The sequence below is a fragment of the Molossus molossus genome, unplaced genomic scaffold (genome assembly GCF_014108415.1).
Source record: "Molossus molossus isolate mMolMol1 unplaced genomic scaffold, mMolMol1.p scaffold_m16_p_26, whole genome shotgun sequence".
NCBI classification, from domain to species: Eukaryota; Metazoa; Chordata; class Mammalia; order Chiroptera; family Molossidae; genus Molossus; species Molossus molossus.
The window spans coordinates 1,482,550-1,764,535 of NW_023425362.1; the positions used below are offsets into that span (position 1 = coordinate 1,482,550).

The 281,986-nt window shown below is 62.2% G+C and overlaps 1 protein-coding gene across 2 annotated transcripts; it reads right to left on the minus strand.

Moving 5' to 3' along the window:
• Window positions 1–3,860: 3,860 nt before the first annotated feature.
• Window positions 3,861–147,687, minus strand: TAFA5 (TAFA chemokine like family member 5). Of its 2 annotated transcripts, none has more exons than XM_036278232.1 (4): window positions 147,576–147,687; window positions 56,102–56,251; window positions 28,168–28,295; window positions 3,861–4,841 (listed from the first exon to the last, which is right to left on the minus strand). In XM_036278232.1, exons 1-4 carry the CDS (start codon window positions 147,685–147,687, stop codon window positions 4,833–4,835), a joined length of 399 nt encoding a protein of 132 aa, XP_036134125.1. In that variant the 3' UTR covers window positions 3,861–4,832. The 2 variants fall into 2 exon arrangements, with proteins under 2 accessions (XP_036134125.1, XP_036134126.1); XM_036278233.1 differs by lacking the exon at window positions 147,576–147,687 and adding an exon at window positions 88,191–88,456.
• Between the last annotated feature and the right edge of the window lie 134,299 nt (window positions 147,688–281,986).

Genomic DNA, 281,986 nt, shown 5'->3' on the forward strand with positions numbered 1-281,986 from the left:
GGTCCGGGTCAGCTAGTCAGGGTGAGGAGGGCCAGGCAGGCGAAGAGGGGACACCTGTGTGCACGGGGAGGGTGGGCTGTGTCCCCAGATGTCACGAGGTCCTGGACCCCTGCTGAGGAGCCGAGCAGCCACCCAGCCCTGCTCCTGTTCCCGCTGCACAACACCACCACCCGGGGTGCACGAGCTCGTCCCCCCCCACGGTCTGTGCTCACCTCCCCTGGTCTCTCTGTTCTAGTGACTGTGGCCCCTCCTGCCCCCAATATTCCCTCCCCCTGGGCCGGGTTGACCCGGGACCCCGAAGGTAGGGGCAGTGGCCTGGGAACCTTTCTCAGGCCTCACAGTGAGTCCCCACGGCCACACGGGGCCTGGTCACCTGTCCTGCCTGGTCACCACGGTGGCCACTGTCAGCTCCGATCGGCAGGAGAGGCCGACCTGAGGTCCAGCCTGGGGGGCCTGAGGAGGACCCCCCTCTTCTCACTGAGCCGAGCACCCCGGAACCTTTGGGGAGTCCCCGGCCTTTACTTTCCCCAGGGGCTTCCGGAGAAGCACACTTTCCATGGGCGCCAGCTTCGCAGGCTGACGTCCGCTCAGGACAGGACACAAAGTGGTCGCCTCCCAGACGCCAAGGAGACAGGTCACTGTGCACATGGGACACCCAGCAGGAGAGGCCGAGGGGCGAGGGGCGAGGGGCGAGGGGCGGCGCCTGGGGGTTGGCACCGTCCGCTGGGACAGCCCGAGGTTCCCGCCGTGGCCCTGGCTCCTGGAGGTCAGCAACCGTGGACGGCTCCTCCCCGGGCCCCCGACGTGGAAGGTGCTCAGACACATGTACGCGCACGCATGCACACACGCACGAACACGCCACACACACACGTCCTGCCCCAGAGGATGAGCCGTCCGCCACCGGGACCGGCCGATCCAGGAACCTCGCACCGGCAGGGCCGACCGACCACGGCGGTGGGGACCCGCGCTTGCACCTGCGGCTCACCTGCCGGCAGGTAGACTCGCAGGCGCCTGTGGGCTGCAGCGAGACCAGGGCCACACCTCGCAGGACGGGTGGTGGTGGCGGCCCCGGGCCGGCTCCCGGAGCTCAGCAGGGGCACGGGGGGCCCAGCATGCGGAATTGCCCTGTGCCCGGGACCTCCCACGCTGCGTCTCCCTGATCCCCAGGGAACCCGAGAGCTCGGCACAGTGCTCTTCCTCCCCAATGGGGAAGCTGAGGCTCAGAGAGGCCGTGCCTCTCACCCGTGCTGCACAGCTAAGCCAGGAGACTTCGATCCCCACGCTCCCAGGCTGCCGTGCCCAGAGGGAGCCGTCCTGGGCTGCAGGCAGAGGGCTGGCGGAAGCCTCTCTCTCCTGGGACAGCGACCATGCATCCCGGCCTCAGCTCACTGCAGGGCCAGGACGGGGCCCCATGCAGACCAGGGGTGACCGTCCCCACATTCCTCCATGCCAGGGGGCATTCCTGCCCACACAGGTCTCCTGCCCCGGCCTGGAGGAGGGCAGCAGACAGCACGGCCTGTGAGTGGGAGACGGGAAGAGGGTGCCGTCCCCCCAATCACCGGCTGAGGGGCCCCCGCCAGCCTGTCCCTAGCAGCACCGGCGTGGGGCTCAGAGCACCACGTTCACGCAGGTCAGCCGGAGGGGGCTGAGTTACTGTCATGACCCCCCGGCAGATGCTGGTGGGCAGGTGCCCGTGTTTATGAGCCCTGAGCTCATGAAGCTCCTCATCCCTTCTTGAGCCGTGTGACGTGTGACATGTGATGCGTGTCCCTCCCATGTGCCCGGGCCCTGCAGACGCAGGAGTCGGGCTGACGTGCTCTTCTCCTGCACAGAGACCCCTCCCGAGGCGTCGGAGTTTGTGTTCTGACTGCCAAGGCCCAGGCTGCTGGCCACGGGGCGCCCCAGCACCAGCCTCTCCCAGCAGGGGTGCAGGGCCCGCCGGGAGGAAGGGGTGCACCGGTCCCGGGCAGCTGCCAGGCCTGCACTGTCCCCTCCCTTCCCAACAAGCCCGCTCGGTGCCGGAGGCCTGGGCTCTCCTCTGCCCACCGCACCAGCTCCAAAGGCCGAGAGTCACCGTGAACCGAACCCAGACTCCTCATGGCCCGTGGCCGCCCGCCTGGCCAGGCTCTCAGCGTCAGTATTTTATAAACGATGAAAACCGGCAGGTGCCCCTGATCCGAGCGTGTCCTCCGGGGATGGACTGGATGTAAAGACCACTCTTTTTTTTTTTTTTTTCTTTTTTAGATAGAGCAGGATGGAGAGAGGGAGGAAGAGAGAGAGAGAAACATTTATGTGAGAGGGACACATCTACTGGCTGCCACCCACACGACCCCAACCAGGGCCGGGACGAACTGCAACGGAGGTACGTGTCCTTGGCGGGAACTGAACCCGGGACTCTCTGGTCCGCGGGCCGACGCTCTAACTGCTGAGCCAAACCGGCCAGGGCCAAAGACCACTCGTCAAAGACATGAGGGCATTGCCACAGGGAGGGGGCGCCCAGGGGTGGGTCTCCTTTGGGGGCCCCTGAACTGGGTTCTGCCCCTGTGTCTGGGCACTGTGGGCCCCCCGCAGGCCCTGGGGAGGTGCGCGTGGTCTCCTCAGCGTTCCCTCCGCTCGACCAGGGAGGGCTGCGCCCCAGGTGGGTGAGGCAGGAGGAGGTGCCTGCTTTGTCTCGGGGGTGCACACAGGCCAGAGGAAGGGGCGGGCCTGCGCCTGGGGGGCTGCACACTCACCCGGGGGGAGGGAGGCCCTGAGCACTCGCGGGCCGGGCGCTGACACTCACCTGGGCTGTGCTGCAGGAGCATCCTCGGGGCTCCGGGAAAACCTGGGGCGCGGACCCACCTCCTCACGCTGCCAGCGCCCCGAAGCTCGTCCCGCCAGCCACAGCCCGTCCCGGACACCATGGCCAGCGCACAGAGGCTTATCAAAGGGTTTTCTCTTTATTTTCATAATTTAGCTGAATCAACACAAAACTGAATACTGTAAAACAAGGGGAAAAAATGCTGTGACATCTTCAATCTCCCAGTTTCTGCCTTCCGACGGGGTGTCTACACTCGCTGTCCAAAGACACAGGCGAGGGGGGCGCTGGCGGCCAGGGCCGAGGTTGCTGGGCGGGGACCCTCCGAGGGTCCCGCCCGGCTCCCAGAGCCCGTCCCTGCGGCCCGGGGCAGGCTCTCCACATCTTTGACGAGAACCCCAAATCTCAGCTGGTGCCTTGACTCCAAGACACCCCCGCCTCAGTCTGAAGGCTGAAAGGTAAATTAAATACTCGTGGATGCTGGGACGGGTCTTAAATAAGTGGATTTTCGGTCCTATCTTTAGTCTACAGGTGGCAGGAACAGTTGCTATATAGTTGTGTTTTTTTGTGTGTTTTTTTACTTTTTTTTAGTAGCATATAACTAGCGTAATACTCCTGTTAATTGGACTCTTAGGTAGTATACTTCACCAGAAAGTGAGGGGCCTGGCATGGGATGCCAGGGGACCGCAAACGTCACTGTCCCTTCTGGTGGGGCCTGGCGACGCTGCTGCCCAGGGCGGGCCGAGGGGGATGGGACGCCCGTCATTCACGGCACCCAGGCCCAGCGCCATGGTCCCCCGGCGGCCCTGGAGACTGAGAATGAGGGCGTCGGGCAGGGCTGCCCTCAGGTCTCCGAGTGCCAGGTCAGAACAGGGGTCACGAGTCACCGGAGGTCCACGCCCTGGACTCGGTGGGCCCCCAGGCAGAGGCCCACGGCAGGGACACTGACCGCAGACCACGTGCAAAGACGGGGCCTCCCCAGCAGCACGGCCTACGCGTCCGTGCCATCAGGCCCTGGGCCTCGGCTCACTGGAGTCCTGAGGTCTGGGGGCCGGCCCCCCACTGCGCCCGCCCGGAGCCTTCAGCTCGCTGCTCGGGACGGCCGGGGCCACCACATTAATTGTTAAATAGGCTTTTCTACAAATATACAACATATAAAAACTGTTAAATATATAACTTTAGGCTTTGCAAAATACATTTAATGATCTCTTTCAAACAAGGGTTACTTCATTTTCCTTTAATTTGCGTTCTGGAGCTAAATGGTGTATCGGATGAGACAGCAGTCACGGGAGACCCAACATGCTCTTGGCGGATACTGGATTGTCCCACTATCGGAATGGAGCGAAGAGGCGCGTCTAACTGGTTAAAACAGTGAGTTTAGTACGGTCCGGTCCGTCCCGGCACGGAGCAGTGCCCGGCGGGCTGCGTCCCGGGGAGGGGCGTGCCGGCCTGTGTGGGGACATCGTCCCCGTGTCCCGCAGGGCTGCCGGCTCCTCCGGTGGCTGGGCCCTGCTCAGGGTGCACCGCAGTGTTCGTGGGGTGGGGGCCTCTGCCAGGGCCACCCTCTCCGCCCTGCCGGGGCCACCAGCATGCTCCGCTCCTGGGCCCCCAGCCGAACCGGGTTGTGGGGGCGAGTCTGCGTTAAAATAGATTTGCTCTTTGGTCTATTGAGTATACGGAAAAGGATAAGAAAATAAAAGCGATTCGGACAGTCTGGGCGTGAGGAGGGCCACAGCCTCCCCCGACGGCCGAGGTCCCGCCTCCGGGCTGCTGGGCTGCGGTCTGGTCCCTCTGGCCCCTGCTCCTGGTCCTCGTCCTGCTCTTCAGGGAGCGCAGCCCACGTGTGGCCGGGGAGGCCGGGCGAGGCCAGGCTGTGTCCCTGGCAGGACTCCTTGTGCAGCCGGACAGGCTCAGCGCAGAAGGCCCGGGTCGCAGGCCGGTGGCAGATAACGGGGCGTCTGCGGCAGGACTCGGGCCCAGGTGCGGACTCTCCGGGGAGCCGAGGACCGCCCGGGCCCCTCTGAGGCTGTGTTCGTCAGGAGACCTGAGGGGCAAAGAGAAGAGAGCAGTCAGCTCCCCAGACACCGAGGGTCCCTGTCAGGAAGAGTGTGAACCCAGGAAACACCCCCAAGGCCTGCCCGGCAGGGCCAGCACCCTCAGCCGATGCCAGCTGACCTCCAGGACATCCAACCAGACAGAGAGACCTGCACGCTGGAGGGGACGCCTGCCTGGGACCCCCTTGTGTGTGGTGACGAAGGGCTGGGGTCTGGGTCCCTCTGCAGCTCTCTGATGGTGCCTCCCGCCATGCCAGGCACATGGCACAGGTGCACAGAGTGGTGGGTGGGTGTCTGCAGACCATGGAGCCCCTGATGGCTGCAGAGCTGGGGTTGTCATGACCCTGGTGACCCCCAGCACCCCAGAGTCCAGGACATGCAACGAGACAGCCAGCGGAGGCTGCGGGTGTTAAATGACGAGCCCATGTCACGGCTCTGGGGCAACGGAAATTCCACCTTTAAAATGACAGACAGCAAGCCACAGACCTCCAGAGCCTCAGCCCGGGGACCCCGTGCCCAGCACCCTCCTCACTGGGGCCACGTGACACAGGCCACTGAGGCCCCACACGACCCTGACCCAGCCCCCGACGGAACTCCAGGCTCAGGTCCTGAAGATGAGGGCCTGGTACAGTCAGAGACCCCCACGCCCCGTGAACTGGCCGAGCACGGGGGGTCAGCACCACCGCCTTGGAGGCTCCTCCTGGACTCCGAGTCCATGTCTCCTGCCATGGCCTGGACAGCAGAGGAGGGTGCGCCAGGGGACGATGGCCAAGGTCGCCGGCCACCCTGAGCAGCACCCCTGCCCTGGAGACGCGGCCGGGGGTGGGGGCGATCCTGGGGCCCACAGAGAGCTGCTGACCCTCCGAGGCGATTCCTGGAGGTGTGTGGGCACAGGCAGGGGTGCCTGCAGCTTTAGCAACCGGCGGCCACACCACACACATCTGTGTTCAGGAGGAACGCCTCGTTTTAATGGTCAGGATTCTCTGTCCCCAGACTGCTCCCGTCTTCACTCCTGAGCAGCTGGGTCTCCACACCTTCTAGAAAGGTCCAGGAGGCAGGTCTTAAAACAGTGACATCCCTGAGTCCCATGTGCTGGTCTCCCCCGTCCCTGATGCCTTGGGTCCCACCCTGCACCCCACCACCGCACCCTCCCCAGGTCAGGGGCGCCCTGGCTCCCAATGTCTCTGGCCAGACCCCTCCCCCAGCTCCGCCCCAGCACTCACGGCCCCTCCTACCCCACGCCCTCCTCTGAGTCTGGCTGAGGTGGCCCCCAGGGCTCAGACACTGCACTTTGCTCCTCGATGCCTGTGGCAAGTCCCTGCACCAGGCCCTGCGGGGGCCGAGGCCACGGGCCAGCCCCACGGGAGTCTGCGGGTCCACACGCAGGGAGGCCCTGCTTCCAGTCCACAGGCCGCCGCACAGCCGACTCCAGGGCCACCCATCCCCGCAGGCCTGCTCGCCCTTCAGATGACCTCGGGCAGCACCTGTCCCCAGCCCCCTGCCTGGACCGGAAAGGGGAGTCAGGGGTCCTCACTGCAAGGACAAGGGGAACACCCCTCTCTGGGGGCCGGCAGGTGCGGGGTAACAGGCCAGCACTTCGGGGCCTCAGGAACTCCTGCCCGGGACCGATGACCAGAGCCCAGCAGGAAGTGACCAGCTGCTTCCCGGAGAGCTGGAGCCCAGGCTTAGGCGGCCCACCATGCGCCTCCCCATCCCTGCCTCGCGGGCCCAGGTGAGGACAGACGGGTGTGGGCAGTGAGGTGCCCCCCACAACTCGGGCTTATCCCAGCAGCAATCACGGGAAGCCGCCCGGCGGAGGGAGGCCACGGGCGGGGTCAGGGGCTGGACAACAGCTTTGACTCAGCCCCCCCCCATCCCTCCAAGGTCAGAGAGGAGCCTGGAGGGGGGCGCCGGTCTCCAGGGGGAGCTGCGGGTGGGGGAGGGTAAGCAGTGTGGGGTGGGCGCCCCCCCTTGAGATCAGGGGGCGGACAGGCGCTGCTGGGTTATCACCCTGTGTGCGCAGGGAGGTCCCAGCCTGGGCACCCTTGGAGCTGCAGCCTCCACGCAGCCAGGAGAAGCCAGGTGAGCCAGGCCGGGCCCTACCAGGCCCTCAGCAGCGACCTGGGCGAGGGCCCGTCACCGAGTAGCTGTCCGGCTCAGGTCAGTGGGGCGTGGGTCTCCTCCGCTGTTCCTCTGGTCGACGCAGCCTGTCTGTCTTCTGTTAAGAAATGCCCACGCCTGTCCCCACTTCTGGGCTGAGGCTGGGGAGCTGGGCCCGGCGATGAACTGTTGATGAACTGTCTCCGTGCTGACAAGGAAGAGGCCACGGGGCGGTCAGCAACCCAGACGAGGAGCTGTCAGCCCAGCTGGGCGCTCATCAGACTCACAACAACACACCAGGTGGTCCGAGGGCAGGTGGGCAGGCTCTTGGCTGACTCAGCGCCCTGGCCCTGGCGTAGGGCTGCCCCGGCTCACGGTCAGTCGGCGTGGAAGGGACACTCCCATGGCAAACAGGCCTGAGACCAAGCGGAGACTCAGCACAGAGGAGGAGGAGACAGAGAGGAAATGAAAGCAGCCCACTCAGGAGCCAGGAGGGGCGGAGCGGCCACAAGCCCCTCCCCAGAGCTGTGGCTGCATCTCTTCATCAGCCACTGTGAACCTGGGCTGGGAGCTCCAAGGTCAGACATCACCTCTGGGTGCTACTGGCTGCTACAGACTCTAACCTGTCTCAGCAATGACCACGCCTGCCACTCACCCGGCCACAGGAGAGCCCCCAGATGCCAGTGTCCTGGGGGCTGGTGAATGGGGGTCGGCACAAGGCAGAGCTGGGGAGCAGGCAGGGTGGGCAGGGCCAGGGCCAGTCAGGAAGGTGTGTTCTGGTCCCCTTTGCTGCTACAGAGAGAACCAGACTGGAGCCTCATTGTTTGATGCAAGCTGACAGCTGTACATATATACAGTGTATATATACACAATGTACATATATACAATGTATCGTTTAGCTAAATAATCTTGGTCTCTAGAAAAAATGTTTCTTGAATCTAATGGAAATATCACTTTTCTGTCTTTACCATGGTTTACTTCCTTTCTTTGGCTCGGAGCTGTCCTCGGAGCTGGCCTTCCAAGAGAAGTTTCGGGGCGCTCTGGATCAGGCTGGGTCCTGGGTGGTAGGGTTCTCAGTGTGGGGGGCGCTGGGTGACAGTTTGCCCACCTGCTGAGCTGACTTTGTACCCTGTGGTTTCCTCTTCAGGGAGGGAACCAAGTATCCCTGGCGCCTCTGGCTCTGGGTTGTCAGCGGCAGGATCCCTTCCAGCCCCAATACCATGGGAGGCTTGGCTTCGAAGCCCTGGTCACAGGAGGCGGCAGAGACAAAGAATTCATGCCATTCAGGCTAAGGCATCCCTGAGCCGTGACTTGGGAGCAGGGACCGGTCAGGGACTGCCAGGCTGCCGTGATGGGAGCTCACTCTAGGCTGGAGGGGCGGTGGTCAGCAAGTGGCCACACATGTGCCCGCACCTGAAACTCCCTCTTCCCCAGAGCGTCCAGGTGACCCCCAGCCCCGCCCGCACCTGGGTTTCTGAGACCTGAGCAGAGAGCCCGCCACACCTGGCTGGACCTGGGACCGTGGAGCTGGGGGACAGCAAATCTTCTAAGTGCTGAGTTTGTAGTAATTCATTACGCAGAGCAGAAAACTGATACATCCACGTGACCCAACTCAGGTGAGTTCATACACTTTAAATAAAACAATGTGTTTGAGGCCCCTGCGTGGGCTGCGTCTCGCTCAATGGACGATGGGGGGTCTCCCGAGACCATGTGCGGCTCACTCACGTCTCACGGGGCCCAGGCAGAGTCCGGGGCAGCCTCCTTGTCCTGAGGGACTGAGCCGGAGGCTGTGGCCCTGATGTACGCGCCGGGGGTGGCACCCTGGGTGGGCACTGTGCAGGCTCAGTGAAGGGTGGCAGGCTCTCTGTTCGCCCCGCCCTGCACTGAAAGGAATAAAGGGCCCTCGCTCGAGTGTGGGTGCACCCGGGAAGGGCCACCCGGCAGGACCCGGGGAGCCTGCAGGGCTGGGAAGGTCTGTCTGGACCCGGGAAGGCGGGACGGCGTGCAGAGGTCAGTCTGCGGGCTGCGCTTTTCTGTTCAGTCGCACGGCGCTTCGGAACACGGACAGTCAGGGAAGTTCCTGCTTCCCTTCAACTGTGATGAGCGCCCCCCCCTGCTGGGCCTGGGGACCCCAGAATAACCCCGTGCTCAAGGTGTGTCTATGTGCACTCTGAGTGTTTCTGGATTCCGAGCCCCTAGGGGGTCTCCTGCATGACAGCCACCTGCCCCTTCACTGAGGGTCCCTCAGACACCACCTGAGCTTGAGAGGGAAGCCCCTCCCTTGGCCCCAAGCAAGCAGGTGGGGACCCTCCGCCTCCAGCCGGGCTCCCCGACTCCCAGGCCCCCACAGGGGCCCCGGGCTCTGCCTACGCCGCAGGCGGTCCAGCACGGGGACCCTGGGCTCAGTCTCCCAGGATCCTGGGTTGGGAAACAGCGTCCAGCCCAGGGGCTATCTGTCCCCTGGGTGCAGCCCTGAGGCTGCTTGGGGTCCATGCTCAGTGCAGCCCAGCCTGGTCCTGACCCCGGGAAGACGGGAAGCCGTCCTCAGGGCCCACCTGCGGCCACGAGCAGTCACCGCCAGGCGGCCCCAGCGGCCAGGTCCCCTCCAGCTCTGCAGCGGGGCTGGCCGGCCACCTCCCCAAAGCCCCATTTGTTTGTGGAACCGTCCGCTCACCAGGCAGCGTTTCAAAGGGAGTGTTGACAAGTGCCGGACGGCTCTGCAGCCGCGGGAACACGTCCTCTTTGTCCCCTGGCTGGGCTCCCACGGCAGTGCCTTTGGAGTCTCGCTCTGACCTGCGCTCATCGCTGCAGCTCCCTCCCCCCCGTCAAGGGCCGCGGTGCACGCCTGTCCCCAGTTCCCAGGTGACGCCATCAAAGGGACCCGAGGATGACAGTGGGCGGAGGCGGCTCCTCAAAGGCAGCAGCAAGGGCAGGCGATGGGACCCTGAAGCCCCTTCCCAGCTCCTCTTCCTGTGCCCACTTCAGGGGCGACAGCCACGTGGGGGCGGGGAGGTCACCTCTGCCCGGTAGGGTCGGCCAGAGGAGTCCGGAGACCAGAGGGAGCAGGCCGGCCAAGCCCTCCGCTCCGTCTCCATCTGTCCGTTCACAGCTGCATCCCTGAGATGCTGTTCACACCACAGCCCCCCAAAGCCCTCCGTTCGGTCTCCATCTGTCCGTTCACAGCTGCATCCCTGAGATGCTGTTCACACCACAGCCCCCCAAAGCCCTCCGTTCGGTCTCCATCTGTCCGTTCACAGCTGCATCCCTGAGATGCTGTTCACACACCACAGCCCTGCAAAGGTCACTGCAATGGTGAGCAGCCTTTCACAGCTGTGTCTGTCACAGTGACCTCGGAGCGCTGTCACCTCCTCCACAAGCGGCTCACAGCCCCCCCAGCTGCCAGCCACATTCCTGCCACCTCTGCACTTTTCCCACCGGGCGGCTCCTGTCAGCGGGACCCCACAGCAGGTGGCCCGAATCTGGCTGCCCTCGCTGCGCCAGTGCTCTCCAGGTCCCGCCCCTGCAGCACGCGGCTGTTCTTCATCCCTTTTCTTGGCTGCATAGTATTCCCTCGCATGACTGTGCCAGTCTGATTACCCATCAGCAGGTGGACACCGGTGATTCCACCTGGGCTCTTACAAACAGGTGTCTGAGTGGACACAGCCCTCACGGGCTCCACAGGACCCCACAGAAGGGAATGCTGGGTCACAGACGGCTCGAGGTTTGACTCTTTCATCTCTTGCCACACTGTTTGCCAAAGGGGTGTGGGCGTGCTTTCTGGTCCTCTGGATGGACATCGCTGACTATGTCCGCAGAGGTTGGCCCAGCCACACTCATACCAGCACCCTCGGGAGAAATAAAAACAGGCCACCGGGGGACCCCACGAGCGGCCCCTCTGCCGTGTTTCGGCTGCTGATCCGGCGGCGAGTCGTCATCACGCTCCCCGAGGCGGCTCCCGCTTTGGGTTTGAGCAATTCTCTGCCGTCGTGTGCAGAGGTGTGCCATCCGCCACAGGGCAGCAACCAGCTCCCGCCGCTCCCGGGAGGCCACCGCAGGACCTGCCAGTCCGTTTCCACGAGGGTGAGTCCGGCTTTCGGAAGTCAGCCGTTCACTGGGTGCCCCTCCCCGCCCGTGTCCTCACCGTCAGGTGGGGAGGGTAACAGGCTGTGGCCTCTGGTGGCTGCCCCAGAAGGTGGTCTGGTGCGCGGGTGGCCTCCGGGGACTGTCTGCCCATCTTCCGGGCTGAATTCACAGCGCACCCCTACCCTTGCTCCCCTGAGCACACACGTTCACCTGGCTTCTCTCTCACCGTCCCGGGTCCCACGTGTCAGCTTGTCTGTGCCCCCTGGGGGACTTCACCTGCAACGTGGTGTGAGGTAAGGATTCAACTTGTCCTCCAGATGGGAAGCCAAATTTCCCAACGCCCTGCTATTGGGGACGTGGCCCCTCCCCCACAGTGCAATGCCCACCGTGCCCGTTCCATTGTCACCGCACCAGGTCCACGCCAGGGCCTCGAGGTCCGTTCTGTGCACCAGGAAACAATGCTAAGAGCTCAGGCTGTCTCGGGTTCAATCGTATCCACAGGAGTTTGCCAAGCACTGACCTCTGTGAACTCACCGTGCGGGTGAGCGGCCGGACGCAGGCAGGGGCCCGGCAGCTGCCTCCCAGCTCTGGCCAAGCTCCCGCCACCTGCCCTGGTACTGTGCCTCCCCAGTGGGACGTGGACATCGGTGGGAACCGTCCCAGCGCCTTCCCACACCCAGCGACCAAGGACACTTCAAGGTAAAATGCAACGTCAGTGGAGATTTGACTGAAACCACGTGAAGCCAAAACGGTGTGACTTCTCCAAGAGCAGAGACTGCCCCGGTCCGGTGACAGCACAGGCCGTCTGTCCACTGTCTAGTCGCCCTGGTGGGTCTCACGCCAAGGCTCTGCCCGGGTCTTGGAGAGGGGCCAGCATTTTCTCAGCCAGGTCTTCGAGGTGTTTTACATGCCGCTCGGCTGCTGTCCAAAGCTCTGTCCTCTCTACCTGCTCACGGGTACTTCACTTATTTACATCAGTTAAAACCATCAGGCATTCCCGACACATCTGCTGGGAGGTCAGAGGCACGTTTGTGGACGGCATCTCCTTCACGGGCGAGGAGGCAAGTCCCGAGCTCCCCTCCTACCACACACTTCGAGTGGCCGCTGCCCCACGTCCTGGCGGGCGGGGCACTGGCCTTGACCCTGTCCAGGGGCACATGTGTCCTGGGAGGGCAGGCAGGAGACACTGTCAGCTTTGCAGGCCATGCCGTGTCCCTGCAAGGACTCCGCTCTGCCTCTGCAGTGCGGACCTGTCCCCAGACGACGTGGCAAGTGAACAGCAAGGCTACATTCCAATAAAACTTTATCTACATAACAGGTGGGGGGCCGGATCTGGCTGGCAGGCCCTCGTCTGCTCGTCTCCAATGGAGGCCACAGTTTGTGTGTATCCACGAATCTTACTGTTGACGCCACGTGTGGAGAACCTTGTATGTTCATGATCGGTCCAATTTAATACAGTCCGTGATTAGTTTTCACGGCGTCTCAGGTTCTCCGAGGTTGCAGAAGCGCCTGTGCACCTCATCTGTAAGTAATCACGGTCGCGTTGCCTCATGGCAAATACTCGTGGGACCGCCTTTGCGAGAGCTCCCCGAGGCAAGCAGTCCCGGGACGGGGGGCTCAGGTCTCAGGCAGACGATGGGTCCTCACCTCCTCCAGCTTCACCACAGGGCTGGTGGCGGCGCTGGGGATGTTTTTCTGAGGAGTCTGTCTGCCTGTGACTTTTGGAGCATCTCCGGATTAGAGCATGTTTTATTTATCTCAGATCGGGTCTGTCCTTCTGCCTCTGAAATAGTCCAACGTACTTGCATTTCTCACACCAACGGACTGCGTGGTTTGTGCCTCTAAAGGGCAGCAGAGTCCAGGAGGCCGTGTCTCTACCCAGGTACAGGTGACATGTGTCCCCACGGCCTCTGCCACCGGGGAGTGCACATTCCAGGGACGGGGTCCCCCAGATTTATCGGCAACCCCCAAACAAAGCCGGATACGCAGGGCCTCGAGGGCACTTTGTTGAATGAATCCAAGCCTGGCCCTGTGCCCGGCCCACTTCACAGAGTCCGAGTCTCTGCTGGACGAGATGACTTTGCTGTGAACTTGTCCACCCTTGGGGGCACTTCTGACATCTGGCTTCACTGGCCCCTAAACTAAACTGGGCCACGTTCCAGGATGTTGGGAAAGGTTCCTGCCCCGTGAATGTTGTTAAGCATGTGCCTGTTAAGTCCCTGTCTGGAATTTTTACGGGAGGACGTTAACGTTTTTCTACATCTTGAGTTATTTTTGGTAATGTCCCCCCAGAAAATGATGTATTTGATAAAATCTTCCAGATTCAGTGATCAATACACTAGGTACGTGCACCCCTGAATAATTCGGGGCCCCAATGCAGGCTGGTTTCCCGTCTTCCTTGGAGACTTGTTTTCTGACTTGACAATCATACGTCACAGAGGGGAGACTGCATTCCACAGCTTTGCCAGAAACACAAGGACCAACCCCAGGCCTTTCTCCTCAGGATCCGCGGATATTCCTTCTTCGTCTTGACTAGTTTTTTTCTTGTTTTTAGGGTGGCTTTTCCTATAGCTCAGGTTATTCATTTCCATTCCTTCCGATTTAGAAAGAAGGTTATTTAAAGAAATGAGCACACCAATGGGTCCGCCTTCCAGGGAACCCCAACTTCAGACCCCATGGCACACGACTCCCATGGGCCCAGCTGCACATTTTTTAAATTTCTCACCTGAAAAGATATATATAGATAGATATTTTTAATTGATTTTTAGAGAGGGAGGGAGAGCACCAGAGAGAAACATCGATGTGAGAGAAACATCCATGGCTATGCGTTGCCTCCCGTACTTGCCCCAACCGGGGATCGAATCCACAACCGGGGTATGCACCTGACCGGGAATCAAACCCGCAACCTTTGGGTGCTCAGAATGACGCTCCAACCCACGGAGCAACTGGCCAAGGCATGGCTTTTATTTCCTCTTTAACCAACAGATTATAAGAAGGTCCTGGATGCTAAGACTGTTACTATTTTTGGTACAGTTTTAAATACATTGTATCAGAATCGGAAAGGAACGTGGATACATTTCTCCTCTCCTGAGGTTTCATTCATGACTAGGGTTGTGGGTATTTATTTCTGTAGAGTTCGTAGATAACAGGAAATTAAGGCAGCCTGTTGGTGTGTTGTAACGTGTGTTCTGTCCCTGCACATTCAGTCTGGGTGATTTTATTAAAACACATCTACACCTTGGATGTTTTTAATGTTGTTATTGGTACTCAGTTGACCTTAACCCAGATTTAAGAGTTGTTTAGATTTCCAATGAAAAATTGTGTTCTGGTAGTTTTTAAAAAATGTGTAATCCAATCTGCTTCCTATATGTTTATGTTGTGCTCACCGGTGCACAAAGGTTCCGAATGTGACAGGGTGCTGGCTCGAACTGAAGTGTGTCAATCACCACACATCACCCTACATGTGTCAACATACATCATGTTGTTTCCATGTAACATACATACATGTCATCCTCACCCAAGGATATGCTGAGAAAGCCAGAGAGAGAGAGAAACATGGATCGGTTACCTCTGAACTCACCCCTACGGGGGATCAAACCCACGGCCTAGGCATATGCCAGGACCGGTAACGGAACCGCTGACCTTTTGGTGCATGGGATGACCTCAGCCACCGAGCCCTCCCGCGGCCGACGCGATGTATCTCACCTGCCGATTACCTTGCATTTCATTAGTCCAGGGAACCTTTAATCTTTGCTTTTAACCTTATTGTCTGCAGGAGCCTTCTCAGAAGCCAACACATAGCCAACTATTTTAAAACTCTAAAGAAAAAACGAACAGAGAACAAAAGATGGAGAAACAAAACCCGATTTGACAGTCTTCGCCTTTCAGTAGAGGAGATGAAGCCGTTTCCATTGGTTGTCACCGTGGATGCGGAGTCCCTGGGCCACACGGCACGTTCCATGCTGATTTCCGGCCACGCTCCTCCCGTGGCTCCTCCCGTGGCTCCTGGCTCTCCTCTGTCCACAGGAGCTGGTGTCACTTATTTCCCTCCTGCCGTGGGTTAGGAGGAACCGTGTCCGTTCCTCCCCCAGGGGCGGCCACCTGCGATGCGAGTGCGTTCTCTGTAACAGCCGTCCCCTCACGACCTGAGCCCCGTGGCCCCTTCTAGCCCACGGAGAGACGCTAGGGCCCCGCCTGCAGCGGCCCAGCCCGGCCTTGGTTCGTTTAAGCAGCGGTGCCGTGTCGCTTCAGCATCATATAGCGCGGACCTTGCACGGCCTGCGGAGAGCCGGGCCACAGGGATGGTTTACGCCGGCTCCCTGTGTCTAGCTGGTGTCGGCGGTCACCATCGTGCCCTGCACACGACCTTTCCGATCGTCGCTTCCGACTCATTTCTTCGATGGGCACCGGTGTATCTTTTCTTCATCGGCAGGAAAGGAATGTGAACGGCACACTTGATACGTCTTCACAAACTTAGGCCCTTTATTCCCTTCACCCCAACAACGAGAGAGAACGGAACTCGTAAGTCCCTGGAGATGACCTTCCCTCCGTCCTCTGGGCCCGGGCCTCCTGGGGGTCAGCGGGCGCTGGTCTGTGCCTCGGCGGGGTCTGTGGATGCTCGTCCTTCTGTTTCCTCCGTGACAACCTGCATCGTTAGTGTTCTTCTGTCGGTTCAGAGCTACGGCCACGGAATGCCCAGGTCGGGCTACTTTGTTTGGTTTTAACTGGGGATTTCCTTCAGCTCCCGGAAGTTCTTAATGATGTTTCTGCCCTAATCCAATCATTCTTTGTTCTTGCTACTGTGGTCCCCCCGAGCATCGCTCCTTAGGTTAGATACCCAGCCACCGCCCGCCACGAGCCACCGCCTGTCCGGCTGCACTTCTCTGCTGGGTCCCAGGGATCCCCTCCCGGTGGAGGCCGGTGCCCACCCCGCGTCCACTCCTGCGGCAACGTTTCCTTCCTCCGCGGCTGCCAAGGTGGACCTCGGCCCCCGCTCCCACCTGGGGCCTCTCTGCGCTCGTGCCCTCGCCCACCGGGCAGCGGGTGGGGGTGCTTTCAGCCGGAGGCTCTCCCACGCTCCTCCACCGGGTCACGCGGCCGACGACCCCAGCAAGCAGATGCCCTTGGGAGCCGCAGCCTTTAGCGAGGACTGTTTCCAGAGCCAAGTCCGCCTCGGCGTCTTGAGAACATCTCCTTTCCGCGGACACGGCTGATGTTTCCAGTCTCTGCGTGAGATTCGGCTCTGATGCATTTTCCATTCCCGTTTACACAGGCAGAGGCCGGTCTGGACCCCGGATCAGCCAGCAGGCTTCTCCCTGCGCCAAATGCCCGCGGGTGGGGAGGCCCCGCCGAGCCAGCTGGCCGGAAGGCGGGAGTGTGCGAAGACCCTCGGTCTTGGGGTGGCGCCCACCAGGCTGTCCCCAGCGGGGGACTTGTCCCCGTGGGGTCCTGTCTCACTCGGAGGCCGGGCTTTTGCCTGAGCTGTGCGGGGTGCTCTCGAGAAGGGAGAACTGAGTGGCCGACTGGCCCGTGTCCCCAGTCTCGTTTCTCCTCCCCACGTGAGGCTCGTCCCGCCAACTCCGCTGTGACATCACAAGGCCAGATACCCCGAGAACCAAACCAAACTCAGACGCAATTTGTGGCACCAATGGCCAGATGCCAGGAGGGCTCCCAGAGGGGCCGAGGGTGAGGATCACTCTGGTGGCACCATGGGGAGGGGAGCACCCCTGGGCATTCTGGGAGGGGCCAGCAAGGACAGTCACCATCTACCTGCACAGACACTCCGGCCCTTGGGACAGGTGTCTCCTCCATCATTTCTCTTCCCTCCGCCCCCAGGACCTGTGAGGTCAGCCTGGGGCACCCTCTGCAGATGAGGAAACAGAGGCTCAGATTACAGTGACGTGGGCAAGGTCGCCTACCCCGTGTGCGTGGTAACCGTGCCCGTGTGGGCAGCGGGAGGACGGTCCGATCATGAAGAACCAGGACAGGGACCCCCGCACAGGGCTGTCCCTGGGGGCGGCCAGCGTGCAGTCGGTGCCCGCCGGGGGAGGCTGGGACTTGTGTCACGGTCGAGGGAGAAGACCTGCACCAGAGCCGCAGAGATGCCAAAGCCCTTCGGTACCAGCGGGAGCCTGCGTGGCGTTCGGCTGGGGCTGCATGCGGAGCTGACATTTCGAGTAATTTGGATCAAGACACCAATCCTTCTATTTCATTTTTAAAGACTGGTCTTTAAGAACCGTCTCTGCCAAATGCCGCGTCCTGTTCCCATGACGGCGCGCAGAGGCGGTCTGGCCGGGCAGGCGGGCGGAGGCCCCTCCCCGCGTGCTGCTGTCTGGGCCAGTGGAGCGAAGCTGAGGACAACGGGTCACTTCTCGGGACACTGAGAGGCCAGGGCGCACAGACAACGCCACGAGAACAGGCTGGAGTGACCAGAACCTGGGCGTAAGGGGCCGGCTGGGGAGCAGGAGCATGGCCGGCCCTGGGCCCGTGATCTGGACACACGCCCGCGCGGGGCTAGGAAGACGTGGGCCTGTGAGCCCCTGGCGCTGCCCGCGGCTGGTCTTCCCTCCGGGCACACGCGACCTTCGTCCTCACAGCACGGTCAGCAGTGACCAGATCCACCTTCGTCCTTTCTGAAAAAGGAAATCGCTGAGCGACGCCACCCGTAGAGTCCGCGGACGCCGGCAGCGAGGGAGAGGCTGGTCCCAGCTCCGCCCGAGAGCTCAGGCCTGAGCAGAAACCTGAGTTAATTAGCAGCTCTTCGGGGATCCTGGGGCCACTCGGGGTCCTGACCAAACGGCACTGTTGACAAGAGGGCGATGATCCTGCTTGCAGGGTCGCAGGGGACGCTCACGTTCCGGGGACCCCTTGGCAAGGCGCAGGGCGAGGGAGGTGGCGGGCCCAGGACAGCTGGGGTGCGCGGGGGGCAGGCCGTGTGGTGGGGGCAGCGGGTCCTACGTGTCTGCCCCTTTCAGAAGACTGTTCTTACGGTTCCCCGGGGGGCACGTCCCGTGACCCATGGCAGGGCCCCAGCCTCCCTCGGGACTGCCGATGGGGACCGTCAGCCGGGCTGTGGGGCCCCTTCCCACTGGGCGTTTTCTTCCTTCTCCCAGCAGACGCTTCGACCCTTCTGTTCCAAGCACCTGACTCGGGGCCACTCGTGTGGGCTCCTCTGCCACCAAACTGCCCCTCCAGGGCTTTCTGGGGGTGCTGCTGGCTCCTGAGATGTGGGGCCACAGGGGCTTCATCCTGGGGGTGCTGTTGGCTCCTGAGATCTGGGGGCCACAGGGGCTTCATCCTGGGGGTGCTGCTGGCTCCTGAGATGTGGGGGCCACAGGGGCTTCATCCTGGGGGTGTTGCTGGCTCCTGAGATGTGGGGGCCACAGGGGCTTCATCCTGGGGGTGCTGCTGGCTCCTGAGATGTGGGGCCACAGGGGCTTCATCCTGGGGGTGCTGCTGGCTCCTGAGATGTGGGGCCACAGGGGCTTCATCCTGGGGGTGCTGTTGGCTCCTGAGATCTGGGGGCCACAGGGGCTTCATCCTGGGGGTGCTGCTGGCTCCTGAGATGTGGGGGCCACAGGGGCTTCATCCTGGGGGTGTTGCTGGCTCCTGAGATGTGGGGGCCACAGGGGCTTCATCCTGGGGGTGCTGCTGGCTCCTGAGATGTGGGGCCACAGGGGCTTCATCCTGGGGGTGCTGCTGGCTCCTGAGATGTGGGGGCCACAGGGGCTTCATCCTGGGGGTGCTGTTGGCTCCTGAGATCTGGGGGCCATAGGGGCTTCATCCTAGGGGTGCTGCTGGCTCCTGAGATCTGGGGCCACAGGGGCTTCATCCTGGGGGTGCTGCTGGCTCCTGAGATGTGGGGGCCACAGGGGCTTCATCCTGGGGGTGCTGTTGGCTCCTGAGATCTGGGGGTCACAGGGGCTTCATCTTGCACCCCTAGCATCCAGCTTGGAGTCAAAAGGGATGTGGGGCAGTGGGGGAAGGGCAGCGGGGGAGGGGGAGGTGGGGGGGCAAGGGAGTGGCCAGCCCTCTCCACACTCTGCCGTGATGTCTCTGGCATCAGGGACACCCCACCCCACTGTGCCGCGTTGGCCCTGGTCACGGTTCCTCCACGGGGCGTGTTCCCTCCGTTCCAACCATACCCCGTTTATGTATTTAAGATGATTCAAAGAACAACCGCTTCCAGGCGAAGCAGATGAACGCGGCACCACTGCCTGAAAAGCCAGCACCCGTGGTGCCTCCCGTCACGAAATTGGCCGAAAGTGCCCCAGAAACGCGGGGGCTTGGGCACAACCACCTCTGCTGTTGCGGCTCCCAGGCTCCTTTCTGCCGCGAGGGTGAAGGACGCCGCCCAGGTTCCCGGCCGCGGCCACGCGGCAGGTGCCTCGTCGTCTGCACACGGAACCGACTGAAACGCCGGCCACCATCGGGCAGCCACGGGTCCAGACACAAAACGGACTGCGGACACAAATCGGAACAATGGTCCAGCTTCTCACCGAGTGAGCAGGGAAAGGCCTGCAGGGCGAGGACCCCACCCCCGACACGCCCCCTCCAGCCCCCACAGAGGCCTCCTGTCCTGGAAGGGCACAGAGGGTCCCCTCCCTGGAGGACACAGAGGGTCCGAGTGGGTGGGGTCCAGCCGTCTCAGCTCCAGGCTGCGGAGGAAGGATTTTCTTCTCTCTCAGCTGCTCCTGACCCAGCTAAGGGCCGTCCCCGGGCCCACCCAGCCACGCCGTGTGCTGTGGGCTCAGGACCCACCAGCCCATCAAGTTCTGGGTGTCGGCTGCAGCCTCTGAGCCCCGCCGTGGCCACCCCGCCCAGACCTGGCAGTACAGCGGTCCCCTGCTGTCCTCAGAGGGGCCCGGCGGCAGGGCGGAGAGCTTCCGTCAGAGCGCTCGGGCAGGAGCGCGTGGGTCCAGGGGTCAGAACCGCCGCTGCGGAGTCTCCAGGCCACGGTTCCACCTGGTGTCGGCCTCGGGCGCGAGCCCTGAGCCGGGCTGGCAGCGGGGTCCTCCGGGCCCTCGGGGCGGAGGGGCTTGGCTCCTGGCCCCACGCAGACTCACACAGGAACCCCCAGCTGCCAACCTGTCCGTCCACCGGGGCAACGTGTTGTCGCTCGCTCTGAGCCGGCTGCACGGCAGTTCTGGGGGCGGGTTGTCTGCTGATTCCCGCGGGGACCGGGCTGCCCGAGGCAGGGGTCCCCCGCCGCCCACACGGGACTGAAGATTGTCCGACGGTGTCCTGTGCCCCGTCCTGAGGTCTGATGAGCCCCAGGGCCCCGGCCTCGCCTTCCGACCTCCCCTGCACCCTGGCCAGGCCGTCCTGCCCGGCGGGGACGGAAGGGACAAGGCCCTTCTGTCTGGAGCCATGGAACCTGGAGGCCCATTTCCCGGGGGGCCCAGCCACGGTTTCCTCACCTGCCGGGGCCAGGAAAGAGGGGTGACGGAGCCCTATCTGCTCACAGGGAAACCACATTGACACGAACCCCAATTCCCCTCTGTCCCAGCATCTTCCAGGGGACAGGTGCCAGCTCAACTGGGGACCCGCTCAGAGGACGCCTGGGGTACACGCAGGACATTTCTGTGGAGAGCTGGGGAGCACAGGCTGGGCTGTGGCCAGGGGCACGGGAATCAGGCCGGCCTGCGAGGTGGGTCCCTGGGCCTGCCCCCTGCACTGAGGGGACCAGGCCTGGGAGAGGGGTGCCCTGGGCCTGCCCCCTGCAGTGAGGGGACCAGGCCTGCGAGAGGGGTGCCCTGGGGCCTGCCCCCTGCAGTGAGGGGACCGGGCCTGGGAGAGGGGTGCCCTGGGGCCTGCCCCCTGCAGTGAGGGGACCGGGCCTGCGAGGTGGGTGCCCTGGGGCCTGCCCCCTGCACTGAGGGGACCGGGCCTGGGAGAGGGGTGCCCTGGGGCCTGCCCCCTGCAGTGAGGGGACCGGGCCTGCGAGGTGGGTGCCCTGGGGCCTGCCCCCTGCAGTGAGGGGACCAGGCCTGGGAGAGGGGTGCCCTGGGCCTGCCCCCTGCAGTGAGGGGACCAGGCCTGGGAGAGGGGTGCCCTGGGCCTGCCCCCTGCAGTGGGGGACCAGGCCTGGGAGAGGGGTGCCCTGGGCCTGCCCCCTGCAGTGGGGGGACCAGGCCTGGGAGAGGGGTGCCCTGGGCCTGCCCCCTGCAGTGGGGGACCAGGCCTGGGAGAGGGGTGCCCTGGGCCTGCCCCCTGCAGTGGGGGACCAGGCCTGGGAGAGGGGTGCCCTGGGCCTGCCCCCTGCAGTGGGGGACCAGGCCTGCGAGAGGGGTGCCCTGGGCCTGCCCCCTGCAGTGGGGGACCAGGCCTGCGAGAGGGGTGCTCTGGGGCCTGCCCCCCTGCAGTGGGGGACCAGGCCTGGGAGAGGGGTGCCCTGGGCCTGCCCCCTGCAGTGAGGGGACCAGGCCTGGGAGAGGGGTGCCCTGGGCCTGCCCCCTGCAGTGGGGGACCAGGCCTGGGAGAGGGGTGCCCTGGGCCTGCCCCCTGCAGTGGGGGGACCAGGCCTGGGAGAGGGGTGCCCTGGGCCTGCCCCCTGCAGTGGGGGACCAGGCCTGCGAGAGGGGTGCCCTGGGGCCTGCCCCCTGCAGTGGGGGACCAGGCCTGCGAGAGGGGTGCCCTGGGGCCTCCTCCCTGCAGTGAGGGGACCAGGCCTGGGAGAGGGGTGCTCTGGGGCCTGCCCCCTGCAGTGGGGGACCAGGCCCTCCAGCTGCCCCTGAAGGGAGACACGGCAAAGGAGTCGCCCCCAGAGGCAGGAAGTGCTGGGGGGGCCCTCAGCGTACGGGGCCCAGGGCAGCCGCCTGGCAGGACCATGAGGACCCCAGCAGACCCTCCACGAGGGGCCACCCTCTCCCCAGAGGAGACAGGGAGGGACCGTCAGAAGGCACCGGGTTGTGGCCTTCGGGCCACAGAACCCACACTGTCTCTTCCGACTCAGAACCGTCCTCCTTGACCGTTTTCAGAGTGAAGAGTGGACACAGCCGAGGCTCAGCCCTGCAGAGAGCAGAGAGCCCTCCGATGGTCGAGACCCCGCTCTGCGGAGACAGGACGGACCTCACGCTTCCCAGATGCCTGTGGGAGGCCGGGCTTCCCGGGGGGCTGGGCTATGCCCTCTGCAGGGCTCGTGGCCCACAGGTCTGAGGGTCCCTAACGCGCTGGGCTCACGAGAGGGACGGACTGAGGTGCCCGCGGTGCCCACGCTCGGGGTGGGCTGGCCTGGCCGTGCCAGGGGAGCTCGGAACAGCCAGACAGGTGGACGGCCAAGTGGTGGGGGGCACAGAAGGCCCCGAGCTGCAAAGGACAGCCAGGCCAGGAGGACAGGGTCACGGGGAACTGACCACCTGCTCCCACGTTCCCCACGGACGGGCTGAGGGGGAACAGCCCATCAGCTTGAGCCTGAAGGGAGCTGCCTTCCTGGACCAGGCAAGGGGGCCTCACAGTGACAGGAACCCACAGCACGTCACCCCAGGGGCTCAGACGCCCTGTGCCCTGCGACAGAGGCTGCAGGGACTCCTGGGAGGGAGCCGGGCAGGACCAGGGCACCCCTGCAGGGAGGAGGGACGCCCTAACGCCCCAGTGTGGCTGTGCTGGGGGAGGAAGCAAACCAGGGGTCCCTGGTGGGGCCGCGAAGCCTTGTGGAAGGAACGTGGGATCTGCCTCAAGCCCCCCAAGTCCTGTCGTATCCTGGGGTGTTTGCCTGGGAACCCCTCAGGGGAGGTCAGTCTGAACTCCTCTACCTGCAATGTCTCTTTCTGGAAGCTTCCATCGGGGCCTCCTCATGGCCCCTGTGCCCTGGAGAAGGCCCTCTGTGGAGACCCCGCCGCCACGAGGGGCTGCGCTGGCTGCCCACATCCCCTGAGGGCTCCCTGAGGGTGGCCCAGTGTGAAGCGTGGGCTCACCTGTGCCAGTGGGGATCCTCCCTCCACCCGGGCTGTGGCTCCTCCGGGGACGGAATCGGGGTTCAGGGCCGTACACGGGCTCGGGAGGGCCTTGCCGGACTCAGCCAACAGGCAGGGACACGGTGACCGATGCGACCCTCCCGCGGCGTTCCGAAAGTGTCTGTCCAGGCCTGGAGCCCCTGCCGCTCGCCTCGGGAGGGTCTCCGCCCCTCACCCCCGTGGTGACTGCTTACACGCAGACCCACGCCTCGGAGCCCCGGGGTGACTGGAAACACGTCTCGGAAAGTCCCTCCTCCTCCTCTGCTCTGGTTCTCATGTCCTCCGGTCCTGGGTGGATCTGCAGCCGGCCCTCGCTGGCCGCGGTCAATCCGTTCCAGACTCCTCCACGATAAGTACCTTTCCGCGAAGCAGGATTCTTCACCTGGTCGTCTCTCGCCACTTCGCGCTTTTCAGAAAAACTGCGATAGAGTGAAGCCGTGGACGTCCGAGCGCGAAGTGGCAGGGACGACTGATCGCTTTTGTCCCTTACAATTTCCTTCTTCCTTTAAAAACTCAACTCCGTGGCTTTCTGAGAGGTTTCCTCCTTTTATCTCCAAAACATTCCGCTGGATTTGTAACAAATTCTGCTCCACACACTCACATACTGATGTAGACGTGTGACCTGCATGCAAACGTGTGTGCATATGTGTGCACACTCAAGTGTGCATGTGCATACTCCGCAAACGTGTTTGCATGTGCGTGTGCATACACTCCACAAATGTGTGTACATGTGTGCATGTGCATACACTCCACAAATGTGTGTACGTGTGTGCCTACACTCCACAAATATGTATGTGTGCATGTGCATACACTCCACAAATGTGTACGTGTGTGCATACACTTCACAAATATGTGTGCATGTGCGTGTGTGTGCATACACTCCACAAATGTGTACGTGTGTGTGCATACACTTCACAAATATGTATGTGTGCATGTGCATACACTCCACAAATGTGTACGTGTGTGCATACACTTCACAAATATGTGTGCATGTGCGTGTGTGTGCATACACTCCACAAATGCGTATGTGTGTGTGCATACACTTCACAAATATGTATGTGTGCATGTGCATACACTCCACAAATGTGTACGTGTGTGTGTGCATACACTTCACAAATATGTATGTGTGCATGTGCAGACACTCCTCAAACGTGTGATAAGCTACGCCGTCCAGGTGAGCTTGTGGAGGGAGCAGCTTTGCTCAGTGGGTGTGGCCACCAGGATGGGTGTGGCTATTTCCTGCTGCTTCTCCAACTGTGGCCTTCTTGGCTGCGCGTCCCATGAACCTCTGCATCCTGGCTCCTTTCCTCCTGGTGTTCTGTCCTGTCCCCCGTGACGCTGCTCCCCCACGGGGAGGTCTGTGGTGGGCTGCACAGAGAGCCTCCAGCCCTGCTGCAGCTGAGACTCTGCTGCTGTCTCGGGCCGTCTGCTCCCGCCCCTGGGCCTGGAGGGCCATCTCCTGCCTGCTCGCTGTGCGCGTGGTCTGCGCCCTCACCCCTCTGCACGTCCCTGTCGCTCTGCAGGGTTTCCTGTGGCAGAGGTGGGCCCGGGAGCCTGGAGCGAGTGACGGCCCGAGGGAGCCTGAGCGCTGTGAGTGGGCTGCCCCTCCCCCCGCTGGCCTGGGCCAGTGCCCAGAGGGAAGGCCTCCTTGACCCTGGCTGGGTGGTGGGTCCTGGAGCCGGGGCGGGGGTGCACAGGCCCTGGCCGTCTTTCTCACGGACCTCTCAGTGGGGCCACATCGATGAACAGTAGGGCCTCCAATGGCACCTCCAGTGGCACCTGGATCCGTGACCCTCTGGCTGTCGCTGGCCTGCTGACCTCCAGACCAACCAGCAACCGCTCCGTGACCAGGTGGGGGAAGGGAGAGGGGCTGACTGGCAGGCTGCCGGCCAAGCCACCGAGCACCAGGCAGGCCTGGGTGATCCCCCAGTGTCTAATGGAGACCCCAAGACGGCCCGTCCACGCCCCACCTCGCTGGACTCGGGACGCCGGGGCTGAGGCTGGGCAGGACTCGGGCGTCCGGGTGCCCGTGTGGTCCAAGGCCCCTGCTTCCTCGTGCCCCTCGGCGTCTCCGCTCTGTGCTTTCGCTGGGGTAACGCTCCCCGCATCCGGCTCCTGCACAGAACCAGCCGACACCCTGGGGTCCCCCCGGCCCGCACCCCGGGGTCCCGGGCACAGGATTCACACGCAGCGCTTTGCGCCTCCTCTGGAAACGGGCTTCACCCTGGCGGTTCATCCCCACTCAGGGCACCTTGCAGAACGCACACCTGTCGACAGGTGGCCGAGTAGCTCTGACTGGAACGTTCCGGAACGTTGGCGTCTGCAGACAGATGTGGTGAGGCGGCCGGACGAGGCTCTGCTGCCGTGTGGCCCGAGTCCCCGCATCGGGCCCAGCTTCCTGTCCTCGGCTCAGCGGGCGTGGCGGCGGGAGCCGAGTCCGGCCGAGCAGGGGCCTGTCAGCTTGCGGCCCGACTCCAGGAGCAGGGGCCCGTGTGCGGGGCCAGGAGGGGACGCTGCCCTCCACCTTGGGGAGGAGCTGCACTGTTCCCCTGGGGGTCACCCTGCCCGATGCAGACCAAGGTCCCCAGAGCGGAGACGAGAGAGGTGGCGGAGCCTGGAAGACCAGCAGGGACGCGGGATCCCCGTGTCCCCCAGGACAGGTCCCGGTTTTCACTGTTTCTTCTTCCTCCTCCTCACTGCTGACAGCGACCCACTAAACGGACTTCACGGCCCCGACAAGTGACTCCTGCTCCCTGAGAGGCAGTGGTCTGGGGAAGCAGCACCAGCTCGCGTCCGGGCCGTTCAGTTCATCAACGCGTCGTTCACCACGAGCCCCGGGGCCCCGGGTGGGGGGACGGGCCAGCGGGCCCCGAAGGCCCAGAGTCCGCCCTCCAGCAGCTCAGCCTGGGGCCACGGAGAATTGAGCGGCCAGGGCCACGTGGAGAAGAGTGCCGAGGTGGGGGATGGGTGGCTGTGGCTTCTGGCGTGGCCGTGGCTGGAGGCAGCTGGACAGAGAGCGTGGCCCTTGCACGGAGGGAGCGGCCAGGAGGCCGAGCGCTCACGGTAAAACCAGGAGCCCTGCCGGGCTGACAGACCATCCCCGAGAGTCCTGAGAGTGGGTGGTCTGTTCCAATTGCACGGTGTTTGGGTCAAGAGCTCAACTGACCTCTTAAGAAAGCTTTGAGAACAGGTCACCACGGGCCAGGGGTTGACAGACACGCGTGCAGATTCTTGGGGAGAGACGGAGCTCACCTGGACCCCCCGTGCCACACGCTGCCCAGCGGGCCCACCAACCCAGCTCCTTGGAGGCAGGTGGCCCGGCTCAGCCAAGCTCGCTGCACCCAGAACGGAGGCCGTGCCCCCCGGGGGCTCAGGGACCCTGAGAACCTCTCCCCGACTGGCCCCAGGCGTGGCAGGTGTCCTTCCTGCACCTGGACCGCGGGTACACCTGCCGGACCTGTGACCGTGGCGGGCGCCCCTCGGGCAGGTCGGACACCGCGTCCTCGAAGCTGGAAGCACGCGGGCCGCAGGGCTGGGGCCAGGGAGCCGGGCAGGCCCAGCAGAGGATGCCCAGCGCCAGGGCCTCTGACCCGGGGCTGTGGGCAGTCACTGCCTCCCCCAGGTGCACCCTTCACAGCTGTGACCTGGGACAGCCCTGAGCTCCGCGGCCGGTGAGTGTCTGAACCAGTCTCTGCAAGGTTCTCTGAGCCCGTTAGGGACTGGGGGTTCCCATGGGGGGCTGGGCCTGCTGAAGGCGTGGGGTGGGTGCTGGGGGCCCCTGCCCCAGCCCTTGGCATACAGCCAACCCCAGGACCTCCGTGGCACAGGGAGCCGGGCACAGCTCGGGGCGAAGCCCCAACTGGCAGGCGAGGGCAGGGGCTGCGGGGGGCCCCCTGGAGCCTCGGGCGGCATGAGCATCCCAGCCAGGCCCCCAAGGCCCTGCCGGTGGCCGGCCATCTGCAGCGTCTCCCTCTACGCCTCACCTCCCCCAGGGCTCCCTCAGAGACCCCTGCCCGGGACCCAGTGGCCTCCCCACACTGACCCACGGCCCCCACGGGTGTGAGGATGGAGGTCTGGGCGGTGCAGGCGGCGGCAGAACCCAGACGGGAACCCCAGGCGCAGGCGCACCCACAAGCCCGCCAGCCCCGCGGAGCAGCGAGCAGGTGGCAGTGACGAGCTGGCAGGTCCCGCACACTTGGCTGGCGCAGCGACAGAGCCCTGGCCGCGCGTTGCACACACACAGACGAGCGCGCTGGTGGGTCTCACATGGGCGCCGGCGCCAGGCTCCGGGCTCCGGGCGGGGGTGGCTGGCTCTCCGGGCGGGGGTGCCTGGCTCCGACCCGCCCCGGCATCCTTCTCCGACCACCAGGCCTGGCGGGGCTCCCAGGACAGCGGCCCCGGGTCCCAGCCCACAGCCTCTGCACAGGTGTGTCCCCAGAGGCCTGCACTGAGCCAGACCGCACGCGGCCGCCCGGCGGATGAGGCCGGGGCTCGGGGGCTCGTCTGCAGCCCCACCAAGCTGAGCTCTGGGGCGCGAGGCCGAAACAACCCCGAGTTCGCCCGTGGAGGCCGCCAGCCGGGAGGTGGGTGGACGTGCCCCCGTCTCTGCGACCCTGGCCCGGTGGACACCCGACTTCTTCCCAGGGCACCCCGGCAGGAATCACCGCCAGGACCCCATAACCCTTTGGGGCCTCTTCTGTCCTACGGGCCACCTTGCAGAGGGGGGCGGGAGGCAGCGCCTGGAGGAACCCCCCCCCGGTCTTCTCTCTTAAGGGCCCCTTCTCCCCGGGGGATCCCCGAAGCCCCTCTCCTGGGGGGTGGGGGGCTCTAACATCCCCCAGAAACAAGACAACTCCATCGCTGTGTGGGCCCACGTTGGACTTCCGGGCTGACAAGCTTGGGGAACAGTTCCATCCAGCCGCTCGGCCCCGCCCCACGCAGTGACCGTCCAGTGGTCAAAGACAGCTGGGGACGGGCTGATCTGGTTCCAGGGGGAGGGGTGGCGGTTTGGGGGGGTGAGGGGGCTGGTGGCCTCTCCCCGTAAAGAAGCCAGTGGCCAGCTTCCTGCTGTCCCATCGTGGCGGCATGAGGGCCACGTCCCCTGGGGGCTGCATGGGCATGGTGTACGGCCTGAGGCCCCTCCCCGGGCCCCCCAGGAAGGCCAGGGGCTACTACGTACCGTGGTGGTCTTTATGCGCCCGCCGGGCTGCGTGCACGTCCAGCCGGACCGGTTGATCAGCAGGTCACAGCCTTCCCCCTGCAGACACGGACGCATGTCACACCATTGCTTTGTTTCGATGATCCGCGCTGTGGGAGAGAAGAGAGCTGTCACTCCCGTGGCCCGGACACGGAGGGCGCCGGACACCTGCCCTGGGCCCGGACACGGAGGGCGCCGGGCACCTGCCCTGGGCCCGGACACGGAGGGCGCCGGGCACCTGCCCTGGGCCCGGACACGGAGGGCGCCGGGCACCTGCCTCCCAGAGCGGGTCTGGGCGCCGGACCTCAGGGGCGGAGCAGACGGGCAGCAAGCGCCTCGTGACACTCGGGGGCCTGGCCAGGCCGCTGCTCCCCCCTCACCAGGTTCACACTCGCTGTCCACGGCTGCCTCCGCCGTTGGCCACTCGGTAGGAAGTCGCCGAGGGCATGGCCCTTCCCGGGGGACGACGCACTCCTGTCCTCGGCCTGGAGTCCACCTGGGCCGGGAAGGGTGCTCCTGCTCAGGACAGTCCGGAGGCAGCAAGGACGGTCTGTCCACAAGGCGGGGTCCAGGGGCCTGGGGTCAGCGCTGGGAGGGAGTGAGGCCACAGGACCTCAGAGTGACCACAGCCCCTCCCCGGGCCTCACCGGCTGGCCCTCAAGGCCGTTCAAGTACCGGTGACACCAGGACCCAAAGCCACGGGACCTGGTCCTGGTCATCACGGGGGGAGGAGGCTGCGGACCTGGGTGGCCGCAGAGCCTGTGGGCACAGTGAGCGCCGACCAGCTTCCTCCAGGCAGAGAGAGCGCCTCCCCCTCCCGGACCCCCGTCCCCAGGGCTGTGGGCAGGGCGGCCTGGAGACTCGGAAGGAAAACTCCAGAAGCGAGTGCCCCTGGGCAGTGAGGGGGGTCTCCCTGGCGCAGTCAGTGAAGGGACACAGGGACCCGCTGCTCTGGGCTGGGACAGCGAGGCCTCGGCATGCACCCGATCGCCGGCGGCACCTTCCTGAAACCAGGTCTGTGGGAACGAGGACCTCCGGGTGGAATCGGCGCTCAGACCGACGCCCGCCACCAGCCAGGCAGCGTTTCGGTCCAAAGTGGAGCTCCCAGCACACACAGAGACACACGCAGCGTGTCCCCAACGCTGAGCCCACGGGCCGGGAACACAGGAAACCGAGAACCGGACGGACAGAGGAGCCACAGACCTGGGGTCCAGGTGGGGACAGCACACACCTGTCTCAAGCACCTGCCCCACACCCACTGAGCCAGCAGGCCCCGCTGGGCGTCCCTGCCAGGAGGCGGGGAGAGGCGACAGACCCCTGGCACCCGGGGCACCCGGGGCGGGGCTGGGCCTGGGCCCACTCAGGGACACTTAGCAGAGGACAGCCATTCGGGGGACCAGCCTCTGCCGGTTCTGGGAAGCCAGCAGGGCGCCTGAAGGAGGTACATGGCACAGGGTCCTGCGGGCCAGGCACCCCGACCCACCCCACCCACCTCCCCACCCTCAGCCAGGGGGTAGGCAGTCCACGGCTGATCGGCCAGAGCCAACACCTTCCTGGGCCTTGAGACGGACAGCACAGTGTCCCCCCGAGTCACACGCTTGAGGACGGAACCTCTCAGAAAGTGATTCGGGGTAAATGAGGTCATACGGGTAGGTTCTGATCCAACAGGACTGGTGTCCTGTGTCCCCTGCCTGCCCCGCCCGGCCCTGCGGGACGCACAGGTCATGGCCTCTGCGGTCCCTGAGCAGAGCTCCGCCCAGACACCGAGTGGGCCGGCGCTGACCTCACAGCTCCAGCCCCAGGCCCGAGACAGGAACCGTTTGTGGTTTAAGCCCAGCACCCGGCCGAGACCCTCTGACCCTCTGGCACAAAAGGGCCAAGCCGGCCAGGGAGCCCCCAGGACCCGGAAATGCTCCTCGCTCTCCTGAGAGGGCAGCGAGGGAGATGCCCCAGCAGGATGGGTCCCCCCAGGTCGGCTCGTCACCGCATGCGTGCACGGGACAGAGGACCTCCGGGCTGCCCGCAGGCCTCTGGGATCACTAGCCGGCACCCGGGAGGTGTGAGGGGAGGGACACAGGGTGCTGCTGTCACAGGGTGGTAGCCGGACAAGCATGAGTGACAATGTGGGAGGTGGGGGGGAGGGCAGCGGGGAGGGGACAGGGTCCCAACGACCTGAGGATGGGAGGGGCCCAGTCCTGGCCCTGCATCAGCCACAGCGCCTGGCTATGTGGTTCACACAAGCCACGTGGAACAGCTCACGTGTGCAACATACACACAGCACGTGCACTCACGCACACACAGCCGTCCACGCGTGGCCACTGGCGGGCGACCCGCCACGCAGCAGACAGGTGGACGCGTCTGCAGAGAGATGAGCAGACACCCAGCCTCACTGGCCACTGTCCCCACGGGGCGCGGGGCTGGGTGTGCCGGTGACAGCAGAGGGCACTGCAGGCTGGCGCTCAGCACACACTGCCTTTTGTCTGCCAGGGCTCGGCTGGCCCAGCCCGGGCCACTTCCTGCTGTAGACGCAGCACCGGGCGCCCACGTCCCGGGGACAAAGGGCCTTTCATCCCACACGTCACCACCTCAGCGCCGCTGGCCCAGGCTTCGTGGCAGCTCTTGGCCTGGAGAGAGTGTCCCCTCAGGGCTGGCCGTGCTGAGGGGCCTGAGTGATGGTGGCTGATGGCTGGGGACTGTGGACACAGCCTGTTCACACATCGCAACCCGGGGGGCTCCCATGGCGGGTCAGGAGCTTGGCATCGTTTATGTCCCTGGCGCCTGTCCCCAGGCCAGTGGGGAGCAGGTTGGTCCAGCCTGGGCCTCTGAGGGGCCAGTGCAGCCCCTGGCCCTGGGGTGTGTCACTCCCTTCCCCCCGAGCCCCACCACGCACATGCAGCACACCGACACCCCCACACACGTCCACATATTCTCACATGCATGCATGTCAACACACATACATCATCCATGCACATCCATGCATGCACACATACCCACACACACATCCATGCATGCACACACGTCCACACACCCACACATGTCCACACACGCACACACATTGACACACTCATATCCATGCACATCCACGCATGCACACACACCCACACATGTCCATGCATGCACACACGTCTACACACCCACACGTCCACGTACGCGCACACAATCATGGTGCCCACGCACAGGAACTGGCGTGCGGACTTCACCCCTCTCGCTAGCGGAGGCTGGGATCTGGCCAGAGTGACCTGCTCCTTTCGGGGGCTGCGTCTCCCTCTGTGAGGACCTGCGGTGCTCTGGGCACAGGGCTCGTGCCTGGGCCTTCCCGTCCCCAGAATGAAGCTGTGCTGCTTCCCAGAGGCGAGGACACGGGCACCATGAGGACAGAGCACATGCCTCAGGGGCCGGAGCGAGGGTGGAGGGAGCAGGGAGGGAGGCAGAGGCCATGGCAGGCCGGGCCCAGCTGGGTCCTGTGGTCCTGAGCCTGGAGCAGGGCCGGCTGCCTGTGTCTGGCGCCAGGATGGGCTGAGAGGCCGTGGGCTCCACGGGGCCGCGGGTCCTGGACACACAGTGGCTCAGGTGGGTCCTGGTCAACCCGCAGAGGCCAACCTGACAACACGCTGGGAAGTGGGGCTCAGGACAGAGCGTGGCAGCCACGGGCGACACGGGCGTGGCAGGGCTCAGCTGGCTAAGTCAGGGCAGCCCCTCGGCGGGGCCCAGGGCCACAGCCCAGCCACGGGGACTGTGGGAGGGTCCCAGCAGGGACGTGGCCTGGCCACCCCTGGGGCCCGCCTGGGGACAGCCACCTTCTGAGACGGAAGGAGAGGCCGGGCCTCTGCCCTGGCTGGTTTGTTTCATGAGGATGACAAGGGCCGCAGAAGGCCCGTGGTCACTTCAAAGTCCTTCCTTTGTTTGTTTTTGGTTCATCCTCACTGGGGACATTTTTTCCATCGATGTTTGTGGAAAGGCAGGAGGAAGGGGGAGAGAAAGAGAGAGAGAGACACAGATGTGGCGTCACATCGGTTGGCTGCCTCCCACACGCGCCCTGACCGGGGCCGGGAATCAAACCTGCCACCCAGGTACGTGCCCTTGAGTGGGAGTCGAACCCGCAACCCTTTGATGTGTGGGCCAATGTGCTAACCGCTGAACCACACTGGCCCAGGCCCAAGTCTTTTTTTTCCTAAAAAAAGTTAAGCTGTCCCCGCTGCTGGGCACCAGGCTGGCCACACCCGTCTCCGCGGTGACCGGGCCACTCTCTTGAAGTCAGCGCGACCCCGCGGCAGGAGGAGGCTGTCCACAGGGGACACACTGCCGGGGACACACGGACTCCCCGGTGCCTCGCGGGGCGGTCCTGGGTGGAATGTGCCGTCTGCCCCCACTCACAGGGCACAGTCACCGCCTCATGCCCCACGCCTCCCTCCGCCTCCCATCCCCCACCCAGGCAGGGCGTGGCGCCCGGAGCGAGCGGCAGGTGACCTCAGGGGACCCACCGGAGCGCGTCTGCGCAAACCACCTGCCCTTACAGCGAATGCCGCGAGTTAGGTTTCACTGGTGCTGCTGTTTGTGTTTGATTTTTAAACGGGTTCCCGTCCACTGCAGTGTGTTGTCGGAGGAGGGCTCCCGGCCCGTGTTTGCTTACGTCCCTGCAACAGGACAATGAGGACAAGTTCGGTCGAGGTGGGTGTGCAGGAAAGGAGCTTTCCCTGAGGAGTTTTCACATGACTTAAATCTGCCCACGGCGAGCTGGTCGGGAGAGGGCCAGCCAGAGGGGCCTCCGAGGAGAGGCTGCAGGCCACTGAGCGGCCTGGCTGGGCACCGGGCTGCAGGCCTGGGCAGAACCAGCCTGGCTGTGGGAGCTGGTCCTGCAGCCGCGAGACTTCTCGGGAAGGTCCCAGCCAAAGGGCTTCAGCTTCTGTGACAGTCTCCCCTGAAGTCGCCCTGCTACAGACCCAGCACAGAGCTGCAGGGGTGTGGACGCAGGCGTGTGCAGTGAGCACGTGTGTGGGGGCCTGGATGCAGGTGTGTGCAGTGAGCATGCGTGTGGGGACCTGGTGCAGGCGTGTGCAGTGAGCACGCGTGTGGGGACCTGGCGCAGGCGTGTGCAGTGAGCACGCGTGTGGGGACCTGACCTGGCGCAGGTGTGTGCAGTGAGCACGCGTGTGGGGGCCTGGACGCAGGCGTGTGCAGTGAGCACGCGTGTGGGGACCTGGCGCAGGTGTGTGCAGTGAGCACGCGTGTGGGGACCTGGCGCAGGCGTGTGCAGTGAGCATGCGCGTGGGGACCTGGCGCAGGCGTGTGCAGTGAGCATGCGCGTGGGGACCTGGTGCAGGTGTGTGCAGTGAGCACGCGTGTGGGGGCCTGGACGCAGGCGTGTGCAGTGAGTACGTGTGTGGCGTAGCCTTTGCTGTCCCCACTGTCCCTTCGTCCCTGCAGACTCCCTCATCGACCCGGAATCTAAGGCTTGGACACAGGATGACCTTGGTGAGCCCCGGTGCCGGTGGATGGCACGTGTCCAAGGACAGCCACTGCGGCAACAGTCACGCTGCTGACTCGGGTTGGACAGATGGACGGGGACATGCGGTGCTGACCACCGGGCAGCGTGGGCCTGTGCTGCTCGCACAGTGAAGGCTCCCCGGGGAGGGAGCTGCTCCTTCATCTCCATTAACGCAAATCTGCTGACTCTGCTCGCAGCCCGGAGGACTGTGCCGCCCAGAGCAGCCGTGGGGCGCGGGGCCTGGCCACGTCCTCGGAGGCGGCCTGGGACGTCTGCCTTCCTCCTGACCGCAGCGGCTCCCGGGCGGCCTCTGGCCAGGAGACCTGTCCCCACATTGCCCCAGAGCCTGCTGGTGACAGAGGGGTCAGGGCACAAGGAAAACAGGGCAGTCGACATTTAATACACCCATCTGCACACTAATTACACATGTCTGCACACCCACACAAGTACACACACCCACACGGGTACACACACCCACAAATACACTCACCCGGGTAAACACACCCACATGGGTACACACACACAAGTACACACACCCACATGGGTACACACACACAAGTACACACACCCACACGGGTACACACACACACAAGTACACACACCCACACAGGTACACACACACACAAAGTACACACCCACACGGGTACAAACACACAAGTATACACACCCACACGAGTACACACACTTACACAAGTACACACACACGAATACACACACAATTATGCACCTACACATCATCACACACAATTACACAATCACACACAAAAGCACACACGTAATTACACAGACACACAATTACACGCACAGAGGCACAGGGAGGCGGATGTCCTGAGGGTTCCGGAAGCATCCACGCAGGACGAGCACATGGGAGCCCTGCAGACACGCGGAGGCAGGGGCTTGTGGGCTGGCAGGTCAGAGGGCACCCTGGTGGCCCCCAGAGCAATCCTTTGGCGGCCTCCCCTCCAAGGGGTCACAGGCTGGCCCCTGAGGACGGGACAGGGTGGCGTAAGGCAGGTGGCGGGTGAGTTGGGGCCCTGGGGGTGAGGTGGGGAATCTGTCCCACCTGCCAGGTCGCCTGCCCTGGGGTCAGGAACACCAAACAGCTGGACTGCACGGAGACCGCTTAGTGCCCGGAAACTCAGTCCACCCCGCCCCCGGAAGACCCTCGGAGCCCCTTAAAGGCGCCTGGACTCCCCGCTGCGCGCGTGGTGGGACAGAGCAGGGCCTTGGCCCGGGGGGCGCCGCAGCAGCTGGGCACGAGGGAGCCCCTGCGGTCTGCATGGTCTCCCTGCTCACTTGCGTGAGTGACCACGGACCACTCCGCGTGAGGGCCCAGCGAGTCTTCGCAGCAGAGACGGGGACAGGGAGGCTCAGAGAGGTCAGGGATGTGCCAAGGTCACACCGGGGGGAGTGGTCGGCCTGACCAGACCCCTCGCTCTGTGTACCCCAGTGGCCTGAGGCAGGAACCTCACAGGGCACATGGGCTCCCAGGGCCGCAGGACAAACGGACTCCCCGGAGAAGTGAGGACGCACCCTGAACCGGGCCCAGGGGTCCAGTCCAGCTGCTCGCAGCCAGGGGCCCACCTTCCTGGGCCTCCGTCTCCCCGTCTGTCCGAGGGGCTGGCAGCGTCTCCATGGTAGGACTTGCAGGACTGAGTGGGTCAGTGTGAGTCCAGCTGCCTCACGGTTTATCCTCCCTGGGCGCCACGGGCCTCGGACAGCAGGGTCCTGAGGGCCACCAGGGCCAGCACCAGCGTCCGGGCAGGGCCAGGAGAGCCACAAATGACCAGCACCAGAACTGCTGAGGGGACAGGGTGGTGACCGTCCCGCTGAGGCAGAGAGCCCCCCACCCCATGCCACTTAAAGGCCTTTGGTTGAAACCACCAAGGCACGTGCTCAGCTCTGACAAGGACGGTTATCTCGGGCCAGAGTCCTGTCTGCACACGGACGAGGGCGTGGTCAGGCCCTGGCCAGCTGACGGCCCTGGGGGCTCCCTGTTGGGGCTCGCGGGGCCTGCGGGCGGGGCCTGAGGACACACGGGCTCTGACCACCTGCCCGGGAACACGCTCCCACCGCCACCTGCAGACCCTCTGGGGGCTTGTGTGAGAGGTGACAGCCACAGCCCCGAGGGGGCGACACACACAGGTGCAGACGCAGATGGTCACTTGCAAAGCTTGTGGGTGCTCACACCTGCCGCTCGGTCCCCAGTGATAACGACCCGCTGACGGGAGACGCGCCTACGGTCTCCGTCCTTTGGGAAGTCGTCCGCAGAGCCCAGCGCCCACCCGAGCTGGCAGGAGCCTGGCTGGCCTCGGCCCTGGGGTGGCCCCGTGTCCATCCTGGCTGGGGAGCCGGGACTTGGGGGCTTCTGGGGAGCAGCCTGCCTCCCCAGGAGGGGCGCACCAGGCACCGGCTCTGCACCCCGGAACTGCTCCGGGTCCCCATGGTCCCTGGAGGGGGGGCGCTTGGTGAGCCAGCCCAGAGCCCCAACCCGCCGCCACATCATCCACGGTCACCCACTCAGCTGTGTCTGACCTGGCGGGCTGAGCTCACTGCTGTGAGCCCAGAACCCCACGGAGGACGAGGGAGCTGGGCCGGGGACAGCCACTGGGGCGGGGACACCAGGCTGGGTGACCGGGCCCCAGAGCCAGCAACTGTCCTGAAAAGTCAGTCCTCTGGGCCCAGCAGGGAGGTGAGCAAGGGTCTGGGCTCGGCCCCCAGGTCCTCCCACGTCCCGCCCAGGTCCTCAGGTGCCCCCACGTCCCGCCCAGGTCCTCAGGCAGCACTTTCTGGAACGTGGACCCCAGGGTGGGTGCTCTAAGAAGTCCCGACACATCCGTCCTCGTCTGGTGGAGTCCACCTGCCCCCGATCCTCCCCTGCCCACGGGGCAGGTGCCCACCTGCGGGCGTCGCAGTCTAAGGGAGGTGGCGTGAACACGCCCGAGCAGCTGCCCGGGGACCTGGGCTCGGAGAGGAACAGCCTGTGCCCCGAGCAGCTCAGACCTGGCGGACCCGGGCGGCCAGCGACCACCTCCGCGGACGCAACAGGCTCTGACCGGACCCACCTCACGGTGCCATCGCCACCCGTCTCCACGGAGACGCCCTCACGGTGCCATCGCCACCCGTCTCCACGGAGACGCCCGCAGGGCCTTCCAGCTCCTGGGGCCTCGGACGCTCCCCGGCGTTTCCGGCCTGAGGGCTGCTCGTTTCTGCACACACCTGGGCCGGGCGCTGGAGCGACTCATCCCTCACGCGGGGAGGGGGGCGGGGGCTGCAGGGCTGGACCAGCAGGAGGCGAGTGCCCCAGCCCGGCACGGGTTCCCTCCCACGGCCTGCCGCAGGTCCCCCAAACCCGCCCAGGAGGTGGGCCCCGGTGGAGGAAGGGTTCCGGTATGTCTGGGACACACCGCCTCCCACGCCGCACTGTCCGCACTGAACCTGCAGTGACAGCCCTGTGGGCGCTGGGTCCTGGGGGACGCAGGTGGAGGAGGAGGAAGGGCCTGAACCAGAGCCACACCCCACACGGCCCTGTCACGGTGGGCCCCACAGCCAGGCTGGGGACCCCAACACTGAGTCCTGCTAGGGGCCTGGGAGGGCACCTCCTGTTAGCCCCAACGGAGGCAGCCAGGGAGACCCCCAGAGCAGCCCGCAGGGGGCCCCGGGCCGGGGCTGCAGGGGCGGCTCCCCTCCCAGGACCCCGGAAGCAGGAAGAGACGGGCACCGTCTCCTCTCCACGCCGAGCCTTTAATCACTTAGGAAAAGAAAAATCTGCAGAACCCAGATTGCATCTTAAAATTAGACTGAATTTTCCTTCTACAACTTCTAGACAGCATAATTTAGTGAGAACAGTCTCGATAATTATTTTTCCTTTAAATAGTTACAGTAGAATGTATTAATTTTCAAGATGGTCCTCTGATGAGCGTGATCCATTAGCTGCCGGGAACCGTCCGCCGGCGCACGGGAAGGGCCAAGGCAGGCGGCGCGATTATTCGACGGCCGCGCGGGGAAAACACTCCAAACTTGGGTAATCAGATTAGATGGAGGAATAAAAACAGTTGTCACGAGCTACCTGCTTCATTATTTCATTAGAATTAAGACATGTAAGTAGAGGAGAAGAAAAAAAACACTCCAATCATTTCTCTTGGGCAGATTTCCACAAACTGCGGGACGGGGCTCAACGGGGAAGGGGGGAGGGGGAGGGGCCAGCGCTTGTTCCCAGTGTGGCGAACAAGGCGTTTCCCCTCCTGCCCCGGGGCACCAGCCGCGGGGGGAGGCTTAGGTCTCATGGGGTGGGTCAGCCACACACTCATGTGTTCGGGGTGGTGCGCCTTCCTTCAGAGAGGCCACCCCTAAAGGAAACCGCCTCCCCAGGGCCCATGGAGGAGGGGCAGTGCCGTGGCTCAGTCTCCAGGGACGTGAAGGTGACTGTCCAGGGAGTGAGGTCCTCTCCATCCCCAACCTCGGCCCCATGAGCCTGCCAAGCTGACCGTTAACCGAGGCTCCGCTGGAGCCCGTGGCAGTCCACGGTCCCGCCTGTCCGAGGCCCCTCCCAAACCCGACCGAGCGGGTTACAGCGGGCACGGCGGTTCTCCCTGAGGCTGGGTGAGTCAGGGAATGGAAGTGTGCAAAGCCAGGCCACGTCCCACGTCCCACGTGCCACGTGCCACGTGCCACGTCCCACGTGCCACATCCCACGCTCAGGAGTGACCAGCAAAAGGCTCACGTCTCCGGGAAGCTGGACTCAGTGGTGAGTGAGCTGCCCAGAGTCTGAGAACAGCGACTCCCCACCGAGCTGCCAACACGAGGCTGGCGTCGGCCCGGCGCGGCCCCCGCCGCGACCTGGGGCTCCCGGGAGGACAGGAGCCTCCTCCACACCGGGGTGCTCTGCGGCTGTGTTTTGCCTTCGAACCGGAGAACCCGTCTCCACCGGAGCTTCTTGCCTGGGCTTCAAACTTTGCAGTTCGATTTAGTGACAGGAAGTAACTCTCGATGGCCTGTTTGCGTGTTGGTTTGATCCCTTTGTGATCCCAGAGTCTCAGACGGGGGCAGACGAGGTTCTGGGCATTTGCATGTGGTTTCCTTGGTTACAGCTACCTCAGGTAAGACCCAGGTGCAGGCCTGTCCCCTGGTGTTCTGGCCTGAAGCCCGAGGCTGCGGCCCCTGGGCCCTGGCGTCTGCCAGGACCAGCCGGTGTTCTGAGCGAATCTGCCACCTCTGAGGGGCAGGGCCGGACAACGACCCAATGCTGGGCTGCAGGAAACACGGTCGTGATTCCCTGGAGGCTGAGGCCACGGGCTGGAGGGTCTGAGCCCTTCTGGCGCCTGGCCCGGGGCTGAAGTGGGCCTGGGGCCCCGCACTGCCCGCCTCGGAGGAGGGACACCGCTCCCCATGCCCAGAGGTTCCGTGTGCCCGCTGCCGCCGCTATGGCAGGGCAGCCTGGGCCCCGCTCTCTCCCCTGCTGGGTGATGCCCCAAGGGGAGGGCTGCCCGGGTGTGGCAGAGCCCGGCTTGCAGGAAGCGTTCCGCAAACACGCCGCCCTGGGTCACCCGGCGGTCCGGGGAAGTCGCCAACCCAGGACGCAGCTGTGCCGGGGCCCTGCTGCTGGGAGCCCCTTCCCCGGAGGCTGTCCCCACGCAAGCCCGAGCCCGTTCATGAGCCTGCCCTGCACGTCTGGTGTCTCCTGGCCACCTCCCTCGGGCACCCGGGACGAGAACGGGACCCATGTGCCAGGGCACAGGCAGCGAGACGGGCGGCGGCGAGGGAAACCCTCTGCGTCTGCCCTGGTCCTGCTCCAAGGATCTGGCCCGGCGGGCGGTGGCCTGGGTCCTGGCCGGGCAGCTCTCCTGCCCGCTCCCACGGAGCTGTGGGCTGCTCAGCGGGAAGCAAGGCCCAGCCGGCGCCGGGTCTGGGCGCAGCAGGGGCCACCACGGCCCTGGAGGGGAAGGCTCAGGCATGGACGCTGGGCCTCACCCACTCAGGGCGGCGGCGCCACACCGCCCGGCCGGCGGGGGCAGCTCCATGTCTCATGGGGACCTTGCTGTCCTCCTGCTCACAGGGGGAAACCGAGGCGCTGGGGTGGGGTCCTGGGGCCAGCACCCCGTCAATCGGGATCTCTAGCGAATGAAATAAACGTCCATTAAGGGCTGATCGTCAGTAAGCTGTTTGTAAAAGCCGGAGCCTATGTTCTTAGCTCCGTGGCGCTCGGTCTGCGTCACCGCGGAGCCCGAAGACAGGCTCAGGGGACCAAGGGATGGGGGGACCACCAGGGTGCAAAACTGGCCCGCAGACTGTCCCTCACCCCACAGCCACTGCTTCAGGGGCAAGAGGAGGAGGGACCCCTCCCGCAGCCTCTCTCTGAACAAGGGGCTCTGTGGGGCGTCCCGTTTCAGGGGGGACGGGGTGGGGGAGGCGCATGGTGGGTGGCTCTGGAGCAGGGAGGTGCTCGAAGGCTTCGGGGTCCTGGCTGTGCAGCCCGGTCTGTGCACGAGGCTGGCCACTAACATGCACCCCACAACCCCCGTGGGAAGAGGGTGCTTCCAACATGGGGCACCTGGGTGGAAACTCATGGAGCTTCAGGGGGACCTGGGGGCCGGCGCCAGGTCTGGACGGTCTGGACACGGGGACCAGCAGCGAGGACCCCTTCCTCCCTGGTGCTGCCCCACCCCGAGTGCCGGGTCCTGCTGCCGCCCAGCCTGCGGGGGGCGCTCTAGGCCAGGACGAAGCGTGTAGCTGCATCGATAGGGATCAGCCCGGCGTGGACGCTGAACAACAGGCAGTCTGCAGACTGCGCTTCGGTCAATAAGCCACCCGGCCTCCGGGGGGACAGGAGGCACATCCTGAGGACGGATGCCCTGCAAGGTCACCTCAGCTCCGGGAGCGTGCGGCGGGCGCCGCAGGTCCGCGAGCTGTCCCAGGCGTCCTGGCCAAGCAAGGGCATCACTGCCTCTGGAGGGCCCGGTGGTCACGCAGCCGGGACAGCGACAGCAGAGCAGACCGTGACCCAGACCTGCGCTGAGGCTGCGGGACGGCTCCCACGCTGTCCCGGATCCAGCCCAGCCCAGGACCCACAGGGTGTCTGGCTACAACCATCAGCTCCAGGTCGGGCCAGAAACGTGGTCTTCCAGAGCCAGGGGCTGGCCAGGCAGGTCTGCAGGTGAGGGCCCCTGCCAGACAGACTCCACGGGGTGGCCACAGGAGCCCGGACTGAGTGTGGGGCCTGTCTTCCTGGCACAGACGGGGGCTCCTGGCCCCCCGCAAACGGCGCAGCGCCGTCCTCACAGGCCCGCTGACCACCTGCTCTGCCACCTGACCCCGCAGGGCCCCAGGAAGGCTCCCTGCCCTGTGCAGAGCCCGCCGCGGCCTCCCGTAGGAGAGCAGCCGCCGCCACGCCCCGGACCTCAGCCACCAGCTGCGCCTTGACCCAGTTCTCTGGGTTTAGAAAGAGGCGGAGAGGCAGGGGTGGCCGGGAGGGGTGGCCGGGAGGGGCGCCCGGGCAGAGGCAGTGAAGGCGGAGGGGGAGCCACAGGCAGTGATTTCAAAGGCCGTCTGCCTCGGAGCGCGTCAAAGCACGCGGCTGGAGCAGAGGGAGCCGCGAGGGGCTTCGGGGCAGATGTCAGGGCGTCCGGTTCACAGCCCGACAGCGGGAGCTCAGGTCAAGCAGGGCTGACGGACTCGGCTGGAGACCTGATCCAACCTCGAAAGAAGGGACGACGTCCGCACTGCCAGGGCGCCCTCAGCCTTTGGGGTGCTGGGCCCGTGCGCGCTCAGGACCCCGAGTCCCCGGGCCAGAGCACCCTCGGCCGCTGCACCCGGGTCTTTCTGACAGGTATGGACGCCCATCCGTGCCGGGCATCGACGTTCCATCCCCCGGTGAGAACGAGGGATCTGACCGGCGTCCCGGGCCAGCAGACGCTGGAAGGCGGGGACAGAGAGGTCGCGGAGGAGAGCCCCTGAGCTGAACTCAGGCTCCGTTCCCGCGCGGGGTGTGCACACTGCTGGGCGCCACCAGCAGAGCATCTGAGTCCAACACTCAGAAGGAAGCTGGGGAGACTCCGGGCGGACGGGAGGCGGGCACCCGGGTTACAGACCGTAAGGTTGCAGATGCCCCGGAAGACAGGGTCCTGCAGCTGAAGAAGGGACCCTGAGCGGTGCCTCTAAACCCGGCAGAGACGTCCGATGGCGCACGCCACGCGCCGAGGAGACGCCTGTCCAAGGGTCAGCGTCTCTGCCATCTCCCACGTCTTGCTGTCGCCTTCTGGGTCGTTCAAGGGACACTGACACCTTCCAACAAGCGAACAGCAGTTTCCTTGGGGCATGAAAAACGTATTTCTACTCTGCCCTTCACAGGACATTGTCCTTTGTATCCAATGGCTGCAGATGCTCCACGTGTAGTGCTGCTCCTACAGGTGAGTGTCAGAGTGGTGTCCACACTCCAGTGTAGAAAGTGGAACAAATTCCCACAAGCCTCCTCTCCCAGTGTCCCGAGGGGGGAACCCAGTGACCAGGAGCCGAACACCAGCGACGAATAAGGAACGTCGGCAGCCCGGCCCGGCGGAGGGGCGTGGGCGGGAGGGCGTCCGGTCAGCTGAGGGCGGTGAAGGCCCGGTGATACCTGCCACTCACTGACGGTACCTCTGGTGCTCGGAACAGGTGCTGCGCCCACTTTACGGATGAGAACGCTGAGGCTCAGGGAAGTGAAGGGGGTGCTTCAGAGACACACAGTCGCGCTGGCCGGTCTGGCTCAGCGGTCAGAGCGTCGGCCCACAGACCAAAGAGTCGCGGGTTTGATTCTGGTCAAGGGCACGTGCCTCGGCTGCAGTTAGGTCGCTGACCCTGGTCAGGGTCGTGCAGGAGGCAACCCATCGATGTCTCTCTCTCTCCCTCCCTCCCACTCCGTCTGAAGACAAATGGAAAAATATCCTCAGGAAAGAGGCCTGTGCTGTCTTTTCCTGCAGAGCTGGGCCCCAGGCTCTACGAGGGATCACACTCCTGGGGTGCGCAGCAGAGAGCTGTTCGGGGCTCGGTGTGGGTCTCGGGCTCCAGGGCGGCCGGTGAGGCTCTGACCACCTGTCACAGGGTCACTGCCACGCGGCAGGCTCCCCACAGAAATGCTCAGCCCGGACGGCGGTCCCGGAACACGCAGCTGGGCCTCGCTGCTCCTGGCTCGGCGGCAGACGGAGAAGGCCGGTCGCCGGCCGACGCCCCCTAGGAGTGGAGGTCACCCCAGGCACAGGTCGCCCACCCAGCTGCACCTTTCTGTGCTTCCGAGTGCCACCCACAGGGGTCGGACACGCCCCGGGCTGGGGGAGAAAGGCGATCTCTCCGAAAACCCACCAGCTGTGGGGATCCCCGCGGGACAGTGGGTGCCCTACAGTGCAGGCTGGAGGGCGGGCAGGACTCAGCCCCAGGGCGCTCCTGCGACGTTGGGGGTTGTCTCCGTCCCTCCTGCTCCTGGGGCAGCCCAGCAGGTGGCCACTCGGACGACTGCTCCCACGGAGGGCCGGGCTCTCCGGGACTCTTGGCTTCGAGAATGTGGAAGGGGTGATTTAAGGAGTGTCTGAGTGGCTCGTCCCAGTCCCCCTGGGCGGACGGTGTCCCCAGACAGAGAATCCCCCGGCCCCTGATTTACGGGTAACGAGCAATGACCGTGTGACTCAAGGGGGTTCAAGGTTTTCACTCAAGCAGGTGAGTTAGTGCCGACCGTCCCAGCCAGGAAGCAGTGTCCTAGCCGTATTTATGGCCAGGACGTAGTCGCCAGAGGCCCGTGAAGTCCAAGCGGAGTCGCCGCTGGCCATCATGCTGCGTCCTGTGAAACCGCCCCCGCCGACCCGAGGTGCTTCCTGCCATCAGGGCCCTGACGCGTGCCCGGACCCGGAGTCTCCCGCGTCCAGAGGACGGGGCAGATTCGCGGGGTCGTCACCGACGGCTCCGACCGTGGCCATGTGCGCCCCGTGTCACACCCTCAGGCTGGCCTCTGCCTAGCACCCCGGCTGCCCCCCACAGGTGCCCTCCATTCTCAGGGAGCCCCATCCAAGAAGTCAGCTGGGGCGCAGGGCCGACCTCGGCCAGCGCTCTCCTGGCCCGATCTGACGACCAGCCATGGCTTAGCCACAGAGCGGCTGACCGGAGCCAACACGGGCACAGCTACCGGGTGCCCACCAGACATGGCCCCCAGCATCTTCTGGGGGGCGGGCCTCAGAGCCTTCTCCCGACAAGGCCTTTCATTAAAGGGCCCGCGAAATGCTCTCCGGACACAAGTCCAACCACCTTGTCAGAGGAAAAACACCCTCCAACACGGAATCGTAACAAATACCGTTTATTGTACATAAACACCACCCTTAAGGACCATGATGGACCCGAAGGGCACACAGAGCGATCGACGGCCAATTATAGGATGTGGGCAGCGAGCGGGCACCTGCCCGGGACCACCGCCGGCCCAGGGCCCCCAGAGGGCATCTCGCCCCCGAACGCCGGCTCCGTGTCTCTGCGATTCGCGCGGGCTCAGGGCAGGTGGCCCGGTGTGGGGACCAGAGGTCATGTCGTCCACGTCCCACTAACGGAACCGGCTCAGGCAGGAGGCGGCGGCCTTGGGGTCCGAGAAATCGGGGTTCAGAACCCGAGCTGTGCTCACTCCTGCGCAGAGGCCGAAGTGGAAGGTGGGTGGAGGGCAGGAGGCTTTGGCTGTCACAGGGTGGGCTCCCCAAACCACCACCTCCCCCCGCATCCACTCCCTGCCCTGGGCCACTGGAGACTCGGCCAGAGACCCCTCAAGGTGGCCAGCACCCTGGCCTGTGGAGCCAGGGGGACGGGAGGGATGGGGCATCACTACCTCCTGACTGTGAATTCCACCCTGAGACCCCCTGAAGGTGGGAAGGAAGCAGGGAGGAGGGATTGCGGGTTCTGCGGCGTCCGGGGAGGGGTACAGTGCACACCGGAATCTGAGTGACCTAAGCCCAGCTGCTCGGGACGGGATCCAGGAGGAGCCCCTCCCCCCCCTCAGAAACGTGTTCTAGAACTTCACACAACGTCGCGATGAGTCAACCAGGCCAGAACTTTCCCCGGCGACGCTGGACGGCTCAGAGACCCGTGTGGGGAGAGAAGACCTCAGGTCACAGGAGACACGATCCAAGGGGACCCGGGGCCTACAGCGGCGCAGCGTGTTCAACGGGGAACGCCCCCACGACCTCGGGTGAACACAGAACACAGAAAGAAGGGGTTCATGAGGTCAACCTGCTGAAGCGAAGCACCTGCTCTTCCCGTCACACCCGTAGCTCAGGAAAAGGCCCGGGCGGGAGGGGTTAAGGGGGGCGCAAAGGGACCGGCACGGGGTCAGAGGCACTGCACCAGAGCTCCTGCAGACCAGCCAAAAACACCCCAGTACAGGGGCGGACGACTTGAACAGACACACGGAAGAGGGGCTCCGGCGGCCTGAGAGCCTGAGGCCACACTCAGCGCCACCCAGGGGCCAGCACTGCACCCCGGCAGGCGGCTGCATCAAAACATCTGACAATGGCCTTGGCCGCCGTGACTCAGCTGGTTGGAGCGTCATCTTGTGCAGAGAAGGGTCTCGGACTCGACTCCCAGTCGGGGCACATGCCCGAATTTTGGGTTCGATCACCAGTCAGGGTGCGTGTGGGAGGCAACCAACCCATTGACGTTCTCTCTCACGTCAATCTCTCTTTCTCTCTAAAACTGATCAAAACAAATCCCTGGGTGAGGATTAAGAAAAACAAAGAGTCTGACAGTAGCAAGCGTTGGCCGAGACGGAGCAAAGAGAAAGCGCTAACCCCGCGGTGGCAGGTTCGGAGGAACGGCCCCTTCGGGAAGGCTCCGGCGGTGACTGCTGCAGCCAACTCCCCGCAGCCCCTCCAGGTGTACGCCCGTGACAGACGCGTGACACGTCTACCTAGACACGCACACACGTGCATTCACGGCTGCCGCACTCACGACGACTAAGAGTTCAAAACCAGCGGAACGCCCCCCTCCTGCAGGACAGAGCTGCGGTACAGTCATCCGGTCAACTCCGCAGTGCAATAAAGATGCCACAGTACCACAGCGTGCAATACGGACGACCTCCCGGACAAGCGAAAAATGCCAAGTCTCTCCACGGTCTGCTTCCATCTCTACACAGTCCGGGAACAGGCCAATCCACCGGGAAAGAAGCCGGGGCCCTAGAACCTGCCGGGGCCCTGGAACCTGCCGGGGCCCTGGAACCCGCCGGGGCCCTAGAACCCGCCGGGGCCCTAGAACCCGCCGGGGCCCTAGAACCCGCCGGGGCCCTGGAACCCGCCGGGGCCCTGGAACCCGCCGGGGCCCTGGAACCTGCCGGGGCCCTGGAACCTGCCGGGATCCTAGAACCCGCCGGGGCCCTAGAACCCGCCGGGGCCCTAGAACCTGCCGGGATCCTAGAACCTGCCGGGGCCCTAGAACCTGCCGGGATCCTAGAACCTGCCGGGATCCTAGAACCTGCCGGGGCCCTAGAACCTGCCGGGATCCTAGAACCTGCCGGGGCCCTAGAACCTGCCGGGATCCTAGAACCTGCCGGGGCCCTAGAACCTGCCGGGGCCCGGCCGGAAGCTGGGAGGCGGGCCCTTACAGTCTGTGCGTGTGCCTGTAGCTGTGTTCTATGTCAACTAATGAGGTAAAAATAGAACCCAGTTTATTCTGCATTTCTAAGTCCTCTGCAGGGTCGGGTCATCTTTTCTGAACACGTCTGCAGGGGTGTTCCTGTGGACCTGTGTAAACTGTACTGACAGATTCACTGGGTCCCCGGCAGTGGCCGGGTACTGAAAGGCGCATTTCCCGGGACACGACTGTGTGTGTTGAGCTGTGGGGCTGAGACACTTCCTCCGTCGCTCAGGTCTCAGCACCCGCTCACCTTTCCAAGGAGACCCAGTGTCTAAAAGAGTGTCCTGCAATTCCGGCTACGGGCCACCAGGAGGCGGTGGAGCCGGAGTCCCTGAGGGGAAGGCTGAGCCCTGGAGCCGGGTTCTGCGCTTTGCACGGTTCCAGCCCATCTGCGGCCACAGGTCAGCACTGGAAGGACCCGGGTGCTCAGGAGAGGAGCCCAGGGCAGGGGCAGGGGACCAGTCCAGGTCACTTGGGCAGGCACAGCACCTGTAAGGCCACAGGTTACTTCACCAGGGGGCCCTCCGCCCACGACAGTGGCCTGGGCGCCCCCTCCAGGAGCGGCACCTGTTTGGGAGTCCGTGGACGTAGAACGCGAGTATCTCACCCTCCCGATGACACGTCAACTGTTCCACCAGCTGGCAGGACCCTGAGCCAGAGACACTTAGAACCGGCAAAGGGCAGACGCCGAGCTGAGAACAGCTCAGGCTCACGCCGAGGTCCTCGCTCAGCCTGAAAACCACCCGCGCCCAGTCGCCCTGACTCCCGAAGGGGCCCCAGGTGCCCCCGCGGCTCCTCCTGACTCCTCAGGCTTGGCGGGGCTCGGCCACCCTTCCCTGCCACCTGTCAGGGGACCCTCCTCCACGGGCTCCGGCGTCCGATCCCACCAGGCCCTCTGAGTGACTCATTACAGGGAACCTTTATTCACCCCCCGCTGCTGCCCTGAGGCCTCCCCCTCACCCCCAGAGTCACCCACCGCCCCGCCAGGCCCCTGTCCACAGGGGGCCGCACAGCTGCCCAGGGAGGGGAGGCCCGCTCCAGGCCTCGTCACGTGGGCACAGAACCCTGCCCCTGCCGCGCAGGCCCCAGCGCAGGTGGCTCGGGCCTCTGGGGAGAGACCCCCCCACCTCGCCTCCTCATCGCTGGTCCCGGTCACGGCTGCTCCGTCACCTGCCTGACCTCTCGCTGCCTGGAACGCACTGTCCGGAGAGCAGCAGAGAGATCTCCCTAGAAAGACGCCAGACACCGGCTGGGCTCCCCGCACGTGGGAATCAGTCCCCGCAGGCGGAGCCCATCCCCGAACATGGACGGAGCTGCTCCCACCTCCTCCGCGGCCTCAGCCTCCTGCAGGGAGACCCCCGCGGGCGGTGCTGGCAGAGGGACGGGAAGGAGGCCGTGTCCCGGTGCCCGGTCCTCACCCACAGCCCGGAGGGGGGGCCGGCACGCTCCCCGCTCCCCGCATCCGTGATCAAAGTACCGGGATCAGAATAACACGTCCGTCCAGGTGTCCGTGGCTTTGATGTCTCTGCGCCACGCTGTCTACTCGCTCGAAATTGCGAAGAACATCAAAGAGCGGCCTGCTTTGGGGGTGCAGACGCTGCTGGGTGCTCCGCCGGTCTGGGGGCCCCAGGCCCGGTGCCAGCCGAGCCCCTCACCAAGGGCGGGGGTGCCCCCAGCTGCACCCCGTGGCTGTTCCACACAGGTCAGTCAGCAGCTGCTGCCCCAGGAGACGGGGGGAGTGTGATGGCTGGTGGGGGCGGTGCCCTGGCCCAGCTCTGCGCCCCCTCCCAGAGCAGCTCTGAGCTGAAAGTGGGGTTGGGGTGGGGCCAGCAACTTCTGTGGCACTGGGACCCTGGTGGGTGCCTCCGCCCTCAGCCCTATGCATGGGGCAAGCCCCCCTTCATGTGACCCAGGCTCCCCAACTTAAATGGTGATGCTGCTTCCCTGCCGGCTGTTGGAAATAAAATGAATGAGTCATGTACGCCCTCCGTAAGGACCCTGCAGTCCCAGCGCCCGTGCACCCGTATGTGTGGGGGTCCCTGCTTACAAGGCTCTGTGTCGTCCGGCAGGGGCTTCACTCTGGGGCTGTTCAAAGCGTTTGCATCGGGACCCCACCCAGAGAGGCAGGGCTGGGACCTGAGCCTCTGAATTCCTTCCTAGGGGCCCCCAGAGACCACCGCACAACCTGCAACGTAGGACCGGGGGCTCCACCCTCCTGGGCAGAGCTGGGGCGCCCTGGGTGTTCAGTGGGGAGAGTCGGCAACGTCCCTGGGAGAGGGGGTGGCCCGCAGACCTGCCTGGTGATCAGCACGGACCCCGGCACCTCCCGGAACAAGGTCACGAGCGTCCCTGCTAATGGCTGCAATCAGACTGCGCCGCGGGTCCCCACCCCATGCTGGGCGCCTCAGCTCCCAGGTTCCTGGAGAGGATTTCCTCAAAGAGGTTTCAAACGTACTTCTTCTCGTACAATCTGATTATTCTCGAAAGCTGATTAACGTGAATACGGCGAGGGAGGCGACGTCATTAGTGCCGTGCATACTGGACACTTTAAATGATTACCAGGAACCCGGGGGGCAGCCCTCGGGTCCCAGCGCCGCGGGGTCCCCGCAGGGTCTCACGGGCTCGTCCGCGTGAAGTCGCAAGGACGGGAGGGCAGATGGTCCCGGCCCCTGTCATAGCCCTGGCAGTGGGCTGTGCCCTGAAGACGCGAGCGAGGAGCCCGGCTGCCCCGTCCTGGGGCCCTGGCTGGCTGGGGAGGGGGGCAGGGGTGGAGCTGGCCCAGGGGGGACGGGCCCGCCTGCTAACAGCCCAGCTCCTTTTGGTGGTGTTACGTGCACGAGTCTGCGGCTTCTTCTGTTCAATTTTCAATTTATTCCGAGTGTTTTATTCTTTCTGAGGCCATTGTAAGGGGAGTTGCTTCCTGAGGATCATCGCTAGCAGCGCAGAGGAACGCAATTGGTTTTGTATATCGATCCTGTGCCCACGACCTTGCAGACTCCTCCAGAGCCCTGTGCGCGTGGGTTCCTTCGGACGCTGTCCGTGGACGGTCCTGCCCGCTGGGCGGTGGGGTCTATCTTCCTCTCCAGTTGGGGGCTTTTGCGTATTTCTCCCGCCCAGGGCTCTGCTCCGACCTCCAGGACGACAGAGTAGCGGTGCGGAGCCCGGGGTCCTCGGCTGGCTCCAGATCTCAGGGTGCAAGCGTGGTCTCCCCGCCGAGGCCGAGGCGGCCTGCCAGTGTCCCCTGCAGCCCTGTGTCCCGCTGAGGTCTTCCTCCCGAGTTTCCGAGGGATTTTATCTGGAAAGAGTGTTGGACTCTGAAACGCTCATGCTGCAAGTCCCAGATGACAACGCGGATTCCTGCTTCATTCTGTTAACGCTGTCGTGTTTATGGGTTTCCCCAAGCGGGTCCAACCGCGTATCCCTGAGACAAACCCCCTCGGTCGTGACGATCGATCCGGTCACTGCGGCCGCAGCTGGTGTGCAGGAAGGTGTTGAGGACGCGTGGTATCGGGACGGTGCCGGACTCACGGCGTGTGTCGGACCCATGTCCTCTTCCTCTCTTTTTATGTTTTTGGGGTTGTTTGTGGAAGAATTCGAGGAGCGCTGGTGTGAATGCTTCTCCACCTTCCGCCAATTCACCAGCAAAGCCGGTGCCGGGCTCTTCTCGCTGGGAAGCGAGGGCGTTGCTAAGGCGTCACCCTGACTCGGCGCTCGGGCGCCCCGTCTCCTCCCCCGTGGGTCTGCGCGTTCCTGGGGGCGCACGCGGTTCCTCTGAGGCCCCCACCGGCTGGCACCCGGGGGCACGCGGTTCCTTCTCCCTTCGGGGCGCACAGCGCGGCGGGAACACGGGGGGTCTCGCTCCCAGGGCAGGGGATTGACCTCTCCTCCCCGCCCGTCAGTCTAGCCCAACATCTGCGCGTTCTGTTCCCTTTCAGAGAGCAGGCTGTGGGGCGCGCTGGTTTCCAGGGGTCTCCGCCGCTCCATCTCAGTATTTCCTTCCTAAACGCGACTGTCCTTCCTCCCCCCTGACCTGGGTGTAGCTGGCTCTTCTCGTCCTGGTGTCTCAGCCCCTCCTCACTCCTTTTTATTTTATTTTTAATCTGCACCCAAGGATATTTTTCCATTGAGTTTTACAGAGAATGGAAGAGAGAGAGAGAAACGTCGATGTGAGTGAGACACATCGATTGGTTGCCTCCCGCACGACCCCCACCGGGGCTGGGGATCGAACCTGCGACCCAGGTACATGCCTTGACCGGGAATCGAAGCCGAGACCCTCTGTCCGCGGGCCGACGCTCCAAAGGCTGAGCCACACAAACAGACCGGCCTGGGCCAGGCATTTGTTCTGAATGTTATTTGTTCACAGGGAGGTTCACACAACTCCGTGTGCACGGCGACCGTGCTTAGCAACCAGCTCGCTACACTCCCGGAAGTTTAACCACAAGTCTCGCCAGTGACGCGAGCCGGCTGCAGCCACGGTGCGGGAGGGACCAGCGGGTCCGGAGGGCCAGCCACACCGCGGGAGGGACCAGCCACACCGCGAGAGGGACCAGCCACACCGCGGGAGGGACCAGCCACACCGCAGGGAGGGACCAGCCACACCGCGAGAGGGACCAGCGGGTCCGGAGAGCCAGCCACACCGCGGGAGGGACCAGCGGGTCCGAAGGGCCAGCCACACCGCAGGGAGGGACCAGCCACACCGCGAGAGGGACCAGCGGGTCCGGAGAGCCAGCCACACCGCGGGAGGGACCAGCGGGTCCGAAGGGCCAGCCACACCGCAGGGAGGGACCAGCCACACCGCGAGAGGGACCAGCGGGTCCGGAGAGCCAGCCACACCGCAGGAGGGACCAGCAGGTCCGGAGGGCCAGCCACACCGCAGGAGGGACCAGCAGGTCCGGAGGGACCAGCCACACCGCAGGGAGGGACCAGCAGGTCCGGAGGGCCAGCCACACCGCAGGGAGAGACCAGCGGGTCCGGAGGGCCAGCCACACCGCGGGAGGGACCAGCGGGTCCGGAGGGCCAGCCACACCGCGGGAGGGACCAGCGGGTCCGGAGGGCCAGCCACACCGCAGGGAGGGACCAGCCACACCGCGGGAGGGACCAGCGGGTCCGGAGGGCCAGCCACACCGCAGGGAGGGACCAGCGGGTCCGGAGGGCCAGCCACACCGCGGGAGGGACCAGCGGGTCCGGAGGGCCAGCCACACCGCAGGGAGGGACCAGCCACACCGCAGGGAGGGACCAGTGGGTCCGGAGGGCCAGCCACACCGCGGGAGGGACCAACGGGTCCGGAGGGCCAGCCACACCGCGGGAGGGACCAGCGGGTCCGGAGGGCCAGCCACACCGCAGGGAGGGACCAGCCACACCACGGGAGGGACCAGCGGGTCCGGAGGGCCAGCCACACCAAAAGCTTTTCCCACAGAAGCGTGACACCGCCTGCCCGCCCGCATCTCCACCAGAGGCGGGGCCGGTCCACCGCAGTCCTCTGTCTGCCCCTCTGCTCCTGGCAACTTGCTGAGCAAGAACGAGCTTCGAGGGACCCTGTGCTCAGAGGTCCTGGGAGGTCCGCCCACACGAGAAAGGACCAGAGCAAGACCCATGGTCCCTCCGTCCAAGCCCCCCCACTGTGGCCAGGCGCAGGGGGGAGGGTCGGGGAGCGCAGGCCGGGCTTGCTCAGCTGCTCCCTCACCTCCTCCGGGGGTCGGGACTTTCTGTAGTGCGGCCTCCCTATGTCTCCGCATCCTCGCCACGCCCGGTGTCCTGTGAGGTCTGGTCTCCACCTGCAGGGGTCTCACCTGCAGGGAACCGCCTTCCCCCCAGGACATCAGGCATTTTCCACGCGCCCGCCGGCTGTTCACACGCGTGTCTCCTTCGGAGAAACGTCCGTTTTCAGATCCTCTGTCCAATGTTTAACTATGTCACTTACATTCTCGTTATTGGGTCGTAGGGGTTCTTTGTGGACTCGAAATACAAGGCCCTGTCCAGACGCGAGGACTGCGGGTACAGTCCTCCTCCTGTGGGGGCCCCTCCCTGGCCGGTGCCACGCCCGCAGCAGAAAGGCCTCGGTTCTGATGAAGTCCTGTTGACCTGGGTCCTGTGATCGCTCCCGGCGTCATATCGAAGAATTTGCCAAATTCGAGGTCCTGAAAAGGTGCCCATTTCCTTCCCACAGTCCGGTAGTTTGCGCCACGAACATGCAGGCCTTTGATCCGCGTTGAGTGAATCTCCGCACGTGGTGTGAGCTCGGGCCCCAACGCCGCTGCTTCGCGTGTGGACGTCGGGTTGTCCCGTTGGCTGGCGGGCTGTTCTTTCCGCATGGAACTCCCCTGACCCCTGCTGAAGGCCCGCTGGTCACACCCGCGAGGGGGGACTCCGGACTCGCTTTCTCGTGTCCCCTTCTGAGTGAGCAGGCTGCTAGGGGCTCCATCCTGGACCCTCTCCTGGACCTCGACTGCCTCCCTGACAGGGGACCCCAACCACACCCCGAACGGTGGCCCCCAAACACTTCTCCCCCAGCCACATCTCCTGTGGGGAGCGCAGTGAGGAAAAGCCACCCCCTCCGTTGGCGGCAGCACGGCCAGCGTCGAAGGGCCTGGTGCCCCGGACGTCATGTCCAGAGCACGGGGGTGTCCCGCTGTTACTGCGACCGTGGACGGAGACCCGAGCTCGGCTCACCGACACCCGCTGTGGGCATGTGTGGGGCCCGGTCATGGCTTCCACCCCACCTGGGACCTGTCTCCACTCAGGCTCCGGGAAAGGAGAGTCCTGTGAGGACGCGGACCCTCATGTGCAGGCACGTGGTGTGGGCGGACCCTGCTCAGGAATTCAGTTGACCCCTTCGGCCAGGGGTTCCCAGCAGGGCCTTCGAAGAGCCCAGCTGGCCACGCACAGAGGGACCCCGACTTCCCAAAGCCCCTCCAGTCCCTGGGCCAGCCCGGTTCACCCTCCTCTTCCGCAGGTTGGGGTGGAGCCCGAACACTGGCCTGTCCTCCCCGAGGGCTCCCAGGGACACCTGTCCAGCCCTGGGCGGAGGTCTCGGCCTCACCTTCCACCCCAGCTGGGAGGGCCGCTCCCCAGCCGACTGCGGGACCCCGCCACTGAGCACCACGCTGCTTCTTACACCCTGATTTCCTTCAAAGGAGTTTTACGAGAACTCAGCTGACGGGAGAAGAACCCACTTGTAGAGAGACGCCGCCTCAGCAGAGGGCCAGCTGGCATGGTGGCCTCCTGCTGCAGGCAGGGTCACGGCGGGGGCAGGGCTGAGTCCGCACCGCGACCCCGCGGAGGCATGGGGTCGACGTTTCTGCTGACGGGAAGAGGGAGCCCAGGGCTTCACCCAGCAGCTGGCCGGTGCTGTTAACTGTGGCGTCTGTGACCCGGGCAGCCCGGGCCTGCTCGTGCATTTGCATCAGGACGCGAAGACTTGCAGAGATGAAAGATTTGTTTTAGATCCTCTCTCCTGACAGGTTTCCCACTTGGAACAATGCCATGCTGCTGCCCAGGGACACAGCAGACCCCTCCCACCGCCAGCCCCTCCTTTGAAGAAGGGGAGCCTTCCTGGTGAGCTCCTCTTCATCCCTCAATACCCTACTGGGATGCTCCTTCCAGAATGCAGTTTTGCCAAGGTCCTGGGCAGGAAGAGACGGCTGAGTTCTGGGGTCCCACAGCCCCAGCCCCACAGCAGTGTCCACTCCAGATGTTGGGTATTTCAAGAGCCAGGCCTCCTCACACCTTCCCTGCACCCATAAGCTGGCTCCTTATTTGAATTGATGAACAAGCGAGTTAGCGAATGAATAAGCAGTGAGCTGACTACCCCATGAACACACCAGTGCGCAGAAGCAGCAACGCGCTGTCTTCCGGCTCACGGATTGACCGAGCCCGGCGGAGTCAGCACCCGGCGGCACCCATCGCGCACCCGGCCCTCATTAGACCCCGGCCAGCCCGATCCGACCCGTTTCCTCTTCAGCAGCCTCAGCCCGCACGTACAAAAACTTATTATGCACACAGAGCAAGAAAATAAAAAAGCAGGAATTAAATTAGGTGGCAGTCTGGAAAATGCCTACTGTGCAAAAATTGCAAGCGAACTAATTTGTTTGGCCTCCCCTGACAATGGCCAGGTTTTAATTTGGGTCTCTGGGACCCGGCTCCCGGGGCGCCGCGGGCTCCCGGGAGAGGGGCGAGGCCCCGGTTTCAGGGGAGCAGACGCAGATTCAATTAGTAATCCGCGGTGACCCCCGCTCTCCCCGCGGGCGCTCGTGGCTAATGAGGACGGGGAAGGAGAGGCGGCTGGCTCCCTCTCCGGGTCCTGGGAAGAACCCATCACCCCGGCGACGCCACGCTCCCCTCACACGTGGGCCCGTCGCAATTACAGCGGCCGGGGACGCTAGCGGGATGTGGCGAGAATTAATTCAGTCCACTGGGCACGGAGATGGCCGCCCCGGGGCCCGAATGGACCCAGGAATTCGGGGGCAGAGCGGGGCTCCGGGTCCGAGAGCGGCCCGGGGCAGAGCGCTGTGCACTGCTGAATGGCGCACCTTTGGGGGGATGCCGATTGGTAGGGGTGGCAGGGAGGTGCCCGGCAGCATGCCCAGCTCTGTGGGCTGCACCGGTTTCAGAAGCAGCATCAGGAGGAGAGCACATCTGGAGGGGACAGATATGAATCATCACGTTGTCCCCAGAGAGCCCTTCAGGGCCGGCAGGCAGCACAAGGCCCTGGCACCCGGCCGCGGGGACCCTGAGGAAGCAAAGGTGGGGCCTGCGGGGTCCTCCGAGAGTCCCACTGTCCCCCAGACTACTGGTCACCCCGGCTCTGTGCGCGTGGCCCCGCCGGGCTGGACCTGGGCAGCCACTCAGCCCCAGAGTGTCCAGGGCGCCCCGACTGAGGTGGAGGCAGCCAAGGGGCCTGGCCCCTCCCCCACTGCTCCCCTTCCTGCTGGAGGCCCAGGGGTCAGAGCTCCGGCCATGGGCCCCAGGCCAACGCACGGCCCAACCTGTCCCTGGACAGTCCCTGCTCACCGGTGACATCGGCAGGAGTCCCTGATCCAACAGTCTTGAGGCTCTGCTGGTCTCTTCCTGGGGGGCCTTTCTCACCCCACCCAGGTGACCAACACACCGCGGCCATGCGGACAGCACCCTCCCTTCCCACGGTGCCCCGTGCTTTTCCAGGGGGTGTGCACCCAGCCCTGCGCTCAGCACCCAAGGAAGCAGGGTGCCAATGAGCGCCGCAGCCTCCGCCGCAGTGGCCGGACCCTCGGCAGTGGCCGGAGGGCTGCAGGGGCCTCCCTTCCGCCTCGGAAGACCGTCTGCGACTCAGGTTCCACACTTGCTCCTGAGGCACCGTGAGCGTCAGCTCGGCAGGGTGTCCAGGTGTGCGTCTCACCACCAGCGAGCTCCTCCCCGAGCAGGAGGCCACTCCCGCCTCCTCAGGCTCCAGGCCTCGTCCTCAGAGCCCAGGAGGGACGGTGCCGCGGGGAGGAGCCCGGCGTCTGGCTGGCAGCCGGCGCCAGACCGTGGGTGATGCAGTCACACGAGCACCACGTGGCTGCCCTGCAGAGAGCATGGCCTCCGACCCCTCTGCCCACAGCAGCTCCGAGATGCTGCAGCCTTCGGGCCAGGACACCCCAGGGCTGGCTGGGGTCCCCGGCTCTCTGACGCGGCATCCCAGACGCCACGCCCAGACGCACAAACCGCCGCCGCCCACAGGGACACTGCCCAGCCTGAGGCCGGACCCAGAGATGGTCTGGGGGATGCGGCTTCATCAGGTGCACGCCCCCCGCAGCCTCCGCGGCCTTCCGGCCCCTGGGCTCTTACCGTCCACGCAGGCGGGCCGGGCTCTCGTGGTGCCCGCGATCTGCCCCTTTCTGCACGCACAGCGAGCCGTCTGCCGGGCGATCGTCCTCCGGGGCTGGCTGCTGTCCCGGTCCAGGGTCACAATCTCACAGGTGCCGGCGGCCAGCTGACCTGCAAGAGAGGTGGAGATGTGGGCTGAGCGGCCAGCCCTGGGGACAAGCCACCGGCCGTCCTGGCCCCGAGGCTGGACGCCCACCCAGTGCCGCCCTGCGGGGGCCCACGGAGGCCGGGCTCCTCGGCATTCAGATGACGCGTCGGGAACACGCCCCGCGAAGCCCGCAGCCGGCTCGGGCCAGCGACCTCACTTCCACGCGGCCTGGTGTTCACGGCCGCGCCTGGGCAGACAGGAAATGGAGTGTGGTCTGGTCTCTCACGCCGGAAATGAAGGGCCGAGCCCCGGAGGAGGCCCCATCGGCTGTCGGGAGGCTGTCGGGGCCCCGGACTGCTCAACGCGGGGTGAGTCCGAGCGGGCCCTGGGTCTCTGTGTCCACCCGGGAGGGCGGACGAGGCCAGCACAGGCCCGCGGGGGCCGAGAGCGGTGGGGACCCAGCCGTCACCTCCCTCTCCCAGGCAGTGCCCACACATGACCGCGCAGCTGTAAACATGCACACTGCACACAACCACATGGGTTCTTACAGGTGTGAACACACAAGACCGAGAGGAACACTCAGCGACACACGCAGGCCCGCACAGTGTACATGTGACCCGTGCAGATGCACACGCATATGCACACAGTGCACACGGAGATGCTCACACAGTGTACATGTCCTGGGTCGACACGCACAGACGCACAGGCCGCTGGACATGCCCGTCACGCCCTGCCCCCAGTTCTGGCCACCCAGGGAGGGAGGGAGAAGGGCAGCCAGTCTGTGGCCTTGGTCTGGCTCTGGGCCATGTGCAGAGGACCCAGGTGAAGGGGACGGCTCGGTGAGGTCACCTGGCTTCCTCACTCCAGGGGTCCCATGGCCCCCAGAAAGCGCTGTCTCTGAGGCTGGGGGGCCAGTATCCCAGCAGAGGGCAGTCCTGCATCCCCCAGGATGTCAGTCTCCCCAGAACACGCAGTGTGGCCCCATTAACAAGCACCGAACATTAACACTGAGGAAGTCAGTGCCACACTGGACAGACAGTGGTGGGTGAGAACCTTGGCCACGCCCCTGGGGAGGCTCCTCCCCCTGTGGAAGCTCCTCCCCCATGGAAGCCAGAGGCTCCTCCCCTGTGGAAGCCAGAAGCTCCACCCCCATGAAGGCCAGAGGCTCCTCCTCCTTGGAGGTTTCTCCTCCTGTGGAGGCTCCTCCCCCTTGGAGGCTCCTCCCCCATGGAAGCCAGAGGCTCCTCCCCCTGTGGAGGCTCCTCCCCCATGGAAGCCAGAGGCTCCTCCCCCTTGGAGGCTCCTCCCCCATGGAAGCCAGAGGCTCCTCCCCCTTGGAGGCTCCTCCCCCTTGGAGGCTCCTCCCCATAGAAGCCAGAGACTCCTCCCCCTGTGGAGGCTCCTCCCCCTGGAAGCCAGAGGCTCCTCCCCCTTGGAGGCTCCTCCCCTAGCTGGGCTGGCCAGGCCCCAGTCCATCCCTGCTGTGAGCCCAGCCCAGTGGCCCCAGGCCCTGGCCACACAGCCCCGCCTTCACACGACCACGACACCCACGAGAGGTCGCTCACTCGCTGCCTGGCTCTCCTGCTCCTCGGCCAACAAGATGTATCCACTGTGCCAGGGGCCACCTCCCAGCTGGAGGGATAACCTCCTGCAGATGCCTGGACACGGCGTCCGCACCCCCCCATCATGTGGGGACACAGGATGGGCCGCCCCAGGCAGGTGTGCTCGGCACAGAACAGGGAGGTGACAGAGGAGGCGGGACACAGAAGCCGCCGCCCTGGCGCTGGCCAAAGCCCTTCCTCGGCCCTGGTGCCTTCCGTGTCCACCCAACTGCATCAGCTCAGGCCTCCTCCTCCAGGCAGCCCCCCAGTCCTCAGGCGCTCACTGCACAGGACTGCCCCCGACTTCTCGTCCTTGCATCACCCCAGGTCCTCAGTCAGCCCGGGGCTGCCCTTGGTCCTGGGGGCGCGTCTGGGGGCAGTGGCTCCGCCCACCGGCCCAGGCTCAGGAGCTGTGTGGGGGCAGGGAGCAGGCTGGGCAGCCTGGCCTCAGGCACCTGCTCCCGACAGCTGGGACCCCGCCCTCGTCCTGCTGCTGACGCCCCGGAGCTACCAAGCTGCAGGCTCTCCCTCACACCAGTGATTGCACACGGAATCACACGCCGTGCTGAGAGCAGGCAAACGCGGACGCGGAGACACGTAAACAGATAAACATCGCGGCAGAGGGGTGAGCCCGGGGCAGCGAGGGGACGTGTTCCCGGGGCAGCGAGGGGACGTGTTCCCGGGGCAGCGAGGGGACGTGTTCCCGGGGCAGCGAGGGGACGAGCCCGGGGCAGCGAGGGGACGTGTTCCCGGGCAGCGAGGAGACGTGTTCCCGGGGCAGCGAGGGGACGTGTTCCCGGGGCAGCGAGGGCACGAGCCCGGGGCAGCGAGGGGACGTGTTCCCGGGCAGCGAGGGGACGTGTTCCCGGGGCAGCGAGGGCACGAGCCCGGGGCAGCGAGGGGACGTGTTCCCGGGCAGCGAGGGGACGTGTTCCCGGGGCAGCGAGGGCACGAGCCAGGGGCAGCAGTCGGAGCCCCAGCGGCGTGGTCGCGGTGGTAACTGGTCTGAGCGGGTCCGGGCACAGGTGAGAGGTGGCTCTGCCCCCACTGACTGGCAGGCGGGCAGCGGTGTGGGCCCCATCCTGCTGCTATTTTAGGCTCTGCCGGGGCTGCTGGGCTATTCCTGGTCCCCGCGGCCGCCCACCCTGACCACGGCACCTCTGGCTGACGTCAGCGGCCGGCACAGGCCCATCTCTTGGGGACCTGCTCAGGTCTGCCGGGGCCCCCCATGCCCTGGTTGCTAAGTAACTAAGCACACTGCCAGCCCTGTGACCCCCGCCCAGGGCACTAACGGACCAGAGTTTCGGCACCAGGGTGAAGACCATCTGCCCGGGCACAGCCACCTCCTGAGCCGGACACCGTCTGTACGGGCGGCTGGCACGGAGGAGTCTCTATGTCCAGGATGCCCCTCAGCCAGGCGCCCCACCTCATCCTCCCCGGGGACCACAGCTGTGGGCGCACCCCATGGTCAGTGGTCCTGGGGTGACACGACAGGACCCAGGCGCCCCCAATGCTTCCGTAGGGACCCCCACACCGGATCAGTAGCAGGGACCTCGGCAGCCTCGGGTCTGGGCGCTTCCGTCACCTGGCCTCTGTCCCGCCCCTTCTCACAAGGTCACGGGTCACACAGGACCAAGTCCACCTTCATGACGTCATTTCAACTTGAGCACAGCAGTAAATACCCTGTTTCCTAATAAGGCCACGTTGACGGTGGGGGCTGGGGCCCGGATGCACATGGTGGGGGAACCCCATTTGACAGGTAAAAGGAGAAGGGTCCCTCTGAGAATTCGGGACGTCCACCCAGACCAGCCCACTCGTCCGTCCTGTCCGAGGCGTGTGCCCCACGGCTGTCTGTCTGTGCCCAGGAGACGGCGTGTCCCACTGAGCCCACCGGGGGCAGACAGGACCCAGGACGGCACTGAGGCCCACACCAGCCCCTCCGTCCCCCACGGCTGCGCGGCCCCCTCCCGGTCCTCGCCCCAGGCTGCCTCCACGCCTCCCCTCTCTGCAGTGACCGCCCCCCAGTGCGGCCTGGGCTGGGGGTGTCGTCCTGATCCCTGGGCCAGCGACCAGACAAACGGCTTCCTCGGTCCCCGGCTCCACCACGCTGCCCTTGGACGCAGGCCCCGCACCAGAGGACACGCCGGCCACCGCGGTCTCCGGAAGGTCGGGTGGCGGGCCCAGGACTCCGCAAAGGGCGAGGGTGGGATAGGGTGGCAGCAGACGGGCCCGGAATAGAGGCACAGAGAAACCTGAGCCCCGGGGCTGGGCAGAGGCAGCGCCTCAGACCTCAGACACGTGGGGCCGGTGACCGGGCCGAGGGTGAGCTCAGGTACTGCAGAGGAGGTCACCCCAAGCCGTGTGGACGCTCCAGTCAAGGAGAGACGGCGGGGCCTCCTCCTGCTGCTCCGTTCTGGGAGCCCCCCTGGGGCCCCGGCCCGCTGCTGACCAGTGCTCAGGGCGCGGCCGTCTGCTTCGGACTTCACCGAGGACACAGCGAGCTCTCCCTCCAGGACCCGGCTCTCCCTGTCCGTCCGTCCACACGCGCCCTAGAGCCCCAAGCCCCGCCCACCTGAGGGACCCATGACATTTTATTCCACCCGTGTCTGAGATCGGGGGCGGGGGGGCGGGGACACGGAGTGGAACACGCAGGCCACTCCCAACTCAGAGCCGCCCGGCTTGGGGCAGACACCCGCCCGCCCGCAGTCAGATCTCCAGGTCGTGGTAAAGCCCCCGCTCCTCACACCTCAGCCCCCCACGCCCTCCGAGGGGCCAGCGGCATTCTGACCCCAACCCAGAGCCAGAGGGACGACGCGCAGCTCCCCGCAGGGCCTGGTGACCCGGAGCGCAGGCCAGAACCCGCTCGGGGCTGCTGAGCCCCCCACCCAGCTCCTGCAGCGGGGCACCTGCCCCCAGGCCCCTGCCCTGGGCCTTGCAGGGTGTCTGGGGGAGCATCTTGCGGTTTCGAGGATGCAGATTCCACTGAGGGCTCCTGGAGGATCCTCAGACGTCAGTGTCAGAAACACCGAATCCTCGACATCTCGCCCCAGAGCTGAGGACGCCCAGGGGCTCGGTCCTGGGGGGGTGAGGACGCCCAGGGGCTCCGTCCTGGGGGCTGAGGACGCCCAGGGGCTCGGTCCTGGGGGGGTGAGGACGCCCAGGGGCTCCGTCCTGGGGGGGTGAGGACGCCCAGGGGCTCCGTCCTGGGGGGGCTGAGGACGCCCAGGGGCTCCGTCCTGGGGGCTGAGGACGCCCAGGGGCTCGGTCCTGGGGGGGGCTGAGGACGCCCAGGGGCTCGGTCCTGGGGGGGCTGAGGATGCCCAGGGGCTCCGTCCTGGGGGGGTGAGGACGCCCAGGGGCTCCGTCCTGGGGGCCAGGAGGGGGAACCAGTGCTGACTGACCTGAGTCACCACCCACCCACCACCCTAATGGCAAAATCTAAGGGAGGCGTTTTCACAAGTCAGCCTGAGGCACGGCTCACCGCAGGAGCCCATCCCAGGGCATCACAGTGAGAGGGGACCACACAGAGCCCGGCAGCCTGGGGGCGTGATCCCGACCAGGCAATGGTGGTGCGTCCTGGGCCACAGGGGACACGAGCACTGTCCGTGGTGCTGACGGCCGCGGGCTCACCGCTCAGTCCATCTCCCCGCAGGCCCCCTCCCGGTTCCCGCCCCAGCTCTGTGCTCAGCTCATTGTCAGAGTGCTCGGACCCCGAGCACATGAACTGAAGAATTCGGAGGAAAACACTTAGAGAAATCGCCGACGGTACGGGACGGGACCCGCAGGGTGCACGGGCCGGAGGGCGCTCTGCGCGCCACTCAGCCTGCGGGTGGTGGAGGCTGAGCCCCTCCTCACCTCGCACAGACCTCTGGTCATCCACCTGAAGGAGCACCGGACAGAAGCTGTGCCAGGGCCCTGGCCACACTGGCCACACAGGCAAAGCACCGAGACGGAGCAGGTTACGAGATTACGGTCACTGTTGTTCTTACCAAGGGTACAACTCACCAGCCAGTTTGGCTGGAGACCTCTCGGGCCAGGGACCTGGGAGCCCACCCCCAGGCCCTCTGGGGACATGTGTGTGCCCACCCCCCACACCTCCACGTGCAGTTCTCTCCTTCCACAGACCCACGGGCACCCGGCCTCGCCCAGCAGAGGTGTTACGTGAGCTCGGCCTCCGTGTCCTCGGGCGGGGGTCCAGGCAGGTCCGAGCGAAGACACGTGGCAGGCGGGGGTCGTCTGGTCTGCTCAGAATTGTGACCCTACACGCAGGGTGCAAGGAGGTTCCCCTCACCCACACCCCCCCAGCTGGCCAAGGGTCCCAAGGTGGCCCGCTCCCTGACGAGTGATCTGTGCCATCTGACACTGGGGTGTCCTGACCCGGGCACAGCACCTTCCTTTCCTGACGCCAGTGGAAGACGGTGTCAGCTCAGGCTCGGCCACGGCTCCAGCCTGATCCCACCCGAGGGCGGTCCCCAGCCTGCAGGCTCAGGGCCCCTCCGGCTCCAGCCCGGGGGCAGTGGGGAGCCGGCTCCCCAACTCTAGCAGGAGGCCTCATCCACAGCAGACCCGGGGCCTCTGTCGTCACAGCAGCCTCTGGGCCACGGGGGGGGGACATCAGCCTGTCAGCTGTCCGCACCCTCCCTCGGCTCTGCGCTCCAAGTAAGTGACCACTGCTCAGGTTCAGCCCCGGCCACGGGGACGTTTAGCGCGCGGATTAAAGAACAGAGAAAAGGCTTTAAGATCACACGGAGGATTAGAGTCTCAGTATTTGAGTTCCACTGAAATTGAGTTTGCTATTAAACCCTCACTTCAAATCTCTGCCTGGGTCTGAGTTCAGCCGTGGGGCTGACCCCACGTCCAGGCCTCCGGGAGCCAGGGGACGGTGGGGACGGCCGAGGGTCTCTGCACAGCAGCGTGAAGCCAGATACAGAAATGAAGTGAAATCGGGATCCACAGAAGGGCCCCTCCCCAGCCACGCAGGTCAGGCCTCGGGGCCCGGCCACCAGCCCTGGGACCAGCCCTGCCCTGCCCCTGTGAGGGGGGGTCAGGGAACTGCAGGCCCAGCCCTGCCCGGGACCAGTGGCCCTGGAGGGGAAGGTCACGCCAGGGGTCGTGGTCAGATCGCAGCCCATGCAGCCCTGGGGTGGTGGGGGTGCTGGGGGTGCTGAGGTGCCGGGGGTGCTGGCGGTGCTGGTAGTGCTGAGGGTGCTGGGGGTACTGGTAGTGCTGGGGTGCTGGGGGTGCTGGCGGTGCTGGGGGTGCTGGCGGTGCTGGGGTGCTGGCAGTGCTGGGGGTGCTGGTAGTGCTGGGGGTGCTGGGGGTGCTGGGGGTGCTGGTAGTGCTGGGGGTGCTGGCGGTGCTGGGGTGCTGGTGGTTCTGAGGGGCTGGGGGTGCTGGCAGTGCTGGGGGTACTGGCGGTGCTGGGGTGCTGGCGGTTCTGAGGGGCTGGGGGTGCTGGCAGTACTGGGGGTGCTGGCGGTGCTGGGGTGCTGACGGTGCTGGGGGGCTGGCGGTCCTGGGGGTTCTCGGTGTTCTAGGGTGCTGGCCGTGAGACGAGTGTGCCCGCTGCTACCACCTGAGGCAGGAGCAGGGCGGAGGCTGGTGGGGGCCACAGGGCCGGCTACGTGTCCTGAGACCTAGAGCCGCCAGACCCCAAGCCCGGCCCCCGGGGACATCTCTGTGGCCTCCGGGCCTGGTCAGCGCTGGCCTCTGGGCTGGAACCCTTGTTCAGGCCCCACAGGCCCCGGGTGAAGAGATGCCCCCTGAACCTGCCTCACCGGAGGTCAGGAGAGCCCCAACGCATCCCTTACCCTCTGGACACCCCTCCACACGGCTGACCTCGCAGCTCACCCAGGACCCCAGGGAGCACCGTGGGCCTGCAGAGCTCCAGGGGCAGCAGGCAGCGGCCGGGCTCCCCTCACAGCTCACGGAGGACCAGGGTCTGCGGCCTGTGACGCCGGGTTCTGGACACACCGGGTGGTGGGCCCCACCGGGACCCTGCCCCCGCTGTGCTTCACGGGGCGTGTCAGGCAGAACAAGGCGGGGCTTGAGGCCGACCTTGGGATGAAGGACAGAAGACATCTGTGCCCAGAGGCTGACCCGGGCACTGCTCAGGGCGGCCCCTCCCCCCTCATCCCACCTGGGGAGCCTCTGGGTCCCTGCTCTGCAGTCCAGCCCCGCACCCCGCGCCCCTGGCTGCCCACCCACCGCACTGTGACGTAGGACTGGCAGCCGAGTGAGGGTTCTCACCGAAGCCTCCAGAACGCAGCTGCCCTCACCGCCCCCGCATCCTCGTCACCTGCGACGCCTTCAGGTCCCTGCCACGTTCTCCCCAACGTGGGGGTCGGCCCCTGGCCCCTCGTCCCTACCCAGCCCAGAAGCCAAATGAACTGGAACAGGAGGGCAGGTGGTCCCTCCCACAGCCGGCTCACCCTCGTCCTAGGAGCCCTCCCACGGCCTGGACTGGCCCTGAACACCTGGATGGGGCCCAGGCATGCAGGGCCAGGAGGGAGCAGGGGGGCCCCCTCCGGGTCCAGCTCAGAGAGGCACCTGCTGAAGGAGCAGGGGCAGGGCACCTCTGGGTGCCCTGCAGGTGGGCCCTGGGAGCTGGGCTTTGTCATCTGGAGAAGAGCAGATGGGGGTCACAGCGAGAGAGAAGTAATGGATGATCAGGGCCCAGACACAGTATTTCTAGTGACGCTCACTCCCTCCGGTGGCCCCACAGCTGGGTGGAACTTCTTGCCCGGCCCAGCCTCAGGGCTCAGGAGGAGGGGTGTGACCTCAGGGCCAGGAGGAGGGGTGTGACCTCAGGGCCAGAAGGAGGGGTGTGACCTCAGGGCCAGGAGGAGGGGTGTGACCTCAGGGCCAGGAGGAGGGGTGTGACCTCAGGGCGCGGAGGAGGGGTGTGACCTCAGGGCCAGGAGGAGGGGTGTGACCTCAGGGTGAAGAGGAGGGGTGTGACCTCAGGGCCAGGAGGAGGGGTGTGACCTCAGGGTGAAGAGGAGGGGTGTGACCTCAGGGCCAGGAGGAGGGGCGTGACCTCAGGGTGAAGAGGAGGGGTGTGACCTCAGGGCCAGGAGGAGGGGTGTGACCTCAGGGCGCAGGAGGAGGGATGTGACCTCAGGGCCAGGAGGAGGGGTGTGACCTCAGGGCCAGGAGGAAGGGTGTGACCTCAGGGCCAGGAGGAGGGGTGTGACCCTGCACCCTCTGCACCCTTGCAGGGACCCGGGTGGGCGGGGTGCACTGGCTGCTCTGAGCACCAGGATGTCTCCGGGTGGCATGGGGTCCAGCCCGCCACCCCTCGTGCCCACTGACGTCAAGCCCAGAGAACAGGGCGGGGCCCAGACAGGACGCTGTGTCCTTGAGACACAAGACGTCAGAGCCAGCACCGCCCAGCTGGCGTCCTGAGTCAGGGTGCAAATGCAGGGCATCAGGGGTGCTCGATACCCTTTGCAGCCAACACCCAGGAAGACGGACACCTCACCCGGAGCAACAGGGTTTCTGGAAGGTTCTGGGCCCTACCAGGCGTGCGGAGGGCAGAGCAGAGGAGGCCGGGTGTGTGCTGTGGGGGCCTGTCCTCCGTCCCAGAGGAGACCCTGTGGGCTCGCGTGTGGGGGTCAAGGGCCCTGCCCTCCACTCCGCGGGCCAACCCAGGCCTCTGGGAACCCAGCCGGTGACTCCATCCAGACCACTGCGTGGGACGGCGGGAGCCCCATGCCGGAGGTCGTGCCCTTTGGGCTGTGAGCATGAGGACGGGAGGAGCCGGCTGACCACGATGGCCACACCCATGCCGGGCAGGGGCCTCCAGAACTGTCCTGCCCACGTGGGGGCCACGCCCGGGTGCCCAGCAGGACCCGCACACCTGGGCCTGTGGGAGTCTGAGGCTGCTCACTTCCCCTTGGCGGGGGCAGGACCCCAGAGGTCACCCAGGGCTGCCAGGTCAGCCCCTGACCTCGTCCCCAGCAGCTGAGCTCACCCTGACCTTGAGGAGGGGCTGAGCCTCTGGGGCCTCTCAGCTGGCCCAGCAGAACCGGGTGACTGAGGCCAGACCCTCCTGGGACATTTCTGAAGGACAGGTCAGGAGTGGACGCTGCCCAGGCCCACAGACTGGGGGAGCCCCTCAGTGCCCCCGTCCTCTCTGACCCCACCCCACCCCCGTCCTCTCTGGCCCCCATTATCTCTGGGGAAGGGCAGCTGGAGGGGGCCGAGGGGGTCGGGGCAGAGCCTGGCTTGACGTCCAACCCCCGCGGCTCTGATGAAGTGAGGCGCACCATGAGGGGAGCCAGCCTGGGACCCTGAGAACCCACATGGCTCTTCCCAGGGTATTTGCTCCTGGAGGGGCACCGCCGGAGGGGCTCCTGGTGGCAGCTGGCAGGTGAGGACCCTTCCCCAGCAGCCAGAGTCCCCTGCTCAGTTCACCTTGGTCTCTGGGGGGAGGGTGCCCCTCGGTGCACCTGGGCCCCGGGAAGGTGCTGCCCAGGAGCACTGAGCGTCCAGTGGGGCATGGGGAGCCCTCTGCTTCTAGGTCACTGAACCCCCAGCCCTGCGCGCCCACAGCGATGTCGGCTGACACGCGTGTCCTGGCGTTCCTGGGAGTGTCCTGGCGTTCCTGGGAGTACTGGCCACGGCAGAACTGTTTTTGGCCACTGCTATTTGTCCTGGAAACAAGCACCCTCCAAGGGACCTGAACTGCTGACCTGGACCCATTGGGCAGAAGGTGGTGGCCGGACAGCGGCCAGCCCTCCGAGGTTCACACAGGGGACCCCCCTCCAGCAGGCCCCCCTCCACCGTGGGAGGCCTGTGCCTGCCCACACCTCTCACGGGCTCCCAGGGAGGACACAGGGGTCAGGGCATCTGGGACAGCCCTCTCTCCCGCAGGGCAGGGTGGGGCACCGACGGCCCCTCCCCAGGCTGACCTGGCTTCCTGGCTGGGGGAAGGGCCACACGGGGGAGGCGGGGTGGCCGGCGATGGTGCCTGCGGTCCGGACGGTCACCTGGGCGTCCCACGTGTGAAGAGCGCATCCGGACACACACCTCACACCCTTCCCGAGAACCGACCTCACGCGGACCTGAACCAGCACAGCGCTGTGAAGCTTCTGGAAGGCAGGAGACCGTCCTTGTGGCCTTCAGCTCAGCACGAGCTGTTAAATGAAACACCCAAAGCATGACCCGCGGAATTAAAAAGCCGATCGATCGAACCTCACTACCATTCCCAACTCCTGCTGCCCAGGGACCCCGTGAACCAAGCGGCAAGATGGGCCGCAGACCGGGAGGAAGTACCTGCGCACCAAACACCTGATGAGGGACCTGGACGCAAACGCAGGTGAGGCCCTGGCAGGTGAGGCCCTGGCAGGTGAGACCCTGGCAGGTGAGGCCCTGGCAGGTGAGACCCTGGCAGGTGAGGCCCTGGCAGGTGAGGCCCTGGCAGGTGAGACCCTGGCAGGTGAGGCCCTGGCAGGTGAGGCCCTGGCAGGTGAGGCCCTGGCAGGTGAGGCCCTGGCAGGTGAGGCCCTCACAGGTGAGGCAGCAGTGAGCAAGCCCGGCTTCCAGACGCCCTCCTGAAGCTCACAGGGCAGGACGGAGGATGACCTCAGGCTGGCAGGACCCAGAGGGTGAGACGCTCAGCGGGAGGCTCCTTGGCATCAATCCTGCCGACTTGCAAACCTCTGCCCACGAAACACCTGCCGGCGGTGTGCACAGCGGCTTCCGGCTCCTGACACCCCCGAGCCAGAATCAGCCAGGGTCCCCCGGCGGGGGACGGAGACACTGCGGCCCCTCCACACAGCGCAGGTCACCGGGAATAAACAGAAATGAGCTCGCAAACCCCAGGAAGACCTGGGGGGACCTTGGACGCGTGTGACAAAGGGGGAGAAGCCAGTCTGAGCGGCTCCACACTGTCGGACCCCGGAGGCAGGGCCCTCTGGTGAAGCCAGGACTCTGACTCTGGGGACAGCAGAAAGACAGTGGTTGCCTGGGGTTTGCAGGAAGGTAAGGGGGGAGGGGAGGGGGAGGGACAGTGGGAGGAAGGGAGGGGGAGCGGTGGGGGAGGGACAATGGGGAGGGGAGGGACAGGGGAAGGGGAGTGGGGGGAGGGGAGGGGGAATGGGAAGGAGGGGGAGGGGAAGCTGGGACATTTCCCTGGGAAGCTGTGTGGCCCTGCAGGGAGGTGTGGCTCTGTGCATCCCTGAGTAGCTCGTTCCTCCCCACATGGGGCCCTGGGGCGCACCTACTTGAAAAAATACGCAGGCAGCCTGGGTTCCCGGAAGACGTGGGCCTGGACTCAGGGGCCCCTCCCCACGTCAGAAGGTGGGAACCCACCCTAAGGCGCTGGGGAGTGCTGAGCGGTGGGTGGTCTGTGAGACTCAAGGCGAAGGCGAGAGACAGGGGACACAGACGGACACGTCCGATGCTGCTGGTCAGCTACCCTCCCACGGAACGGTTGCCACGTCTCCCGGTGGTGGGGGGAGGGCAGGTGAGTGGGGGGCCGGAGGATGAGCTGTGGGGACGGCAGAGGGAACTCCCCTTGGGCAGCTCCGGACACAGAGGGTCCCCCACAGATGTGTCCAGGGTTAGCGCGCACGTAGGCCCTGGCTGTCCACGGGGGGCCCAGAAGCACAGGGCCCCACACAGCCCGCACCCCTCATGCCCAGATCCGGGACTGCTCCCCCCTCCACCGGAAGCAGGAGTCCCCAGAGGGTCGGGGAATCTCAGGACTGGCTGCATCTGTCCCTGGAGGGGGAGGAAATGCTCCAACCAGTGGAAGCTGAGGGCGTGTCCAAGCCCAGCGCCAGGTGAGTCACGTCCTGCGGAGTGTGAACCACAGCACGGAAATCCCGAGGCCGCCCTGAGGAAGCGACACCCACACAAACGACCAAGTCCCTTAGCAAATGTGGGGCACAAGTCCCCACGCTGAAGGTTCCAAACAATTTAAAGAGGCGCTTCCCGGAGGAGGCGGAGCCCCGCTCCTCAGTGGCGTCCTCACAGGTGACCTCCTTCCACAGAGGGTGGGAAGGGGGCTGAGGAACTGGACAGTGGACAGAGCCCCGGAGACGCCCCTCAGCCCGGCGACCAAGGTCAATGCCGCAGCGATCAGTCAGGTCGCCGGCATGTGCCCCAGATGGGATGTGAGGAGCAGGGACTGCACCCTGTGCCCCTCCTGAACCTATGACCGCAGTCCAATCGTCAGAGCCCGACGGGGCCACGGAACACCTGCCCAGCCGCCCACTACACGGGCGTGGCCAACAAGTACCTCCCAGCCGGGACGCCCTGGGAGACCACCTGGAGGTCCTGTGCCGTCCTGAGGGGGGCCCTGGGCAGAATCCGGACAGCAGGGCCACACTTCCGAGGACTCCCCGGACTTGGGGGCTGAGACACGCCCCCGGCCCTCCAAGACCACAGCGGTGACGGGTGAAGTGGGCAGGTCTGTGGAGCTTTCTGAGCCATTTCTCTGTACGTCTAAAGCTGTTCTGAAAACGTCTATTAAAATATGAGAACTGCTAAGGAGACGCGCCCCCATCATGTGATGCCCAGCGTGGGGTGGGGGCGGCCAGGATCCCACGCAGGGGAAGGGCCCGCTCACTGGTGCTCGGCTCCTCCCCAACTTGGCTCCCCACTGCCCAGAAGCATGCGGGGCCTGGGACCCAGGCAGCCTCACCTCAGCAGTGCCAGGCCTCGCCCCCCCCCCAACCCTCTGGTCAAATCGCACCCCCACCACTAGCTGGTGGGATGAGGCAGGCTCACGCTCAGGGCCTGCAGCAGCTGGAGGAAATGTGGGGGCCCCGTCCCCCTCCATCCGAGCTTCCGGTGACAGGGCAGCGGGGACTTCCCCAGCCACCCGTGAGGACGCGGGCAGGTGCCCTCGGGCTGGCCAGAGGCAGAGGGCCTGCGGGGGTCACACCGCAGTGAGGAAGCGGAGGGCGTTTCCAAGGTCACGGAAAGGGGCAGCCACCGGTCCCCTGCCAGGTGCTCCCCAGGCGCCCCGCTCACACCAGCCAGGGGACTCAAGGCAGCAGCCTCACACCCCAGTTCAAAACGTCCCCCCTTCCTCCTGCTTAGTACGCGTCACCCCAACCTGTCGAGCCCAGGCCACGTGAGCTGACCCTGCATCATCGTGGCCCCTGGAGTCACGCCACCTCCTCCAGGAAGGCCCCCAGGACTGCACCCTCCTCCAGACATTCCCAGCCGCCCGCCACGGCCTGTGACGGGCTTCTCCTTGCCTAAATGCGGGCCAGGCTCCACGGAGTGGTCCTCTCCTCAGCCCAAGGCAAAGAATCCTGCTAAGACAGTTCACGGAGCAGCCGCCACGCCAACCCGCTGCTCTCGGCCGGTTTCGCTCCCTCCACCTGTCCTGCTGTCCTGCTGCCTGGGGGCCGTGCCCCCTCCCTGCGCAACAGTCCAAGATAATGTCTCCCTTTATTGAGGCCCAGTGTAGATGTCTTCCTCTGGCATGAAAGGGCCCCGTGCCCAGGGCCCGCCCTCCACGGGCAGGCAGCTCCCCTGGGTCCCAAGCCCCTCGCCCGTCACCGAATCCTGAAGATGCAGGAACATGCTGGGCAGAGTCATCCACGGGGCTGGGGGCAGCCCCTCCCAACCACCACTGTCACCGGCAAGGACACAGGCCCGGCCTCACGTTCTGCCTCCTCCTACGAGCTGACTGACGAGCTCAGCGTCTGGGCCTCCGGCGATCTCTGGAGCCTTCTCTCAGCTCCTCCCTCGCGCGGCAGGAGCAAGACGACTTGTGGACTGAGCTCCGTGAGGCGGGCTCTGGCTGGAAGATGTGGCTCCGGAAGTGGCCGGGCCTGGCCTGGCCTGGACGACCCTGCTCAGCGCACCCAGCTGGCAGAGGCCACACTCCTCCCAGAAAACAGAGGCGCCTCGGACACCCGCAGACACAGCTCCGCCCTGGCCAGCACAGCCGCTGGAGCCCCGCTGCGCACGGGGACCCGCGGGCCACACCATGCGTGCTCGCCCGCGGCCCCCGAACCGGGGCCTCCCGTGGGCCCAGGCCACAGGCCTGGTCACAGCACAACCCACGGCTCTGAGGACCTGGGGCTGGGACCCCCGCCTGCCTGGAACCCCACAATGCCCACCCTCCTGCGTCTGCCCCGGATCCAGCCTGCCTTTCACACATTCCTGCTCTCAGCCTCTACCCTCTGAGAAGCCCCAGGGCCCGGTCCCAGCCAGGACGACAGGCTCTCCTGGGGGTGCGGTGCTGGGGCCTCGGCCGCTCTGCTCCCTGCCGCCCACACAGTCAGGCACCCACCACGTGGCTGGACGACGGGCAGATGGAAGAAAACAGGAAGGAGGGGTGGATGAAGGGAGGCAGGAAGTCGGGGAGCAGCTGAACACAAGCTGCCCAGCGTAGGGGTCATTCTGTGGTCACTGCCATGTGCCCAGGGCCTGGGGGCTGGAACAAGGCAGGTGTCTCCTAAGCAGATAAGTGACCAGGACACGGACTTGAACTCAGGACAGAGGTGCGCCTGGAACGGAGCCTGGCCTTCAGCATCCTGCCCGCACCCCGTGAGGACACACAGAAGCGAAGTCCCGGGCTCCTCACCTCCTCCTCGGGATGGAATTACATTGTCCTCCACAGACACAAACAAACAAAGGCAGGAGGGGGCCGCTCCCGGGAGGAGGGAGTCGCAGCGCAGCTGGCTGATTAAAACCGCCTGGCGGATTTCACGGAATCAGAGGGCTGCAACCCAGACTGAGCCGCACGGAGGTAATGAAGACAAAACGCAGGCAGGAAGGGCTCCGAGCCACTGCGAGGCGGCACAGGCAGCCAGAGACGGGAGGGGCTGGCAGGCCCCCCAGGCCACCCAGGGCAGGCGCAGGCCCTGGCCTCCTGGGAGCGAGAGGGGGTGTTGGGCAGGGGCACCCGCCAGCCCCACCGCCCACCTCCGTGTCGTCCTCAGGGAAGGCCCCCAGCAGGCCCCGGGCACAAGGTCTCAGTGACCGAGCACAGGTGGCCCGCGGGGCCCAGACCCACACAGATGGGACCCTGGGTGGCTTGTCAGTCAGATGGGAAGAAGGCTGGGCCTGGGGAGCCCCAGGCTGGGGGCGGGGCTGCCTCCTCAAAGTGGGGCTCTCTCTGCTCCCACCCAGAGCAGGGCCAGGGGTGTTTGCTGGATGACCCAGTGAACGGTCACAGCCCAGACTCTCGGTCCAGGCTCCGCTGACACCCTCAAGTTCCACACACCAGGGAGACAGCGACGACCCACCAGATCCACAGGCAGGGACAGCTCCAGGGCCCGAGGGGGAGGGGCGCCCACTCGCTGGGGAAGTCGTGTCCAGGGCTCCCCGTGGCAGGGGAAGGGGGGCGGCAGGGACACGGCCGAGTGTGCCTCGTGCTGGGAGGGCCGATCTGAACCCGTCACAGTCAGCACGTTCTAGAACTGGGTTCCGGCTACGGGGTAAGACGGGGCCAGCGTCCCCAAACAAAGTCCAATCTCTGATGCTGAGTCTAGGCTCCGGGCAAGAGGGGAGAAAATCATTCCGAGGACAGCAGGGCACACATGCAGTGACCAGAGACCAGAGGGGCCAAAGAGCACCAGCAGGTGACCCTGGGTCCTCCGACCTTGACCCTGGGCTGCCCCCCAGCAGGCAGTGTCCTCCCCGCACGTGGACCCTGCCCACAGGGACAGTCAGGACGCCACAGGACAGCCTTGCAGCCAGTCTCGGGACACAGGGGGACCACGACTCAGCCAGACTGGCAGGAGCGCGGGGCAAGTGGGAAGGACCGGGTCCAAGGGCCACGTGACGTGGTCAGAGGACGGACGGCGGGCACCCGAGCACCTCGGCCGCACAGCAGGGCCAGGAGTCCAGGGAACTGGGGCGAAAGGTGGGTTCTGGGGGCCCCTGTGTCTGAGCCGCTGTCAGAGGCTGCTCGTAAGAACTGAACGGCGCTTACTAATAAATAACGGTAACGAGTAAATTGGGCGTAAAAATGCACCACCGGACAGTACCGGCAGAAAGGGAGGGAGGAAGATCGAAATGAACGGTTTTTCCCAAGTCCCCAAACAACAGCCCGGGAAGGAACTCGGGGCGCTGGAGGTGCGGCCTCAGGCTCACGGCAGCCCCCTCGGACGAGGCACACACACCGCACCCGGCACACGCCGAGCACATCAGAGCCCGCCGGCCGCCGCCCACGTCCAGGCAGGCTCCGCGTGCGGAATCCGCTCTTCCCAGCGCCGGCTGCAGGCTCCGTGCAGCGCCAGCCGGGACCGGGACCCGGACCCCGGCGGGCCTCCCCGCGGACATCCACACACCGATGCGGAAATTCAGATGGAGGCCAGGACCTGGAGCCACCCCACGATCCCGAACAACAACACTGGGGAACTGACCTTCGATAAGGCCACGGGGACCTGGCCCAGGGACGCGGCCCGTCTGGGGCCCGGCAGCTGCCCGGCAGAGTGTCCCAGGGCCCTGGCACGGGACATGTGAGCTCCCTCCTTTGCACCAAGGCACAGTGACCACTGGGCTCAGCGTCTTCCCGAAATGCACCTCCTTTCTTTAGGCCTTGCCCAGGGGGTGAGCGGGCCCCCCCACTCGGGTCCCTGTTTGCTCGTCCCACGCAGACCATGTGGCCTGGGTGCTGGGCACAGAAGGGCCACCACCACACGGCTACCAGGCCCGCCGGCTGCTGTGCTCCTACCCCACCCTGCCGCCCCACAGCAAGGGCTGCTCAGTCCGTGCTCCCCCAAGGACTCCCCACAGCACAGGGGCTGCTCAGTCCGTGGTCCCCCAAGGACTCCCCACAGCACAGGGGCTGCTCAGTCCGTGGTCCCCCAAGGACTCCCCACAGCACAGGGCTGCTCAGTCCGTGGTCCCCCAAGGACTCCCCACAGCACAGGGCTGCTCAGTCCGTGGTCCCCCACATCCTCACTGATGGGGCCGTTCACGGGAGTGGGGCCACCCTCCACTCATGGCTCCGTGAGGCAGGGGGGTAAACCAAGTCAGGGCAAACACCAGAGAGAAGCCTTAGTTTCCATGGGCATTGCTGGGAACACCACGCACTCTGAGGGCACCCGTGGGCCCGGCCCAGACTACTCTGAGTGGACACACACGGCCCTGGGGAGCGTCCGTCTGTGTTCTGTCCTGTTCTGCAGACTCTCCGCCTCTGCCTCTGCCCCTCCCCCCTCCTCCGAAACCATGTTGCCGCAATTACTTTCAGGAAAACGTCTCTTCTTCATTAGATGAAAACCTGCGGGCCGAGCCACCATCAAGGCTGCAGCTTAGTGAGCGCGGACACCCCTCCCTGTGAGAACCGGGCAAGGCTTTCAAGATGCATTTCACAGGCTTCAGAACGTACTTTCCTAACCGAGAAGTTACGATTGCAACAGGAAGACCGCTAACGCCCCTGGAAGGGAGCTCACGCGGGGCGGGGCGGGGGGATGAGCGTCCCCTAAGAACCACGCCGGAGGCTGTATTATCATACTGGAGGACCTTTTGCATAAGCTTGCCGTTTAATAAAGCTACAAGGTAGCGTGTAGCGGTTTCCATTTATTTGGTTTGGAACTCAGCTGTCTGTAGTTAAAGCTGATCTTGGCTCTTAAAGGATTAGGGCCCGACGCTGCCATCGGGGCCCCGCGCAGACGCGCCATGCAAATCGCCCGCTCCCGGGCTGGGGGGCACCTCAGCCGGTAGGTGGGCGGCTCCTTGCAGGGCTGAGCCCGACACCCACCCTCTGCCATGCCGCTTCCTGTCCCTGGCACGCTGGGAGGGTCTCCGAGGCCCCCGAGAACCCCGCTTGGCTTGGCTGGACCCCGGGAGCGGTTTCTGGCTCCCCCACACAGCGAGGATCTCATCGCTGTTGGCCACATGACGACGTGCAAACAAAAAGCATCTGTTTCTGCAGCCTTCCCTGAACGGTCGGAGCCCCTGTGCGGTCAGCTGGCTGCCCCTGGTCCACTCCGGCTGGAAGTGCTGCCGTCCCCCCACCCTGGGGCCAGGGCGCCGGAGGAGGGAGCGACACAGTCACTGTGTGGACAGGGAGTCCCCTGAAGTTGGGCTGGTCTCCTTCCAAGGCCCCCGGGTTGTACCCCCCCCCCCCGAGAAGGTGTGGGAATGACTCCTCTGTAATTTGGGGCCACGAGGGCTGCAGACCAGGAGTGGGCGCAGGGCTGGAAGCACCCTCAGGGCCCCACGTCCAGAGTGAGGCGGCCTCACCCCTCCGCCAGGTCACAAGGGTGGAGACCACTCTTGGAGACTTGCCCCTGGGGACCCTGCCTGCCTGGTGGGTGCAGCCAATGTGGAGGGACTCCCAGTGGTACCAACACTGACCGCCAAGCCGGGGTGGGCTGGGGGGGCACCAAAGGGCTCCTCTGGGCAGGACACGGACACACCCAGGACAGGAGCGCGGCTCCACCTGCCGACTCCATCCCAAGGCTTGGGGACGTCTGGACCCAGTTTCCTGGGCGTGGTGGCCGGAGCTCCACCTGCCGTCACCTGGACCCCGCTGCCCACGACCTCAGCATGTGGAGGGCACCCGGTCCGCGGTGCAGAGGAGAGGCGGGGTGCTGACCAGTGGGTGTCTGCAGCTGATGGGAACAGGGGACCCACTTGGGTGTCCCCCAAGGACTGTGAGGAGCCCAAGGCCACAGGCACTGACCTGCATTCATACTGAGCTGTGCTCAGCTTGGGAACAGGCCCAATGTCCCCTGCACCTGTACCCCTGCGAGGCGCCTCCCATCCCCTCCCATCCCTCGGGTCAGCCGTCTCCAAGGGTCAGACACACAGGTCCGGGGACAGCCCCAGAGCGGCCCAAGCCTCCCGGTGTCACCCCCGCGAGTCCCCGGAGCCCAAGCACCGACCACACCTCCCTGCCGAGACGAGGACAGCGCAGGGCCTGGGATGCACCGGCCTGGGCGGCGGGGCTGCTGCTGGAAGGTTTTATCATCTGCTGCCTAGGAAACTGCGGCTCTTGAAAGGAGAGCTTGAGTGGACGAGAAATAGCAACAAAAATAGCTAAAAATAATGCGGCGTGGACGGGGCGCTCAGGAGACGCGGGCATGGTGCCGGGCGCTGCCCACCCGCGTGCTGGCCACCCCGGGCTCCACACCCCGTAGGAAGCCCGGGCTGGCAGTGGGCAGGACAGGGAGGTCACAGGCGGGGGAGTGCAGGCCCAGCAGGTCAGCGCCCGGCCCCCCGTTCTGAGGACCCGCTGCCGTGGGCTGGAAGACCCCAGGTGCCGGAGCTCTCTGCTCGGGGTGCAGGGAGGCACCCCCAGTGCCGCTGGGAGGGAACGGTGCAATCTCGAGCAGTCGGTCCCTGCGGTCACTTGGGGAGCTGACAGGACTGGGTGTGTGAGCTGTTCCTCCGTAGCTTAGTAACCGGCCAGACTCAGCCTGGCCCGCCCCAGGCCCAGGCCCAGGCCCCAGGCCCCATCAGTCTGCTCTGCAGGCCCTGCCCCCTGCCCGAGGGCCAGCTTGGAACCCGCCTGCTGCCTGGGGACAGCCCCAGGCAAGTGTCTAGCCACACTAGACCCCGCCTGTAAAACCAGGGCCCCACGTCCACCAGCATCGTTAACTAGACCACACGGACTCGGGCTGGTCACTGCCTGGGCCTCAGTTCCCCATCGGGGTCGTCAGGGGCTCTGAGGCCCGTCGTGAACCCGCAAGCCCGCCGGCCCGCCGTGACAGGATGTGGGCCCCGGCCGGCCTGTGCACAGGGACCTGCTCAGGGAAAGGGTGATGACCACCCCACAGCGACCCTGCTTGTGGCCGAGTCTGCAGACCGACCGCCTGGGGCTGCTCTGGGCTCACTGGTCCACAGCACAGCTCACTCCCGTGACCGCGGCGGCACAACGGCACCCCGGTAACTCCCCCTCACTCGGAAGGCTCCCGGGAGGCCCCCAGTCCAGGGCCCGGGTGGGGGCTCCGCACACACACACCAGCCAGATGTCACGGTGGGACCACCCCAGGGCCCTGACTGTCCTCCTAAGGGACCAGGCCAGATCACCCAGAACACAAGGCCCTGAACGTCCCTTCATCGCGTCTCCTGCTGAGTTTCCCAGAATCCTGTTTGCGCCGAGCTCTCGCTGACTCAACGTGACAAGCTGGGTCGAGAGCCCCCAGCCGCCTGGGGCCCAGCAACGCCTTTCAGCACCGGGTGAACCACGGTGAAGGTGGGGCCGCGGGGACCATGTGGGGGGACGGTGGGAGGGGGTGCAGCCGGAGCCACGGACGGGACGGAAGGACAGCCGCCCAGAGCTCCTCCCGGACCCACTTCTCCCTCACCGGGACCCGGGACCTGCTGTCACAGGCCCACTGGTTCAGGGAGGAGGCGGAGGCACAGAGAACACAAGTCCCCAGCGTCACACCGCGGCCAGGAAAGCCCAGGCTCAACCAGAGAGGCCGGGCTCCGGGGACTGTCAGCCAGGAAGAGGGGTCTGTTCGGTGACTGTGGGGCAGGAGCTGGTCCCGGGGCAGGACCTGAGCAAAGAGCCCTCCCTGCACACGGCAGGCTCGGGGGACCCGGGGGCCCACCTCCTGGGAGAGTCCTCGACAGGTCCAGGCGGACCTGGGGGTGCCCGTGGACCGCTCTGGGTGTTGCACCCTGGCCCTGCTCCAGGGGCCACCGTCCCTGCTCCTGTGGAAGGCACGTCCTCTGTGAGACGGACAGAGCGCAATGTGTCCGGACGCTCTGCCTGGGGGGACGCTTGCCTGCCCGACCCCCGCTTCCCTAGCAGGGAAACTGATCCTCGCCATCTGGAGGTCAAGGGCCCAGGACGCACCTGCTCCACACCCCTTCCCCCTGCCCAAAACGGGGTCAGGTCCCTGCAGGCTACCTCCAGGGGCCTGCGTCCATCCCCCTGACCTCAGCCCCACCCCCGGGCACACGCTGCCCTCATCCCCTTGCCTGGACCCAGCCATGGCCACCTCCTCAGACAAGCGAGGTCCCTCTCTCCACAGCGAGGCCCCTCAGCACCGTCCCGCCCGTGTGTCCTCTCCCACGGCAGGTGCAGCCCTGCTGGTGCTACTGCGCCCGGCAGCCAGCCCGGGGGTCACGTGGCTCAGAGCAGGCCCTGGGAGCCAGCAGTCGGGCCTGGGGACCTGCTCCCCATGCCTCTCGCTCCAACGGGGCTCCTCACCCGGGAGGAGCCGCCTCCCACCAGGGAAGGTTCCCAACCCTCTGCCCTGCTTGCGTCCCCCGGGACCACGACACGACGCAGCGGCGGTTCTGTGTGCTGCGGTCATCCCCAGCCACGCACTCCGTGGACACGAGACCTACGTGAGGTCCCAGCGCCCCGAGTCCAAGTGTCGAGGTAACGAGGGTGAACCCTGGAAACGCGTTCGGTCACGTGTTAGGTAACTGCCAAGGGCAACAGTCTGTTCCAGTTGGAAGAAAAGTGTCTTGGCGGTGGGGGGGGGGGGGGCAGCACCAAAGTTGCTGGTTTCACTTTTATTTTAAAAAAGGAAGAAACAGTAACTTCCAGATGAGCACGTACCCCGGCTCCCAGCGGCAGGTCCCCCAGACGGCAGGTCCCCAGGGCGGGGAAGACGCCCAGAATACAGGATGCAAAGGCCCCCCAGGGCAGCCCCTGCCAGCAGCTAGGTCCCCTAGAGGGGGGAAACCACTCTTCCATCACCCCACTGTCCTAACAACGACACGGGCCCTCAGCCGCCAAGGGGACCCCAAAGCAAGGGGCGTGGACAGGAAGGGCCGGAGTCGTCACTCCGAGATCTGCGAGCCTGTGGTCTTGGCCCTGGGGTGTTCTCTTCCACTCCATGGGGTGGGCTGACACTGGTCCCCAGAGATGGGACCACCCAGAGCCTCAGGAACAGCCTGACTCGCAGTGGTGTCCGTGTGGGTTAGACCCTCCTGATCGGCCCTCCCTCGACGACCAGTGTCCTCACGCGAGCGGAGAGAGGAGGACACGTGACCACCTGCAGAAGGGATGCTGGTGGTACCACGGGGCTGGAGCGGGCCGAGAGCCTCCAGAAGGAACTGGCCGCCGACACCGGTCTGCACTCCTGACCCCAGAACCAGGAGACAGTCGTGTCTGCTGCCTCGAGCTCCCCCGTCCCCATCCTTTGAAGCGGATACACCCACCTCTGCACTGCTGCGTCCACTCAGACCGCCCGCCTCACCCAAGAGCCTCTTCGTGCCCAGCCAGCCTGGCGGCCGAGGAGGTGCCGACCGCCGCGCCGCTGCTGACCGGCACTGACACCCCTCCGCCCGCCCGCCCGCCCTCAGCGGCACCGCTCCCGCCCCAGCACCCACGAGGGGCTCAGTAAATGCGTTCACGGCGCAGGCACCCCGATTTCACACCTCACATCACCTCACTCGGGCAAAGAAACGCCAGTCTCCCCGCAGACGGGAAGCCAACGCCGTTGCCATAAATAGAAGGTAACCATAAAAATAAACACTCGGCTATTAAAGTGAAAAATGCCCCTCCGCGCCCCACATAAAGCCTTCTTCCCTGCCAACGCTGGCGCGTGCCCTCACTTTGGGAAACGCTGAATTTATGCAAGAAGGCACGCCGAGAATTTCCGGGCCGTCCACCGGGACACCGGCTTCTGCCTCGGCCTGAAGCTCGAGGGCCGTCGCGTCCGTGGGCCCAGAGGCCCCGACGGGAGACCCTGAGGGCCGCCTGCCCAGCCAGGCCCTGTGAAGACAGGGCGGAGGTGAGACAGACCACCAGGACACGTGGCCGGACCCCTCTGTGTCTGTCCGTTCCCGGGCTGCCGTGACACACGTCCACAAGCCTGTGGCTTAAACAAAGGTCCTGGGGCCACAAGTCCAACACCAGGGTGGGCCAGCGCCCTCTCCAGAGGCCCTGGGGGAGGCCCCCTCTTCTGTCCCCGGCCAATGGTGGTGGCAGGCGTCCCCTGGCTCGTGGCCATTGCTCCAGCCTCTGCCTCCGTCTTCCCGTGGCCCCTCCCTGTGTCTCTTCTCTGGTCTTTGGATTCAGGGTGGACCCTAAACTAGAATGACCTCATCCAGGGATCCCGCCCTTAACGACACCTGCCAAGCCGTTTCCAAATGAGGCCACTCCCACAGGTGCGGGTGGACCTGTCTTTGGGGGCCCCCCTGGGCCCCCACAGCTGCACTTCGCTCACAAGCGCATACACCGAGCTCAGCTCTGCCTCCGGGTCCCCCTGGCGCTCCAGCACCCCGGCATCCAGCAGGCCACCCGTACACGCGCGTGCACGCCAAGCTGTGGCCGCTGTGGCCAGCTTGTCTATCAAGGTTGTCACCCCGGCAACCGGCCCCGGGAGCAGGACGCTGGGGCCATGCAGGGGCTCCCGGGGGACGGGGCTGGAGACGGATTTTATGGTTCTGCAAAGCACACAGTTATTTATAAGCGAGGCCTCCTCGCGGGGAGCGCGTCGGAGGGCCAGCTCCCCGGCTGCTGTAACAGGGGGGGGGGAATTGGCTAATAGAACCCGCCTTCCCCAGGCAGGAGCCGGTGTTGAAAAGGCTGCACGACCGTCCCTAAGTGTGCACGGGGAGGAACACGCAGGGTCGAGGCGGACAGGAGGGGTCCGGGTTCTGTCCCGGCAGGGTTCCGAGACGCCCACTCACGGAACCTGGAGCCTCCCAGCACCCTCCCTGCCCGAGCTGGGGTCTGGGAGGCAGGGGCCAGGGTGCAGGGACCTGCCCTTGGCATGTCCAGCCGGGTCCCCCTGCAGGACGCCACTGTCAGACCCGGAGACGAGGGCCTGGAACCAGCTGCTGGCCCAGAGGTCACAGCTCAGGGTCCCCTACGTCGGATGCAGGGAGGGGCGCTGGGGTGTGGCAATGTTGAGGGTGGCCTCCACCCTGCCTGAGACCTCCGCGGGGCCCCTTGCTGCCCGACACCCACGACCTCGGCTTGGCTCCTAGGCTGTGCAGCTGGGCCCCTTCAGAAGCAAGGTCGGGGGGGCGGAGGGCTCGGCTCCTCACCCTGACGCCCCAACGCAGGCTCCCGGCCCTGGGGCCTTGGCCAAGGCCCTGCCTGTGTCCTTGAATTTCTTCAGTGATGAAGCTGTGAAGTAACCGCAGGCTCCCCACAGGGTGGACGCAGACCACAGGCGGCGACAGCTCCGAGCCGGTCTGTGGTCACACCTCCCGCCGTCTCTGCCCCGAGACCCCCACGGGCACCGAGCGGGATGCGCTGAGCTCCTGGGACCCGGGGAGGCCTGGACTGTCTCCCATGGTGAAAGGGGAGGGGGCAGGGGGCTGCCAGAAACACGTGGGACCCCACATGGCCCAGGAGCCAGCAGACCACCCTCAGAGTGGGAGCCCGGGCCCCCAAGGCCCATCCCATCGGCCAGGAGCCCAGGACAACCCCACGGCGGGAGCAGCTGCCCTGACTCCGCACTAGGGCTGTGTTCTCCCAAACACCTGCCCGGGGCCCAGGCCGGGGCCCACGCCGGGGCCGACACCGCCCTCTGCCTGCAGGGCCGCTTCCTTCCGCCACGAAACCGCCTGCGCCCTGCCCACTGGGGGGCCCACGGGCAGTCCGGGTGCAGCTGGACCATCATGCTCCCGGAACCCTCTCCCCACCTTCCAACATCTGCAACCCCTCTCCAGGGAGGCCTCACTTCCTGCAGAGGAGCCCAGAGTGTGAACGGACTCTCAGGTGGGCCGACAGAGACAACCCCGAAACTCCACCGCCCGCGACGCCCAGCTCAGCCGGTGCCCGCCCCCCACCTGCCGCGGTGAGACCCAGGTTCGCAGCTCGCATGGCTCCTACGCTGCCCCGCCCCCCGCCCTGGCCCCCCCCCTCAGTAACTAGGCAACGGCGGGGGGTGGCAGGTGGATCCCAGCTCACCTCCACCTGACGCTCCCGGTCCAGGGCCTGTGCTGGGAGGGGGGGGGGGGGGGCGGGGCCTCAGCCAAGCCCTGCGAGTGGACCTTCAAATCACCGAGAGCCCCGGCCACCCTGCCACCGGGCCGCCAGCGCCACACCTGCTGCCGGCTCTTTCCTGGCTCCTCCAGCACTCTGCCTGGGTGGAGCTGGCCCCCGCCCTCGTCCGCCTCCCCCTCCGCTAGTCCTGGGGCTCCCTTTCCTCTGTCCAGGAGGTCAGACCCAGGCCGGCAGTCAGAGCCCACAGGAGAGCGCGACAGCCTGCCCTTCCCGGGCCCCCTGGTCCAGCACTCAGAGTCCCAGGAGGCGGTGGCACCACAGCTAAGGCCTCCCAGGCTGAGATCTAGGGGCAGGGGTGGGGGGACCCAGACACCACGGCTAGGGCACCCGGAGGGGCAGGGGTGGGGGGACCCAGACACCACGGCTAGGGCACCCGGAGGGGCAGGGGTGGGGGGACCCAGACGCCGTGGCTAGGGCACCCGGAGGGGCAGGGGTGGGGGACCCTAATGCCGTGGCTAGGGCACCCGGAGGGGCAGGGGTGGGGGACCCAGATGCCGTGGCTAGGGCACCCGGAGGGGCAGGGGTGGGGGACCCTAATGCCGTGGCTAGGGCACCCGGAGGGGCAGGGGTGGGGGACCCTGATGCCGTGGCTAGGGCACCCGGAGGGACAGGGGTGGGGGACCCTGATGCCGTGGCTAGGGCACCCGGAGGGGCAGGGGTGGGGGACCCTGATGCCGTGGCTAGGGCACCCGGAGGGGCAGGGGTGGGGGACCCTGATGCCGTGGCTAGGGCACCCGGAGGGGCAGGGGTGGGGGACCCTAATGCCGTGGCTAGGGCACCCGGAGGGGCAGGGGTGGGGGACCCTAATGCCGTGGCTAGGGCACCCGGAGGGGCAGGGGTGGGGGGACCCTGATGCCGTGGCTAGGGCACCCGGAGGGGCAGGGGTGGGGGGACCCAGACACCACGGCTAGGGCACCCGGAGGCAGCCGCATCTGAAGAGATGAGTTAATATCCTCTTCAGCTAAGTGAGTCTGGGCCGAGTGTCTGCCCCTTGCGCCCTGAGCCCACCGCACCATCCCGAGCACTGCCCGGTGCTCCTGACACACCTGGGGATCGTCTGCCCACATGTGTCGGCTCCTCGAGCACCTGGGTTTACAGCCACCAGGTGTCAGGCACAGGGCTGGAGGCCCATCTGTCAAGTACCCCTCCTGACCATCGGGAGCCTCCATTATCCTCTCCGTCCTGCTGAGGAGGAGACTGAGGTTCCGAGTGGCCCAGTGACTTGCCTGCTATCGCTGGAATGTGACTTCCTGTTCCCAAAGGCTGTCTGCACGAGCACGTGTGATCCACGGGCCAGGCACGAGGTCTGCAGGCAGGTATCCGGAGGTGGGGGAGGGGTGGGTGTGCAAGGAGCCTGTGCAAGGTCCTGCCTCCGATCCACACAGCAAAAAAGAACGAGACACGAGCCGTGTCACTGACCTGGCACATCGCCGGGCCTCGTTTGCTTCCTCTGGGAAGACGCGCCTTCCCCGGGCCGCCGCGTGGCTGCTCTGGGTGTGCAGAACCTCTGAGACGCCCGGCCTGCAGGGGCCCGGCGCAGGGGGCTGACCGTAGCAGCCTCAACCTGCCCACCTCCAGGCCACAAGGCTGCAGGCACACCAGGTGTGTGTACATGTGTGTGAGTACCTGTGTGTGTGTACACATGTGTGTACATGTGTGTTTGTCAGCACCGTGTTAGTATGTGTGCACATGTATGTGTGTGTTTCTGAGTGCCTTGTGTGTGAACTTGTATGTATGTGTGTGCATGTATGTGTAGGGTGTGTGCATATGTGTACATGTGTGCATATTTGTGATTACCATGTGTGGGCTTGGATGTGTGTGTACAAGTGTGTTTGTAAGTGCATTGTGTGTGAGCTCGTATGCACGTGTGTGAAAGTAGGGAAACAGCTGTGCCACATACACATGCCCCCCAAGGCCAGCCGAGGGACAGATGGCTTCTGGAACTAAAGGAGGAATTCCCAAGAGGGAGGGCTGGTCACCGCTGCAGCCAGAGGGTGACTGTGGGGCACGAAAGTCCCCATAAGAGGAGCCCAAGTCTACCCACAGAGACCGCTTGTGAGCACACTTACACGTGTGACAATACGTGTTACACGTGTTCATGCTATAACACACTTCCTACAGAGTGTACATCTGCATGCACGTACCACCCGTACACGTGGACATGAAGGGGGCTCACACCCCTCTCCAGCAAACTGTCACCCAGGCCCTCTGCTCCCAACCAAGCGGCGTACGTTCTTCAAATCTAGTCCACGATGTACTTTGTGGATTTATGCCCAATGCCCTGTGTGTAACTATGGAACACGTGTTTAATCAACAGGACCACGTGTGTACACGCACACACACACGCGTGTGTGCACAGGCACGCGCGTCAGCAGTGTGGCACTGCAGAGACACCGTGTCTTCACCTTCTCCAGGCAGGGCTGGCACTCGGCCAGGAGGGGACGAGCTGGCGCCACTGTGCCCTCCACTCCTGGTGCCCACACAGCACCAAGCGTGCACACAGGCGGGACCCCAACACAGGCCCTGGACACACAGACGGAGGCCACGCAAGGCTGTGCTGAGCCTTGTCACGTCTGGGACCAGTTCTCCGTGTTCTAAGTTTCTCAGCCGCCAGACCCTCAGCGATGAGCCCCTGTTACGGTCACTGTGTGTTTAGATCCTCTGTCGCGCAGGAAACAGAGTCGATGACGATGCAGGAGGCCCCTTCTCCACGGCCGTTCACATACTCCTGACTCTCAGCCAGTGCGCGGGGGCCAGGGCACCCTGGCCAGGCCCCAGGCCCGGAGCCCCGCAGCCCATAGCGAGCCTGGGTGCAGCCAGGCGGGAAGCTTCCAGAGCACTCGGGCCCCCACCTCTGGGCCCTCTGCCCTCTGAGATCAGACTATGAAGGTGCAGCGGGTGCAGCCTGGGGCCCGAGAACCACCCAGAAGAGCCACCCCGCTGTCCAAGCTTCGTGTGGGTCTCCTGTGCCCTCACCACAAAGGGTGGGCGCCCCCAGGCCCTGCCCCGCTGACCCCTCCAGGACCAAGACACGGGGACAGGACCACAGGCTGTGATTCTCTGCATTTGACAAATGCTTCCAACGGGCTCACACCTGCAACCGAGCTGTGTCAGCCCCAAGTTCCCAGGCCGTCTCTCTAAACACACGGAGGGAGGCAACAGCCATATTGACACTGTGCCACTGCTAACCGCGTGGGGACTGCAGCCCCACGGTCAGCGCACAGCGCACGGCGATTCGCAGGGGGCCACGCGGGGGCTGACGGCTGCCACGTGCCCCTCACCAGTCAGGGCTCCCCGAAGGACGCTCCACTTCCAGGAACACTAGCTAAGCAAGCAAACGAAAGTTGAGTCCTGTCTGCTCCCTCAGCCATCAGCCCTGAGCCGCAGGGCCACTCAGAGAGCAGGTCTGGGGGCCGGTCCTGCCAGGGTGGCCAGACGCGCACGCTCATGCCCGACGTGTCCCCGCGGACCCTGCACAGGCAGCGGCCAGCCTGTTCGCAGCTGGTGCTCTCCTGTGCCACCCGAGGGCTACAGACAGGCTGGAACCCCAAGCCCACACTTGCAGGAAAAGGCCGGGAGCGGCCCTCCCATCTGGCCTTGCAGCCTGGTCTGCTCCCCTGTCCCAAAGCCCCACACCCTGGCTGCCAGGGGCACCCCGCCCCCTGCTCTGGCTGCGCCTTCATTCTCCCTGGTGCCGTAGGCTCTGACGAAAGCCGCCAACCTGCCCAGTGCGGTGCCCGCGGAGTGACGGACAGACTGGGAGAGAAAAACAGCATCGAGTCGCTGGTGAGGGCGGTGGAAATAATTCCAGCTGTTCCCTTAACTCCGCACTCTGAGGCCGAGCACAGCGAAGGAGACGAGAGAATGGCTCCCTCTGCCCTCTCCTCACACGTGTGCTCTGCTCTCCACTCCGGCGGTCTGCCATCAGGCCCCGGGACGCCGCCCCCACTCCGGGGTCCTCGCACACGGCGTCTGCTTCACCGCGCAGGACGGGGCTCCGGCGTGCCGGGGACAGTCGGGGTGTCCCGAGGGGCGCGAGGGAAGGTGCACGCCCCGCCCGCGGCCCCACACCCCAGCGTGGCGGGGCCCGTCATGGCAGGCGGGCCTCTGGTCACAAAGACGGCACCAGCCAAGGCCGCAATTAGGGACCACAATGCGCCGCCTCCTAGTTCAGCACCCTATTCATCCTCCTGAACACCGGGCGACAGGCTGGCCGGAGGGGGATGGATTAGCCAGCGGCTGATCTGTATCTCCACACAAAGGGCGGAGTGTGTACAAACGGCTCCCTGTGTCCCCCATTCTTTACCCCTGAACAGACCAGATTCCCGGGAACGGCGATTTAAACAGCTCCTTCCCACTCACCACAGACAACAAGTCACAATTGTCCGCTGCCCGCCTCACTGCCCCTCCCTCCCGCTGGCCAGCAGCCCTGGAAGAGAGTGGCCTGGAGCCTGCAGCCTGCAGCCCAAGGCCGCTGGGAAGCAGGGGCGGCCCCCACCCTCCCTGAGGCCGGCCCGGGGCTCCTGCCCCCCAGGGGCCGAAAGCGTCCTTGCTGAGAAGACAGGGTGCCGCTGCAGTCCTGGCCCGGCAGGGAGGTGGCCGAGGGCCTCCATCCCCGCAGAGCAAATGTAGACATTCAGGGCGGATATGGGCGTCCGAGGACCCTCGAGGGCTGTGGGGGCAGGTGCTGGGCCTCCCCTGGGTGGGGCCGGAGACACTGTGCCTTTGAGCACACCTGCTGTCGGCCCCGCCTTTGGTGCCTACCCCGTGCTCCGGCCCGCGCGTGTCCGCTTCAGGAAGATGTGGATTCTTCGAAGGGCTCTCCCCTCCCCATCCGCACAAAGGCTCCTGTCCACGAGCACGGCTGTTCTCTCACACACTGACCTGCCCACACCTGCCGTCCTCGCCTCCAGAGACAGACATCCTTCCTGTTGACCAAGCTCCCCATCCTAAGACGCGGGGCTGGGGGACGGCAGTGCCCCCGAAGACACCAGGGCCGGCCCGTCCCCACGGGCGAGCGCCAAGGCAGCATGCCGCCGCCGGCCATCGGAGCTGTGCTCCTGGACCGAATCACAGCTCTGAAACCAGGGACGAGTCCCCCCACGGCCGCAGAGCCCCACACGCCCGCACACTGACCTTAGAATCACGGAACTTTACGTGCATCCCCTTTCCAAGGTAAACCCCCGAAAGAGAAAGGTCAGGGAGAAGGGTGAGACACTGCCCCAAAGGAGCCCCAGCCGCAAAGGGATCCCTGGCCACTGGGTGGGTCGAGGCTCCCTGGGCACCGGGGAAGACAGCCCTCCGGGGACTTGCCAGCCCCAGACCTCCGACCCACAGAACCACTGTCCTGGAGCAGGTCAGTAAACCAGCGCGGGGGGTGGCTGGGAACTGGGTCCAACTTCAGGAAGGCTGGTCAGTCCCGGTACAGAGCAGGCAGGCAGGCCTGTGGCAAAGCCGGGAAGCACCTCTCCCTTCAAGGCCTGGACTCGATCCAGGGAGGGAGACGCTCCGAGCTCACAGATCACAGAGCAGGTGAGAAGGCTTGGGCCTCCCACACCTGCCCGCTCCCCGGGAAGCCAGCAGTTCATTAATTAGGAGGGAAGCAGCTGCCCGCTGCCAACCCTTCCGTTGTGGGCACCCAGAGCTAATGAGGGTCTGCCCACATTGCCAGTCACACCAGCTCCCTTCTGTGGCCTGGCAGGGAGGGGGGCACAGCACCAGGCAGCGCTGGTGGCAGGGTGCCTCAGGGCAAGGGCACGCCAGCCGTGGGCAGAGCGAGCCTGGGCTGCCGGCCTGCCTGAGCCCTGTGTGCACCAGGAGAGCCCCACTCCGGGGACCACGAAGTTTCCAGAAGTGCCCAGGGAACTGGAGTGACCACCAACCACACCAGCCCCTGCCACCCTTGCCCTGGGCCCTGGGTACAGGGCTTCCCGGTCCCAGAGACACCTCCAGCTGCCAGGGTCTGACCATCAACATGTGTGCCTCAAGCAAGTCTCAAAAGCAGGATCTGAGCCCTGGGCTCTGGCAGGCGCCGGGAGGCCGGGAGAACTGAGCGCGGGGCCCTGGCGCTCAGACGAAGTCCCTGCTCGCCGAACCCACGGGTCTCCAACCGGGTCCCGAAGGCAGCGCGGGAGCGGGGTGCAGGCGCTCAGGCCTCGCCCTGGGCTCCCGCCGGCCCTCAGCCCTGCGCCCAGCCTGTCACCGTGGAGTGCTGGTGCCATCTACCGAGGCCCGCGGAGAACGCGGCTGACGACCGGCCGTGCGGGGCAGGGGACGGGCGCAGGAGCCTGGCGTGGGCCCGGGCTCCCGGAGGTGCAAGCACCACCGAGACCGCCGCCGCCGGCCGAGCCCTTGGGGCGCCGCGAACGCCGGTGTGCGCGGGTCCGCCACCGGCCACACTCCCGCCCCGCAGTGGCGCTCGGCGAGCCCGGGCCACGCGCGGCGGCAGGGGCGGCGGAACATGCTGGAAGCCCGGCCGAACGCAGGGACGGCGCCGGGGACCATTACCTTCCTTCAGGAACTGCGCGTGGATCACCAGGACGAGGAAGCAGCAGAGCGCGGCCCCAGCGAGTGCCCACAGCGCCTTCAGGAGCTGCATCGCGGAGAGCCCTCTCGGCCGACGCCCCCGAAGTCGCGCAGCTCAGGTCCAGGCGCCGCATCAGCGCCCCTCCAGGAGCAGCCTCCGCGGCCGCCCGCTTGCGCCCTCCATCCGCCGCTGGCGTCGCGTTCCGCCGCGACTAGAGGCGCCCCTCCAGGCGGCGATCCGCGTCTTTTTGGGCAAGGGGGAGGGGAGCCGGGGGGGTGCGGGGAGGGGGCGGGCAGGGGCAGGGAGGTTAGCAAAAAGTCTCGGGCCGCGGCGGCCGCCGCTCCGGCCACTCGGCCACCATCGCGGGCTGCGGGGCGCCGGGGGCCCGGGCGCGGGGGGGTGGCCGCCGCGGCCCCATGAATCAGCCCCGCCGCCGCGCTCGGTACCGCGCCGCCGGCAGGGCCCGGACGGCGAGCCACGGACTGCGCAACGGTCCGGGCACTGGGGGGGTTCCTGCGCGGCCCCGGCCTTCCGCCTCCTGCCGCCCGCCTCCCGCCGCTGCTTGGCGGCGCCTTTCTCTCCTCCTCCGCCTCCTCCTCCTCCTCCTCCTCCGCCGCCGCCGCCGCCGCCGCCCGCGCTCGCTTCGGCCCGGGGCTCAAGGGGCCGCCGCGCCGCCACCACCTCCGCGGAGGGCCGGGCTCGGGGCCGGGGCTGCGCGCAGGGCGCGGGGATGCAGCACCATCGCCGCCGCCGGGGCCCGCGCGGCCCGGCCGAGCTTGCGGCGACCGAACTTGCGCGGCTCGGAGCTGGCGGGCCGGTGCCCCCCCGGGACGGTGCCGGCCTCCGCGCTCCCCGGAGCCCGCGCCTCCGCCGCTGCCGCCGGACGAGGCCCGGGCCGGCGCTCCTGCCGGCCCTGCCGGCGCCGGAGTCGGTGTCGGTGGTGGCTGCGGTGGCGGGGCGGTTGCGCCGACAGGTGGGGCCGGCGACGCTGTGCGACTGGCCGCCCGCGGGACGCGATGCTCCGACCCGGGGACGCGCGCTCGCCGCTCTCCCGGCTCTTCCGCTTCTGGGGAGGCGTCGGGAGGGCGCAGGGACCAGGCCCGAGCGGCGATCGGACTCCGGCCCGCCGCCGTCTGCGCTCCGCCCGGCTGCCGATGCGCACTGGGCCGCGGAGGGGACCCGGGGGATCCCCGCCGCCCTGCAGCGCCCCCGCCTGGCGCGCCGGCGGGTCAGGCGGGGCCAGTCCAGCCGAAAACCGCGGGTCGGGCTCCACCTAGGTGCGCAGGGGCCTCACTGCAGAGCGGCCGCGCGGGTGGGGGAGTAGAGCGAGGGAGGCCTCCAGTGCGCCCAGCCCCCTCGCACCCCATGGTCCCCGGAGAGTCGGGGCATCACGCCCAGGCATCGCCACTGCCCAGGGCTGCCCCGCGGAGGCTCCTCCGACTGGGAGCACACACACCACATCCGGCCCCAGCGTGCGCCGTCCTCCAGCCAGGGCACCAGCGCACATCCGGCACAGTGAGTGCCAGGAGCCGGCTCCCGCGAAACAGCCTGTGCCCCTGCCTGGGCCTCAGTTTCTAAGAGGGGCCAGCCTCCGTTTCTGACCCTTGTCCTCCCGGTCCCCGCCCCCGAGCAGGCTGTGTCCAGGTCCCAGGGCCTGGGAGCAGTGTCATCGGCCTGAAGCCATTGTCAGGGCTGAATTTCAGATTCAATGTCGAATGCCCAGCAGAGTTTCAGACGGGGCTCAGGGAAGGCCTCCACCTGAACCTGGCCCCCACCTGCGTGGGAAGGGTGGGTCAAGGTGTCCTGCCCAGTGCTTGTGAAAGTGGGCAAACGGGTGAGCACAGACCTCACACTGAAGCTGCTCCCTTCCCGCAGTTATGGGCCAGACCTGGAAGGGCTCCTAGAGGTCAGACAGGTCAAAACCCTCAGTGTACATTTGGGGAAACTGAGGCCTGCATAAGCATGGGTGCTCCTCCAGACTCCAGCAATAAAGGGCTTCCCTTAGCGCCAGCCTGCTCTGTCCCTGGTCAGGAGGGAGGCCACCTGAGAGCCCCTCCAGGGGCATCTTCTAAGATGGGAATGCGGGGTGCAGGCCCTCCCCTGGAGAGGCAGCCTCAGGAATGCGGGGTACAGGCCCTCCCCTGGAGAGGCAGCCTCAGGAATGCAGGGTGCAGACCCGCCGCTGCAGAAGCGGCCTCAGGAATGTGGGGTGCAGGCTCTCCCCTGGAGAAGTGGCCCCAGGAATGTGGGGTGCAGGCTCTCCCCTGCAGAAGCAGCCCCAGGAATGCGGGTACAGGCCATCCCCAGGAAGTAGCTTCAGGAATGCGGGGTGCAGGCCCTCCCCTGGAGAAGCAGCCCCAACCTCAGGCAGGCCAAACAAGTCAGGATCTGGCTTGGGAGGGGCTAAGATCTCACCGCTGGGCCACCCCCTCCCAGAACCCCTTTTCCTGTGAGCTCCTCTGCCTTCAGCCCTAGCATTTTCCAGGAAAGCTCTGGCTGTGGTGACCCTGGGAGCCACCCTGCCTGGCGCAGAGCCTGACCTCCACCAAGGTCGCGGCCTTTGCCCCTCACCTGCCGCCCCGCTCAGCACTCGGGTCTGCGGGGCCACGAGGATGCCGGTGACACACGCACACCCAGGACCCCAAAGGAGCCCAATCAAGGAACAAAGCCTCCCTCTGACATCGCTGTGTCCCCAATCAAGTGCATATTATTTGAAATTTTGAAAATTGAAAAGTAGTCTCAATCACCACTGGAACTTTCAAAATGTAACCATTTGGGGGGAGCGGGTATGAAGAGAATTGAAGGAGAGAAATTTCCAAAGCATGGTCTGCATTTTTCTCCCCAAGTGGGGCTGGAGGAGCCTGTGCTGCATGTGGGGGCAGAGACCCCTCTGGGCACGGGGCACCAGCACTGCTACCAGCGAGTGTGCATGGCGTCGCTGTGCCCTTAGAAGAGCCGGGGCCGGGGGTGGGAGCCAGTGGCTGTGCCCGAGGGCCAGCTAGCCGCACACCCCGTGGGGTGGCGTGTGTGGGGGTCTCTCTCGGGCATCACCACGAGCAGGGAGGCCTGAACGTCACAGTTCAGGTGCAGGGGTGGCCATGTCACCCACAGAAGTGCCAGCAGTCTCCGCACCCCATCACAGCTCTCGTGAGTATCTCGGGACGTCAGTCCTGAACCCCTCACTTCAGTGACCACTGTCCCCCGGCAAGACATTGGATGTAGCGCTTTGATAAAGAAGTAAACGTATTGCTTTATCAAAAAAGATTTCTCAACGTTAGATCAACCTGCCTTTCCATCCAATGGGTTTTCTCAGTAATCACACACATTTGCTGTCGGTCTGGGAAGGGTTCCGTGGGCAGCACTGCACAGAACAGGCTGGGAGCCCTCGGGAAGGCGAGTGAGGCAGAGACAGCGGGAGAGCTGAGGCCTATGGTGATGTGCCGCTCGCAGGGCCCGAGAGCCAGAGACAGGACCTTCCCTGGGGGACGTGCCTGGCATGCCAGCTGGCCTGCTCACTGGGCCACCACCTCCAGGGAGTGCCATCTGTCCCACACCCCGCCTGTCTCCTGCAGACAGCTCCCCGGGTCAGGCTACAGAAGGGACCCCCCTGACCAGTTACTGTCTCACCTCGACCTGTAACCCTACAGAGAAGACCTGGCCGGGACGCGAGGTGTTTGCAGAAAGGCCGCGGTGGGAAAGGGAAACAGGCCCAGGACCTATGCACACAACGTGTGTCCCTGAGGAGGAAAACGTCAGAAACGATTCAGGGAAAAGCACAATGATAATAATAACGATAATAATAATAATAATAATTCTAAATGGCATCGTTTTCAAAGAAATTTGAGAGAATGGAGAACCAGTGGGAAAAAAATCAGCTACTCAGATAAAAGAGAAAATGAGAAAGGAAAAAAAAAAAAAAGAAGAACTCATGGAAATTAATGTAACTAACCAATTTTAAGCTACGGAGGATGGACTGAAGGGTAACACAGGGTGTGGGAGATAGTCACGGACGTTTTCCCGAGTGGAGAGCAGGCGATGAGAAGGAAACAGTCAAATAAAAGAACACACTTCTGACCACTGCAGGGCCCACCGTGTTCTGAACAGATCTAACGGCCAGACCTAGACCCCGGGGTAGAGAACAGGCCTGCAGAATACAGGAATACCAACCACACGTCCGTTGTGTTCTCTGAACTCAGAAATAATTGGACTCCGGACATTCCGTGAGCAAGGCTGGCTCCTAGAAGACTCAGGGGCCGGGTCTTCAAGTTCTAATGGAAAAAGACGTGGCATCCAGAATTTTATACCTAGCTGTACTATCAGTAATACTATCAAGAAAGGTTATCCTCAGGGCACTCAAAGTTCAGTGCACCCTAGAATGACACTCCAGCAGAGGAAGGAATGACAAATCCGGGCATGGGGATATGGGGTAAAGGAATACTTAGCATCTCTGACTCTTTTTTTATCCTTTACATTTTTTTTCTTTATTGATTTTAGAGAGAGAGGAGGGAGAGGGCGAGAGAGACAGAAACATTAATGAGAGAGAACACAGATTGGCCGCCTCCTGCACGCCCCCCGCTGGGGATCAGGCCCACAACCTGGGCATGTGCCCTGATCGGGAATCGAACCAGCGACCTCTTGGTGCAGGGTCGATGCTCAACCACTGAGCCACACCGGCTGGGCGCATCTCTGACTTTTTAGCAGCGCAACGAGCTGTAAGAAGACACACCCAAGCCCATTAGGTCCTCTCACTTGAAGACTCCCCTTCAACTGGCAAAAGCTTCCCAATCAACTCACATCTCTTTCTGGCCGTGGACCCGATGTCCCTGGTAAACACCACCTTCTGCAGCCGCAGCAGAAACGCTACACATTGCGTCTCTAGTTTTAAAATGAAATGTGTAGACAAAGGTCAGAAAAAATATTTACAGTGGGAAAAAATATAACTCCTTCAACCTCAGTTATTTTTTCGAGGCATGGAAAACGGAGAGGCGGGGCGTCAGGGCAGAGAGAGGGCTTGCCGCCCGCCCAGGGCGCCGAGGGCCGGCACTGACCAGCGGCGGTGAGTCAGGAGTGGGACTCAGTGAGCCCCTGAAGTCGTCACGCCGGGTCAACACAAACCCAGGGACATTCTGGCACTAAGGACTAGGATGGGGGAGTGCACTGGGGAGAGGTTGGGGTGTGGGGGAGGCAGAATCTTGCTTTTCACCCCGAGGCTTCACCTGTCATGTGAGTTTTTAACGTGAGAGTCGTATCCGTTCTGCGGTTGGAGAAAGCCTAGGATCGTGGGAATTGTGTCAAGTGAGGCTGAGCTCGATGTGTGGGCAGGAGAAGGCTGGGGGCAGGCAGACCTGTGGCCTGGCCTGGGCCTAGTGCCAGGGTCCCGGGGTTGTGACTCGGTGCATCGAACCGCAACTGTTTCTGTGAAGGATCCAATTCCCGGTGGGAAAGACACAGGCCTCTGCAGGGGGTGTCCGGGGGGCTTTCAGCAGCACTGAACGCAACACGTGTGGGGGCGTGTCAGGGCACATGTAAACACCTGGCAGACGACATGCAGGACACCCTGACGGAGGGAGACACATGACGTACACGGCAGGACGGAGCAGGAGCTGTGGTAACGCCTTGTGGGCGACAGGACGACGGCTGCCGGAACGGAAGGCGTGAGCTCCCGGGTGTGCGTGTGTGCACGTGTGCGTGCCTGTGTGCGCGTGTGCGTGCGTGTGTGCGCGTGCTCGCGCAGGTGCCTGAGTGTGCTGGCTCTGTGCTTCTGTACATGGAGCGGGTTGTCTGTGTGAGTACACCACCTCTGGGAATACACTCCTGAGATGCTTCGAAGGAGAGGCGCGTTCCCTCGGGCTGTGGAAGTGCCTCGCGCCTCAAGTGTCTCAGACCGTTTGTCAGTCCCAGGCCGGGAGATCCCCCTGGGGACCCTGCTGATGAGCACACACACGCGGAGATGCACAGACACGCACGGAGATAGATACAGAGACACGCACGGAGATAGACACAGAGACACACACGGAGATAGATACAGAGACACGCACGGAGACACACAGACATGCATGGAGATAGATACAGAGACACGCACGAAGATACACAGACACGCATGGGACACACGGAGACGCAGACACAAACGGAGATACACAGACACACACGGAGATACACAGACACGCACAGAGATAGATACAGAGACACGCACAGAGATAGATACAGAGACACACACGGAGATAGATACAGAGACACGCACGAAGATACACAGACACGCACGGGACACACGGAGACACAGACACAAACAGAGATACACAGACACACACAGAGACACACAGCCACGCACGGAGATACGCAGACACGCACGGAGATAGATATACAGACACGCACGGAGATACAGACACACACAGGACACACGGAGACACACAGACATGCACGTAAACACACAGATACACGGAGACAGATACACAGACACACATGGAGATACACAGACACGCACGGAGACACGCATGGAGATAGATACACACACACGGGACACATGGAGATACACAGACACCCACGGATGCACAGAGACACAGACACACACGGAGACGTACACATGGCACAGCCTCCTCCAGCCTGGGGATCGTTGGGGTGTCTGCCCTCGGAGCCCATGGACACCCTCAAGAGTGGAAGAAGGGGGCACAGTAGACTTGGCACCACATTCCCCCCCCGGGGTTTTATTTAAGCAAAAATCGTGACAAGACCCGCAGCCCCTCGCCCAGCTAGGGTTGTGGCAATGCCCTCCCCGTGGCTGTCCACGGGCAGGTGTGGGGCAGGTGTGCTAATGGTCTCCCCAGGACGGGCTCTCACCCCGCACGGGTCCGGGATGCACAGGCTGTTCAAGTCACATCAAAGCCCCGCTGTTCCCCAAGCCCACCACCCTGCCAGACTCAGCCAGGATGCCCGTGCTAAGCCGTCACCCCAAGACCCACTCCGCAGGGCCCCCGTGCCCACCTGCAGCTGCGGCTGGGCCTCAGAGCAGGGCCCTGCACTCCGAGACCTGGCCCTGCAGTGCGCGCAGGAGGGGCTCGGAGAATGACGTGCGGGTCCCACGTCCGCCCCGCTGGCCGCTGGAGCAACTCCGCACAGCACTGACCTCCTGCCCCGACCCTGCTGCCTGGCCCTCCCTTTTCAAACGCTTCCTTCCCCCCACACCAGCTCGCACCCAAGGCGGTGCTGTCCTGTGATGGGCCTGGGAGGGGCCCCTGGGCCGGGGCAGGACTCCTGGGGCCCTGGCCTCAGAGCCAGCCCTGGGGTGAGGGTCGGCCCAGAGGCGGAACAGACACACAGGGAACGAAGTGGGACCCACCCAGCTCACGGCCCTCCCCTCAAACAGACGCCGAGATTTCCTTTTTGTTTAAAAACAGATATTTTCTGTTGAAGTATCTTTGAGGAAATGTAATCAAGTTACAGATGTCCCAGCCCTACATCGGGAAGCCACGCCCCTCAGAGTGTGTCCCAGAGCAGAGTGGGCGCCTGGGAACAGGGCCTCACAGACTCCAAGCCGCTTCTTTGTAGCAAAATCCCGGACACAACCTCTCCTGCAGGGACCGCCACTGGGGCAGGTTCACGGGACGGGATACTATGTAGCAGAGGAAGAGACATGAACGAGACCCGCTGGGTCAGCAAGCGCCAGTCCCAAAGCCCCGTGAGCACGAAGCTGGATGGCGGGCCAGGCCCTGGGGCGTTCGCCAGGTGGTGGTCACGGCCGAGGCCCTGCCATGGGCGCTCAGCCACTGGTCCTCACAGCCACCTCCGGAGGCTCCTCACCTGCTGCCGAGGAAACTAAGGCTCAGGAAGGCTGGACATCTGCCTACAGGGCACAGGGAGGGCTGGCCTGGGGCGGGGTCTGCCTGGGCAGCCCTTGCTACCTCCCTGAAGAGGTTATAACGTCCTCTGAGTCCCCTCCATCGCTCCACCTATCCATCATCCATCTGTACATCCATCCATCACCCATCCGACCATCGTACATCTATTCATACCTATATCCATCCATCCACATACCCATCCACCTACCCATCCATTCATCCATCCACCTATCCATCCTTCCATCCATCTATCCTTCCATCCATCCAACCATCCGTCCGTCCGTCCGTTTGTCCGTCCATCCATCCATCCTTCCATCCATCCAGCCATCTATCCACCTACCCATCCATTCATCCATCCACCTATCCATCCTTCCATCCATCTATCCTTCCATCCATCCAACCATCCGTCCGTCCGTCCGTTTGTCCGTCCATCCATCCATCCTTCCATCCATCCAGCCATCCAACCATCCGTCCGTCCGTCCGTTTGTCCGTCCATCCATCCATCCTTCCATCCATCCAGCCATCTATCCACCTACCCATCCATTCATCCATCCACCTATCCATCCTTCCATCCATCCAACCATCCGTCCGTCCGTCCGTTTGTCCGTCCATCCATCCATCCTTCCATCCTTCCATCCATCCAACCATCCGTCCGTCCGTCCGTTTGTCCGTCCATCCATCCGTCCTTCCATCCACCCATCCTTCCAACCAACCAACCTTCCTTCCTTCCTTCCTTCCTTCCTTCCTTCCTTCCTTCCCTCCCTCCTTCCTTCCTTCCTTCCTTCCTTCCTTCCTTCCATCCATCCTTCTAACCATCCATCCATCCATCCATCCATCCTTCCAACCGTCCATCCGTCCATCTGTCCGTCCGTCCGTCCATCCGTCCGTCCATCCGTCCATCTGTCCTTCCACCCATCCTTCCAACCATCCACCCATCTACCCAGGAATCCAGAGCTGTGACTGGGCCCATCGCAGGCTTCCAGAGAGCTGGGCACGGGGCTGAGAGGGCCCAGGACAGAGGTATCACAGGGACAGAGACCTTTCAGGTTGGCCCAGGAACAACCCGGCTTCCCTGCAGACACCAAAGGCGTCCATCTGGGGAGAAACGCGAGATTGCACAGCACAGTAAGTGAGGCTGAACTAAGCAGAGCCGGATGTGGTGACAGTCCGGTGGCCCCTGCCTTCTAAGTATCCCTTTAAATTCACCAGAACGCAGTATCACGTGCTTCCAAAGCAAGAGGCTTCCCCACCGGCTGTTGTGATAGGAACTCGGAGCCGGATCTGGGGACATCTGTGTTCCTGCTCCTCCACCCACACCCAGGAGAGCCACCGGCGGGCCCTCCCGCCGGCACCGAGGTGCCGCACCTGCACTGCCCCCCGCACTTGGCCATGACACGGGTCCTCGCGTGTCCTCGGGACCCACCGGTGCCCTTCCAGGAGCTCGGTCCAGCCTCCCCCCGGCCCTGATCGTGGCCAGTGTCCCCCGGGAAGCCCCAGCCCCAGGAGGGTCTGGTTCCTGCTTCTCCCCACCTGGCCACCGTGGGCTCCAGCCTCCGCCACCCACCTGCCGGCCCGAGGGGTCGCGTGGTTGAGGGCAGAGCGGACTGCCTCTGTCACCTCTGGGGCCCTGGGTGACGCTCACAGCTCCCTCAGCCTTGGCTTCCCCACTTCATCTGCTTCACTCGGCCGCTGGGAGGACCCACCGAGGCCGTGAAGGGGAGGGGCACCCGCCCGGCCACTGTCCTGATGCAGTAACAGTTCCTGTGGGCACGAGCCAACACCGCACCTTCCCTCTCTGTGACACAGCGTCCCTGGTCCCTGACCCCACTTCCTGCTCGGGACCAACCCGAGTCCAAGGCACCCCCACCAGTCACCCCCGTTTCCCAGGCCCGTTTCCCCGGCCCCCGCCTCATCCTCCTCACAGTCTCCCTGCTCCCCCGTGGGTGACCGGCGACCCATGCCTCCATCTCGAGGCCTGCCTGGGGACGCGGGTGCAGTGGGGCACGGGGCGGGGGAGGGGAGTGAGGTGGCCCTGGCAGCCTTCACCCGGGGCAGGACCTGGTCCGGGTGCCGCCCGGCTTCTCTCCCCAGAGGCTGGTGCCGAGAAGGGGCAGGGACGGGGGCCCCGCAGCCTCCAGGCAGTGACTGGGCCAGGCGTGGGGTCCCCGCCCCTCACTGCAGCGCCTCGGACCCTCCGTGTCGCAGGCCACCCCACTTTCCAGAAAGGGACGAGGAGTGTGGTTTGGGGACATTAGTGACACTGCGGAGTGTGGCAGCTGATGAGAGCTGGCCTGTGCCCACAGGGGCCCTGAGCTGGTGACTGTCACCACTTCCTGAGAGAAACAGACGGAGCCCCGAGCCCCGAGCCTGGCCAGGGCAGGACCCCAGGGCCATCCGCCGAGACGTGCCTGCCAGCCCCTCGGCCACGGGACGGGCGGCTCGGGCACGTGCCACCTGTCTGCAGTGTGAGGTCTGGGACCCGGCTCCGAGCAGCCTTGCCGAGAACCGAGAACGTCCGCTTCTAAATGAGGTCAAAGCCCCGCCGGAACGTCGGAAATGGCTTATTGATTTTAAAGTGTGGGGAGCACTGTTTGTGAAAGTGGTTTGCCCCCCACTGGCACTGGTGCCTCCTAACAGGGCAGCGGGCCTCTGTGGTGACGGTCACCTCGGTAATAACCAGTCAATCACCTCGGCGCTGGGGGCCCCGCCCGCTCCCCTGCGCCCACGAGACGGGGGATGGTAAGCGCCTTACACCGTGCAGGGCCGCCCGGGCCCCAAGCGCTCAGGTGAGTCTTCACCCATTAAACGTGGAGGACCCCACAGCTTCACCCTGGGGCGACACCAGCAGCCCGCACCCTCCCCGCTCAGCGCTCGGTGCGGGGGCAGCAGCGGGATGTGAGTCTCCTAGCAGGACCTCAGTGTCCGTGCGGAGGCCTGCAGCCCGTGCGAGGGCCTTCCTGTCGGGGCCGCCTGTCCGTCACGGCTGTGAGTCTGTCCCCCGAGTGCGTGGCAACTGCGGCTGCCGGCCCCGTGTCCAGGACCACAGCGTGGGGAGCAGACCGACCGCGTGGCCCCGCGTGGCGCCGTCCCCACACCATGTCGCCCGGTAGCTCTCCTAATGCGGCGGCTCAGGGGAGGCGTTCTGCCATCTCTGCCCCATGTGAGCACACCAGGGAGCCGCCACGCCCGAGACGGGAGCAGCCACCGCGAGACATCGGGAAGGCCACGGTCTGGAGGGGCGGCTGGGGAAGGGGGACAGAGGCCTGGGTCGGCCAGGTCACTGGCGTGTCCCAGGAGGGGCTTCTGCCTGAGGTCCTGGCTGTTTGCTGAGGGTCCGGAAGCAGCCACCGCCCATGAGGCCCACGTCCTGGGCAGCCGCTCACGGTCCCCTGCTGGGTGCCCTGGGTGGGACCACAGGTGTGCGCCCTCCTAGGCAGCCCGGCAGCCACGCCTGCGTGCCGCAGGTGGGGGTGGGACAGACATCGCCTCTCCCAGCTCTGGAGGCCGGGAGCCCGAGATCGAGGTGTCGACAGGCCCGGCCCTGGGGGGACCCACTTCCTGGGTGCAGAGAGATCATTTGTCCGCGTCTCTTCTTATGAGGTCACTCGTCCCATCACGGGACCCCACTTCTACTCCCTCCCAGAGGCCTCATTCGCGAATACTTGGGGAGTCAGAGTCTCAGCATGGGGTGTGGGGGCACGACTCAGTCCACAGCACTGCGCACTGAAGATTCCCCAGGGGGTCCCACTGACACGGGCTCCCTGGCAGGCGGTGGCTCTGCCGCGCACCGTGTGGCTCATGTGCGCCCTTGAGGTGCCTTTCTGGACCCCAAGAACGGTCAGCCCTCCGACGGCACCTGTGCTGGGCTCCTCGCTGTCCGTCCGGTCCACACGCCGGCCGGGACCTCCCCAGCCTGCACACGTGTCCGTGTTCACATCCACGTCTCCCCGCGGAGGCACACGGGGGAGGCTCGGGACACGTGTCCTGGTCGGTCGGCCGAAGGAATCGACGAACTCGGGAAACAGGAGCGACTTTTCTGCAGACGACTACCCGCCAGTCCTCGCGGCCGCCCGCAGGCCCACAGACCAGCGGCAAGGACCCTGCGGGCCCGACCCCATTTAATAACTTCACGATGTCTTTGAGGAGATGTGCCTGCCTGTGAGTAATCTGCCGCCCGAAAACGCAGCTGACCGGGCTCCAGGACCCCCGGCGGGGCGATGGCCAGGAGAACGCGTCCGGAGGGGGCGCGTCCGGGCCGGATTTAATTTGCCTGCATGCGCGGCGGGCCCGGAACACTCCCAGGGCCGCCAAGGAGTGTGTGCCGCGGAGAGGCAGGCGGCGATTTGCGGCCGCCGGCAAATGGAACATAAGCTCGCATTATAATGCAGCCACAGAGAGCCAGCGTCCCTAATGACCATATTGGGATGTGGCGCGGCCGCCCTGCATGCGAATGAGCTGCCTCGGCCTGTTCTGGTCCCTCCGGGAGTGCCCGCCACCTTCCCTGGCCCAGCGCTGCGCTGGCTGCCTGCAGAGCCGGGTGGGGGCCGGGGTGGAAATGCGGGCGGCCCCCTGGCCGGCGCCCGGGCACAGGATGGAGACAGCCCAGAGCTCTGGGCCTGGGCCACGGCTCCCGAGGGGGCTCCTGTGTCTGGGGGCCCCGGGCCGGCGTCTCCCAGTGTCTCTGAGGCAGCTGAGCTTCAGGAGCCGCCCCAGGTCAAGGACACTTAGAGGGACCAGGCTCCCCTGACCCCCACCGTGCAGCCACCTCACCATCTCCCCTCCACCACCTCCCGCACAGGTCGCCAGGGCTGGGAACCAGCATCTGGGCCTGGGCACCGGTGCTGCAGATACCGGTTCGCCCACCCAGAGGCCGCAAGTCCCAGGCCACGGTGCCCAAAGGGCTGCCTCCTCTCGAGGCCTCTGTCTTCCCGTGTACACGCCGCCCTCCCCGTGGCCCCCCACGGTTTCTCCGTGAGTCTGTCCTGGCCGCCTCTTCTCAGGAGGACACCGGTCCTGTTGGGTCAGGGACCACCTCACTTTAAGGAAACCACCTCTCTGAAGACCTTACTTAGATGGGGTCACACGGAGGCTCTGGAGGGCTGGAGCATCAGTGAGGACACAGTCTACCCTGGACACACCTGCAGCCCCGCTCTGCCGCCGTCCCTGACGCCCACCCCGGGACCCGGGGGCAGAGGCCACAGCTCTGCCTGCCACTGTCATTCTGTGGGACAAGGGACCAACCCGCCACAGGGGGCGTCTGTCTCTTCTCCCAGGACCAAGCAGGCATGTGAATGAACCTGTCCATGAGGGTGCTCTGTGGACCGCAGTGTCCCCAGATCTGCCTCCCGGGGCACACAGGGCCCAGGCACAGAGAGAGCCCTGAGCCAGCTGCTTGGGACCCACAGCCCCCCAAGCCGAGCAGGGGGAGGCTCTGCAACCCGGGGCCAGCAGATGGACACCCCCCAGGTGCACCCTGGCAGGGCACCCTCAGTGCCTTCGGAGGGGCAGGAGCCCAAAAACAGCTGGAGGAATGATCAGCCGTGGAGCCAGAGGGGCTCTGGGCTCCCCGCTCCCCCATCTTTACCCCCAGACTTCCATCCACAGATGACCATGAACTTGACAGCGAAGACCTCCCCCCACTTCCAATCCAGGCAGGACCTCAGACTCCAGCAGGTCTCCTGGGTGCCAGGAGAGGGGCCCAGTGGGGGTCCTCAGCTGCACCCCCTCTCAGCACTGTGTGCCCTGGGGCGGGTGCTCAGAAGGAAGACCCCTGATGTCCGGGCCACAGGAAGCTGGGTGTCGGGGCTCCTTCCTGCGGCGACCCAGTGCGGACAGAGCTGCTGCTTCCCTGCGGTGCCGTCTCAATTAGGTCAGTCCCGGGAGCAGCCCCCAGGGCCCCGCACCCTGGCCGCTGTGCTCTGCACTCTGCCTGGCTGTCCTCGGTCTCAGCTGGTTCTTGTCCCTGGCCATGGCCCGGTCACCCCGGCCGGGAGTCCAGCCCGAGGTCCCCACGTCCCCTGGGAAGTCCCAGCTTTCCTCTCGCGAACCAAGGGCTCTCCGCGCGGGCCTGGCCGGGACGCAGCTCCCCGACGGGCGCAGACGGCAGAGGTAGGTTTTAATAGGCTGCTGGTCACCCACAGCGCAGCACCTGTGTCCGCCTGTGAGCTGCGCTTCTGAAGAGCGCGATTTCGGAAGCTCGGCGTCCACTGCACGTGATTACTTCTCCCTGCGGTGCGCAGGATCCAGGCACGGTGATCACAGCGCCCCGGAGCCTGGGAACCCCAAGACTGCTCTGCAGGAGGGCCACAGGCGGGGAGCACGTCCTTCCAGGGACCGCCCCCCCCCCGAGGCTCCTCAAAGTCCCCCAGCGCCCAAGACAGACTTGTCTCTCCTGCCTGAACTCTACCCGAACCCCCACCCCCGTGCCACTCTGAGGCTCAGAGAGATATCACCTCGTCAAAAGTGCCAGTCCACCTGTCCCCACCCTCCTGGAGCCGACCTCAGAGCTCGGGGCCTCAGCCAGGTTCCTGGGTCCCATGCTCACCTGGGGACCCAGCCCCAGCATCAGGACACCCGGCTGGAGGCAGCGACGGGGGGAGGGGAGAGGAGCCGGGCCACACCAAGCCCCAGGGCCTTGGAGGGTGCTGCTCCCAGTCGGCTGTGACCCCACGGTCCCGTGGGCATCAGCCACAGCACCCCTCCTTGCCACACGTCCTTGGACAGGTCTCCTGAGGGCCCCCAGCAAAGCCACGGGTTCTCTGACCCGTCCGAGAAGTGACGGGTCCCCGGCCGGACTCCTCGGAGCTCTGCCGGGCACTCTCAAGACGCTCCCCAGGTCCCTCGGGCTACTGCTCCTTCACGCTGGTCTGTCTCACAGAGACGCTTCGTCCCAGGACACCCTCCGTGGGGCGGAGGGGGCACGGCCAGGCCAGGAGGCACAGAGGCGGAAGGGCCGCTCGGACGGCAGCAGGAAGAGGAAGGGGCTGGGCAGGGATGAGAGGGAGCCCGGCGCACGGGGGCAGCCGTACCGCACAGCCCGGACACCGGCCACGGGCTCCCTCCACGCATCCGTCCCTCCACCCGCCCTCCCCTCTCCCACGGACGCTCACAGGGCCCCACCGGTGTGCCAGGCACGGGCTGTGCCCGAGAGTCCAGTGATCAGACAAGGGCAGCTGCCCATGAGCCCAGGGCCCCTCCAGGGGGCGCCCTCGCCTCCCTCCTGCTGCCACCTCTGCGGACACTGAAGCCTGGCCTTCGAGGGCCACCGCTCCACCCACCCTGCCCCCGCCTCGGACACAGGGACACAGAGCAGCCCCCCGTGGAGGCTCTCGGGGGGGGGGCCCAGTGGACACGACGCCTGACCACAGTGTCTCCGCAGAGCCGACCCCAAAATGCACGTTTGGGGAGCGACGCACCCACATGTTCGTGAAAACGAGAGCACACAGGGGTTCTAGGTGCGAGGGGGGCTCGGCAGCCAATGATTCTTCAATTACAGCCCAGACGCCTGGGAAATTTAGAAATAATAATAATTTGGAGGTCTAATCTGTTAAAACAATAGCTTTTAATATTCATTTGTTACTGGAAATAAGCGGCCGTAATAACTTGATGATTAAGCTGCTGTGACCCTCGTCGAACCTTAGCAATTCTCATTAAAATGACAGCTTCTGTCTCTGTGTCTGGAACCCGCGCTCCCCTCCTTCCCAGAACCCCCGAGCCTCCCCGGAGTCATTAACTCATGTGATTAAAAATGTAATGCGCTCGGAACATTTTTTACTTCGCGAAGGTACCAGGTTAAAAGTTTTAATATGCGCTGCATTAATCGCGAGTCGTTTTGATTAAAAAAACCTCACAGAACGAGACGTAAATGGAAAGCTTCGTCGTCAGAGGTGGATTATGATAATTTCTCTCCTATCCTAATTTTTATTAATGGAAAAGGATGATGAACTAAACTAGTCCGTCAAATTTCTGCACCTTAGGCCTCAGCCCACGCTGTGGAGACACTGCTTTGCGGGAGCCCAGACAGAATGTCCGAGGACAGGCCTCTTCCCTTCCCCCACTCCTCAAGGGCCCCCAGCACCCCCAGGCCGCCAGCGCCCCTCCCCCAGGCCCCCAGAGCCCCTATCCCAGACCCCCAGCACCCCCCAGGCCACCAGCGCCCCTCCCCAGGCCCCCAATGTCCCCCTAAGACCCCCAGCGCCCCTCTTTAGGCCCCCAGCGCCCCTCCCCAGGTCCCCAGTGGCCCCCCCAGACCCCCCAGTGCCCCTCTTCAGACCCCCAGCGCCCCTCCCCAGACCCCCAGCGCCCTCCAGCACCCCTCTCCAGGCCCCCAGTGTCCCCAGGCTCCCAGAGCCCCTATCTGAGACCCCATGCACCCCCCCAGGCCCTCAGTGCTCCCCCCGGCCCCCAGCATGCCTCCCCAGGCCCCCAGCGCCCCTCCCCAGGCCCCAGTGCCCCCCAGGCCCCCAGCGCCCCCCCAGGTCCCCAGCGCCCCTCCCCAGGCTCCCAGTGGCCCCCCCAGACCCCCCAGTGCCCCTCTTCAGACCCCCAGCGCCCCTCCCCAGACCCCCAGCGCCCTCCAGCACCCCTCTCCAGGCCCCCAGTGTCCCCAGGCTCCCAGAGCCCCTATCTGAGACCCCATGCACCCCCCCAGGCCCTCAGTGCTCCCCCCCGGCCCCCAGCGCCCCTCCCCAGGCCCCCAGCGCCCCCCCAGGTCCCCAGCACCCCTCCCCCGGCCCCCAGCGCCCCTCCCCAGGTCCCCAGCACCCCTCCCTCGGCCCCCAGCACCCCTCCCCAGGCCCCAGTGCCCCCCAGGCCCCCAGTGCCCCCCCAGGTCCCCAGCACCCCTCCCCAGGCCCCCAGTGCCCCCCCAGGTCCCCAGCACCCCCCGGCCCCCAGCACCCCCCAGGTCCCCAGCACCCCTCCCCAGGCCCCCAGCGCCCCCCAGTCCCCCAGCGCCCCTCCACGGCCCTGGCCCTGGGGAAGGAGCGTGGCCGGAGCACAAGGGCAGTGCTGGGAGAGGCCTCAGTGAAGGCCCTGGGCCTGCACCCCACTTCCCTCGGGGGAGTCCCCACGTCCCCCTTGGTGCTCTCACAGGGTGAACACGATGTCCCCCACTCCGCAGGAGAGGACACCGAGAGCTGGGCAGGGTGAGCGCCCACCTGTGGGCGTCAGCACCCGCCAGGGGCCGTCCTGGCCAGGTTCCGGGGCTGAGGCCCCCCTGAGCAAGGAAAGGCCGGAGCAGGGGCCGCAAAGGAAGTGAGGCCGCGGGCACAGGAGGGCATCGCTGTGGGGGATGGGCCTGGACCGGCGGGCATGAGACCTGAGCTCAGGAACCTTCCGGAAAGCTCTGTCCTCACGACCCTGGGACAGGAGCAGGGCCCCAGGCGGGGGGAGACCTGGACACGAGGTGGGTGGGCGCGTGGATGGTGAGGGTGGTGCACTCGATGCCCTGCCCACAGCGAGTACAGGCCATTTCGGAGAAGCAAGTCTTCAAAGCAGCCTGCTGCCCCTCCTGCCGGCCGACGTGGGGGTCCAGGGGCCTCAGGACCACCCTGACCCTGCAGCCGCTGTGAGTGCTCCCCCGCCCCCGCATCGTTTGCTCCTCGAGCCCTGGGCACCTGGGAGTGTCTGTCCTCGGTTACAGTTCTGGGGGTGCGCAGTGAGCGTGGCGGGCTCACCCACAACTGCCGGGCCAAGTGGTCACACCCACCACCACAGCCCATAACATCCTGCAGGTCTGCTGACGTCGCCACGTGGACAACTCGGCGTGGCAGGGAGAGCTGGAGGTCCCGGGAGGCTCCCTGGGGCGTGACCTCTGGCGGAGCCCGGACGGCTGGAGCCACGCGAGACTGCGCAGTCCAGGGGTGCACGCAGGGCAGCCTGGGGACCAGAGAAGCCTCTGGCTCCCCGGGGAGCAGCACTCAGGGGCTCCGCGGGGGCGGGGGCGGGGCGAGCTGAGACACCTCTGGGCTGGAGCCCTGGGGGTAGTGCGCCGGCCCTGCTGCTGTGGGCAAGAGCGTCTCGTGTGTGGACGGGTCTCTCCCCATCTACCCACAGGAAGCCACTGGCCCGTCCCATCCCAGCACAGGGCCAGCTCCCTGCGGCTCCCAGCGGACGCAGAGTGAACGAGTGAATGAGTGAGTGAGGGGTTGGATGGATAGATGGGTGGATGGATGAGTCAAGGAATGAATAAATGGATGGATGGAAGGAAGGAAGGAAGGAGGGAGGGAGGGAGGAAGGAAGGAAGGAGGGAAGGGAGGAAGGGAGGAAGGGAGGAAGGAAGGGGGGAAGGGAGGAAGGAAGGAAGGTGGATGGAAGGAAGGAAGGGAGGAAGGAAGGAAGGAAGGAGAGAGGGAGGGAGGGAGGGAGGGAGGGCGGGAGGGAGGGAGGAAGGAAGGAAGGAAGGAAGGAAAGAAGGAAGGATGGAAGGAAGGAAGGAAGATGGAAGGAAGGAAGGAAGATGGAAGGAAGGACAGACAGACGGATGGATGAGGAGCAGTGTCTGGTGGGATCCAGCTGCTCCCTCTCATCCCCAGTAGCTGGCCAGGCCCCTCCACACACGATAAATATTTATTTAAGGTTTTCCCAGGTGTCAGCGTGATAAACGGACCCTTGACACAATCGATGAGTCAAGTAAGCGGAGTTAATCTACAGAAGACCCTCCTGAGGGCATGTCCCCCTTTGCCTGACACTCAGAGCTCTGCGAGGGGTCAGGGGACCGTCCCCCATTACACCCAGAGGCCGGCACCTCAGGCTCCAGGCCACTGAGCCCGAGAAGGCAGGTCACCAGGCAAGGACGGAGCAGGGGCCGGGGCCCGGGACAGTGTCAGGCGTGGACAGATGTCCCAGGAAAGGAGACCCAGGTCCCAGAGGAAGGACTTGAGTCAGGCAAACAAGGGCAAGACCTCCTGTAAGTCTGCTCAGCCTTGTCCCACATCCGCTGGACCCGCTGGGGAGCAGAAGGCGCCCTGCACGTGCGCAGGGCTCCCACACCTGGGGAGCGGCCGCACCCCGCGCCCCGGGGCCTGAGGGCAGCCAGGTGGGCTGAGGGGACCGCACGCCAAGACAGGGCCCATTCTCCAGGGCAGAGCCTTTTCTGTGCAGACGGAAGTGGTCCCCCTGGGTCCGGGTCCTTTCTGGAAGGTACTGGCTTCACTCTGGGGAGCGAGCAGGTCGCAGGTATTTGTGTCAGAGGACAGAGCCTGGACCAGGACCCGTCATCCGGCTCTGGGACCTGCTGGCGGAGGGGGAGGCACCAGCCCGACACCAACCTCCACCATCTCCATGGGGGACCCAAGGGGTTCGAGTGTGCAAGGCACTGGGACAGCTGGGGACTGTCAGGGCGGGTCGGCCTCGGGATGAGACCCTGCTAGGCCCGGTGTGTGATCTGAACTGGAAGTCCCCTGGCAGGTCCCTTAAGCAGGGCTCGTTGCTTTCCGTAAAGTGTGGGCAGAGGAAGGGGGGGGTCTGACCTTAGACCAAGGACAGGCGGGCTCACGCTGCAGGACAGTCACAGTCCTCCTCAGGCCAAGGAGACACCTCCGGCCTCAGCTCTGTAGGTGGAAGGGGAGGCACCAGCCCCACACCGGCCTCCGGTGACGTTAGCCCTGGGCGAGACCCCTCCGCCTGGCAGGGCCACCAGGCCGCTCCCAGCTCCGGGGACCCACACAGCCAGCGCCATCCAGGCGGGATCGCCCAATCTTGGCTCCCGGGCGCTGTCCAGGGTCCTGAGCCCACCTGCCTGTGCCCTGGAACAGCCCAGGTTCCACAGGTGACCCTCCAGGTGTGCCCTGCAGACATCTCCAACACATGCCTCCTGAGCCCAGACGGTCAGAATCCCCCCGAGAGCCATGTGGGCCCCTGAGGTGACCTGGTGGAAAGGTGCCCCCAGAAGTCCTCACTGCTCCCCTTGCCCTGGGTCCGCCCGATCCCACCTGGAGGCACTGCCCAGCTCCCAGGCACCTGTCCTGCCAGGTGTGCCTGGCAGATCGCCTCATCTGGCTCCCACCAGCGGGTCCTCCCAGCCCAGACCACAGGCATCTCCGTCGAACACATCAAAGGAAGTAAAGAGATGGACCTGCTTCTACATCGTGCATCAAACCTGAAATCACGTTGCACCCTACTGTTTGTTTGTTTGTTTGATCCTCACCGGAGAACATTCCTGCACCTATCTTCAGACAGAGCGGGAGGGAGAGAGGGAGTCAGAGAGAGACAGAAACATCGATGTGAGAGAGACACACTGACTGGCTGCCACCCACACTACCCGAACCGGGGCCGGGGACAAACTGCAACCGAGGTACGTGCCCTTAGTGGGAACCGAACCCGGGACTCTCTGGTCCGCGGGCCGACGCTCTAACTGCTGAGCCAAACCGGCCAGGGCATTGCGCCCTGTGGTCCCAGGAACTGCCAGTGCCGTGCCAGCTTGGCACAGGCCCTCGGGTCACTCAGAGGAGGCCCTTCTGCGGCGGGCACATCCTCAGAGCGTGGGAACAGCGGGGCCACGCGTGGGGCGGTCGGGGCAGCGCAGAGAAGCTGCGGCCCCTACAGCAGAGTGCCCGGTGGGCATCCACGGGGGGCGGCCGTCTCCTGAAAGCCACTGGCCCGTGTTCAGGTTATTTAAACGCTTCTGATTCAGTTCCTTCTGGGGAGAAAGGGGACCACGCGGCACCTCAGAGGTGCCACGCAGTGTGTGAGTCCCCGGGTGGATCAGCCGGGCCAGTGCCCGGTGCGCTGTCAGGGTGCCAACGAGGGGACCAGGTGTGGAGGGCGCAGGCGCTCCGGCAGGGGCGTGGCCCTGGCCGTCCAGGGCTGTGTTCAGTTCTCACTCAGGGCTCTGTCCGCAGGCAAAGCCACAGAGCGAGGGCCAGAGAGGGACCCAACCCCACGTCTCCAGGCCAAGCTGCCCGGCCCTGCCCGGCCCTGCCCAGGCACTGTCTGTGTCACCATCTCCAGAAGGATGGACAGACTTGACAAGGGCCAGCCCAACCCCTTGGGGCATGTGAGCCAGTTTGGTGGAGTCCCTGTAGCCAGCTGCTCAGGCCTGTGTCCCCCACCCCCGAGGCCACCCTGTGAATCTGATGACTGAGATTTAAACTCATATTTGGTCCCTTTCCGAACGGCATGCAGAGACATGTGCTGCACCCGAGTTCAGGGGTGGACTGGTCACCAGCTGTCTGCCTCCACCGCCCGCCCAGGTGGCCGCTCCCTTGTCCGCGGCGCCCACGGATGGGCCACGTGACCACACATGCTGGTGTGTGGGTCTCAGCGCCAGGCCGGCGGCCGTGCGGAGCGGCCACGAACACAGGAACCCTGCAGCTCACCTCGGCGGCCGTCTGAGCAGAGCCAGGCAGGGGGGAGCCCTGCGTTTTCCATTTGAAAACTTCCTCAAGTCGACTTGGTTTGCTAAGAATGTCTCTCTGGCCAAGGCCTCCGGTGTGCATGACGGCACCATGCGGTCTCGTTCCCAGAAAGTCGGTGAGTTCAGTGAGGACACGTGACTTCGGTCCAGCAGGGAGCAGCAGAGGCGTCAGAGAGGCTGGATGGGGCGAGGGGACAGAGGCCGTGGTGACCTGCTGAGAGACTGCCCGCCTCCCTCCCTCACGCTGGGCCAGGCGAGGTGACCTGCCTTCGCCAATGGGGTTTCAGCGACATGCGGGGGCTGGAAGTGACCAGGGGCTCAGCCTGCTTCTGAGATGAGGCCCTTGTGACTCCTGCATCCACCTGCAGCCTGGATTCCTGCACATCCACAGCTCTGCCCTGGAGCCCGGCACCTGGTCCAGCCCAGCCCCACGTGGCTGCCCCACCGCCCAGGGCCTGCCGCCCCCGGGGAGCCACAGAGCACCCAGAGCTGACCGCTGACTGAGACACTCGGCTCCCTGGATGAGTATGCTCAGCATCGCTGACCAACGGCCTCCGAGGAGGGGGCAGGGAGGGACTGGGGACACTTTCAGGAAAATGACAGCAGGTGGCATCTCCAGTCATCTTGAAAACCCCACCACATCATCATTACATTTTACTTATAGAAGGGACAGGAGGGAGAGCCACATCCCGGAGCCACACCCAGAGCCACATCCTGGGGAGCCACATCTCAGAGCCACATCCCAGAGCCATATTCTGGGGAGCCACATCTCAGAGCCACATCCCAGAGCCACCCTGGTGAGCCACGTCCCGGGGAGCCACATCTCAGAGCCACATCCCGGAGCCCACCCTGGTGAGCCACGTCCCGGGGAGCCACGTCCCGGGGAGCCACATCCCAGGGCCACGTCCCAGAGCCACATCCCGGGCAGCCACGTCCTGGAGCCACGTCTCGGAGGCACGGAAGGCCAGGCTAGTTCTGGGACTCCCAGTGGGAGGCTTGCCTCAGGTTGCCCTCAGGATGTCCTCACCCACCCATACACAGTACCAGGGGTCACATCCCCAGCACCAGGGACTTCGGGGTCCCCCTACTCCTGGAACACGAGAGGATTTGTGAGGGCCAGCATGTGCACACAGGGGCCCGGGTGGAGGTGCGGGTCAGCTTCCGAATGAATTCGCCGTATTTCAGCTCATGGCGCCATCACCGAAGGCACGTCAGTTCCATCGGCTTTCTCAGCTCACGGGGGCAGGACACAGCAGTGGTTTTCAAACGTGTATGAACGTGAGGCCCCTGGAGAGAGGTGGGGGACCTGGGCCCACCAAGAATTTCGGATTTGGGAGGTCCTTGGTGGGGCCGCCAGTCCTGGGACCCCCGGCCAAGGGCCACAGCATGGAACGGCGTTGTGGAGATTAAGCGAGGTGTTACCTACCATGTGGCCAACCGGGCTGCCACGCCATGTGGTCTCTCCAAATGCAAGCAGGGCACAGCCAGCCACCGTACGACTACCACTAAACTCAAGTCTGCCCGCTGCCCAAACGCGGGCCAGGGACTCCTGCCGAGTGCGAGGACCCCCGCCCCACCTGTCACCTGGCAGCTCAGGGTTTCAGAGCATCACGGGCAAACTGTCCTCACTCCCCGAAGGCACAGCTCGGGGGGCAAAGTGAGGGGAACTCCAGAGGAGGGGCTGGACTGTGGGGGCCCCCGGGCCCGGGAGCTTCCCTATGGGTCCAAACCGTGGGGCCTGACATCCCCGCGAGCCGCCCAGGGGTGCGGGGGGGGGGGGTCCCTGGCTCCCACCAGCAGGAGGTGGCTTCCGCCCGCGGGTCTCCCGTAGGTGGCCGGGCTGCGGGGCTGCACGTGTTTTCGCTGGGAAGTGGAGACGCCCTCAGACACTTCGATCACGTCTATTTTTGTGTCTACACTTCGATTTTGGCAGCACTCAGTAGGGAGCTGGGAAAACACATTTTTCTCTACCATCTTTAATGTTCTTTTATTTATCAAACTTAGCTCCTCTTCGGGTGGATTGAGACAGACTTGGCCAGAGCCTGGGAAACGCAGTCCCGGGAAGCAGGGTGGAGATGAGGATCGGCCAGCTGGCTACCGTCCGTCCGTCTGTCCTCGGCCCGCTGAGGAAGGCGGGCGGTCGGAGCAGCCGCTCAGCTGGCGGTCGCCTCCCCGTCCCAGGAGCCAGCAGAGCCGAGTTCTGGGACCAGCCCGCCCGCCACCAGCCGGCCACCCGGGCCTTTCCGGAGCCACAGATACGCGGTTGATGGCTGAAGGCGCCGGCCGCGTGCCGGGTGCCCAGCTCAGCCACGCGCGGACCTGCCGGGTCCCTCCTCCCCGTCCCATCGCGCTGGTCGTGGGCACAGCCGCACCGATGCCCCAGGGCAGGCACCCCAAGGAAAACCAAGTATCTCACCCCAAGACGCTCTGACCACCCTGAGCCCAAGGGGTGGGCGGCGTCCATGGCACTGAGGGTCTGCGCAGGCCGTCCATGCGCGTGACACGTGTTTGCGAGTGAACACGGACTTCCCACGGCACGCCGGGCACAGGCCCCAGGACCTGGAGCAGGGGCGGCCCAGGCTACCACGGGGGAACGCACCACGGACAGACAGCTGTGGGGAGTGGGCGCGTGCCCTCAGTGGTCCTGGGGCTGCCTCCCGGGGCCACAGCTGAAGCCAGGACTCCTCCAGGCTGTGCTCCTGGGCTGTCCCAGGGGCCGACGGGACGGCCCACCCCGACCGCTGGCGTCCAGCGTGGCGCTGGCTCTCCTCCCACGCCCCACGCTGGCCCAGCTCCCAGGAACCTCAGGATCGGGGGGCCCCTGGTAGAACCTGCCTGAGGCCTGCCTGCCCTGAAGCCACCCTCCCCCAGCCAGCAGGACACTGTCCCTTGCGCATCCATGGCCCGCATACACCGACCCCTCCCTCAGGCCCTGCAGGGCAGCCTGCTAACAACGTCCTCTAACGGGGACTAACGGGGACGTGGGGTGCTGGGCGCTCCTTTGGGTGCTAGGCGGCAGCCTGTGAGCTGTGACAGGGCCGGGATCCCCTCCGCAGGCTGAGGGACCCGCAGCACGGCCCGCCCGTGGTCTGCAGCCTCGGCTCTGGGACTGGGCCCTGAGCTGTCGGGGGCTCGGGCGCCTGGGAGGCAGGGCCAGCGTCTAAGTGTTCCTGTCCGGCTCCCGTGGCCCTCAGTCCCTGGCCACAGGACCGAGGGGCTGGGGGATGAGCTTCTCGCAGGCCGGACATTTGTTACGCACCTGCTGCGACCGGGGCCGTCTGTGGGGCGCTGGGGACACAAGATACGGGTGCCGCCCTCTTGGGGAGCCCGTTCTGGTCCCAAAGCCAAGTCACACAGTGTAACACATGACAGGAAGTGAGCCACGGAAGGCGAGCGTGGTCCTGCTGGGGCAGAGAGGCGTCCAGGACATTTGGGCAAAAAGGACCAGTAGCAATCAGAACAACTGTCCTCGAATATTCAAACCAAGAAGCACGGGGCACCGTGGTGGCCGTGGCCGTGGCCGTGGCCATAACGATGAACTTCCGGAACAGACGGAATGACAGGGGAGGGCGACCCTTTGTAGACACTTCCTCAGGACAGAAAACCCCGAGGCGTCACCTTGGAGCCAGCTGGATGGCCGGGTCGTCCTTTTCTGGGTTCGTTTCCTTGCCGACGGGTCTTTCGGGGGCTGGCACCCATGGCCCCCATGAAGGTCACTCCAGGGGGCAGCTGCCGTCCATCGAGGAGAAACTCCCCTGGGACTCTCCTCTCTCTGACCCTCCAGGGACCCGGCAGGGACAGCGACACATCAGGACGTCAGCTGCCCGAGCTCCCCGTGTCCTCTCGGCCTGATTTCAGCAGACACCCCCAGCGCGCCTGCTTCTGGCCTCGCCCAGCCCCGGGGGTCACACCTCCAGACTGCCAGAGAAGGGGCAGGATGTCTGACCACTGGTGCTCCCCGAGCCCAGAGGAATGGGCACCGAGACCCAGGGCACCGGGACCCAGGGCACCCTCACCACAAAGGCACACAGGCGGTGGGACGTGTGCCCAGCACCTCCTCCGAGCTAACCGATGTGCACAGGAAAGTGGACGGAAGCCAGCCACCCAGACACAGAGGTGCCCGACCCTGCCCAGCCCTGAGAGGAAGCTGGCGCTAATGTCATTAACACTGTTATCACCCGAGAGCTGCTGCTCATTTGAATAAATCCCAAATTAGCATTCGGCCCCGAGGCTGGCACATTTCTCCAAAGTGCTGCTGTCTGATGGCACCTCCAGGGAGGCCTGACGGGCCCCTGCCAAGCCCAGGACAGGCCTGGAGAGAAGGCAGCCGCCCCGACACCCTGGTGCCTGCTGCCCTGTGCCAGTCATTCCCCCATTAAATAGGCAAATGACTCACAGAGGGGGGCGCCCCGGGCCACAGCCAGGAGGGAGCCCAGGACCCCTGTCTGCCAGCTTCGGGGCTTCCCGCCGGTCACCCAGGGTGCCGCGGGAGGTGGCGTCGGGTCCGCTGGGAGTTCTGGGCAAAGTCGGGGGCTCGGACGTGCTTTGTGAGGCCGTGAGACCCACCAGGTCTCTGCACGGGGGGCAGGAGTGGTGGGCAGACCTGCCGAGCCCACCCCACTGAGGACCCGGGGCCTACCTGGCAGGCGGGCAGCTGGCCAACCCCGTCACCCTCACTGGTGTTTGCCTCCTGGGGCGCGGTCTCCCCTGCCCACTGGCCGCCCCTGCTCAGAGCCCAGAGCCCTCACCTCAGGTCCCTGGGAGGGCTGACCAGTCAGTCTGGCTCCTGTTGGGGACCTGTGTCTGCTGGAGCCCTGGGGGGGCACCCTGCCCCCTCCTGGTGGGAATCTCAGCCAGGACACCCCAAGTACAAGGCGGTGCTCTCCTGGCCCAGACCGTGGGCACCGGCAGACACAGCAGTCGGGGGGCTCTGCCCAGACGGGACCATAGTGGCCTAGGAAGCTGGTGACCTGTCCCAGGACACTGCCCGGTCTGCCCTCCCCCGAGACTGCTCTGGGCCCCAGGGGCCGCTTCCGGAGGGGTCTCTGCAACAGGGGCCGCTGGGCAGTCCTGCCTGGCAGACGCTCCCGTCCTGGGCGCGTCTCCTCCAGAGAGCCCCTCCCTCCATGGGGCCGCTCACCTGCGGCTGACGGGCCTTGGTCTGGAGCAGGCGGGCAGGTGAGCGGGCCACCCCCTGGGCTCCCAGCAGGGACGTGCGGTCCAGGGGACGGGTACCTCTGCTCACACTTGGGGACGGGGATGCTCACTGCAGCCCAGCCCATGGAGGTCAGCGCGGAGCTGGGTCTCCCCGGCGCCCCCTGCAGGTGGGCTCTGGAGGAGCCTGGGCCTCCTGAGAGCTGAGTGGCCAAGCACACTGGCCGGCCCCAGTCCCCCCACCCTGCCTCCGCCAAGCTCTCGCAGCCCCACGTGGGCGGACGGCCGCCCTTCATTGGTCCTCACACGCCCTCCGGGCAGGGCCACTGGAAGTCGGGTCGGACATCGGCTTTGTGGGCGTGGGCAGGTGTGCCCCCTTCCTGGGACAAAGGGACGAGGGAGGAGATGTCACGTTCTCTGTGCTCCGAGGCCCGGGTCCCTGGAGGGCTGTCCTGGGAGTAGGGCCATGGGTGGCCGATGCTGACCCTTCTGCTCCTGTCCTGGCCGAGAGTCACTGCAGCCCTACGTGAGACCACGCTGGTCTCTGCCCACTGGACAGGCGGGTCCTGCCCACGCTCTGGCCGGGGCCCTGCTGGGGTGGGGCTGGGGTAGCAGACCTTCCAGGTGGTTCAGGGGGGCACCGCACACCCATGTGTGGGCAGCTGGACCCGTCACCCTGCCCTGGCCAGGGTGTAGTGACCCTGTGGGCGAGTCACCTGGTCGGGGAACAGACACTGCTCTCGTCCACCGTGCCCCTCCAGGCTAACCCCCAACAACCAAGGCCGGAGCTGGGCAAGGAACCGAGGCACAGGGGCCGACCTGCCTGTCATGGTGGGTTGTGTCCCCTAAGTCAGGTAGGAGCTCAGAGCTCGAGAAGGGACCTTATTCAAAAGCAGGGTCGCTGAGGAGGTAACCAGTAAAGATGAGGTCACACTGGGGTGGGTAGGCCCTGGTCGCCCAAGACGAGGTCCTCCCAAGAAGAGGAGGGACAGCTAGGTGGGCCCTGGGGAGCTGGCGCAGGGACTGGAGTGGTCGGCCACGGGCCCAGGAGCCCTGAGGACGGCACCCCGGCCCCTGAGCCTTCCGACCTCATGACTGTGGGGAGGTAACTGCCTCCCGAGGCCGCCCAGCCGGGGTCCTTCCTCAAGCAGCTCCAGGACACAGTGGGGCGCCCCTGTTGGTGCCTGGGGAGGACCTGCAGGCGGCCTGGACAAACAGGTCTGCGTGGCGGCCACGGCACAGCCTATGGGACAGTCTCCAGGGGCCACCGAGTCACAGGAGCAGCTCCTGACCCAGAGCCTTCTGGGAGACACCTTGCGGACACCACAGAGCAGAGTCCGGCCACGAAGGGGGCTGAGCCCAGACCCAAGGAGTGCCGGTCTCTGCCAGGTGGGCTGAGGTCCAGCACGGGCCGCCCGAAGGGACCGCCACTCACCACACCGCCGGTTCCATGTGGAGCCACCTCCATGGAGATACAGCCCACCAGCCCGCACCGCGCCGCTCAGCCAGACACAGACAGGGTGACTGCTCACACCCCCGGGGCTCGGGCAGTGGATCCCGGGGTCCCTGCACCCCCCAGGACTCGGGTAGTGGGTCCCGAGATCCCTAAACACCCCCAGGGCTTGGGCAGCCGGTCTCGGGGGCCCTCCACAGCCCCAAGACTCAGGCAGCAGATCCCAGGGTCCCCGCACACCTCCAGGGCTCGGGCAGTGGGTCTCGGGGTCCCTGATCACATCCCCAGGGCTCGGGCAGCGGGTCTTGGGGTCCCTGCACACCCCCCAGGGCTCGGGGCCATAGGAAGGGCTAGAGCTGGGCCTCACACACTGGAGATGACCGCTCACCCTGCCTCTTCCTGGCATTGTCCTTGGACACGTCCCCAGCCAGGCTCCCCACTCCCAGTCCAGCCCCTCTGCAGGGCTCCCACGAGGACCAGGGCCTTGTACCCACACAGTCCTGTCCGAGTGCCACCTGCCCGACTGAGTAACGGCAGCTTCCGTTCCTGAGGATGAAAATGGCCCAGCAGGCTCACGCGGGCGGACCGGCTGCCGAGGGCACACGGATCTCCCCACAACACCCGCTGAGACCGAGGTCCTGTCCCACCGCACACCAGTGACTGGATTCTGGACGCGTCGTTCGGGGGGGGGGGGGGGCATGACGGGACAGGGCGAGGGGGGAGGCGGGTACGGAACGCGGTCCCTCCTGCAGCAGCAGGGTGCGTCTGGCTCCAGGAGGCACTGATCCGTGTCCCCAGAGCTGAGGGGACCCGGGGGGTCAAAGGCACAAACGCATCGTTTGATGTGGGGGACCCAGGAACGGAGAGGCTGGGCCCCCGTCCCTTTGTCATGACTATGTGACATCTGGGCTCCAGGTGACCCTGGAATAGTGGCCTCTGGAAAGGACTGTTGGGGTCAGGCAGCATCTACCTCCCTGAGCCCCCTGACTCTACAGGGTTGCACTCGGTCAGCACCGAACACATCAGTCTGCAGGGCCAAGTTCAAGGATGTAGCCAGGACGAACCTCAGCCTCCCCACCCTGGGGACCACGTCCGCGCCCAGTGCAGGGAGGGGCAGGCACAGCTCTGAGTGCGGCTGGCAGGCTGGCTGGGGCGTGAGAGTGCCGCCCGGGACGGGCAGGGGCAGGGACGCCAGCGATGCTTCTGGACCAACCTGGCCGCCCCTCCCTGTGCCGGGGGCCCTCTGCTGGCTACGCTGCTCTGGGGGGCTCTGTCACCTGCAGCCAGAAGCAGCTCAGGTGCTGCAGTCTCCTGGGCTCAGCCCCAAGGGTGGCACACAGCGCGGGCATGGCCGGGCTCCCCTGGCCGCCGCACCCCAGCACCTCACCCCTTGTCCCCCCAGTCCCTGACCCCGCAGCCCAGTGCTCACAGCCTACATCCGCCTCCACGTTCGTCCTGCTCCCCCACCCTCCGCCAGCTTCTGTCACACGCGGGAGCCGACAGAGACCCTCTCCGGCCCCACGGCCCCAGGACCACCGTTAACCGCAGCTGCGGTGCCCCCGCCTCTGCTGGGCCACGGGCCGGTCCCGGGCTTCCTGCCGACTTGGGACTTTGCAGTGTCCCGGAGGAAGCCCAGCTCTGGCTTCTCGTTATCCAGCGCCGGCTAGAATGCCACCTGCTGGGGGTGACCCTCCTGGACCCCGCTACCCGGTGGCCCGTGGCCCCTGCCTCGACCAGGCTCGCCTGACGCTGTTCTCTGGAGGGACCGCCCGGCCTCCAGGGGTGTCGCTGCATGCTTATCTACCCGCCCAGTGAGGTTCTGTCGGGCCGTGGGGACCCGGTGCCCCGGCCTGAGGTGAGCTCCAGCACCGCCTGGGCTCTCGGGAGCCTCTGCGGTCTCCGGGGCGATGGCAGGACAAGCGCAGAGCCTGGGGGTGCGGAGCACAGGGGGTGAGCGGGCCACCGCGGTGCCTCGGGGCTGTCCTGACCAAGGGCACCCCCAAACACACGTCCTCAGGGGACAGCCACGTAACCCTGTTTCTCGCCAGGTGCCGACGGGGACTCAGGACGCATTTCCTGCCTGGGAAAGTCGCAGCCGGTCGGTGCCGGCCACCCTGCCCGCACCCATCCCCGGGGCTCCGCAGTCCACGGAGCCCCTGCCCCGTTATGACGCCTTCTTTGCCTCTGATTACCTGGGAAATAAACCGATTTGGGGGCGCACCAGGGCCCCTCTGGCCTCCTCCCCGGGGCCCTGGCTGAGCAGCGTGACTGCGTCGCCCATGCAGCCAGCCTCCTCTGCGACACGGGAAAATGTCATTATTTACCAAGAAAGCCAGGTCTGAAAATGGCAATTACTCGGTTGGTCCCCAGAAGGCCCCGCGGTCCTCTGTCTGCAGAAGTCGGCCTGGCCCGACCGGAGCTGGAAGATGCCGCTTCCGGCCCGAGCTCTCCAGCCCCCGCGCACTGGCCGGTGTACAGACGAGCGTGTACCCCCGGAGCTGTACGTATTCACGCCCGGACGTGTGACGCTCCTGCGTACCGTGTAAGGCGCACACGGTGAGACCCAGACGGGACGAGGCAATACACGTGGCAGGACTCATGCTTCCTCGTGGCCCGTGGCTGGCTCCGTGCCTCGGGTGCTGTGGAGGTCTCAGTTAGACGGACACTGTCGTCCGCCCCCGGGCGTGCCGTGAGTGGGCACCGCTCCTCTGCTCGATGAATGTCGGGGGGCCAGGACCCCTCGGAAATGGGCTGCTGGCAGGCGGGAGCCAGGCCGGAGCCCTGCTGAGCCCGTGAGCTTGAGTTTGGTCTCCCTGGGCCTGTGAGTACCTGAGAAACACGTGCCGGGAAGCCCCCCGGGAGAAGGGGGGTGACACGGGAAGAAGACCTGACCCCACCTGCAGCCCAGAGCCCCGCTGCCCGGCCAGCCTGCAGCCCGGAGTGAAAAGGTGTGACAGCAACACCGTCACAGTACTGTGGCCGTCACGCCACCTGACCCCGTGCCCACCCCCAGGACTCCCCGTGAAGGGTGAGGGGAAGCCCAGCAGCCTCGCCAGAGCCGGAGACGGGCCCCCGGGCCCGCAGCCCTTCGCGGAGGGGCCTGCTCCGCCCTGGACCCGGCCCGTCTCCCCGGAGCCAGGAGCTGGCAAACCCCCCGTGAAGCCCGGACAGCAACACGCAGGCTCTGCCGCCCCCGAGGCCCCGACATCACACGCTCCTCTGTTGTGACGACCTTTGTGAGTGTGAGAACCGTTCCCGGCGCCCTGCACAGAGAACAGCCAGCTGGCAGGAGGCGCCGCGCCGCGGGTGACAGTGACGTCCGTGGGCTGCGCGGGGGCGCTGGCATCACAAGGGGACCCCGTGCCCTGCTCCCCCTGTTCCCCCTGCTCCCAGCGGGTCCGCGCTCACGGCCTCGCCCGCCCACGGTGCCCGGACCCAGGACGGTCCATGGGGGAGGGACGCCTCTGGCGGCCCCGCCCTGCCCAGCCCACACCACCGGCCTGTCCACGGCCCGTCACCTTCACCGCTGGCGGAGGACACGGCGGGCACAGCTGGGGCCCTGTCCCCAGGGCTGTCATCGAGGCCGTGGCCCTCCCTCAGGGGAAGCTCGGGGCAGGGATGGACCCGCCACTCCGTGCGTCTCCCTGGACAAGGAGGAGGCCGTGACCCCTCAGTTCACGCCGAGGGCCGCCGGGTTTTGTCCTCACGAGGCCCTGAGACGCCACCTTGGTGACCACCTGCTAAGGCTCGGAGCCCACGCCGCTGGGAACACCAGGGCCTGACCCCACACGCCTGCGTCCACCCACACCGTGCCTCCTGGGGCGCAGGAGTGGACGGCCCCCCACTTTGGCAGGGTCGTTCCCATGCGAGACACACGTCTTGAGGAGTGGAGGGGGGTGGGAGGCACACCTCCCTGGTCTCCCCACAGCCAGACGCCACATCTCACCCCCACTTCCCTCCCGAAACACCCCGCGGGAGAGGTGTCAGCGAGACGGCGGGAGCGAGTGTCCTCAGCTCCCAGGCCCCGGGGAGCACCCCCGCCCCAAGCCCACCTACGGACTCAAAGACACAGGACACGGGAGCCCAGAGTCATTCCCACCACCCATCACCCCCGGCGCCAGTTCCCAGCCTCTGGCTCACGGCCACAGGGTCCCCCGGGTCCTGCCCGGCCAAAGCCCCACGGAGACATTTCTCCTGAGCGCCCCCCGGTGGGTCCCAGTGAAGACAGGACGGGGGGCGTCCCCGTGCCCCCCTTACCCCCCAGGACGGGGCATCCCCGTGCCCCCCTCACACCCCAGGATGAGGGGCGTCTCCCCCCGTTCCATCCTCACCCCCCAGGACGGCGGGCGTCCCCGTTCCATCCTCACACCCCCAGAATGGCGGGCATCCCCGTGCCCCCCTCACCCCCCAGGATGGCGGGCGTCCCCGTGCCCCCCTCACCCCCCAGGACGGCGGGCGTCCCCGTGCCATCCTCACCCCCCCGGAAGGCAGATGTCCCCGAGCCCCCCCTCACCCCCAGGATGGCGGATGTCCCCGTGTCCCCCTCACCCCCCCAGGACGGCGGATGTCCCTGTGCCCCCCTCACCCCCCAGGACGGCGGGCGTCCCCGTGCCCCCCTCACCCCCCAGGACGGCGGGCGTCCCCGTGCCATCCCCATGCCCCTTGCCCTCTTACCCTCCAGGACGGCGGGCGTCCCCGTGCCCCCCTCACCTCCCAGGACAGGGGGCGTCCCCGAGCCCCCCTCACCCCCAGGACGGCGGGCATCCCCGTGCCCCCTTCACCCCCCAGGACAGGGGGCGTCCCCATGCCATCCTCACCCCCCAGGACGGCGGGCATCCCCGAGCCCCCCTCACACCTCTAGGGCCTCCTCGCCCTGCAGAGAAGGTCCAGGGACGACAGAGCACAGTGCCCCCCGGTGTGTGCACCACGCACCTCTCTCTGCAGGAACACAGGCCGCCTGCCCCCCCGGGGAGCCGGGCCAAAGCCGGAGCCCGGCCTGCTGCGGACAGGGACACCCAAGAGGCAACGACCCCTCGGGCCAACTCAGAAGGTCAGGCTCGTAACCAGGCGGGCTCCTCGTTCTCACGGCGACACGTTTGGCCCAACCAGCCCGGCCGGGACTTCCTGACAGCGCAGCAAAGCCGCGTGGGTGGTCGTCAGAGCGCAGGGGACGGCAGCTCCCTGGGCTCCTCACGGGGACACAGAGCTCGTGGGCGGACGAAGGACACTCGTTTCCTGACGGTAATGACGGGGAGCCCCGGACAGGCCAGTGCACTCTGGGCCTCTCGCAAACCAGGCTGCCCAGTCCCCAGGGCCGCGGGGCGGGTCCAGGTCCTCACTGGTCAACTGAAATGTGTGTGTGTATGTGTGTGTGCATATGTGTGTGTGCAAGTGTGTGTGTGAATGGGTTAGAGTTTGTGAGTGCATGTGTTTTAGTTTTTTAGTGTATGTGTGAGTGTGCATCTGTTACAGTGTGTTACTGTGTGTGTGCATGTTAGTGTGTCTGTTAGTTGTGTGAGTGTGAGTGTGTGTACATGTTTGTGAATGTGTTGGTGTGTGTGCCTGAGAGCAGGTGTATGTGTTTTTGTTAGTGTATGTGTGTGTGTGAAGTGTGTGTATGGCTGTGAGCGTGTGTGCACGTGTGTGCGTGTATGTGCACAGGTCTGCGGGCAGCGTGAGGAAACCCTCCCACACTCACACAGGGTCAGTCACTCTGCCGAGTTTCAGGAGGAGGAGCCCCCGCCGCTGGTTCCGCGTCACTGTGTGACTCAGAGAAGAGAGCACCTACAGTGCACGTGGGGGTGCGTGTGTCCTGTGTGCACATGGGACCTGCTGTGAGTGGGGTCAGCACACATGCAATGCACACGCATGGCCCTTGTGCACGCGTGGGTGAGCACACATCCACTGTGTACACACCCTGACGCTGACACCCAGTGTCTCACGTGAACAGGCTGCTCTGTTCTTCCTCCCACTTGTAGGCGGTGTGACTTGTGAATGTGTCTTCTACCCCCACATGCACACGTTAGATTACACGGAGTGTGCATACATGTTGGGAGATGACACACGTATGAGTCAGACACAAGCCTCAAGAAATGTCCCAACTTCTCAGGAGTCACACACACTCACACACATTCATACAGTCACACACACAATCATACATCACATGCATTAGCACTCACAGTCACACATACGCACGGTAAAAAACATTCACACACTCACACAGCCACACACAGCCACACACACAATCACACACACATTAACACACAGTCACACTCACACACAATAAAAAACATTCACACACAGTCACACGCACTCACACAGTCAGTGACATAGTCACACAGTCACACACACATTCATACACACACACAGTCACAGTCACACACAGTCACACGCACTCACACACAGTAAGAAACATTCACACATTCACACTCACACACGTGCAAATCAGAACCAGAACATCCCCGGGAGACAGGTCCTGTCCCCAACCCCCCTCAGTGCCTCCAGGCTCTGAGGCCTCCCAGGGACAGGGGAGGGGCTGCCCGGGACGAGGTGGGGGCACGGGAGGGGCCGCCTGGCGCTAGCCCAGGCTGGGGTGAGGGAGCTGGCCGGGGGCAGACGCGGTGCCAGTGGACCGGAAGGAAACGCAGAACAGGAGGAGCGCAGGCCCCTCCCCGAGACCCCTGCTCCTACGTCCGTGCCAGCGGGGAGCCCGCTGGCCGCACCCAGACTGACCCTCCACGCGCCCCACCGCCCACAGCCCTGCTCCGGTGCCTGGCCCACGTCACTACCTCACATCGGGCCCCGGGACACCCCAGCTCCACAAGCCCCTCACCCAGGACCCGCCCTCTGATCTGTCCTTGCAGGGGACCTTCCCCTGCGCAGACCTGACCCCGGGTCACCATGTCCAGGCCCTTCGGGCCCCACGGCCCCAGCAGACAGCACAGTCTCACCTTTAACCTCCGAGCCCGGGGGGGGCCCCCCTCTTAATTCATGAAGGAAGGGACATTTGACCTGGGGCCTCCGCCCTGAGGATCGGCTCTGCCCACAGCCTCCGTCTCACCTGGCCGTGTGGACACCCCGCACCACCTGGCCCCACCTGCCTCAGCACCCTGCCTCCCGCCTGCACACAGGGCTCTGCCCTCGGCCCGCACACGCCCATCAGCCCGGAGCCCACAGGCAGGCTCACCTCCAGGGAGCCCTGGGCAGACTCGGCCTCACCTGCCTGTCCCCCCTCACCTCCCTGTCCCCCCTCACCTGCCCGTTCCCCCCACCTGCCCATCCCCCCTCACCTGCCCGTCCCCTCACCTGCCCGTCCCCTCACCTGCCTATCCCCCCCACCTGCCTGTCCCCCCACCTGCCCGTCCCTCCACCTGCCCGTCCCCCTCACCTGCCCGTCCCCCCACCTGCCCGTCCCCCCCACCGGCCCGTCACCCCCACCGGCCCGTCCCCTCACCTGCCCGTCCCCCCTCACCTGCCCGTCCCCCCTCACCTGCCCGTCCCCCCCCCCCCACCTGCCTGTCCCCCCACCTGCCTGTCCCCCTCACCTGCCTGTCCCCCCACCTGCCTGTCCCCCCACCTGCCTGCTCCCCCACCTGCCTGCTCCCCCACCTGCCTGTCCCCCACCTGCCTGTCCCCCCACCTGCCTGTCCCCCCACCTGCCTGCCCCCCCACCTGCCTGTCCCCCTCACCTGCCTGCCCCCCACCTGCCTGCCCCCCCACCTGCCTGCCCCCCACCTGCCTGCCCCCCACCTGCCTGCCCCCCCCACCTGCCTGTCCCCTCACCTGCCTGCCCCCCCACCTGCCTGCCCCCCCTCACCTGCCTGCCCCCCCACCTGTCTGCCCCCCCACCTGCCTGTCCCCCCACCTGCCTGTCCCCCCCCACCTGCCCGTCCCCCCACCTGCCTGTCCCCCCACCTGCCTGCCCCCCTCACCTGTGCTCCTGCCCCTGCTGGGAAGGTGGCACTGAAGGGAGGGACTGTGGTGACCCTCTGCCAGCCCCTCCCTGTGCCCCCATCTGCCACTCCAGGAGGTCTGGCTCCAAGGCCCCCTTGGTGAATGTTGGGGCGCTGACCCCCATGCCACCAGCCACACCCTAGTCTCTCTGGTCTCCTCCCCCAAAGGGAACTGAGCACAGCCCAGGGCCCAGCTGCTCTGGCCGGGGTTCTCATCCTGGTCACAGACACTGCTTCTCCGCCAGGGAAAGGACAGGGGGACGAAGAGGAGACACGGAGACGGGGACGCACCATGTGAATGTCCTCTGGCCAGTGACCCCGACGCCCCGAGGAGCTTTCTCAGGGGAAGTGACTCCGGGACTGAAGGTGGGCGCAGCAGGTGGGGCTCCGAGGTCACGCACAACCACGGCCCGGAGGCCACCTCAGTGTTCATTCCTTCCTTCACCCCTTCACCCTCACCCCTTCACCCCTTCACCCTCACCCCTTCACCCTCACCCCTTCACCCTCACCCCTTCACCCCTTCACCCTCACCCCTTCATCCTCACCCCTTCATCCTCACCCCTTCACCCCTTCACCCTCACCCCTTCATCCTCACCCCTTCATCCTCACCCCTTCACCCTCACCCCTTCACCCCTTCATCCTCACCCCTTCACCCCTTCACCCTCACCCCTTCACCCCTTCATCCTCACCCCTTCACCCTTCCCTCCCTCGCTCACTCACCGATGCAGACACTCTGTCTCCACGTGGACGATGCTTCTGCTCGTGGTTCTTGGACACGTCCACACGGCCTCGTTCTCTAGGTGTGAGGGGCAGGGCTCTCTGGGCCCCGAAACGCAGCAGCTGTACAGCGACCACGCGACCTCGCGCCTCCTGCCCCAAGTCCCCCCCCGGGTGGACTGGCCCAAAGGGGCACAGGTGGGAGGCCGGCGGGAACCTGAGGGCTCTGGGGCCACTCGAGACATTTGACATCGACGTCTCCACACGCACACAGCTGGCACATGAAGGAAAAGGGAAGTTGTGTGGGGCCTTCAGGATGAGAGATAATATTTAAGAGCAGGGAACTTGTGTTTACGTGTTACGAGGACACCTCAACGCCTTCCCTTCCTGCTCTGTCTCCCGGCTGATGTCATCACTCGTTTTTCTAATGACACATTCAAGCAACAAAGTAAAACAAGATAACCAGCACTCAGCACTGCGCGGCCCATCCCGGCGTGTGAGGGAGCCCCCCCCCCCCAGGGAAGTGGGTCCTGCCGCCCTTCGACGTCTGCTCGGTGAACGCCAGCATGATTACTTCATTCTTCTCCCCGGAAAACTCCCGGACGCACAATGGCAGGGTGATCAACATGCAAATGCACTCACAGGCATTGTCTCTTCCCGCAGGACCAGGAGGGAGGACACAGTGACAGCTGTCTCCCCGCAGCAGGCGCGCCGGGTGCTCAGCTGGGCAGGGCTGGCAGGCGCAGAGCTAGCGGACCCCGGCGGCTCTGACATCCCTCCTGCCCCTCCCGGGACTAGGCCTCGGGGGTCTCAGGCCCTGGATGACTGCCGTTCACGCGTGGCTGTGGGCTGGGTGGCCAGGGCACCTGCTCCCACGCTGCCGGCCGAGAAGGGTTCTGGACCAGCCGTCCACATGCACTGAGAGCCCGAAGGGGGGCTCCCCTCGACTCCGGCACACGACACAGCCAGAGCCCCTGCCCCTGGGGCACCGGGCAGGCCCTCACGTCGGTGCGGTGTCCCTGCCTGCACAGAGGGGCCGTGGCATGGAGCCTCCTGCCCACGGGTCACTGTGGATAGCACAGGAATCGCTGCTGTGAGGCCCCAAGAGCCACAACGGCACCTCGGTCTTGATCAAGGGCCACCTGGCGCCCGTCCGGCCGCCTGTGAGCTGGGTGGACACTCAGTGGGCGGGAGCCCTCGAGCAGGGCGGGGCAGCGGCGTGAGCGAGCAAGGCCCAGGGAGCGGCCACCAGGTCGGCGCGCGTCGGGGTCAGCGTGGACGCGGTGGAAGCACACACGTGTGCAGGGCTCCACGGGGACCCGGCCAGCAGCGGCCGGGTGAGGGGCACAGGATCCGAGGTGATTCTCCAGCTCGAGGTGGCCTGGCAGAGGGGGATGGGGCCGGCTGCCCCAGGTCTGCCCGGGCCCCGCCGCTGTTGTGGACATGCCTGGGGATGGGGACTCTGCGGCCGCTGCCCCGCAAGTGGCGGGGCGAGGGGGAGGGGCCGGCTGCCCCAGGAGCTGGAGAGGCTGACGTGGTCCTGGCCTCATCGGGAGGGTCCAACCAGCAGTGGCCGAGGGCCCGCCTGTGGCCGCCGGCCAGGCCCACCTGGCTGGGAGGGGGAGCGGTGCGGCATGACGGAGGCAGAGGCGCCGCCCTGCTCACCCCACTGTCTTCCCGCCCGGCCAAGGCCAGCCACAGCGGCCGCGGGCTCCCGCCGTCCACCCGAGGGGCCGCGGCGCAGAAGGCCGGCGTGCTGGTCAACTCAGTCAGCCCGCGCCAGCTGGCTGCCCTGCTCCCAGCCGCTCTTCATGGGAGAAAACAAACTGTCGGCACCAGCGCCGTGACCGATCTGACGTGCAGACAAGGGCATTCAGGGCAGGGGCAGGACGTGAGAGATGCCACCCCACCTGCCCTCCCGACCCTGAGCTCCTGGCCAGCAGCCTGGAACCGCCGCTTCTGGACGACAGTCCCCCCAGATGGGCCTCCCCCGTCCCCTGCATGGCCGCACCCCACGGCCAGCCTGCTCGGAGCAGGAGCCAGACCCTGAGCCCAGCAAGTGGTCAGAGCAGCCTCCTCCAGGCTCGCATCCCGGCGCCCCGCCGGCCGCCCCATCTGGGCTTCACAGACGGGTCCCTGCTGACCAAGGCCACCCAGGAGCGAACGGGACACTTCAAGGACAGATCCGAGGCAGAGGGGCAATGCCCGGCGGCCACGCTACTTTGTCCTCCCGGCTCCGACCTTCATGCTGGAGCTGCAGGCATGATGCCCCCGTCACGCACCCCGTCTGTGCAGACACGCGCCCCACCTGGAGAGAGAGATCCGGAGTCTTTGTTTTCATCCCCAGCTTAACGGTGACAATGCTGGGCGAGGACGCTGTGCTTTTCTCCTGCGGCACAGGGACAGACCACATCGTGAGCGCGCGATGGACAGGACGGGGAGGCGGCCTGCGGACAGAGCCTGGAGGGCAGTCTGCATGCCCAGCCGGGGCCCCCAGGCCTGGGCGGGCCCCTCTCTCGCTGTCTGATGCTGCAGAACAGAACAGCCACCTGGGGGCAGAGTCCCCGGCGCAGTGACGTTCTCTCCCCAAGGGCCCAGACGCGCATTTGAGAGCGACCCTGACCTGGGTGAAGGCAGCCCAGGGGCCAGGAGGCAGCGGCCACCAGCAAGACGGCAGGGACAGCGCCCCCTCCACGCCTGGGCCCCGCAGCCATGGACAGAAGGCGTTGCCGGAACATTCCTTTCCAAAGAAACGTCCATCCACACGCGTTTCCCCCACGAACAGGTGTTTCTCTTCTCCGGTTTCCACAGGGCCTGCCACAGCCCACCCATGGGCTCCCCTGCTGGGGGCGGGGCTGCCGATCACACAGCCGGGGTCATGACCTGTGGCATCCCATCCCCTCCCCGCACCTCTGCACCCATCGCGGGCCCGCCCTGGCCCTGGCCTGAGGGAGGCAGTCCTGTCCCGACAGAACCCCCAGACCCGGGCTGCTGCTCCCCCTTCCCGCTGTGCCCTGCCCACCTCTCCCCGGTCCTCGGAGAGCTCCCCCTGCCCGTCACCCCGAACCTGCCACCCAACAGCCTGGCTGCAAACCAGGAGACAACGGAAAGGGACAGGCCCCCCTTCTCCTTCCCCAAACTAAGCCCGGGGTGGCGTCACGGCTGGGTGAGCTCAGCGTGGTCAGTATGGTGGGCAGGTCGGCAGGTCGGCAGGTCGGCAGGTCTGTATGGTCGGCATGGTCCAGGGTGGCACCGCGGCTGGGTGAGCCCAGCGTGGTCAGTATGGTGGGCAGGTCGGCAGGTCGGCAGGTCAGCAGGTCAGCAGGTCTGTATGGTCAGCAGGTCGGCAGGTCGGCAGGTCTGTATGGTCGGCATGGTCCAGGGTGGCGTCACGGCTGGGTGAGCTCAGCATGGTCAGTATGGTCGGCAGGTCGGCTGGTCGGCAGGGTCAGCATGGTCCAGGGGGCGTCACGCCCTCTCCGAAGCGGAGCTCAGGCCGCAGTCCCCAGCAGACCAGAGGACGCGTTGGCCCTCCAGGGCCGTGGTGGGGAGACCTGCCTCCCAGGCCCGAGTCCCTGCTCCGGCCTCTGCAGCCTCTCCATCCTGCAGGTCAGGCCCCGATCACCTGGCCTCCTCGCGCCCTGCGTCTCACCCAGCAGAGCCGGCTGCCGGCGGTCACGTTGCTGACCAGAACAGCTGCGGCTGCAACGTGGCCCCGCCCGGCTCCGGCCCCACGGTGCTCACAGGTGCAGGGGGAGGGTCCCAGAGGGCCTGGTTGGCCGTGGCCGCGGCAGAAGAAACAGGTGGAGTCAGGACAGCGGAGGGTGGATGCGGCGAACCCGGCGGTCTGCGGCCCTCGGACGTCAGCTCCGGACAGGCCCCCAGCAGGCGCGATGGTTCCTAGGCCCCCTCCCAGGGGGCTCACGCAGCAGTTTATTTTCTCTGGAGCCGGGGGTCCGAGGTCAGGGCTGGGCTGGGGCCGCCTGAGGCCACGGAGAGACTGCCCAGGCCTCTCCGCTCCTGCTGCTGGCGGTCCCGGTGTCCGTGGCGTCGGGAGGCACCTGTGCAGGCTCTGCTGTGCCCACCCGGCCCCTCCCCCGGGGTCTGAGTCCGCGTCTCGCACCAGCCGGTCGCCGCACCAGGGCCCACCCACCGCTCCTCTCGGCAAAATGGAAACATCTGCAAAGACCGATTTCCAAACACGGTCCCATCCGAAGTGCCGGAGGAGGGGACCTTTGAGGGGACACTATTCCTCCCCGTGAGGCGGCCACCACCCCGTTCCCGCAAGATCGCGCACAGAGAGGTGCGTGAAGGGTCCGCGGTGGCGGAGCAGCTCTGTGGTCGAGCCAAGACCGGGGTCGGGTCATCTTGTGGAAAGTCCCCGGAGGTTCGGCGGCAGGTGGGGGACAGAGGCCTGCGGTCACAGGTGTGTGGGCAGAGCTGCTCCCGGACCACCGGGACCTGCGACCTGCCGGTTCCTGGACAGTCCGAGCCGGGGCCGTGCTCAGCACCACCCGTCACGTGACGGCATGAGAAGCCGGTGAGGGCGTCCGGCCTGGACTTATTGGAAGTGAAAAATCCTCCCGGAGAAGGCGAGGGACCCTCGGAGCCTCTGTCTCCCACAGATACGTAATGAAATTTAAATTGAATCTGGTTTAAAATCATTTACCTTTTGACATCGTGTATCAGTACACGATGCGTCGGCCGAGAAAGCAAATAACCTTTCACGCAGGATGAAAAATTACTCTGTCTCTTTTGATTTCATGTTAATTTTCAAATTTTAACGACCCTGGAGCACTGTGCGTGGGGTCAGCCCCTAAGAGGCTGTGGACCGCACCGAGTCGGGGCCGTCCTGGGGGCCCTGCGGACTCAGGGCCTCCCTCCCGGGCCCCGATGGCTGCTGGCCACCTCCTCACTCTGGGTAGACGTGCAGTGCTTCGTTGTCCTGGGCCCCCGCCCCTCCTGGGGTTCAGGTACCGCCTCCCCGCTCCCACGAAAATGCATCCGGGTTAGGAGGTGAGAGCATGCTCCCATCTCGGGGTGACTGTCCGCACCGCGCAGTGGGGGACCCTGGGCAGGACCCCCTCAGCTTCACAGAGTCCTCGAGACAAACACTTTCTTCTGTAGACAATCGCCCACCAGCCTCTAAAGGGCAATGAGGTTTTCAGGGTTCCTGGGCGGGGCTCGGGGGGACATTAAGGTACCTGCTGGGAGGAGGGGCCCCTGGGCCACTCTGCCCACATGGGAGTCACTGCCAGGACACCATGTCCCGAGAGGTCACCGCGGTGACGATGATGGGCTGGGTGGCGACGGGGCGGGCAGCCTCTGACCACGGCACTCACCACGTGGACCCACGGAGGCCGCCCAAGGAGCCCTGGGGGACGTGTCCCTCTGCCCCTGCCCGTTACACAGACCAGGGAGCCAAGGCCGGGAGGCGGAGCGACCTGCCCGTCGGGGTCCCTGCTGCTCAGTCTGGAAGGGGACCAGCTCGGGCACGATGTGAGACTCGGCACTCAGACACCTGCACCCGTGGACACTGTCGGGGGCACAGGTGGGAACTCCCTCGTTCTGAGGCCAAGGATGGTGAGCCGCCGCCCACGCCAGCCGGGACAGGACCAGCGAGGGGGGGCGAGCTCACGGGCGCCCTCAGCTGGCCCTCCCCTCGGTCACAGGCAAGAGGGCGGATGCCCGGTCACAGCCACCGAGGGAGGACGTGGCTTCTGTGCCTCGCACGAGGACGGCTGGACGAGTCCTCAGTGCCTGGGTCTCACTCGGCCCTGCAGAGGGCCCTCGGGGGCACCCAGCTGTGGGGACCCTGGACGAGGTCTGCACAGGCGGCCTCGGGGCATCGTCGGCCTCAGAGCCCTCCGCCCCGCATGCTCGCGCACCTGTCCCGCCTCACAGGTGGGACCGAGCCTCGGAAAGCCGAGCCCTGCCGGGGCTCCCGGCACAGAGTGACCGTCGGCTCAAATCCCAGCCCTGGGTGCCCGGGTCCGTGCCCGGCCCAGGGTCACCGCACCGCAGGCCCTGACGGACAGGCAGGCAGCAGCGGCCGACGGCAGACTCCGGGCCCAGGGGTGCGGCCAGGCTCCGCTGGGCCTGGGAGCCCGTCCCTGCGTCCTTCTACTGCGGGGCACGCCTGTCCGGCTCCTGATGGCCATGGCAGACGTCCAGGGAAGACGCAGGGCCCGGGCCCCTTTCGAGGCTGCTGCTATTTCTTAATTAGCCGAACAGACAAAGAGCCTTTCACGAGGCCTGTGCCCGGGGCTGTCACGTGTGAGCGTCACTGGGCTGGAAAACAGAGTGGGCTCTGCCAGGTTTCACCCCTGCGGTGCCTGCCCAGGGAGGACGGCGGGGAAGCAGGCTGGAGAGAGAGGCAGAGGGGGGGCGGCCTGGCCCCGAGGCTGCCGCCGGGCACAGGGACCCAGGCAGCCGCACCGGCTGACCCAGCGAGAGCTGCTTCTCACCGGGACACAATGCGAGGCCTCGGGGCCCGGCGCCAACGCGGGCAGCAGCGCCGGATGTCTGCGCTCGCAGGGCGGCCGCCGGGGTTCCGGGCACAGCGGCAGTGCCAGCCCGGGCCCATCCGCAGTGCCAGCCCGGGCCCAGGCCGGAGGCAGGGGCCTCCACCTCCCAGAAGGGAGGCAGGGAGCAGGGTGGGGTGACAGGATCCTGGGAGGTGGGTGGGTTAGGAGGAGCGCGACTCCCTGGTGCCTGGGGTCTCCCCCAAGGTCAGGCGCACCCGGGCAGCGGCAGCTGGGCCCGGCCGGGGGCAGGAGCCACGGTGTTTGTCTGCCTGCTCCGGGCAAAAAGGGACGAGCACCTGTCGGCTGAACCCTCCGATGCCCTCCGATGCCCACACGCCTGCCCGGAGGGATCTCGCCACCTTGGCTTCAGAAAGGCTGTGAGGGTGGGGTTTCCAGGGGGTTCTAGGGAGGTTCCAGGGGTGCAGAAGAGGTGACAGGCAGGACCACTAAGGGGGTGCAGGGTTTCTTCTGGGTGATGCACAGAACCTGAGAGACGGTGGGCACAGCACCGGGAACACGCTGACGGCACATGAAATGCACACTTTAAAGTGGCTAATTCTGCCCGGCCGGTGTGGCTCAGTGGTTGAGCGTCGACCCTGCACCAAGAGGTCGCCGGTTCGATTCTCAGTCGGGGCACACGCCCAGGTTGTGGGCCCGACCCCCAGCAGTGGGCATGCCGATGATGCTCTCTCTCATCCATGTTTCCATCTCTCTCTCAAAAAAATCGATAAAGAAGAAACAAAGTAGCTAATTGTGTGACACAGATTTCACCTCAACGCGCAAATTTGTCGCGAGCCATGAGTCAGCCACACTGTCTGAAGGAGCAGGTGTGAGCTCTCATGCCCAGAGGGGGGGCTGGACGAGGCAGCGGGCAGGTCCCGCGGGCCACCCTTCACACCTGCCAGGGCCTGGCCCGGGGTGCAGCCGCCGTACCCCAGAAAGCGCCGGCCTGCGTGGTGGGTGCCCCCTCTTCCACCAAGGGCAGGGCATCCTAGAGGGGCCAGCACAGCCTCTGAGCCCAGTGCCCTGGGTCATGGAGACAAAGCCAGACAAGGAGCCGTGGGCACCCACACTGCTGAGCGCGCCCCTGGGTCCTGGCCCGGAACAGGCCCAGCAGCTGCTGCTGAGAGCCGGGGGGACCCCCTTTCCTCCCGCTGCTCGTGCCCCCCACGGCGTGGCGACCGAGTATCAGACTCACTGAAATCCCGCCGAACGCGAGCGGCCCGAGGTCTGGGCGACGGGGGACAGGAGGGGACAGTCAGCGGGCGAGAGGGGGAGGGCTGTGCCGGCTCCGGGAGGGTATTAGGAAAAGCCGTTAATATGTAGTTAAAAAATTCCTAATCTCCAGGAGCATATGCCGTTCCCCGGATTCTGATCAACTTAAATGTAAAACGCCTCCACTCGGGTTTTACCGCCATCTGGTTTAATTAGTCCTCGGGTGCCAGCCGCGGCGTTAATGGGGGCTCTGCCAGGCCAATGGCAGGGCGGCTCCCACAGCGCCAGCTCCCTCCAAGGTCGTCTCTCCGCACCCTGCCGGGGGGTCGGGCGGAGGTTGCTGGGGGGTGGCAGGCCCAGGGTGGGCATGGGGTGGGCACAGGTGGTAGGCACAGGTGTGAAGCTGGGCTGGCAGGACGGCTGCTGGGTGGCCCTGGCAGGGTGGGGTCTCTGCTCAGACCCTGCAGGAAGGACACCACCCACAACGGGTGGAGGCCTTGGAGCCCGAGCTGGGGGCTGGGGCAGGAGCACCCTTGGAGCCCGGGCACCCCCTGCTTGATGAGGTCGCTCCTTCCTCCAAACTGCTGCAGCGCTTAGCGCTGGGTGGGCGCTGGGCAGGCACACTGGGTGGGAGGCTGGGGCAGACCCACTTACAGCCTCTTGGTTTCACCCCAACATGGGATTAGCGGTGCTGACCTTGCCTTTTGGGAGGGGACGGAAGACGGGTCCAGGTGCCCCCACAGCCATCACAGCTGTTGAACCTTCGGAGAGGAGTCCTCTTTGGACAGACAGCCACCGCCACGTGGGTTTCCCTCATTGCCGTGTCTGCCAGGAAGCTCAGAGTTACGTTCTGTGCTGTTCCAGAAGCTCCCCACAGCCCGGGCTGATGATCTCTACTGGGGTGAGTCACCTGGCAGACAGCGAGGGACTGTCCGCGTGGAAGCCACCTGGGAGAGTCCTCGGGCCCCTCACTCCGGCCCCAGTAGGCAGGCCAGGTCCCCGGAACGGCGGCTCACCACGCGCCCCCTTGACTCCGGCACACTCCTGAGGGACGAGAGATGGCTGCCACCCCATCTGCATGGCACTGCCCAGGGGGGACGGCCCACCCCACGCTGACGCCCAGGGAGCGCCCACACGCAAGGTCACAGGGACGGCGTCCCCCAGATCCTGAAGTTACAGAGGTAAGGGGCGACGGCTCGTAGGGGTGGCCGAATCCATCCCACCACCTGGGGACTGACGTACAGAGTAACCAGTGGCCGTCTCGCCGAAGTCAGATGCCGAGAATGTGCGGCTAGTTCGCCGCCGCCTGACTTGGTGTTACGTTAACTGGGGCGAAGATTTTGCAGTTTGGCGTTTCAGGGGAGACGGGGGCCTGGCCGGGCCACCCTGCCAGGAGAGTGAGGGGCTCGCCGAGGGGCGCCCTTGTCCCTGGGAGAGCACCCAGGTCCGACAGTCTCAGCACAGGGGTTCTATCGAACTGAAGTGGAGAAACGGGTTGCGGTAGAGCTGAGAGGGAAGCCCTCTCTGCAGATGAGGCCCCCGGAGATATGTCCCTTTAAGGCCCCAGCCGGGGCACCCTAGGAGGACGCGCTCACCTGCCGGGAAGCACAGGGCAGTGGCCAGAGTGTGGAAGGAGGAACCTGGAGGCCGGCCATGGCAGGTGGATTTCCTCTGGGGCCAGGCTGGCTTCCCTGCCTGCATGGGGGGGGGGGGAGCGCCCTCACTTCTGTCCCTGCAGGAAACCAAAACACCTGGCGGCTTGAGGAACCCACGGGGGGCACAGCCTATTTGGGCACCAACTGACCCCGGGGACACGACACCTCCACCCCGGAGAGCACAGGGCAGCGCTTGGCTGTGTTCAGGGTCCCGGCCACCCCTAACCTTCCTGGTGTCCCCCAACAAGCATGTCCACATGGCAGGTGACAGCAGTGTGTGGGGGCCAGGGCACACCTCATGGACCTCCCCTGGCACTAGGCAGGTGTGGGCGTGGGCTGGGCATGGTCGTAGGCTGGGTGTGGGCTGGGCAGACGTGTGCACGAACCAGCACCCATGGGCAGAGCCTCTCAGCGCCCAAACTAGTCAGGGGTGCATGGGCACCTCTCCTGTGCCCCCAGGCTCCTCAGCATGAACAGGTGTGGCACCCAGGCTGCAGCGACAAGCCCTTGTATCATAACCCTTTGCAGCGGGCAGCCTGGTGCCTGGTCCCTGTGGCCGGGCCCCAGCCTGCCCCAGCGGGAGCAGGTTGAAGCTGAGGACAGACTGTACATTTCACTGGACAGAGCGGTGGGCCTGCCCCGGGCACACTCTCTTCTCCTCACCACCAGGGGGCAGCACCTGACGTTCCTGGTTTCACAGTGAGGCCTGGACAGCAGGTCCCCCTCGGGAGCAGTGGGGTGGGGTCCAGAGCCCGCTCCTGCCCCTCTTTTCCCCCTTCCGTGGTCTCGGAATATGCAACTGTTGGGCTGAGATGACCCTGCAAGGTGGACAGGCTGTGCTTCCCGAGCAGAACGGGATGGGCCAGCATGGCCTTGCCCTGGGCTACGTTGGGAGCAGCAGACAAGGACTGACCATGAGGACCCTCAGGGCCTTAAGTGAGCCCAGTCTCCTCCTGCAGTTAGAGGGTTAGAACGAGGCTCAAAGCCCTTCCACTACCCAGGTAGAAACACCTGACAAGCTGGTCTTGCAAACCAGGGTCACCTTATGACCAGACCACCCATCAGTCTAATCAGCAGCAGAGCCTCATTCATACTCAAGTGTAAATGACTGACCATGGCAGTGGACCTGGATTAACATGCCTTCCAAACCTGCTCTTCACAGGCCTCTGACCAAATCGGCAGCAGAGCCTCATTCATACTCAAGTGTAAATGACTGACCATGGCAGTGGACCTGGATTAACATGCCTTCCAAACCTGCTCTTCACAGGCCTCTGACCAAATCGGCAGCAGAGCCTCATTCATACTCAAGTGTAAATGACTGACCATGGCAGTGGACCTGGATTAACATGCCTTCCAAACCTGCTCTTCACAGGCCTCTGACCAAATCGGCAGCAGAGCCTCATTCATACTCAAGTGTAAATGACTGACCATGGCAGTGGACCTGGACTCGCTCGTTTTCCGAGCTGGCCTCTGACCAAACGTGTGGAAAACACCATGAGGAAGACTAAGAGCCAACAGATCCGTGTGCAGCAGGACCCAGGGCGCGTGGCACAGAGGCCCCACCTTCCCAGGGCCGCCCACTGACCTCCCACGCCGCATCCACCCGGGCACAGGAGAGACGGTGCTGAGCCGGCAGCCGGAGCCTGACCTGCAGAGGCTCTGGTTGCACAGAGCTCCAAGCGGGGAGGACCTGGGGTGCTGGCTGCCCCGCCTCTGGGGTCCTCGGCCACAGCTGGCCTGGCCGCCGCTGACCTCCAGCCCAGCAAGCCTCCCAGGCGGGGTCCCTCCAGAGTGACACGCACCCCCTCCTCCTTTGTGCCTCGGAAGCTCCCGTTGCTGAGGTCACCCTGGGCATCAGGTGGCCCATGGGGTGGCCCAGGCCTGTGGTGACCACTGGAGCTGGGTGCGCTCGGGCACGCTCATTGCCCTACCCTCCAGGGATAGCGGGCAGTGCTGCTGTGTCGAGTGGACGGGACCCCTCGTCCCTGATGTCCTGGCCACTCCTCAGGGGTAACGAAACCATCGGACCACCTGAGCACGTGCGGGCAGCCTGAGGGTCTGCACGTCTCCATGACGACCGCGTGGGCGACGCTGCCTGGTCGTGTCCACCAGCCCTGGGCCGTGAAAACGGTCCCCGCGCACCCGGAGTCTCGAGCGGAACCGGGCGAACGCCGACCTCCTTCAGCAATGTGTCTCTTCCGTGGCGCACTCAACAGCGCGGCGACTGAAGCCCGATCTGAGGCCCGCGTGTGGCCCCTCACGTGACAGCGGCGCGTCCCCAAACCCGTGTGTGCCGAGGGACAGGCTGCGGCTGCCACTGGCTGCCTCGCCCGACCTCCCGACGCTGCGGTGACGAGCTCTGTTCTCACTCGGAGGACCTGAGTGTCACGGGGTGGGGTTCAGGAGCCCCAGCTCGGGCTCCGAGTCTTGGGGACACTGTGCGGAAGCCGTGTGCCCTGGGAGGACCAGGACGGAGGGGCTGCGGCCTGTGCCGGGAGGCAGCGCACGGAGGGGCCCCCACACGGGGCCGAGGCAGTGCCCCCAGACCTCGGGTGCGGACAGCCAAATGGACCGAACGCCACCCCGATCTGAGATGCCCTCCTCGGGGAAGCCGGGACCTCCCAGGAAGAGCTTGGGTGAGATGAGGGCCCCGAACACAGCGCACAGGGACCCCTGTCTCCCCACACAGCTCACCCCGAAATGAGCCAGTGAAGAAGAGACCAGATGCCCCCGGGAAGTGTGCAGAGACCCCTGCGGCTCCGTGGCGCGTCCCGTGGCCACAGCAGTGCAGCCCAGGAACATCAATCAGCTCCAATTAATTAGCGCGTCCTCGCAGCCCGTAATGCCCTTCGCTGTGTTCCGGGAGCGCTGGGCAGCTATGCAAAGCCACGGAGGAAGATCAGCCACAAACAGAGCCGAAGCGTTGGTTCTGAAGTCCGGCCACGGCCACGGCCACGACAGCTGCCGAGACAGTGTGTTGGCTGCCGAAAGGCTGCAGCGAGAAAGCTTCTGTGGAAACCCACGCCTCTCCCGAAAACCAAGCTCCGAGGCCACGGGCGGGCCACACTCCCCGGCGCTGGGGAAAGCCCACGCACATCGGACCTTGAAAGACACCCGCGTGTTTCTCCCCTGGCGGCACCCCAACATCCACTAACAGGAGACCGCGGACCGGAGCCCAGCCAGCAGTCCGTGGGGTTGGCCAGGCCAGGACGACTCCGGTGTCTCGCTTGTCACCCAAAGGCTGTCACACACGAGACGGTAAGCTCAGAGACAGTCGCCACGTCACCCGCTTCGGGTTTTCCTACACACCGGGTGAGACCGGCCTCCGCGGCTGTCGGCCAGGACACGGGAGAGCCATCCTGACAGCTTGCTGTTCAAGGCACAAAGACAGACAGATGGGACCAGGTGGGATGCCCTGGGGGGAAAGGGGTATCCCCAAAAGTTCAGGGCCCTGGCTGCTCACCCCGTCTCTGCAGGACTCCGGTCTGGAGTGGTCTGTAAATCCGGGCGCCGTGCCGGGGCCGGGGGCAGGGCTGAGGGACAGCTGTGTGACCCCTGCCCTGGGATGGCCCACAGGGCACCATGACAAGGTACGATGGTGACGACGCTGGAGCTCACCCTGGTGCAGCCCTCCCCAGCTCATGTTCGGGCCTCCAGGGCAGGGGAAGAGGGAGCTCCTGGGCACCCCCAATCTCTGGCTCCTGTTGCCCCAGCCACGGCCATGACATCACCCCACACGAACCACCACTTGCCACGTGCGGGCCCAGTGGCCGCCCTGTTAGTGTCCAGACCGGGAGGGTGAGGGCCTCCTGCAGCCAGCGTTTATCTGCCCCTCCAAGGTGCAGCGCCCCTCCAGCCAGGCCCTGTGCCTCCCGGCCCCCCGCCCAGGGACCTGAGAGCCCCTGCCCCCCACACACACCTCCTGCATCCCGAGATGGTCGTCCGGGGCTAACACTGAGGCCACAGAGCTCCACGCCCAAGAAGCGGCTGTCTCCACCTGCACCCCCATGCCCACGCCGCCTCCCCTGGGGACCCCAGGCATCCCCTTCCCTGGAGACAAGACCTGGGCCAGAGGGGCAGCCCGGTGGCCGGAGCCATCTTGACTCCAGCACGGTCTGCTGAGCCCAGCCGGCTGCTGGACCCGAGCGGGAGGCGCACCGGAGCGCAGGGGCGGAGACCTGCCAGGAGAAGCACCTGGGGCTCCTCCCCGAGGGGCAGGAACAGGTCTGGGTCCCATGAGGCCATGAGCACAGGGCCCGGGCCCAGGACAGGAGGCCTCTCTCTAGCCAATCCCTGCACCTCACCACCGGTCACCCAGGCCTGCAGCCACGAGGGGGCCGGCCAGGGGGAGGCAGAGGGGCCCAGGCAGGGGGCGGCGGCTGGCGGGAGGCCTGTGTGCCACGGAGCAGGGGGACCATCTGGAGGGGTGCAAGGATGGGGTACGGCCCAGAGGGGCCGGCAAGGCCTGGAGCCGGGTGAGGGCTGGGCAGAGGGGAGGGGCAAGGGGCAGTGCCATCTGGGGGGGCTTTGGCAGCTGGTGGCACAGGACAACGTGGCTTCTGGGCAGCTGCCCTGGCAGAACCCCCAATGTGGCCCCATCCTCAACGACACACCAGGGGGACCTCCTGGCCCAGGCCCCTGCCCGGGGTCCCCCAGCCCTGCCTGTGTGGGGGGAGCCCCGGGATGGCTGTGGCGAGGGAAGCGGGTACTGGGACTTGGTGGGGGCGGGGGTTCTGGGACTTGGTGGGGGCGGGGGGGGGGGGTTCTGGGACGTGGCGGGGGCAGGGGGGTTCTGGGACGCGGCTGGGCGGGGGGGGGGTATGGGACGGGGCTGGGGCTGGGGCGGGAGATGGGTGGTCTGGGACGGGCTGGGGCGGGGGCCGCGGAGCTGGAAGGCAGCCCTGGAGTTAGTCCAGTGAGGTGCCAGCGACGCACTTCTGATGAGCTCTGCCCCCAGGAAGGCGCCGCAGCTGCTCGGCGTGGCGAGTGGGGGTTCGGTGTACGTGGTCGGGTACACGATGTTACGTGCCTTTCACGTCTACGATACGGTGACCAGATGGGTCCGCTCTCCCACCCAGCCCTCCAGGACCGTGTGGGCGCCCCGCTGACCTTCGGGGCCGCCTGCTCCGCGGCCCTGCTCACGGGAGGGGCCCCGCCCGCAGAGACCGCCACTGTGTGCTCAGGAGCCCGGCGGCCGCCAGCTGAGTGACACCCGGACACCCGAGTGACCAGTCCTTGTTTGAAAGCCCACTCGAGTGTTTGCCCAGCGGCTTCCACTTCATTGTGTGAGTCGCAGGGAAATCCCGGCGGCCCCTGAGCTCATGATTGGAGTGAAGAGTAAACCTCACTGAGCCTGCTGTCTTGGGTGGGGGAGGGGCCCAGGCCCTGGCGCGCCCGGGCTGCCGTCTGCGCCTCGGAGCTTGGTCTGGGATCGAGAGTCTGGACCCCGGGAACCCACAAAAGTCAGGTCCCTGCTTATCCTCTTGGAGGCTTGGGCCTGGCAGGACCATGGGCACCATCAACTTCCACTGATGGAACTGAGGCCCAAAAATGGAAGGCACAGGACCCAAGTCTGTGGGCACAGGTCCCCGCGCAGACCACAGACACAGCACGAAAGACAGGTGCAGAGGCGGACGGCGCAGGGAGAACACTGGAGCCCTGTCCCTCTGCCCCTGCTCCGGGCATGCCCCGCCCCCGCCCCACCTCCACCTGCAAAGGAGCCGCCAGCCACCCCTGTGCCCCGGCCCCACTGGGTGAGAACTAACCAGGGAGGAAACCTTCAGAAATAGTCAAGTCCTCCCCTCCCCCTACTGGACCACATGAGGTCTCCCAGGAACACCTACTTGGGGTGCAGACAACGGGGCTGGCTCAACAAACACAAAATCTGAGGGTGCAAAGCTATGCGCAGGCTGGTCTGGGCTGCAGGGAGACCCCCAGTGTGTGTATGCGTGTGTGTGCATGCATATGCGTGTGTGCATGTGCATGTGTATATGCATGTTTTGTGTATGTATGCATGTGTCTGTGTGCATGTTTCTGTGTGTCTGTGTCCATGCATGCACCCCTGTGTGTGCATATATGTGTGCGTGTGTGCATGCGTGTTTGCATATTTTGTGTATGCATGTGTCTGTGTCCGTGTGTGCACCCATGTGCATGTGCACTTGTGTCCATGTGTGCGTGCATGTGTGTGCATGTGTGTGTGTGCATGTGTGTGTGTACATGTGTGTGCAGGAGAGCTGGCTGACACCCGGAACGCACAACTTCACGGGCTGCACCCACATAAACAGCACCTCCCAGGCACGTGTGCCGAGTGGCTTCTCCCTGCCCACCCCACGGACGGTGTGAGGACCAGGGCGGGGGTTTGTTTTAACAGGAGGAGGCAGAGACTGGAGGGAAGATATCACGGACACACTGAAGCCTTCAGTCACAGCGAGATGGGGGGCCCAGAAGGACGGAGCCCCAGAAGCTACTGCCAGGGCGCTGGTATCCTGGTGCACAGTTGGTCTGGGTGCCCGGCCAGTGTGGCCTGCCGACCCCAGGAGACACTCTCCCAGCAGGGCGCAGCGGCCAGGCCAGTGGGCACCGGCTGGCACGGAGGGGCTGGCCAGAGCTCCCCCAGGGGTACCAGTCCCAGTCTCTGCCCCCCCACCCAGGACAGAACGGGGCGCTAAGGGCCCGGCCAGCAGAACTTCCGGGAGGGAGAGACGTGTTCCGGTGAGCGAGCCCTTTACAGACACGCCGAATCTTCCCAGGGACTCGCCCGCCGCTGGGAAGGGCGGGCACAGTTCACGCCCGGGTAGATGGTGGCAGGACGGACAGCTGCCCTCTCAGGGTGGGGTCGGGATGACGCCCATGCCGGCTCCGAGTGCTGGCAGCAGTGCGTGGACACAGGGGGGACCCTGTCCTCGCCGGCCCCGGCCCCGCCCGCAGCTCAGAGCCTGGGAGGGGCAGGGACGAGCAGGGCGTGTCTGGGCGCACACGGTCAGGCCAGGGGGTGCGCCTGCTGTGTCCTCGACCCCGCCCCGGCCGTCCAGCCACAGCACCAAGCCCCGGGACAGGGGCTTCAGTCCACAGCCCAGGGAACACCAGTGCGAGGAGGTTGGCTGGGGGCGAGAGCAGGGGCCCCAATGTGATTCCGTGCCCCAGGAGACACCCAGCGCAGCCTGGGACAGCCTCGTCAGTCACACACGCATGGCGGGGGTGAGGCCAAACACCCACAGAGCCCAGGGGCCCTGGACGGAGGCTGTCAGAGGAAAAAGCACGGGGGGTGGGGGGCTCATGGGAGGGTGTGAAGAGTTCTCTGCCTGGCAGTGACCATGTCGGGCCCGGGACCCTTTACAACTTCTGAGCATTTCCCTGGGACTCAGCCCGTTCTTCTCCCTGTTTGGTCAGACAGTGTGAGAACCAGATTGATACTCGGGGGTCCCGCACCTCCACTTTTCAGAGGACACCTCTCAGCCACACCCTGAATGTTTAGCCCCGCCCCAGACCTTCGGCTCCGCCCTGGTCCTCAGCCCAGCCCCAGGCCTTGCCCAGCTCCCTGCGGAGGGTGCGGGATCCGGGAGTGTTGTCACCCGGCGAGGAGCCATACGCCACGCCAGAGCTGAACCCACACAGAGGCAGGAGTGAGCCCCGACAGCATCCAGATGGACAGACAATGCTGGGGAGGAGACATGGCATCAGGGGAGGCTTCCCGGAGGAGGTGGTTCTCAACACCAACGGAAGCCTGGAGCCTGCCTCCCTGGAGGCTCCCGTCCAGGCACCGTGAAGGGCTCTGTGGGCGTCACGGTGACTAAGAGCCCGGGTTGTGCAGGGGAGGACGTGCCGACCCAGGGCGGCCAGTGGCGGAGGCCTAGGGCTGACCGCCCGGCCAGCAGAGGGGTGGGGAGCCCCACCTGGTAGGGAAGACCCTGCTCCGGGGGCCCGAACAACATCAGTGAGAGGAGATGGAGAGCAGAGCAGAGGAGAGCAGAGCTTCCATTCTTGGGGGGCTGCATGGGGTTCGGGGCCAGCAGGGGGACAGAGGGGCCACCAAGGACGATGCGATGTGTGCAGGAGAAGCAGGCCCCGGGCAGGGAAAGGGGACTCAGGGCCAGACCCCGGGCTGCCGCCTGCCACCCCGAGAAGGCACCTGCCATCCGGAGGCCGGGGCGGGCTGTGACCAAAGGGCAGAGAGCCCCCGGCACAGGGTGCCTGGCCCAGGCCCCAGGTCCCCTTCTTACTGCCTTTGCTTTGTGCTGACCCTCCTGTCCGGCCCCCGAAGGCAGGCCCGGGAGGGCGGCCACCTGCCCGCTGTCCCCAGCTCCCTGACACTCGCACGGATGAGCTGGAGGCCGGTCTCCTGCCCGCACAGATGCCTGGGCGGCCCCTGCACCACACCCGTCTCCCCTCCACAGGGAGGCAGACCCCCAGCAGGCACACGCAGGGGTGGGGCAGGGGCTCCAGGAGCAGAGTGGGGCGCCTGCAGACCGTCACGGGGCGCGCCCCAGGGGCCAGGCCGCCGTTCCCGAGGCTGGCGCACGGGGCTGGCAGCGGGCCTCCGAGCCGCGGGACCAGGGATTCCGAGGGGCCCGCTCCCCCAGTTGGAGGCGGCAGGGATTCCGCACTCAGCTCCTGCCAACCACGCCGATAAATAAGTAAACGTTACAGAGCCTCGGGGAGCCCCCGCCCCACTCGACAGCGCTGAGAAGTGGCCCAGACCCTCTGCCAACTGCTGGCCAGCTCAGAAAGCGGAGCCTCCCAGACAGCTGTGCTGCCCAGCCCAGGGCCACGCGGACCGGACACCGCGCCCGCAGAGTGCGGGGGAGGAGCGGGCTGGGCGGCACCCCAACTCCTGCCCTGGGACAGCCACCCCGACCTCCAGCTGGCGGGTCCCTGAACGCATGCCCGCAGCTCCAGAGAGGGGCAGCAAAGACTGCCAGCCCCTGCGCCAGCGCAGGCCGAGAGGACAGCGCAGACGGGTCCCCAGCAGTGACACCGGCAGACCCGTGGGCCTCTGGCTCTCCGCACCCCCCTCCGCGTCCAACCCCTGGCACATGGGTGCTCGGGGTCCACCCGGCGGGTCTCCTCCCCAGCAGCCGGCCGGCACCCGGTGCTGCGGTGACAGGTGGCATCCCGTGGCGGCCATGACTCCAGAGCGCCGCGCGAGCGCAGAGCCGAGCCTGGCACAGCGGCACCGCTGCGGAGCTATATGGACGGGGATTTAATGTTTCGCTGTTTCCCTTTTCTAGAGCCACACGATCATAACGTTCCCCATAATTGCGCCATAAAAGTCACCTGAAAACACTTCACGCCACAAAAGTCGATCTACATATTTTATTCCGCGGATGTGGAGTGGCAGGTCCCGAGCGGGTTTCCCGAGCGGGGGCAGCCGGAGACAGGTGCCCACGGCGCAGGCTGCTGAGTGGACACGCTGCCCCCTGAGGTGCCAGGACGGGGCCAGGAGGGGGCACGGGAGCTCAGCCGCAGCCTGGCCGTCACCCAGGACACTGACCTAGACCCTCCCTGGGAGCCTTCCCTGGGGTCTCGGCCCCCAAGGACAGTTCCCGGGCCAAGCGGGTTCTGCCGGCCGACCCCAGCCTGGAGCTCAGCTCGCAGAACCCCACGCACAGAGGTCAGTCAGCACAAACGCACCCCGAATAAAACAGCACGAGAAAAACCGAGGCGGGACGTAAATCTCTGAACGCCACCCCTTCCCAAGCCGCCGCGTCTTCAGTTCTTTCGAGGCCCCGGAAATAGGGTGTGACCGGCCGGGACGCGCCGCATCCTAATCTCTCCTGTGTGGACACAGACGTACCACGTTGGAGGCCGACGCTCAGTTACCGTTCTAATGGGTCAAGACAATCCTGACGTTGTTTGCAATTTCTTCTCCCAGTTGCCACCAGCAGCAGCGGACAGGACTGACTTACAGACCCCTTCAGCCCTGGCTGGTGTGCTCGGCGGTTAGAGCGTCAACCCGCGGACCCAAGAGTCGCGGGTTCGATTCTGGTCAAGGGCACGGACCTCGGGTGCATCCCTGGCCCTGGTCGGGGTCGTGCGGGAGGCAACCAGTTGATGTGTCTCCCCCTCTCTCCCTCTCTCCCCCTCCCCCTCTCGCCCTCCCCCTCCATCCAAAGATGAATGGAAAAACATCCTGGGGTGAGGATTAAAAAAAGATAAAAAGATACCCTTCCATTTTTATCAGATTTATTGGGGGAAAATAAAATGTCAAAGGCATAGCCACCCTGCCTGTCTCTCTGATACTTTAAAATACAAACGCCCCTCCCACCTTTTCCCTGTTGGGGACATCTGTCCGCCCAGCGGTTCCAACAGGGGACAGGCAGTCCCTGCCGGAGCTCGGTCTTCACTCTGTGTCTAAGGCGGGCGGAGAGCGACAGCGTCCACCGCAGGCCACTCCCAGGCGCCTGCCGTCCCACCGCACCGAGAACCGTGTCCGGCCAGGGCTCCGCTCCCCGGGTGCTCAGGGCAAGGTGACTTCCCCAGCGCGTCCTAGGACGCAGCACAGGGCAGAGGTTTTCCCGCCAGAGGAGGGGCTTAACTTCCTCCTGCCGCTCATCATTGCGAGTCCACTCAGCCGAGCGTCCAGCCCTGCCGCCCGTGGGAGGCACCCCGAGATGGAGTAAGCGTCTTAGAGAAAGCCGGGCGGCCCCCCTTCCTCCTCCTTTTCCCTGGCAAATCCTCCCGATAGGAGAAAATGACAAGACTGTGTCACTATAGCAACGAACCTAATTGGTGGACTGCAGGTCTCTCTCCAGCCAGAGGGGGGAGCCCACCGCCTTGGACACGGGCGGGAGCCGCTGCAAAGGGAGGTCTCCCGGCCTAGCCTGGTCCCATCCCCTCTCCCTGAAAACCAGGCCAAGAAATAATCCGGTTTTCTCTCCGCCGCGCCAGGAAATGAGCGCCTTACCTGCTGCAGAGACCCGCGCAGATGGAAAAGGCAGGATAATTGAATCCTGTGGAAGACGTATCACTTTCCCTAATTAATATGATACAAATGTATCTGCTCCTCAGCACAACAAGCCTGTGAGTGCTAAGAGCCCTGACTGAGAACAGAAGCAACTTCCACTCAGGGATGCTAACTCCTCCTCACCCCAGACAGGCCGGCAAGGAGAACGGGGACCCTCCCCCCGGAACTGTTTCCACGGGCGTTGTTAGCTTTTGCAATTTTAAAAACAAACAAAAACAAGAAAACGATTCTCCTCTCCCCTCCAGGACTGCTGTGCCAAGCTGTGAATTATGATGATGTCTGTTTTGAGTCCCAGGGAAATGTTTTAACTTCTCCAGGTGCGAGCCTGGAGTAGCGGCTGTGCCGGGAGCGCGACCGACCTGCTGTCAGTCACTGTGTGCACAGGGAAACAACCGCGCAAGTGTGGTCAGCACAAGCCACCGGCAGTGGTGGTTTCTGCTGTCAGGACAGTTGCCCAAGGTCCCTGTCCCGGCAGAGACCATCTCCAGACTGCCAGGAAGGCTTCTAAAGACGGGCTGAGCACGGGGGCGGGTGGAGGGCTCCGTGGCTCACCCAGCCAGCCTTGGAGGTGTGCCTGCACGGGGTCGGGAGTGGGGGGTGGAGCAGGCAGACCACACACTTTGAGAAGGTGTGGGGGGAGCCCCAGGCTGCTGTGCTGGGGCTGGGAAGTGTCGGCCCCAGGGCAGGTGTCTGTGCTTAACAACAATTAGCAGCTGCCCTCTCCCCACATGCAGGACTGCTCCCAGGCCAGCCAGATGTGGCCGTTCTCAGCAAGGCCCCCTGGACACTGCCACCACAGCTGGCCAGGGATGGCGCCCAGGGCTCAGGGCGCCACAGTCCCCTCCCCAAACACGGCTGAAGGAAGCTTGCGATGCCACAGGAAGGCATTTCAAATGGCACCTCCTGGTAGGTACGCGGCGTTCATCTGCCATTAACCCCTTCCACATGGGCAGGAAGCCTGGCCGGAGTTCCTCTCTGGACCAGCGGGCGCTGCGTGCGGCCCTAATGGCCGCGGGGAGCTGGGGAGCAGGCGCAAAGTCCCTCAGACCCTGGACCCTCTCCTGGCATTCCGCCCGGGAGCACTTTCCCAGGGGCGCACGCCAGGCCCACCCTGGGTGGGGGTGCCTCCTGGCATTCAGGGTTACAGCCCTCTGGGAACCTTCCCGCTCCGTGACCCCTCCCCCACCGTGCTCAGCCTTCCTCAGCAATTGTAGGGACACTCACAACCTCCCTGGAACCAGCAGGGGGTTCCTGCCCTGGGCCCCCAGCTGCCCGGCAGTTCTGGAGGGCTGGGCTGTCCCAGGACTCAGGGACCTCGCCTGGGCCCTGGCTCGCTGCAGTCTCCTCTGGGAAGGCTCCGAGGGGAAGCTGGGACACCCTGGGCTTCGAGGTGGTGACTGGGGAGGGGAGCTCAGCACTGGCCTCTTAAGAAATTTTTTTTTTTTAAAGAATCCATATTTTCCCACCACCTCCAGTGCCCATGGCCATTCTCCATGACAGGTGTTTCCCAGCTCCTGTCCTCCCCGCCCCCTGAGATGAGAAGGCACCAGGAGCCTGCGCCAGGCGGCCAGCCAGGGAACCTGGCCCCGGCTATCCCGGCCAAGCTGGTGTCCAGGGCGCGGACCACTCCCTACCCACCCGACCAGCTGTGACCCTCTGACCAGAGCACTGGCCACCCACCCCCACTCCAGTCCCGAGGCTGTGCTCGGACTCCAACAATCTATCATTCTTCCAGAAGGGAGCCTGTGCCCAGGGCACAGCCCACAGCACCCTCACCCCAGACGACCCAGACCCAGTTCCCTGTCCCCCTTGGCCCCACACACACCCCATTCCCAGCCTGATCCCAGGGCACCCAGCAGCCTGTGACACCCCAGCCCTGAGGCTGCGGCCCCTCTCCAGACCTGGGTCACCCAGACAGGGCTGGAGAACACCCGGTGGAGGGGTACCTTTCCGGGCACCCCACCCCTCACTTGTCTTTCCCCAGAAAGCGCCTGGCGACCCTGTTTCCCAGGAAGGCAGAAGCTCCAGCCCGTGTCCCAGCAGAGTCCGGTTCCTGCCCGGGGCACCCCGCTCTGGGCTTGGCCGCGGCGCCCCCCTCGTTCCCGGCCAGAGTGTCGCTGGAGCAAAGCGCTGAGCAGCCGGCTCCGGAGCGCCGGGTTCGACCGGGAAGTCTCCGACTGGGCTCGAATCGCCGGCCTGGGCCAGGAGCGGCGGCAGCGCGCCGGGCAGCCGCGGGCATCGCCGCTCAGGGACGCGCCGCGCCACCCGGGGCCTGGCGCCCGGGCCCTGCCCCGGAGTCGGGGGAGGGAGACTCGGGCAGCTGCGCCCGCCCCCGAAGTGCCCGAGTGCCAGGAGGCCGGGCGGACCCTCACCCTCCTGGCTCAGAGGAGGACCGGCTGCAACCCGGAGGACAGCGCGCCCCAGATCACAACTCCACGCAGACTCCGGCGGCCCGCGGGGCACCTGCCGGGGCCCGGACCACAGATGGGGGCCGGGGCCGGAGCCGAGCGCCGTGCGGGGGCCCGGCCGCGCGGTACTCACTGCAGTAGGCGATGAGCAGGCTGGCCAGGATCATGGACGCCCAAAAAGTTGAGGACATGCTGGGCAGGGCGGTCGCATCTTGCCGGCTGCTGGTCCTGGGCGATGGCGCCATTGAAGCCGCGGCGCCCGCGCGGGGGGCAGCAGCGCGTCTCAGCAGCCGGCCCAGCCCGCGCCCCCGCGCCGGCCTCCACGTGCGGGCCCCGCGCGCGCCATCCTCTGCCGCCGCCGCCGCCGCGCCCGGGCTCGGGCCCAATGCTCCCCGCGCCGGCCCACCCCGCTCCGCGCCCGCTCCCGCGCCCGCGCCCGCGCCCGCCGAGCCCGGGGACGCTGGCCCCGCCGCTCTGGGCGTCGCTAAGCGCCCGGGCTGGGCGCGCCAGCTACCAATGCGAGGAGCGCGCCCGGTGCGCGTGCCCAGAGCCGCGGGGGCGCCGCTGGGGCCCCACGTGGGCCCCGGGACTGAGGAGGAGGTGGGCGGAGGGACGCCGCGCCGACTCATTCCTCTGGACCGCGACACAGAGGGCCCTGCGCGCCCCCAGCCTGGGCACCTCTGGGGTAGGCCGGGCTAGGGCAGCCGGAAGTTTGTGGACTTGGGCTTCGGGGTACACAGGCCCTTAGCAGCCCCCATCCTACCCAGTCCAGGCCTACAGATTGCGCCTGGGGTGGAGACACCGAAGTTATTACAGGTAGAGGGTGTTTGGACCCTTTCCCCAGATACACCTGTCACCCTGTTCTCGGTTGCGCATTGGAGTCCCCAGGCCCACGGAGAGCCCAGTCTGAGACCCACGCAGTCAGCTGAGGTCCAGCACCCATGAGGACCTTCCTCTGCCTAGGCCAGGCCATGCCAGGCAGGGACACGTGTCCCTTGTCTCTGGGTGGCACCCCACCCTCCCCTCTACTCACTGCTTTGCCTTGGTGAGCTGCCTCCTTAACCGTCACCAGACCAGGCCCCAACCCTTTTTTTTCCCTTTATTGATTTTAGAGAGAGGAAGGGAGAGAGAGATAGAAACATCGATGAGACAGAACATCGATGAGACAGAACATCAATTGTCCGCCTCCTGCATGCCCCTCACTGGGGATCGGGCCCACAACCTGGGCATGTGCCCTGACCAGGAATCGAACTGGTGACCTCTTGGTGCAGGGTCGATGCTCAACCACTGAGCCACACCGCCGGGCCAAGCCCCAGTCTCGTATGCCCAGACTCCCTGTCCAGGGGCAGGTCCTGTGGGGGATTTGCTGAGCAGGATAACAATGATTACAATTCACTTTATTTGCATAGCTAATTGTCACCTGCAAAGCTGGTTCATGACTATGGGCCCCCGAGGATGGACCGAGAAAGTGAGCTTTGAGGTCAGTGTCCCCATCGCCACTCGTCCCTGTCATGTGGCCTCAGCGAGACCAGTTCCCAAGGCCGGGTGCTCCTGGGGGGCCCTGCTCCCGGGGGGCCCTGCTCCTGGGGGGCCCTGGCTTCTGAGGCCTCTGCAGCTTCGCGGACAGGCTGACAGAGCACAGAGGAGCTTCTGAGCCTGCATGAGGAGGGGGAGCCCAGAAGACCCCCAGAGGGAGCCTGGAGCCCCTCCCAGGAGCCCTAGCCGGCCTGAGCCCTGGACTACATCAGAGGAAAAATAGCCACAGCAGCAGCCGTCACCTGCCCCCTGGCCCTGCATCTGAGGGTCCTGTGGCTGCAGAGGGGCCGGGGCCTGCTGGCCGTGTGCGCAGACAGCTCCCCTGGACTTGCACGCACCCTACATATACACCACACACACACGTGTACACATGTGCACACACACCACACACACCATCCATATATCATCCACACATATATAAATACACACACCTCACACCTTGCACACACATATATACCACATACCCTACACACACCACACATGCATGTACACATGTGTGCACACATGCACATCACAGAAGACACACTATATATATACTATTCACACATATATAAATACACCACACACACCCTACACACATATATACACCACACATCCTACATAAACACACACACACCATGTTCATGCACACACACACCCTACATGCACACACACACCATGTTTGTACACATACACACACACCGTGTTCAGGCACACACACACACCATGTTCATGCACACACACACCGTGTTCAGGTACACACACACCGCGTTCATGCACACACACACACTGTGTTTAGGCGCGCACACACACAGACACCGTGTTCATGCACACATACACACCGTGTTCAGGCACACACACACCACGTTCATGCACACACACACTGTGTTTAGGCGCGCACACACACAGACACCGTGTTCATGCACACACACACCCTGCACGCGTGCGCGCACACACACACACCTCGTGTTCGTGCGCACCCTGCAGGGCCAGCCGAGGCAGACAGGAGCAGGCTCAGTTGGCCAGGAGAAGCCCTCCCGCTGTAACATGACCGTGTGCAGGCCGATTTTTCATAAATGCTCAATTTCTGTCTAATTAAAGCTCTGACTTCCCACCTGTCTCCTTGCTGGCAGGGAGGTGACAGCAAGGCCTTTGCCCCGAGTCCAGGCAGGCAGGCGGCAGCAGTGTCCCTGCAGACGGACCCCAGGGTGCCTGCAGCCCTGCCTTTGCTTTGATCCTGCCTTTCCTCCTGCTCCCAAGGACGCGCTGTCTGACGGCCCCCACCCTTCACATCACGGCCATCGCACCGTGCCGTCCCTGGCGGAGCCTCCGCACTGAGCACCCCGGTGCCCTCCGGAGGGCGTAAACCAGACCTGTGCTTTCTGGCCCTCGGGAATGGGGGGAGGGTCGGGGCCCAGGAGGAAATGGGGATCCCAGTCCAGGGTGCTCAGTGCCCAGCCTGCTGGGGGGGCATTTGTCCCCAAATGAGGTTGGGGTGCATGAGAGTGTGCCAGGGAGCCTCCAGGAGAGTGGTTTTCAAGCATTTCTGGTGCCACCCCTGCAGCGCACGCGGGCGCACACACACACACACACACACACACACACACACCTGAGAGGGAAGTCCCACCAAACAATCCCTCACTCTCCATTCTCGCCAATATTTTCCATCCTATCCTAACCCATTTCTGAAAATACTGGTCACCCACCCCGTTCTTTTGTTTATTGACACTGTCCCGGGAGAGATGGGGGTCTAGGCTGGATTTAGGGGGAAGAATTGGAGCTGTGAGGCCTGAGGATGGAGGGTTGGGGAGACCGCTCCGCACACCATGGGGGGCGTGACGAGCTCATGGGCCACTTGACCATGGAGCCCAGACCGAGAGGATTTTGCAGCTGCAGGTGATGGGTTTGAAAACATTCAGTGACCCTTATTTTTTTCTTAATTTCTTTATTGATTTTAGAGAGAGAGGAAGGGAGAGGGAGAGAGAGAGAGAAACATCGATGAGAGAGAACACCCATTGGCCGCCTCCTGCATGTCCCCCACTGGGGATCAGGCCCACTACCTGGGCGTGTGCCCTGACCAAGAATCGAACCGGTGACCTCCTGGTGCAGGGTCGACGCTCAACCTCTGAGCCACACCAGCCGGTCTCAGTGACACTCATTAAAACTTTTGCTCAGGACCCTCAGCTAGGCATAGCGACCACAGTGATGAGATTTCGCAGTGGGGGAGAAGCTTGGGCTCACCTCTGAAAACAGCGGGGTCAAGTGGGGATTCTCAGCAGGGAGCAGGGCGGGTCAGTGGATGGAAATGTATTAGGAGGGAACATCAGGGGCGAGGGGCCTTCTGGTTGAACCCCTTAACAAGAGTCTTGCCGAAGGCAGTCAGGTGGTCAGATGTCACCTGGGGGGCGTGGGCATGAGGAACCTGATCAGATATTGAGGGTGGGCGTTGGGTTACGCTGATGTAGCAGGGTTCCTGCTAAAACTGGATCGAACAAGAATGGGCACAGGTGGGCTGAGGAGAAGCTCAGGAGCCCGGCTGGAGATGGTCAAGCAAACCTTCTCTCTGGGGGAGGAGCTGGGAGTGCTAATTATTCACGCTGTGGACTGAAACTCCTGCAAAGCAGAGGAAAGCAATGGAGCCCTGGGCACGTGCGAGCAGAGCCCAGGATGGTGGGGTGTCTGGAACCCAGGGAGGGTGGAGGGGTGAGGAGCCGGGAAGGGAAGTAAGACTGGAGCTTCCTGACATGCGGACAATGGACAACCCTGGTCCGCGTGCAAAGACACAACCAGGCCGCCGCTCAGAGGTGAGGGTCTGCCAGTGGCTCCGGGGGGCTGGGAAGAGACCAAGATGGAAACGGGGGGGGTGGGGGGAGCAGAGTGCTGGCTTCTGTTGCTAGGAAACAGCAAGCTGAGATCTGGATCCCGGCCGAACCGAGTGACAATGTGTTGTTGTTGACTGGCTGGTTTTGATTACTGGCCAGAACTGACAGACTTGGAAACCATGTGAGTTTATTACAGAACCTCAGCCCCACCTCGCTCCCAGCTGAGCAACGAGGGATGGGAGCCCGTGGGCGTCACCCCAGCCAGAGTCCTGGCTGCTGAGACCGGGTGTGGGAGGGGCGTCCCGCCCCGGGGGCGGCTGAGGTGACCTCAGGTGACCGGGAATGGAGACATGGTCAGGGAGGCACGTGGGGGCCGGCCACGTGCTCATGCGAGTCGGGGCGGGAACCTCAGGACACCAGAGGGCCACCGCCCCGCACTGCCTTCACCTCAGAAGCACAGGGTGGTGATCTGGTCTTGGTCCCCTCCTCCGCACCGGTTACCTGTCACTTTGTGGTGGGCTCCGGGCTGGCGGAGAGCTCCCCGAGATCCTGAGTCTGGGCTGAGTGTCCAGCCGGGCGAGGTGCTGGGATGTCTCAGCTCGGACACTGCCAGGGGAGTGTGTTTCTGGAAAAGGCCGGCACGGTTGTGTGAAGAATATATCAGATCTATTATGGATGGTTGGAGCTAAAGGGGTGGACTGTAGTGGGCCTATTCCTACTGCTGGAAACAGTCATGCTCTGTGGTGAGACACCACCACCCACCACCGCCACACTGCTGGCTGCTGGGGTGGGGCCAGGGGGAGGAGAGGGCGGGGCCGGGGGAGAAGGAGGGGCCAGGGAAGGAGAGGGCGGGGCTGGGGAGAGGGCGGGGCCAGGGGAGGAGAGGGCGGGGCCAGGGAGAGGAGAAGGCGGGGCCAGGGGAGGAGAGGACAGGGCCAGGGGGAGGAGAAGGCGTGGCCAGAGGAGAGGGCGGGGCCAGGGGAGGAGAGGGCGGGGCCGGGGGAGAAGGAGGGGCCAGGGAAGGAGAGGGCGGGGCTGGGGAGAGGGCGGGGCCAGGGGAGGAGAGGGCGGGGCCAGCAGCCCTGGCAGTCCAGGCCCTGCTGCTCTGGGGAGCAGCTTGAGGCTGGAGCACCTGGGGCACTGGACGCTGGGGACCCTGACGGCAATGTCTGAAGGGTTCCGTGCTTCTGTCTGGAAAACATGGGAAGGTGGCGGTGTTGTCACAGGTGCAGGGCAGACACGGAATTCAGAGGGACCAGCCAGTCCCCGCAGGAGCTTTGGGGCTGGCGGAGAGGCTGCCGCACGGAGGAAGCTTGGGAAGGCAGGGTGCAGCCCCAGCCAGGACAGGGGCATGAGGACAGAGAGCCACCTGGCCGAGCTCTCAGCACCTGAACCAGCGCCTGGCAGGTGCATTGTGTCATATTCAAGAAGAATGACCCGTTTTAAGGGCGCATCTAAATCGCCTGGGGTGCGTGCTCATAGGCTTCACAGCACCTGCGGGCACTACTCCAGGGTCTCCATCAGAATCCTCAGAGCACCTGTCTTCACAGGTGTGAGACCGGTGGGCGGAGTCAGGCCCTGGTCCAGGGTTTGAAGCCCACAGGGGTAGCTCAGGGCAGACCAGGCGGTCTGGCTGCAGACAGGTGCTCAGAATCACTGAGTTAGTTTCCTTTAGAGAGAATGGTGTCAAAGGGAGAGACAGGAGAAACAAACTGTGCCTTCACCTGCCACTCAGCACCCGCCCTGCTGAGCGTGTGTTAGTCGGGGTCACACAGCAGGGGCACGGGGTTCTGCACACCGCTGGGCGGCGCCCGGGGACAGGGCGGACGTTCCCTTCCTCGGACCCCGGGACCCGGAGCCCGCACAGGCCACCATCCACGGGCTCAATTGTTCCTTATTTTTTGGACCTTTGGATTATTTCTAGTGTTTTCTCTTCTTTTAAACATTTCAGCAATGAACATGTTTGTGCTTAAATATTTTTCTATAGTTATGGTGATTTGTTAAAAAAAAAATAATAGAACTAGAATTCTTAGGTCAAAATAAGAACACAGTTTTAGTGCCTTGCTATAACGTGCCAAATGAATTTCCGAAAAATGTATTATCAACCTGCATTGCTTTCAGCGGTGGCTGAGTACCGGTTTCAGCCCTCCCGAATCTGCCTGGGTTCGCCAGCGTCTTCGACGGCTTAGGGGACAATCCCAGGCGATGTTGTTTTATTTGCATTTACTCTGTCTAATGAGGGTTAACAGTGTTTATGTAAATGTTACTTAGCATCTTCTGTGAATCAACTGTTTATATCCTTTAGCAAGTTTTCCTCCTGGTGTGTTTGTTTGTCTTTTTATTATTGATTCGTAAGAACTCTTAATTGTGGGAATTAATCCCTTTTAATATTTTGAAACGTGAAAAAGCACAGAAAGGTGTAATCCAGACAACAGGTGTTAACTGTCTCACATACGTTGCAGACGGCTTTTCCAGATGTTGAATGTTTGATGTGCCAGGTTTTCCTTTAGTAGATTCAAATGTGCTGATGGTGGGCATGGGGGGAGGGGTCTCATCTTTTGTGTGGTTGCTTTTAACAGCTTTACGTAGATGTGTCAGGGTTCTCCAGAGAGACTGAACCAATAGGAGGGAGGGAGGGAGGGAGCGAGAGAGAAGGAGAGAGAGAGAGAAAGGAGCCTCTGTCTGTTTCTTCTTAAGGCCTTCAACTGATAAGACGAGGCCCACCCACATTATGGAAGTTCATCTGTTTTACTTGGAGTCTACTGGCTTAAATATGACTCACATCTAAAAAGGACGTCTGTGGCCCAGCCAAGGTGACCCACAGCACGGATCATCACAGGCACATAATTGCACCTCATCAACATATCTGTCCAGTGGACAATGTTCTAAGTTTTGACACGTGTGTGCTTGTGAAAATATCAGCACAATCGAGAGGACGAACACGCCCTCCGCCACAGCTGCTCACCTGGCCACCAGCGGGCTCGGTCGCTGAGCTTCGGTTGGTGTCTCCTAAATATCCGTGAACAGGGAACCCTACCTTTGCCTCCTCTTCTCTGGCCTGGTTCACCCCGTAAAATTATTCTGAGGGTCGTTCACGTTCCTGTAGGTATCAGCAAATAGTTCATTCCTTTTACTGCCGAGTAGTGGCCAGTGCTTGGGGGCAGCCGGGCGGCCCGAGTCCAGCCTCCTGTGGTCGTCTGAGGGGTCTGCAACTGGGCTGTTACAAATGGAGCTGCTGTGTGCATCCAGGTGTGAGCCTTTGTGTGAACACGATTCCATTCCGGTGGGCAAATGCCAAGCAGTCGGCGTCTGGATGGTGCCGCTCCACCCACTTGCCCTCCCGTGAAATGTGCCAGGTTTCCGACACGCTGGCGCCCCCGGGCACCTCGGAGCGCCCTGTGCTCCATTTCTCGCCGTGTCTTGGAAAGGGGCCCCTCACCGATCATAGTCCTGACGGGTGCGGAGTGGTCGCTAAGGGGTCTTCATCTGCATTTTCTTAATCAAAGGGTGTTGAGAACCTTTCCATCTGCTTTATTTGCGTGTGTGCAAATAAATGCTTCTCTGGTGAAGTGCCCACTGTGGTTTTATTGAGTTGTTGGTTTTCTTCATTTTCGACAGTTCTTTGTATACTCTTGGTACAAGTCCTCCGTCGGACATGGAGTCGCAAACATGTCTCTCGTCCACTGCTTGTCTTCCTTGTCCGGCGGTGTCACGTGAAGAGCTGTGGTCTTCAGGTCCGGTCGTCAATTCCTTCGTCGACAAGGGACATCTTTTGATGTCATATTTGAGACACTTTCCCTAGCCCCAAAGCACACATTTTCCGGGTGTGTCTTCTCCTCGAAGCGTTGCAGTTTGATCTGTGACTGACTTTGAGTTAATTTTTGTACCTGGTAGCGGGTGGCCAATTCTGCAAGCATTTTCTCCCCCAAATTGCTTTTTTCAGTGTTTTCAAAAATCACATTTTACTTTCAAATGGCTTGTTCTACAAGAGAATGGTGACGACGTTACGCAGTGTTTCCATATTCCGCAGTCTGTCCCCCTGGCTGATATCAAATTGCAAGACAGGCTGTCCTTGTCCTCAAACCTGTCATCAACCCAAATCCATATTTTCCTAAGATCCTTTATTGGCCGACTCTCTTGGCCTGCCGGGGTCATCCTGATGCAACGAACTATACGCTGCTGGGAGTGAGGGGGAGCATCGCAAGGGAGCAAATGCTCCAGATCTCTGGATGCAGCCCAGTTTATTTTCAAAGTGGTTCCCCAGGTTCCACGGTGTTTTAGGTAATTATTTCCTTGAGACAGCATCTCTGCTGACCATACAGCCAAGCCCAGTATGTTACCTGCCTTTCGCGTTTTTCAGCAGAGAAACATCAAAGGAGATACATCAAAACAAATCCACTCACACCTGAGTATATCGCCCATGGTTTCTGCGGGGCGGCGTTCCAACCCTTTCTCGCGCCAGCCTTATCTGTTCACACACGTACTTTGATCCTTGGCTGGCCAGGTCACGTGAATGCGTATCTCAAGGTTACATTTTGTTCATCCACCGAAAAACCCCCAACCCTACATTCGTCTTCACCCAAGACCTTTTTCTTTTCTTACTGTTTCTGTCCCACACCCCATGCCATTCAGTGGTCCCGTCTCCAAAGCTCCTGTGGGCTGTGATGGTGTCTCAGATGCTCCTAGTCTTGGTGGCCTTGACATTGGTGGGGAGGGCCGGTCTGGGTTCCGGAGGGTGCGGCTGTGTTGGGATTTGTTCGGAGTTTTCCTCCAGGGTGACACAGCCCCATGGGTTTTGGGAGGAGGATGCAGATATGACGCGACGTGCTCATCAGGACTCGGGCGAGTCCGCCTCACTTCTTGGACTTTGAGACCCAGAAATTTGTGGGCCAAAGCTTTTGGGGGGCTGTCTTTTGAATTGTTGCTCGGTGACAATGTGCGCCATCAGCTGCTTTCTGAACAAAAGCCACCCCCTTTGTGTGCAAACTTCAGGAGAGCAAACCCCCAAACCTCGGCTTGTCCTTGTGCTCGTACAGGGAAAGGACCTCGGCGAAGCCCCGATATTTCCACGTGAACAAACTGCGGGAATTCTACCCCCAGCACCATTTCCGTGGTGAGGAAGGGAGAGCACCTCTCTCCTTTCTGGGGCGTCGGGCAGCCCTAAGGACACAGCTTCTCCCTTTAATCCTCACCGAGGATATTGCTCCATTTACCTTCAGACAGAGCGGGAGGGAGGGAGGGACGGAGGGAGAAACATCGACGTGAGGGAGACACAGCGACTGGGCCAGGGCCAGGGACGAACCACACCGAGGTACGTGCCCCTGACTGGAATTGAACCTGTGACTCATCGGTCCTCTGGCCGGTGCTGGAACCGCTGAGCCACACTGGCTGGAGCAGAGCACAGCTTCTCCAGGAGACTGCTCAGCAAACCCCACTGGGAGAACAGCCCGTGAGGATGGGCACGTGGTCAGCTGGGTGGCCGGCAGCCCCACCGCCCAGGACAGGCGGAGCCCTAAAGGTGCAGGCCCCTTGGGGACGGGGACACGGCTCACCCTGGGGGGGCCTGCGCGAGGTACCCTGGCCCCGTGCTGCAGCTGAGAGGACGGCGCGGCAGGTGTGCTCAGGCCTCGTGCTGGCTTCCCTGGCAGCTGTGCTGACACCGGCCCGAGGCAGAGGTCAGCGGGCCCAGGCACGATGACACCCAGGGCGTCCACGTCCCTCCTCAGGCCCTTCCTCCGCCCGGGGAGGCAGCCTGGGCCACCAGCAGGCCTCAGCACCACGGCCCTGGGCCCAGCCCGTGCCCAGTCAGACAACCAGCCCTCCCCCCGCTGCTGCAGGAACAGTGACCCCTCCCTCCTGGCAGGTGGGGTCCCACCCACGACTCCATCCAAAGGGCTGGGGGGCGGCCCAATGCCGTGAGAACTGTGTTCTGCCTCCCGGTATGTTATCAGAAATGTCCACAGTGGAATCCCAGTAACTGCCCGGGGCCAGAGGACGCCCCGTCGCTGCCGTCACCGTGAAAGGCGGCGTCTCTCGCCCTCTGAGCGGAGCCGTGCCCAGGCCCTCTCCCGGCCCAGCCTGGGTCTCTCCTCCTCCAGGAGGGCCTTCTGCCCCTCCCGGGCTTTCCATAAGGCTCCCTGCTCCGGGCTGGCCGTCCCGTCCCCACGGGACCTGGTGCCGCTCTCTCCGGGGGGCAGGGCCAACTGCCCCCACTGGGTGCCCACCAGCCAGGGCCAGCGACCCTCACACCTCCCAGACCTCTGTGGCTTCACCTACTTTTTCCTTCAAAGACCTTTTTTCCTTTCAAATGCTAATGTTTTTGTTTACTTCTTTTTTTTCCCCCCTATTATAAATGCTAGGATTCTTCTGGTCCCTTTTCCCTGTAAACTTGACCTATTTCTTGCAGTTAAAAAATATCACCCAGGTATTAAATGCAATTCTTATTTTTTTCTTCTGTCTCTTCGATCTGTCAAACTATTATATACTGTTGATTATTGGCAGTGTAGATAAAATAAAAATCAAAGAGTAATTTATCCAGATTAAAAAAATACAATCTTAAGAAACATTGCGTGCCTTCATCTAAAAACACACAGGCTTCCAAACAAGTGTGTTCAAGGTGTTTGAAGAATAAAGGTGCCTGTGCGCTTACAATGGCATGAAAAACATCGCAGACAGACTGCAATCAGAATCCATTTTTGTGAAAAAGGAGCAGCCGGAGATTTTCAACGTGAATGAAAAAGGCACCGTGGACATGAAGTTCACGCAGAGGAAGACGTGTTACACGGCAGCCTGCTCCAACGTGGTCCACGTGGAAGTCGTGAATTGGAAGACAGCACAGAGAAAATCATCCGAAACATACCACCTCAGCTTTAGCTTCGACTGCGTATCAGAAAGCTCCGGTTAAGACCCTGTCTTGAGTCCAGCCGGTGTGGCTCAGTGGTTGAGCATCAACCCTGCACCAAGAGGTCGCCGGTTCAATTCCAGGTCAGGGCACATGCCCAGGTTGTGGGCCCGATCCCCAGTGGGGGGGCATGTAGGAGGCAGCCAATCAATGTTCTCTCTCATCGGTGTTTCTATCTCTCTCTCCCTCTCCGTTCCTCTCTCTCTAAAAATATCAATAAAAACTTAAACAAAGAAAGACCATATCTTGAGCCCTGGCTAGTTTGGCTCAGTGGTTAGAGCGTCGGCCCACAGACCAAAGAGTCACTAGTTCGATTCTGGTCAAGGGCACCTACCTCGGTTGCAGTTCATCCCCGGCCCTGGTCAGGGTTGTACAGGAGGCAACCAGTCAATACATCTCTTTCACAACGATATTTCTCTCGCTCTCTGTCTCTCCCACTCTGTCTGAAAATAAATGGAAAAATATCCTTAGGTGAGGATTACAAACAAACAAAAAAAGACAATGTCTTGAGAACGCTTGGACAGACCCAAGTATGTAGAATCAACATATAGCAGAGTTGGTAAAACCTCAATGAGAAAAATATAGATTTTGGTTCAATACATGGTATATGAATAATTGCTTGTCAGAATAAAGATATAGCATTGTTTCATCTCATACTCAAAAATAATATTCTGGTGGATTGAAGACTAAAACTTAAGAAGCAACTTTTTAAATATTTTAGAAGATAGCTTTTGATAACAACACGACCTGCTATGTATTCCACGGACATTTGCATTTTATTTCTTTAATCTAAAAACTGTCTGTTTCCTGTCTTTGCTTGGTTTTCTTCCAGGTTGTTTATTTTTTACTTTTAACTTGTACAAGCTCATTGTGAATTAAGGCATAGCCATTTGTTTGTCATATATATTGCAAAACATTTCTCTCTCTGTTATTGTGCCTTGTCATTCTTTCTGACATGTTTAAGGTTGAAAAAATTACATTTCTATGTAGTTAAAATGAAAAGAATTTATTGTCCAGTCAGTGTGGCTCAGTGGTTGAGCATCGACCCTGCACCAAGAGGTCACAGGTTTGATTCCTGGTCAGGGCACATGCCCAGGTTGTGGGCCCGATCCCCAGTGGGGGGCATGCAGGAGGCGGCCAATCAATGTTCTCTCTCATTGATGTTTCTATCTCTCTCTCCCTTTCCCTTCCTCTCTCTCTAAAATCAATAATGAAAAAAAATTAAAAAAAAAAAAGAAACTATTTTCTTCACAGCATCTCCTTTGCACCTTTGTAAAAAATAAAAAAAACCAGTCGTTCTTCTACGCGTGGGTCTAATTCTGCACTCTGCTCTGCATGCATCTCTTTACGTCAGAGAACGCCTCTTCATGACTATAGCTCTAGAGTAGGTTTTAAAGTAATAAAACCAGGCAGTTCAATTCCTCTCATTTCATTATTTTCCAAAAACTTTGAGCTAGCCCGGCCCCTTGGCTTTCTTATGTAAATTTTAGCATCAGCTGTAAAATGTAGATACAGATAGAAAGTGCGTGTGAACCTCCTGTTCATTCTGGGGACATGAACGTCTTTGCTACATTGTCTCAATCCATGACTGATGTGTGTCTTCATTTCCATTTAGTCTTTGTTGACTTCCTTAACCAGAGTGATACAGTTTTCCCAGCACAGTCTTTCACATATATCGTTCCACCTAAGTTGCTTGTGTTTGGGGCTCTTTTGTGGACGGCGGGTCACTGCCGGTCTGCAGAGGGGAGCTGGTGTCCTGCACGCACCTGTATTTTGCAGCCAGGATGCTTCCTTGTCACTCAAGGAGGATTTCATCAATTCATTTCAGGGTGATGATACATTTCTCAGCTTTTGTTTGTCTGATAAAAACGCATTAGGTTTTTAGTCTTGACATCCACGTGCGCTTGATATAGAGACACCTCTTTCTTTGATGACTTCGGAGACGTGGTCCCACCGACTCTCGTTTGGGTGGGTTCTGACGAGAAATCGCCATCCGCGCTGTTGCTGTTCTGTATGTGACTAGTTGCGTCTGCTTTGTAAGACTTTCTCTTTACTAGTAGTTTGGAGCAGTTGTATCAGGGTGATTTACTCCCATTTCTTTGTGCTTCTTGCATCTGTGAGTTTATAGTTTCCGTGAAATTTGTAAAAATTGCAATCCACATTTCTCCCAATATGCCCTCCTGTCTCCCCTGCCTCTTGGGGACCCCAGCACACAGGCATGAGGCTGCTGAACGTTTTCCTGGAGCCCACGCTGTCCCGTCTGCCCTCTTGGGTCCCTTCCTCTGCGTACCGGTGTGGCTTCTATCGCTTTATTTCCACGTTCCCTGATATTTTATTCTACAAGCTCTAATCTGCCATTGACCCCCTCTTGTGTATTTTCCATCTCATATGTTGTAGTTTTCACCCTTACGTGTTTGATTTATTTCCCCCCATGAACTTCCATGCCTCCACAGAGCATGCCCGATCTTTAGTACTTGGGGCTGTGATATGCAGTTACAACAGCTATCCTTCCCGCTGGCCTGACATGCCTGCCGGTTTGCCGTGCCCGGTGATTTCTGAATAGATGCCAGGCATTATCAACTCCACTGTGTCGAGTGTTGAGTCCTTTGCTATTCACAACGCGTCCCTGAGCGTTGTTCTGAATGCAGGGGTGGCGCCGGGGGACGGTCGTGTCCTCTCAGGAACTTCTCCACACTTAGTAGGCAGCACCAGAGCCGCACGGAGGGGGCTAATTTCCCGTCCCGAGGCACGCCCGCCGAGTGATCCGTCTCATAAATGATGAGGCTTTTTAGCTGACTGGCGGTCGTGGGGATGTTCCCAGACCCAGGCGAGCCTGGGGCACTGTTCCCTCTATTATTTGGGGGTCATTCTGTCCTGAGCTGGCTGGTTTCCCCCCTTGCATGAGCCACTCTCAAGTCGTCTGTCCCACACGTGCCAGCAGCTCGGCCGCCTACTCGGCTCAGGGGGTCTGCCCGGCCCCGCGGGGCCCTCCCCGTGCTGTGGCGGAGCCCCCCAGGCATCGCTCGGCCTTACCCACCCCGGGGATCCTGGTGCTGCAGTCCCCAACATCCAGTGTCTTCAAAACCGTCTTCATTTTTTTATTTTCATATATGTCGTTTGTCTTTGTTGGCGTTTCAGGCAAAAGGCTAAACCCGGCCCCTCGCGCTCCATCTCTGTCAGACGTGAGCATCAGTTCTGCCCCTGATGCTGATTGTGAAAGAGATCTGACAACGTGGAAAATAAATATGCGTGAGTCTGTACGGACGTGACGGGGGACTGAACACGTGCACACGTGGGAGCGAGGAGACAGGGACCGTGTGGAAGAGACCCAGGCACCGCGAGGGCCTGCCCTCCCCCCGGGGCTGCCCAGCTGTCCCCACCGCAGTCAGTCAGCGACAGGGCTCCAGGGAATTGGCTGGGCTGGGAAAATCAGTCACCTTACTGGGGGGAAGCCCGGCCCACCCACACCAACCAGGCGGAGAAGGTCAAAGCGCCAACCCCACTTCACGCGACTCGTGCACCCTGACGATGATGTGGGGAGCAGTGCTTTGCCCCTTGGGGTGTTCTCTCCGGAAACCCATCACCCATCTCACAACAGAAACAACAGGAAAAGCTGGGTTCGGCCCCATTCTCTGCTTTTCAAGACCTCCAAGGTCCCGGCAAACAGAAACGCCGGAGACGACAGCGGCCCTGACGGGACACGTGAGCATGGAGGATGGTACAGGCCCTGGGCTGGGTCCCAGCCAGAGGGACCGTCCCCAGGAGACCTGAGCACGGAGGATGGTACGGGCCCTGGACTGGGTCCCGGCCGGAGGGACCGTCCCCGGGAGACGTGAGCACGGAGGAGGGTGCGGGCCCTGGGCTGGGTCCCGGCCGGAGGGACCGTCCCCGGGAGACGTGAGCACGGAGGAGGGTACGGGCCCTGGGCTGGGTCCCGGCCGGAGGGACCGTCCCCGGGAGACGTGAGCACGGAGGACGGTACAGGCCCTGGACTGGGTCCCGGCCGGAGGGACCGTCCCTGGGCGAACTGGCAAAGAAGCTGGAGCGGCGTGTGTGAGAAGTGGCCGGACACGGCTGTCGCCCGGGACAGCGAGGCGGGGACAGACGCTCCCGCAGTGCGGGGATCAGCCGTCCATCTGTGCGAACGTCGCCCTGATCCCCACTGCTCACCTCACACAGAAACCAATTTCAGGCGGATTACGGGATCAAGGGGAGAGCAGACCGTCGTTAGCGGGGAACACGGGAGCAGATTCTGTCCACGAGGCCTGAGCGGGGAGAAGGGGCCGCCGGATTACGGGGAATTCAGAACCTCCGTTTATCAGGGACACTGTTGGGGCGGGACACGTGACTGCCACTCACCCCACGCGTGTTCAGCAAGGGCCTCACCGTCGGAACAGGTAAAACGCTTCGCAGTAATAAGGAAGGGAAGACGGTCCACCGAGAAGACGTCCGAGCAGACGCCTCACAACACGGGGCGTCTGCCCCCAATGCCCGCCCCTCCCCAGGGCTCGGCTCATTAATTGCCCCAGGTCGCCCCAGGAGAAAGCTGACAGGCTCAAAATAAAAAAGATACAAAGTTTGTAAAAGACGGTGAACAACCGAACGTGGTTGGAGCCAGTTTTCCAAGCAGCAGAGGCAGGGTTTCCCAGACGTATCCATCACTCATGTTTTCTTTTTTAATAACTTTATTGATTTTTTTAGAGAGAGAGAGGAAGGGAGAGAGAGATGGAAACATAGATGTCAGAGAGAAACATCGATCACCGCCTCCTGCACGCTCCCTGCAGGGGGTCGAACCCAAAACCCGGGCATGTGCCCTGACGGGGAATCGAACCAGGACCTCTCGGTCCATGGATGATGCTCAGTCCACGGAGCCACACTGGCCGGGCCACCATTCATACGTTCAGAAGTCAGAAAACCCCGACCTGCAGTGTCCCCCAGAGGGTGCCCCGGAGTCACCATGACCGTGTCCTGTAAGACCCCCTGTCTTCTGCAAGACCCATGGAACACAGGGCAGGTGTTCAGGAAAGAGGGGGTTCCAGTGGGCCTGTGCCACCCCCGGGAGCTCTCACTATGGAGCCCCAGGATGAGCACACACCAAGGCTGTCCCCCCAACTGGTGAGGACATGGAGCCAGCCCACCCCGTAATCACTGCCGGGGGAGACGCACGCACCACTCCCTTTGGGGACCCCGTGGTCGTGTCCAGTACGGCCCACACCCTGCAGCCACGGTGCTGGAGCTGTTGCGTCCCCAGTGCCCACCCCACAGACACGGGGGCACCTGTCCTCCTGGAGCCGAACACTGGGATGTTCAGAGAGGCACCCCCGAGAGCCCAGGTGGAGGCTGCCCACGCGCTCATCGCAGGATGGGGTTCACGGCCACTCCCAGAATCCACGCGTGACCAGCGTGGACACAACTTCGTGCAGCCACACGAGGGGCCTCACGGGCATCTCGCTGAGTGGAAGCCGCTGGACGCAGAGACTCGCGCTGGATCTGTTTGCATAAAGCGTAAGACGGGGGACAGATGTCTGGGCTGTCGCCGGCAGGATTGCGGGCTCCCTTTCGGAGGAGCGAGGGAGGGACATGGAGGGGCGCCAGGGACTTCGGGAGATGATCATGTCTTGCTCCGTGATTTGAGTTTGGGTGACGTGGGCACGTCCCGTGTGTGAAACTCAGCAGACCTCGCCCTTGCATATCTGTGCTACCGCGTAGCGAGACGTTGTTAGATGTCGTAGGTTGAGGGCACAAGGACGGTTATTCTCTCCTCCTACGTTCTTGTCGTACATGGGAAATAATTTTAATAAAATAGAATAAGCATGTATAAAAATGATAAGTGGAAACGCAGAGCCTGTCTCCAGAGCTCCTTCTCCCAGGCGCCCCACTACCAGCCGCCGTTCCTTTGTGTCCAGAATTCTGTCTTCGTCTGGGAGACTTGGGTCTCGTTCACATAGAACATTGGAGCTTGGGGATATTTTAAGCATCGTCTCGTGAAACAACCCCTTGCCGTGGCCGGTTTGGCTCAGCCGTCGAAGCCTCATCCCACAGTCCGAAGGGTCATGGGCTCGATTCCTGGTCAAGGGCACGTACCTGGGCTGCAGGTTTGGTCCCGGCCCTGGTCAGGGTCCTGCTGGAGGCAACTTGTTGATATGTCTCCCTCATATTGATGTTTCTCTCTCCCCCTCGCTCCTTCACACTCTCTTTGAAAATCAATGGAAAAAAAAATATATCCTCAGGTGAGGATTCACAAAATAAATAAAATGGGAAATAAATCAATCCGCTCCCCGAGCGAGGGTTTTGAACCGTGGTCCAGCACCCTTCGCTCCCAGGTGTTAGACCCCAGACTGCACAGCACACGGAAACCTTTGCGCCCCGACGCTCGGGCGAAGGAAGAAAAAGATGTGTGCATGTCATCGCTCACTCCAGATCCCAGTATCTTCAATAAAACATGAAGATAAAATCAAACGCAGTGGTGTATTTGGAAGGATGATCAATGGCCAACAAGCGGAGTTTTTCCCGGAACAGAGATGCTGTCTCCGTGGTCACGGGCAGGACACGAGTCCCTGGCTCTCTGGCTGCTTTGACCAGCAGGGTCCTGGGGGAGATGCTGGACCGACCTTACTGTTCTTCTGGTCACTTTCCGACGGTCCACAACCCACCCGGGCTCAGGGCTGCCCTCCGGCCTCACTCAGAGGGCAGTTCTTCCCGGTGCCTCTCCAGGGGCCGCCGGGCAGCTCAGGGCCGGGAACGGTCCTCCTGTCTCCAGGCCCGGATTTCTGTTCCCGTCCCGCCGCTCTCTTCCAGGCCCTTCCTGGTTCAGCCAGTGTCACCCCAGGTGCCCCGCTCAAGGGACTTTCGGTCTATAAACTGGCCCAAGTCTGGGGATCATCGGAGGGGTGTGAACCCTGAAAAAGGAGACCCCTACGAAGAGGGCGCCTGGTGGCGGGCTGGGGTCATATTACAAAGCCGAGCCTGGCGGCCTGTCTGCACAGGGGCGTCTCCCACACCCTGCACCTCGGGGAGCAACCTTCAGGGAACCCCCTGCCGGTGAGTCCTACCACTGAGCCAGCCATCTGCAGGAGCTCCTGGGATCCTGTTTCAGCCAATAGGACGGAAGCTCTCTTCAGCCAATCGGAGCTGCCAGTTATAGTTCTATCAGCATCTTCACCGACCAATCAGAGCGGCTCTATTTTGACTAATGAGGAAAGTGCCTTTTGGACCAACCAGACGGTGAGGATTCTGAGTCCTCATTTGCATGAGGACAGACCAATCAGGAGCCAGGGGCAGGGACTTCTGTCCAGATAAGCCAGCTCCCCTGGGCTCTGGGAGCACCTTCCCTTCCACCCAGGACTGTGGCTGAGTCTCGCCGGCTGAGCTGTGTAACCCCAGGGCCCGGCCCGGGCTGCCTCTCATGAGCTCTTCCCACACCAGCTGTATCACCGTGGCGCTGTGTGCACCGAATAAACGGTCCTTCCTCAGTGCACCCCAAATTGGAGAAACTGGGGACTCCCGTTGGTGTCGAATTGGGCTGTGACTGCTTTCGTCATTCCAGTTGCACGCGTTTTCACTCGGCCCCGAGCTCAGGCCCACTTCTAGCGGACTGCCGGTCTCTCCCACGCCTCGAACACCAGGGTCAGCCCTCGGTGCACGGTCTCTGGGGCCGGCGGCGGTCACTGCTGTGCCTGGATGCCCCTTGGCGGCGACTCTTCAGTGCTGCCCAAGGCCCTGCTGTGCCAGGATCCCAGGATCTCCAATGTGGAAGGGTCCCGTTTGCTGGGAGCAGTCCCCACGGTCCCGTCTGACCCACAGGGGAGACCCCTACAGGGCCGGCGCCCTCCGGAGCTGATTTCAGTTGTGGTGAAAGGTGTGCCCTCGGCCCCCCAGGGTGAGCGGGCAGGTCTCACATGACAATGACCTTCAGCCTCCAGAGCGTTTGAAACTCATCCACCACCACACACCACGGGGTCCCGGGCAGACCACCTCCCGGTCCACGTCTGTGGGAGCCCTTTCTGACCCCCAAGGAGCTGCACCCAGAATCTGTGCTCCGTGGGCCCATGTCAATCAACTCTGCCCAATCCAGCTGCGGGGTCTTCCACCCTGATCCCACACCCTCAATTCCCACACCCTACCTGTGCCCAGGGTCTCTCTGTGAAAGTTGGAGAAAATGCAGTTCTTGTCAAGCAGGTGGAGCCCAGCCCCCCTCGGTTTACACGATGAACCCCACCCCTCCGCACCCGCAGGTGTGTGTCCAGTTTTGGGTCTAGAAGCCGAGAGGGTGGTGGGTGGCTTCCAAGGAGAGCCAGTAGTACCTGGCGAGGTGGCTGATTCCTTCCCACCCAGTGTCCTGGTTTGATAGCAGACTCCCCGCGCTGGTGAGAATCCATGTCCATGGCCACCCAGAGGGGGAGACCCCAGTGCAGGCTTCCGAACCCCAGCTCTGCATCAACGAGAGGTGAGGGGCCCCTTCCGGGCAGACGTGGCGTCTTCAGTTCCAGCGTGTGGCGCCCACTCTCGTTGAAATTGTTAGTGTGACAAAAATGTTCTGAGGTGTCAAATCAGTGTCCATGCGAAGTCCCACCTCTCACGTGTGGTGATTAAGGGTACCCACGCGGTTCTCACGCATGGCTGCCCGACATCACCCCACAGACCCTGCCCACTGCAGACACGCCACTGCTGCCTTTACCCGTAATCAGATCAGAGAACCAATCCCAGAAGGCCCAGGACCAGTTCAGAAAACTGTCCTTTTTCTTTTTATCCTCACCTGAGGACATTTTTCCATTTTTTGTTCAGATAGAGAAACATCGACGTGAAAGGGACACATCGAGTGGCTGCCTCCCACACGACCCAACCAGGGCCGGGGACAAACTGCAACCGAGGTACGTGCCCTTAGCGGGAACCGAACCCGGGTCTCTCTGAACCGCAGGCTGATGCTCTAACTGCTGAGCCAAACCGGCCAGGGCCAAAAAACTGTCCTTAAGATTCTGTTCCTCTAGAAACCACCATGTCATTTGGGGTTGTCCAGAGACATACAACAAATAGGACCCACCCCCCCAGACACACACACTCAGGAATTGGATCGCGTGGCTGTGGGGGATGCAAGTCTGCAATCGGTAGGGTGGGCCAGCGGGCTAGAAACTCAGGCAGGAGTTGAGGCAGAAATCGTGAGTGAGAATTCCCTCTTCTCCAGGAAATCTCTGTTTTCGCGCTTAGACCTTCAACTGATTAGACGAGGCCCACCCACACTGTTGCGGCTCATCTCCTCTACTCGGCGTCAGCTGACTGTGGACGTCAACCACGTCTACCAAACACCTCAACGGCAGCCCCGGGTTCCTGTCTGACACGGTGACTGGTACGGCAGCTGGCCCAGTGGACACACAGACTGCCCTTCACAGCGACTCATCCGGGGCCTTGCGGAGCATCCCATGGGTCTATTGGTCTGTCAGTGAAAACGTCACACTGCTTTGATTGGAGGAGCTATTTATACTTCGTTTTTTAACTAGCGGAAAGAACTAAAAAAAAATAGCAACGATTAGAGAGTCTATATGCTATGTGCAATTTAAATCACTTTGTCCATTTCCCCCAAATACCCCATGAAGCAACCGCTCGGCATGTTGTTAAATGTATAATTGATACCTATTAGCTGGTACAGAGGATCGGTGCTTGCTGGCCAGTGAGATGCCACCAGCCCAGAACACCCAGAAGACGGCACAGAAACGCCGCTCGAATTGCACACGGATGTGGGAGGGTGGATTTGCACCAACGTCTCACAGGTTTCCAGGAACACCTGACACCCGTGGAAACAGACCGAAACGCCCGTGCCCAACAGCAGAACAACGTCACACGGTCCCCAAGAACACATGTAGTCAACAAGGTGTAGGGCTAACGTGTGGAATCCACTCCGCCTGACCCAGTGACAGACGCACAGTGTTTCTGGATGGCGGGGGGAGGGGGGGAGAGGCTTCCGAGCCCGAGTGATTCAGAGACTGATGCAGGCGAGGTGGGTGCAGAGGAAGGAGGTTTGCAGATAAAAGTGTGGTCCCCAAGGACACCCCTGCCCATGTGTTTAGGGCAAATTCTTTAATCTCTATAGATTTCTCTCTCTCTCTTTTTTTTTTTTTTCTTCAGAAATGGTAAATATACCACCTGCCTCGCCACCCATCTGGCTTCTCAGGGATGTGATGGGCATTCTATTAACATCGTTGTATAATCTGCAAAGACAGATCTCAGGGCTGCAGCATCAAGATCATTATGAAACAACATCGGACAGGGCACTCTGTCTCTCTCTCCTGCATATGTGTGTGCGTGCGTGTGTGTGTGTGCATGTGTGCGTGTGTGTGCATGCATGTGTGTGTGCGTGCGTGCATGTGTGTGTGTGTGCATGTGTGTGTGTGTGCGCATGTGTGTGTGTGCGTGTGTGCGTGCATGTGTGTGTGAACAGTCTTCACTTCGCTACCAACCTGTCAATTAAAAACCCTTCCCCTTCATCTCTGGAGAAACCTGTGCTTTAGCAATCGCACCATGGAGACCTCTCTGGGTTTTTCCACCAGTGAGCCTCACGCCCAGGCTGACTCCTGCCGCCTCCTGGAGCTGCAGGCTGACCAGTTAAATACACTCGGGGAGTTAGAGGTTTGAGAGGCAGAGTTAATTCGTGTTGCCAAAGGGTTTTAAATTATTCAGGTAACCTTGGGCGAGTCAATTAACCTCGCTGGGCCTCCCTGTCCTCCTCCGTGAGCGCGGCTGCCGGAGACGGACGGCGGTGCGGCTGGGCGGCCGCCGGCTCCCCGCTCGGCGCGGTCACCGAGAAGCTCCGGCTCCGGCTGCTGGCGGTGCCGATGAGGACTATAAATAAACCGGCTCCAGCGTGAAGGTGTCGTGAGACTGATCCGGACCCTCAGGTAGAGGATAATTACCATCTTCAGTCAACAAGACCCTACAACGATAACACATTCAAGGAAACCCCCTTGATTACAAAGTACAAAGTAACGAGGAGAGTCCAGCCATCGTGTTCGACGTGGCCCGTTGCGAGGTCCTGGCCTGAGAGCGGCGTCCTGGGTCGAGCCTGGAGCAGGGACGTCATGCCGCCGCCGCGTCCTCACCCACCGCCTGACACACGGGGCTGGGAGATATTTAATACTGAGGCATAATAGGATTCCGTGCTCATTATTCAAGAGCAGGCCTGGGATCTGGCCCGTGATAATTATTAAAATCATGTTTACACCAAGTAATGCAATGAATGCCACCTATTTTTGACCCGACCGCGCTCGGGAGGTGGGGGAGGCGATGTTCTACATCTCGGCAATTGGATTTAGAAGGCGTTGGCGCTGCGGCGGGAGCAGGGGTCTGTCCGTGCTGATTAGGGACACGGCTGGTGGCTGAATGGCTGGCCGGCTGCCCATGGGCCTCCCCCACCCGCCGGAGAGACTGGGGGGCCCAGGGTCTTAGCCAGGGCTCCCCCGTGAGCGACAGGCTGAGGTCCTGGCCTGGGTCAAGGGTTCCTCTGCTCGGTCCCGTCTTGCCTTTGGCCGGTAGCACCGAATATTGACGCAACGGTAATTTTGCAGCATGAGAGGCAGCTGCCCGGGGTGGGAGGCCAAGGCGGGCCCCTCGTGGCCGACAGACCCTCGCTAGGCCCAGGGAGAGGCTGGCGGGCTCCTGGTGCACACGTCTCGTCATCTCCAGCCACGGGCTAGGGGGTTGGGAGCAACCACGAGGCGGATGGATCTTGCTTCGCGCGTCCACGGAGAACCCGGCAGTCGCTCCCTGCGGTTGCACCGCACCCCGGGGCCGGCCATCGGCTCACTGCTCTGCAGGCCAGGCTGCGCCGGGGCACCTCTGTCGGCCCCCAGAGCTGCGGACCCTGGTGTCTCGAGGGCAGCTGAGCCCCCGGGGTCTTCCCTGGACCGGAGGCTGTGTGACCCCGGATGCCCAGACAGGGGGCCATTGTCTCCGCGCCCTTAACCCCTGGGCGGACACCACGCTTCTTATCTCTCGTGAGCCCCTGACTAGTACGGCCCACCTCAGGACTCAGGGGATCTGGGTGCTGGGCAGCTGCCCCAGGCCAGCTTCACCCCACTAATCAGCAGGTCGCTGGGCGGTGACGGCCGCTCCCAGCAGCCAGACCAGCCTGGGCCACAGGCCAGAGGAGGACATGAACGCAAGCCCGAGTGTCTGTGGCCCTGTCGCCTCTCGTCCTTGTGCGTGTCCACCTCTGGGGTGCGTGTCCACCTCTGGGGTGCCGACTGCCTGCATCTTCCTGGAACAGAGGCCTCCCCCCGACTCTGGACGGGCGGCAGCCGAGCGTCCTCACAGATGCTGTGTCTCGTGCACCACGCCTGCGTTTTCAGCCGACGCCCTGCCCTTCCGGGTCGTGACCCACACGCCGGTGCCTTTGTGGGGGCCGTTGGACCGGCAGATTGGGGGCTGGGCAGCAGAGAGTCAAGTGTGTGCGGTGACCAGTTTGGGGGCAAAGGATGCAATCTGAAGACATAATTAAAAATTAGATTCAGAAACATTCTTGGTTTATAACCCTAAATACAGGATTTATTGCGGAGCATGGTCAGTGATCACCATGCCCTCCACGGGCACCCACGGGCACCCACGCACAGAGCTTTCCCTGCGTCAGGGCCTCGGCCTGTGTTGCTAGCTCAAGACTTTTTATTTTTATTTTTTATCCTCACCTGAGGACAGTTTTGCATTCATTTTAAAATAGAGTAGGAAGGAGGGAGAGAGGGAGGGAGAGAGAGAGAAACATCGATGTGAGAGAGACACATTGACTGGTTGCCACTCGCATGACCCAATCAGGGCGGGACGAGCTGCCACCGAGGTACGCGCCCTCAGCGGGAACCGAACCCGGGTCTCTCTGGTCCATAGGCCACTGCACTCAGCCACCAGGCCCAGCACCACACCCAGCACCACGCCCGGCTCTACTGCCGAGCTGGCCGGAAGTCCAGGGGTCCCGCAGCCTTGGAGAGGTGGCCTGCAGCTGCCGACCAGGAGCAGCCAGCACACTGGGGCCGGGGGGCCTGGGCTCTTCCCGCATGTGAGGGGCTGAGGTGCTCAAGCCCAGCACCTGACTGCACAGGGACAGGTCCTTACCGAGGGGATTCAGTTCACATGAGGCCATCAGGGCGGGGAATCCAATCTGGCAGGCGCCCTTGGGAGAGGAGGAGGTGAGGACCAGACCCACAGAGGACGGCCAGGCGAGGACTCAGACAGGAGCGGGCGTCTGCACACCAAGGAGAGCGGCCTCAGGAGGAGCCAGCCCCGCCCACACCCTGATGCCCGGCGTGCGGCCTCCAGGACAGGAGAGGACGAATCTCGCGCTGTCAGCCGCCCCGTCGGGGTGCTCTAGGTGGCAGCTCGCACCGACCGCGCACCTGAGACGTGGGTTTGTCACCTGCATGGCGGCCTACTGGATGACTGACAGGCCTGCTAGGGTCAGCGTGGTCGAGGGCAGGACCCGGATGCAGATTTCAGGGCCAGCACGGGCAGCCGGGCGATGTGGGGGGGTCAGCCTGGGCCTGGGGCTCCCACTGGTGGTAGTGTCTGGCCGTCCCAGGTCTGGTCTCTGGTCTCAGCCCCGTCCCAACCCTCTCACAGGCCTGGACATAAGAGTGTCCCCAATTCACACCCCCGAGCCTGCGCGGGGGGCTTAGTCGGCTCTGATGTTGATTCTTTTTTTTTTTTCTTTATTGATTTGAGAGAGAGAGGAAGGGAGAGGGAGAGAGAGAGAAACATCAATGAGAGAACATTGATTGGCCGCCTCCTGCACGCCCCCCACTGGGGATCAGACCCACAACCTGCGCATGTGCCCTGACCGGGAGTCGCACTGCTGACCTCTGGGTGCAGGGTCGACGCTCAACCACTGAGCCACACCGGCCGGGCAACTCTGCCGTTAATTCTTAAGTAGCTTCTTCCTTCCGCATGGAAACTTTTAACGGGGAAAAAACATGCTAACTATAGAAATCTGATGAAAGGGAAGTCAGATACCAGAGCTTGCCACTGATCAGAAATAGATAAATATTATACACTCCGTCGGAAATGTACAATTAATTACCATCCTCACACCATTGACGTTGTCAAGGAATTTGATTACTATTCTCCATTAGAGACTTTGAAAACTCCCCCTTCCCCAAAGTGCCAGTGACATTTCTAATTGCTGATCTAAGAATCGACTTCCCAAAATAGAGAGGAAGACAGAAATAAGTGTGGCGGAGGCTGGCGTCCATCACTCCTGTGGAGCAAAGAGTCCGGGAGCCAGCAGGGGCCGGCCGGGCACCTTGGCCCCTGGGGGGAGAGCAGCTGCTCCAGCCCTCTCCTGTCCTGGGGAGTCACCCCCACTTATTCCCGCATTCCCAGCTCAGACGCAGGCACGCGGGCATGGCGGGGGCCCAGCACCCTGCGGTGGGGCCCTCAGCGCAAGCGTGGAGGGTGGGCAGCTGTCCTGGACATCATTGACGCGGCCGCAGGCGCCGGGGCTGGCGGAGCCCAGAGGAAGGCCTCGGGGTCAGAGCCCGCCATCCAGAGCCGGCCGGGGGCTGGGTCTCCGATCCAGGGCCACGGCTCTCTCCTTGGGTCCTCCTGGGCTCACAACCTACTTCTCCGCGTGCCCTTGGGAAGGGTTCGAGCAGCTTCAGCACTTGGGAAGGGTTCGAGCAGCTTCAGCACTGGAGGCCACGTGTCCTGAGGGGGTCCTCCTCACCCACCCACTCCTGGCTTCCTGGTGCCGAGGACCCTCAGATCCATGTCTGTGGTGCAGTCACCCCCACAGCTCCGGTGGCTGCCCCCAGACAGCTCCTGGCTCCCACGCACAGACGCGGTGCTCCCTCCTCCCTGTCCGCCCCTCTCTCATCCCTGCCGTGGCCTGGCTCTGCACCCCATGGTACAGAGCCCCAATCACGGCTCCTGCCTCACCCTCTGCCCCAGCTGCCCTGCCTGCCTGGCCACACCAGCCTGGGTGGGCTGAGTCTGCCACGTCTCCCCTCGGTGCAGTCTCTGGCCTTTGTCCACTCCGCCCGCCTGCCCCCCCTGCCCACATGGCCCTTTGAGCTCAGCGCTATTGCTACTGCCTACAAGAAGCACCCAAGACTCAGGAAGCTTGGGGTGAGCTGAAGGAGGGCTGGACAGAAGCTCTCCCTGCTGCCACCTCTGGGGCCAGCGGTCCTCACAGCTGGGACGTGGACAACTAACTGACTAACTGGGCATTGAGGTCGGTGGGTGAAGGGGAGACAAAGTCACCTGTGACAGATGGATGATGACCGGCTGGAGGACAAAGCATCCCAGAGGGAGGGCTGATGGTCTCGCCTGGAGGGAGGGTGTGCTGGTCCCGGTCCCAGGGTCCCAGGTGGGTCTGGTGATGGCCAGGCCCAGCCCTGACCTGCCCCTGGGAGTGCCTGGCCATCTGGGCGAGTGACCCAATGTCCCTGGATGTCATCCTTCCACACCTGTGAACCGGGCTCCGATCCAAGCTCAGCCAGACAGCTGCCGACTCTGAGTTCATCCATTTCCTTTCATCTGTGGGGTCAGCGAGCCCTTTCTGAGTAGCCAGCAGGTGTCTAAATTTCTCTCCAGCATCACGTCACAGAGATGAGAGACTCGCCCACCCCCGGGCCAGCGTGTGAGTTGTGGGCTTGCTGTCGGTGGTTCAGAGGGAGGGTTCCCTGTCGCCCCGACGGTGTGGCCAGCCGCGCACCTGTGACCAGCCCGATGACCTGCCGGGCCCTGGAACACGCGGTCTCAATCAACCCCAGCGCCATCTGGCGCCATCTGTGATCATCTCTGGGTTTTGAGATGTTAAGTGGATTCGTGGACCAGGGCGTGGGAGGCCGGGTGGGAACCAGGGCTGGGAAGTCCCCCCATCACAGCGTCTTGGATTTCGGTGTTGCATGTACCCTTGTCTGGCATGGAGCTGGGCACGGGGGAGCCGTTGGCAGAGACTTCGGGTTCCGAGGATGTGGGCACATCCCGGAGCTGAGTGAGGTGCAAGGCACCGGCGGGAGGCACTTCGGGGAGCAGCGGGCGCTCTGTGCACTGAGACGCTGGGGTGGGGGGCTCAGGGCTCAGCGAAAGGGCTGACTCCGGGCGTCCGCCTGTCTGTGGGGGGCGCCCAGACAGCTGGTTACACCGGACCCCACGGGACCAGCGTTGGACTCTGTGGGCGCAGGAAGGCAGAGCGCCCCAGTGTGTGGGGTCACCTCATCCGTGGAGGCCCGAAAAGGACGGTGAGGAGGGAGGGTGTTTGCTCTCCACCCGCTGTGGGGCGGGGATGCTGTCCTTGGACTCGGACTGGTCTGGACTTCCGGCGTGTCTGGAGCTCTGCCCTCCTCGGCCTGGTGTCCAGCTGGCAAATGGGGAGGCGGCTCCGGGTCCAGAGTCCCGTGGCCAACTCCCATCCCCTCCTTACAGACTCCTCCAGTCTGCGTTTCTCTGCAGAACCCTGGCTACACTCAGCCAACAGGGACGGAGCCCGTGGTGCTCCAGGGGTGGGTCTAGGCTGTCTCCGGGCCCTGATTCCAGGACGCAGCCCACCTGGGGGTCGCGGGGCCCTTGCTCTGCCCTGTGCGGAGCCCCGGCCGGTGGGGTGGTGGGCTCCGCAGAGAAGCAGCCCTCGGCGGCCACAGAACGGAGGCCACTCCTGAGGACAGGCGGGGACAGCAGCACCAGGACCCGGAGGGGGGCCGCTGCGCCTCCCTGTCCCTCAGCCGGGGTCAGCTCCTTCATGAGAAATTAGAATTCCTGCTGAGTCGCTGCGGAGCTGACTCACATCTGAGGGGAGAGTGTCATGATCACCCATACACTTGAGCGCTTATTTAAGAAAAATATGTCGTGGTGGAAATTGATGGGGAGCCGCATTCGTCTTTAGGATTCAGCCCTGAGCTCCCGGGCGCAGGAAGCCCCCAGCCGGGGAGGGGCCGGGGACACAGAGCCCCTGGGACTCACCTCGAACCCGCTGCTCGGCCGAGAAGCTGGAGGCCCCTGACCCCTTGGGTGGGAAAACCAGCTCCCCAGTTTGGGTTGCACGGTGGTCACACTTTAGCATGTGTCCGGCTGGGCACTGCAGGGCCAGGGGGGCCCGTAGTCTCCTGACTGCCAGCGGAGGGGCCAGCATCATGAAGAGGGGTCTGCACCTCCCGAGGACATGCCGGGCCAGCGGGCACTGGGAGGACAGCCTGTGGGGGTTGGACGCAGCGGTCCTTCGGACTCCTCAGTTTCCATGAGGCTCCCAACATGTCGCTGCCCTTGGGAGCCACCCCTGCCCCCTCGCTGAGCTACGTGGGCAGCCAGTCCGGCTGGGTGGGCTGGGCACCTGCCTCTGCCCCATGGACTGTCCTGCTCAGCTGCCTGCTGCCCTGTCTGGAGGCTGGCACTGCCCGGGCTGGAGGCCTCGTGCCGTCAGCGCTGAGATCGGGGACAGCAGCCAGGCAGAGCTCAGCCAGTGCCCAGCCAGTGCCCGGGGCTGCCCCCGGCAGCAGGGGCGATGGGTGGTCTGTTGGCTTTGTCGCATATTGTTACAATTTAACTTCCACGGACTCGAGTTCCGTCTCCCCCAGGGCTCTCCGTGCGGATGGCCAACTCGCCCGCTCATCCTGGACGCTCCTTGTTCGAACACTGAGGGCCCCAGATCTTGGCAACACTCTGTCCCGGGCAAACCTGCCCCGCCTGCCTGCGGCCCATTCTGAAGGCAGAGGCGGAGCATGGGGGCCGGAACCCACGCCCCAAATCTGGCCCTGGGCCCCCTTGTGGCTACAGATGGAAGAGTGTGCCTGTCCGTGTCCTGCAGCCTGAGTGTTTCCATCTCTCCGATGGGAGTTCACCCATCTCGTCAATGAGGGTTACAGTGTACCATGTATCATGTACCAGGCACTGTGTACCACGTACTGTGTACCACGTACCGTGTACCAGGCACTGTGTACCACGTACCGTGTACCACGTACTGTGTACCATGTACCACGTACCACACACTGTGCACCACGTATCATGTACCAGGCACTGTGTACCACGTACCGTGTACCACACACTGTGTACCACGTACCGTGTACCACGTACCACACACTGTGTGCCACATACCATGTACCACACACTGTGTACCACGTACCGTGTACCACACACTGTGTACCACGTATCATGTACCATGCACTATGTACCATGTACCACATACTGTGTACCACGTACCGTGTACCACATACCGTATACCACACACTGTGTACCACGTACCGTGTACCACGGACTGGCTTGCTGCACAGGCTGTTCCCACGTGCAGGGCAGCAAACAAGGACTGGAAACTGTCTTCTCAAGGCAGGCCTGGGGGCTCCCTGCAAGAGGTGGCGACACTGGAGGTGGGTCTTGAGGATTCCAGAAAGGAAGGCCCCGGGCTGCAGGCCTGGTGCCCCCGCTTCCGTCTCGCCTGCCCGGCACAGGGTGGGCTCAGAGCCGCGCTAGTTCTGTGGCGTGTTGCCACGTGGCGGGAACGGTCAGGCGGTGGTTTCTAGTGCTAACCGGAGCTCCTCAGGACAGGTGGCACTGTCCCTGTGGTCCCAGCGTCTGCCCAGGGCTGGACCTGTAGACACTCCCACATGTCGGTGGGCTCCCGGCGGGGACACTTTTAGGACCTCGAGGCCCAATCCCTGCACGGAGTCCGCTCTGCGGTCACTGATCCCAGGGTCCGGCAGCTCTCTGAGCTCAGTGGCTGCGCTGGCCTTGGTCCCGCCCTCCCGGCGGCTCCTGGGGGCAGGGGGGGATGGGACTGAAAGCTAAAGCCCTGAGTGGAAGGGGGCCGGTCATCCACCGGAAACTTGGATGAACCCACACCTGGGCTCAGTGGGATGACGTCAGCTTGGCCACAGGGGCAGTTCTAGCCTCTGAGCCAGTCTCCTTAATGAGCCCACAGCCTGTGGAGGGCGGGCCCCAGGCCTCGGGACTGGCTCCGCCTTGCCCCTGGGTGGACCCCGTTCCGGTGCGTGGGTGGTGATGTCACCGACACAGGGTTGCGCGTGCGCCCCCGAAGCTGGGCCGGCCATTTGCCGTTCAGGAGGGAACGAGCTGCGTCACCGAGCAGGGCCAGCCATCTGCCAGGCCCAGCACCCGGGAAAGAGGGCGGCGGTGCCCTGTGGGCGAGCAGAGGCCGGCTCCCAGGACAGTCCTCCTCCTGACTCGAATGTATCTTCTGCCCCCTCAAAGCAAATGCGGTTTTTCTTCTTACGACTTTCGGTTGTTTACATGCGAAATGTTTAAATAAGGCTGGAGCTGCCACAGCCTGGCGCAGTCAGATTGTGGTGTCTCATGGACGCAGGGGGCCAACCCCGGAGGCCCAGGGGGGTTGAAACAGCGGGTGAAGGGCCGGGGACAGGCTTGGCAGGACGGTCCCTGCTGTCCAGGCAGCGGTCCTGCAGGCAGCTTGAGTCCCGCCTGGCCGCCCTCCCAGCCCCTCTCCCCTCCGCCCCCCTTCCCTTCCCTCCGCGGTCACTGTTTCCACATTTGAATCCTTCTGTCTGTTGGGGTTCGTCCGGGTTCCGGGGCAGCAGAAAGGACCCAAACGGCCCCTCCATCAGGATGGGAAAGGCTGGTGAGGGTCAGACAGTCACTGACAACTTCTGTTCCCTGTGACATGTCTGACCGTCTGTCTGTCATTCCTATTTCTTTGTTTCTGCTCTGTCCCCGCGCTGGCTCAGGGGCAGGTGAGGGCGGAGACACCCCTGCTCAGCGGGCCACGGAACCACGCCCAGCCCTCCTCCCCACCGTGCGAGTGGCGTGGTCCGCCCTTGGCCACGGGTGTCGCGATAGGTCAGGAAAGTGGGGAGAAGACTTCTGCGCATTCACGGATCCACGGACCCTTTCAAATGCTGCAGCAAGAAGACAACCACCTCCCGCCGGGGACCAGATGCCGCCTGGATGGATCCGCTCTACTCCCGAGAGCCACTTTGGGAAGATAGGAGATGAATTCCTGCGCCTCCTGGATTGGCCGCGGCGCAGAGCGGTCCGGCCGGCCGGTGTGGGACCCGAGGTCCGCCCCCCAGTGCGTGTTCCTCCGCAGACCTTCCGTGTGGTGACCCAGCGGCCCGTGCTCACGCTCGGGACCAGGACGAGACGGACCATTTCACCCTCTAACCACGGGAACCCGGAGCGGGCGGACCCACCGCCTGAGAAGCAAGGTTCCCTCCTTATCGAAGCATCGCTCCGCCTGCGGGCCCGGGACACAGGTGACGTCCGGGAGTCTGCAGGAGGCCGACACACGGAGCCGGCCGTCGGGCCGCGCTCCACTATCAGTGGTGAGGAGGAGAAGGGGGAGGCGCTGTTGCCACCGGTCTGGGCCCAGCCCCGTGTCCCTTTTGTCCCAGATCAGTTCATAGGAGGCGGCCCAGTTCACTGCCTCTGGCCGTGGTCCTGAACCAGCGTCCTGGCCGCTCAGCGTCCTGCCCGCCGGTGAAGTCACGGCTCCTCATTGTCTACATCACCAGGTCACCAGGGGACCTTGGCAGGGATGGGGGTGCCCTGTCTGCTGGGCTGCGCCGATGTCTTCGTCCAGGAACTAAGAATGTGACTGTTTGTGGCGGTGGGTCTGTAACGGGGGGATTACGGCAAAACGAAGTCATATGGGAGGGGCCCTCATCCCACGTGACTGGCGTCATAAAAAGAGGGGGTCAGGACACACGCACGGAGGGGTGACCAGAGAGGACACGGAAGAGACAGCGTTCCCAGGCCCAGTAGGGGCCTCGGGAGGAACCAGCCTGCCTCCCCTGGGTCTCACCCCAGCCTCCAGGACGTGGGGGAAGGAAGGAAGGAACGTCTGTGGTTTAAGCCACCCCACCCCGTCTGGGGCATTTGTCACTATGGCCACAGCTGACGGAACCCGCGTGTGCCCAGCACACACCGCAGGCCCAGCACCGTTCTGTCAACCGCTCCACCGGCCCTGCGATGTTCTCGCCTGCAGACCCCATGACTGCCCACAGTGTCTGCTGCCCTCTGGGCCCAGGTGCTCCGGGCTCTGCGGGAGCCTGGAGGCCTCGTGCTGGGACCTCAGCAGTAGGAGACGAGGCACCTGCACCCGGAGCGGCCAGATCCCGGCTGGGGCCAGGGGTCGGGGAAGTCTGTCCGGGAGAATTCGGGAAACGGATGCTTTCCTCTGTGACTCATCCCAGCCCGAAACGGCCACGTCTCAGGTCCGGTAACTGGCCATTCCCTTCCCCGTTGACTCACAGTCTCACAGTCTCACCGAGGGTGAATTCAGAGCAGGTGGCGCCGCGGCGAGCCTCCCGCGGCCTTGTCCCCGCGTCCCGGGACCCCGAGCAGGAAGCGTCCTGGGAGCTGCCTGACCACGGGGTACAGGCTCAGGTGCTGGTCTCTCTGCGCTGCCCTGACTCCCTGTCCAGCGCTGAGCTTCAGGCTGGGGTCTGAGACCCGCTCGGGGATTTTGGACAAAGATTAATTCCATCGGTGCTTAGTAGGAAAAAATAGCTGGTGGCCTAAATGTCCCCGGTTTATCTCCGGCTCACGACCTGCTTTTATCTGTGCTGAAGGGCGTCCCTCCCAAAGAGCCGCGTGCCTGTCCGTCCACTCACTGGCCCGCTCTCCCTCCCCCGATGCTCCGCCGGCCTTGGGCCTGTTCTGCTCCCGGGCCGCCTGCTCGGAAGGAGCCTCTCCCCAGGCGCCGTCGCGGAGGTTGGACCAACACTTCCCTGTTAGCTCTAATGTTCTCGACTCTTTTATTTTAGTTTTGGGTAAAATTAGATGAGAACAAAGCTTCCTGTGTGTGACAGTCACTTCTGAATGTACAGGCAACTTATCCCTACGAGGCCGCAGCTCCTCTCATCAGACGTTTCCTCCCGAGAGCGGGGGGAAGGGCCCTCGAACGGGTCCTCAGAACCTACGGGGCTGTGGCTGGGTGAACACGTGTGTGTGTACCTGTGCATGCACTGTGTGGCCGTGTGTGTGCATGTACAGGTATGAGTTGTGTATGTGAGATGTATCTGTGTGTGTGCACATGACGGTGTGAGTTGTGTATGTGGGGTGTACTGTGTGTGTGCACATGACGGTGTGAGTTGTGTATGTGTGTGGGGTGTACTGTGTGTGTGCATGCGCAGGTGTGAGTTGTGTATGTGTGTGGGGTGTACTGTGTGTGTGCACATGACGGTGTGAGTTGTGTATGTGTGTGGGGTGTACTGTGTGTGTGCATGCGCAGGTGTGAGTTGTGTATGTGTGTGGGGTGTACTGTGTGTGTGCATGCGCAGGTGTGAGTTGTGTATGTGTGTGGGGTGTACTGTGTGTGTGCATGTGCAGGTGTGAGTTGTGTATGTGGGGTGTACTGTGTGTATGCCAGTGTGTGTGCCTGTGTGCATGCTTGTGAGTGTGCATTGTGTGTAAGTGTGCAGTTGTGTGTGAATGTGTTATGCGTGTGTGGAGGGGTCTGGACATTTGCGGAAGGATGGGGACTGATGTCTATGGAGACTGTGACCAGAAGGCAAACGAGGTTGTGAGCTTCCTGTCGCTCTGGCCCGGGGGGGGGGGGGGACACAGATCCCAGGTGCCATGTCAAAGGCAGGAAACTATAACCCATGTTTTAATAGAGTAGAAAGTCGGGTGACACGCACACGTCTTGGCAAACACCCCAGAACACAGAGGGGGACCCGGCCTACAGGCGCGTGGCTGATGGTTGGGGAGGCCACGCTGCTGAGCTGTGAGCAGGCGTCTGCATCGCGGTCCCCGGGGCTGAGCCCGGGCTGGGCCGCCCTGGCTGCCGGACACTGTGTGGCCTCTTTGCCCAGAGAGAGCCGGGCTGGTGTCCTGATGCTGAGTCGTCCGGGTGGTTCGAGGGTCGGGAAGACCAGACTCGTTCTGGTAAAGGAGAGGGCTCATGAAGGACAAGGTGGCGCACGTGTCATTGGCTCTGCCCTGGTCCCTTTCCGAGGGTGGCCCCTCCCCCAGTCCCAGGCCTGAGGACGGTGACTCAGCGGTCTGGAGCTGGGGCTGAGGGACCGAGATCGCCTGTCGTAGGGCTGGAGGTCGTGACATCAGGAGCTGGCTGCCTTCCCTGCTCGTGTCCCCAACCCCATTCCTGGGGTCACTGTCTGCTGGCTGTGCCCTCCCAATGTGCGACCTCCCCGTGTGCTCTGGGTCTTCCTGACTCCCCGCCCTCCACAGGGGCTGCAGGTGAGCTCGTGGCCACCTGGCCCGGCTGCGACCCCGCCGGCTGCTGGCTCACTGCCCTGCTCGGCCCTCTGTCCCCTGGCCTGTGCCCTCGCTGAGCCTCCGCCCGCTCTGGAGGACAGCGTGTCTGGGCCGCACCCTGCCCCTGCCGCAGTGTCTCCGGTGGGCCCTGGCCCTCTTGCCACTCAGACGCTCTGTGACAGCGGCCGGCAGCGGAGGCCTCAGGAGCCGCCCCGCCCCGTCCCGCGGCTGCCCCTCCCAGCGGGGGCGTTGTTGTGGGAAGTACATCTGCAGACGCAGCTGCTCATTTTCCGTGTTTGTTTATCCACAGTAAAAATCTGCAGCAACTGTTTCGCGCTGCAGCTCGCAAAGCAACGCGGAGGAAACGGCGGGAATCTCCAAGCTGAGCCGGCGGGTCAGCGGCGGGCGGCCGTCTGGCGGAGGTGCCGGGAGGAGGCAGACGCGGGCGGCGCGGGCGGTGTCTGGACCTTCGCGGCCCGGAGGTGCCGCCATCCTCAGCCTTAATCTGCAATGTGGGCACTGCCACCCCTCGGTGAGGGCACTGAGGTCAGCGAAGGAAACTGTGTGCACACATGTATGTGCGCGCGCGTGTGTGTGCGTGTGCGTGTGTGTGCGTGTGCGTGTGTGTGTGGCCAGGGCCGAGGGAGCCCAGTGAGGAGCAAGCCCACGTACACAACAACCTGAGCCTAAGGCCAGACGGGAGGGGGCAGGACATGAGCAACGGGGAACCCTGGGCAATGTGTGGGGACGTGCGTGGTGCTACAGCTGGAGGGTGGGGTGTCGCTCGGCACCCACAGTGCCAGGCGAGCCCAGCAGCTCTTCTAGCTCAGCTCCAGGTGTCAGCCCTGAGGGGAGACCCCGGGACCCACGAAGCAGGGAGCTTGGGGGAGGCTGGGATGGAGCCGCCATGGCAGGCACACGGCAAGGCCCCTCTGCGCCCACAGAGTGGCGGTGGCCGCGGTGATCATGGGACAGAGGGCTCTCAGGACGGAACTGTGATTGTCAGTTCAAGTACAGGCGATCCTGGCGGAGACTGACGAAGGGTGGGCTGTTTTCTTCTCTCCTCCGGTTTCTGAATTCGGGGGATGGTAACTGAAGGGAGTGACAACTGGGCGACCTTTGCGATGACAGACCAGACAAGCTTGGGCGGGGCGCAGGACGAGGGGGAGCTGGCGGGCCAGGGGGAGGGGCAGCCGAAACTGTCCCTGCCCTGGGCGAGCGGGAAGGACCTGCGGGTCCTTTACTAGACCTGCCTGGTCCCCAGACAAGACGCAGGGTGCAGGGCAGCCGCATTGACATTCAGGGGACCAGCCAGGGCTGTCACTATGTGATGTCACTTAACTCTTGTGAGAGACCCGCGGGAGATCTGAGTAGGGGTCACTGTTACCCACTTTCTGCCTGTCCTGTATCACACAGTCCGGGAGCCAGTGCTGGCCTGGGGCCCCGGATCCCGGATCCCCCAGGTGGGCCAGGACCATGGCCATCTGGTGTCCCAGCCCCGCCTTGTCTGGCTGATGCACTGTCGCCCTCACGGAGGGTCTGTGAGTCCCGTGACCTCGGGCTGGTCATGGCGGCTGGAAGGTCCCGCATCCCTGCCTGGTCCTCGAGGTCGTCCTGCCCGTCTGGTGACAGATGAGGGGAACAGAGTGACCAGTGGCCAGAGAAGCAGCTGGGAGGGTCAAAGGGCCTCGGGTTTGTTTGAACCTGGTCGGCAGGATCCCTCGAACAAACCCCACTGACAGGCAGCTCCCCCCGCCACACTGCCCTCCCTCCGCCCGAGGCTGCAGGTCTGACACCAGGGCGTCCACAGGGCTGGCTCCTCCCGAGGCCTCTGTCCTTGATCAACAGGCGTCCTCTTCCCGTGTCCTCCCGGGTCCTCCCTCTGTGTGTGTCTGTGCCCCCTTCTCCCCTTCTCTAAGGATCAGGGCTCCCTGGCGACCTCATTTCCACTTATCCCCCTTTGTAACGGCCTCTCCCTGCGGCCCTGCGGGCTGAGCTCCGACATACATGCCTGGGGGCCCTCCACCCACCGGACCTGAAGGCCTGGGAGACCCTCCACCCACCGGACCTGAAGGCAGAGCCGAAGCTGTGATGGCAGCAGTGGGAAGGGCCCGGCCGTGGGCTGGGGAAGGAGGGTGTGGGCGCTGGTGCGGCCTGTGGCCTGGGACAGAGAAATACCCAGAGGAGGGTCCAGGGCAGGAATGGGGCAGGGCTGCCTCCAGCTCAGGACAGTGGGGTTGGGGCTGGGGCAGCGTGGAGGGCTGGGGAGGGCGGGGGGCTGGGAACATGGAGGGCTGGGGAGGGCGGGGGGCTGGGGAGGGCGGGGGGCTGGGAACATGGAGGGCTGGGGAGGGCGGAGGGCTGGGGATCGTGGGGGGGCTGGGGAGGGCGGGGGGCTGGGAACATGGAGGGCTGGGGAGGGTGGGGGGCTGGGGAGGGCGGGGGGCTGGGAACATGGAGGGCTGGGGAAGGCGGAGGGCTGGGAACATGGAGGGCTGGGGAGGGCGGGGGGGGGCTGGGAACATGGAGGGCTGGGGAGGGCGGAGGGCTGGGGAGCGCGGAGGGGCTGGGGAGGGCGGGGGGCTGGGAACATGGAGGGCTGGGGAGCGCGGGGGGCTGGGGAGCGTGGGGGTCTGGGGAGGGCGGGGGGGCTGGGGAGCGTGGGGGGGCTGGGGAGCGCGGGGGGCTGGGGAGGGTGGGGGGCTGGGGAGCGCGGGGGGGCTGGGAACATGGGAGGGAGAGCTGCAGGAGGAGAGGAAAGAGCTGCGTCAGGCCCCACAAGGCCTGGGGGTCGCCCACTGCTCAGGGGATGCGGGGCCTGGGGGTCGCCCTCAGTATGGGGTATTTAACTAAGGTGGCTTAGGGCCCCGGGAAGGAACCCTAAACTGTAATTGCCCATCAGGACTCTGACCTTCGTGTTTTCTCTGACGTGCACTCTTTTTGTTTTTCTGTTTTGCTTTTTTTTTGGTTACAGATGTTTCTCCTTTTTCACCCCATTGACACCCTCTTCCCCATCCCCCCCTCCATCCCCGGCTTTGTTGTCCATGTCCATCAGTTATGCGTACATGCATATAAGTTCTGTGGTTTGTCCCCCCACCCCCTCTTCTGAGGGTTGTCAGTCTGTACCCCACTTCCACATCTCTGGGTCTACCCTGTTCCTCAGACTGTTATGTTCATTATATTCCACAAATAAGTGAGATCATATGATACTTGTCTTTCTCTGCTTGGCTTGTTTCACTTAGGATAATACTCTCCAGGTCCCTCCATGTCATCTCAAAGGATAAGAGATCTTTCTTTCTTACAGCTGCATAGTACTCCATTGTGTACATGTACCACAGCTTTTTTATCCATTTGTCTACTGATGGACACTTGGACTGTTTCCAGATCTTAGCTATTGTAAATAGTGCTGCTACGAACATGGGGGTACATATATTCTTTCTGATTGGTGTTTCAGGCTTCTTAGGGTATATTCCTAGAAGTGGGATCACTGGGTCAAATGACAACTTAATTTTTAATTTTTTGAGGTAACACCATAGTGTTTTCCATAGTGGCTGCACCAGTCTGCATTCCCACCAGCAGTGCACTAGAGTCCCCTTTTCTCCACACCCTCGCCAACACGTGTTGTTTGATGGTTTGTTGATGGCGGCCATTCTGGCAGGTGTGAGGTGACAGCTCATTGTGAACTCTTCCTGTGTGTGTAGTAACAGTCCTCGAATTACCAGACTGTAACAGTGTATCAGGCTCCTGTAGAGATCCCGTTATTCCTTCGCATAAACAGTGACTAATATCTGAGAGGCACAGTCACCCTGTTGACCTCTTTGAACAGACAAGTGCGTCACAGACCAGCCACCACCCTGCACCCAGAGCGCTCAGAAGGGCAGGGCCGGGGGCGCTGACCTGCTGTCCAGGAGGGAGGCGCTGGCTGAGGCACACGGTCACCCACTTTCCGATGAGCTGCAGACGGCCCTGCAGATGGCCGCCCCGTGGCCTCGGATGGAGGCTCTTGCCCACGTGGAGCTGGGCTGGGTCTTTCCAAACACGTCACGGGCCCCAGGCGGCCAGCTCTGTTGTTGGGTGTGTTTGTGACTCGGGTGTGGACTTGAGCCTTTGACAGAAACTGTCTGCGTGGTTCTTAGAGTGCCCACGGGATGGCGCTGTCACGGGAGGCCAGGGCGAGCCCAGGACCAGGAGGAGGCCGGGCGGAGGGGTGTGCCGGGTGTCGGGAGGGGGTGCCTCGGGGGCCTCAGGATACGGAAAACACCGGGTTTCATTTTCACCCAGACACTGCCTGCGGTAAGTATTGTTCCGGAGTGCTTAACCCGTCCGGGGACCACGTTCCCAAACTCGCCGGCGACCCGTTTGTCTGCAGTGAGGGTCCATGGACCACCCTCACCGCCATGCTTCCCAGGGAAGTCCTGAGTGGCAGCTGCCGGACAGGCTCCGACACGCCCTCCCCACCTGTTTGTGGGGCTCGAACAGCCCTCACCCCGGAGCACCCTTGGGGGACGTGCCTCCCAGTGGGTGTCACTCACACCTTCCACAGCCCTCGCTCAGAAGCAGGGGGCCTGAGCCGCCCTGTGGTCCCAGCTGCCCTGCCCTGCTCAGCCCCGCTCAGCCCAGCTGGGGGGGGACCGGGGGCAGCCCCTCACCAGGACAGAGGGGTGGGGACGGCCTTGGGCTCCTGGCGGTGACGGGGGACTTCCCTGCTCTGCACACCCTCCAGGAAAGTTCGTCCCTCCCAGTGGCGGGGAGCAGCTCTCTGACCATGTCCCAAGGCCGCAGCACCCGTGAGCACAGAAACAGGGACCCCAGGCCTCCACGCAGCCCCCCAGCTCGGGTCCTGCTCCCCAGGAGGCGGGTCTGGAGGAAGCCGGTGCCTTCGCCTCCCAGGCCTCCCCTCCCCCCTCCTTGATGCTGCTTCTCTCTCTCCCTTCCACCTGCCTGTCTTTCCTTTTAGCACATCCAGCTGCCATCTCCCCATTTTTTTTTCTTTTTATTGAGAACTCAGCGCCGGGCCCTTCCGTCTCGGTTTCATTTCCCTAAGTAAATTGCCATCCGCACGATAATTTCCCATCTCTCTGCATCGCTCGTAAGTGTCTGTTATTTGCTGACAGAGGGTTTTTCATGTGAACGACCCACTTCTCCCAGCTGCAGGGGAGTGTCCTGACGTCCCTGCGCCAGGCAGCTTCCTCGGGGACTGTGACAGCCCGGCAGGCCGGCCGCGCCCGGGGAGGGGTCACCGCGCAGCCAGGTCCAGCGGCTTGAGGCTCGCGCCACCCGCAGAACATCCTTCAGATGAAAAACCACAACAGAGCGACCCAGGCGTGGGCGCGTTTTCCACAACGGAGACGCGGGGACCGACGTCAAGGCCTGGGGAGGCGCCTGGGTGCCGCCTGCAGACCAGCCTCACCTTCCAGGGGTCAAGGGAGGCAGCCCACCTGTCATCTGGCTGACTCGCAGCCCAAGTTCCAGCACGCAAACCTGATCTAAGGCCGTAATTACATTTTTACAAATGTGGCCTGTTCTCTCCGGAGCAGCGGGGGTAGCGCCCCCTCCCAGCCCCCCGTAGCTCATCGGAGGAGCACGGCTCTCTGGGAGGTGCAGGATGGGGCCCATCGAGGGCCGGCCCTCCCGCACACGGTCGTTGTCGGGGATCTCCCCCGATGGCTGGCGAGCTCCGCACCACCTTTGACAGGCAACCGCAAATCAGAGCCCGGAGCCCAGAAACCTGCGCTGTTTGTCAATTTAATATTCGCGAACAAACAGCCTGCCTCTCTGTCAACAGCCATTACACAGAATCATATTGTGCTTCCTTTTCCATAAATCCGGCTCGTTACCCCGCGTGACAGATTGGGGCTACTCCTCCGGTCCCCTTCCTCGGGCTCCAGCAACTCTCCCCTCCCTCCACGCCGAGGGGGCAGCCTGGAGGGATTTGTCCCCAAGCTCCCCCCAGCACCAGCTCTCCTGGCTGAGATTCTGCAGCAGGGAGGGGTCCGGCAGGCTGGCGGGGGAGGGGCTCCCTCTGGGGCTGCACCTGCCGGGTGGACGCCCGCTCCAGGCCCCGGCTGCCCCAGGGGCCACGCTGCCTTGTGCTCCTCCGTCTGCGCAGGGAGAGGAGCAGAGATCCCCCACCACGGCCCTCACACACGGAACCGCACCCCGCCCCCTCCGGCACAGCTCCCAGGCAGCGGCCCAGGAGGTGAGGAGCAAGGAGCCCCAGCCGGGGGGCTGGCTGAGGGGTCCCTGTCGCCGTGCGCCCTGCGTGTGTGCGCCTCTGTCCACCAGGGCGAATGCATGACCTCTCGTGGTGCCCTAGCAGGCTGGGCTGGAAGCTGACTCTCTGCCTGGGGCAGGCGTGGCCTCGTTTCCCCGACCACCCCTCCCCTCGAGACAAGAGCTGCGGTCCCAGAGGGCCCGGCCAAGGACAGGACATGGGGGGCACATGGGGGGTAGGTCCAGGACAGAGAGCTCGGGGGGACAAAGTGAAAGACCCACAGCGCCACGCTTGGGAAGCCGAGCAGGTGGCCTGTGGTCACAGAAAAACATGGTTCCCAGGCGCCTGAGACCACGCCGCAGGACTGGCGGCCGCCACGGTGCCAACCACGCGACAATCCTGGCCCAGCCGGACCGGCCGCAGCACAGACACACGGACACTCAGCGCTCCTACCGCGCAGCGCAAAGTCCTGAGGTCGGGGAGGCGGCGACCACACAGGCGGAACAGAGGGAACTGCCCGCGGCCCGCAGGGCGCCTGGGGGACATAAGTCATACTCCGGTTTGTTCTGCCACGGGGGAGACGCCCCCCATTTCTCCTTGAGACAGAAAACAGAGCCCCTGAGAGCCAGAAAGTCAGACAAACCGCACCCCTCCCCCAGGCCACCAGCCGAGTCCCCCGTGGTGCCGAGGCCGGGCTGACAGGCCCTCAGCTGCTCCAGAGGTGACCGAGGGCCAGGGGGTGTCTTCTCAGGCCTCCTGGGCATGGCATCCACAGCACCCCCGGCCCACCTTGAACAAGCTGGGTCCCGGGGATCTCGGCCCCACAGACGCCCCCGTTCCCATCCGAGGGGCCTGCGGACGTCCCACCTGGCTGGCTAACCGGGCTCTGTGGGGCGGATGGGTTAAGGACATGGGATGAGGGGGTGACGCCGGCTTAGCTCAGTGGACCCTCCTTATAGCCACAAGGGTCCCGTTACTGGGGGCAGGAGAGGGGATATGATGACCACAACACAGGAAACGGGCCGTGTGGCCAGGCCACCAGCAAGGAATGCCGTGACCCCTGGGAGCCGGAAAAGGCAAGAGACAGAAAATCTGTTCCTCTGTCCGCCCGCCGGAGGGGAGCCCCGCCTCTGTCCTACAGGTTCCCTGCAAGCAGTCCGACATGAACAGGAGTCGGGGTGTCACCTGGGCTGCTGGCCACCCAGCGACACCTCAGGGGCTCCAGGACTCCCTGCTGGGGGGGGGGGTGACTTTGTAGAGCCGCCCACAGACTCGGGACAGTTTCCTCTCCGGAGCACCGGACGAGCCCGGGGCAGGTGTGCGGCAGAGGGCGGAGCCTCCGGGCCCAGGTGTTCCTCCGCCTGCACAGCTGCGAACTCTCTGAACCCAGCGTGGGGGCCGCTGTGGAGGTTCAGCTGCAGGTATGAGGCTAAAACACTGCCCGTGGGTGGGCGATGGATTCAACCCCCAGCCGCTGTCCCCTCCCCGGAGGCCCAGGGGGCAGGGAGAACCCCAGCCTCTGGTCACCTGCCCGGTTCTCCTGGTGACGAGCCCCCCTCCCTCGGGACCTGGCAAAAGTCGCGGAGCTAGCAGACTCCCGTGTGGAAGAGGCTGTGAAAGGAGTCACGAAAGACCCTTATTGACCCTTCGTTAGGAGGGAGGAAGACCCAACGCAAACTCATGGTCACACATGGCAGTCACCGCAAGAGAACGGACCCCCCTGGAGCTCGGGAGACTGTGCGACCTCTGACCCCCGAGGGCCTGGATTATAAGCCTGGGTGCTGTGACCAGGGGGTGTGAGGTCCTTGCCCGCGAGCCAGTGCAGAGGACTTTCCAAGGACATCTCCCTTCACCCCCAAACAGAATCGGCCGCGACGGCGTAGCAACGTCTCCGCAAACAAACACACCCTCTGATGAATGCTCTGTGACGTTTATAAACGCACAGATTGGTGCCTCGTGAAGAACTTATTTTTGGTTTTTATTTGATTGCAGATTGTCTGAGTTTGTTGTGAGAACTGAACTCAATTAGCGCATATTCACGAAGTTTGCCTACAAGACCTTGCGGGACTCGGTTCGAGTGAGTCCCCTTGGGGGTCCCCCTGGGGTCCGCCAGGAATTCGCTGTCTGGGAAACCGCCCTGGCTTTGGACTGGTCACAGATTCGGCCCCAGACCCCCCGGTGCCCCCAGAAGGAACATAGCCCGACTGGCCCACGGGACTGCGGACCCCAGGGCTGTGAGGTCATAGATGGTGCGGTTTTAGGCCACGAGGAGTGGCAGTGGTCACCTTCAGGGGTGAAGAGAGACCCAGGCAGCCAGGCAGCGCCACAGTGACCGTGGCCGGGAGGACACGGCTGTGATCCGCTTGCTTGTCTGACCTTCACGCCTCCGTAAAAAGGGAATGATATTGATGATGAAAATAACGTCTGCCTCGCAGGCGACGGATCCTGCCGGAGCTGCCGGGGTCACGTGAGCCCATGATGGCAGAGGCGTCCTGGAAACTGCGGCGGCACAGGTGCGGGCTCCACAGGGTCATTACCGCGAGCGCCTGCCCGCCCCTGCCGCAGCCGGCGTCCTGGAGGAGGGGCCGCCCTCCCCCGCCCTCCCCCGCCCGCGCGCTGCCTCCGCGGTTCCTAACGACGGTTCTTAACGATGGTGGTGGGGGCAGGCTGCTTCCGTGAGCCGAGCCCAATCTGCTGGCTCGGCGGTGCCTTTCCTCCGATTCCCCTTGCGGCCTCATGTCCTTATCATCGGCCCCGCGCACCCCACATGGCCTGGGCTGGAGAGGATGGGTCTGTGGGACCCGCAGCTCCGGGTACACACTGGCTCCTGGACCGCCGGCCGCTGCCCGTGATGCCGCCGTCCTCCGGTCACAGACTCCACAGCGAAGGGCAGCCTCGGGCAGGACGGCTCCAAGGGCCAGGGCTGCCCAAAGACCGCCCCTCAAAGACGGTTGGGGTACCAGACTGAGAAGCATGCACGGGCTCGGCGTGTGTCCGGGTTGCACAAGGGCATGTACTGGGGGGCTCCCTGCCTCCCCCTCGCCCGCCCTCCTCCGCTCCAGCCCCTTTCTGCCCTTTTCACCTCCTTCTTCTAATCACCTTACCCCGGTCTGAGCTCCTAGGAGAACCGGCTTCATGTCCTGGGGTCCTGGAGGGCCCCCCAAAGCCAGGCCCCGGGACATTCTAAGCCCCTCCTCACTATTCCTCCAGAGCCAGGCCCACCCCACCTCAGGGCCTTTGCACATGCCCCACCCACTGCCCGGGCCAGCCTGTCTGCACCCCTTAGCCCTCTGGTTTGGGCTCACAGGGAACCTTCCCGAGGAGACGCTGGCTGTCCTGTCCAACACTGCCCCTGACCGCCATGCTGCCCCCCAGCCCTGTCTCCCTGGTATTACTGCCCTGTCCCTGCACTGCCCTCCCCAGGGCACAGCCTCAGGAGCGGCGGGCTCTGCTCACGGACCTCCGAGCTGGAATAGCACTGTGCCCCCAGGCGCTCAGGATAGCTTTGCGCCGGCAAAGGGAAGGACGCCGTGAAGGACGATCATGCACCTTGTGTCCCGGGAGGGAGAACCCCAGCTGCTCACCGTGAGCTTGGGTCCCCGACACTGGCCTGGTGCGGTGCCGGCCGCTGGTTCTGCAAAGCCCGGTGCGAGCCCCGGTCCCCGCTCCTGCTGCCGAGAGAGGCCCCGCGGCGCCCCGTGCACGGAGACCCTCCTCTCGGGGTCATAAATTCAGCCAACTGCAGAGTTTCTGGAAGTGTGTAAAGAAGAAATACGGGTCCCCCCGGACGAGAGTCGTACGGGAAGACGGAGCGCCTCCTCTGGGGCCTGTTACCAGGAGGGGGACCGGGGCCCGCGGCCATCCATCCCAAGCCCGAGCCTCCCTCCTAAATCACTTGGCTGGTGAGGCCCGTGAGTGATATTATTCCAATACGCTTTCAACAAAATGCAAACTACGCGATCATCATTATTCCAGCGTCACCAGGGGCCGCTTGGTCAAGTGAAGATATTTCACGAGCTGCATTTCCGAGTCAGAGCTGCCAACAGCCCGGCCCGCGGGAGTCAGCCGCCGGCCACAGGGCTTGAGCCCAGCCAGGCCTGAGGACGGGAGTGTGCGTGTCCGGTCGCTCTGCCGTTGTCTCCATTCGACTCGCCGGGCACTCTGAGGTCCCTGGCCCTGCCCCCGGACCGGCATTTCTGCGGCAGGGTTGTCTGTGTGCCACCGCGAACCACGCAGGTCGCCCATGTGACGAGGGCAGAAGACAGCCCCACGCACCCACAGCTGCCCTCTTGCCGCCTCCTGCGGTCCAAGGTCCCTGGGGACAGACAGGCCGCGGGTCCTTCAGCCTGCACAGCTCCCGTCCACCTCTGTGCCCTGCAGGGAGCGGAAGGGACGCTTGTCCTCAGTTCATGTGCTCCACGGAGGCACCCCAAGTCCTCCGGAGCAGGGGACAGCAGACTGTGGCCTGCGGGCCCCGTCCAGCCCTCTGCCTCTTTTGGTAAATAAAGTTTTATTCGCACACGGCTGCTCCCCCACTTACCTGCTTCGAGACCCAAGGTGGGCGGAGTAGCTGCAAAGCTGATGGCGTTTACGCTCTGAGCCCTAAGGAAGCGTTTGGGGGCGTTTTTTGTTTCTTTGGTGACACTGCAGGGACGGGATGGGGGAACGACGCCCTAATTTCCTGCCCCCAGTTCTGCATGTCCTGGCCCTTGTGCATGGAGAACCCGGCCTGGTGCTCTTCCAGGTGGGACGGCTCCTCTGCAGGTGCAGCACACCTGTCCTCGCCGTGAGGTGACCTGACTATGTCCCCGCTCCCTTCCATCTCCAAGGGGCTGGCAGAGGGAAGCCCCCCGCTCCCTTCCATCTCCAAGGGGCTGGCAGAGGGAAGCCCCCCCAGCTGCCTGAGCAGACCCCCACTGTGCCCCCCGCTCCCAGGCCTGCCTGCTGGCCCTGGCGTCTGAGACAGAGACGTCTGGGGGGGAAAACACCCCACAAGCAAGAATGAAGGGCGTGGAGGGTAACCGGCCGGCCAGTCCCTTGGTGTCCAGGCCAGACCCCGGCACGGCCAATGTGCTGGGCACCGCGATGGGCTTGCACCCGATGCCCACCCTGGGTGGTGGGTCAGGGGCACCTCACCCCTTCCTCTTCTCCCTTCCGGGTCCCACTGGCCCAGTTTTCACCACCGTCTCCTGGGTCGCGTCTACTCGGACCTCAGCAGAGGCCAGAGCCCCGAGAGGAACGGCCTCGTCTTGTCCGGTGGTTCCCGGGGGCCGAGGGAGCGGTGTTGTGAAGACAGGGGCAGAGACGGAAGCAGGCAAGTCCCCCCAAGGGCCCCCAGCACCCTCGCAGCTGGACGAGAACCCGGAACAGTTTCTCAGCCACTGGGCAGAACCAGCCCCACCAGCACCTTTTCTTTTATCCAGAGGACATTTTTGCATTTATGTTCAGATAGAGCAGGAGGGAGAGAGGGAGGAAGAAAGAGAGAGAGAAACATCGATGTGAGAGAGACACAGCGACTGGTTACCTCCTGCACGACCCCAACCAGAGCCGGGGACAAACTGCAACCGAAGTACGTGCCCTTAGCGGGAACCGAACCCGGGACTCTCTGATCTGCGGGCCGACGCTCTAACCGCTGAGCCACACCGGCCAGGGCTCATAACCTTGATTTTGGAATTCCGGCTTCTAGAACTACCCAGTTTTGTGGTGATTTGTTATGGAAACCCTGGGCAAGACCTGTGCACTGTATCAAGTATGTGTTTAGTTAACATCACTTTATTTCTTTATTGATTTTAGAGAGAGAGGAAGGGAGAGGGAGAGAGAGAGAGAAACATCGATGAGAGAGAACACCGACTGGCCGCCTCCTGCACGCCCCCCACTGGGGATCGGGCCCACAGCCTGGGCACGTGCCCTGACCGGGAATCGAACTGGCGACCTCTTGGTGCAGGGTCGACGCCCAACCACGGAGCCACCAGCCGGGCTGGTCAACACCACTTCAAATGGAACGCGATGGCCTTGGATTCGGAAGGGCCGCTGGCTTCAGAGGAACCTGCAGAGCACAGAGATTCTAGCTAATGGACTCACAATCTCTGTAGAAACGTCTCCTCCCCAGCCCATCTCCCCTAAAAGAAAAACAGTAGAACTCGGTACCAGGAGAGAAGCGGGCTCTTCCCACAGCTCGGACAGGACGCTGATGACGAAACCAAGTCTCAGCGAGAACCAAGTTCCCATCTCAGAGGTCTGCTGTAGGGCGTGGGGGAGGGGCCGGATGGGAGGGGCCGTGCTGTGGGGGGGGGAGGGTATGGCCGGTCCTGGCACCTGGACTGGAACAGCTGTGTCAGGGGGACCTTCTGAGGGAGAGACAAGCCAGGGGTGAAGAAGTGACACTGTCGTGGTTAACTTTCGGTTGTTCCTGAGGTCGTGAGAGTTCAGGTGGAAAGTCTCCGGGCCTCAGACGTTCGCCGGGTGCCGCTCCGCTGGGTCCCCAGTCCTCCGGACGAAAGCCTCCGCTCCCTGCTCCCGAGGTCTTGTCCCCCTGGACCCTCGGGTGCTGCCTCGCCGACCTTCACCCGGCACCTGGCTGCGGCTCCCGGGCGGCTTTTTCTGGAACTGTCTGCTGTTGTTGCTAAAATTAAACGAGGCTCACCTCAGCCAGCCTCCACGATCATCCTCACCTCTGCGGACTTGTCTCCTACAAGAATAATCTCAGAAGCACCTGGAAATGTCTGTCCCTGCTCACCGCAACCCGCTGGTGGGCCAGGGGCCTGCAGACCTGGGGCGCCTCCGGGGGCCTGGCCCAGTCACCTGTCCCGGGGGCCTGCTGATGGCACAGCGGGGCGCCCTCAGACCACCCATCCAGCGGGACTTGTGAAGTAATGGGTGTTAGTCTAACTGACTTGCAGCCTTTGTTATACCTTTGCTTCTTCTCCGATCCTCAGTCCCCTCCGAGTAGAACAGCAGGTGGATTCTGGGGCACGCCTAGAACCCAGGGACGGTGGGACCTGCCTCCATAGAAGCCCCTGGTTGCCTCCTGCCCCACGAGCCCGTGAGGACGGTCTGGCCACTGAGCACTTGCTGGGTGCCGAGTCCACCTCTCCCTCCGCCGCACGGCTGCTGTGACCTGTCCTCGGGAGGATGACCTGGGTGGGGCTGGCACGGTCCTGTGGGAGCGGAGATTCAGCTCCAGCCACGGGCGAGGTGAGCTTAGCCGTATTTGGAAAGCTCCAAGTGCGAGGTACCATTACAAAACATCCGCTGAATCCATTGCTTCCTCATTTTTTAAAATAAATAACACCACCTACGGACAATCCAAAGCCAGGTCCTAGAGCCGTGACTTTGCAGGGGAAAAAATAATTTTCCCTCTGCCTTTCCGAGCTCTCGGCTGAGACGGTGCAGAAAAGGCAGATGGACAGAGTGTGTGCACCTCTGCTCCGCACGCACGCGGGAGGCCCAGGTGGGCGGAGCCGCTCCAAAGGGCCAGGCCCCCTCCCATACCGCCTGCACTAAGGACCAGCGATGACCGTGGGTCAGTTACGGGGGTGACCAAGGCAAGCACCACGGACAGGGCAGAGCTGTGCCTGGCCTCTAGCTGTGCCTCCTGCGGTGGTAAGTTTCCCGTGACCCAGAAGGAGCCCCTCACACGTGGGGAGGCCCCTCGTGAATGTGAACCCTACTCACAGAAGCGGAGCTCCCCAGGGTCCCCGGCTTCTCCCGCTCTTTCCCACAGTGACCCTATCCAACCTGCGGGCCTGGGGGTGCGCACTGCGCCCCCTGCTGGTCCCACTCGTTCTGCTCTGGGAGACAGACCTGGGGGCCACCCGCACCCCAGGACGCCCTCCTGCCCCTGTATCTCACTCTGCCCTGTGGGCCTGGAGACCAGCACCCAGCACAGCCCTCATCTGGTCACCTTACCGAGGGACAGCTCTGCCGGGCCTCCCCTCAACCCCCCGCTTCGGAGTGAACCCCTCCGGAGGCCCACACCCCAGCAAGCCCAGAGCCCAGGGCCTTGGAGAGAAGCAGGGGCCGGGGACCTGGCCTGACAGAGTCTGCTCCCCAGCTCCCCAGACAGTCCACCCTCCCACGCCCGTGGGGGCGGAGGTCACTCGTTCCCTCCAGGACAGCCCCCTGTGCCCTGTGCCCAGATGCAGGTTCAAAGCCTCCTGCAGGGACGTCTGTGTGCTGGGTGAGGGGTGTGTGGGAGACAAGGCAGAGCAAACAAAAGGGGCCTTGAAATCGGGGTGCCCAGGTCTAGTCCAGCCTCCCCCACCTGACCCCATGTGGCTTTGCTCCAGAGGTGGGGCAACCCCGACCTTCACCCCCTGGCATTGGAGGGAGTGTTACCCAGACAGGCTCAGCGAGCCGGTCTCCTCCCTGCTCGGTCCCCTGCGCTGCACCCCCACTGCCTGCCCCCGGGAGGAGGCCCTTTCCTGGTTGTTTGCTGACTCGCTGGAGTGGGCCACCTGCCACCTGGGTCCACGACCCTCCCTTCAGATTGCACCAGGAGCCCGGCAGGCCCGGGACTGAGGACCGGCCACGAGCACGTCCGCCCTCTGCGTGTTAGGAAGTTGCGCTTTCCTCGCGGGCGCACATGATCCGGTGCCTGTGGGTCTGTCTGAGGCAAGCGAGGGTCCACCCGGCCTGGTCCGAAACTTTGTTAGGTGGAGTCTGAGTCACACGCACTGTGAGTGTAGACATGTCTGTGAGAAGGAAAAGTCACTGCATGTGCGCGTGTGAGCACGCACACACACACAGTGCACACACACAGTGCACACACACAGCACACACACACAGCACACACACACAGCACACACCACACAGCACACACAGCACACATACAGCACGCACACAGCACGCACACACACAGCGCACACACACACAGCACACAGCACACACAGCACACACACAGCACATACACATGGGCACACACACAGCACACACAGCACACACACAACACGCACACAGCACGCGCACACACACAGTGCACATACACATGGGCACACACACAGCGCACATACAGCACACACACACAGCGCGCACACACACAGCACACACAGCACACACACAACACAGACACACACAGCACACACACAGCACACACACATAGCACAGACACACACAGTGTGCACACACACAGCACAGACACACACAGCACACACACAGCACACGCACACACACAGCACACACACACACACACAGCACACACACACACACAGTGCGAGTTGGGCACAGACTGTCCCAGGTTCCATCAGTCTTACAAGTGACATGACTGAAATGGACTTCAAGCCCATGTACCAGCTATTGCATCTGGGGTTCTTTTTTTTTTTTTTTAATCCTCACCCGAGGGTATTTTTTCTATTTATCTTCAGATAGAAGGGAGGGAGAGAGAGAAACATCAAGATGAGAGGGACACATCGACTGGTTGCCTCCCGCACAACCCCGACCAGGACCGGGAACAAACTGCAACCGAGGTACATGCCCCTGACCGGAATCAACCCAGGATTCACTGGTCTGTGGGCTGATGCTCTAACCACTGAGCAACTGGCCAGGGCGCCTCTGGGGTCCTTCAGGCAAATCCCAAGAGAGACTAACGGACTCATGAGCGTCTCCTACATCCTGGGTGCTCCAGAGAGTACGCTCCTCACTGGTAGCCGTTCTCCAGACCACGGACAGTGACCTGAGGTCCGGAGGACACCCAGCCAGCGCTGGCCCCTGGGGAAATGCTAAGACGGGTGCCCTCACCTGTTGGGTTGTAACTCATGGCTACTGCATTCCTTAGGCAGGTGGTGGAAAGTTCTTCTCGGGTCGAGAGCAGGAAGGGGAGGGAAGAGGAGGTAAAAATACTTCTCCGCGCGGGGCTCTGGTGCAGACCCGCACGCAGGTGATGAGGGGCCGTCAGCTTGGAATTCCTAGTGGCTCAGAAACTGGTTCTCCCAAGCGACCGAAACGCCGCGGCACACCGAAAGTAGATTACGTTTTTTTCTTGCCGATCTGACAAGAAAAACAGGCATACTTTTGGTTCATTCACACTGGATGGTTACTGTTGCGTTGGCTGTTGTCATTTTTTATTTGACAGTCCGAGGGGACAGCGGTCACCGTCAGGAGCTGCGTGTTTTAAAGATCCTGTGGCACACAGGCTGACGGACCACGGGCCCTAAGCTCCGGAGCGGGAGGGGGAAGAGAGACCCAGGCCAGTGATCAAGCTTCCTTGGCCGTCGTCCCAATGATTCCATTTTAAAGGACCCATTGGCAAAGGTTGCACACAGCCAAGTGTGCTTAGAGCAAAGTCTCGCAGTGTCCCGAGGGACAGCGGCCCACGGGTGGGGCAACTGTTGAATGAAAATGGTCCACGCTGGTCTTGTGGCTCCCCGTGACCTGTCTCTGGGCGGCACGGGCTCCCGGGATGGACTCAGCCATCTTCCCACCAGAACAGGGCTCAGGGCCAGAGTCCCGGGGCGCCCTCCCCAGGCGGAGCTTCCAAGGGCAGAGGGAAGGGAGGTCCCTCTCCAGTTGTCCGTTAAACAAACAAGCTCTGGCTCCAGAGACAGTTTGCATATCACCTTCCACTTCTCAGAAAAGCCTCCAGGCTGCTGCTGACAGCAGGGCCGGTCGCCAGGGCCAGTCCGCCAGGACGGTAGCTTGAATGTGCCGTCTGTGCCCGGGCTCGTGATGGACGCGTGGATTTTGAATGCGCTGGCGATCTGCCGAACTAGAACTTGCTAAAATAGAGCGTCGAGGCAAGGTATTGCTTTAGACAGCTTGGAGGGGTAGACGACGGCGACAGAGACCTGCAGCTTCAGCTCGGACGTCCGTCCGTCCGGGGTGCCTGCTCAGTCGCCGTGTCTCGGAGCACACAGAAGCGTGTGCAGGCCTGGCCCTCACAGTTCGGGGACCTGTGTGTGTCTGAGCCCGTCTGCCGCACACGCTCTGTCCTAACCTCTGTCTGAGGTATGTGTGCGGACGAGATGCCCTGGAGATGAGGCGGAATGAGATGTCTTGGACACCGGAGGAGAGTCGCTGGGGATGGGCCACAGGGGAGAAACCACCGCTGCGCTGGGCACTGGCCCGCGGTCGGCTCTGCCTGCTCCGCTGGGCGGAATTCTGGGTCCTGGGCAGCTGGACACCCGCTGGGAGCAGGACACGGTCTCTGAGTCCCTGCCCATGAGAGGCACACAGCCCAGCAGGGCCAGGCGGCCCCTGGAGGTTCCCGATCCAGGGTGAGCCCGAGACTGAGCCTGCCTCTGTCCGACAGGGAAATAAATGGCCGTTGTCACAACGGATGGGCATCTCATCCAGGGCGGGAGTCCCGGCTCCTTGGCCTGAGAGAAGCTCTCTCATCACCCCCCTCCGTGGCGGGAGGGGTCTGGGGTACCCCGACTGTGCGGACGTGGCAGCCGTTTGCTCATCGAGGGAGACACCGGTGGGGAGATGGTCCGATTCTGACCGAATGCAACTGAGCAGAACCTGACGCCGGAAAACCACTTGGAACGAATTCTATTGACACTCTCGATTGTTCAGTCATAAACTGACAGAGGGAACTTTTCACAAACTGGCACCCGTCACGAAGCAGGGCGTCTCCTATTTAGCCAGAACCCCTGTAAAAGGGGGGTTGGGTGGATTTTCCGGGCGGCGAGGGGGGTCACCTGTCAGCAGCGCCGGGGTCTGCCCGCGGACCTCTCTGTGCACGTCTCTGGGCTGCTCTGAGGATGAATGCTTAGAAGCATGATGATGGCACGAAAGGGTATGACTCTCGCATCTGTCCCCACACACTCCCAGATTGCTTCGGAGAGAGGCAACTCCCCTCTGTATCTCCGTCAGCGAGGGGGAACAGCCATTTCACAGCATCCTCCCGGACGTCACATATTATGTTCCCAAATTGCCAATTTGAAAGATGAAAAAAGATCCATAATTGTCCCCATTTGCATTTTAAAATTACTTGTGAGGCTGAGGGTTTCTAATGTGTTTGGTACATCTCGAGTGGCGTATCTATTCCAATTTGTCTCCTTCACGGGAGATAAGTCCCCCGGAATGCTGAGGGTATCAAGGCTCTGCCACATCTGCGGCTAATATTTTTCTAAAGAAGCTCTTTGTGTTTTAATGGCAGAGGGAAACCAAGTATGACTTTGTGACAATAAATATTAACGAGTTAAACTCTCCTAGTAAATGACAAAGACTGAGAGGTCAGGGTACCGGTAAAATATGCTCACAGGAAACATTATATAAAACAAACGGTAAGTTCATGATCGTCATGCGAAAGAAAACATGCGCATGTGTTGGCCTCCATTGCTCCGGGGAGGCTGTTTGGGGTGGGGCGTCCCACGCGGATGTGCTCACACGCCTCTTAATCCGTGTCGGTGGCACTTTGCACTTTGCACAGGGGTGTTTGAGGAGATGTTTGCCCCACGAGCGTGATGCCTGTCTCCACTCTACACTGAGATCCTGGGATGTAGTGTGTGGGTTGTTCCCTCCTGAATCCCTGTGCCTGTCACAGGGCCTGGCGCTTGTGGGCTGGGTCAGTACCTGAGGGACCCTGTCTGTTCCTTGTCTCAGTTTATTGCTACACCAGCCCCGTGAAGAGCGATGATTGCTCCCAGCTCACAGGTGGAGAACTGGGCTCTGAGAGACGAGGGCGTGTGCCGGAGGCTCCGTCTCCCGAGCGGTGCAGCCAGAGTGAAAACCACAGTTTGGTGCTCACACACTTTCCCGCAATGTGGGGCAGTCGGGACAAAACAAGATTATTGAGCACACTCAAGGGAAAAGAAAGGACGATGACCATGTGAACTTAAAATAAAGTCCAGCCCTGGCTGGTTTGGCTCAGCGGTTAGAGCGCCGGCCTGCGGTCCCGAGAGACCCGGGTTCGGTTCCCACTAAGGGCACGTACCTCGGTTGCAGTTTGTCCCCGGCCCTGGTTGGGTTGTGTGGGTGGCAACTACTTGATGTGTTTCTTTCACGTCAATGTTTCTCTCTCTCTCTGTTCTTCTCTCCCCCTCCCAGTCTATCTGAACAAAACATCAAAGAATGTCCTCGGGTGAGGATAAAAAAAATAAAGTCCAATTCAAGGCAACTCGCACTTAATGGACAAAAAGGGGCATTGAGTGTTGATGAAAAGGACACCTATGGCTCATAAGTCTTGAACACTGTACAGTTTACTAAATACCAACATCAAAATATAAACACAAAACACTTTTTTAAATCCTCACTCGAGGACATTTTTACATTTATCTACAGATAGAGTGGGAGGGAGAGACGGAGGAAAAGAGAGAGAGAAACATTGATGTGAGAGAGACATATCGAGTGGCTGCCACCCACACCACCCCAACCAGGGGACAAACTACAACCGAGGTACCTGCCCTTAGCGGGAACCGAAGCCGGGTCTCTCTGGACCGCAGACCAACACTCTAAATGCTGAGCCACACCGGCCAGGGCCACAAAACCCTTTGAAAAGTGCAGCTCTCAAGTGAGCAGAAACCCATTCACAGGAGACTGTGTGCAAACAGACGATCTAAATGAAAGACCTGATGAAATTGAATAGTCTGACTTTTTAGTTACGACAATTTATTTCTACCATTGCATCGCACAAAATCATTTCATCTTTTTAAGCTGCTACTGCAACCTTTGCAAAATAGTGATTATATGTTAGGTCACAACAATATCAATTAATTCCAATGCATAAAACTAATAATTTAAAAGTTGCTCACACAGAGAAAATTGCTTATAACGTTATAAAAAAGAACTTTGTAAAAATGACTCCTGAATCAAAAGATACATAAAAGTAAGCACAGAAGGCCAAGCCTCCGGGGACCGCGGGGGGTCCCCAGCACAGAGCTGCCGGTAGAAGGTGCCCGGGTTGCGTGTGGGTAGAAGGTGCCCGGGTCGCGTGTGCAACGGGTGACGATGGGAGAACCACATGCTTAGCTTTTCTTTTTTTCTTTTTTTTTAATTTTCTTTTTACCCTCACCAGAGGACATTTTTGCATTTATCTTCAGATATAAGTGGGAGGGAGAGAGGGGGGAAGAGAGAGAGAGAAACATTGACATGAAAGGGACATATCGAGTGGCCGCCACCCACTCGACCCCAACCAGGGCCGGGGACAAACTGCAACCGAGGTATGTGCGCCAACGCTCTAACCTCTGAGCCAAACGGGCCAGCGCTATATTTTTTTTCTTTATTGATTTTTTTAGAGGGAGAGGATAGGAGAGGGAGAGAGAGATAGAAACATCGATGAGAGAGAACATCCATTGGCCACCTCCGGCACGCCACCCGCTGGGGATCGGGCCACAACCTGGGCGTGTGCCCTGACTGGGAATTGAACTGGTGACCTCTTGGTATATGGGTCGAGCCACACTGAGCCACCACTGAGCCACACTGGCTGAGGCACACTGGCCGGGCTAGCTTTTCATTTTTGAAAACCTCCCCCTCTCGGTGTGTGGTTGTAGCACCTCACAGCATGGAAACCTTGTCCCCAGCTATCACCCCTCGGTTTGCACTGTTCCTTCCTTTCTACTGTACATTTGAAGCGGCAGGTTCTCCCTTGGCTGCAAGACCTCTATCCCAGCGGAAACAACCCCACCAGGAAGCGTCGCGGCCCCAGGGCAGCCCGGGGAAGGCATTTCTCCTTGGCCAGAGCTGAGCACCCGGGACAGCTCCCTCTTAGGGACACAAACTGCACAGTAAGCCGTCCCTTCTTCTCTTGGTGTCCCTCCTCCTGCAGGAGGCTCTGTGAGGGTGGAGATCCCAGCATCTCTGAACCCGGAGGACGGCCAAGGATGGGTTGAATGAATTGACTAATAACCCATGGATTGTCTTTGATTGTCATCATTACAGAACAAACTGTTACACGTGTGTCAGAGAGTACTGGGGACTCCAGCTCCAGCTCCAACGGAAAGACCCCAGTTCCCTTACAGGGAAAACTGGAAAATCGAACATCACCCACTTTTCAGGACCCCTCAGAGAATGGCCGTTACAGGGGGTCCTCTCTCACCCCCCCTGGCCTCAGGCCTTCCTGGAAAGGGAGTGCACATGCAAAGTCAAGCCCACCGCAGGGACAGTAACCCACTGGTACCTGTCACTACCACAAACACAGCACAGATGAACATAAGTCCTCACACTGAAAGTCAGTGTCCCCAGCACCTAGTATTCTGCACAAGGTGTGCGGCTCACAGCCAAAACCTTACAAGGGAAACCAAAAAGCAAGGCACAGAACATCTGAAGAGACAAGGCAGTCCTCAGAAGCAAGCACAGATACAACACAGATGTAGGAATTATCAGAAAGTAAGCACAATGACTCTACTGAGGTCTCTAGGAAATCAGACAACATGTAAGAACAGAGGATAAACGGGAGAGGAGAGATGGAAATTGGAAGAAAGAACCAAAAGAGAGGCTAGAATTCAGTCACAATGACAGCGATGAGAATGTCTTCAAAAATTCATCAGGGCACATGTCCAGGTTGTGGGTCTGATCCCCAGTGGGGGGCATGCAGGAGGTGGCCAATGTTCTCTCTCATTAATGTTTGTCTCTCTCCCCCTCTCCCTTCCTCTCTCTCTGAAATCAATAAAGAAAAATTATTTTAAAAAAAAGAAATCATCAGTAGATCCAATGCAGCCACAGAAAGAGTGAAGGGACATGAAGAGAGGCCAGCAGAAATTTCCCAAACAGATTTAAAGGGAAAAAAATCAGCTTGTCTAAGAACTGGGGGACAGTCTCAAAAGGTATGGCATATCAGTAATTGGAATATCAGAGAAAAAGAGGAAGTGGAACAGAAGAAATATTTGAAGTCTGAATAACTGAAAACTTCCTAAAACTGATGACATGCACCAGACTCCAGACCCAGGAAGATCAGAGAACAACTGATAAAATCAGAATATTTTGCTCAAATTGCAGAAACCCAAAGACAAAGAGAAAGCCTGGAAGGGAGTCAAGGGAAGCCCACCCTAGCCACAGAGGACCAAGAAGAAGGACAGGAGGCTTCCCATCAGAAACTGAGTGAGGACAGACAGGGTTGAAACATTTAAAGTATTGGAAAAAACAACCTCACCAATCTTGAATTCTATACCCAGCAAAATTATCCCTCACAAATGATAGAGAAATAAACTGTTTCAGGAAAACAAAAACCGAGGGAACTTGCTACCCACGTATCTACTCTGCAGATAACGTTAACAGAAGTCCTTCAAGGAGAAGGAAAATAGTCTCTGTGATCCTGTGGATGTTAAAGAATAAGGAAAAACTATGAAAAAGTCCATCTTCCTTCCTTCCTTTCTTCCTTTCTTTCTTTCTTTCTTTCTTTCTTTCTTTCTTTCTTTCTTTCTCTCATCCTCAAGGATATTTTTCCATTGATTTTCAGATAGAGTGGGAAGGAGGGAGTGAGGGAGAGAGAGAGAAACATTGATGTGACAGAGACACATCAATTGCTTGCCTTCTGTATGACCCCAACCAGAGCTGGGGATCAAACAGTAACAGAAGTATATGACCGGAATCAAACCTGAGATTCTTTGGTCTCCAGGCCGATGCTCTAACCATTGAGCAAAACTGACCAGGGCATGATTATATGTTTCATAACTTAGATGAAATGGACCAATTCCTCAAAAGACATAAACTATAAAAAACTCAATAAAGAAGAAACAAATAACATGAATAGAATATAAAAAACTCACTAAAGAAGAAACAAATAACATGAATAGACTAGCCATTTATTGTTAAAGTAGTTAAGTTAGTTCAATTTCTAATTTAAAATTTAGAAGAGAAAGCACAAGGTCCAGCTGGCTCCACTGGTGAATTCTACCAAATATCTGTGGAAGAAACAATACCCATTGTTTAGAAACTCTCCAGAAAATACCAGCAGATGGATAACTTCCCAACTCATTTTATGAGGCCAGTTCTATGCCAACAGCAAAACCAGATAAGGACATTACTAGACAACAAGACTGCACACCAATTGCTGTCATGAACCTAGACCTAAACAGTGAAACAATAACACATTAAACCCAGTAACACTTGAGAGGTGCGATACATGGCGACCAAGTGGCGTGGCTCCGATACATCTCGACCAAGTGGCGTGGCTCCTGGAATGCAAGGCTGGCTCACACTCCTCAATCCGTCAATGTAACGCGTCTCATTTGAACAGACCGAGCTTGTACAACCCTATGAGCATATCCAGATACAGAAAAAGCACCGACAGTATTAACTATTAGTTCATAATAGAAACTCTCATCAAACTAGAAATATTTGGGAACTTTCTTAACCTAGTAAGGGGAACGTATGAGAAAAATTACAGCTAACATACTCTGGGTAACGGAACGCTCTCCTCCCGGACTGCACATCATAGTTCTACTGCGAGGCAGGAAGAAGAAATACATGTGTCCATACTGGAGAGCAGACATGCAACTGTATCCACCGGTAACGTAACTGTGGGAAGCTCCAAAGAATCTACAGGAAACTCCTGGAAATAACAAGGAAAAGAGTGAGGTCTCAAGAAGCAAGACCAATATACAACAGTCGATTTTTTTTTTTTATCCTCACCCGAGGACATTTTTCCATTCTTTGTTCAGATGGAGCAGGGAGGAGAGAGAGAAAGAGAGAGAAACATCGACATGAAAGGGACACATCGAGTGGCTGCCACCCACACGACCAACCAGAGCCAGCGACAACCGAGGACACGCCGTTAGCGGGAATGGAACCCGGACTCCCTAAACCGAAGGCCGACACTCCAACTGCTGAGCCAAACCGGTCAGGGCTGCAACAGTCAATTTTAAACTTAAAACTTCCAAAATAAAAAGAAATGATTAAAATAGTTTTGTAAAAGGCTAATGTCTCTTAATAGTGAACTATTTTTCATGGACAAGAAAGGACAGACTTTGCCCTGGCTGGTTTGGCTCAGCGGTTGGAGCATGGGCACGTACCAAACAAACAAAATAAACCCAACAACAACAAAAAAAGAAAGGACAGACTTTTTTTAATTTTTTTTTTCTTTATTGATGTTAGAGAATAAGAAAGAGGGAGAGAGAGAGAGAGAAACATGGATGAGAGGGAACATCAATTGGCTGCCTCCTGCATGCCCCCCACTGGGGATCGGGCCCACAACCTGGGCATGTGCCCTGACCGGGAATCGAACCAGTGACCTCTTGGTGCAGGGTCGACGTTGGTTGACATTCAACCCCTGAGCCATGCTGGCTGGGCTGTTTGCCCTTTTTTTGACTCAGCATTATGATTCAGAGTCTATCCCCGTGCACACCTGTGTGGTTTGAGCTGATTGGTCTGAGATGCTGACGGCATTGCTCCATGTGGCATCAAGACGTCTCCATCCAGCAGCCTCGGGTTATCAGCATTTCTGAATGGAGGGTCCATGTGTCTGTCCAGTGCTCCATCCAAGCACAGGTCCGTGTGAGTTCCACAGATGGGCACTTCCGGGCACCTTCCCTGAGCTCTGTCCCCTGGGTCACTGTGGGGCCAGTCCCTTGGCCGCAGGTCAGGCGGGCAGGTTGTTGCGTTTGAATAACACACATTCCCGGGGCTTCTCCGATGGGAACGGAGGCTCCGTCCCGACGCCTGGGCTGCTGGGGCTCCACTGCCGCATGGGTGCTGTGAGCGTGTGGGTGTGGGGTTGGCCGCAGCTCTGCAAGGGGCACCCTCAGGGCAGAGAAGACCCGGAGCTGGAGTCCGCATCTGTGGGCACCTGCGGCCGTGAGCAGGGAGGTCAGCGGATGGCCCGGCGGGGAGGCGTTGCCACCTGTGCCCACGGGCTGTCCCTCCTCAGCCAGGCGCCTGCAGCTGCTGGTCCGCATGGGCTGGTCCTGGAGAAGAGCTGGGTGTGGACGAAGAAGGTGGGACCAGCTGGAGCCTGCCTGGCACCTTGGCATCTGCTGGCCCCTCATGGGATCAAGAAGCTTGGACAGCACTGCCTGTTACTTCTCCTTCCCAGGTCCCACATGTGTGGCCGAGCCTGAGGGAGGGGGAGGAGAGTCTGAGGGGGTGGAGCCTGAGGGAGGGGGAGGGGAGTTTGCTCCAACTCCGCGTTCCCTGTGCCCACCCCTGTTTTCTCTTTGGAGATCAGCCAGTCAACAAAAAGCACGTGTTCGTTATATTCATCCTACATTTCCAGGGCAGTTGCATTTGGGGGGTTATTTTAGTTCAGCGATCTCCCTACTGCTAGAACTAGAAATGTAACCGCAACATGTAATGCCCACTACAACCCCCAGGCACAGAGGGGCCCACCCACATTTCACAGGGGACACACGTCAGGCCTGGGGAGGGGAGCTCCCACTCACATGCCTGTCAGGTGGTCCCCACAGGGCGAGCCTGGGTCCTGGCTGCCCCAGCCTGCGGGTCCTGCATGGTGGGTGCTCTGTCTCCATGGGGGTCAGGACTCTGTGTCACAGCTGACTCCGTTCTTCTCGCTGGGCCCCCTCAGAGGTCCCGGCTCCCGCCCAACCTGAACGACAGCGGCCGCACGCGTGTGGCTCGCGGGGCCCGGGGGTGGGTGGGAGCCAGGGCCTCCGGATGGACCTTTGCAGCACAATCTGAGCTGTGTCCCCCAAATTCATACATGGGGACCCTAACCCCAGGACGTTTAACTGTGACTATGTTCAGGGCTGGGGCCATTATTTATTTATTTTTTATCCTCACTTGAGGATATTTTTCCATTTTTTTGTTCAGATAGAGTGGGAGGGAGGGAGAGAGAGAGAGAGAGAGAAATATCGACGTGAAAGGGACACATTGAGTGGTTGCCACCTGCACGACCCAACCAGGGCCGGGGACAAACTGCAACCAAGGTACCGAACACAGGAACCAAACCCGGGTCTCTCTGGACCGCAGGCCGACGCTCTAACAAGTTAGAGTGAGGTCCCTGGGCGGCCCGGGTCCCCTAGGACAGGTCCCCTTGGAGAACAGGAGGCGGGGCACAGACCCCGGCAGGGTGGTGTCTATGTGACAAGAAGACGGGCTTAAGGAACCGGCCCGGCGACACCTGGATGCAGAACTTGAGCCCCTAGACTGAGGGACAGGACACCCTGCTGCGTAAGATGCTCGTGATGGGCTTTGTCACAGAGCTGAGGGACAGCTGGTGCTCAGCCCCTCGGTGTGGACACAACCTCGTGGGCGCGAGCCCTGAAGCCACTGGGGAAGGAAGCCTCCTGGCCCGGCCATGGCAGGGTCAGTGTCCAGGCCGGGGCCGCCGGCCACTGGCCGTGTGTGTGTTGTGTGTGTGTGTGCGTGCGCGTGTGCGTGCGTGCGTGCGTGCGTGTGTGTGTGTGCATGTGTGCAGAGCAAACCAAGCCGGGACAGGGACAGAGACCTGCCCTGGGTTTCCAGGCAGACGTTGTGTCGGGGGGGGGTGGCCTGCAGTGGGGTTCCTGGCCCCTGAGTTTGCTGTGCTCTCCCCCCTACACCTCCAGGGGCCTGGTGCACAGTCTGGGCGCTGGCCTCCTCTAGGTCGGGTCCCCGTCGCGACCTCTGGCTGCAGCATGAGGGACGAGAGGGCAGACACGTGAAGGCGACCCTCCCGCCCGTTCACCTTTTCCGCAGCAAGTGGCCTGGTTTGGGGAGCACGTGGTTTTCCCTGGAGGCCACCGCGAGCAGGTTTCTGGAGCTTGAAATGGCAATAGTCATTCAATTAACCAGCGCCCCCTCAGGACAGCGTCCGGGCGCGCAGAGATGACAGGGACGAGGCCTGGTGGGGCGTCGCCCACGGGGGAGGATGTCTCCCCACGGCGCAGGCTCCGGGAGTCTCTGCCGCCACTTCCCTCCTATCACAATAGTCACCTCGTGGAGACACTGCTGACTCCCCAGCTCTTCGCGGACTGTGGGGGCAGTGGGTGCTCCTTCCCACACGGGAGGGAAGACGGTACCTGAATCAGGGCGGACGCCGCGGACAGAATCAGGAAACTCGTTTCATGACGGGTCACTGCTCATGACATGTCAACAAGAACAAACATCCGGACGCTGCAGGTTTTCAACCAGGGGGACATTTATTCAAGGAAACATGGTCTCTGGAATTTATGAAAATGTGAACTCAGGTGCGGCCGGAGGGGAGAGACAGGCACAGGTGATGGGCCTGGCGCTGTGGAAATCCACAGTGACGGGGACCCGGGGTCCCCCACTCCAAGGTCAGGGGCCCCACAGCGCAGAGGGTGAGCCTTCCTCCACCACCGAGCCCCAGGGCCGCTGAGCTGGGCCTTCCTTCATGCCCGAGGGCACGGCTGGGCTCTTTGCCCAGACCAGCTCCATCCCAGGTCCCTGCAGAGCCTGCGGCACCATGTCTGCCCCGCTGGGAGTCAGCGTCCCCACCTGCCACCCAATGGGCTTCAATAACTATCTGGGACACAGAGAGGGTGCCTCTGCTCCCCCCTTAGATAATGTTCGCGGAGCACCTGCCAAGGGCAGGCATGCTGTGGGCAACAGTGACAGCGCTCAGGGAGACAGAGCAGGACAAAGCCACAGCGCAGCCCAGGGCCAGGTGTCCACCCGTCTCACCCTCCTCTCTGGTTTTTTTTTTCTTTCTTGCATCTATTTTCAGATAGAGCGGGAGGGAGAGAGGAAGAGAGAGAGAGGGAAACATCGACGTGAGAGGGACACAACGAGTGGCTGCCACCCACACGACCCCAACCAGGGCCGGAGACAAACTGCAACCGAGGTACGTGCCCTTAGTGGGAACCGAACCCGGGCCTCTCTGGTCCGTGGGACGATGCTCTAACCGCTGAGCCAAACCGGCCAGGGCCCTCCTCTCTGTCTTACACACACACACCCTGGCGAAATGTCACACCTGAACAATGTTCTCCAGCCAAGTGAGTGGCTGCGTGTGCTGCAGACCAAGGATGGATTCCTCTTTGAGACCCTCTGCCTGCAATGCCTTGTCCTGCCTGCGAGGTGTTCTTGCCAAAAAAATTAATGCAGTCTGAACATGTCCCAGTGACTCGGGTATGGAAAATATGGGGGTGGAGGAACATGCTGTAACTCCACAGTGGTGCCACTCAGCAGAATCTAGAACGTGGGAGGGTCTGCATGGCAAACCATCCTTCCTTCAACAGGCGTGCACACAAAAATACATGTACACACACACACGTGCAAATGCACACAGCCACACACACATGCACACACATACTTACATACTCATGCACGTACATGCACACACGTGCGCACACACAATACACACATGTACACACTTACACGCGTGCACATACACAGATGTACACACATGTTCACACATACATGCACGTACATGCACACACAATACAAACGTGTACACGTGTGCACATACACAGGTGTACACACGTGCATGCACATGCACACACACATGCACATGTAATAAGCACATACATGCACATATAATAAAGAGACAGCAAATAGGCATATGGAAATATGCTCAGCACAGTTTGTCATTATGAACTTGCAAACGCACACAAGAATGAGGCCCACAAACACCGGAGAGAACAGCTGAAATACACACATCACCAACTAGCGACGCCACATGTGGGTGAGAGCGACGCACAGCTGTGTCCTCATTCACGGCTGGTGGGGACGCAGAATGGTGCCTTCAATCTGGGGAAATCTGGAGATTTCTCACAAAGGTGACCGCGTCCTGTCACAGTCTGGAGCATTTACTCACCCGTCCACTCACAAAGCGCACACGGATGTTCACAGTCATAAAGCCCCCAACCTGGAAGCCACAGAGATGTCCCTCAGGGGGAGTGGACACGGCGTGGTGCATCCAGACGGGGATGCTAAATAATACGATGTCCCTCAGGGGGAGTGGACACACGGCGTGGTGCATCCGGACGGGGGTGCTAAATAATACGATGTCCCTCAGGGGGAGTGGACACACGGCGTGGTGCATCCGGACGGGGATGCTAAATAACACGCTCGGTCTGGGAAGCCATGGAAACCAAGGGTGAAGCCCTGGCCAGTTTGGCTCAGTGGTTACTGTCGGCCCTCAGACCAAAGAGTCACGGGTTCGATACTGGTCAAGGGCACGTACCTCAGTTACACTTCGTCCTTGGCCCTGGTTGGGTCATGCGGGAGGCGACCAGTCGATGTGTCCCTCTCACACCGGCGTTTCTCTCTCTCTCCCTCCCTCCCACTCTATCTGAAGATAAGTAGAAATAAAAGTGTCCTCGGGTGAGGATGGGAAAAAGCGAAACAGGATGAGGGTGGGGTGTACATGCAGGTCTCAGTGAAGGGAGGCGTCGGAAAAGGCTTCCGGCTCCGTGGTCCCAGCTATGCGCCGCCTGTAACACAAGGCTTGCAGGCCGCAGCGGGCTCAGTGGTGGCTGGGGCTTCCGGGGGAGGGGAGGCGAGTGGCCCCGGGTCTGCCAGGGCTGCGAGTCCATTCTGTGTGACAGCCGGCGGCACGGCAGAGCGCACGCACGGTGTGCACACAGGTGTGACAGATGACGGCGTCTCGGAGGGATGACCTGACGCACCTGTCGAGACCCAGCCCTTCCAGCAGCCGGCAGACTGTGATGTGTGGAATGTGAGTCATCGTCTGCGAGCTCGTGGGGTCCCAGGAAGGACCAGGGCACGTGCTGTGGGAAGCTGGCTGCTACGAAGCGGGGGGCAGCCTGCGGACGTGGGCGGGGGCCGGCGGGGGCCAGGAACTGGGCTGTGAGACCCCGGAGCACAGACCTGCACGGAGCCTGAACTCAGACGGTCAAGCCCCCCGCCCGCCGGGAAGGTTGGCGGCTCTGTCGTCCTGCAGTTGAACAGCGTAGGGACCGGTGGCGGGTGGGAGGTGGGACAGAGGCTGGCAGTGCCCAGGTGGTGATGGGATGGTCGGGGGCCCACCACATCGCATTTAACGTAATAGGAGTACAGAGGGTCACGCAGGTGTGCGCACAGGTACCCAGGGCGGTGCACAGACCGGACGGCCTGAAAGAAGCGGCCCCGCTGGGCACACTGTGGCCCCGACCTGGTGTCCGATCCGTTCCCCAAAGGGAACCAGGCTCACGGGGAAGGACCGCTCCCATGCAGGACAGCGGCACCAGCATGTGACCAGACGCTTGTGCGCTGTGCTTCCAGGCAGGAAGGACGTGCTAACCAGCAAAACAAAACAGAACAAAAACACAGACAGGAGCCAAAGCAAAGCGAAGGGCACACCGGCGCCCACCGCCACCCTCCTGAGGAACAAAATAAAAATGTTAGATTACAACCTGAACTCTAAAAGAAACACCTGACTCCATACCCACAGAAATAAATGGTTGTCGCCCTGGCCAGGTGGCCGACTTGCTTGGAGCATCGTCCCCCAAAAGGTTTCGGGTTCGATCCCCCGTCGGGGCACGTACGGGAGGCCACCGGTCGACGTTTCTCGCTCTCCCCTGCTCTCTCTAGAATCTCTGAGCAGATCCTCAGGAGAGGATGAAAATAAATCCATACAGACATAAATAAATAGAAATTGTTGTGAAAATGAAGAGACGGTCAGAAGAGTGTCAGGCAATTCATGGAGACACTCTGTCCTCAAGTGGGGGCACCCCCCCCGGAGTGCGGCCGGGCACAGTGACTTCCTTCCAAAAGACAGGCTGGAAGGGGGGCAGGTGGGAACCCCCCAAACGCCTGGTCCCGGATGAGGGTCGGCACGGAGGGTTTCAGGCCAGGCTGACCTTGTCCACCCTCCCGATGACGGCAGAACAGCAGTTTTCACAGAGTGCCTGGTGACGGGGGCGGGGAGCCCCGCCAACCTGGGCACGATGCCACTGTCCCCGAGGGCCATCCTGGCAGAGCGAGAGTGCACCCGGGGCGAGTCGGTGCAGCATCAGGACGAAGATCCTCCGGGGAGCACTGGCTGCCAGCCCCCCGCCTGGTACCCGTGGGAGACTCTGAGTGAGCCTCAGGGCCCTTCCCGCTGCGCGGAGACAGGCCTGACGGGCTCGACTTCGCTCCTTGCCGGGCCCAGCACAGGCCAGGCTCTCAGCCCGTGACAGTGACTGGCCTTTAATTCCCCGGGCAACTAGCACTAAACCGAGGCTCAGCGCGGGCCAGGGCCTGGCCCAAGGTCACACAGAGCCAGGAGCAGGGCCGGGACTGCAGCCAGGAGGGCTGGCTCTGGAGCTGGTTCTCTGACCACTGGACCCACTGTCTTGTCCGGTTCTGGAAAAAACCGCAGATCCCTGTCCTGGTCAGTGATCCGACTGGGGATGGAGGCGGGTTACTGAGCTAACTGGGCTCCTGCATCACGTCAGCTCTGAGAACGCAGGACAGGTGCGCCCATCACCAGACCCAGGACTGCAGCCGCCATCCCTGTTCCCGTGAGCACTGGCCCCACGCCCCGACTGGGGCAGGCCCTCCCCAATTCGGCCCAGGTCAGTGCCCGGACCCTGCTGCCTGCCTTCCCTGCCCGGTGTGCCCCTCTGCCTCCCCAGGTCCTCCACCTGGACATAGTGGCTGAGCTGCACCACCTGGCAATGTATTCAGGACATTAGTCCTTCTGACGTGGCTTTCACAGGTGCTCCTCTGAGGGGATGAGGGTTTGGTGGATGAACAAAATGTAACCTTGTGATGTGCATTCTCGTGACCTGGCCAGCCTAGGATCAAGGTGTGTGTGGACAGACAGGTTTGCCTGGAGGGACTTGAGTGTTTGGAACTTGAATGTTTTCTTTGCATGTGAACAGATTAGGTTTGCATGTCAAAGGGTGGGAAGACCGTCCGAGAGGATCATGGGTGAGGAAGCCCAGGCCTGGATAGTTTGTTATTTTTTATCTCTTTTGGTGTTTCTTGGCTGGAAAAAAGCCAGAGACAGGGCTTGGCTGTATGGTCACCAGAGGCACCATCTCAAGGAAATAATGACCTAAATCAACATGTAACCTGGGGAACCACTCTGCAAATAAATTGGGCTGCACCCAGAGATCTGGAGCATTTGCTCTCTTGTGATGCTCCCCCTCACTCCTACCGGCATGTGCTTGTATTTCATTGCGTTGCGCCGACCCCCGGCAGGCCAAGAGAGACAGCATTCACCTTCACACGACAAGTTGCTCACTCACTCAGTCACTCACTCACTCATTCTCTAACTTCCTACTCTGTGTCTGGCCCGGTCCTAGGCTCCACAAATTCATTAATGAACAAAAAATGTGAACATCCTAATCACTGTGCTACACACATAAGATGCCAGTTTAAGGAAAATTATAACATAGTATGTTCCACCGAAAGAGCCTGGAGTCCACACTGGTGTTGAGGTCGAGCAGTATCTGGTGCTGTGCTGAGCTTCCTGGTTGCCAGAGTGAGAAAGGAAAGCAGACTCCCACAATGTGCCTTCCACGTGGCTGAACGCTCAGACCCGGTTCTCATTCACTCTTCCTATTCACGGCCTTCCTGACTCCCAGAAAGAACTTGATGCTATAAAAGAAAGAGATAGGGGGTATTTGGGCCAGACCCTGCAGGGCCCAGGTGCCGTGCTGGGGTATCTGGAACGAACACAGTGAGTGCTGGGAGCTGGGAGAGAGAACCCATCTCTTGTTCGTTAGATTTTTATTTTAGTATTGAGTGGCTGAGTAAGTGACAGTGCCTTTTTGAGCCTTAGCACTTCTATCCAAATGAAATAAATCTACCTTAAAGGTTGCTTTATTTAATGAATTTGTATATTTGAGAGCACTTTTAAAATTGTCAAGTGTTAGAAAAATGATGATGGCCATGATGTTATTTTCACTGAAGTGGAGTATGCAGATCAGATGAGAATTTGGGAGATGAGCTGGGTGGGGATAATGAACACCCACCCCCACCCGGTGGGCCTTTGGAGAGTTTGGTCCCGGCCATTCCTGACCAGCTCCCGTCAATCACTGCGGCCCGGAGTGAGGCCGAAGGGAGGAGGGGTGGAGGGACACCTCGCAGGCACCCTGCCCCTTGCTGGCTCTGTCCCGCTGTGTCACAAACTAGCCTGAATTTGGTGGGAAAGAAACCGTGTTAGCAACTTACAGGGCTCCTGGGGGTGCCCGTGCTCCGCGCCCTGACGTGGGCACCTCAGCTGAGAAGACGTGAAGAGAAGGGGATGTCCTGAAGGCCGGGCTCCGCTGGGACTCGTGACCAGATCCTGTTCCTGTGGCCTCTCCGTGTCCTGGGCTTCCTGGCACCGTGCTAGGCTCCAAGAGGAAGAGGAGCAAACAGGCGTGTTTGGCTGGCGGCAGAAACTGCGGGCCTCCCGTCCCCACACCCTCGAGGGCGCTCCTGGCCTGCGTCAGTGGCGCGTTGCTCTCTGCCCAGTGTCTGCAGCCCCAGGGACGCCGCTTCTTCAGCCACATCCGCATCCTCACCCCTCCTCCCCCGACGCTGCGCGGCTGCCCCTCTGTCTGTTCTCGCCCTCTTCCCGCTGCCTGAGGGGCTCTCAGACCCAAATGCCTCCAAGCTGAAACCCATGTAGCCTGGGACTGAACCCCGTCCTCTGCAGACAACAGTGTGACGTCACCTCCCTACTGCTCTCGGGACCGGGACGGCACAGAGCCTCAGACCCTCATCAGCAAGGGCGCGGTCACCTCACGTGTTTCCTGGGCTCCAGGTCCCCCTCCTCTGTCTCCTGGATCCCAGCCCTGCATCCCTGCTCCCAGGAACCTCTCTCTGGGCATTTCAGGGAGCCAGAGGCCCTCGGGGTGCCAGGCTCATCTTGTGCGTGACATGTGACATGCGCGGGGAAGGCGGCCGGAGCCCGAGGCTGCAGGGAGCCGCCAGGAGAGAGGGCTCTGCAGAGAGCGGCCTCAGAGTCAGGTCCACTCACGACCACGCTGGACGTGGGGACGCGGGGACCTCACCAGGAATCAGTCACGTCCGCGCCCCTCTCACAGGGCCAGGCCACGGACACCTCCTGTCGCCCAGCAGGACTTGGCTCTGCGACCCCGCCTGGCACTGAGCCTGGGGTCCCGCCACCCGCACCAGGACGCAAGGGGAGCTGGAGGGCGCTGAGGGGGGGGCATTTCTCTGCACCAACAGCCCCACCTCGAGGGGCACCACGTCCTTTGCTTCCACGAGTTGCGTTTTGGAAACACCAAACCAGTATTTGGGGTGCGGGCTTCCAGCCGCCCTGACCCCCACCCCGCTTGTGGGTGAGCAGCGTCATCGGGAGGATGTCGGGGTGCCCGAGAATTCTGACGCCCTTCACCCTTTTCCTCGGCGGGAGAGCCGGCAGCACATTTAAGCAAATGGGTTTTTAGTCTGGGAGACGTGGACACGACCCTGCGCAGCCCAGAACCTCTTATTTGTGACAAACAGCCTGCTTGTGGCCCGGGGAAAACTCCCTGATTGACTCTTTCTCGTGGAAATAAATTATTATCTGTGGTTTGTGCACGGATGTGGGGGGTGGGCGGGGGGCTTTTGGGACAATGCCCAGGGCCCCTCTGGTAACTTGTTCCGAGACTCGGCTGGGTCTAGGCCCGGGGGGTTTGCAGAGACACTGGGCCGCCCTGTGGGGTGGAGGCCCAGGTCCCGGGGAGAAAAGCCAGAGGCTGGTGGGGAGCGGGGGGCCCAGCCTCTCCTGCCTCTGCTCCAGCCCCCCCCACCCCCCGGGAAGCTGCATTCAGACCCCAAAGCTCTGTCCCGTGCGGGTGGGGCCGCCTGGCCGCCTCCGGCTCCACCTCACATCAGCTCCCTCGTCCCCCGCTGCAGCCGGTGCATGGTGGGGACCCCCAGGTGCCGTGTGAAGGAATGGGGTGACCGAGTGAGGACCTGGGCAGGTGAAGTGAGGCCGAGCCCCGAAACAGACACGGAGAAGGCTAAGAGGGGAGCAGTAAGAAAATGTGTCAATTTGCCAATGAACAGAATCAACACCGAAGGCAAGTCCTCTGATGCTGTTCGAGCTAAAGAGGGGAGATTTTGATTGCTGACTCTTGACCCCAAATCTGCACCTCCTATGGGGTCCCCTCTGGGATCCACCAGGATACTGGCTGATGGGATGACGAGCGGGCGTAGAGACTGGCCCTGGGACATGTGGACGTGGGCACGGGGGAGGATGCTTAGCCCCGCTGAGCCTCAGGTTCCCCATTCGTGACACGGAGGTCTCTTTCTCCCCCGGGTGTGGGGATGACGTCACACCGAGCGGGGAGCCCTGCATGGGACAGTCACCCAGCAAACCCAGGGCCTGGATGAGACCCGGTGCAGGCAGGAAGCCAGGTCACCGGTATGTTTTAATTCACCTGTTCCCAACACACCCGAGGCCTCTGGGGGACGCGCTGGAGGTGATGGGGTGTGGGGGAACCCCGGGTTTGGGGTCAGATCGGCCACTCCAGGTAACCCAGAGGACTGAGACTGTCCCCGGGGCTCTGACTGTGGGTGGCTCAGGTCCCCGAAGGCCAGTGTTCGTGTGTTTTTTCCTCATTTGTGCGATGGGACCAGTGACGGCTGGCAGGGAACTGTGGGGGTGACATCTCTGTGTGCAGAGCCGGTGGGGTCTCTGCCTGTCACTCCCCGTCTTACTCCCGCAGGACGGTGACCTGGAAACCAGGGCCCTGAGGCTGCCACCATCTGGGCTCCCTGCCAGGAGGTGCTGTCCAGGTGCCACCTTCCTGGCAGGCCTGGGGTGGTGCCCGGGTGGGGGGGGGCTCTACCAACACAAGACAGGAGGGTCCTGAGGACCAAGTGTCCGTCCTGAGGTCATCTCTGCACTGACATCAGCGGACAGTGATCTGAGAACCGACCTCCCACTGGGGTCCTGGTTTCAGGAGATGGTCATGGGCCTGCGGGACGGGCTGTGTGTGTCCAAGGGGCCATTTGTCTCCAGGGCCACACAGAGGGGCGGGGACGCCCTGGTCCCTGGAGTCCTGGGAAAAGATACCTTTTCTGAGACAAATGCAGCTGGCTGATCCCAGAGGAAGGCGAGCAGCCTGTGTTTGAGGTAAACCCCACAGCTGCCCTGCAGGTGTGTGTCAACCCCTGCGCCCCCCCCCCCGTGTGTTGCCCCTGGGGGGCCTCGCTGAGGCTTGTCCCTGCCCCCCTCCCGGGCAGCCCAGGGAGATGTCCCTGGGGCCCAGCTGGGGCCTTGAGCCCAGGCCCGGGGTCCCAGGAGGCCTGGACAGAGGGTCCCGGTCAGCGACGGGAACGGGAAAGTCTTCATTTAAGCGTGGATTTGACGGGGGTGGGGTGGGGGGGGGTTTGACTACGTTGGAATGGAATACTAATTAGGATAAATTAGGGTGATTTAACATGCAGCCCATCTGTAGACTTGACATTTTATTTCTCTCTCTCTCTGGATTGGATTTTCCCCCTCTGGCCATGTTTACAGTCTGACGTGAAACCAAACGCTTCTGAATTCACCAGTAAACGGAGCCACCCGAAGAGTCACTTTCCAGGAGCGCCCAGGTCTACCCCAAGTTCAAGTCCCCAGATGTTCCAGATCTCGTGAGGACCCCCGAACCCCCTTTGGGGAAAGCCCCCCACTGCGCAGCCATTGGGAAATCACCCCTCTGCTCCTGACACAGCCCAGGTGAGAGACACCAGGCATGTTGTTCCAACAGGAAGGAAAACAGAACGCTCCCCGCTCCCCGCTCCCGAGCTGGGTCCCCGACAGCCCACTACCTCCCATTGGCGCCCGCTCTGCGGGGGAGGACAGGGCCTCCCTCCCCTCGGCCGGCCTCCCCACCGCGGTTCAATGCCCCCCTGTTTCAGGTCTTTCACTTGAGGGCATCTTGACCAGGTGTCAGAATCCAGGTGAATTTCGCTGGAAAGACCGGTTTTCCTGGCATAGCGCCTGCTGTGGAAGGACCCGCCTCCTTGGGGCCCCTTTCCCAGTCCGAGCAGGGGGCTGTCTCCGGCTCTGGACCCCTCCCTGTACCTGTCTGGTCTCCCCAGTTCCCTGGTTCCCTTTTTGTGGGTCTGGGCGGTGGAGGGCCCCTCACTGTCTTTATTTATGTACGTAAGAAAGTTATGTGTGCAGCCCTGGCCGGTTTGGCTCAGCGGTTGGAGCGTCGGCCTGCGGTGCAGAGAGACCCGGGTTCGGTTCCCGCTAGGGGCGCGTACCTCCATTGCAGTTTGTCCCCGGCCCTGGTCGGTCGTGCGGGTGGCAGCCACTCCATGTGTCCCTTCACATCGATGTTTCTCTCTCTCTCTCCCTCTCTCTCCCTCCTGCTCTGATCAAAAAAAAAGAAAAAAAAAAGAAAGTTATGTGTGCAGTGTTGTTTTCTCTCTCAAATAAATTCAGGGATGATCTTATCAGATTTTCAGAGTCATCTCCATGAAATGTTTTATTGGAAATGCATTAAACACGCAAATGAATGTAGAATGAATAATAGGCCCCGTTTTCTTCCTGTTCAACAACCCAGCGCCGGCTCATCTGGTCAAAGCGTCCTGCGTCCCCTTCGCGAGAGGCGTGTCCTCGTCCCCGAGGACCGCACCCTGCTGGTCGGTGTGCGCTCGGTTCCGTGTGCTCCCCGCTGCCCCCAGGGACCCCTCGTCCTCCCCGGCCCTCCCCTGGCTCCATCGGGACACCGGCCAGAGCCAAGGACCAACGACGAGGGCTCCACTGGGCTTGGACCGTGTCCAGAATCCCCGGCCCCGTGGCTCAGGCTCCCAGGCCCGCTCCCCAGTGCGGGATGCTGGGCAGGGCGACAGTGGTGACCACACGCTGTCCCTGGTCAACAGAAGGCGTTGGGGGTGAGGACCCACAGTAACAGTCACCGCCTGAGCCCTGAGATGGGATTAGACCCCACCTGGGACGTGAGTCTGGGTGGCCCCCTCCAGACGTGTGGAGGCGGCACTGTGTGTGGGGTTCCCCAGGGGAACCCCGAAAGCATGCCCCTCTGCCGGGTGCTCACCTCGCCTGTCTGCCTTCTCACAGATTCTGACTTCAGCGAGGGGGGCTCCGCAGTTGCGAGACTCTCAGGACGGACTAGGCAAGGTTCTCAGCGGCCGCGGACTGTGGAAGCCAGACGGAGGCCGTCTCTCCCGCCTCACCTTGTCCGGGGGTCACGTCGCCCCGGGCGGTGCGCGTCCTCCTGCTGCCGCCTGAGGAGCCGAGACGCTCGAAGGCCCACGGTGCTCATCAGGCGCCGGGCGCCTTTCACGTCCTTGGGTCAGCCTGCGTGGATGAGGGTTCATCTACATTGTCAGATTAAGAGATTGATGCACATCGACGCTTCCTCTGATTTAACTCTATTTAGATTCCAAAGTACGGCGTTAGAAATGAAGACCCCAGCCTGTGTTTCATCTGCTTTCCCCCAGGCGTTCTGGGAGGATGCCTGCGTCGTACCATCTCCGCGTGGCTGTCACCTGTGTGTGCTGGCCTTGAACACCTGCCCCAAGGCGGCAGTGCCTGCTGGCGTCCCCGGGCCTCACGTCTGACCGGCTGGTACACATCCGGGGCCTCACAGACCCCCTGTTTCAGTCACTGCCTGACAGGACAGCTCAGAGCCCAGGATAGTGCTGCACCGGCCCGGGGAGGGAGCTCAGCTGGGGCCGGCCCGGCGGGGCACCCACACACTGCCCGGTACCCTGCCCACAGGTGAGTTCAGGTGCACTGCCCACAGGTGAGCTCAGGTGCACTGCCCACAGGTGAGCTCAGGTACATTGCCCACAGGTGAGCTCAGGTGCACTGCCCACAGGTGAGCTCAGGTGCACTGCCCACAGGTGAGCTCAGGTACCCTGCCCACAGGTGAGCTCAGGTACACTGCCCACAGGTGAGCTCAGGTGCACTGCCCACAGGTGAGCTCAGGTACCCTGCCCACAGGTGAGCTCAGGTGCACTTCCCACAGGTGAGCTCACCTGAGCTCGCTCAGCTCTTTATTATGGAGGCAAGGTTGACAGAGTCAGTGCTCTGGGGCTGAGCCCCGTCTTCAGCCTCCTTCCCCCCGGCAGTGGGGAGGCTGGGCCGAGTTCCCATGGCTCAGAACCCCAACTTTCTGACCCCGTGGTGGTGTTCCCGGCGTGGCCAGACCCCATCCCGAGGTGTCTTCTGAGCACGGACCACCCGAGGGCCACAACCTCCTCTCAGTATGAGCTCAGGTTTGGTCCGGGCCCCCCCACGAATGGCGTGACCTCCCTCCCTCCCTGAAGAGGAGATGATGTGAAGGAGGGTCCCCCCAGGCCAAGGGGCAGGGTCAAGCTCTCTCCCAGACGGTTGTGGCAACCCCCCTTCTTCGTCCCCACCTGAGAGCTTAGTGTCTCTCCCCTTACAGGTGAAACCTCCCACACCTGGGCTGTAAGGAGGGCCCGGTTCTCATTCAGCCTGTCCCTGCCCCCTGGGGCGGGAGTGTGCCCAGTGGTGCGGACAGGGTGTGGGAGGCCAGGTCCTCACGCCGATTGCGTCAGGGGAGCCGGGGTCTCAGACCTACAGACCTGAGGAGTCTCCCCTCCTCCGCCCTGCTCCGGGGATGCAATTCCCCTCCTGGACTCTGCCCAGTTTATTGATATTCTGGAACTTTCCATCCTGAACACGTTTGGCATTGCCGTCTGTGCTGGGGCAGGCAGGGTGTGCGTGCATGCCGTGTGCACGTGTGTGCTCGGGACGTGCACTCCTGGGAGCCCCGACTGTCCCCTCAGGGGTCACGTCCTGGTGACCAGCATAAGCCCAGCCCAGAGCACGGGGCCTCCGCGTGGTTCTTCAGTCCCTGCAGCTGGGCACGGCGGCCGAGACACCCCCACTTCACAGATGGGACCGCGGCTGGGACGCAGCAGGCAGCCTGCCCTGGGTCCCCCCGGCACCGGGCCGACCCGCACCCGGCCGGACGCAGCCTCCTGGTTAAGCACAGACCCAGTTCTCGGACTGCCCGGAGCCTGCAGGGTGAGGGAGCAGCCCTGGGGCCCCCGCCCGTCCTCGGGGTGGCTCCTGTCCTTGTTCACCGTCACCCACTGGGAACACGCAGCCCTGGAGACAGGAGCCCGTCAGACAGCCCCTGGAGCCCCACGCTCAGCACGGCTGGGCCAGGCTGGACTGTTCCAGGACTTTGCTGAGCCCTGAGGGGGACCGAGAACGAAATCACCAGAGCCGTGCAGACCACCCGTAAATAGACCCGCGCCCAGCGGTGAAATTCTGGCCCTCAGCCTCAGCCTCAGAGCCCCCCGTGAGACCCTGCGGCCCCCCAACTGGCAGCCTGTCCTCCACGCCCCTGGCACCCTCCACGCCCCTGGCACCCTCCACCTGCTCACGGCAGGAGCAAGAGTCTCGGGACCATTTTGTAGTCCTGGCTGAGGCCTGGGAGGGCCACCGGCTATTTTGAGGATATTGGGGAATCTCAGACCGCCCCCACTGACAGGTTAGCACCTCCCCTCCTTCTTGGACCTTTCTGGTGACCTCAGCAGGGTCCCCTCCACAGCACACGCAGGGACCTGCCAGGCCCCTCAGTGACAGGCCCAGCTCTGAGGCCTGCCCCCTGCAGCCTCGGGCAGCCCAGCCCTGTGCGAGGTGAGGTCTCTCCCAGGTGGTGCTGCGATCTCTGTACCCTCCATCCACCGGGTGTGCTCCCCCCAGGCCTGCAGCTGTCCCTGACCCCGCCCCTCCCCAGCTTTCGTGTGAGGACCACGTGTGCTGAGCTGGGGTGCAGACGCCCGTCCTCGTGGAGCGCATGCCGTCCGACGAGCCTGCGGACCCCACCCCGCCAGAGCAGGTTTTACCCAGAACACAGCTGCCTGGTTCCTCCCCAGGAGCTCTGGGAGCCACCTGCCCTGTAGACGGGCCACTGCAACCGCCCCAGGACAAGGAGCCTCGCGGCTGCGTCCAGGGACAGCGCCAGGACAACGGAAAGGCCTCTTCAGGGAGCCCCGCTGGCCCCGCCCTGATACCCGCTGGAGCTGAGTTCTCTCCAGTTCCGGAAGCCCAGACGGTTAAGGGAGAAGGAGCACTCAGCCCTCAGGCAGCACTCAGCCCTCAGGCACGCCACTCGGGGGTCCCAGCCACAGCCAATTCCCCAGGACCTGAGAGAAACAGAACAGGTTTTCCCAATGAGCCTCTGAGACAGCTCGTCCACATCCATCCACCATCTGTCCTCCAGCCTTTCGTCCATCCGTTCATCCACCCAGCTGCCAGTCCATCTATTCATCCACACATCACCCATCCATCCAACCACTGATCCATCCACTGATCTATCCATCTATTGACATAAATAGATGTATCCATCCATCCATCCACCTCTCCTTCCATTCATCTATGCATCTGTCCATCCATCCATCTGTCAATTCATCATCCATTGATCCATCTACCCATCCATCAATTTACCCATCTACCAATCCATTCATCCACCCATTCATCCAACTGCCAATCTTTCTATTTATCCATACATTGTTCATCCATCTGACCATTGATCCATCCACTGATCCATCCATCCATTTATCAATCTATCCATCCATCCATCCATCCATCCATCCATCCTCACCTTCCTTCATCGATCACACACCTTCTATATTTATTGGGTTTCCTTTTGGTGACCTCTTTCTGTCTACCTTACTATGGACACTCTGGCCTACTGGCAGGTGATGCTTGAGATTCCAATATTAAATTGTCGTTACTCTTGCTAATGTTTCTGACCACTCTTAAAATGAAATGCTTCCAGCCCTGGCCAGTTTGGCTCAGCGGTTAAAGCGTCGGTACATTGACCAAAGAGTCGTAGGTTCAATTCTGGTCAAGGGCACGTACCTCAGTTGCGGTTCGTCCCAGCCCTGGTTGGGGTCATGCAAGAGGCAACCAGTCGATGTGTCTCTCTCACATCGATGTTTCTCTCTCGCTCCCTCTTCCTTCCTCCTTCCCACTCTCTCTGAAGATAGATGGGAAAAGAGAAGAACAAAACAAAATGCTTCCAGCAGAGACCTTCAGACACGGGCCCTTCCGGGTGAGTAGATTTCAGGGGATGGAGCCGACACCCTTCGTGACCCTCTTGATGGTCACACAGCTGACTGAGCCCCTTCTCCAAACAGCTCTCAGCGGAGTGGGATCCGGCAGGACGGTGTCCACTCCACCCTGCACGAACGCAGGGCGCATCTAAGCCCACCACGCTCATTTCGTTTCCCTGGACAGTGACTGGTCTGGAGGGAACGTGGCCTCGCTCTGGCTGAGGTGCAGAGAGCAAGTGCCTCCCTGCGGGGTAAGGACAGAGCAGCCGAGGAGACAGCCTCCGCCTGTCCCCTTTATTCCCGCCGACGTCACGCCTGGAGCGGAATCAGCTGTCTCTCAAACCCGAGGCAACAGGTTGGGACGGAGGGACACAGAGGGAGCGCTCGTGTCCGTGCTGGAGTTCGGGGCCGCATCTGCAGCCTGCCGCCTGCTCTCCTGGTGTAAGACACCGCTGGCCAGGCGTGCTCTTCTCTAACCCGAGTGGTTCCCGGAGGTGCAGAAGACAGAGGCGCAGGCCCCAGAGGGGCGGGGGGCCTGGCTGACTGCAGTGGGGCGTTGAGGGTTCGTGTGCAGGTGGAGGGTGAGGGGGGCCTTTACTCCTGAAGGGCGTTGACGGGCCTGGGGTGTCCGCCTGATACAGGAGAGGCTGTCGGGCCCTGGGCGAAGGTGGTCTCAAGCCGGACAGACTGGGATGGCATCGCGTCTGCCCGCTCGGTGCGACCCTGGGCGGGCAGCTCTCCGAACCCAGCGTCGTCCTCTTTACGTGGGAGCAACTGTGTTCTGAGCCTGGGAAGACGTGGCGAAAGGTGGGTGCCCCCCGAGGTGCGGGGTGCAGGGCAGGTGATTCCCACTCCCAGACACGCGGGGACCCATCCCTTCCTGAGGACGAGGGGCACATCTGTTGTGACGGAATGGACGCAGCTTTGACGGAGGGACCCTTCAGGGCAGCAGGTTCTAGTTCACAGCAGTGACGTGAGAAGGAACATTGTGACTGGGAACAGCTCAGGTGTCCTGAGTGGTCAGCTGTGGGCTGTGGGCTGGTTTGGACGACCAAGGGCCAGTGCAGCCTGGGGCCACCCCGCTGGGGGAGGCGACAGGTGTGGGATGGTCCCCGGATGTCTGGCCGCCGTCCATGGTGCATGCAGGGTCTGCGTCAGGAGACAGGTCCTCGGTCCCCTCAAGGCGTCCGAAGCCTCCTGCGGCCGCCACGCGTGGTCTTCTCCCGGGGTCTCCTTCCGCACCACTTTCAACCTCATGTCTCCAAAAGAAAGAGCCGGGCCCTCTAACGTCCCCCGACGTCCTCCCGATCCGGGACTCAACCCGAGCACTTCCTCACGGGACCAAGGAGTTGTCTCCTAGCCTGCATGCACCCCCATCGGCAGGATCCCACCCAGCCGCTCTGGGGCTGCTCTGGAGCCTGGCAGGGGCCGGGCTCTGGGCGAACAAGCCCTCTGGCACCCCCAGAAGCCTGCATGGGCTGTGTTTCACCCCGAAGCCTGACGTTGAGTACGCCGTCTACCGGACTACCCAGCACAGAGGACCGTCAGCACCTGCTCTCTGCAATGAGCTCACAAGCTGTGGGGATTCGGGGTGTCAGCAGTGCTGGGGGAGCGTGTCCCCCTCAGGCTCTGGGGCTCTGTGTCGGGGTGAACAGGAGCCCCACGTGGGGCTGCGCTCAGAACACCGACCAGGCTGGAGTCAGCTGCATGCTGAGATCTGGGGGGAAGGCTGACTCTCGGGGGAGGACGGGGAGCAGGAGGATGGTCCAGAAGTGAGGTGCCGCTGGCTACCATCTGGCCTCTGCCCTCGACTCCTGGACACGTGGGGCTGGAGAACGGGGAGACCGACTGTCCTCCTTCCGGCCGGGGCCATCGAGGCTGGTGGCGTCCTCGGCCACCAACTCCTCTGGTCTCACACCATCCGCCTGACTCGCCCGGCCCGGGGCCTCCGGGGGTTCGGGGCTCGGCCCCGGGGAGCAGCAGGGCCCGGCCAGCCCTCTGCTTTCTCCACAGCGCTGAGGAACACCCGGGCTTGCAGCCGGGGAGGCGTCGTTCCCATCGGGAGGCTCAGGCCCAGCCCGGCCCTGCTGTCTGCGGCGCCATCAAGGGCAGCGTGGAAATACCCACGGCAGCGAGGCTGCGTGGCCGTCGCGGCTGGAGTCACGGCCCAGCCCTGCCCGGCCCGTCGTTTTGTGCGGCCTCCGCACCTCAGGGACCCGGCAGTGGTCTCCTCTAGGCCTTGCCGGGCGTGCAGCCAAGGCCCTGGGGGTGGGGTGCCCTGCTCGGCGACCCCTTGTCCTGTCATCGGAGCCCGTCGCCTACCCAGGGACACGGTCTACGCCGCGCACTGCACACGGCTTTCCCTGCGCCGCCAGGGCGCGCTCCCCGTGGAATGTTCCGGCTCCTTGTAGTCCGCGTGGTTAGCAGGTAATGGTTGCAGACATATTCGCTAGAAGACTCATGTGCAAAATATATATATATATTATCTAGACCCTGACCTCACCGCTTCCTCAGAGTTCACGCGAAGGAGATCACAGACGTCGGTGTGGAATGCAAACGATGAAACGGCTGGAGGGGAGCCGGGGAGAAAGCCGCCGACCTCGGGTTCGGTGATGAGTCTTTTAGGTACAACACCGAAAGCAGAGTCCGCGAGAGGAACAAAAGTGATGGGTGGAGCGTCATTGAAATGACAAACGTCTGCTCGGCCCCAGACGTGGTCAGAGCCACGCACAGCACACCCGCCGAAGCGCCCGCGTGTGGGATCCACACAACGGTTCCAGTTCAACAGCGGGGAAGGACCCAACTAAAGCCGGGTGAAGGGTTGGACGAAGCCTCACAGGAGGACATCCGTGGACATCAGCGACGCAGGACCCGGGGCTGTGGGCTGAGACAAGGAGCATCCCTGTGTACCAATTAGATGGCGACCGTGAGAACTGTGGGCACAGCGTCCACGGGCCGGATGGAATCGTCACTCAGGGCCGGCCGGAGCCCACGTGGTGTGGACACTTTGGAAGACGGGCTGAAGGTTCCTTAGAAGCTGAACAAACTCTTCCCGTATGATCCCACAGTCACACTTCTTTTTTTTTCATCCTCACCTGGGGATGTATATATTTTTTATATTTATCTTCAAACAGAGTGGGAGGGGGAGAGAAACATCGATGTGAGAGGGACACATCAATTAGTTGCCACCAGCACGACCCCAACCGGGGCTGGAGACGAACCGCAACTGAGGTACATGCCCTTGGACAGAATCGAACCCAGGACTCCCTGGTCCGCAGAATGACGCTCTAACGGCTGAGCCAAACCGGCCAGGGCCCACAGGCTTGCTTCTCCCATTTACTCCCATGAACTGAAAAATTAGGTCCCCATAAAACACGACACATGGATGTTTATAGCAGCTTTATTCAGAATTGTCAACACTTGGAGACAACTAAGCTATCCTTCGGTAGGTGATGGGAAAACAAACCATGGTCCATCCAGACAGTGGAATATTAGTTCGAGCAGAAAAGACGAAGGAACCTTAAATGCTCATGACTAAGTGAGAGAAGCCAGTCTGGCTGTCTACGCTCTGTGTGATTCCAGCGCTGTGACATTTGGGAACAGGCAAAGCTGTGGAGACAGGGGCAGATCCGTGGTGGCCAGGGGTCGGGGAGGGAAGGATGAACAGGCAGAGCTGGGGGTACTTTCAGGGCAGCGGAACTATCGCGCGGATGTACGTCATTAAACATTCGTCAAAGCTCATGGCGTTTATAACATAGAGTGGCCCTAATGGAATGTAACCTCTGGATTGCAGTTCACTTAGCAACAATGTATCAGTGTTGGCTCATGAACCAGGGCACCGTGCTCATGCAAGATGTTAGTAACAGGGGAAGTCGTGTGTGTGTGTGTGTGTGTGTGTGTGTGTGTGTGAGAGAGAGAGATATGTGGGGACTCTCTGCGTCTTCTGTTCAATTTTTCTGTAAACCTAAAACTGCTCTAGGAAATAAAGTGTACTTATTTTAAACAGTATCTTCACAAAAGAAGAAGGGACATAATTTACTTGACCCAGTGCATTCAAGGTTTACAGAATTTATGACATGAATATTTATTGTCGGTTGTGAAAGTGGTGGCTCTTTGCCCCCAGCGCCCATTCTCTCTCTCCTCCCTCATAACTGCTTAGTTTTATCCGGGCACACGGCTGCCCAAATTAAGGCCTGTTTTCCCAGCCTTCTTGCGGCTAGATATGGTTGTGAGACCAAGTTTTGGCCAATAAAATGCCCAAGGTTATGTGTGCAGCCCCTTAGAGGGAGGGTACCTAACCTCCCCTTTTCCTCCTTCCAGCTGGTGGAAATGCAGATGTGATGGCGGAGGCAGATGCAGCCCTTTTGGGGCATGAGGTGAGCTTGGGAATGGAGGCCATGTGAGGTAGAACAAGGAGCTAGAAAATCTGGGCTCTTCAAACCGTGGACCTTCCTCACCATAACTTCCTCACACGCCAGCACAAGAAGATGCTGTCCATTCCCGACAATCTGTTCTGTCACCCCCCCCCCCCGCACCTGCCCATGTCAGTGGGGAGCCTGTGAGTGCTGTTCATTGAGAATGATCTCTGCCAGTCATCACCAGTAGGGACGAGACCACAGGAGGGATGAGACCCCAGCAGGGAGGAGACCCCAGGAGGAAGGAGACCCCAGGATGGAGGAGACCCCATGAGGAAGGAGACCCCAGGGGGGAGGAGACCCCAGGGGGGAAAGAGACCCCAGGGGGGAGGAGACCCCAGCGGGGAGGAGATCACAGGGGGGATGAGACCCCAGCGGGGAGGAGACCCCAGGGGGAGGAGACCAGCCAGTAAAGAGGTAGGGAGGGAGCGAGGAGGAAGAGGGGGTGTGCTCGTGAAAGTGGGGGGTTACAGGGAGGGGCTGGCAGGTGTGAGCAGATGTTCCTCCGTTAGCCCGTGCCCAGGCTCCCCCTGTTAGTGAGAGGGACCCTGTGTCCCTGTCAGCAGCCCGACGGGAAGCCCTTCCGTCACAGCACTAGGTGCCCAGAGAGGACTGGGTGGAGGGCCCAGGAACTCCGTCCTGGGGAGACAGGACAGGGCGACCCCATTCCCTGGTGCCGGGCCTCTGTCCAGCCCACTCCCTCCACGAGTCCCAGCGGGGTCTCCGCTTCCTTGCCCTCCCTCTGTGGCTCACCTTCCTCCAGACCACAGCTGGGTTCCGAGTCGTGGGCACACGCCTGACGGTGACCCTCCCTGTGGGGTCTGCACCCTGTGTCCCTGATCACAGGTCCCAGCCTGTGGCCCGGACACAGCGCCTGCCCTGAGCTGCTTATCCACGCCCTGGAAGCTGACCTCACGGGCTCTCTGCCCACTGACCCTGGTGCCGTGGGGCCCGGGTACTGTCAGCGGCCTCGATCCTTCTGAACTCATCCCGGAGGGCAGCCTGGAGGAGGAGAGACCCGGAGCCAGAGCTGGGCAGAGTCCAGGGGTGTGTGCAGTGTGCCCTTGGGGAGTTCCTGACCCCCTGTTTTCACTTCCCTCCCCGAGAGTAGGAGCAGGGTGGAGACTCGGGCGCAGGGGACGGAGCGGGCCCCCAGGGCGGCGCAGGGACTCGCGCGTCCTGCCCTGACCACGCCTGTGTCCTGTGTCCTCATCGGCCACTGTGTCCGTCAGCAGCGCAGCGGGTGGCAGGCCTCGTGACGGCGGGTCAGCACTTGTACCCGGTTTCCGTGAGCCTCTGTCGTCTTGTCTGAGGGAATTTGCTGTGTCCTCTCGGCTTGTTTCCTTCTCCGTCTCTGTGGGTCTGACCTTTCTGTTCTTTAATAGCGACCTTGGAGCCCGCCTGGAGCCCGAGGGCGTGAGGTGGCCGGGCAGAGCCGGAGCCAGGAAGCCCCTCGGAGAGCCGCCCCCTCCCCGGGACCCCAGAGCGAGGGCCCAGGACGCAGCGCCCGGCTGATCCCGACGGTCCCCGCGTGGGTGATGGGCCGGACGCACGAGCGGTATTTTTGGTGAGTGGGGCTGAATTAATACAGTCCCAGTGTCAGCAAAGTGCACTGCAGACTGACTGAAAATACCCCGTTGGGACATGATCTCAACGAAGAGAGAGTAACAGCCCGTGACCCATTATTCTCCCCGGTCACTGGTCTCGGGTGTTTCCCTGGCGGGCGCTCAGTGCCCGCGGCCCTGCGGGGACACGAAGCGGGAGTCAGAGCTCGGGCGACCCATGTGTTCACTGTGCAGCCTCAGGCGAGTGAGCAACCTCTCTGTGTCTGTCATTCCAGCACGAGGGTGATGCAGCAGCTACTTTGTAGCCTGGGAAGAGCTACCGTTGCCCGAGCCGAGCAGGGCTTGCCGAGCGATCACGTGTAAGTGCCAGTCTCAGGAGGTTTGGGCTTCGCGGTGGGACTCGGCATTCCCGGCAGAGCTGGTCCGATGGGGGCGGGGTAACTGCCACCTCCTGCCACTGACAGGTGGCAGACAAGCTTTGCACACGTCATGCCCCCCAGCCCCGGGGAAGGTCGGGCAATAATTCTCTCCTGCGGTGAAGCTCTGGCCCCAGGCCTCCCGGATCCCGCTGTGGCCACCGAGGGAGCACGAGGAACCTGCAAGAGGGTCTTCTGGGCACAGGCTCTAGCGAGGCGGGGCCTGCCGTAGGGAGACGCGGCCCTGGGGTGTCCTGTCGCGGACCCCTGCGGTGGCTGATGGGAGCAGCGCCCTGCTGCGTGCTGGGTGTCCGAGCCCCGTTCTGCAGCCGCCCCAGGAGCAGACCCCGAGCCCAGGCCTCAGGGTGAGGAGTTGGGGGCGCACAGAGCAGAGGGAGCGAGGGCCCGTGGTGTGACGTGGACACGGCGGTGAGACGGGGTCTCTTCCACAGTAAACGCTGAAAAACTGCCCCCTGAGGGCTGACGGGCGCGGAGGGGCTGGACGGTCAGGCCTCCCTGCCCACCGGCGTTGGCTCAGGCTGGTGGTGGGCAGGGCACGCAGTGGGCAGTGGGGTCTGCCGTCCGAGCCCAGACAAAGACGCGGGTGCTGGGTGCTGGCAGGCATGGCACCCAGGGGACCCCAGTAGAGGTGGCGGGGGCCCCACAGAACCCACCGCCTGCTGACCCGCCTCCTGAGCCGAACGTGATCGGGCCGGTTCTGGGGAATGAGAGGTCCCTAGAAGGGGGCTGAGGTCCAGCCTCAGGAGGACAGAGACCTTGAAGTGCCAGGAAGCTGATCACTGCCTGGGACCGGGTCTAACCTGGTCTTTCTTCTTCACCGAGAGCGCATCCCGGAGACTCACATCCGACCAGCCTCCTCCGCCTCGAAGAGAAACGACCCAAAGCGACCCTGCCCCAGGTGCCCCTCTGCTCCCGAATCACTGTTCTCCGGGGAGGAGCAACCAGGGCCCGGGGCTGAGGGTGCCGCCGGAGCCTGGGGCCGGTCGTCTCCCTGGGACCTGCTGTCCTGACCCACCGTGGGCGTCACCTCCTCCGCGACCTCCCAGGCATCCTCTCCCGTGGGCTCCTGTGGAACAGGGTGCGTGCCCAGGTCACGGCCTGACCACCTGCCGCCCCTCCCGCATTGCTCCCGGCTCACCTCAGCCCCTCAGCACCCTGCACCCTGCACAGCCTCCCCCTCGGGCAGGGCTCTGGGCTCAGCACGGGAAGGTCAGCTGCCCCGAGTGGCCCACCCCCGCCCTTCGGGAAGCGCTGCCCCCGGGTCTCAGGGTTGGCGCACCCAGCTTCCTCCTGCGCCTCCCACAGAACCACCTCCAGCACCCACGGCAGCCTCACGGCCTTTCTGATGCTCCAGAGCTGCCAAGAGCGAGACCACGGGGCGTTCGGTTTGCACACTCAGCCCTCGGCCCCGCCACGGCCACAGAGCCCCGGCCATGGAACCCCAGCCACGGAAGGATGCTGAGCAGGGGCATGAGACGTGGTGCACCCAAGACATGAGGGTGCAGACTTTCCTGGCAGGAAGGCCCTTCAACACCTGGCTGGCATTGCCCAGCCCACGGCAGACCTCAGAGCCCGTGGCCTGTGCTGCCGCCCCACCGCGGAGCCTGCCCTCAGCTGCTCCCTGTCACTTCACAGCCACACCAGGGGTCAGGAGGCGAACCATGGCCTCCCCAGATCGTCTCTGCCTCCAGTTGAAAAATCTGAGTTCGTCCCAATAAACAACGGAGCGTTTCAAAGGCACCCCGTACCTCTGGGAGCATGCGGTGCGTTCTGAGGTCTCTGGCCGCACGAGATTGTCTCCGAGCGCACTGTCTGTGTCCCCCAGGTGCGGGGACCTAGCCTGGTGGAGCGGCTGAGTGTTCTGAGCGGCAGGTGGGGGGAAGGTCTGTCGTGCTGAATGCGAGTGGACAGGATCAGACTGGGCTGCATGGACCAGGACCCCGTCCCCTTTCTAACACTGGCCCATGGGTCCCCACGGGAAGTGGGGGTTAACCTCATCCCCGTTCTTGTTGAACACGAACTGCTTTTAAGGGGAGCTGGGCCTGAGCTCAAGCCTCTCCGCAGGCTCACTGTCTGTGCCAGGTTCACTGTCTGTACCAGGCTCACTGTCTGTACCAGGCTCACTGTCTGTACCAGGCTCACTGTCTGTACCAGGCTCACTGTCTGTACCAGGCTCACTGTCTGTACCGGGCTCACTGTCTGTACCGGGTTCACTGTCTGTACCGGGCTCACTGTCTGTACCAGGCTCACTCTCTGTACCATGCTCACTGTCTGTACCAGGCTCACTGTCTGTACCAGGCTCACTGTCTGTACCGGACTCACTGTCTGTACCAGGCTCACTGTCTGTACCAGGCTCACTCTCTGTACCAGGCTCACTGTCTGTACCAGGCTCACTGTCTGTACCGGGCTCACTGTCTGTACCGGGCTCACTGTCTGTACCAGGCTCACTGTCTGTACCAGGCTCACTGTCTGTACCAGGCTCACTGTCTGTACCGGGTTCACTGTCTGTACCGGGCTCACTGTCTGTACCGGGCTCACTGTCTGTACCAGGCTCACTGTCTGTACCAGGCTCACTGTCTGTACCAGGCTCACTGTCTGTACCGGGCTCACTGTCTGTACCGGGTTCACTGTCTGTACCGGGCTCACTGTCTGTACCAGGCTCACTCTCTGTACCATGCTCACTGTCTGTACCAGGCTCACTGTCTGTACCAGGCTCACTGTCTGTACCAGGTTCACTGTCTGTGCCAGTTCACTGTCTGTACCAGGTTCACTGTCTGTACCGGGCTCACTGTCTGTACCAGGCTCACTCTCTGTACCATGCTCACTGTCTGTACCAGGCTCACTGTCTGTACCAGGCTCACTGTCTGTACCGGGCTCACTGTCTGTACCAGGCTCACTGTCTGTACCAGGCTCACTGTCTGTACCAGGCTCACTCTCTGTACCATGCTCACTGTCTGTACCAGGCTCACTGTCTGTACCGGGCTCACTGTCTGTACCGGGCTCACTTCACTGTCTGTACCAGGCTCACTGTCTGTACAGGCTCACTGTCTGTACCGGCTCACTGTCCTGTACCAGGTTCACTGTCTGTACCAGGTTCACTGTCTGTACCAGGTTCACTGTCTGTACCAGGCTCACTGTCTGTACCAGGCTCACTGTCTGTACCGGGCTCACTGTCTGTACCGGGCTCACTGTCTGTACCAGGCTCACTGTCTGTACCAGGCTCACTGTCTGTACCAGGCTCACTGTCTGTACCGGACTCACTGTCTGTACCGGTTCACTGTCTGTACCAGGTTCACTGTCTGTACCAGGCTCACTGTCTGTACCAGGCTCACTGTCTGTACCAGGCTCACTGTCTGTACCAGGCTCACTGTCTGTACCGGGCTCACTGTCTGTACCGGGCTCACTGTCTGTACCGGGCTCACTGTCTGTACCGGGCTCACTGTCTGTACCGGTTCACTGTCTGTACCAGGCTCACTGTCTGTACCAGGCTCACTGTCTGTACCAGGCTCACTGTCTGTACCAGGCTCACTGTCTGTACCAGGCTCACTGTCTGTACCAGGCTCACTGTCTGTACCAGGCTCACTGTCTGTACCAGGCTCACTGTCTGTACCAGGCTCACTGTCTGTACCGGACTCACTGTCTGTACCGGGCTCACTGTCTGTACCAGGGCTCACTGTCTGTACCAGGCTCACTGTCTGTACCGGCTCACTGTCTGTACCAGGCTGCACTGTCCTGTACCGGCTCACTGTCTGTACCGGGCTCACTGTCTGTACCGGGCTCACTGTCTGTACCGGGCTCACTGTCTGTACCGGGCTCACTGTCTGTACCAGGCTCACTGTCTGTACCAGGCTCACTGTCTGTACCAGGCTCACTGTCTGTACCAGGCTCACTGTCTGTACCGGGCTCACTGTCTGTACCGGGTTCACTGTCTGTACCGGGTTCACTGTCTGTACCGGGTTCACTGTCTGTACCAGGCTCACTGTCTGTACCAGGCTCACTGTCTGTACCAGGTTCACTGTCTGTACCAGGCTCACTGTCTGTACCAGGTTCAACTGTCCTGTACCAGGCTCACTGTCTGTACCGGGTTCACTGTCTGTACCAGGCTCACTGTCTGTACCAGGTTCACTGTCTGTACCAGGCTCACTGTCTGTACCAGGTTCACTGTCTGTACCAGGCTCACTGTCTGTACCGGGTTCACTGTCTGTACCAGGCTCACTATCTGTACCAGGCTCACTGTCTGTACCGGGTTCACTGTCTGTACCAGGCTCACTGTCTGTACCAGGCTCACTGTCTGTACCAGGTTCACTGTCTGTACCAGGCTCACTGTCTGTACCAGGTTCACTGTCTGTACCAGGCTCACTGTCTGTACCGGGTTCACTGTCTGTACCAGGCTCACTGTCTGTACCAGGCTCACTGTCTGTACCAGGCTCACTGTCTGTACCAGGCTCACTGTCTGTACCGGGTTCACTGTCTGTACCGGGCTCACTGTCTGTACCAGGCTCACTGTCTGTACCAGGCTCACTGTCTGTACCAGGCTCACTGTCTGTACCAGGTTCACTGTCTGTACCAGGCTCACTGTCTGTACCGGGTTCACTGTCTGTACCAGGCTCACTGTCTGTACCAGGCTCACTGTCTGTGCCGGTTCACTGTCTGTACCAGGCTCACTGTCTGTACCAGGCTCACTGTCTGTGCCGGTTCACTGTCTGTACCAGGCTCACTGTCTGTACCGGGTTCACTGTCTGTACCAGGCTCACTGTCTGTACCGGGCTCACTGTCTGTACCAGGCTCACTGTCTGTACCAGGCTCACTGTCTGTACCAGGTTCACTGTCTGTACCAGGCTCACTGTCTGTACCAGGTTCACTGTCTGTACCAGGCTCACTGTCTGTACCGGGTTCACTGTCTGTACCAGGCTCACTGTCTGTACCAGGCTCACTGTCTGTACCAGGTTCACTGTCTGTACCAGGCTCACTGTCTGTACCAGGCTCACTGTCTGTACCAGGTTCACTGTCTGTACCAGGCTCACTGTCTGTACCAGGTTCACTGTCTGTACCAGGTTCACTGTCTGTACCAGGCTCACTGTCTGTACCAGGTTCACTGTCTGTACCAGGCTCACTGTCTGTACCAGGTTCACTGTCTGTACCAGGCTCACTGTCTGTACCGGGTTCACTGTCTGTACCAGGCTCACTATCTGTACCAGGCTCACTGTCTGTACCATGGTTCACTGTCTGTACCAGGCTCACTGTCTGTACCAGGCTCACTGTCTGTACCAGGTTCACTGTCTGTACCAGGCTCACTGTCTGTACCAGGCTCACTGTCTGTACCGGGTTCACTGTCTGTACCAGGCTCACTGTCTGTACCAGGCTCACTGTCTGTACCAGGCTCACTGTCTGTACCAGGCTCACTGTCTGTACCGGGTTCACTGTCTGTACCAGGCTCACTGTCTGTACCAGGCTCACTGTCTGTACCAGGCTCACTGTCTGTACCAGGTTCACTGTCTGTACCAGGCTCACTGTCTGTACCGGGTTCACTGTCTGTACCAGGCTCACTGTCTGTACCAGGCTCACTGTCTGTACCAGGCTCATGGTCTGTACCGGTTCACTGTCTGTACCAGGCTCACTGTCTGTACCCGTGTTCACTGTCTGTACCAGGCTCACTGTCTGTACCCAGGCTCACTGTCTGTACCAGGCTCACTGTCTGTACCAGGTTCACTGTCTGTACCAGGGCTCACTGTCTGTACCAGGCTCACTGTCTGTACCAGGCTCACTGTCTGTACCAGGTTCACTGTCTGTACCAGCTCACTGTCTGTACCAGGCTTCACTGTCTGTACCAGGCTCACTGTCTGTACAGGGTTCACTGTCTGTACCAGAGCTCACTGTCTGTACCAGCTCACTGTCTGTACCAGGCTCACTGTCTGTACCAGGCTCACTGTCTGTACCAGGCTCACTGTCTGTACCAGGCTCACTGTCTGTACCAGGCTCACTGTCTGTACCAGGCTCACTGTCTGTACCAATGTCACTGTCTGTACCAGGCTCACTGTCTGTAACAGGGCTCACTGTCTGTACCAGGCTCACTGTCTGTACCAGGCTCACTGTCCTGTACCAGGTTCACTGTCTGTACCAGGCTCACTGTCTGTACCAGGCTCACTGTCTGTACCAGTTACCAGGCTAACTGTCTGTACCGGGTTCACTGTCTGCTACCAGGCTCACTGTCTGTACCAGGCTCACTGTCTGTACCAAGGTTCACTGTCTGTACCAGGCTACTGTCTGTACCAGCTCACTGTCTGTACCAGGCTCACTGTCTGTACCGGGTTCACTGTCTGTACCAGGCTCACTGTCTGTACCAGGCTCACTGTCTGTACCAGGCTCACTGTCTGTACCAGGTTCACTGTCTGTACCAGGCTCACTGTCTGTACCAGGCTCACTGTCTGTACCAGGCTCACTGTCTGTACCAGGCTCACTGTCTGTACCAGGCTCACTGTCTGTACCGGTTCACTGTCTGTACCAGGCTCACTGTCTGTACCAGGCTCACTGTCTGTACCAGGCTCACTGTCTGTACCAGGCTCACTGTCTGTACCAGGCTCACTGTCTGTACCGGGTTCACTGTCTGTACCAGGTTCACTGTCTGTACCAGGCTCACTGTCTGTACCAGGTTCACTGTCTGTACCAGGCTCACTGTCTGTACCAGGCTCACTGTCTGTACCAGGCTCACTGTCTGTACCAGGTCACTGTCTGTACCAGGTTCACTGTCTGTACCATGCTCACTGTCTGTACCAGGCTCACTGTCTGTACCAGTTCACTGTCTGTACCAGGCTCACTGTCTGTACCGGTTCACTGTCTGTACCAGGCTCACTGTCTGTACAGGCTCACTGTCTGTACCAGGTTCACTGTCTGTACCAGGCTCACTGTCTGTACCAGGCTCACTGTCTGTTACCAGGCTCACTGTCTGTACCAGGTTCACTGTCGTACCAGGGCTCACTGTCTGTACAGGGTTCACTGTCTGTACCAGGCTCACTGTCTTACCAGGCTCACTGTCTGTACCAGTTCACTGTCTGTACCAGGCTCACTGTCTGTACCAGGCTCACTGTCTGTACCAGGCTTCACTGTCTGTACCAGCTCACTGTCTGTACCAGGCTCACTGTCTGTACCAGGCTCACTGTCTGTACCAGGCTCACTGTCTGTACCAGGTTCACTGTCTGTACCAGGCTCACTGTCTGTACCAGGCTCACTGTCTGTACCAGGCTCACTGTCTGTACCAGGTTCACTGTCTGTACCAGGCTCACTGTCTGTACCAGGCTCACTGTCTGTACCAAGTTCACTGTCTGTACCAGGCTCACTGTCTGTACCAGGCTCACTGTCTGTACCAGGCTCACTGTCTGTACCAGGCTCACTGTCTGTACCAAGTTCACTGTCTGTACCAGGTCACTGTCTGTACCAGGCTCCTGTCTGTACCAGGCTCACTGTCTGTACCAGGCTCACTGTCTGTACCAAGGTTCACTGTCTGTACCAGGCCCACTGTTGTAGGCTCCACTGTCTGTAACCGGCTCACTGTCTTACCAGTTCACTGTCTGTACCAGGTCTCACTGTCTGTACCAGGCTTCACTGTCTGTACCAGGCTCACTGTCCTGTACAGGCTCACTGTCTGTACCAGGCTCACTGTCTGTACCAGGTTCCTGTCTGTACCAGGCTCCTGTCTGTACCAGGCTCACTGTCTGTACCAGGCTCACTGTCTGTACAGCTCACTGTCTGACCGGTTCACGTCTGTACCAGGGTCACTGTCTGTACCAGGTTCACTGTCCTTACCAGGCTCACTGTCGGTCCCGGTTACTGTCCTGTATCGGTTCACTGTCTGTACCAGGGCTCACTGTCTGTACCAGGCTCACTGTCTGTACCAGCTCACTGTCTGTGCCGGGTTCACTGTCTGTACCAGCTCACGTGTCTGTACCAGGCTCACTGTCTGTACCAGGTTCACTGTCTGTACCCGGGTCACTGTCTGTACCAGGTTCACTGTCTGTACCAGCTCACTGTCTGTGCCGGGTCACTGTCTGTACCAGTTCACTGTCTGTACCATGCTCACTGTCTGTACCAGGCTCACTGTCTGTGCCGGTTCACTGTCTGTACAGGTTCACTGTCTGTACCAGGCTCACTGTCTGTACCGGCTCATGTCTGTGCCGGGTTCACTGTCTGTAACCAGGTTCACTGTCTGTACCAGGCTCACTGTCCTGCTACCAGGTTCACTGTCTGTACAGGCTCACTGTCTGTACCAGGCTTCACTGTCTGTACCAGGCACTGTCTGTACCAGGCTCACTGTCTGTACCAGGCTTCACTGTCTGTACCAGGTTCACTGTCTGTACCAGGCTCACTGTCTGTACCAGGTTCACTGTCTGTACCAGGTTCACTGTATGTACCAGGCTCACTGTCTGTGCCAGGCTCACTGTCTGTACCAGGTTCACTGTCTGTACCAGGTTCACTGTCTGTACCCAGGCTCACTGTCTGTACCAGGCTCACGGTCTGTTACCACGGCTCACTGTCTGTACCAGGTTCACTGTCTGTACCAGGCTCACTGTCTGTACCAGGCCTCACTGTCTGTACAGGGTTACTGTCTGTACCAGGCTCACTGTCTGTACCGGGCCACTGTCTGTACCAGGCTCACTGTCTGTACCAGGCTCACTGTCTGTACCGGGTTCACTGTCTGTACCAGGCTCACTGTCTGTACCAGGCTCACTGTCTGTACCAGGCTCACTGTCTGTACCAGTGCTCACTGTCTGTACAGGTTCACTGTCTGTACCAGGCTCACTGTCCTGTACCAGGCTCACTGTCTGTACCAGGTTCACTGTCTGTACCAGGCTCACTGTCTGTACCAGGCTCACTGTCTGTACCAGGCTCACTGTCTGTACCAGGCTCACTGTCTGTACCAGGCTCACTGTCTGTACCAGGTTCACTGTCTGTACCAGGTTCACTGTCTGTACCAGGTACTGTCTGTACCGGCTCACTGTCTGTACCAGGCTCACTGTCTGTACCAGGCTCACTGTCTGTACCAGGCTTCCGTGTACAGGCACTGTTGTACCCGGTCTGATACCAGGCTCACTGTTGTACCAGGCTCACTGTCTGTACCAGGTTCACTGCTCTGTACCAGGCTTCACTGGTCTGTACCGGGTTCACTGTCTGTACCAGGCTCACTGTCTGTACCCAGGCTCACTGTCTGTCCGGCTCACTGTCTGTCCAGGCTCACTGTCTGTACCAGGCTCACTGTCTGTACCAGGTCACTGTCTGTACCGGGTTCACTGTCTGTACCAGGCTCACTGTCTGTACCCGGCTCACTGTCTGTACCAGGGTTCCCTGTCTGTACCAGTTCACTGTCTGTACCAGGCTCACTGTCTGTACCAGGCTCACTGTCTGTACCAGGTTCACTGTCTGTACCAGGCTCACTGTCTGTACCAGGCTCACTGTCTGTACCAGGCTCACTGTCTGTACCAGGTTCACTGTCTGTACCAGGCTCACTGTCTGTACCAGGCTCACTGTCTGTACCAGGATCACTGTCTGTACCAGGCTCACTGTCTGTACCAGGCTCACTGTCTGTCCCAGGTTCACGGTCTGTACCAGGCTCACTGTCTGTACCAGGCTCACTGTCTGTACCAGGCTCACTGTCTGTACCAGGCTCACTGTCTGTACCAGGCTCACTGTCTGTACCGGTTCACTGTCTGTACCGGTTCACTGTCTGTACCATGGCTCACTGTCTTACCAGTTCACTGTCTGTACCAGGCTCCTGTCTGTACCAGGCTCACTGTCTGTACCAGGCATCACTGTCTGTGCCGGGTTCACTGTCGGACCAGGTTCACTGTCTGTACCAGGCTCACTGTCTGTACCAGGCTCACTGTCTGTGCCGGGTCACTGTCTGTACCAGGTCACTGTCTGTACCAGGCTCACTGTCTGTTACCAGGCTCACTGTCTGTGCCGGGTTCACTGTCTGTACCAGGTTCACTGTCGTACCAGGCTCCCTGGTCTGTACCAGGCTCACTGTCACCTGCTACCAGGCTCACTTTCTGTACCAGGCTCACTGTCTGTACCAGGCTCACTGTCTGTACCAGGTTCACTGTCTGTACCAGGCTCACTGTCTGTACCAGGCTCACTGTCTGTACAGTCACTGTCTGTATCAGGTTCATGTCATGATACAGGTCACTGTCTGTACCAGGCTCCACTGTCTGTAAGGGTCACTGTCTGTATCAGGGTTCACTGTCTGTACCGGGTTCACTGTCTGTACCAGGTTCACTGTCGTACCAGGCTCACTGTCTGTACCAGGTCACTGTCTGTCGCCCGGGTTCACTGTCTGTACCAGGCTCACTGTCTGTACCAGGCTCACTGTCTGTACCAGGTTCACTGTCTGTACCGGGTTCACTGTCTGTACCAGGTTCACTGTCTGTACCAGGCTCACTGTCTGTGCCGGGTTCACTGTCTGTACCAGGTTCACTGTCTGTACCAGGCTCACTGTCTGTACCAGGCTCACTGTCTGTGCCGGGTTCACTGTCTGTACCAGGTTCACTGTCTGTACCAGGCTCACTGTCTGTACCAGGCTCACTGTCTGTGCCGGGTTCACTGTCTGTACCAGGTTCACTGTCTGTACCAGGCTCACTGTCTGTACCAGGTTCACTGTCTGTACCAGGTTCACTGTCTGTACCAGGCTCACTGTCTGTACCAGGCTCACTGTCTGTACCGGGTTCACTGTCTGTATCAGGTTCACTGTCTGTACCGGGTTCACTGTCTGTACCAGGCTCACTGTCTGTACCAGGCTCACTGTCTGTACCAGGCTCACTGTCTGTACCAGGTTCACTGTCTGTACCAGGCTCACTGTCTGTACCAGGTTCACTGTCTGTATCAGGTTCACTGTCTGTACCAGGCTTCACTGTCTGTACCAGGCTTCACTGTCTGTACCAGGCTTCACTGTCTGTACCAGGCTCACTGTCTGTACCGGGTTCACTGTCTGTCCAGGTTCACTGTCTGTACCGGGTTCACTGTCTGTACCAGGTCACTGTCTGTACCAGGCTTCACTGTCTGTACCAGGCTCACTGTCTGTACCAGGTTCACTGTCTGTACCAGGTTCACTGTCTGTACCAGGCTCACTGTCTGTACAGGCTCACTGTCTGTACCAGGTTCACTGTCGTACCCAGGCTCACTGTCTGTACCAGGCTCACTGTCTGTACCAGGTTCACTGTCTGTACCAGGTTCACTGTCTGTACCAGGCTCACTGTCTGTACCAGGCTCACTGTCTGTACCAGGCTCACTGTCTGTACCAGGTTCACTGTCTGATCCAGGCTCACTGTCTGTACCAGTTCACTGTCTGTACCAGGCTCACTGTCTGTACCAGGCTCACTGTCTGTACCAGGTTCACTGTCTGTACCAGGCTCACTGTCTGTACCAGGTTCACTGTCTGTACCAGGTTCACTGTCTGTACCAGGCTCACTGTCTGTACCAGGCTCACTGTCTGTACCAGGTTCACTGTCTGTATCAGGTTCACTGTCTGTACCAGGCTCACTGTCTGTACCAGGCTCACTGTCTGTACCGGGTTCACTGTCTGTATCAGGTTCACTGTCTGTACCAGGCTCACTGTCTGTACCAGGCTCACTGTCTGTACCAGGCTCACTGTCTGTACCAGGCTCACTGTCTGTGCCGGGTTCACTGTCTGTACCAGGCTCACTGTCTGTACCAGGCTCACTGTCTGTACCAGGTTCACTGTCTGTACCGGGTTCACTGTCTGTACCAGGTTCACTGTCTGTACCAGGCTCACTGTCTGTGCCGGGTTCACTGTCTGTACCGGGTTCACTGTCTGTACCAGGCTCACTGTCTGTACCAGGCTCACTGTCTGTGCCGGGTTCACTGTCTGTACCAGGCTCACTGTCTGTACCAGGCTCACTGTCTGTACCAGGCTCACTGTCTGTGCCGGGTTCACTGTCTGTACCAGGTTCACTGTCTGTACCAGGCTCACTGTCTGTACCAGGTTCACTGTCTGTATCAGGTTCACTGTCTGTACCAGGCTCACTGTCTGTACCAGGCTCACTGTCTGTACCGGGTTCACTGTCTGTATCAGGTTCACTGTCTGTACCGGGTTCACTGTCTGTACCAGGCTCACTGTCTGTACCAGGCTCACTGTCTGTACCAGGCTCACTCTCTGTACCAGGCTCACTGTCTGTACCAGGCTCACTGTCTGTACCAGGCTCACTGTCTGTACCAGGTTCACTGTCTGTACCAGGCTCACTGTCTGTACCAGGCTCACTGTCTGTACCAGGCTCACTGTCTGTACCAGGTTCACTGTCTGTACCAGGTTCACTGTCTGTACCAGGCTCACTGTCTGTACCAGGCTCACTGTCTGTACCAGGCTCACTGTCTGTACCAGGCTCACTGTCTGTACCAGGTTCACTATCTGTACCAGGCTCACTGTCTGTACCAGGTTCACTGTCTGTATCAGGTTCACTGTCTGTACCAGGTTCACTATCTGTACCAGGCTCACTGTCTGTACCAGGTTCACTGTCTGTACCAGGTTCACTGTCTGTGCCGGGTTCACTGTCTGTATCAGGTTCACTGTCTGTACCAGGTTCACTATCTGTACCAGGCTCACTGTCTGTACCAGGTTCACTGTCTGTACCAGGTTCACTGTCTGTGCCGGGTTCACTGTCTGTATCAGGTTCACTGTCTGTACCAGGTTCACTATCTGTACCAGGCTCACTGTCTGTACCAGGTTCACTGTCTGTACCAGGTTCACTGTCTGTGCCGGTTCACGTGCTCTCAGTTACTCTGAGAGACAAATCGTCCACAGCAACTTCTTCCCCAGGATGTTTCCAGTGCAACCAGAGGTCTCAGGGACTGCGCGGTGGTGAAGCAAAGGGAGCAGGGGTGGGGGGCCCTAGGGGAGGGCCCTGGGGTGGGGGGAGGGCTCTAATGGGAGGAGAGCCCCTGGCTGGGTGAGGGGAGGGGCCCCGGGATGGGAGGGGCCCCGGGGTGGGAGGAGGGCCCCCGGGTGGGAGGCGGGCCTGCAGTGGGAGGGCCCCGGGGTGGGAAGGCCCCGGGGTGGGAGGAGGGCCCCGGGGTGGGTGGCGGGCCTGCAGTGGGAGGGCCCCCGGGATGGGAAGGCCCCGGGGTGGGAGGAGGGCCCCCGGGTGGGAGGCGGGCCTGCAGTGGGAGGGCCCCGGGGTGGGAAGGCCCCGGGGTGGGAGGAGGGCCCCGGGGTGGGTGGCGGGCCTGCAGTGGGAGGGCCCCGGGATGGGAAGGCCCCGGGGTGGGAGGAGGGTCCCCGGGTGGGAGGCGGGCCTGCAGTGGGAGGGCCCCGGGGTGGGAGGGCCCTGGGGTGGGAGGAGGGCCCCGGGGTGGGAGGCGGGCCTGCAGTGGGAGGGCCCCGGGGTGGGAAGGCCCCCGGGTGGGAGGGGGGCCCCGGGGGGCGGGGCCCCGGGCTGCAGGTGAGCTGGAGGAGAGGGCCCGCGTTCGCAGGTGTGCCTGTCGCCAAGGAGAGGCCTGTGTCTCGGGATCGCACGGTAACGCGCAGTTCTTGTCAGCGCTGTGCCTTCGGTAAAAATAGCTCCGAAAGAGAAAAAGGGCCTATTTCTGGGGAGAAAACACCCACCGCTTCCCCGGCTGTGTAAAGGCAGCGCCAGGCTGTCGTGAAGGGCGACAAGCAGTCGGCCCCGACCCCGCGGCAGGTCCGGCCACGTCCGGCCGCATCTCGACGACCAGCGGGAGGACCGGCCGTGGGCAGCGTCCCCACCCGGGGGGAGTCCCACGCAGCTTCGCTTGGTGAGGAGGCACGGAGCCTGGCGACGTCCTCTAACCGTCCGGTGGTCACCTGACCACGTCGGAGCCTTCTCTGCGTTTCATTTTCCTCGCCGGACGTCACAGCGGTAGCCCCGGCCCCGCTAACGTGCTGATCCACTCACCCACTCATCCCCGCCCTGCTTCAGGCGGGGGTCCTGGATGGGCACCTGCGGGTGCTCAGGCAGCACCCCAGGGTCAGTCCCCCTCCCCCTTCCTTTACTCACCTGTGGGAACCTCGGGGAGCCCCACGCTGGACAGAGGCACCCGGCTCACACGGAGGGCGCAGCCTGCAGGGTCCCTGGGAGGGACAGAGGGGCAATCACAGCCTGGGGGTGCAGTGGTGCAGGGAATGAAGACAGCCCCCCCCCCCACGCAGAATGGTGAGCTGCTGCTTGACCTCTGTGGGTAGCCGTACTTGACCTCACACCCGGGCACCTAAGGGGGACACATTTACCCTAGAGGACAGGCTCTGCCCTGCGGGGCAGGAAGGAGGTGTTTGTTGGGGTAGGTGGGTACCGACAGGGACCAGGCTGAGATTCCCGGGATCTAAAGACCAGAGACCATGGCTGCGTGGGAGCTGGCCACGTGCTGACCACAACCTTAACCCAACCTGTCGGGAAGGTGGACAGCACATGGGTCCTCCATGCCTGGTGCCTCCGCTCGGCACGAAGACGAACCGTCAGGAGCCACGAGGAAGGGGTGGCAGTGACCTTCGTGGCCGTGGGTGTTTAAGGCCACGCAGAGGGCATGTCCAGGGTTCTCCGTGGCCGCCTCCAGTGCTCACACCAGCCTGCTGGGGGCTCGCTGCACACACGCCAGACTCGGACCCGGGGCCGAGGCAGCCGCAGGGCTGTCTGCTCCACACACCTTCTAGTCAGAGCGACCGGGGTCCCCGGGCCTGGGGAGCGGGTTCCACGTCTTCCTCCTTCCAGATGTGGGATCAGGACTCGGCCCACGTTCTGAGGACATGGCCCTGCCTGCTGCTGTCACCATGAGGAGCCATCCGCATGTGTCAGGGCATCTCTGGGGGTCGCCGAGGTCACAGGGGTCCCCCAGGCTGTCACACTTTGTCAGGACACAGGGCTGGAGGTGGTTCCCACACTGGCCTTTCCACCGCCTTGTCCCCCACTTCTGCCCCCCCGCCCCGCTTCCAAAGGGTTTTCACTTCCGATGTGACCGTCTTTCTCCGAAATGAGCTGCCCTGGGGGAGGGGCGGGGAGCACAGAGGGAGGGGCCTGGAGGATGGCTGTCCTCACTCACCTGTGGCCCCGACCGGCCCTGCCACTTTCCGCCTCAGTGACCCTGTGTGGGCCTGAGCCCTGAGCGGGGTCGGAGCCTCTCTGGGCAGGAAGTCTCACGTGGACGCTGGTGCGAACCGGGAGGCCGAGCCCGGTTAGATACAGCCAGCGTGCGGAGGCTTCCTTCCGAGCCCTCTTCAGAGCGATGCTAAAGCCTGAACGAGTGTGACGTGTGGTTGGGACGGTCCCGTCTGCGCGTGTGTCAGCCGCAGAGGGTCTGGAGGCGAAGCCGCGCGGACAGGAGGGGGCGGCGTGGTCTCACCCCCCGGCTGTGTGGGCTGAACCCCCTCACCCTCCAGCCTCACCTCCGGGCTGCAGCCCGAGAACAGTGTGTTGGAGCAGAACCTCCCGTCTCTGTAGTTTCGGTGGATTTGAGTGAACAGCCACCCGAGCTCGGGGCCTGAACTGGAGGGGTCCCGCTCTCCCGGGAGCCCGTGGGAAGCGCCGCTGGAGTGTCAGGGCAGGTCCCTGGAGGCGGTGCCTTGCTGTGCCTTCGACCTCTCGTCACGGAGGGTCAGTGTCTCTGTCTCAGAGAGACATCTCTCACGCCCGGGCACGAGCGCTGATGGGTGCTGGCTCACACGACGGTGTCGCTGGGACGGCGTAGCAGCTCGTCTGTGGGCGGGCAGCCCAGGTGAGTCCTGGCTCCAGACTCCCCGCGCTGCGCCCTGGGCCGTGGCTGTGGCCTCAGCGAAGGCTGGACCCGGACAGGTGGGCTCCACGCTCTCTCGCGTGGTCAGCGGCAGGCCTGAGTTCTGCGTGGGCTGTCTGCTGCAGATCCCCGAGGAGGAGGACGCTCATTTTGCTCATCCCTGAGGACAAAAAGCACATTCTCTTCTGACCTCCGTCCAAGGTCCCTGCCTTTTGAGGCAGAGTGGGGATGTTCCACGATTGTCACCGTTTACCCTCCGTGCAGGTGATGGGCAGCTGCTGGCCCACCCTCAGCGGGCTCACGTGACCTGCAGGCCACGTCCCTCATGCTCTCCCGCTGGACCCTGAGCTCTAGGGGCGCGAACCTCACCGCCTGGGCCTGTGTGTCCCAGCCCCGGCCGGGCACATGGGAAGCGCTCTGCCCCTCTCTGGGACTAGTGAGTTCTGTAGTGAAGTCTGCGGACAGAAGGGATGACCGTGGAATGTGTACCGGCAGCCTCGGGCCCCATTCTCCACCTGCGATGCCGGCCTCCGGGCAGCCCCTGTCCCAAGGCAGCCGGGCCAGGACCAGGTTGGTGGCTGTGACGGACCAGACACGGCGGTGAGAGACCAGGAACTGTGTGGAGGCAGCATGAGGACCACAGAGAAAGGGGGGCTTGCCGGTGTGGCCACAGAGCCTGCCTGACGGTGTGACCTCCCCGCCTGGTGGTGTGACCTTCCTCCCTGATGGTGTGACCTCCCCGCCTGACGGCGTGACCCCTCTGCCTGACAGTGTGACCCCCCTGCCTGATGGTGTGACTCCCCCTTCCTGCACAGTGTGACCCCTCTGCCTGTGTGGCAGCAGCCAGTCCATCGCCCTCGTCACACAATGGAAACCCCACGATCCACCTCCTGAGCCCATTGGCAAGGTGTCGGGTGCCCAGGAGTTCGGAATCTGTGGTTTTGACAGTTGCAGCGACTTTGCCAACCACATATTCACGGGCTTGGAGTTAGGACTGAAAACGAAAAGCCGTCACAGGTGACAGGAAATAGCACTATTTTCAACCTACGGCTTCAGGCGATCCAGTGATTAGCGAGGAAGACAATTTAAAAGTTAAGCCTTCCCTCAACGTCCAGGCGGCGTCTGATGCGGACACAGGTGCGCGTGTCATCCCTCCCTCGTGCCTCGGCGGTGTCTCGTGCAGTGACCCAATGACAGGAGACGGCGGAGCTAACACTGACATTTGTATTTGAAATTAATTTCAGACACAGAATGGGTTGGTGTGAGGACTTCAATCTTTGTAGAAAGTTCTTCAAAGCTCACCGGAGGCAGACGTGCTACAATGTATCCTTTAGACCCAGGTCAGAAATAGGTCCCAGGAGGCCTCCTGTGAGCTCTGAGGCCGGACAAGCCCCGCCCCGGCCTCGTTCCCCAGCTGGTCGGGGGGTTCCGTCAGCTCGCCGTCAGAGGCCTCGGGGGACCCAAGGTGCGTCCGCGTCTGAATCTGCTGGGGGGTTTGAAAGGAGATTCTCTCACGGTCTTCTCCCCCGTTTGCAAGAATCTCAGAGCTGGAAATACCTAAGCAAAGGTGGAAAGGGAACCGAGGAAAGTCCCGCTAAGAATCTGTTCAGTTTACGCCGTGGCAAGACCCTCGCGTGTGCGTGAGCGTGTGAACTGCTGGAGGGTCCTGTCCGCGTCTCCGCGTGAGCCACGCAGACTGGCTGGGTTCTGCGGAGCTCCTCGGACCCCTGGTTTCAGCAGGGTGGGCTGGAGAAATAAAACTTACTTCTCTGAGGAAGACATCGACAAGGAGTCTTTGCAGGCCGACCATGTTGATAACCACAGGCTCTGAGTGAACAGCATAAAGAACGTAAGAGACGCGCTGTCTGCCCCACGGAGGGTGCGGTGGGCAGGGTGCAGGAGGAGGACACGCTGGGCTCCACGTCCTTCCTGGGACTGCAGCCTGTTCCTTCCCTGTGGGGCCCAAGGTGCTGAGCTGTGAGAAGCCACTGAGAGGGTCACGTTTCTCTACGGAGTGTGCTGGCTGGAGCCCGGGGGGCGAAGGAGGGGATGCCCCTCGCTCAACTCAGCTCTGCCCACCTGGCTCTCGGCACGTGCACACGGCTGCAGGTGGGCTCCGGGCACGTGCACACGGCTGCAGGTGGGCTCCGGGCACGTGCACACGGCTGCAGGTGGGCTCCGGGCACGTGCACGCGGCTGCAGGTGGGCTCCGGGCGCGTGCACGCGGCTGCAGGTGGGCTCCGGGCGCGTGCACGCGGCTGCAGGTGGGCTCCGGGCGCGTGCACGCGGCTGCAGGTGGGCTCCGGGCGCGTGCACGCGGCTGCAGGTGGGCTCCGGGCGCGTGCACGCGGCTGCAGGTGGGCTCCGGGCGCGTGCACGCGGCTGCAGGTGGGCTCCGGGCGCAGGAGCCTGCTGGGCTCTGCAGGTCACTCCCGGGCCCATGTCCTGCTGTCCTCACTCTTACGCGATGCTGACCACTCTACCATGCACCTGTCCCCGACCTGCCAGGCCTCTGGGTTTGGGGAGCAGGACCCCCATGTTCTGAGGGACAAAGGATGGCCCAAGGAACTATTAAGCTGCCCCTTGTCTGTTAGACCCAGATAGGGACCAGGGACCAGGGCACATAGACCCAATTCCAGGCCTCCTGGATCCCTGGACCCCTGAGGTGACTCTCGTGGCTGCTCTGGTCACTTGTGGTCACTGGTGGTCACTCATGGTCACTGACAGTTTGAGTGGTCTCCACAGATCTGCCCAGGAGTGAGGAGGGTGGGGTAAAAGAGAGGACATTGGAGCTGCCCTGACAGGAAGGTGGGCTCCCCAGAGGACGAGGGGGACCCCTGGGCCCTCCTGGGCTGACTGAGCTGTGCAGAAGCCGGGCTTGCTCAGGGGCCTGGGGAGGGTGTCCCGGGTCGGGGCAGACACACCACGAGAAAGTCAGCTGTGTTTATACTGTCACACGTCTGTGTTGAGGTCGAAGACACCATACAATTTACCGTTCGACCCTCCCCGGTGCCCAGCTCAGCGGCCCGGGCGCATTCACAGGGTGCAGCCATCATGCCCCCGGCTCCCACTTCGCCCCTGGCGAACACCCTGCCCCACCACACACGAACTCCCCTAGCAGGGGGTCCGGGTCTGGCCCTCTGCCTGGGGCTCCGTGAGGCGGCTGCGCCCACTCCCTGGTCCCCACGGACAGGCCTGGAACCGCGAAGAAAAATGAATAACAAGTCTGTGTTCATTTCAAGCCCCATTACAAGCCCATTAGCAGAGAATTGATCCTGGCCCGTCCCTCGGAGGACAGCGAGCAGGCCCAGGAGTCGCTCTGCACTTCCAGAGTCCAGGAGACGGTGACGCTATGCCGAGGACCTGCAAACCCTGCGCGTCCCGGGCCTGGGAGCCGGCTGCCAGCCTCCCGCCGCTGCCGGCCTCCTGGGGCCCTGGGCAGACTCCGAGGGAGGAAGGCCAGAGGGACCCGGGCCACAGGGGCTGTGCTTCAGGCAGAGTCCACTCAGACCCTCCCGAAAAGGCATGCTTCCATCCGAGGGCGGCAGGAAAGGGGGTACCACAGCCCTGCACCCGCCCGCCCGCCCGCACAGCTGGCCAGGTCAGGAGAGAGTGACCGGGAGGCACAGGCGGCTGGGGCTGACCCACTCTCCTGCCTGAGCACCAGCACCCCCTCGGTGCACCACTGGCCCCAGAACAACCCCCACCCTGCGGATGAAGGGCTGACAGGAGCCCGCCGAGGCTGCAGCGTGGGGAGCGCACTGCCTCCCATCCCTGCCGACGCCCCGCCCGGCTCCGAAACCTAACACACCCGGAGGGCTTGCCTCCTGCAGAGGCCTAGCTGTGGCACCGTGATGCCAACGCTGGGCGTGGTCCACGAGGGAGGCTCTGTCCCCGCCAAGGTGCCCGTCCGGAGCAGAGGAGGGTGAGGAGGCCCCAGGTGTGTGACTCACCTCGCTCAGCTCCGCTCACACTGACGTTCCCACCTGGTGCTGGACGCCGGGGTCCGGCGGTGGTGGACGCTCGCTCGCCCAGCGTGACCGGGAGCACAGCGCAGGGGGAGGCGTCCATGCCAACCGGGGCTGGGGCAGCTTTCTCGGGGTTGGGAGGTCCAGGGCGCAGGGCTGGGATAGACGTTGGGACCACGTGACCCACTGATAATCCCACGTCTGGGGGTTCCCCCGAAGACCTGAATGCAGGAACACCCTAAAGTCCTGAGAGAGGGACCTGAGCAGGTATCCGCTCACCCACGTTCACCCCAGCACGTTCACACTGACAAAGGCGCAGGTGTGGGCCCAGGTGCCCGTCAATGGATAGAGACACACGCAGCGGGGTCCATCCTTAGCCGCAGACTCGGACCTGCCAGCACTCGGGTGAACCCTGAGGACACTGTGCTCAGTGCAGGCACCAGTCATGAAAAGACAAAGACGGCGGGGTTCACCCACAGGAGGCCCCCCGAAGAGTCACTTCCACAGAGACGGAAACTAGATGGAGGCTGCCTGGGCTGGGGGAGGGGTGGGGGCTAGTGTGGGAGGGGGAGCTTCAGTCTGAGATGACACAGTTCTGGAGAGGAGGGTCGTGGTGGCCACACCACAATGTCACTGTACTTTTTGCCACTGACCCATCGTGTGGGAAATAGTTACAAAGGTCAATGTTATGTTGTGTGTATTTCATCACAATTGAAAATAAAAGAAGAACCTTGTGACCCAAACTACATCCTGGGAGGAAAGCCAAAGTTTGTAATGAATGAATAAATGGATGGATGGATGAGTGACTGAAGGGATGGATGGATGAAGAGATGAATGAAGGGATAGATGGATGGATGGATGGATGGATGGATGGATGGATGGTGGATGGATGGTGGATGGATAGATGGATGGATGGATGGATGAATAGATGGATGGATGGATGGATGGATGGATGGTGGATGGATAGATGGATGGATGGATGGATGGGTGGTGGATGAATAGATGGATGGATGGATGGATGAATGGTGGATGGATGGTGGATGGATAGATGGATGGATGGAGGATGGATGGATGGTGGATGGATAGATGGATGGATGGATGGATGGGTGGTGGATGGATGGGTAAATGGATAGATGGATGAATGGATGGTTGGATGGATGATGGATGGATGGATGGATGGTGGATGGATGGTGGATGGATGGATGATGGATGGATGATGGATGGAGGAAGGAAGGAAGGAAGGAAGGAAGGAAGGAAGGAAGGAAGGAAGGAAGGAAGGAAGGAAGGAAGGAATAGAAAGCAAGGTCAAACTTCAGGGACCTGAGCCCTGGCATCATCTTCCAGGAGCACACACGTGTCCCCGAGGAGGACAGACCATGAACAAGGACCAACTCGGGGAGTTTGTGGGCCTCAGGGCTCCCAGGTGCCAGCAGGGCTGGAGCGGGGTCCACCCCTGGGACCCCGGAGCAGCACACAGCAGCCAGGGGCTCCACCCTGTGACTCTGCCTGGTGGGGCTGTCTGAGGGGGCCTCGGGGCCCCTCAGCCCTAGAATGTGCCACGACACAGGAGACAGCTAGTGCTGGGCTGGGGGAGCCCGGGGGGGCACAGGGCTCAAGCTTCCGCAGCTCCCCCCGACCGCCCATCACTGTCACCCACCACTCATCCACCAAGTCCCTCTGCAGGCAGACACTGCCCCCCTGCAGGGAGGTGGCCCTGACAGCAGACTCCAGCGGCCCCCGAGATCTAGGCATTTCGCTAAACGAGAAGGAGAGAAAAATCAATTTTCAATGTTGCTCCTTGCAGGGATCTCCCGAAGCTGAGTCGGAAAGAACATTGTTTGGCATTCAGAGGTCAGGTCAGCTCCCGGGCGCAGCTGCCTGATCGCGTTCCGGCCTCGGGACGTCTCCCTGCAAAGCAGCCTCGCTTGGCAGGACGACACGAAAACGAGGGAGGAGCAGCTCAGCAGGGTGCCGAGTGTCATACGCACAGAGCCCCAGGTTGAGTCCGCTTCTGGCCTCCTGCCCTCGTCCCCGTGTGTGCTGGGGACTGACGGGTCTGCTTGTCCCGAGGGTCCTGTCCCTGTAGCCAGGGAGCCACAGCCCCTGCCCCTCCATGGGGGTCCCTCCTGTGCCTGAGCCCAGCTGGTGGAGCACGTACCCCTTCCACAGGGTGTGTGTGTGCACAGCAGTTACTCACGCTCACACACCACACACACAGCTACCCCCGCAGTCCTTGTTCTTCCACTGATTGGGCGAGGCCCACCACTTTGGGAGGGCGATCTGCTCTGTAGAAGTCCACCCAGTGAAATGTTAATGTCTTCTGTGAAGACCCCCTCACAGAAACCTGCAGGTTAATGTGGCCACACATCGGGGCACCGTGGTCTCAACGAAGTCGAGTAAAATGGGCTGTCACCCTCACCGGGCCTGCGGCCCTCTCTCCCAGGGCCCCGAATCCTGCTCTCTGCCCCAGGTACCTGTTACAACTTGATCAACCAAGACTCCAGAGCATCGGAGGGCAGCAAACAGGGTTCCCCTGGACGCTGTGGGTCCTCACGCTGGGGCTGGGCTGCAGGGGGAGGGTGGCCAGCACTTGGCGGGAGGGGGGCTGTGCACCCCACTTGCTGCCCATGAGCTCCACTTGCTTTGTGTTGAAAGCCTTCACCCCAGGGGAACTCTGGTCATGGCCGAGCCCCTTTGAGCCCTTTCCCTCCCCCGGCCACACCAGAGCTGCCTGACCCCTGCCTTCTCCATGCCTCCTCCCCGACCCTGGCTCTCCTCCTCTCCTCCCTGAAGCAGCCCCCCTGGAGGCCCGCTGCTGCCGCCAGGCCCGCCTGGCTCCTCCCGTCCTGCCTGAAGCGGGGCGGGGCCACTTTGGACCCTGAAGCACCTGACTGAAGTCGGATCCTGCAGCCCTGGACACCGCCCTCCCCAGAACCCCAGGTCACCATGGGCTGGCCGACACCGGGTTCCCCGGATGTCCAGTGGAGGAGGGCTCAGCTTGCCAAGGCCTCCATGGACCAGTTCCCCAACCGACCCCCAAGCAGCCCACCCCCGGCTGCCCCGGCCACCTGGTCACCTCCCCTCCAGGGCCGTAACCTGTGCGTGTCACGGGGAAGCTGTGAGCTCGGCCATGCGGACCCCGGGCACAGGCGCTGTGGAACCTGCGGGAGCGCCGGGCTCAAGGAGGGGAGCAGAAGCCCCCTGTCCGGCCTGGAGCAGGCTCTGGCCCCAGCGGCCCCTCAGGTCCTGCCGCTCCTGCCAAGGCGCCCGAGGACTGCCGCCTGCGGAACGTGGGGGCTCCTGCCGTGGGCACAGCGGACGGATGTGCCGGAACAAAGAGCAGGTGCCCACCAGCCTGGTGGGCAGCGAGTCGGCCCCATGTTAGGGGACACGCACGTGTGGTCCCCATGCCAAGCCCCACGCGAGCAGCCGGGGTTCTTGCCCTCCCATGGCCACTTTGCTGGCTGAGTTGGGGCGACCAGTGGGGACATGCGCGGGGGCAGGGGAGCGCACCCGGCCAAGGGACCAGAGGGCTGGAGCAGGGACGGACGAGGACAGGGAGGGCTCACCAGGTGGTCTGCGGAGCTAGCAGTGAGGGGCAGGGTGCGCTCCCTTTGCAGAGCAGGGCTCAGAGCATGGCCACAGGGGGTGGGTTTGGGGAAGTGCAGGGCTCACCCCAATGCTGGGAGCCGCCACGAGGCCTGCCCTGGACGGTCTGCGGGTCAGCCCTCCATGTGCCGCCCCCGACCTGCCTGCTGGGGCTCAGGGGCTCTGAGCACAGCCTCGGGCACCGCATCCCCTGTGCGCCCGGAGGAGGGGACCCCGAGCAGCGCTATGGGATTCAACAAGGTGCCACTGTCCTGGAGACAGGGCGGAGCTTCCTGGGACAGTGAACAGTCACCCTGGGACCCAGCACCCCGCCTCTGGGGACCCCTGGGACCCGGAACCCTGCCTCTGGGGACCCCTGGGATCCAGCACCCCCGCCTCTGGGGACCCCTGAGATCCAGCAACCCCGCCTCTGGGGACCCCCTGGGACCCAGCACCCCACCTCTGGGGACCCCTGAGATTCAGCACACCACCTCTGGGGACCCCCTGGGATCCAGCACCCCCGCCTCTGGGGACCCCCTGGGATCCAGCACCCCGCCTCTGGGGAACCCCTGAGATCTAGCACCCCCACCTCTGGGGACACCCTGGGATCCAGCACCCCACCTCTGGGGACCCCCTGGTACGTAGCACCCCACCTATGGGGACCCCTGGGATCCAGCACCCCACCTCTGGGGACCCCCTGGGACCCAGCACCACACCTATGGGGACCCCTGGGATCCAGCACCCCGCCTCTGGGGACCCCTGAGGAACGAAGCAGCAGAACAGACATGTTCATCACCCACACAAGCCCAGGGCAAGGAGCCGCCTCTCCATCACTGGCGGGTGGATGAGGACGGTGGTCCATCCTCACAGTGGAATACTACTCGGCCGTGAACAGGAAGAGGTTCCTGCCCATGCCACAGGCCCCGTGGACACTGTGCCCATGAGATCAGCCACAGAAAGAGAAATCCTGTGTGACTCCACTGACATGAGGTGCCCAGAGGAGCCGCACACATCGAGGTCAAAGGAACGTAGGGTCCCAGGGGCTGGGGCAGGGAAGGCGAGGGAGGGGTAGTGGGACCGGGTTTCCCCGGGAAGACGGGAAGTGGAGGCGGCGGTGGGTGGAGGTCAGGGATGCACACGGTGCGCACGTGGTCAAGGTCGGTGGAGATGGTGGATTCTGTGTTCTGCATATTTTACCACAATGGAAAAAAGCAGGAACGAGGACAACAATAGATGTTGCCCCGGGGTCCAGCCCAAGTTCAGGTGGGGCTGATGGCAGCGTCACTCTGCCGCCCTGTCCACAGGGGAACCCAGAGGACCCAGAGGACCCAGAGGACCCAGAGGACACAGAGGACCGTCCGCCTCTGCTGGACCCCTGGAGGCTGAGACCAGCCCTCCGCACTAGCAGCCCCCAATGTGTCTGAACCCCCATTACTTAAATCAGGCAACTGAAAGAGACATTCGTCTGTGCAACCCCCACCATCTAAACTTACGTCTCTCCTGCAACTAGGGGGAAATGTATTTTTTAAATGTTGTTTTCTTTATGGATTTTAGAGAGAGAGGAAGGGAGACGGAGAGAGAGAAAAACATCGATGAGAGTAAACCGACTGGCCGCCTCCTGCACGCCCCCCACTGGGGATTGAGCCCACAGCCTGGGCGTGTGTCCTGACCGAGAATCGAACTGGTGACCTCTAGGTGCAGAGTCGACGCTCAACCACTGAGCCACACCGGCTGGGCAGGAGAATGATTTTTTACATTTAAATCGCGGTCTTTAAAGAGCAGGTTCCCTTTGTCTGCCGGGCGAGCCGTCGGGCAGCCCCTCACGCAGGTCCCCGGAGCCTGCCCATGGTTTCTCCCCGAGGGCCCGATCTCTGCAAACCAGAAACAGCCCCCCACCCGGTAAAATCAAAGTGAAACAGATGGAGATTAATTTGGTGCGAATACCATTCAGTGTGTGTGAAGACTGGGGCCTCTGGAAGTTTTGGGGTTCAGGGGGGTGCAGGAGCCGCAGCAGTGGGTGACTGATAACTGAGCGTATGACCCAGGGCTGCGGGGCCAGCAAGAGGAAAGCAGGGTTCAGTCATTGGTCACCTGAACCCTGGGGAGCACAGCTGAGACCCCAGGACCTTGGGACTTCCAGGCCCCTGAGCTGTGGGCGGCCGAAGGTCCCCCCAGACCTGGAAATGGCGTGGGGATGAGAACACGTCTTTGAGCCGCCGGAGGAAGGCCGACAGCAGCCTGCAGATGGGCCCCAGTTGTGCCCGGATGGCGCTGGACTTGCCCACCACTCACTCGGCCACCTGTTCCTTCCGGAGCACCCGCCTCAGACGAAGGCCCGGAAGGTGGATTTCCTCCCGAGTTGGCCGTTAGTCCGCGTCGGGTCGCTTGGTTTGATTCACACGCCATTACCCAGCAGCACGCTGTGGGTGTCGGGGTTCGCGGCAGGCAGCAGTGGGGGGCACAGGGGAAGGGCACCCGGGCAGCTCCTCAAGCCAGGCCGCCTTTTCTCCGAACCCCCAGCCATGGCCCCGGACGCCCTGTCGCTCTGCGCCCACCGGCGTGGAGGTGGAGGGCCCCCGCCTGCCCGGTGCCGAGCGCCTGGCCCAGCCTGGACAGCCGGCTGCACACCCCTGGACAGTCCGGAGGACGCTCCGGCCAGAGCTGTGCCAGGCGCTGACTTCCTCTCTCTCCTTTCCCTGCGGAGGGGTCGGTCCAGCCCGTCGTCCCTTTCGCCCATGCGCTTGGTCCCTGCCCGCCCGCCCTTTCCCCCAGGCCAAATACTCGGCCCTCACGTAGCCGCACACCCTGCGACCCCCCGACCCCCGGCGCAGAGAGCTCGGCGGCCCCGGGAATTCCGAGCCCACACGTGGCCACGTCATGCTCGTCTAACGCCCTCGGTGCAGGTGCCCGGACCCTGCTGTGTGCAGGCCGCTCTCAGGAGCCGTGGGACCTCGGGGATGCGTCCCACACGGGAGGGGTCGCAGCTCGAGTGGACGCAGGCAGCGAGGGGCGACGCCCCGCGGGGACTCACCGTGGACGTGGACCTGTGTCAGGAAACGTGGGACCTCAGGATGACCTCGCTCTTGAAGGCAGGGAGGGGGGTGACCATGGAAAATTTCAGACAATGAGCAGGGGGACCCCCAGGGCTGGGACCGGTCCTCCAAGGCTCCCCAGGGCCACCCTGCCCTTGCGCACAGGGGTCACCTGAGGGGCGTCTCAGGTGCTGGAAACTGCAGGAGCAGAGTCTCGGCAGGAAGTAGCAAGATCGGGGGCCTGGGCGGTGTCTGCGAGGATGGGGGACGAGATGGGAGATCATCTATCCTCCAGGCCCTTCCCCACGGTACCCCCAACACACTGGATTTGGGGAGCCCTGTGGGCTCCTGCAGAGAGCCAGGAGCAACACTTCAGGGCCCCCCACTCAGCTGCTCCCCAGACTTGCTTCTGCCCCTCTGCTTGCAAACTTATTTTTTGTCTCTTCTGGATAATTTTTGGGGTCAGCAGGACACGGCAGGGGCAGGTATGTTCTGGGGACACCCTGTGACACCCTCCTGTCCCTGTTTGATAAGGGAGGTGGTTTAAGGCTCAGTGACTTCTCAGTGTGTGACTGACAAAGCCAGGCCCCTCCCGCCACCCACTTGGAGCACCCCCCAGCACAGCCAGGACCCCGAGTTCTCCCTTCAGCCCGGAGGCCTGCCGGACGGCGTCCATCCCGCTTGGTGTCTGTGGAGACTGGTAGAGAGCTGAGCACACGGGGTCCGAGGTGTGCAGGATGTCTGGTCGCACCACCCCATGGCCCGGGGTGTGCAGGATGTCTGGTCGCCCCACCCCATGGCCCGGGGTGTGCAGGATGTCTGGTCGCCCCACCCCATGGCCCGGGGAACAAGGCTCCCTCCTGGACCAGCCTGTCCATCGTCCACCCGCAGCTTCTTTGGAGCAGCCGTGAGGAGGGAGGGTCTGGTTGGCTGCCCAGCCCAAAGGGCACTGGGGCAGGGAATTGCAGAGGCCCCTCTGGGGGGGAGGGCTGCCGGCTGGGCTGGGGCAGGGTGGAGGCTGCAGCCCTGCCGGCCCGGGGGGAAGGCTCGCGCTGGCCTGGATTCCTGATTTACGAGCGCTGGGATCCCGGCACAACACACCCGTGTTGTACTGGAATCCGGAGGTGCTGATGTGTGCACGGCAGTGTCTCCGTGCTCCACGGAGATCTGCTCCGTCAAGTCCGCTCCCCTCTCCTGTCCACCTCGCTCCAGTTTCGAGGCTCTTGCAACTCCCAGAATTTATTAGGTGCCGCGGGGACGATAAAGCAATCCGTTCATTACACCATCTTGCCTAAGACACACCTTGGCGTTGGTGGTGGGGGCCAGGGGAGGGGGCAGCCCTCGCTCCCAGGCCGCTGCTGGCTCCTAGCGGCCGAGGTGCCTTCCTCCTTCCCTGGCCCAGCGCCAGGGCCTGGGGCACGTGCAGCTGTCGGGGTAGCCGGGTCTGCCAGGCCTTCATCACAGCCCCACACCTTTGCCCTGAAATCGGCTGCCTGCCTCACCCTCACCCAGGTCTGCCTCCGTGGCTCCTGCCCGGGGACCACACTCCCCCAGCTACTGCAGGCTCGGGGCAGAGTGGAAGGAAAGACAGACACTTTCTCTTGAGGTGGGATGGGGAACCCAGAGCGATGCAGGCCTGTCGTGCATCGTGGGAGACAGGCACGTCCACGGAACAGGGTGTGTCACCTCGGGAACAGCACGCAAGGGGACGGAGCCGAGCCTCATCTGCAGGCCCGCTGGCCAGGTGGCCAAAGACCACCCTCCAGAGGTCTGTTCCACAGAAGACTTTATTAGGAGATCTATTTAATGATAATTAATGAAAACAATAAGTAGAGGCTAATGACCACATGAAGATACATGTGTATGGGCTGCAGGAAAGAGGCAGAGCTGAGGGAGATACAGAGGAACGGTAACTAAGTTCGGGGTGAGGGGACCAACGTGACGTCACTGGGATCACTCACACAGAGACCCCGGGGACCCTCAGAGCGGCATGGACGGAACGAGCAGAAGGGACAGGGAAGCAGTCGGTGCTCCGTGAGCAGGACCAGTGACCAACGGTAGTCCCTGCAATACGAGAACACAGAAGAGGGGGTACTTAGGAGACTTTCAGGGAGAAAGCCTTCTGGACCGCATAAACTACAGATGCTATTGGAAAATCTGATCAGAAATCGTTCAAGGTGTGTCCTGATTAACTTATTGGGCTTCAGAGACAATGGAATAATTCTCTGGACGTTGAGGCAGGAAAAGGACACAAAACCCGGTCACCCACGAGATGGAAACACGAGACTGATGCCAGATTTCTCCAACACGAGGCTCAGGTGTGGTGGGGCAGCGTCCCCGGCACAGAATCACAGAGGCAGCGTCACAGGGTCACTCCAGTCCCGCCCCGTGCTTGGCCAACGTCGGCAGCACTTCACTGGGGAGACACGGTGAACTCGGTGTCCTGTCCTTTAAATGCAGACATTTATAGTTAATTTTTAAAATTTAAATTTACACGCAAATTCAGATATTCTCAAGCATAAAAGAACTCAGGGACTAGATCACCAATAAGTACTTCTTGGGGGAAAAATACACAATTTGGGCAAATTACAAGAGGAAAAATGAAGACCACAAATTTCAGAGCCAACATGAACTCAGAAGAACAGATGTCTGTTACATTTCAGATGAAAGAATGTGTTGGCCAGAAATTTCATACCCAGCTGAACTGCTTTTCAGTGTCCAATTCACCAATGGACTGTCTCCAGCTCCTGGGAGCTGTGGGGTCCCAGGGAAACAATGTAAACAGAAAATACATTGAGGTTTGATGGAATCCAAAGAATAAAGGGTTTGAAGGAGAGGAGAGCTTAATAACAATGTTTTGAAATGAATACATACAAGAGAAAAAAAATAATGTCAATCTAATGTTTCAGTGTAACCATGTTCTTCATCTCAGCCGCAGTTTGGAGATTAACAATACCGGTGGGCGATACACAGGTAAACTGGAGGAATTTCTCTAGTTGCTCTTGACTTCTTTTTATCCTTTCAGTGGGAGTATAACTCCCCTAAAACCTGTTTCTGATATTATCTCTGACATCGCCATCTCATATGCTCTGTGGTCTCTGTCCTTCAGCTGACTCTGCCTATCTCTACCTATCTGTCTATTTATCAAGAGAGATCAGGAACGTCTTTTTTTTTTATATCATCATGTTATTTCTGGGTGGTAGGTGTGGGGGTGACGCGTTGTGTCCTCATTTGTACTTTGGGAAATACATGAAAACATATACATTGATGCCATCAATAGAGGGGGGCGGCTTTGCTCCCGAGGACAGCTCATCTTGGCCAGAGGCCCGGAGTTGGGTGGAGGCTCACCTCCAACCCCTCACCTGGGAAACGAGTCTGCTCTGCCCAGAGTCAGTGCCCACCGGGCCATTGTCCACCGTGTTCTAGGGGTCTCAACAAGCTATGAGGAGGACCGGATGTGGGCCCAGCGGGTCCCCTGGCTGCCTGGGCCACCTGTTCTTCCCGTTCGCACGTGGGGAGAGCAGCTCCTGAGCCGAGCGCTCCTGCACCTCAGGTGAGCAGGGGTGAGGCAGGTGGGCGAGGGACAGATGGGCCAGGGGACACGGATGGAGGGGGAGAAGTGTGCCCCCCGGGCCACCGCACATTGCAGGCCCCTTGAATTGTGTGTTTTTCTCTGTCCCGGGGCTGCTACCTGCCGCCATCTCTGCCCTGGACACCCAGCTCCCAGACGCCGACTCCGTCTCTGTCCTTCCCCGTCCGAGAGCGTCAGGCCCACAGTGAAGTGCCGAGCAAGCGTGCAGCCTGCCGGCCTGGCAGGAACAGATGGGTTTAATTTGGTCATCAGGTACGGGCCCCCCAATTCCCCTCTCCAATATGCAACCCTCCCGAGTCCCGGCGCGTGTCGGAAGCCTCAGCCCCTCACAATTAAACGGGTCTCATTTCCCTTTATGACGCTGTTCCAATGACCTGGATTTCCCTACGTTCCTGGGGCGGTTCTGGGGGGGACCCTGCTCCCCACACCTTCCTCCCTCCTCCGGTTAAAGAAAACATCAGATGGCAACCCGAGTGCTGCTGGCACTTTGAACAGCCCAGGTTGCATTTGCAAAGGGGGCCGTGGGACCTGCCGGGGCTCTCGCTCCCCATAAAACCGCTGAAGCAAGGTCAAGCGGCTTCTGGAGGAGATACAAAGGCAATAAACGGCGGCATTGTCCCACATCCCAGAATTTATGCAGGACGTCTGCGCGGCTCCCCGCCCCCCGGCTGCCTGCGGTGCGGGATCCCTGACTGTCCGGGTGCTGGAGGATATATTTCTTTGGAGTTAAATATCACGGGCTGTGCATTTTGATAGGAGAGGTGCGGGCTGCGATTTACAGCCGCCAGGATCCTCCGCGAGGGGGGAGGGAGCAGGCAGCGCAGGCAGCAACAGTGTTTATTTTAGAATCCACGGGTGAGGAAACATCGTTTCCGATTCCACTGTCGTCCCTAACCCGAGCGCGCTCCCTCCTCAGGCAGGTGTGCCCCCGGGTCCCTGCCAGGGGCTGCCCCACCTGGCCGCTGCCCTGCTGGCCAGGCTCACTCCCTGCTGCGGGCCGAGCGGAGCGGGCATCTGAGGGAGAAGGGGCAGCGCAGCATCCTGACGGTGAGGAGGGACAGGTGGGCGGGGGTGCCCGCCCTTCCCAGGACCAGGGCCCAGGGCAGCTCTGGAGTTGGGCTCTGGGCTCATGAGGCCTTGCTCAGGAGGGGACCTGGGGTCACAGGGGCGAGTGGGCAATGCCCTGGGTGTGCGGGTCCTGGGCTCCCAGCGAGCTGCAGGGCTGCAGACCAGGGCTCCAGACGGGCACAGGGAACTGATGGGCAGGGATTGTTCCTCTTGCCAGCCAGAGAGCCTTCCCTCCTCCCTGCCTGCCTCCCCTCTACCTCCTCTCCCCTCCCGGCTCTCCTCCCCTCCTGGCCATGCCAGTCCCCTGGTATCTGGCCACAGACCGTGGGCACCCTCTCTCCTTGGGCACCCTCTCTCCTGTCTCCCTCCCACCCTCCCGTCTCCTCACCATCAGGCTGTGTGACAAACCTCAGCTCATCCGTGAAACGCAAGTCTGGCCTCTTCTGGGGCAGCAGCTCGGGGGCCATCGGTGAGGCGGGGCGATGCATCTGAGTGATGCCACCCTGGGTACCCTGCTGGACGCCAGGTGCCGCTGCCTGCCCGCTGTGTGACCCTGGGCGTGTGTGCTGGCCCCCTGTGCCCAGTGGTCCTCAATTGCAACACGACGATGACACCCCCAACCTTGGAGTTTTGCTGAGGGGGCTGAGCTGATGCCTGGGACAGAGCAGGTACCCAGCGAGCGCCAGTCCCCGAGACAGCATGTGCCTACCCGCCCTGTGGGCACACGTGCCATGCTGTCGGGTGCCCCGGCGACCCCTGGCAGTGATTGTGTCTCTGTGTCATGATGGTCGGGGACACTCCCTGATGCTGCCTGTCCAACCACGGGACATGCCACCCATGCAGGGTGACAGGTGGTGAACTTCGCCAGCGCCTGGCACACACGCGCACTCAGAGGAGGACATCTGTTTCATTATTTTAGTTTCTCCTGTCACTGGGAAGGGCCGGTCACAACCTCAGACACTGGTCCTGGCTTCCCTGGAGGGGCAGTGCCCATGGCCGCGGAGTGGTCTTCCCCACGAGCCCTTCAGATGCCACGTGGCTCCTGGCCACGGGTGCTGCTTGGGAAGGCACAACTCAGAAGCCCACGGACAAATTTCACAGGCTTTTCTCTCTGCTAATTTACCCTCTATCCACAGAAGGGCCACCCTGGCTGCCGGCTGCCGGGTTCGTGGGAAACGGTCTTGAACCCGGCGCCCGTGCGGGAGCGTCTTCTCCACCGAGACCCATCGAGGCGCCTGCTTGTGCCGAGGGCGCTGGATGCCGAGCAGAGCCCGTGGGCCGAGACCGTGGACGTGTAGGTCTCACTGCTCCCGCATCTGGCTGATCAGGGGCCTGGCCCCGTGTCCCTGCAGCCCCCCCTCGCCTCCCCCCCCCTTAGCCGTGTCCCCACCAAGTGCCAGTCACTGCAGTGAGGCGGGGAGACCCCGGCGGAAGACTCTGCTGGGCTGAGCTCACCTGACGCTGGTTCCAACGCCATCACCCCGGCCCCGCTGGCTCCCGTGAACTCTCGTCCCTCCCGTAAGTGAGGGCAAGATGGGTAAAAGTGAGGGTCACTTCTGGTGACCACCTGGATGCCCCGCGGCTCTGGGCAGACACATTGGCTCTGAGAGGCGCCAGGGCCCCCAGCAGGCGCTCAGGCAGGGCTGGGGGAGGCGCCGCCGCCACCGGGGCCCCTACCACCTTCGCCCTCCGCTCTTCACCTGGAGAGATGGACAGACTTCAAGGACAGGGGGTTAGAACAGTGTCCGGGGAAAGGCCATCTCTTCAGGCTTAACCCAACCAGGACAGTGAGCCAGCACGCAGGGGGCACAGCGCAGGCCCCGGCCTACCCGGGCTGCTGAGAGGCCCAGCGGGGGCGGGGCGGGTTCGAGAAGGCGCTGGAGACCCTGGGGGTCCTCGGGGCGCAGCCTCCTCTGCCAGCGCCCGAGGCCACGGGTGACCTGAAGTGGGTGTGCCTGGGGGGAGGTGCTTGGCTCCCGAGTCCTCTCAAGGAGGCAGGGACACGGGTGGGCGCTGTGCGCGGCGACCCCCCGCCGCTGGGCCTGGCGTGCGCTCCGGCTCTCGCGCGAGGCGGCCTCTCCTGGCAGGGTGAGGGCCTCCTCGCGCACGATGGAAATAGAGAAAAGCTAAACACGGTGATACCCTGTCCCGCGGCTCGGGACGAGCTGTTCCTTCTGCACACTTCCCTCCAGGCCTTCGCTTCGTACCGAACACCGCCGAGTGTGCCCCAGCAGGCGGGCACAGGGTTCCTGCTGCCCAGGGCAAGGACTCTGGCCCCCGGCTCCGGACGCGTGCCCCACGTGACCACTCCACGGCCCCCCCCGCACCCCTCGTTCCAGCTGCAGAAATGCTCACAGTCGCCGGGTCAGGAAACCGTGAAGGAAGAGCCATGCTCTGCTCCCCCTTGATGTGCCCTGTGGGCACCCGGCCAGCACCCAGTCCTCCTGACCGCCGGGGACCCACTCCTATGACATGCCGTCAATCCAACACTGAGGAAAGACAGGACCAGGGCCATCCCTTCCGGTGACGGGGACTGAGCTATTGGGGTGCAGGAACCCCTATTCCCAAAGACAGGGAAGGAGCTGCATGAGATAGAAACACTCTCAATAGCAGCTTCATCAGCCAGATGGTGATGTTTCAGGAAAACAATAGCACCCTGGCCCGTGGACCAGAGTCGCAGGTTCGATTCTGGTCAAGGGCACGTACCTTGGTTGCGGTTTGTCACCGGCTCTGGTCGGGGTCGTGTGGGAGGCAACCAGTCGATGTGTCCCTCTCACATGGACGTTTCTCTTCTCTCTTCCTCCCACTCTATCTGAAGATAAGTGGAAAAGTATCGGGCGAGGATTAAAAACACAGAAGAAAGAAAGAAGAGGAATAGAATTCCCACCTGGAGTGAGTTCCTCTTGGCCGTGGCCTATAATTCTGTTCACGTGGCCTCGGGTGCAGCTGGCTAGTGTTCAGTCGAGGAGTTCCGCACCTGTGTGTGTGAGAAAGATGGTCCGTGGTCGGGGAATGTCTGCACCTGCTCTGGCTTCTGTCAAGGATGGAAGGCTTGGCATCATTTCTTTCTTAAAGGTTTGGTAGATTTACCAGTGAACCCTCTGGGCCTGGTGTTTTCTTTTTTGCAATGTTGCTGGTCGCTGATCTCGAGACACTGGCCCCTCGGGTCATCTATGTCTCGCCCTGGACGTCTCGGTTGTTGGCGTCTGTGAGGAACTGGTCCACTCACGTTACCTACAGGTGTGGAGCTTTCACAGGATCCCTTTCCTCGCCGTCCGTGAGACCAGGGGCCAGGGGCCATCGTCCGATGTTAGGAATTTACATCCTCTCCCTTGATTCCTCGGTTAGACCAGCTTGAGGTTTTCCATTTCACTGATCACTTTAAGGAACATATGTTCGGTCTCATTGGTTTTTCTCTGTTGTTTATAGTTTTCAACATCATCACCGATTTCTGCTCTAATGTGTATTATTTATTTCCTCGGCTTCACGCAGGCTCCCCCGGCCCTCCCTTCTCTTGTTTCCTAGGGTTGAAGGCTGTTAGGTCTATACATTTGCCTCTAAGCGCAGCTGTCACTGCATCCCCCACATTGGGAAAAGGTATTTTTTATTAAATAAACTTTTAAAATCGTAGAAAGATATGGAGCAGCCCAGCCAGTGTGGCTCAGTGGTTGAGCTTTGACCCTGCACCAAGAGGTCACTGGTTCGATTCCAGGTCAGGGCGCATGCCCAGGTTGTGGGCCAGATCCCCAGTGGGGGGGGGGGGGCGTGCAGGAGGCGGCCAATCAGTGTTCTCTCTCATCGATGTTTCTATCTCTCTCCTTCTCCCTTCCTCTCTCTCTAAAATCAATTAAAAAAAAAATTTAAAGGAAGATATGGAGCATCCGTATATGTCATGTTTCTGATCATCAACGTCCTATGTGAATGGGGTACGTGAGTGGCAATTAACGACCCACATCGGTACAGCGTTATCACCTAAAGTCCACACTTTGTTCAGCTGTTCTTAGCAACAAAGGTCCTTTCTCTGCTCCCGGTTCCCACGCTGCCGGTCGGCCTGGCCCTTCAGCCCCACGCGGCGGGCGTTTTCAGACTCGCTCCGGTGATGTCGATCGTTCCCAAAGGCGCTGTGAGGTCTTTGCAGACCCCTCCGCGACCTGTCCTATCTCCAGCTCCAGTTAGCTCACCGTCAACTTCTCTCCAGGTTTCTTCTCGCCTGGTTAGTGCGAACACGTTCTGGGATTTCCCAGCTATTTTTCTCGCTGCCTATTTCTCATTTAATTTTATTCTGGAAACAGACTCCGGTTTCTGTTCTGTGAAACGCACCGAGGTGTGTTTTACAGCCCAGGATGTGGTTTAGCTCAGTGACCGCGCCACGGAAACTTGGCAAGAATGTGTGTGTGGCTGTTGAAAGGGACGGTCTATAAATGTCAGTTAAATCAAGTTGATTGGTAGGGTGCTCAGTCCGTCTGGGTTCTCACCGCTGTGCTGGTCTATTTACGAGCAGAACCCGAGTCTCCGACTCTCCTGTAGAGTGGTCTTTCCTTTCTCCCCGCCTCCTACCCGCGTTTCCTTTTATTTTCACGCTTTGTTCTTAGCTGCATACGTGGTCAGAATGGTGATGTGCTTGTGGGGAATTGACCCATTTATCATTAAATAGCACCTCTACTAATCCCTGATAATCATCCTATTCTGAAGTCCCCTGTGTCTGAAATTACACGCAGCGACTCCAGATGTCCCCTGATGCATGTCGGTCTGATCTCTCCTCTGCCCCATGACCCTGCACCTCTCTTGTCTTTCTATGGACAGTGGGCTCCTTGCGGACAGCACATAGCTGGGTTTTTGTGTTTTTGTGTCTAATCCTCACTCAAGGATATTTTTCTGTTGATTTTCAGATAGAGCGGGAGGGAGAGAGGGAAGGAGGGAGGGAGAGAGAAACATCGATGTGAGAGAGACACATCGGTTGGTTGCCCCCCACATGACCCCAACCAGGGCTGGGGACGAACTGCCACTGTGGTACGTGCCCGGAATCGAACTTGTGACTCCTTGGTTCATGGGCTGATGCTCTAACCGCTGAGCCAAACTGGCCAGGGCTGCATTCCTTTTTTTAAATGTAAGTGTTCAAATCAGTGAGTAAATAACAGCCCAGTTACTGATGACGTGGCGGGGGTGTGTCCGGTTACTGATGACGTGGCGGGGGTGTGTCCGGTTACTGATGACGTGGCGGGGGTGTGTCTGGCTTTGTAAGAAGCTGGCAGGTGTCCCCTGGAGCGGCTGCTCCGGGTCGCGGTCCCACCCAGTGCGTGTGGCTCCCACGAGTGGCGGGGCTCCATGTCCAGGCTGGCTCTCCGTGAATCCGCGACCCGGATTCCGACCGCTCTGTGCTGCCTCCCAGTGGTTTTGAGCCACAATTCTCTATTGACACGTGGTACTGAAAGCCAGTGTATACACTTACTTGCCCTCTGCATGTCTTCTTTGGTGAGATTCCTGTTTATATTTTTGTTCCTTTTTAAGATTGGGTTGTTTGTATTCCTTTTATTCAGAGAGAGAGAGAGGGAGAGAGATAGAAACATCGATGAGAGAGAACATTGATGGGCCGCCTCCTGCACGCCCCCCACTGGTGATCAGGCCCACAACCTGGGCATGTGCCCTGATCGGGAATCGAACTGGTGACCTCTTGGTGCAGGGTCAACGCTCAGCTACTGAGCCACACAGGCCGGGTGGTTTGTTTGTATTCTTATTGTTGCATTTTCACAGTTTTGAGCAACAGAGAGTGACCATTTCTATGCATGCTTTAGACACAAGCTCTTGATCAGATGTGTGTTTTGTAACAATGTCTCCCCATCTGTGGCTTTTGTGTTTTCATTCTCTTAACAGTGTTTTTGCAGAGCAGAAGTTTTTAATTTCAGTCAAATCTAACTTACCATTTCTTTCACGGATCATGATTTCGGTGTTGTATCTAAAAAGTCATCTCCAAACTGAAGCTCACCTAAATTTTTCTCCTATGCTTTCTTCTGGAAGTTTTACAGTTTTGTGTTGTACACCCAGATCTATGATCCATTTCTATGCTTTCTTCTGGAAGTTTTACAGTTTTGTGTTGTACACCCAGATCTATGATCCATTTCGTGTGTGTGTGCGTGTGTGCATGCATGCACATGTGAATTAAAGTCTATGACTACATTTGTTTTGTTTTGTACATACGAATTGCTCAACACTATTTGTTGAAAAGACTATTAATTCTCCATTGAATTGCCTTTGCTTACTTGTCAAATATCAGTTGCCTGTGTTTGGGTGGGTCTATTTCTGGGCTCTCTGTTCTGTTCCCTTGATGTCTTGGTTCGTTTTTTATTCGACACCATATTCTCTGTTCACTGCAGCTTTATAATGTGTCTGGAAGTCAGGTATGAGTCCTCTAATGTTGTTCTTCTTCAGTGTTGTGTTTGCTCTTCCGGGTCTTTGCTTTTCCATGTAACATTTAGAATCGCCTTGTTCATGTTCACAAAATAATGTGCTGGCATTCTGACTGGGGTGGCACTGAGTCTCTAGATCAAGTTGAGCAGAACTGACATCTTCTTTATATCAATGTATCTGATCCATGCCCACGGAACATCTCTCCATTTAGTTTGATCTTTGATTTTTTTTAAAAACCAGAGTCCTATTTTTCTCGCATGAATTCTTTTGTTCTGTTAGATTTTGTTAGGTTTACACTGAATTGCTTTCTTTCTTTCTTTCTTTCTTTCTTTCTTTCTTTCTTTCTTTCTTTCTTTCTTTCTTTCTTTCTTTCCTTCTTCTTCTTCTTCTTCTTCTTCTTCTTCTTCTTCTTCTTCTTCCTTTTCTTCTAGTGTAAATTATATTGTATTTTTAATTTCAAATCTCAATTGTTCATTTCTCACGTATAGGAAAGCAATTGACATTTGTATGCTGACCTTATATCCTGCAACCTTGCTTTATTGCTAATTAATTCCAAGAAGTGGTGTGTGTGTGTATGTGTGTGTTTCTTGGGGATTTTCTTCACAATCACATCATCTGTAAACAAGGACCATTTTATTGCTTCTTTCCCAATCTGAATACCTCTGTTTTCTTTTGTGTGTGTGTGTGTGTGTGTGTGTGTTTTCTTGTGTTTTTTTTTTTCTTGTCTTATTGCATTAGCTAGAACTTCCAGTACAATGCTCAACAGAAGTGGTGAAAAACCAGATGTGATAACTAGTAGTGGACATAGAGTTGTTCAGAATATTTATTTATTGTCTTTCTAATGTCCACAGGTCAGTAGCGATTATTCTTTTATTTCTGACATCAGCAATTTGTGTCTTTATTTCCTGCTTATCTTGGCTAAAGTTTTATCACCTTTATTGATCTTTCAAAAACCAGCTTTTAGTTTATTGATTTTTCTCCATTGATTTTCTATTTTCAATTTCATTGATATCTGTTCTAATTTTTATTACTTTTGTTCTTCTGCTTACTTTAAATTTGATGTGCTCGTCCTTTTAAGTTTTCTAAGGTAGTTGCTTAGAATATTGATATTTGTATTTCTTGTTTTCTAACGTATGCATTCAATGCTATGCATTTCCCTCTAAGAACTACTTTTGATCCATTCCACAAATTTTGATAGATTGTATTTTCATTCATTAAAAATCATTAAAATTTTCTCTTGAGACTTATTTATTTTTATTTTTTGACCCAGGTGTTATTTAACCGTGTGTTGCTTAATCTCCAAATCTTTTGGGATTTTCCAGCTAGTTGTTATTGATTTCTAGTTTAATTCCACTGTGATATGCAAGAATACTTTATATAATTTATACTCTTTTAAATTTGTTTAGGTGTGTTTTATGATCCAGAATGTTTATCTTGGTTAATGTCGCATGTGAGCCAGAGAAGAATATGTATTCTGCTGTTGTTGGGTGAAATATCCTATTAATGTCAATTAGGTCTGGGTGATTGATGGTGTTGCTTAGTTCAACTATGTTCTTACTGATTTTGTGTCTGCAGGCTCTATCAATTACTAGCACAGGGTGTTGAAGTCTCCGAGTCCAAGCGTGGGCTTGTCCATTTCTCCCAGCAGTTCTATCAGTTTTGGCCTCACGTATTTTGACACTGTTGTTAGGTATGTACACATTTAAGGGTCTTGTGTGTTTGTGGAGAATTGATTCCTTCATCGCTCCGTAATGCCTCTCTTTATCCCTGGCATTTTTTCCCTACTTTGAAGTCTGCTTGTCTGAAATTAATATAGCTACATAAGCTTTCTTTTGATCCTTATTAGCATAGCATATCTTTCTGCATCCCTTGAATTGTAATGTATCTGCCTTTATGCTTAAAATATGTTTTTGATATATAATACATCCTAGGACCTGGTTTGCTTTTACCCACTCTGATGGTATCGGCCTTGTAACTGGTGTATTCGGTCCATTCACATTGAAAGTGAGTATTGACATAGCTGCATTAATATCTACCATGTTTATAACTGTTTCATAGTCATCCACTTGCCGTTTGTTTCCATTGTTAAAAGAAATCTTTCTTGTTCTGCCTTCTCTGGTCTTAATGAACGTTTTATTATTCCATCGTCTGTACTCTGTTAGCACATCTGTTACATACATATCTTAAAATTGAGTTTGAAATCAATGTGCGCCCAGTCCAGTTCACCTTCAGTCAGTACAGTGTTACCACTTCCTAGGCAGCATAGATTCCTTGCAACAGAGTATCCCAGTTCTCCTCCCATTTACTCAGGTACAACCACCAAAACATTGTTGCTATTATTTTCTTCCTTCCAACAGTTATTTACTTTTATTTCCATTTTCATTTTTTTGTTGTTGTTGTCAGTTTTCACCCAAGGATATTTTTCCATTGATTTTTAAGTAGAGCGGAAGGGAGGGAGGGAAGGGAGAGAGAGAAAAACCTCGACGTGAGAGAGAGACATGGATTGGTCTCCTCCCGCAGGATGCTGACCAGGACCGGGGATTGAACCTGCAACCCAGGTCTGTGCCTTTGACCAGGAATCGAGCCTGAGATCCTCTGGTTCGCGGGCTGACACTCAAGTCTGAGCCAAACCAGCCAGGGCGAATAGTTATATTTTAAACCAATCAAGAATACGTAAAATAAAAGATTCCCGTTGACCTTTATTTTCTCTCTGATGTCCTTCGTTGTGACACTCAAGTCTGAGCCAAACCAGCCAGGGCGAATAGTTATATTTTAAACCAATCAAGAATACGTAAAATAAAAGATTCCCGTTGACCTTTATTTTCTCTCTGATGTCCTTCGTTGTGTTAAGCAGATGTGAATTCCTCACCTGAGTCATTTTGCTTCTCCCCGAAGAACACCTGTCACCGTCTCTTACAGGGCAGTCTTCCGGGGACAGACGTCCGCGGTGCCGGCTCGTCTGAGGAAGCGTCTGTCCTGCCCTTTGGGGGGTGACCGCTGAACCCAGACATCGTCGTTGACGTGGCCCTCCTTGCCTTTGGCTTCCCGGAGTCGGTCTCCGACGGGCGCCCGTGTGCCTGCTGTTTGTCCTGGGCCTGTTCTGCAGCCCGAGGTGTGCCTGTTACTGACCCGGGGAAACCGAGCCACGCTCGCCTCAAACACTCCGTGTTCTCCATCCTCTCCTCGGCTCTGTGGCGTGTCCACCGCACGGGTGCGCTGCTTTGGGGTGATTCTTTCACTGTCCTCGGACAGTGTCCACTTTTCACACCTTTCCCCCCGCCAGTCCGCACGTGTTTTACTGAAGCTCAGGGCTCTCTGTGTGACCGCGTCTGGTCCCGCGGATGGTTTGTCCGCAGCGTCTCTTCATCTCGGGTAAAGTGGTTTTGATTTATCGCGTGTCCCTTTGATGCTCTCCTATAGTTTCTGTTTCTTTCATTCAATTACCCATCTGCTCTTAAGTACCGTCTCCTTTTCCCTTGTTACAGCCCTTCCCACATCAATCACGGACATTTCAAATTCCCAGGCCGATCATTCCAACATCTGCGCCGTATCCGAGCTGGTCTGGATGCTCGCTTGGTCTCTTCAGGCTTTTCCTTCTGGCGCGCCTGCTCGGCTGCTGGCCGTGTGTGTGGCGACAGGGACTGAGGTCCGGCTGCTGGCCAGGTGTGGGTGCCTCGGCCCAGGAGCACGTGTTAGGAGCTGACGTGCTCCCTGTTCTCCTGGGGTCACGACATCTTCCCAAAGAGGGCCTGCGTTTCCACATGGACCCGTGGCATAGGCCCTGGGCAGGGGCATGTGTCCTACAGTCCTTGGATGAAGTGTCAGCACTTTGTGGGTGGCCAGGGTTCTTGAGCGGTGACCTCCAGTCTTCTTTACTCTCCCCGAGCGAGGGAAGAGGCCAGGTCAGAGGGGCCTCTGAGAAGGCAGATGCCCTGCGGGCCAGCTTGTCCCCGAGAACGGAGCCCACGGTCAGTGACTGTCCTCTAGCTCTTCACTCTCAGACCACCTGGGGCCCTGGAGGGACAGTCTGCAAATGAGGGGCCCCGGGAGTGTGTCCCAGGGGTGCACGCTGGCCGCCTGCCCTGGAGGCTGACCTGGGCTGTGGGTCTGCGTCTCCTGCTGCCAGGGTGCTGAGTGGCCTCAGAGGGAGCGAAACTGTCCCTGTTCGGTCCACTGCACTTTGTTCCCGGGAGCCCAGCTCCCACTGAGCTGGAGGAGACGCTGGGAGCTCTCGGGGTGCCCACAAAGGCAGTGTGGGGTACGCAGCCCAGCAGGTGCCCGGAGCTGCTCACGGCCGGCCCAGGTTCCCTTCCGGCACAGACCCTGCCTCCCTCCTCCCGTCCAGGCCTGGGGGGGTGCAGGCAGACTGAGCACACAGCCAGTGGGGCACACAGAGCCGGTCACGATCTGGTTGCTGAGTTAACTCTCTCTGGGCGTAATTCTGTCCCTGGGATGCCCTCCGCCAGAGCCGCGTCCACGTCGTTGAGACTACAGGCTCTGCCCGGCGTGTCTGCGTGTGACCTGGGCGGCGATGGGAAGCAGAAGGAGCCGGGTTGTGCTCCAAGGTGACCAGACGGGTCTGGCAGCTGGGCTGCATGTGGGCACCAGGGGCGGACGCCGCCGCGGCTGAGGGCAGCGACTTGGACCTGGGCAGCCAGCTGGGCTCGGTGCTGTCAGGTGGGCACCAGGGGCGGACGCCGCCGCGGCTGAGGGCAGAGATTTGGACCTGGGCAGCCAGCCGGGCTGGGTGCTGTTGGCCGGCAGACGTCACGCGGCCCCTGGCTGCCTCCCTGCTCACATCCAGAGTGGCTGTCCCCAGGGTCCCCAGGGTCCCCAAGGTCCCCACAGCCACTGCACCGCTCGCCCCACCCTCCTGCCCTGCTCCTTCCCCAGCGACCGGGCTGGACTTGAAGAGAAAAGATGAGGTAATGCCGTCCAGCCTACTCCAAGCCTCCCAAAGCACCCACATTCCTCAGGCAAACCCATCCCTTCCCTGGGTGAAGAGGCCGCGAGCATTGTGACCTCCCCCGGCCGCCCGCTGGGTGCTCGCCCTCTGCGTGACCCTCTTCTAAACCCCCGCGTCCGAGCCCCGTGCCCTGGCTGGTGCTGCCCGACGGCTTCCTCTCGCACCCATGTGCCCCTGGCTTCCCGGCCCACCCCACCCCTGCCTGAGCCTCTGCCCAGCCTCCTCCCTCCCCACCTCCCAGCCTTTCCCACGCGGAAGGAGGATGCTCACGGGTACGACACGCATCCCTGAGTCTGGGCTTGTTTTCTCCATCGTCTCCTTTTCCTTCAGAAAAGGTGGGGCCCCCGACCTCTGCCCTCAGCGCCTGCATGCCCGGGCCCCCGGGCCCCCGTGCCCAGAGCGCCCTTGTGGGGCGTGAGAGGGGCTGGGGCCTGTGTATCTGGAGGCCTGGAGCTCACTGAAGGACGAGATCGCGGGGACGTGGGCGTGGGGTTCCCAGGAAGGCCAGCCCCACAACCCTGGCCGCAGCAGAGCCCCACCAGCCCCCACCCCGAGAAGGCAGGACCCAGATCCGGGGGGGGTGTTAAGCCAATAAAAACCCCTTTTCCATTAGTGGCTGTAAAACTTTAAGGCGATTTCTCAACACACGACATGAATAATAACCACGCTTTCTTTTCAGCCATCGCCAGAGCCACACCCCGAGGCCTGTGATCCCTGGGCGCCGGCCCCGGCAGGAGGCCCCCGGCCAGGACGCGTCCGCTGGCCCACAGCTGCCTCCAGCGGCAGGAACGTGTCGCGGCCTCTTCCAGAACCTTCTCTTCCCCCAGACCGACCTGGAGGGGGTCCAAGGCCACCTCATGCCCGGTTGGGTTAGACTCTGCTGCCCATTGTTGTGGGAGCCTGGCGCGTCCCTCCCAGCTCGGCGCCCGGGGCCTGCAGTTTCCGCAGGCGGGAGAGGCCCGGGTCCCTGGCTGGTGTCTCGCAGGCCACACACTGACCATCAGGGTGCAGAGCAGGGAGCTGGGCCCCAGTCCAGGCCCGGGGGGGCAGGTCGGGGCGTGGAGGGGGGACCTGAACCAGGAGGACAGCTGCTCCTTTTCTCCGGCCCCCCTCCCCCCCGGCTCGCCCAGCAAATCAGACCCCTTCCCTGGACTCTCCCTAAGGCCCTGGCTCGCTACACAAAGAAAGCAAATCAAAGTGCCTCCTTCCGCGCCTGCATTCCATTTCCACTTCGTTTCCAAATGTCACCAGTTGTCACTTCACCCAGCTCCCCAGCTCCGCGGCAGCTGACTGCACGGTAATCATGTATGCGGCGGCATCCAGGTGGGGCCTGGCACGCATTCCCACCCCTGCGCAGGCCGCTCCATCCTGGCTCGTGTTTGGGGCTCGGTCCGTACCCGCCTCCTGACCCCAGGCCAGGCTGTTTCCAATGCCCACGCTGACCGGGCGGGCACCCTCGTCCCGGGGGTGTGTGTGTGAGTGCATGTGTGTGAGTGCATGTGTGTGCATTCATGTGTATGTATGCATGTGGGCACGTGTGTGCACGTATGTAAATGCATGTGTATGTGTGTATATCTGAATGGGTATATGTGTGCCGTGTGTGTGTGTACATGTGTGTGTCTGAGTGGGAATATGTGTGTGTGCATGTGTGAGTGTCTGTGTGTGTCCACGTGGGTATATGTGTGTGTGCACTTTGCGCACCCACACCCTCTACCTCTGGCAACCGGCAGTCTGTTCTCCGTATCTGTGAGCTTGTGTTTAAGGACCCACACTGAGTGCGACGCTGTGGCCTTCGTCTCTGACTGATCTCACTTGTCGTAATGCCCTCGGGGCCCAGTCACGTGGCCACGGCAGGACTGCCTTCTCCTATGGCCGAATGGGCTTCCGCTATGTGTACGTGTACGCATCATGTTTTCTTCACCCTCGACGTCCACGTAGGCGTGGTTGTCATTTTCATTGTGTAAAATACACCTCACACGTGCAACTAGTGGCACTTAGTAAATTCCCAGTGTGTGTGACCATCACCACCACCGAGTTCCACAACCCCCATCACCCACACGAAGCCGGGCACCCCTCGGCAGCCCTTCGATCCTCATCCCCCCTCCCAGCCCCGCTGCCCTCCGGGTCTCAGGACCCCCTGGTCGGGACCTGGCACAGAGGCAGGCACGGGGTGCACCCGACTTCCCCAGCACGGTGTCCCCAAGGCTCACCAGGTGTTGCAGGCTCAGGGACTTGTTCCTTCTGGTGACTGAATAATACCCCGCTGCATGGCCAGACCACGGAGGGTCCTCCTGCGGAAGATGCCTCGTTCTTCCCGCTCACTGCAGCAGTTAGCACCCCACTGAGCCTCCCCACGCGGGCCGCAGCCCACTCAAGTTCTGGGGTCTCAGAACAGGCAGGTCACACGGCCGTTGTTTTAGTAAACAGGACAGATGATGGGAGCTCGGGAGGCTGGGAGACAAGACGCACTGACCCGTCTTGGGAAACGGGTCCCGGTGGCAGGCACGGAGCGAACTCCTCCTGGACACAGATCGTAAGAGGTCAAGCTGCCAATGGCTTGAAGATTTGGGGAGCCTCTCCCTGCTGACCCCCCAAGCAGTCTGTCCCCTCCTGCTCCCAGCGTCCTCTGCCGCTCCCAAGCCTGGAGCTGGCCCAGATCACGATGGAGCCACCACGCTCCAACGCTCCTGTTCCCGCCCCTGCCCGCGCAGACCCCACCCACCACGTTGCCTCCAAGCCCGGGCTCTTGCCACCACGCGTGGCCGTGTGCAGCCACACACAGATGGCAGCCACCCTCTGCGGATCCGTGGCTCAGAGTGTTTTCTCTGCAAAGGTCAGTGTGACATCAGAGGAGCTACCTTCACGCATCACAGAGCTTCCGAGTACGTGGCATGGGCGAGGTGCTGAGCCGGGCACCCTGGGTACCCCACAACAACGTGACCGAGTCCCAACAGCAGAGGAGCTCACGGTCCAGTGGGAGGGGACCCACTGTGGCCGGATCTAATGGAGAATGCGGGACATGAAGGTAAGACCCATAAATCCTGCTGAGAGGAGAAATATTCCCTGCAGTGGGAATATTTAAATTGGGCTTTGAGGGATGAATAGGAGTTTATCAGCTATCACAGCACAGAGCAGGAAGGAAGTTCAGCGCCTTTCAGGAGCCTCTGAGTTCCTTCTTGGCTCCCCCGGGTTCTCCTCTCTCTCTGCTCTGTTCACAGACCTGCCTCTGGGCGCCAGGCCTGCCCTGGGCAGTCGCCGTCCCCGCAAAGCTGCTGGCCTGCCCCTGAGCAGTCAGCCCGAGAGCGGCTCCGCAGACCCCAGTGCAGACCCACGGTTACCGTGTGACAGGCCTGGCCTTGGGTGCGGATACAGGGCTCCCCTTTGGGGGGCTACCCCCTTCCCTGGGCCACCCCTGCTGCCCCTGCAGGTGGTCACTGTCACCCCAAACCCCTTCTGCCCGTCATAATCGCTGTCCCAACCTCTGAAGCTGGCTCTCCCACGCCCTTGCTTGGGGCTCTCGCCTTCCTGGTGCTGTTCTTTGGGGAGGTCTCTGGGGTCTGCTCCAAGGGGCTGCCTCTCTTCCTCCTTTGAGTTCCTGCAACAGAGGAGTGTTCCAGCCTTTCTGCAACAGTACGCTCCCCTTTCTCGTCCCTTTCAGAAGGGGCCTGTCCTCCATGCCGTCGTTCCGGGGTCCCCACTGTCCTCAGCTGCAGAGGTAGCACAGCCCCGCTCCCTGGGCGCCCTGCAATGGGAGCTGACACCCGAGGTTCTCCCCGTTCTGAGCCCCGCTCACCCTGCTGGAGGGCGGCTGGCATGGGCACCCCGCACAGCCGTCCTCGGCGTGGGGGACTCGGGCAGAGACGAGGGTCTGGTGAAGCCCCCACAACGCTGACAGGCGTCCTGCTCCGCCCCTGTGGTGTCCGGCGCTCTGAGCAGGCCCCTCTTCCCGCCTGAGACCCCTTGACTGCAGAAGGGGTGCGGTCCTCACTCCCTTGGGTCCTTCCTCTCTGCCCTCCCTCGCTCCCCTCTACCAGCACCGCCCTCCTCCGGCCAGAGCTTCACGGCGGGAGCGGGCGGGAAGGCATCCACGCCTTGGTCCTCCTGTGGTGACCAGGGCGGCGGTGCAGTCGGGTGGGCCGGGACTGGGGAAGCGATGGACATCAGAGTCTGTCGGGGGACCGTGCGGTGTCCCTCAGGGAGGCCTGGGGATGGCTTGGCAGCTGGCCAGGGTCGGGCACTCTGGTGACCGTCCTCCCCTCAGGAACCTGCCCGGAGAAAGCAAGTGTGTGCCCCTCCCCGGGGGCGGGCACCGAGCGGGGCTTCGTGTGCAGAGGGTCTGTGCTGGGTCTCAGCGGCACGAGGCTGGTGACCCATCCTTGAAAGAAAAGTTAAGCAGAAGAACCACACAGCGACGATCATGCAATAACGATGATGATGGTGATGAAGGTGAGAACATCGCAGACTCACCACACTCAGGTGCGAGGCCCATCCCCCACTCCTCCTGGAGGCCAGGGAGCCGGGCAGGAGAAGCGCCTGGCGGTGGTCCCGGCACAGGGACAGGGTGGCTGGACCCGCGCCCGTGCCGTCGATGCCGCACGCTCCCCGTGTCCGCCCCAGAGCTGCGGGTGCCCAGCGGGCCCGGCCCTGAGGGCCCTCCTTCCTGCGTCCAGGCGCCGGTTGGTTTGCCAGTCACGTATAAGTGAGCCGCGGGCACATCATCATAAACACACCCGCCACGGTCGGCGGTGCCCAGGGCTGCAGACGCCAGCGCCCAAGGCGTCACAAACAAACCGTTCTCACCGTGTGAACAGCCACGGCCCCAGAGCTGCACCGCAGTCGTCCCCACTCGCCCTGGCGACGAGGCGTCTCCAGCAGGGGCGGAGTCGGTTCCGCCTGCTCCGCGGCCTTGCAGAGAGGGGACGAGGTCCCTGGCGACTGCTGGCACTGGTGGCTGAGTCTTTGGAAGGAAAGACAGCCTCTGGGGAAAGTAAGCAGGGTGACCAGCACGTAACAGATCTGCATTCGGAGCTGGCCGCGGGCTCAGCGCTGAGCTGCCGATCGGGTGGGCGGGTGCCGTCCACGCCCAGGTCTCCCGGGGCTCTCTGCTTGTCACTCGTGGGGAACATTCAACTCTTGGGGACGCGTCTGTGTTCACAGGGAAGCTGGCCCGAGGTCGGGAGGCTGGGGAACGGGCAGAGAGGGCGCAGGCTGCAGGGCAGGTGTGGGCGAACCCAGCTTCTTCACCTGCTCAGGTGCGATTTCGGTCCTCCGCGTCCCGTTTGTAAAATACAGGACTGGAAGGTTCCTGGGGTACTGCACGTGTCCAACGAGACAGACAGGGGTACAGGACACAGGCGGTCCCAGCTGCTCTGGGATGGGACTCCGCTTCCCGTGGGGGCCTCCCAGGTCAGGGACCACCACAGCACCTGCTGCCCTCACCCCGAGCATGCTCACAGTTCACATGTACCCCACACCTGGCCGCACGGAGGGGTGGCGGAGGCTTTGGCAACAGGACTCTAAGGAGCTACTGTCGGAAGAAAATATTCCTTTTCCCCAACAGGATGAATTGTTTGCAATCGAGAAGGACACGTTATAGTCAGAAAACATAGGTCTGAATCTCGGCTGTCACGCTCCTCCTGGTTTGAACCCTGGCCCGGGGCTAGAAGGAGTCAGCTGTTGCCTTGGCCGGTGTGGCTGCGTCGGCTGAGCGTCATCCTGTGCACCAAAGGGTCGCGGTTCAAGTCCCAGTCAGGACGCATCAGGCTGTGAGTTGGATCCCTGTTGAGTTGGCAGCTGATTGATGTTTCTCTTTCACATCAAGTTTCTCCTCCCCCCACTTTGCTCTCTCTGAAATCAATAAAAACATTTTTTAAAAATTAAAATAGTCAAACATGGGTCATTTTGGACGTGTACCAGGAGAGTTAACAGCCTGTGGCTTTGAATGTCTGCCGTTCCCGAGGCCCGGTCTCTGCTGTTTGGGAGACACCGCGAGGCTGCCTCCCTGGGTCGCGGTGGAGCCCCGTCCCGGGTGCGCCCTGTGCTGGGAGGACCCGCGAGGCTGCCTCCCTGGGTCGCGGTGGAGCCCCGTCCCGGGTGCGCCCTGTGCTGGGAGGACCCGCGAGGCTGCCTCCCTGGGTAGCGGTGGAGCCCCGTCCCGGGTGCGCCCTGTGCTGGGAGGACCCAGGGGACAGCAGTTTCTTTCTGCGCAAGGATGCCTAGGAATCGCATGCTAGCCATTATCTGTGGCTGAAAATAGAAAAACAGCAATGAATATTGTTTCTGACTGCAAATACAGGCTTCTCTCATGTCACTTCTGTGCAAACAGATTGGAGGCCACTGGTCCCTGAAGGAGTCCAACTTCTGCTTGGAAGAGCACCCGACTCCACGCTGGGCCAGACCTCACGGAGCGGCCAGCCGTTGCTGCGGAAGGCAGAGGCGAGACCGGCCTGCAGATGGGGTTTCCTCCGGCCAGAGCCCAGCTGCAGACCAAGAGGTCTGCCCGTGTGCACGAACCCCCAGCTCTGGGCTGTGGGTGTGTGAGTGTGAGAGTGTGAGTGTGAGAGTGTGTGCGAACGTGTTAGTGTATGTGTGTGAGCATGAGTGCATGTGTGAGTACATAAGTGTGTGAGAGTGTGTGAGTACGTGAGTGTGTGAGTGTGCATGTGTGTGAGTGTGTTTGTATGCCAGTGAGTGTGAGTGCATGTGTGTGTGTGACAGTGTGAGTGCAGGAGTGTGCGCATGAGTGTGAGCATGAGTGTGTGTGAGTGTATTAGCACGAGTGTGAGCGAGGGTGTGTGGTCAGGCTGTGGGCTCACACTGCGTCTGCAGCTGCTGGCCCCTCCCAGACCCTGGCACGGAGCTGCGGAGAGGAGACGGCGGCCCCCACTCTGGGACAGTGTTAGCTGTCGTTTATAGACTCGGGTTTTGAGCTGCGCGTTGGGTCCTGTTTCGGGTCTGCTCGTCTGGGTTCTCTCGGGCCCCCTGGCCGCCAGCAGCCTGCAGCCGTGCACCATGGTCTTCCCTGCGAGTCTCCACTCTCGTCCAGTCTGCGCCCCACGCCGCACACATGTTCAGTGATGTTCAGGGAACGGCTCTGCCCTCGCCGGTGTCGGACTCTTCACCCAGCCTGGGCTCCACCAGACGTGGAGCCTTTGGATGTGGTGGTTTAATTGGCGTGAATTCCCCCAACCATCCTCGGCTCATGTGTGCACGGGACATATTTGTTGGACGGACGGCTGGTTCTATGTGTCCTGAAACCGCTTACCCCAGAGCCGGGGCATTCTAGGCTGCCGTGAAGCAGAGTGACCCCATTCCCCACGTGTCACGACAGCCCTCAAGCACACTTCAGTGTCTGGCCGCCGTGAAGACCTAGCGATTGACACCGTTTTAATTGTGGCGCTGCCCTCGGTGAGCCAGGCGCTCACGTTCTGTCCCCTGACCCTGCCGGCTCCCGGGGGCCCAGCTCTCGGGGTCCACGTGCCTCTGCTCTCCGAGGCCACCTGTCTTCTCGCGCCGCATACCCCCTTTTTGGTGAAGAATAGGGCGGATTTTGGTTCCCTTCGGGAAGGCCGTGGTGAGCTTTCTTGGAGGAAGGGTCCCTGGCGCTGGGGCCCAGTCCACATCAGGCTGCGGGGATCCCACGGGGTGGCTTCGGTTCCTACGTGGGGGCGCAGAGCTGGGCTCCTCAGCTCTCTGATGCTGCGCACCCACCTGTGCTGGTACAGCTGCCCCCAGCACACAGGTGGGGGTGTCCTGCCAGCACCCCAGAGGCACAGAGAACCGGCCTGGGGTTGTGTCCACACCAAGTGCCCAGGGGGACTTGCATCTCCGAGGTAAGAAGGAGCAGAATTCAGACTCCTGCTTAAAGAGATCCAGCCACGATGTCTTCCCCGAAAGATGTCTGAGCACACGTGTCGATAACACGGCCAATCCCCCAGCTGACGGCGCCGCTGGGAAGAGGCGCCCGCTGGGCCCCGGCCCCCGTCTCTGTTTCCACCGCGCTCGCAACAGTATCAGGTTCTGTTCGGTGCGCTGCGGACTCAACCACAGCTTCCCCGTTTAATCCGAGCTCTATATTTAAATCAGACACGCCTGCCAGCTGCAGTCCATGTTTTTACAGAATTAAGCTTAAAACCAGGGAGCAGAGGTGGGGGTTGGGTGCGGGAGAAGGTTTCCATGGAAACATCACACAACATCTCTCATCTGCGTCAGCTTTGTGCAGCGTGGGGTCTGGAGCGCGTGGGTGTCCGCGGTTCTGGAGAACCCTGCCCGGCCGCGCTGGGCAGCCGGCCGGTTGCTGGGTGTGAGCGTGGGGACGTGTTGGGAAGTCCCACGCGCTGTGAGAAGCGGGGAGCTGGGTGCTGGAGCTCCGTGCTTAGATGCTCGGGGTTCGTCCTGAAGGAGGAAGCGAGGTTCAGAAAGGCCGGAATCGTCCCGAGTCCCGGCTGTGCCGGACAGGCCTGAAGGATGTGGACTCGTGAGATTTCCCTCCCCGAGAAACAGGAGGCTCACCGAGGGACTGGCGACCGAATGGCCAGCAGGGACACCTGCCTTGTTCCTGCGGTGACCGGGACCCTCATTCTACCTGGACACACTGAAAAGTTCACACATTTAACCTGTTTATTTGTTCTGTTATATGGATGTTTCCTCCACATGGCACTGTGCTCACGTGGCATCATGCCCTTGTTCGGAGTCCAGCATCTGTTTTCTTAGAAGCTGCCACGTTCTTCAACCCGGTCACTCAAGAACTCACCCAGCGCGTGTCCGGCTGGGCCGCAGGGCTGGGGGGATGGGCAAGGTCTGTCCTGCCCTCAGGCTCCCTGGGTGGCCTCTCCGAGGTCTGAGATGTCACCCAGTCACTGTGCACGAGCCCCGGGCTGCATGGTCACCACCCTGCTGTGCCCTTCCCTCTCGCTGGGCGCCCACTGGCGGGGTCCGGGCCTGTCCAGGTCCTGGTGGGGCTTCTGTGTGGACACTTGTGGTCATGGCGAGTGTCCTGAGCCTGACTCGGCCGTGGCCAGGCGATGTGTTTAAAGTCATGGCACGCTGTCGAGGTTACTTCAGACCTGACCCCCTGTTCCTGGCCCCGTGTTCAGGACTTTCCTGTTTCTGAGACTGTCTGCCACGCGTCAGCCCATTGGAGACCCACAGATCCGGACGAAATCTCAGTCCCCAGAGAGCAGATGCACCTGGGGGACCACGGCCGCCGACAGAGCCCTGACCCCGGGCTTAGCAGGGGCTGGTGGGAACCAGGCTGAACAAACGCGCTGGGATCATGCTGGGAACACACTGGCAGAGCCCAGTGTCACAGCCACGCCAAGAATGTTTGTCTCCATGTCCCCCCGGCCATGGCTGCTAGAGAGCAGAGCGGACAGCGAGGAACCTGGCCTTGTTTGCGCAGACGGTGCAGGGCCCGGGTGTGCACAGTCCTGCTGCCCACGGTCACCGGACACAGC

Coding starts and splice junctions, on each gene's coding strand:
- TAFA5 (XM_036278232.1), bottom strand. CDS start 147,687: ATGGCGCCATCGCCCAGGACCAGCAGCCGGCAAGATGCGACCGCCCTG. Junction 56,252..147,575: donor CCTGCTCATCGCCTACTGCA/GTGAGTACCGCG, acceptor CCTCTCTTGCAG/GTCAGCTGGCCGCCGGCACC. Junction 28,296..56,101: donor CCGGCCCGCCTGCGTGGACG/GTAAGAGCCCAG, acceptor TCTCTCCCACAG/CGCGGATCATCGAAACAAAG.